The 230,835-nt window shown below is 47.5% G+C and overlaps 4 protein-coding genes and 1 long non-coding RNA gene across 22 annotated transcripts; 3 read left to right on the top strand and 2 right to left on the bottom strand.

Annotated features, from left to right (window-relative positions):
- Positions 1-235: 235 nt before the first annotated feature.
- Positions 236-47,043, top strand: LOC105495493 (anaphase promoting complex subunit 5). 4 transcript variants are annotated; one of them, XM_071070945.1, is made up of 17 exons: positions 236-537; positions 5,112-5,191; positions 5,989-6,098; positions 6,965-7,157; positions 11,824-11,890; positions 15,669-15,770; positions 17,332-17,522; positions 21,665-21,746; positions 22,428-22,517; positions 24,920-25,101; positions 26,198-26,333; positions 34,081-34,155; positions 35,040-35,161; positions 35,908-36,015; positions 36,092-36,239; positions 45,186-45,348; positions 46,712-47,043. In XM_071070945.1, exons 1-17 carry the CDS (start codon positions 331-333, stop codon positions 46,921-46,923), a joined length of 2,268 nt encoding a protein of 755 aa, XP_070927046.1. In that variant the 5' UTR covers positions 236-330; the 3' UTR covers positions 46,924-47,043. The 4 variants fall into 4 exon arrangements, with proteins under 4 accessions (XP_070927046.1, XP_070927047.1, XP_070927048.1 ...); XM_071070946.1 differs by having other exon boundaries at positions 24,959-25,101; XM_071070947.1 differs by lacking the exon at positions 236-537 and adding an exon at positions 691-711.
- An 11,023-nt stretch (positions 47,044-58,066) lies between these two features.
- Positions 58,067-118,810, top strand: LOC105495499 (calcium/calmodulin dependent protein kinase kinase 2). Of its 7 annotated transcripts, none has more exons than XM_071070949.1 (17): positions 58,068-58,195; positions 80,735-81,264; positions 84,997-85,044; positions 86,323-86,376; positions 87,143-87,194; positions 91,823-91,956; positions 95,382-95,418; positions 100,592-100,613; positions 100,759-100,847; positions 102,744-102,943; positions 103,486-103,539; positions 106,788-106,861; positions 106,948-107,035; positions 108,093-108,221; positions 111,600-111,700; positions 112,224-112,266; positions 115,630-118,810. In XM_071070949.1, exons 2-17 carry the CDS (start codon positions 80,794-80,796, stop codon positions 115,798-115,800), a joined length of 1,767 nt encoding a protein of 588 aa, XP_070927050.1. In that variant the 5' UTR covers positions 58,068-58,195; positions 80,735-80,793; the 3' UTR covers positions 115,801-118,810. The 7 variants fall into 7 exon arrangements, with proteins under 7 accessions (XP_070927051.1, XP_070927055.1, XP_070927054.1 ...); XM_071070952.1 differs by lacking the exon at positions 115,630-118,810 and adding an exon at positions 112,713-113,254 and having other exon boundaries at positions 58,069-58,195; XM_071070955.1 differs by lacking the exon at positions 58,068-58,195 and adding an exon at positions 79,983-80,053.
- Positions 118,811-122,410: 3,600 nt separating this feature from the next.
- Positions 122,411-147,122, bottom strand: LOC105494591 (purinergic receptor P2X 4). 4 transcript variants are annotated; one of them, XM_011763145.2, is made up of 12 exons: positions 146,943-147,122; positions 139,953-140,100; positions 135,109-135,177; positions 134,926-134,998; positions 134,090-134,186; positions 128,239-128,319; positions 127,981-128,122; positions 127,748-127,884; positions 123,995-124,088; positions 123,826-123,891; positions 123,421-123,516; positions 122,411-122,994 (listed from the first exon to the last, which is right to left on the bottom strand). In XM_011763145.2, the coding sequence occupies exons 1-12, from the start codon at positions 147,074-147,076 to the stop codon at positions 122,968-122,970; spliced, it is 1,164 nt and encodes a 387-aa protein (XP_011761447.2). In that variant the 5' UTR covers positions 147,077-147,122; the 3' UTR covers positions 122,411-122,967. The 4 variants fall into 4 exon arrangements, 3 of the variants coding, with proteins under 3 accessions (XP_011761447.2, XP_011761439.2, XP_070927058.1); XM_011763137.2 differs by having other exon boundaries at positions 135,109-135,180; XM_071070957.1 differs by lacking the exon at positions 128,239-128,319 and having other exon boundaries at positions 135,109-135,180.
- On the top strand, positions 147,115-209,349 carry LOC105494582 (uncharacterized). 4 transcript variants are annotated; one of them, XR_011608735.1, is made up of 4 exons: positions 147,115-147,680; positions 153,966-154,068; positions 204,735-204,855; positions 207,537-209,349. It is a non-coding gene; the product is annotated as an uncharacterized lncRNA (long non-coding RNA). The 4 variants fall into 4 exon arrangements; XR_011608736.1 differs by lacking the exons at positions 204,735-204,855; positions 207,537-209,349 and adding exons at positions 164,241-164,314; positions 164,654-166,165; XR_011608734.1 differs by lacking the exons at positions 204,735-204,855; positions 207,537-209,349 and adding an exon at positions 164,241-166,165.
- Positions 167,187-225,726, bottom strand: LOC105494577 (purinergic receptor P2X 7). Of its 3 annotated transcripts, none has more exons than XM_011763124.3 (13): positions 225,455-225,726; positions 203,908-204,076; positions 202,728-202,796; positions 197,846-197,918; positions 196,325-196,421; positions 193,491-193,571; positions 192,719-192,848; positions 191,282-191,418; positions 183,085-183,175; positions 181,344-181,409; positions 181,110-181,259; positions 177,947-178,048; positions 167,187-173,307 (listed from the first exon to the last, which is right to left on the bottom strand). In XM_011763124.3, the coding sequence occupies exons 1-13, from the start codon at positions 225,577-225,579 to the stop codon at positions 172,810-172,812; spliced, it is 1,788 nt and encodes a 595-aa protein (XP_011761426.1). In that variant the 5' UTR covers positions 225,580-225,726; the 3' UTR covers positions 167,187-172,809. The 3 variants fall into 3 exon arrangements, with proteins under 3 accessions (XP_011761426.1, XP_070927057.1, XP_024652647.1); XM_024796879.2 differs by having other exon boundaries at positions 173,117-173,307; positions 177,947-178,007; positions 225,455-225,675; XM_071070956.1 differs by lacking the exons at positions 181,110-181,259; positions 181,344-181,409 and having other exon boundaries at positions 225,455-225,675.
- Between the last annotated feature and the right edge of the window lie 5,109 nt (positions 225,727-230,835).

Here is a 230,835-nt window from a genome sequence, read left to right on the forward strand (position 1 = left end):
TTCGGCCCGGACCCCAAGCATCGACTTTGCCTTCCATCCGATCCCTGTCCACGTCGCCTGGGAACCTGCTCCCACTCGGCAAGAGTTTCTGTAGGGAATCAGTCTTTGGGTGCAACCTGCGCCGCACTCTTGTACATTCTGATTGGCTGAGGCCATCCCATGTGCACTGATCGACTGCTCTGATTGGTTAACAACATGCCGCGAGCACGCGGATGCCTGTTTCCTGGGATACTGTGGGGGCGGGCGGAGATGTAGACCCGGTAGTGTTGTGCCCTGTGGTGAAAACTGGCGGCAGCGCGCCGCGGGCCCGGGACTTAGTCTCGGGCCGCCATGGCCAGCGTCCACGAGAGCCTCTACTTCAATCCCATGATGACCAATGGGGTGGTGCACGCCAATGTGTTCGGCATCAAGGACTGGGTGACGCCGTACAAGATCGCTGTGCTGGTGCTGCTGAACGAGATGAGCCGCACAGGCGAGGGCGCCGTCAGCCTCATGGAGCGGCGGAGGCTCAACCAGCTGCTCCTGCCCCTGCTGCAGGTGAGAGGCGACCGCTGGCTCCTGTTCGTGCAGCAAACTTTCACTGAGCATCTGCTTTGTGCGGAACCCTGGGCTTGAAGACACGTGTGTCCATCAGATACTCACCCTGCCTGGGGGAACGTGAAGAAATAAAGATAGCTACTACCGCTAGCTAACGCGTACTGAGCGTTTACGGTGGGCCAGGCGCTTTGCATGCATTTATTTATTTTTGCAAGTTCATGTCTGGCTCCAGTATTTATTAGCTGAGAGTTAGAATCTCAGATCCTGTGTCTTCTGTAAAATGGAGCGTTGGAGACACAGGGATAAGTCATACAGGCTCCCTGTCCTAGAGGACCGTAATAAATAGTAAAAATGCCATAAAACCGGGCCGGGCGCGGTGGCTCACGCCTGTAATCCCAGCACTTTGGGAGGGCCAGGCGGGTGGATCACGAGGTTAGGAGTTCAGAGACCAGCCTGACCAACGTAGTGAAACCCCGTCTCTACTAAAAACACAAAAAATTAGCCGGATGTGGTGGCGGGCACCTGTAATCTCAGCTACTCGGGAGGCTGAGGCAGCAGAGATCGCTAGAACCTGGGGGGCGCAGGTTGCAGTGAGCCGAGATCGCGCCACTTGGCGAGATGTCGCCAGCTTGGGCGACAGTGCAAGACTCCATTTCAGAAAAAAACAAACAAAAAAAAAGGCGTAAAGCCAAGGACGAGCATTGATTGAATACTTAACTGTGTGCCAAGCACTTAGCTTAAAATTTGTTTTAAGTTATTTTTTGAGACAGGGTCTCGCTTTGTCGCCCAGGCTGGAGTGCAGTAGTGTGATCTCGGCTCACTGCAGCCTTGACCTCTCAGGCTCAAGTGATCCTCCCACCTTAGCCTCCCAAGGAGCTGGGAGTACAGGAGCGGGCCACCACGCCCAGCTAATTTTTTAAATATTTTTTTGTAGAGACGGGGTTTTGCCATATTACCCAGGCTGGTCTTGAACTCCTGGACTCAAGCGATCCTCCCGCCTGGTCTCCCAGAGTATTGGGATTACAAGTGTGAGCCACTGCGCCCAGTTGTCATGTGTTATTTCATTTTGCAGACACAGGTCTAGCTCAGATACTTAAGTTCCTTAATTCATTTGGATCTCAGTTTTCTGTCTGTAAAATGGGAACAGTAGTAGAAACTGTTACTATATGTAATAAATGCTCAGTGTTACTAGTATTTTCATTTTAGTGTGTTCACATAGGGCATATATCTTCCCGTATAGCAGTTGTGGCTTTTCGATTTATATTCATGGTTACGTGATTGACAGCCTTCTCCCCCATTAGACAGTAACCTCCACGAGCGCAGTACTTAGTTCTATTTTTGTTTAGCAGTACATTCCTGAAGCCTCCTGAAAAGTCTAAGTAGTTTTTTGTAAAATTAATGAAATGCGATAGAGGTAAATGAGTGCACTGAGGTGAATGGAGACGCTTTTTTTTTTTTTTTTTTTGAAACGGAGTCTCGCTCCGTCGCCCAGGCTGGAGTGCAGTGATGTGATCTCGGCTCACTGCAAGCTCCGCTTCCCGGGTTCACGCCATTCTCCTGCCTCAGCCTCCTGAGTAGCTGGGACTACAGGCTCCCGCCACCATGCCCAGCTAATTTTTTTGTATTTTTAGTAGAGACGGAGTTTCACCTGTGTTAGCCAGGGTGGTCCCGATCTCCGGACCTCGTGATCCGACCGCCTCGGCCTCCCAAAGTGCTGGAATTACAGGCATGAGCTACTACTGCGCCTGGCCCGAGGATTTCTTACAGAAAGTGTGAAGCTGTGTCTTGATGGATAAGCATTATCTGTTGAGTAATACTGATGGCAGAAACAGATCTGGGTTCCTGGGCCTCCATATTATGGGATCTTAAGAGATAAACTTAATAAAATTAGTATCTAGAGTTGCATTTATATTCCTTAGTATAGTTTATAAAGGATTTTAAAAAAATTATCACTTGTATTTGTGGGTGAGGGGAATGGGAGGAGGGGATAACTGAGGACACGACGGTTAAGAGACTTACCCAGTTAAATAAAAGGCGCGTCTTTATAACTTATAGCTCCCAGGGCTAGCCACGTTTGCTATTATTATAAATGCATTTCCCTCCATTGTTAAAGTTAGGATACTAAAATTTTGGTAAATAAAAGGCTGAGTGCGATGGCTTATACCTGTAATCCCAGCACTTTGGGAGGTTGAGGTGGGCGAATCACTTGAAGTCAGGAGTTCGAGACCAGCCTAGCCAACATGGTGAAACCCCATCTCTACTAAAAATACAAAAAAATTATCTGGGCATTGTGGTGTGCACCTGTAGTCCCAGCTACTCGGGAGGCTGAGGCAGAAGAATCATTTGAACCCAAGAGGCAGAGGTTGCAGTGAGCCGAGATCATATCACTGCACTCCAACCTGGGCATCCGTCTCAAAAAAAAAAAAAAAGAAAAAAACAGTGATTCTGGTCTCTTAACTCTCACCTTCCTGCTCATGCTGTTTTTTGCTGTTTAGAATTCTCCTTTCTGGTTTTTAAACTGGCTAACTACTATACAGTTATTTAATTTTTTATTTTTAAATTTATTTTTTTAATTAATTTTTTTTTTTTAAATTGAGACCGAGTCTCGCTCTGTCGCCCAGGCCGGAGTGCAGTGACACAATCTCGGCTCACTGCAACCTCCGCTTCCCGGGTTCATGCCATTCTCCTGCCTCAGCCTCCCGAGTAGCTGGGACTACAGGTGCCCGCCATGACGCCCTGCTAATTTTTTGTATTTTTTAGTAGAGACGGGGTTTCACCGTGTTAGCTAGGATGGTCTCGATCTCCTGACCTCGTGATCTGCCTGCCTTGGCCTCCCAAAGTGCTGGGATTACAGGCTTGAGCCACCGCGCCCGGCCTGTGTTTTTCAAATTTTTTTTAGAGTGGTGAGATCTCACTCCCTCAGTCATCTGGGCTGGAGTGCCGTGGCGTGATCATAGCTTACCATGGCCTCCACTTCCCGGGCTCAAGCTGTCCTCCTACCTCAGTCTCCTAAGTAGCTGGGACTGCAGGCACCTGCCACCATGCCTGGCTAATTTTTAAATTTTAGTAGAGATGAGGTCTCCCTATGTTGCTCAGGCTAGTCCTGAACTCCTGGGCTCAAGGGATCCACCTGCCTCAGCTTCCCAAAGTGCTGAGATTATAGGCATGAGCCACCACACCTGGCGCCCTGCTGTACAGTTTTAATCAAAATGTATGTAGAGTTCATGTAGTAGCATTCCAGCCAGACCTCAACTCCTTTACTAACTGTTTGACTTCTTAAATTAGTTAATTTTTGGCTGGGTGCCTAGACTTTGGGAGGCCGAGGTAGGAGGATCACTTGAGCCTAGTAGTTCAAGAGCAGCCTGGGCATGGAGTTTCACCGTGTTGGCCAGGCTGGTCTTGAACTCCTGACCTCTAGTAATCTGCCTGCTTCAGCCTCCCAAGGCGCTGGTATTATAGGCATGAGCCACTGTGCCAGGCCCTGAATGGTCTTTTTAATGGCTGCATTATATTTCACAGTAAGAAAAGCAACATAATTCAACTCTGTATTATAAATTAAGTCTCTGTTGGACTTACAGGCTCTTTTCAGTTTTTCTTCATTTCAACCAATGCATGCCAAAATAACTCCCCTAGAAGTGCAATTGCTGGGGTATCCGCATCTAAAGTTGGCATATATGCAGTCACCTTATTCTCTGAAAAAGATTCTGTATTTAGTTTTAAATCTCAACTAGACTGTAATCTTCTTGGTAGCTGAGGTTGCATACTCTTGTTCCTCATGGTACTCTTTTTTTTTTTTTTTTGGAGGCGGAGTCTTGCTCTGTTGCCCAGGTTGGAGTGCAGTGGCATGATCTTGGCTCACTGCAACTTCTTTCTCCCGGGTTCAAGCCATTCTCCTGCCTAAGCCTCCCGAGTAGTAGCTGGGACTACAGGTGTGTGCCACCATACCTGGCTAATTTTTGTGTTTTTAGTAGAGACGGGGTTTTGCCATGTTGTCCAGGCTGGTCTTGAACTCCTGACCTCAGGTGATCCACCCGCTTTGGCCTCCCAAAATGTTGAGATTATAGGCGTGAGTCACTGCACCTGGCCTCTCGTGGTACTCTTTATAGACTTCAGCGCATAGTATGTCTGCCTATGTTACAAGGTTTAGGAGAAGATCAAATGAGATTATGTTTGTGAAAAATAGTATTTGTTTAGTGTTTTCCAGTTTACAAAGCACTTCGTATTATCTTATTTAATCTTTGCCAAAAACAAGGGAGATATTATTATCTCCATTTTGTTGATGAAGGAAACTAGGACTCAGAGGTCACAATTTTGCCATGGTTACAAAATTAAGAAGGAAGGAACAGTGGATCCTCAGACTATAAATCCTGTGTTCTTTTTCTATTTTAAACCATTCCACTGACTAGACAAAAATGGTATGCAAATGTGAAATATTACTTTAGTGTTTTAGGTACATAGAAAAATCCTTATTTGCATATTTGGAGTGATTATTAAATGAATTTATGTTTGCAATTCTTTATCAGTCTCCAGCTCTTTAAAATGTATCCATACCTCCCTATCTCCCCTTTACACAGGGCCCAGATATTACACTGTCAAAACTTTACAAGTTAATTGAAGAATCTTGTCCACAACTGGCAAATTCAGTGCAGATCAGGTAAACTTCATTTTCTTCTTTATATATGAAAAGGTGTCAAGGTAGACGAAAATCACAAAAGGGTATGTGGTAGTTAATTCTTTTAAAAAGATACCTTTATTATTCTAGGTTGTTTTCCCAAGAACTTTTACTTAGGTTTTTTTTTTGTTGTTGAAAAATGGATAGCTTTTTTTTTTGGAGACAGGGTTTCACTCTGTTGCCCAGGCTGGAGTACAGTGGCACAATCAGGGCTCACCGCAGCCTGGACTTCCTGACCTCAGGTGATCTTCCCACCTCAGACTCCCGAGTAGCTGGGACTACAAGCATACACCACCAAACCTGGCTAATTTTTTGTAGTTTTAGTAGAGATGGGGTTTTGCTGTGTTGCCTAGGCTGGTCTTGAGCTCCTGGGCTTAAGCAATCCGTCCGCATCTACCTTGCAAAGTGCTGGGATTGCAAGTGTGAGCCACCGCACTTGGCTGAAAAATTGATAACATTAAACATACTGTTTTATAGTTTTTTCCCCAAATTTTATAATTCTTTACCCATCTTATTCTTTTCAGTCACTGCGGATAATTGCATTTTTACTGGTTGATGTGATAGTTTGACAAATTTTATGATCAAGAAAACAACAATGATACTTTTCCTAAATATGGGAGTAACATTTTGAATCATGAAGTTTGTTTTATGAGCCACCATTTTATACAAATCTCTGAATTGCCTGTAAACTACATTATTCGAGATAATTGAGGAATATGAAACGAGAGAAGTTGTTCAAAGGGCCTTTCTAAAATATGCACCTCGATTTTCTCATTCAGAATCAAACTGATGGCTGAAGGCGAGTTGAAGGATATGGAACAATTTTTTGATGACCTTTCAGATTCTTTCTCTGGAACTGAGCCAGAGGTTCACAAAACAAGTGTAGTAGGTATGAAACTCTTCTAAGAAGAGCAGAGAGTATTTTCATTGAAGTGAGCAGCTTTCTAAGTCATGTCTGTCATTGCTCTGCTATATCTGTGAACAGACTCAGTGGGGATGTTGGAGGTGTTGCAGTTTGTATTTATTGCCTTGCTGTTTTGATCTATATTTAAATCATTAACTATGGAAAAGCACCTTCTGTTTTGTCTACAATAGTAAGAGTCAGAGCCTGGTCCTGGGGTTTTTGGGGGTTCCCAGCTCTTTCTCTCACAGTCTTCTGGATCACTTGCCTGCATGGTCCATCTGTGAGTGAGGGTCACCAGCCCAGACTTACGAAGAGAGGTAAGTAAAAATACATTACTGATACAGTATGCAAAGTGAGGGCATACATGGTGTTTCTTTGATGCTTTTCTATTAGCTTTATCCCATGCTCTATCCCTCTGGCTTTTTTGCATGGTAATTTTTATGTTATTCAGCGTGAGCTGTTTCTCTATCTCTTCCTATGTGCCAGGCTCTGGACGTGTAAGATAGACATGGAATTTCCTCTTATGGAGATTACCTCTGGTTGGGGTAGCCAGTTGGTAAAAGTAAACACATAAATATCATTTCAGATAATGTAACAGCCATGAAGAAAGTAAAATGGAAGCCTTCAGGTGGAGGTGGGGTGGGTAGATTGAGCCCTGTATAAGAAGAAACCAGCTTTGTAAAGGACTGGGGAAGAACATTCCAGGAGGAGGGAATGGCAACTGCAAGTGTGTCTTTCTTCTTCTTCTGAAGGAAGAATTGCAGCAAACAGTTGTTGCCGTTGTGGAGTTGCCGTTGTGTAGCCTGGATGTCAGTTAATGCTTTCCCCTTGTCTCTGGTCTTATTTTGTAGGTTTGTTTCTGCGTCACATGATCTTGGCCTACAGTAAGCTTTCTTTCAGCCAAGTGTTTAAACTGTACACTGCCCTTCAGCAGTACTTCCAGAATGGTGAGAAAAAGACAGTGGAGGATGCTGATATGGAACTGACCAGTAGAGATGAGGGTGAAAGAAAAATGGAAAAAGAAGAACTTGATGTATCTGTAAGGTAATTTGGCTTTTTCTGACAGGGATCCTTTTTCTGCGAAATAGTATAATTTTTAAGTGCAGTAAGTCCTTGTTCATGTAGAGTTCATGTGCTGCCTTATGCTCTTTTTACCCCTCCAGATCTGGGAAGTTAACTGATAAAGGCTGCACCAGTGGGTCCCTTGCCCTCTGACTTGTGATTGGCCAATGGGAGTCACTGGCAGGAAATCCCAAGGGCCAGGGAGAATAAGGTGGAGTGTGGATTCCTTGGGGGTCCTGGGGAGCTGGCTGTAGGGTCACAGCTTCTGTCAGGTTGCCCTTTCTGCACTCCTTCAGTGGGTTCGGTCACTAGGAGCAAGTGTTTGTCGGCCCCAGGTGAAAGGTTCCCACTGTTACCAGTGCGGGGGACTATGTTGTCTCTTATGACTTCTCTGTCCTTTCCCCTACTTTTGTAAAGTGATCTTTTGTTAAACTCTTCTCAGACTACTCAATTCGAACGTGTTCTTTGCTTTCTGCTGGGTCCCTGACTGGTATTGTTCGTTAAATCAGAGTGAAGTAACAATTGATTAATTTAGTGAAAATTTACTGAATGCCTCCTAAGGTCTAGTCTCTAAGGAAGCTGTTGTAAGGAAGTTACTCACCTAGTTGGCCAAGCCCAAAATCCAGTAGTGTCCTTGATTCCTCCGTGCCCTTCACCCCAGTCCCTCAGCAGATCCGGTCAGTCCTTCCTCCTTGCTATGTTTGGAACTTGTTCACTTATTGCACGGCCACTGCTACCTGTGGAGTCTAAGCACCAAACCTCTACCAAATCTGCTCACCAAATCTGCACTAGCTTCAGTTTTCTTCTTGACTTAACTCCTGTCTCCCTACATCTGTTCTTCAGGCAGCATCCGGGGAAGCCCCTAAGAATATTAATCAAATCCCAGCACTTTTCTGCCCAAACCCTTTGGAACTTACAGAGGAGTCTCAGCTTACCATGGCTTCAGTGCCTGTATAACCCAGCCCGATGATCTTCCCTGACCTCTTTCTCTTTACTTTCCCCTTCCCTCTCAGCATAGTGACTGCTCTGGCTCTCCTTCAGTTTCCTGACTACTCCAATCAGTTTCTGCCTCAGGTTGCCTGGAATGCTCTTCCGTGGCTTTTCACCTCGTGTGCTCTCTTTCACCGTTCAGATCTCAGCTCAAGTTTCCTCAGACAGGCCTCCCTGAGCACGAGGTAGCCCCTATCCCAAATACTTTCTTTTTCTTTCTTTTTTTTTTTTGAGTTTGAGTCTCGCTGTCGCCCAGCCTGGAGTGCAGTGGTGCGCTATTGACTCACTGCAACCTCCACCTCCTGGATTCAAGCGATTCTCTTACCTCCGCCTCCCATGTAGCTGGGATTACAGGTACCTGCCACCATACCTGCTAATATTTTTGTATTTTTAGTAGAGACAGGGTTTCACCGTGTTGGCCAGGCTGGTCTCAAACTCCTGATCTCAGGCAGTCCACTCGCCTTGGCCTCCCAAAATGCTGGGATTACAGGCATGAGCCACTGCACTCAGCCCCAAATACTTTGTATTTCTTTATTCCTCCATACCTCTGATCACTAAGTAACCTTCTTTTTTTTTTTTTTTTTTTTTTTTTTTTTTTGAGACGGAGTCTCACGCTGTTGCCCAGGCTGGAGTGCAGTGGCGCGATCTCGGCTCACTGCAAGCTCCGCCTCCTGGGTTCACGCCATTCTCCTGCCTCAGCCTCCTGAGTAGCTAGGACTACAGGCGCCCGCCACCGCGCCCGGCTAATTTTTTGTATTTTTAGTAGAGACGGGGTTTCACTGTGGTCTCGATCTCCTGACCTTGTGATCCGCCCGCCTCGGCCTCCCAAAGTGCTGGGATTACAGGCTTGAGCCACCGCGCCCGGCCGAAGTAACCTTCTTAAGCTTGCTTGCTTATCTGTTTCCCCTGCCTCTTCATCCCTTGAGAACTGAGACCCTTCTCTGTCTCGTTTCATCACATTTCCCCAGTGCTTAATAGAGTGCCTGACTCGTAGAATGTGTTCTGTACCTGAATGTTGGATGAATCAATAAGTCTATCACCCATACTGGTAACTGGCCCGGTAACACACTTTGTATTAACTGTCCTTTCTTTTGCTGTTTTACTTCTCCTTCCCCAACTACTATTATCTGGGATTGCTTCCAAATAAACTACTTGTACTTGCAGGCAAAAAGATATGTATTTCATATTCCCTGGTGTCAAAGAGCCTGTGGTCTGGTGAGGAAGGCTGACAAGTAAACAGATACAGTGTCCAGAGCTCTGAGAGAAGTAAGCCCCTCCTGCCCTAAGGAGGTGGTCAGAGGACCTTATCATTTACTGGGAGCTTATCATTTACTGCATTGTAGGTTGTTAGGCTACCGTAATCCCCAAGGTGGCAGGGGGTGACGTTGTTTATAAATGGGGAATGCTTATCGCACTTTCTATGAGTAGTTTTTGTACTGTTACATGATTTGTTCAGCACATATTGGGAGCAAGAGGATAATAGTACCATTAACTGCTCCCCAAAACTCATTTCCTGACAAATGCTTCTTGTCTGGTGGAAAGACAACATAGTGTGTGGTTAAGAGTCTGGCTCTACAGTCAGACCCACAGGTTTGCCTGCTGCTCCTCTGCCTTTGGTCTGTGAGACCTTGGGCAAGTTACTCACCCTTTCTGTGCTTTGAGCTCTTTATCTGCAAAATGGGGCTCATACCACTTCCCCAGAGGGTTCCAGAATTAAATGATAAATTCATACAAAGTTTTCAGAACTATGCCTAGAAATGTTAACTGTTATTATTCTCTACTTTCTTTTAGTTATTTCTCCTCAGAAATGCTTATAGGCTACAGTGTAATCCTTTTTCTAGCTACTTTATATGCTTAAAGTAGCAAAGTGTCACTTCTGCAGAAATGTTAAAATTCAGACTTTTCTTATTTGGATTGGTTTTCTCTTAAATTAACTTGATTTATTTAGGTCTAACTCCATCTTTTTGTTTTTATCTTATTCCAAGAAGTCATTTATGTATAATCTAATATATTTACTGTAAAGGTACATGGTTTCAGAAAATTGTGCATATTTAGTAAACTGAATTTAATCATGAAAATTGAAGAAACGTTTTCTTTTTTTTTTTTTGAGACGGAGTCTCACTCTGTCGCCTAGGCTGGAGTGCAGTGGCGAGATCTCGGCTCACTGCAAGCTCCGCCTCCCGGGTTCACGCCATTCCCCTGCCTCAGCCTCCTGAGTAGCTGGGACTACAGGCGCCCGCCACCTGGCCCGGCTAGTTTTTTTTTTTTTTTTTCCTGAGACGGAGTCTCGTTCTGTGGCCCAGGCTGGAGTGCAGTGGCGCGATCTTGGCTCACTGCAAGCTCCGCCTCCCGGTTCATGCCATTCTCCTGCCTCAGCCTCCCCAGTAGCTGGGACTACAGGTGCCCGCCACCTCCCCGGCTAGTTTTTTGTATTTTTTAGTAGAGATGGGGTTTCACCATGTTAGCCAGGATGGTCTCGATCTCCTGACCTCGTGATCCACCCGTCTCGGCCTCCCAAAGTGCTGGGATTACAGGCTTGAGCCACCGCGCCCGGCCAGTTTTTTGTATTTTTAATAGAGACGGGCGTTTCACCATGTTAGCCAGGATGGTCTTGATCTCCTGACCTCTTGATCCGCCCATCTTGGCCTCCCAAAGTGCTGGGATTACAGGCGTGAGCCACCGCGCCCAGCCTGAAATGTATTCTTTAAATTTAAATCTAACTAATGATTATAATTCTTTGTCTAAAAAGAAATTACTTTGTTAGAGAACCTTTTTATTTTATAGGATGTTCTTACGTATATTTTTAAACTCTTTTTTAAAGGAAAATTTCAATTTTTTAAATTTTTGTGATCTTTTCTTTTTTTTTTTTTCTTCTTCTTTTTTTTTTTTTTTTTTTTTGAGATGGAGTCTTGCTCTGCCGCCAGGCTGGAGTGCAGTGGTGTGATCTTGGCTCACTGCAACCTCCGCCTCCCAGGTTCAAATGATTCTCCTGCCTCAGCCTTCTGAGTAGCTGGGACTACAAGCGCACACCACCATGCCTGGCTAATTTTTTGTATTTTAGTAGAGATGGGATTTCACCATGTTAGTCAGGATGGTCTTGATCTCTTGACCTTGTGATCCACCAGCCTCGGCCTCCCAAAGTGCTGGGATTACAGGCGTGAGCCACTGCACTTGGCCTACTCTATGTTTTCTTCTAAGAGTTTTTAGTTTTTTTAATTTAAAAATGTACTATTTATTTTTTATTACTAGCAGGTGGAAGGAAGATCTTCTAAGAGTTTTATAGTTTTTGGCCTCACATTGAGGTCTTTGAGTCTTTGCGAGTTAATTTTTGTTTATGGTATTAGATAAGGACTCACCGTCATTCCTTTGCATGTGGATGTGCAGTTTTCCCAGCATCACTGGTTGGAAAGGCTGTCCTTTCCCTATCAAATGGTCTTGTCACTGTTGCCAAAAACCATTTGACCGTGCATGCCAGGGCTTCTTTCTGGGCTCACTGCATTGATCTCAACATCACTTTTTAAGTTTTTCTTTCCTAGTTCTGAGGAGAGAATTAAATTTTTTGAACTCTTTTGATACAAGAATCCATTTGATTTTATAAATGTTATCATTTTCACTTATGTATAATTCTTTACTATTTTTGTTTTTTTATTTTTTCCAGAGAAGAGGAGGTATCTTGCAGTGGGCCTCTGTCCCAAAAACAAGCAGAATTTTTTCTTTCTCAACAGGTATGTGAATTCTGTAGTTTTTCATGAACTTCTGTTTTAGTCCTGTGATGTGTGTCATGGCATAGGCCCGTTATGTGCATAGGTTTGTTAGTGAATCTGTGTCAGCCTTTACTCTTGGTCCCCTCTGCTTCACTAACGAAGCACTTGTAACTCTGTGCCCCTTCCTATTTTGTGTGTGATTTTATTTTTCTATTAAAGTTATAATCAAGGTTCATTTAGTAATGGTATGTGACTAACAACCTAAAACCCTATGGTTTAAAAGACTTGCTTCCCTTCTCTCAACATTTTATTATAGACATTTGCAAACGTAAAGAGAGCCTGAAAAACAGTGTATGTAATTACCCATACCTATTACCTTGATTCTACAATTAATATTTCTGTTTTATTTATTTATTTAATTTTTTATTTATTTATGTTTTTGAGACGGAGTCTCACTCTGTCGCCCAGGCTGGAGTGCAGTGGTGTGATCTCCACTCACTGCAAGCTCTGCCTCCCGGGTTCACGCTATTCTCCTGCCTCAGCCTCCCGAGTAGCTGGGACTACAGGTGCTTGCCACCGCGCCCGGCTAATTTTTGTATTTTTAGTAGAGACGGGGTTTCACCGTGTTAGCCAGGATGGTCTCGATCTCCTGACCTCGTGATCCGCCTGTCTCGGCCTCCCTAAGTGCTGGGATTACAGGCGTGAGCCACAGCACCCAGCCTATTTATTTATTTTTTTGAGATGGAGTCTCGCTCTGTCGCCCAGGCTGGAGTGCAGTGGCGCGATCTCAACTCACTGCAAGCTCTGTCTCCCGGGTTCATGCCATTCTCCTGCCTCAGCCTCCTGAGTAGCTGGGACTACAGGTGCCCGCCACTGCGCCAGGCTAATTTTTTTTGTATTTTTAGTAGAGACGGGGTTTCACTGTGGTCTCGATCTCCTGATGGGGGTTTCACCATGTTGGTCAGGTTGGTCTCGAACTCCTGACCTCAAATGGTCCATCTGCCTTGGCCTCCCAAATTGCTGGGATTACAGACATGAGTCGCCACACCCATCCTGTTTGCCTGTTAATTATGCTAAAACAAGTCCTGGTATGGAGATGCTTTCAATTTTTATTCTGAAAGTCAAATTATCTTCTCCTACCTGTTTTCTTCCACAGCGTTTTTTTTTTCCCCCCCCCCAGATGGAGTGTCGTTCTTGTGGCCCAGGCTGGAGTGCAGTGGTGTGATCTCGGCTCTATTAAAACACAAAAATTAGCTGGTGTGGTGGCATGTGCCTGTCGTCCCAGCTACTTTGGAGGCTGAAGCAGAAGAATCACTTGCACCCATGAGGCGGAGGTTGCGGTGAGCCAAGATTTCGCCACTGCACTTCAGCCTGGGCGACAGAGCAAGACTCCTTCTGAAAAGGAAATTAAATTAAAATTAAAAAAATTAAAAGGCAAACAGCAAAGGTGTTCTTGGGCTCTAATACTTTGGAAAAAAGCATTTACAATAAATGTGACAGTGAAAGTTTAGGTTTTGGATTTGGTTTAGAAATCATATTTTCAGGCCAGGCGCGTTGGCTCACGCCTGTAATCTCAGCACTTTGGGAGGCAGAGGCAGGTGGATCACCTGAGGTCAGGAGTTTGAGACCAGCCTGGCCAACATGGAGAAGCACCATCTCTACTAAAAATAGAAAAAATCAGCCAGATGTGATGGTGGACGCTTGTAATCCCAGCTACTTGGGATGCTGAAGCCAGAGAATCGCTTGAACCTGAGAGGCGGAGGTTGCAGTGAGCCAAGATCGTGCCACGGCACTCCAGCCTTGGTGACAGAGCAAGACTCTGTCTCAGAAAAAAAAAAAAAGAAAAAAGAAAGAAATCATATTTGATGATGAGACAAAGTTTACAATATAAAATGAAAAGAACAGGAAATAAAGTTACAGATCATATTCTGATTTTGTTAAAAATATAATGTGTGTGTATACATTATATAAATTTAGAATACATCCTGTATTGTAAACATATTGTGAGTTTATTAAAAATATAATGTGTATACACAAAATATGTTTACAATACAGGGTGTATTGTAAATTTATATAATGTGTATACACACATTTTTTTTTTTTTTTTTGAGACGGAGTCTTGCTCTGTCGCCCAGGCTGGAGTGCAGTGGCTGGATCTCAGCTCACTGCAAGCTCCGCCTCCCGGGTTTACGCCATTCTCCTGCCTCAGCCTCCCGAGTAGCTGGGACTACAGGCGCCCACCACCTCGCCCGGCTAGTTTTTTGTATTTTTTAGTAGAGACGGGGTTTCGCCGTGTTAGCCAGGATGGTCTCGATCTCCTGACCTCGTGATCCGCCTGTCTCGGCCTCCCAAAGTGCTGGGATTACAGGCTTGAGCCACCGCGCCCGACCTACACACATATTTTTAACAAAATCAGAATATGATATGTAACATATATATACACACACACACACACACGGAACAAAGACTCGATAATATACACTAAAGTATTAGTAGTGTTATTTCTTGGTAGTGGGATTGCAGAAGATTTTTGTTTTCTTCTGTAGGTTTTCTATATTTTTGGAATAATTTTTCCCCCTACTACACCTACATAATAATTCTTTTTTTTTTTTGAGACTGAGTCTTGCCCTGTCACCCAGGCTGGAGTGCAGTGGCACGATCTCAGCTCACTGCAACCTCTGCCTCCCGGGTTCAAGTGATTCTCCTGCCTCGGCCTCCAGAGTAGCTGGGATTACAGGTGCGCGCCACCACACCCGGCTAATTTTTTGTATTTTTAGTAGAGACAGGGTTTCACTGTGTTGGCCAGGCTGGTCTCCAACTCCTGACCTCATGATCTGCCCGCCTTGGCCTCCCAAAGTGCTGGGATTACAAGTGTGAGCCACCACACCTGGCCAATAATTTTCTATAATGATATAAATTAACAATGGAATTAGAAATTATTTTTACTTAAAAAAATTTTTTTTTAAGAAATTATTTTTAAACAGAGATGAGGTCTCAGTATATTGCCCAGGTTGTTCTTGAACTCCTGGGCTCAAGCAATACTCCTGCCTCAGCCTCTACCTCCCAGAGTTTTGGGATTATAGGCATCAACCACCACACCCTGCCCTTAGAAATTACTTTACTTATAGAAAAACTCATCTAGGTAAAATTGGAGTAAAGTGTCTATAACCCAGTTAAATGTAAACATTTAATTTGTAGCTAACTTTCTACATATGTTATATAATTGTTGCTGATATCATCCATATGAAACAAATAAGTAGGGCTGGGGCAAGGCACCTGGCTCCTATAAGGCCTCATACAGGCACTGGAAAAGAAGCAAACACGTTACTTGCCTGGAAGGAGCTTACAGTCTGGGGTGGGGTTACATTGGCAATTTTACTGTAGTTTGATAGTGCTACAGGAAGGGTAAATGCAGAGGGCTTATGGGAGCATGGAGGGGCTTTTAGGATCTCACCTCATCTAGAAGGTGACAGAAGCAGGTGGCCTGGAGGATGAGCTAGGCGTGGGCGTGGGTTTGCTCAGCCTTGGGTAGTATATGGCTGGGGAGTGATGGGTGGGAGGCTTGGTGTTTCTGGAAGAGGGAAGTGTTTTCATATATGGTCAAGAGGAGAGCATGTGGCAGGGTCCACCTTCAGTGTGCCTAGAGTGAGGGGAGACCAGCCAAGGCTGGCTAGATGAGGGGCCAGAGCCTGAAGGGACCCCTGTAGGAAAGAAAATAATCAGGTGATGCTAGTTAGTATATCTTTTCATATGTTTATTGACCCTTTCTTTCTACTGAGTTATCATTTTTAAATTTCAGGCTTCTTTGCTAAAGAATGATGAGACTAAGGCCCTCACTCCAGCTTCCTTGCAGAAGGAGTTAAACAATTTGTTGAAATTTAATCCTGATTTTGCTGAAGCGGTGAGTCTTTCCCAGAATTTGTTGCTGTGTTAGAAAGGAATGACAAGGCTACTTTTTTGTTTGTTTGTTTTTGGAAATGGGTCTTACTCTTGCCAGGCTGAAGTGCAGTGGCATGATCTTGACTCACTGCAACCTCCGACTCTAGTTCAAGCGATTCTCCTGCCTCAGCCTCCTGAGTAGCTGGGATTACAGGCACGTGCCATCACGCCCAGCTAATTTTTGTATTTTTAGTAGAGACAGGGTTTCACCATGTTGGCCAGGATGGTCTTGATCTCCTGACCTCATGATCTGCCTGCCTCGGCCTCCCAAAGTGTTGGGATTACAGGTGTGAGCCACTGCGCTCAGCCAAGGCTACTTTTTATATTGAGTAGCTTTGCAAATGAGGATCAGCCCATTGGCCCAGGTTCTTGAAGGAAATCATGTTCTTGGCAGGCAAACAACTTGGTATAGGTTGCAAAGCTCCTCCCTCCCTCCCCGGGCCATAGGCGATTTCTTCAAACTCTTGATGTTCTCTTTCAGTCATCTCCCTGATGTAAAGTTTAGACTGGAGATAATATACTAGACTGATGCAAAAAACTTTATTTGTTTGTTTGTTTTGGAGACTGAGTTTCGCTCTTGTCACCTGTGCTGGAATGCAATGGTGCGATCTTGGCTCACTGCAACCTCTGCCTTCCAGATTCTAAGTGATTCTCCTGCCTTAGCCTCCCGAGTAGCTGGGATTACAGGCACCTGCCACCATGCTGGCTCATTTTTTGTATTTTTAGAAGAGATGGGGTTTCACCATGTTGGCCAGGCTGGTCTCGAACTCCTGACCTCAGGTGATCCACCCTCCTCAGCCTCCCAAAGTGCTGGGATTATAGGCGTGAGCCATCGCGCCCAGCCCAAATGACAGTTTTGAGGCTGAAAAGCTCTTTTCCTTTCTCTTCTTTTGTCAGTGTTTATTTTTAAAGTTCTAATAATTACATTCCTTAATGGATTTTTTACTCGGAAAATTTTCTTAAATAGTATTTGGATTTTCCATCTGACTTTGTGTGTAGAAATATATCTAGTTTGCTTCCTAGTAACTGAGATCTGCCTGTTAGGAAAGTTTCGGTGACTCAAAAAAAAAAAAAAGTAGAAAATAATTAACTTAGTAAGCTAGTAAGTCTCAGTGTGTTTTAACTTGTACATTAATAAAACTTAATTTTATAATTTGTATATGAATTCAGGTTTTAGGATCTTTAATTCTGAACTCTAAGTTTTCCTCAATATTTGAACTAGGTAAGGCCCAGTATTCTCATCTATCACTTGTGTGACCAGTGACATAATGGCGTATATTTGAGATAAAACTGACACAAATACTAATGGAACTCCCATTTTTAATTTGTGGACTCCCTCTAGGGGGAATGTGTCTTGAAGCTGTTTTATTCTGCCTCTAGGGAGAAGATTAAGCTAAACTATGACCATCTTATTAGAAGGGTATGGTATACACTAGTGTTTGTAGCCAGTGGAACTCTCTGCAGTTGTCTTACACAAGATGTATTTACAGCATTTAAAATACATTGATTATTTCTTGTTTTAGCATTATCTCAGCTACTTAAACAACCTCCGTGTCCAAGATGTTTTCAGTTCAACACACAGTCTCCTTCATTATTTTGATCGTCTGATTCTTACTGGAGCCGAAAGCAAAAGTAATGGGGAAGAGGGCTATGGCCGGAGCTTGAGATATGCTGCTTTGAATCTTGCTGCCCTGCACTGCCGTTTCGGTCACTAGTAAGTTTATAGACTTTCGTCCTTGCGCAAATTGAAGAAACTGATAACAATAAAAGATCTGCTATTTGGCCGGGCGCGGTGGCTCACATCTGTAATGCCAGCACTTTGGGAGGCCGAGGTGGGTGGATCACGTGAGGTCAGGAGTTCAAGACCAGCCTGGCCAACATGGTGAAACCCCATCTCTACTAAAAATACAAAAACTAGCCAGGCCTGATGGCAGGCGCCTGTAGTCCCAGCTACTCAGGAGGCTGAGGTAGGAGAATGGCTTGAACTCGGAAGGCGGAGGTTGCAGTGAGCTGAGAGCGAGAGCACGCCATTGTACTCTAGCCTGGGCAACAGTGAAACTCCGTCTCAAAAAAAAAAAAAAAAAGATTTGCTATTTTGTGGAGAAAAGAAAAGGGAAAAGAAGTGGAAGAAATGAATTCTGAAATGTTAATTGTGATGCGTTTTTTAAAAATGTATTTTTTAAAAAGAAGAAAAGAAAGAAACTCATTAACCTGGACTAGTCAGTAACTTCCATAGAGGGAACCTTTTTTGCACTGGAATAAAGTTAATGAAAACCTTCTGCCTAAATAGTCTGCCCTCTAGTGTCACTATTTAACATTGCCATCTTAGTGCCTGGCCTCTTTCATTACTTCTAAGAACAACAGGCCGTTCAGTGGAAAGGAAATTAGGTCATTAGGCCAGAGAGTCCCTAAAGGAGTTTTTGGAGGTAAAAATGGGGATGCAGAAGCTATTTTTCGTATTTCAAAAAGCCAGAAGGCAGTTGTGCCTTTGCTGGATGAAAGACTACATAGGATTACTAAAAGTCACGTTTGCTTTCAGATAGAATTCAGGCCGCTCAGTCAGGTGACACTGGTTTATACTGTTGCCTCGATATGCCTGTGTTTTTAATGAATAGAAATAGGAAAATTGGTCAATTATTTTTTAGTAAATAGAATTAAGTAGATAAAACAACTTTCAAAACATGGAGACTATCTTGGAAATAATAAAATCATGTAAATAATGGCAAAAGGTGGGAAATTACTAATTCAAAGATCCCTTTGCCCCCCCACCTGCCCTGTGGTTTTTTACCAGTTGAGAGAAGTGTAGTGTTTGCTATAGGCATCCTTGAATACAGACTATAGCGTGTATTAATGGGAGTATAGTGTCCACAGTTCAATAATGGAGACGTCTATCCCTTTCTCTGTGTGTCAGGCAGCACCTAGGGAATTCTTTTTATTTCTGGTTGTCAGGTTTTTTTTTTTTTTTTTTTTAAGAGACAAGGTCTCACTCAGTCACCCAGGCTGGAGTGCAGTGGTGTGATCATAGCTAACTGTAACCTGAAACTCCTGGGCTCAAGCAAGCAAGCCCTCTCAGCCTCCTAGCTATGACTACAGGCATGCACCACAATACCCAGCTAATTTTTTTTTTTTTTTTTTTGAGATGGAGTCTCGCTGTGTCACCCAGGCTGGAGTGCAGTGGCCGGATCTCAGCTCACTGCAAGCTCCGCCTCCTGGGTTTACGCCATTCTCCTGCCTCAGCCTCCCGAGTAGCTGGGACTACAGGTGCCCACCACCATGCCCAGCTAGTTTTTTGTATTTTTTAGTAGAGACAGGGTTTCACCGTGTTAGCCAGGATGGTCTCGATCTCCTGACCTCGTGATCCACCCGTCTTGGCCTCCCAAAGTGCTGGGATTACAGGCTTGAGCCACTGCACCCGGCCTTAATTTTTTTTTTTTAATTATTTTTCATAGAGATAGCATCTTGCTATGTTGCCCAGGCTGGTCTCAAACTCCTGGCTTCAAGCAATCGTCCCACCTTGGTCTTCCAAAGTGCTGGGATTACAAGCATGAACCACTGGGCCCACCCAGTTGTCAGGTTTTAAAAGGGACACAGACAAGCTGAAGCTTGTGTGGGGAACAGTCTCAGGGTGTTGAGACATTCAAAGCCATATCATATAAGTAATGTGGGAGGGATGTGAGTTGTTTAGCCTGGAGAAAAATGACTTATCCAAGCATGTGTTGGACATCTTTATGTAGTAAAAGGTCATGTGAAAAGAGCTTAGATTGATCGAGGGTATGGCTACGGGAGAAGATTGAGAGCTGGTAAGTAAGTGTAAGTTAAAGGACAAAATATTTCTGCTCATTATAAGGAAACAGTTTCCCCTTATTGAACCCTCTGAGGAAGGCATCAGTGGGGTGCAGCGGCCTAGACCAAAGATGTTATTAAGGGTATTCAAACATCAGATTGATGGTTGTACCCAAAAATGTTTAAGGCGCCAAAAAACTCCATGATTTTTGCGACATTCCATGATATCTTGTAATAACTAACTGCAGCCTCGCCACCTGGATTCAAGTAATTCTCCTGTCTCAGCCTCCCAAGTAGCTGAGACTACAGGTGCGTGCCACTACGCCTGGCTAATTTTTATATTTTTAGTAGAGATGGGGTTTCACCATATTGGTCAGGATGGTCTCAAACTCCTGACCTCAGGTGATCCACCTGCCTCGGCCTCTCAAAGTGCTGGGATTACAGGCGTGAGCCACTGTGCCTAGCCACAAATAATATTTTGATGAACAGAATTTCTTCTTTTTATTTGTAAAAATATAGAGATGAGGTTTCGCTATGTTGCCCAGGTTGTTCTTGAATGCCTGGTCTCAAGTGATCCTCCAACCTTGGCCTCCCAAAGTGCTGGGATTACAGGCATGAGCTACTGCACCCATCTCAGAATTTGTCTATGTTTACAGTATTATCAATGGGTAGACAGCTAATTGCACAGAATATAAACAAGGAAAGGTAGATTTTTATTAATGTGTACATTTTCCTTAATTCCTGATTTATTCAGGCCCAGCCTTCTTTGTTTCTGGTCCTGGATCTATGGGCCTGTGTAAATCTTTGTCACTTAGCTAAAAGGATTTCTTGAAAATCCTTGTAGTTATTTATTGAGCATTTACTGTGTACTAGGCACTATTATAGGTACTAGGGATACAGCAGTGAAAAAGAAAAAAAAAACCCTGTTATAGAGCTTATATCAGGGGAGGTAGGGAATAAACAATGCTAAGCATAGTTGTAATATCTCAGGTAGTGATAGGCCAAGATAAGAGGTTAGAAAGTGATGGCAAAGTGCTCTTGTTTGCTCTTGTTTTCCTGAGTAACACTCTTACTCCAGATACATGCATAGATCACTCACTCCTTCAATTTGTAAATCTCTGTTTAAATATAAAGGTAGCAGATCAGCCCTCCTTGATCTCTGCCAACTTAATATTTGAACAGACATTTAAAGGAAAAAAATATTACAGAAGTGGGAATCCCCAAAATACTTTCTAAAACTAGCTTTGGGCTGGGCACTATAGCTCATGCCTATAATCCCAGCACTTTGGGAGGCCAAAGAAGGAGGATCGCTTGAGGCCAGGAATTGGAGACCAGCCTGGGGAACACAGTGAGACTTTATCTCTTTAAAAAAATTAGCTGAACATGGTGGTGTGAGCCTGTAGTCCCAGTCACTTGGGAGGCTGAGGCAGGAGGATCGCCTGAGGCCAGGAGTTTACCAGCCTGGGGAGCATAGTGAGACTCTTTATCTATTTAAATAAAAATTAGCCTACCAGGCATGGTGGTGAGTGCCTGTAGTCCCAGCTACTCGGGAGGCTGAGGTCCATCGCCTGAGCCCAGGAATTCAAGGCTGTAGTGAGCTAGGATTGTGCTGCTGTACTCCAATGTGGGTGACAGAGGGAGACCCTGTCTCTAAAAAACAAACAAAAAAGTGATTTTGAAAAATGATAAAAGTAACAAATGCACATAGTAAGAAAAAAGTTCAAATAATGTAGGAGGGAATGCCATGAAAAGTAAAATATTATGTCCTCTCCTTGCCCCTCCCCTCAGCAGTGCACCTTTAAAATAAACGTCTTAGGAGCAGAGATAAAAGTCTTTGCTTTATGCCCTTTTCGTAGAAATTCCCCTTAGAAGAGACATGTCCTATATTTCCACTGTCAGTGTTTTCTGCTGCTGGGGTTGGGGCATGCCTCTGAGAGAATAAGCCCAGAAATAGTTACAGCTTCCAACCCAGAGACCTGCACTTGGATAACTGTGTACACATGACTTCCTGCTATGGTTGCTTATGCATGTTTGTGATTATTAATGGGATATTAATGTTTAGTCTGTCATTAGTCAACAGGCAGAGCTCGCCCTGCAGGAGGCAATTAGGATTGCCCAGGAGTCCAACGATCACGTGTGTCTCCAGCATTGTTTGGTGAGGCCGTCCTCTGGTCTTGGGAGTTTTGTTCACGGGTTGAGTTGGCCTTCACAAGGCCCCATTTGAATTGGGTTGTTTTGCAGTTGGAGCAGAGATCTTCAGCAGTAAAAGGAAACAAGTTAGGTGGTCATGGGAATTCAGAAAGGGCAACCTAGCTTTACTTATCTTTCTTAATTCATGACATCTGTGTTGCTTTTGGCATATATCTGGTCTACAAAGTTTAATGCAACTTGCCATGAAAGAAGAGAAAAAACCTTTATCACATTTAGGACTGGCATTAACAAAAGATATATGCTACACTTAGTAACTGGGTGAGATGTAGTCCTGTAATAGCAAAATCACCAAGCACAAGTGGAACACAGAAGCTACTTGACAAGCACCTGAGAATCTTATTTCTCAATTAAAGGCCATCTAGGAGCTTCATGATTTTTTTCTGAAACACCTGCCCCTCAGTGGCTGGCAGGTGAAGCAGAACAATGACTCGTTTATTTCAGCCTGGCTTTAATGGTGTTGATATGTTTGACAGGTCTCATTGAGATTCTTGATATTTCTTGAAAGAGTATCTGAGAGGATTCATTTTGTCCCTTTTAAATTCCTTCTTATGACCACATTGATATTTCACTAGAACATCAGCCCATTGCCATTGTTATGATATATTTTGATGATTTCTCTTGCCAGAGCTGGCTTTATGTGCTGGGGCAGAAGAGATCCGATAGCTATGTTCTGCTGGAGCATTCTGTGAAGAAAGCAGTACATTTTGGGTTACCGGTAAGGCTCATCTTTCTGTGCTGTGAGATTGTTTCCATAAATGGTCGAGCCTTTGTCTCTTTTTCTGCCCACCTCTGTCATTAACCAGCGATAGATTTAGAATGGGTTTCAAAGTGTGGTTTTATTCTTGGCAGTTTCATATGACTTTAATTATTAATCAGACCACTAAATTCTGTGTGGTAGGTTTTTCTCTGTTCCCTGTATCCTAATAACATCTGTGGAAATTCCCTTTACCAATTTGATAAGAGATTGTTGTTTAGTTTATTGAGCAACATTAATTTTAGCACATAGTCACGTAGAAAAATTTTAGCAAAGGCTTATTTTTAAACCAGGGATTGGTGAACTTTCCAGCCCTTAGGCCAAATCTGGCTTTCTGCCTACTTAGGGGCTTCAGGCTGAGTGGATTTTACAATTTTAAGTGATTGGGGAAAAAATGAACAACAGAGAAGAAATGTGTGACAGAAACCAAACGTGGCCTGAAAAATTGAAATTATTTACTCTCTGGCCCTTTATAGAACAAGTTTGCTGATCCTTGTTTTAAACAATAAACAAAGCCAGGAACCAATAAACCTGACAGGCAGATTTGTCCTTTCTCGTTTTGAGTGATAGGGAAGGCCGTGAATTATAGTCCTCAATGACATACACAGAGGGACATTGAAAAGACTTATCTGGCCAGGCGCAGTGGCTCACACCTGTAATCCCAGCACTTTGGGAGGCTGAGGTGGGTGGATCACCTGAGGTCAGGAGTTCGAGACCAGCCTGGCCAACATGGTGAAACCCGGTCTCTACTAAAAACACAAAATTAGCCGGGTGTGGTGAAACATGCCTGTGATCCCAGTTACTTAAGAGGCTGAGGCAGGAGAATCGCTTGAACCTGGGAGGCGGAGGTTGCAGTGAGCCGAGATTGCGCCATTGCACTCCAGCCTGGACAACAAGAATGAAATTCCATCTCAAAAAAAAAGGAAGCACAAGCTTGGAGAACCTTATTCTCACTCAGAAACACCTATTGAAAACTAGACCATAGGCAGTGGGACTGCTTAAGCATTCTGTCTTATGAAGTTTGTGACAGACTTTGGTAAAATAGAAAGTAATTATGTGTAGTAATTTAATGTATACACTTTAAAATCTGGGCCTGGCGCGGTGGCTCACGCCTGTAATCCCAGCACTTTGGGAGGCCAAGGCGGGTGGATCATGACGTCAGGAGTTTGAGACCAGCCTGACCAGTATGGTAAAAGCTCATCTCTACTAAAAATACAAAAATTAGCCGGGCGTGGTGGCGGGCACCTGTAGTCCCAGCTAGTTGGGAGGCTGAGGCAGAAGAATTGCTTGAACCAGGGAGGCGGAGGTTGCAGTGAGCCAAGATTGCGGCACCGCACTCCAGCCTGGGTGACAGAGCAAGACTCCGTCTCAAAAAACACCCAAAAACCAAAAAACAAATCTGTAGCTTGTCCTTTGATTCACACCTGGGAAAGAAACTTATACATACAGAATTGATTATAATGACAAAAGTGGCTCCTTGAACTAAGTGTAGGCTTAACTACAATTTTTGCCATGAATTTAAGCTGGCATTTTTTTTTTTTTTTTTTTTTTTTTTTGAGACGGAGTCTTGCTCTGTCCCCCAGGCTGGAGTGCAATGGCCACATCTCAGCTCACTGCAAGCTCCGCCTCCTGGGTTTACGCCATTCTCCTGCCTCAGCCTCCCGAGTAGCTGGGACTACAGGCACCCGCCACCTCGCCCGGCTAGTTTTTTGTATTTTTTAGTAGAGACGGGGTTTCACTGTGTTAGCCAGGATGGTCTCGATCTCCTGACCTCGTGATCCACCCGTCTTGGCCTCCCAAAGTGCTGGGATTACAGGCTTGAGCCACCGCGCCCGGCCTAAGCTGGCATTTTTTAGTTGAGCTTTCATCCTTGAAGATGACACCAAAAGTTAATGACAAGATAATTTTGTTGCTCATGATAGGCATCCTTTTTTGATCTCCTATTACATATGTGCACAGCACTGTTTGACATCTATTATTTCATTGTAATCCTTACGATAATTCTTTATGATAGGTTTGATGCCCATTTTACAGATGAGGAAGCTGAGGCTTAGCTAAGAAGCTAAGTGACTGGCCCTAAGTCACACAGTAAGTAGCAGAGGCAGTGTTTAAGTCCAGGTCCATCTAATGCTAAAGCCCTGCTGGCTCTTTCCCGTGTACCCTCTGCCTCTCTCCCAGACCCAGTTTTTCAGGAACACATCTCGTATGGATCAGGGTTAAGGCCAGGTTATAGGTACTTTCCTTTTAAATAGTGCTGTCACTGTGCATGTGCTGAAATGTGAAATCCACCACATTTCTGAAGAGCAAAACAAATTCTGTCATGTAATCTCTATCTTGGGTCGTGGGTATATCTGTCCCCTTAGTACCTCGCCTCCCTGGGAATACAGTCCCTTGTTCAACAGAGAGCTTTTGCTGGGAAGACGGCAAACAAGCTGATGGATGCCCTAAAGGACTCCGACCTCCTGCACTGGAAACACAGCCTGTCAGAGCTCATCGATATCAGCATCGCACAGAAAACGGCCATCTGGAGGCTGTATGGCCGCAGGTAGGTCTCCCAAGGCCCTGGGGGTGTAAATCCTTTAGAGAGAAGCAGGAGCTAGCAAACTGGTTCTGTGAAAGGCCGTACATACAAGATTTACCCGCCTTGGGCAGACGTTGTTCCTGCAGGGGATTAGACAAAATGTTTTATAGTCTAAAACATTTTGTATTTTGCACAGACTGAAAAGTTTTTTCCCATGCATGTTCCTTCTTACTCCTCCCAACCACTCTGTGAGGTAACGGGTGGGTGATCTCCATGCTGGGAGAGTAAACCAAGGTTCACACATCTGATCTACCCGAGATTGCAAACGCAGTTAACAAGTGACAGAGAAAGGACTCAAACCCATGTCATCTGACTCCAAGCACCGGGCTCCTCTGCTCTGTGACAGGAACCTTTCTTCCTGTTCATAGCAGGCATGATCCATGGTTGCTCTAGTTGAGTGTCACCTGAACCCCAAAGCTATTATGTAAAGAAACTTGCTTTTCTGTTAACTGAGGTGTTTTCTGTGGAATATTTTCAGCTTCTTGCGTACTTTCCCATTTAGCCACTTTTAGCCTGGAAGTAAACTTTGTTGCGGGATTTTAATCCTGGAGTTCTGTTGCTACCTCACCCCTCACTTAGACAGTCTGTTTCTAGGAATTCAGTAATGAAAGGAAGTGCCTTTTTTTACCAGTCTTGTTTTTGTATTTCAGATAATTTTTTGGCACGATGTGCTCTGAAACAGCTGCAGACACTGGCCACTGCTTACATTGCCAGAGCAGCCTGTGCCAGGATGGCATCGGGTCTGAATTCACCCGTGAAAACTAATTAACATACTATGACTGCAGGGACCATGGGGGTGGGGGCGGGGGGATCTGGGAGCACGCACTCCCAGCTGTGCCCTAACCACTACGTGTCTCCTCGCGCTGCACATCCAGGATGCTTTTCTGCTTTTCTTATCCTGAGGGCAGGGTTGCTGGCACTGGGAGGCAGCTGCTCCCAAGAAAGCCAGAGCCTGTGAGGTGTTTGACTTTACGCCTCCACTCAAGATAGCTGACGGGCATGGCCAAAGGGCAGCCAGGTCTGCTGCTGAAAGGAAATCCTGTTCCCTCTCCCCACCCAGCACCATGGCCCTGCAACAGGCCCAGATGTTGCTGAGCATGAACAGCCTGGAGGCGGTGAATGCGGGCGTGCAGCAGAACAACACGGAGTCCTTTGCTGTCGCACTCTGCCACCTCGCAGAGCTACACGCGGAGCAGGTAGGCAGGTGGCCGGGCCCACGTGCTTCTGGGGCAATGGAGGCTCTACCATTTCTCTCCTCTAGTGCTTGAGGAAAGCACTGGACACGTGTTGGACAGGTCTGCTCAACGATGTGGCTGAAAGAGTGAAACCCCACCAGTGGAAGGGGACCAAGTGTGGAGTCTGCAAAGTTGTTTGAATTTGGGGTGTTTTTTTGGCATCAGTGAAGGGAATTCTAAGAGGTCAGCCAGTTTCATGTAACTAAGGAAATAAATAGGATTCTTTGACATTTAAGGTAGTAGAGGTTTGTGTGTTTTAGGAGAGAGGAGAGTATAATAGAAGTATAGCTGAGATCATAATAACTAATGTTGGTTGTAAATTTCTTCTGTGCCAGTCCCTGTGCCTATTTTATGTGTACTGTCTTATAGAATCCACTTTATAGGCTCAGGTTTGTTGTTATCCTTGTTTCACAGAACTAAAGACTGAGGTCGTGGGAGCTAAATCCTGTATCCAACACCCATAAATGTCAGAGACAGGTTTCCAACCCAAACCTGGTTGACTCTAAAAAAGAGCAGTGGGAATGGGACATAATCTTGATGACTTCCAGCCCAAGTAATCTGACGAGATTCTCTTTATATGGGATCAATTAGTGTATCTCTTCTGCTACTATAGGCTTTATCTTCCCTTTGTTCAAAATGTCTTCTTTCATGGGAAAGAGTCAGGGAAAGCTATTTTATCTAAAGCCCTCCATCTCACTAAACACTGCCGTGGCAATCCAGACGTTTCCTTGATCATATTTTTCTCTTCTTCTTTGTGATACCTGTTACTGTTAGATTGCATCATAATACTCAATATTTCCCTAATTGCAGCCTAAAGATTTTTGAGTGATTTCCACTCCTTTCAGAGGTCTAGAAATACTTCCCTATAGCAAACATGTTAGCATTTTACAGTCTCTTACATGGCTGTGTAAACTGAGGGGTGGATGGGCCCTGACTGATGGGTTCCATGGTGCTTTGCCAGCTGGTTTCTTCCCGTGCCTGGGAAGCACCGCCTGTGTTTTCTGAGGTTGAAAGGGCTGGCTGGTTGCCTTCCCCCCGGGAATGTTGCAGGTCTGTCTCTCGCTTGTTTCTTCCCTCTTTGTGGCACTGGCACCTCTTTAACATCACTTCACTTTCTTTCCTGGTGCCATGGATAAGAGGAGCATCTGGTAATGAATGAGTTGGTGAACATATTGAAGTATTTAGGTGTTTTTTGTTTTGTTTTTTTGAGACAGAGTCTCTTTCTGTCACCCAGGCTGGAGTGCAGTGGCTCAATCTCGGCTCACTGCAAGCTCTGCCTCCCAGGTTCACACCATTCTCCTGCCTCAGCCTCCCAAGTAGCTGGGACTACAGGCACCCATCACCATGCCCATCACCATGCCACCAGCCTATTTTTTTGTATTTTTAGTAGAGACGGGGTTTCACCACGTTGGCCAGGATGGTCTCTATCTCTTGACCTCGTGATCCACCCACTTCGGCCTCCCAAAGTGCTGGGATTACAGGCATGAGCCACCATGCCTGGCCAATATTTAGTTTTTTTTTGAGACAGAGTCTTGCTCTGTCACCCAGGCTGGAGTGCAGTGGCATGATCTTGGCTCACTGCAACCTCCGCCTCTGGGGTTCAAGCAATTCTCGTTTCTCAGTCTCCCGAATAGCTGGGACTACAGGTGTACACCACTATACCCAGCTAATTTTTGTATTTTTAGTAGAGATGAGATTTCACCATGTTGGCCAGGATAGTCTCAAACTCCTAGCCTCATGTGATCTGCTTCCTCAGCCTCCCAAAGTGCTAGGATTATAGATGTGAGCCACTGTGCCTGGCAAAATTATTATTTTTTACTACTAGAATAGAAAACTACTTTTCAAAAACCTTAGTCTTGGTTCAATTCTTTTTTTTTATTTTTAATTTTAAATTTATTTTTAATTTAATTTTATTTTTTTGAGAGGGAGTCTCACCCTGTCACCTAGGCTGGAGTGCAATGGTGCGATCTCAGCTCATTGCAACCTCCACCTCCTGGGTTCAAGTGATTCTCCTACCTCAGCCTCCCAAGTAGCTAGGATTACAGGTGTGTGTCACTACACCCAGCTAATTTTTGTATTTTTTGTAGAGATGGGTTCTTACCATGTTGGTCAAGCTGGTCTCAAACTCCTGATCTCAAATGATCCATCCACCTCAGCTTCCCAAATTGTTGGGATTACAGGCGTTAGCCACCGTGCCCAGCCAATTTTTAATTTTTTTTGAGACAGGGTCTCGCTCTATCACCAGGGCTGGAGTGTAGTGGTGCAATCACAGCAAACTGCAGCCTCAACCTTTTGGGCTCAAGTGATCCTCCCACCTCAGCCTCCTCAGTAGCTGAGACTACAGGAGCATGCGACCACACAGTTAATTAAAATATCTTTTTGTAGAGATGGAATCTCACTATGTTGCCCAGGCTAGTCTCAAACTTCTGGGCTCAAGCAGTCCTCCCACTTCAGCTTCACAGTGTTGGGATTACCACACCCAGTGTATTTTTTATTTTTTATTTTTTATTTTTTTTTTTTTTTGAGACGGAGTCTCGCTCTGTCGCCCAGGCTGGAGTGCAGTGGCACGATCTCGGCTCACTGCAAGCTCCGCCTCCCGGGTTCACGCCATTCTCCTGCCTCAGCCTCCCGAGTAGCTGGGACTACAGGCGCCCACAACCGCGCCCGGCTAATTTTTTGTATTTTTAGTAGAGACGGGGTTTCACCGTGGTCTCGATCTCCTGACCTTGTGATCCGCCCGCCTCGGCCTCCCAAAGTGCTGGGATTACAGGCTTGAGCCACCGCGCCCGGCCTATTTTTTATTTTTTTTAAGAGATGGAGTCTCACTGTTGCCCAGGATGGAGTGCAGTGGCACAATTAGAGCTCACAGCAGCCTTGAACTCCACCTCAACCTGCCCAGTAGCTGGGACTATAGGTGCACACCACCTCACCCAGCTAATTATTTTAATTCTTGTTTCTTAGAGATGGAATCTTTCTGCGTTGTGTTGCCCAGGCTGGCCTTGAACTCCTGGCCTCAAGTGATCCTCCTGCCTTGGCCTCCCAAAGTGTTAGAATTACAGGTGTGAGTCACAGTGCCTTGTGGCTCAATTCTTTAGCTTTGTAACTTTGTCCAAGGCCATTTGTTAGAATTTTGTGTTTTTTTCCTGGGAGTAAGACCCTAAAAAGTAACCATGCTCTTTGGGTCTCTATTAGTAATGCCATCTGCATCCCCCTTTCACCTCTGGGCTTATGTGAAAAACCTGCTGATCCAATCATTGTTTGGCTTCAACAGCCAGGGTGTGTTAGGAAGCCTTTTAGTACACAACTAGAAGGTAGCTGCCTTTTTGTTTTAAGTCAGTCCTTTACCCTTTTCTTCATCTTGCCTTAGATCTTTCTAGTTTTAGAACATCAGCCATGTGGATATATATACTTACTGGGCTGATGACTGTCACATTTTTAATTAGACAAGTTAGACTCGCACCTGTGAAATTAAGTTTGGCCAGCTGCAGAGAAGGCAACTTTATCATGAGTCTCCAGTTACTCTTTTATTTCTTTTGTATCTGCTTCTGAAACTTTCCTCCAAGTCAATTTCATGGTGCACTTTGTTTTGTGGTATGGGAGTAATTGGGGTTTTGGTAAGCCTATAAATAAGTTATGGAGCTCAGAACTGCTTTCTGAGCTTCCTCTTGCAACCCAGAGGAAGTAGAGTGAATTCTTTCTCTAAGATAACCATTCTCCTTTTCTCTTTCTGTGTAATTCTAGCTCATCTTATATCATTCCTCTCTCAGTCTCAGGAATTGTAGGCCACAATGGGAATGTTTTTGGGGGATACTGCAGGATCTGTATCCCCATGCCCGACTCTGTGTGGCAGTCATGAAAATAATTGGTGAGACTGGCCAGTTAAAATCACAGGAATAATGATCTTTTGTTGTAATTCAATGTAATTTCTGCTTATTCACTTCAAATAAAAGTCCACTTGTGGCCTGAGCTTCTATGTAGACAAAAAGAGCATTACCTCATGAAAGGATTGAGACAAATTGAAAAGATTTCAGGATCAATAAGATAAACCTCCCAGCTGGGCGCTGTTTATCTTTATACTTGTAATCCCAGCACTTTGGGAGGCTGAAGCAGGCAAATCACTTGAGCTCAGGAGTTTGAGACCAGCCTATGCAACATGGCGAAACCCCGTATCTACAAAATATACAAAAATTAGCTGGATGTGGTGTGTGGTGGCGCACGGCTGTAGTTCCAGCTACTAGGGAGGCTGAGGTGGGAGGATTACTTGAGCCTAGGAGGCAGAGGTTGCAATGAGCTGAGATTGCATCACTACACTCCAGCCTGGGCAGTAGAGCAAAACTTTGTCTCAAAAAAAAAAAAAAAAAAAAAAAGATAAACATCCCAACAATATAAGAGTATTAAAAAAGTGATGAATGTATATTCACAGAAAAAGCATGGCCCAAAAACATGAAAACATTTCAATCTAGTCATTGAAATTAAATTTAAAGCAGTTAAGGTACTACTTTCACCAATTATATAAGCAAAGATACTTCAGTATTAGGGGAAGAAAAGCACATAGAGTTTTGGTATGAAAGTACTTGGTACATTTCTATAGGGTAATTTAGTAATATATCTCAAGGAACTTAAAAGTGCCTGTCATTTCTACTTCTAAGGTTTTTTGTTTGTTTGTTGTTGTTTTGTTTTTGAGATAGAGTTTCGCTCTGGGGCCAAGGCTAGAGTGCAGTGGCGTGATCTCGGCTCACTGCAACCTCTGCCTCCTGGGTTCAAGCAATTCTCCTGCCTTTGCATCCTGAGTAGCTGGGATTACAGGCGCATGCCACCACACCTGACTAGTTTTTTTGTACTTTTAGTAGAGACGAGGTTTCACCATGTTGGCCAGGCTGGTCTCAAACTCCTGGCCTCAAGTAATCTGCCCTCCTTGGCCTCCCAGAGTGCTGGGATTATAGGCGTGACCACTGCATCCAGCCTACTTCTAAGGTTTTATGCTAAGGAAATAATTGGACAAGTATGCAAAGCTGTGTGCACCAAGATATTCATTGTAGCATTTTTTAAATGGAAAATACTAGAAATAACCAAAATATCAAAAACTAGGAGATTATTTTCATGTACCATAATTGATTTACCCGATAAAATACTATGATGATACAGATCTGTATTTATTGACATTGAAAGATTTATTCATTCAACAAATATTCATTGGATGCCTACCATGTGGTAAACAGTGTTATAAGTAATTTATAAAAATATATGTAAGCCGGGCGTGGTGGCTCATGCCTGTAATCCCAGCATTTTGTGAGGCTGAGGTGGGGAGATCACCTGAGGTCAGGAGTTCGAGACCAGACTGGCCAACATGATGAAACCCTGTCTCTACTAAAAATATAAAAATTAGCTGGGTGTGGTGGTGTATGCCTGTAATCCCAGCTACTCGGGAGGCTGGAGCAGGAGAATTGCTTGAACTTGGGAGGTGGAGGTTGCAGTGAACTGAGACCGCACCACTGCACTCCAGCCTGGGTGAGACAGTGAGACTCTGTCTCAAAAAATATATATATAATTATTTTTGGAATAATTATATATTTTCAGTTTATGTGCATAAAAGAAGCATGGGAGATATGCCACAACATTAATTGTGATTATCTTTTCTGAGATTAAAAGTAATTTGTCACCAGGTGTGGTGGCTCAAGCCTGTAATCCCAGCACTTTGGGAGGCCGAGGTGGGCAGATTACGAGGTCGGGAGTTTGAGATCAGCCTGACCAACATGGTGAAATCCTGTCTCTACTAAAAATACAAAAATTAGCTGGGCATGGTGGCGCGTGCCTGTAGTCCCAGCTACTTGGGAGGCTGAGGCAGGAGAATCGCTTGAACCTGGGAGGCAGAGGTTGCAGTGAGCCGAGATCTCGCCATTGCACTCCAGCCTAGGCGACAGAGTGAGACTGTCTCAAAAAAAAAAAAACCAAAACAAACAATAAAAACAACAACAACAAAAAAAACCCAAAAGTAATTTGTCAGCTGGGCACATTGGCTCATGCCTGTAATCCCAGCACTTGAGGAGGCTGAGGTGGGTGGATTGCTTGAGGCCGGGAGTTTGAGACCAGCCTGGCCAAACATGGCAAAACCCTGCCTCTACTAAAAGTGCAAAAATTAGCTGAGTATGATGGCACATGCCTGTATTTGTAGCTATTTGGGAGGTGGGGGCTAAGGCATCAGAATTGCTAGAACCCAGGAGGAGGAGGTTGCAGTGAGTCAAGCTCACGCCACTGCACTCCAGCCTGGATGACAGAGCAAGATTCTGTCTCAAAAAAAAAAAAAAAAAAAGTATTTTGTGTAGCCAGGTGTGGTGGCATGCACCTGTATTCCCTGCTACTCGGGAGGCTGAGATGAGAGGATTGATTGAGCCTAGGAATTTGAGGCTGCAGTGAGCTGAGATCAAGCCATTGCACTCCGGACTGGGAAACAGCAAGACCTGTCTCAAAAAAAAAAAGAAAAGAAAAGAAAAGAAAAAAGTAATTTGTCTGTTCTTGTTTACATGTATTTTGTAAGTGTTTTCCTAGAATGGATATGTCTTATGTGTGTAATTTAAAAAAAATTTTTTTTTTTTTGGCCGGGCGCGGTGGCTCAAGCCTGTAATCCCAGCACTTTGGGAGGCCGAGACGGGCGGATCACGAGGTCAGGAGATCGAGACCATCCTGGCTAACACGGTGAAACCCCGTCTCTACTAAAAAATACAAAAAAACTAGCCGGGCGAGGTGGCGGGCGCCTGTAGTCCCAGCTACTTGGGAGGCTGAGGCAGGAGAATGGCGTAAACCCGGGAGGCGGAGCTTGCAGTGAGCCGAGATCCGGCCACTGCACTCCAGCTCGGGTGACAGAGCGAGACTCCGTCTCAAAAAAAAAAAAAAAAAAAAAAAAAAAAAAAAATTTTTTTTTTTTGAGATGGAGTTTCGCTCTTGTTGCCTAGGCTAGAGTGCAATGGCACGATCTTGGTGCACTGCAACCTCTGCCTCCCGGGTTCAAGCGATTCTCCTGCCTCAGCCTCCCAAGTAGCTGGGACTACAGGCATGAGCCACCATGCCCAGATAATTTTGTATTATCAGTAGAGACGGGATTTCTCCATGTTGGTCAGGCTGGTCTTGAACTCCCGACCTCAGGGGATCCACCCGTCTTGGCCTCCCAAAGTGCTGGGATTACAGGTGTGAGCCACCATGCCTGGCCTTGAAATTTTTTAAAAAATAAAATGTATTAGTCTTTTAAAAATGGCCCTTAGAAATTTGAGTCTCTGGCCGGACACAGTGGCTCACGCCTGTAATTCCAGCACTTTGAGAGGCCGAGGTGGGCGGATCACGAGGTCAGGAGATCGAGACCATCCTGGCTAGCACAGTGAAACCCCGTCTCTACTAAAAATACAAAAAAATTAACCGGGCATGGTGACGGGCGCCTGTGGTCCCAGCTACTGGGGAGGCTGAGACAAGAGAATGGCATGAACACGGGAGGCGGAGCTTGCAGTGAGCCAAGATGGTGCCACTGCACCCCAGCCTGGGCAGCAGAGCGAGACTCTCTCTCAAAAAAAAAAAAAAAAAGAAAGAAATTTGAGTCTCTGACCAGTATCTCTCAGGGTGCTGCATCAAGAACAGGTGAATCTGTCACCATCTGTGCATGGTACAGCAGGTGTGGCTTCAACACAGGTTATGCTGATCAAATTGTGTCTTTCTACTTTAGGGCTGTTTTGCTGCAGCTTCTGAAGTGTTAAAGCACTTGAAGGAACGATTTCCGCCTAATAGTCAGCACGCCCAGGTAATCTGCCTTTTGCATGGTATTAGATTTATTTCTGACAATAATAGCTTTTATTATAATATAAAGTGGGATATAATCTCCCCTCAGAAAAATAATATTGAGCTAAAAAGGAACTTGTCAAAGGATGTTTACAAGTATGATATTACTTATACAAAGTTTAAAAACACAGGCTTACACTCTATGTTGTTTAAAGACAAGTGTATATGTTGTAAAAGTATAAAAAACATTAGGCCGGGCGCGGTGGCTGACGCCTGTAATCCCAGCACTTTGGGAGGCAGAGGCGGGCGGATCACAAGGTCAGGAGACCGAGACCACAGTGAAACCCCGTTTCTACTAAAAATACAAAATATTAGCCGGGCGCGGTGGCGGGCGCCTATAGTCCCAGCTACTCAGGAGGCTGAGGCAGGAGAATGGCGCGAACCCGGGAGGCGGAGCTTGCAGTGAGCCGAGATTGCGCCACTGCACTCCAGCCTGGGCGACAGAGCGAGACTCCGTCTCAAAAAAAAAAAAAAAAAAAAAAAAAAAAGTATAAAAAACATGAATAAGAATGATAAATACCAAATTGAGTGCCTACTTTGAAAAAAGAGAAAGGGAAGTAGAATTTGCAAAGGACTTCATCGGTATCTAATAGTATATGAAGCAGATAAAGCAAAATGTGAGTTGACAAAGTTGATGGTTGGCACACATCTATCTACTGTTTTATTCTCTGTGCTTTTTCACATACTTGAGATATTTTTAAAAAATTTTAAATACCCCCAAAAAAGAATGTGAGTGAATTATTGTAAGGGTATTTGCTAAGCAATCCAAAATATTTTTATATACTCATTGAGTAAGATAAACATTTGCCATTTTGTACTTAATTGTGTTTTTTTTTTTCTTACTAGTTATGGATGCTATGTGATCAAAAAATACAGTTTGACAGAGCAATGAATGATGGCAAATATCATTTGGCTGATTCACTTGTTACAGGAATCACAGCTCTCAATAGCATAGAGGGTGTTTATAGGTAAGAAACCTTGAAAATCTAATCCCAGAATAAAATAATTGGTAAATGGTTTTGTTTTTGTTTTATATGTGCATTAACTTATTTTAGCTTAGAAAAAAACTTTTTTTCCTATTTATTACTGGGAATAAGAAAATACAGATAAGCAGCTGGGCATGGTGGCTCACACCTGTAATTCCAGAACTTTGGGAGGCTGAGGTGGGCGCATCACTTGAGGTCAGGAGTTTGCGACCAGCCTGGCCAACATGGTGAAACCCTGTCTCTACTAAAAATACAAAAAATTAGCGAAGTGTGGTAGGCACCTGTAATCCCAGCTACTTGGGAGGCTGAGGGAGGATAATTGCTTGAACCCACAAGGCGGAGGTTGCAGTGAATCAAGATCGCATCACTGCACTCCAGCCTGGGCAACAGAGTGAGACTCTGTCTCCATAAAAAAAAAAAAAGAAAAAAGAAAATACAGACAAGTAAAATTAAGAAAATAAGTATCTCCCAGAGATAATCATTAACATGCTGTTATCTATAATTCCAGAATTTTTCCTGCCTGCATATATGTATGTGTGTATACACAGCATGCTCACATACATGCTTACACACACATTCATACACGCATACACTTTATTCTTTCAACAAAAATTAAATCAGGCACAGTTTTTCCCCTTGGGAGGTTTATAGTCTAATTGAATAAATAGCGATTCTTACCCTCAAAGTGACTAGTTAAAATATTTGTGTTCATTTTGATTCTGTTTCAGGAAAGCGGTTGTATTACAAGCTCAGAACCAAATGTCAGAGGCACATAAGCTTTTACAAAAATTGTTGGTTCATTGTCAGAAACTGAAGAACACAGAAATGGTGATCAGGTAAGGGGTCTCTTGTGCATCTCACGGAGACATGGTGGTGGATCTTCTCATCCTGTGTTTTCCTCTTTACGGTCAGTGTCCTACTGTCCGTGGCAGAGCTGTACTGGCGATCTTCCTCCCCTACCATCGCGCTGCCCATGCTCCTGCAGGCCTTGGCCCTCTCCAAGGAGTACCGGTTACAATACTTGGCCTCTGAAACGGTGCTGAACTTGGCTTTTGCGCAGGTAAGCCGATCTCTGTTTTTATAGCACATATTTGTGCTCAGGAGCTGGTGAGTCTGTGACTACTTTTGAGTATTGAAAGGATAATAATGAGTTTTCATTTGTTCATATTGAAGTCTGGAAAGGTAGTCTTCATGTGCTAGCCCTCCAAAGAAGCCTGTGGAGGTGTGAATGTGGTGGCAAACTGACACCTTCCAGTGGCGCTGGCTTTCCTGAGCTGTGTATTCAGTAAGGGGGACTTGCCTCTTTAGTGAGAACACCTGCCTCATATTAATGATTAGCTGACACAGAGTGATGCTTGATTTAGCAACAAGGGGGAGTGAATAAAGAAATGAGGAACACGGATGTTCATTGAAAACTTTTGGAAATCAAATTGTATTTTATGTTTGTTTTCTTTCTCCCTTAGTAAAGGCCACGAAGGAATTGACTCTTCATTTTCATCTATATTCCCTGGTACCTTATAGGCCCTACACATAGAAGGCTTTCAATAAATTTTTTTTTTTTTTTTTTTTTTTTTTTTTTGAGACGGAGTCTGGCTCTGTCGCCCAGGCTGGAGTGCAGTGGCTGGATCTCAGCTCACTGCAAGCTCCGCCTCCCGGGTTTGCGCCATTCTCCTGCCTCAGCCTCCCGAGTAGCTGGGACTACAGGCGCCCGCCACCTCGCCCGGCTATTTTTTTGTATTTTTTAGTAGAGACGGGGTTTCACATTAGCCAGGATGGTCTCGATCTCCTGACCTCGTGTTCCGCCCGTCTCGGCCTCCCAAAGTGCTGGGATTACAGGCTTGAGCCACCGCGCCCGGCCGCTTTCAATAAATATTAATCAATGAATGAGTGAAGGTCAAACTCTTGCAAGAATTTATTAATTAAAGGGGAGGTCTCCAAACTGGCTGTACATTAGAATTATTGTGGAGATTTAAAAAATATCTTCATACCTGAGGACTTGCCTCAGACCTACGGAGTCAGAATCTCTAGGGGTGGAGCTAAGGAATCTGTTTCTTACCGCCTTCCTTAGTGATTCTTTTTTTGTTTTTTTCTTGAGATAAAATGTACATGGCCAGGCGTGGTGGCTCACGCCTGTAATCCCAGCACTGTGGGAGGCCGAGGCGGGCAGGTCACAAGGTCAGGAGTTCGAGACTGGCCTGGCCAGCATGGTGAAACCCCATCTCTACTAAAAATACAAAAATTAGCCAGGCATGGTGGCGCATGCCTGTAATCCCAGCCACTCAGGAGGCTGAGGCAGGAGAAGGCGGGAGAATCACTTGACCCTGGGAGGCGGAGGTTGCAATGAGCTGGGATCGTGCCACTGTACTCCAGCCTGGGCAACAGAATGAGACTCCGTCTCCAAAAAAAAAAAGTACATAATATGAGATTTACCATTTTAACCATTTTAAAGTGTACATTTCAGTGGTTTTGAGAATATTGACAACGTTGTGCAACCATAACTGCTGTCTAATTTCAGACTATTTTCATTACACAAAAAAGGAAACTGTACCCATGAAGCAGGCCTTCCCCAGTCCTCCCTTCCCCTGGCCTCTGGTGACCTCTAACTGCTTTCTGTCTCTGTGAGTTTGCCTCTGCTGAACAATTTGCATAATCAGGCTCATATAAATGTGGCTTTTTTTGATTGGCTTCTTTTACTTAGCTTGATGTTTTCAGGTTTTATCCGTGTAGTAATAGGTATCAGTGCTTCATTCTTTTTCATGGCTGAATAATATTTCACTGTATGGTTAGATCACATTTTGCTTATCCATTCATCAGCTGATGGACATTTGGGTCTTTTCCACCTTTTGGCTATTATAAATAGCGGCTCTTACCATTTCTGTACAAGTTTTTGTTTGAATACCTGTTTTCATTTGATGCCTATGAATGGAATTGCTGAGTCATGATGATTTTGTGTTTAACTTCTTTTTTTTTTTTTTTTTTTTTTTTTTGAGACGGAGTCTCGCTCTGTCGCCCAGGCTGGAGTGCAGTGGCGCGATCTTGGCTCACTGCAAGCTCCGCCTCCCGGGTTCACGCCATTCTCCTGCCTCAGCCTCCCGAGTAGCTGGGACTACAGGCGCCCACAACCGCGCCCGGCTAATTTTTTTTTGTATTTTTAGTAGAGACGGGGTTTCACCGTGGTCTCGATCTCCTGACCTTGTGATCCGCCCGCCTCGGCCTCCCAAAGTGCTGGGATTACAGGCGTGAGCCACCGCGCCCGGCCTGTGTTTAACTTCTTAAGGAAATGCCACAGTGGCTGTACCATTTTCTTTCAACCAGCAATGTGTAAGGGTTCCAATATCTCCACAATCTTGCCAACCCTTGTTATTTTCCATTTTTTATTATTATATCCTTCTTAGTGGGTATGAATTGGTGTCTCATTGTGGTTTTAATATGCATTTCTCTAATGACTAATGATGTTGAGTATCTTTTCATGTGCTTATTGACCATTTGCATATGTTCTTTGGAGAAACGTCTATTCAGATCCTTTGCCTGTTTTCTGAGTTGTCTTTTTGATGTTCACTTGTAAAAATTATTTATATATTGTGGATACTAGACCCTTATCAGATATATAATTTGCAAATATTTTCTCCTATTCTGTGTTTGGTCTTTTCACTTTCTTGATAGTGTCTTTTGATATACAAAAGTTTAAAGTTTTTATGAAGTCCAACTTATTTTTATTTTGTTGCTTATGCTTTTGGTATCATATCCAATATACTGACAAATCTAATGTCATGAAGATTTTCTTCTATGTTTTCTTCTAACAGTATTATAGTTTTAATGCTTATGTTTAAATCTGAATAATTTTGAGTTTATATATACTATGAGATAGGGCTCCACTCTTACTCTGCTGCATGCAGATATAGGTTATTCTGGCACCATTTGTTGAAGACTTTTCTTTCCCCATTTAATGGTTTTGGCACCCCGGTTAGAAACCAATTGATCAAATAAAAAAAAATTGATTGTAAATATATAGATTTATTTCTGGACTCTGAATTCTATTCCCTTGATCTATATGTTATCCTTATGCCAGTACCACATTGTTTTGATTACTATAGCTTTGTACTAAGTTTTGAAATTAGGAGGTGGGAGTCTTCTTTGTTCTTTTTCAGGATTGTTTTGGCTATTCAGCATCCCTTGCAATTATATGTTGATTTTAGAATTAGCTTGTTCATTTCTGCAAAAACAGTAGTTGTAATTTTGATAGGGATTGTATTTGAATCTGTAGGTCAGTTTGGAGAATATTGCCATCTTAATACTATTGTCTTCCAACCCATGAACACAGGGTGTCTTTCCATTTACTTGGATCTTTAATTTACTTCAACAATATTTTGTAGCTTTCTGTGTATAAGTCTTTCACTTCCTTGGTTAAATTTATTCCTAAGTATTTTATTCTTTCTGATGGTAATTTAAATGAAATGTTTTTAAAAATTTATTTTTGGATTGCTCATTGTTAGTGTATATTGATCTTATATCCTGTAACTTTGCCAAACTTATTACCAGTAACAGGTTTTGGAGATTTTTTATGGTTTTGTATGTATAAGATCATGTCATCTGCAAATAGAGATAGTTTTACCTCATCCATTCCCACTTAGATGCCTTTATTTCTTTTTCTTGCTTAAATGCTTTGAGTAAAACTTCCAATATATGTTGAATAAATGTGGCAAGAGTGTGTGTCTTGGCTGGACTCACTGTCTCACACCTATAATCCCAGCACTTTGAGAGGCCGAGGCAGATTACTTAAGGCCAGGAGTTCGAGACCAGCCTGGACAACATGGTGAAACCTCGTCTCTACTAAAAATAGAAAAATTAGCTGGGTGTGGTGGTGGTGCATGCCTGTAATCCCAGCTACTAGGTAGGCTGAGGACTGAGAATTGCTTGAACCCAGGAGGTGGAGGTTGCAGTGAACTGAGATCATGCCACTGCACTACAGATTGGGCAATAGCGAGACTCCGTCTCAAAAAAAAAAAAAAAAAAAGCATGTTCTTATTTTGTTACTGTAGGGGGAAAGCTTTCAGTCTTTCATCATCAAATGTCATGCTAGCTGTGGGTTTTTTGTAGAGGTTGAGGAAGTTCCCTCTACTCCTAGTTTATTTTTTTTTCATGAAAAGGTATTAGATTTTGTCAAGTGTTTTTTCTGCATTGATTGATTTGATCATATTTTTTTGTGTGTGTTTGTTTTTGAGACAGGGTGTCTCTCTGTTGCCCAGGCTGGAGTGCAGTGGCGCAATCTTAGTTCACTGCAACTTCTGTCTCCCAGGTTCAAACAATTTTTGTGCCTTAGCCTCCCAAGTAGCTGGGATCACAGGTGTGCACCACCACGCCCTGCTAATTTTTGTATTTTAGTAGAGACAGAGTTTTGGCACGTTGGCCAGGCTGGTCTCGAACTCCTGGCCTCGTGATCCACCCGCCTCTGCCTCCCAAGGTGCTGGGATTGCAGGTGTGAGCCACAGTGCCCAGCCCGATTTTTTCTTTCACTTTATTTATATGTTATATTTGTGGATTGAATTACCTTGCATTCCTGGAATAAATTTCACATGATCAAAGTGTATGATCTTTTTAACATGCTGTTGGATTTGGTTTGCAAGTATTTTGTTGATAATTTTTGCATCTGTATTCATAAGGGATGTTGATTGATCTGTAGTTTTCTTGTGATATCTTCCTTGGGCTTTAGTATTAGGGTAATAGTGGCCCCACAAAATGGGTAAGGAAGTATTCTCTCCTCTCCTTTTTTTGGGAAGAATTTGAGGATTGGTGTTAATTCTTTAAAAGTTTGGTAAAATTCACCAGTGAAGCAGTCTGGCCCTGGGCTTTTCTTTGTTGGAAGTTTTTTGGTTACTAATTCAGTCTCTTTAGTTGTTATAGGTCTATTCAGATTTCCTGTTTCTTCTTGAGTCCATTTTAGTAGTTTGGTCTTTCTAGAAATTTGTTCATTTTATGTAGTTTATCTAATTTCTTGCATAGAATTGTTCATGGTATTCTTGTATAATCCATTTGACTTTTGTAAGGTTGTTAGTAAAGTCCACACTGTTGTCCCTGACTTCAGTCATTTGAGTCTTCTCTCTTTTTTTTCTTGGTCAGTCTAACAGTTTGTCAATTTTGTTGATCTCTTCAAAGAACCAACTTTTAGTTTTATTGATTCTCTCTGTTGTTCTCTTAGTCTCCATTTTGTTTATCTTCACTTTAATCCTTATTTTTTCCTTGGTTCTGTTAGTTAGCTTTAAGTCTAGTTTGCTTTTCATTTTCCAGTTTCTTTCTTCCTTTCTTTTTTTTTTTTTTTGAGATGGAATTTAGCTCTTGTCACCCAGGCTGGAGTGCAATGGTACAATCTTGGCTCACTACAACCTCTGCCTCCCAGATTCAAGCAATTCTCCTACCTCAGCCTCCCGAGTAGCTGGGATCACAGGCGCATGACACTACGCCCGGGTCATTTTTATAATTTTAATAGAGACGGGGTTTCTCCATGTTGGCCAGGCTGGCCTTGAACTCCTAACCTTAGGTGATTCACCCGCCTTGGCTCCCAACATGCTGGGATTACAGGCGTGAACCACTGCGCCTGGCCTCTTTTTCTAGTTTCTTAAGGTGGAAGATTCACTTACTGATTTGAGATTTTCCTTCTTTTATAATATAGGCCTTTACAGTTACACATTTTCTTGAGAACTATATTTCATAAGTTTTTACTTTATCCCACAAATTTCATAAATTGGAGTCTGTGATTTTTTTTTTTTTTTTTTTGGACTCAGAGGCTTGCTCTGTCATCCAGGCTGGGATTACAGACACGTGCCACCATACTCAGGTAATTTTTTCTTTTTTTTGAGACGGAGTCTCTCTGTCGCCCAGGCTGGAGTGCAGTGGTGCCATGTCAGCTCACTGCATCCTCCGCCTCCTGGGTTCAAGTGATTCTTCTGCCTCAGCCTCCCTAGTAGCTGGAACTACAGGCATATGCTACCACACCTGGCTAGTTTTTTTTTTTTTTTTTTTTTTTTTGTATTTTTAGTAGAGATGGGGTGTCATCGTGTTAGCCAGGATGGTCTCAATTTCCTGACCTCGTGATCCGCCTGCCTTGGCCTCCCAAAGTGCTGGGATTACAGGTGTTGAGCCGCTGTGCCTGGCTACCTGGGTAATTTTTGTATTTTTAGTAGAGATGGGGTTTCATCATGTTGGCCAGGCTGATCTTGAACTTCTGCCCTCAGGTGATCCACCTGCCTCAGCTCCCAGGGTGCTGAGATTACAGGCGTGAGCCACTGTGCCCAACCAGAGTCTGGTACCTTTAAACATCTCATTGCACTTTCTAATTTCCCTTGTGATTTATTCTTTGACACATTGGTTATTTAAGGGTATATTAATTTCCACATATTTGTGAATTTTCTAATTTCCTTCTGTTACTGATTTTTGATTTCATGTGATCAGAGAAGATTATTTGTATGATTTCATTCTTCTTAAATTTATTGAGTGTTATTTTGTGGCCCAACACAGTCTACCCTGGAAAATGTTCCATATGCACTTGAGAATAACTTGTATTCTGATGTATCATTGGGTGGCATACTTTATATATCTGTGTTAGGGCCAGTTCATTTGTAGTGTCATTCAGGTCTTCTCTTTCCTTGCTGATCTTCTAATTTTTCTATCGGTGATTAAAAGATGGGATATTGAGCTCCCCAACTATTATTTTGGTTTTTGTTTTGTTTTATTTTGTTTGAGACAGAGTCTCACTCTGTTGCCCAGGCTAGAATGCCGTGGCACAATCATGGCTCACTGCACCCTCAACTGCCAGAGCTCCAGTGACCCTCCCGCCTCACTCTCCTGAGCATCTGGGATTACAGGTGTGCCCTACCATAGCCAGCTAATTTTCTGTATTTTTGTAGAGATGGGTTTTTGCCATATTACCCAGGCTGGTCTCAAACTCCTGGTATCAAGAGATCCACATGCCTCAGCTTCCCGAAGTGCAGGGATTACAGACGTGAGATACTGTGCCTGGCCTATCATTGTTGAATTGTCTATTTCTCCCTTCAATTCTGTCAGTTTTTGTTTCATATGTTTTGGAGCACTGTTGTTTGTTTATAATTGTTGTATCTTGATGAATCGACTGTTTCATGAGTATATAATGTCCTCCTTTTTCCTTGTCTCTAGTAACAATTTTTTTTGTTTGTTTTTTGAGACGGAGTCTCGCTGTGTCACCCAGGCTGGAGTGCTCGAGTGCAGTGGCGTGATCTCGGCTCACTGCAAGCTCCACCTCCCAGGTTCACGCCATTCTCCTGCCTCAGCCTCCCGAGTAGCTGGGACTACAGGCGCCCGCCACCATGCCCAGCTAATTTTTTGTATTTTTTAGTAGAGATGGGGTTTCACTGTGTTAGCCAGGATGGTCTCGATCTCCTGACCTCGTGATCCGCCTGCCTTGGCCTCCCAGAGTGCTGGGATTACAGGCAACAGTTTTTAACTTAAACTCTATTTTGTGTGATACTCATATAGGTAGTCCAGCTTTCTTTTGGTTATTGTTTGCATGGAATATTTTTCTATCCTTTTGCTTTCAGCTTATTTGTGTCTTTATTTTATTTTTTTAGAGACAGGGTCCCACTCAGTCGTCCAGGCTGGAGTGCAGTGCTGCAATCATAGCTCACTGTGACCTTGAGCTCCTGGACTGATGGGATCCTCCCACCTCAGTCTCCCAAGTAGCTAGGACCACAGGAAAGCACCATCATGCCTGACTAATTTTTAAAATACTATTTGTGTCTTTTAATCTAAAGTGAGTCTCTTGTAGACAGCATATAGTGTATACTTAAAAAAATTTTTTCTGACAATTTCAGCCATTTTTTCAGTTATACCAAAAAACGAGTGTAACTCATTTACATCTAATGTCATTACTTCTAATTTGATTTTTTTTTTTTTTTTGAGATGGAGTCTTACTCTGTCACCCAGGCTGGAGTACAGTGGTGCAATCTCTGCTCACCACATCCATTACCTCCTGGGTTCAAGTGATTCTCCTGTCTCAGCCACCCAAGTAGCTGGGATTACAGGTACGCGCCACTATGCCCGGCTAATTTTTGTAATTTTAATAAAGGCAGGGTTTCACCATGTTGGCCAGGTTGGTCTCGAACCCCTGACCTCAAGCGATCTACCCACCTGCACTGCCCAAAGTGCTGGGATTACAGACATGAGTCACTGCACCTGCCTTGTTTTCTATATGTCATATCTTTTTTGTCCCTCAGTTCCTCCATTACTGCCTTCTTGTGTGTTAAATAGATGTTTTCTAGTTTTATTTTATTTTGAGACAAGGTCTTGCTCTGTTGCCCAGGCTGGAGTGCGGTGGCACGATTGTGGCTCACTGCTACCTTGACCTCCTGGGCTCAAGTGATTCTCCTGCCTCAGCCTCCTGAGTAACTGAGACTACAGGCATGTGCAACCATGCCCAGCTAATGGTTTTAAATTTGTTTTTTGAGACAGAGTCTTGCTATGTTGCCCAGGCTGGTCTTGAACTCTTGGCCTCAAGTGACCTTCCTGCCTAATGCTCCCAAAGTGTTGGGATTATAGGCATGAGCCACTGTGCCCAGCTCTAGTGTACCATTTTAATTCTCTTTTTTTTTTTTTTTTAAACATACTAACACCAACGGGAATCTCTTGTTTCTTTTGCTCTATTCTTTTGAGCTATTTTCCGAATTGTTACTTTTCTCCCACCTAGTTCAACCCCTCAGAATCACCAAGCTAAAGGATATTAATGCTGGATCTTTTTGTAAAGACGGAAACCTTTCCATAGTGTGAATAACCACTCCCTGCTGTATTTGTCATAGTCTGAAATCAGATTGTCACATATTGTGTTTTCTAGGAGTGTGGTGCCTGTTTTAATGTAGTATACATGTCAGGTAAAAGATAAGCCAGAGATAGCCATTCAGGAGAGAACTGCCAGAAACGAAGCCTTTCCTGGTGAAGGGCAGTGGGTTTGGGTATGTACAGTGCCGTAATGTTTCTTTTTCAGCTCATTCTTGGAATCCCAGAACAGGCCTTAAGTCTTCTCCACATGGCCATTGAGCCCATCTTGGCTGACGGGGCTATCCTGGACAAAGGTCGTGCCATGTTCTTAGTGGCCAAGTGCCAGGTGGCTTCAGCAGCTTCCTACGATCAGCCGAAGAAAGCAGAAGGTAGGAAGCTGTACAAAGACTGTTGGGCAATGCTATTCCAGAAAGCATTGAAAGTTTAGGACCCAGAAGAAGAAAAGACATTAAATTTGGAACAGCATTTAAGTTCTGAGTGTTCACAAATATATATTAAAATTTCATGCAGCATTTAAAGTGCTTTCACATGCATGATTGGCAGGAAGACTGAGGACAAGTGAATGGTTATTTTAACCCTATAGAGCCAAGTACCGGGCTGGAAGTCAGGACTTAAAGACCATTTTTTGGTTTTTGGTTTTTGTTTTTTGAGACGGAGTCTTGCTCAGTCGCCCAGGCTGGAGTGCAGTGGTGCGATCTCAGCTCACTGCAAGCTCCACCTCCCGGGTTCACACCATTCTCCTGCCTCAGCCTCCTGAATAGCTGGGACTACAGGTGCCCGCCACCATGCCCGGCTAATTTTTTTTTGTATTTTTAGTAGAGACAAGGTTTCACCGTGTTAGCCAGGATGGTCTTAATCTCCTGACCTCGTGATCCACCTGCCTCGGCCTCCTAAAGTGTTGGGATTACAGGCGTGAGCCACCAGGCCTGGCCTTTTTTTTTTTTTTTTTTTTTTTTTTTTTTGAGACAAAGTCTCGCTCTGTCGCTCAGGCTGGAGTGCAGTGGCGCGATCTTGGCTCACTGCAACCTTCACCTTCCAGGTTCACGCGATTCTCCTGCCTCAGCCTCCTAAGTATATACAGGCGCACGCCACCATGCCCGGCTAATTTTTGTATTTTTAGTAGGGCTTTCACCATGTTGGTCAGTCTGATCTTGAACTCCTGACCTCGTGATCCGCCCACCTCAGCCTCCCAAAGTGCTGGAATTATAGGCATGAGCCACTGTTCCTGGCTTTTTTTGTTTTGATTTGTTTTGTTTTGTTTTGTTTTTTTGAGGTGGAGTCTCACTTTGTCACCCAGGGTGGAGTACAGTGGCGTGATCTCAGCTCACCGCAACCTCTGCCTCCTGGTTCAAGTGATTCTCCTGCCTTAGCCTTCCAAGTAGATGAGATTACAGGTGTCCGCCACCACACCTGGCTAATTTTTGTATTTTTAGTAGAGACAAGGTTTCACCATGTTGGCCACGCTGCTGTCGAACTCCTGACCTCAGGTGATCCACCCGCCTCGGCCTCCCAAAGTGCTGGGATTACAGGCATGACCACCGCACCCAGTGTTAAAGACCTTTTTGAAAACCTCACCCTACCTAGTGGTTTGTTTTTTCTCTCTCAAAGAAAGGAGAATATAAAAGAATCTTCTGGTACTTGTTGAACAAATAAAACTAAATACCAAGTTTTGAAAACCGTATGTGAAGTGTTGAGTTAAATGTGTGTGTTATTTTCCCCACTTTCCATCAGCTCTGGAGGCCGCCATTGAGAACCTCAATGAAGCCAAGAACTATTTTGCAAAGGTTGACTGCAAAGAGCGAATCAGGGACGTCGTTTACTTCCAGGCCAGACTCTACCACACCCTGGGGAAGACTCAGGAGAGGAACCGGTGTGCGATGCTCTTCCGGCAGCTGCATCAGGAGCTGCCCTCTCACGGCGTACCCTTGATAAACCATCTCTAGAGAGGACATCCCTGCTGGGCTGCTGTGCAGAGTATAAGATTTTGGACTCGTTCGTGTCCCCTCTCTCCTTATAAATGATGTATTTGTGACCTATCTTGTCAATAAACTGCATTCTGATTAGTTTGTCTTACTTGGTTTCTTACTAACTACGTATTTGTTTTCTTCCCTTTTGGTAGCAAAGGACACCAACTTCTTGTTAATAAATGGGTTAATAAATATAACAAGTTAGTGCAGGCATCTCAGATTATGTTCTCTCTGGGCAAAATTGCCAATATCTTGATTAGAAATTGTACGCACTCCATCATTATGTAAATTCATTTAGCACCTATTCTCAGACAAGAGCTCTTCTGGGAATTGGTAGATCTCTCCAGGGTGGTCAGTGCAGGTTTGTATGAGGCTTGGACTTTCTTCTGAGGCCTCTCTGCCTTGTTGGACTGAACCAGGGCTTGTGGTTCCTGTGGGTGCTTGTTGAGTACTTGTTGGCCCCTGACTGGAGATTAAGAAGGAAAAGATTTTTTCATAGTTTTTGGACCAATGACCAGAAGCATTTTTCAGTCCCTTTGTAGGTGCTGGCTTTCTTATATATTCTGCGTGGGCACTTTTTTTTTTTCCTATATTTAACTCTATAAATGAGGGATGATGATACATTAAGTCCAGGAATTCATCATGAGTAAGGTGATTATAAATTAAGGGGCCAGCTGCCGTGGCTCACACTTGTAATCCCGGCACTTTGGGAGGCCGAGGCGGGCAGATCACGAGGTCAGGAGATGGAGACCAGCATGGCCAACGTGGTGAAACCCCGTCTCTACTAAAAAAAAAAAAAAAAAAAAAAATCAAAATTTTATTAGCTGGAAGTAGCAGTGCATGCCTGTAATCCCAGCTACTCAGGAGGCTAGAGCAGGAGAACTGCTTGAACCCGGGAGGTGGAGGTTGCAGTGGGCCGAGATTGCGCCACTGCACTCCAGCCTAGTGACAGAGCAAGACTCTGTCTCAAAAAAATAATAATAGTAAAAATAAAAATAAAATAAGAAAGGGTCCAAAGCTCAAAGGTGTGAGATGCTATCACCAAATATACAGTGTATTATAGTTTACATTTCTTAACCCTGCAAGTAAGTAGGAGCCAGTTACTGCTTTTTCTGTTCATGAATTTCTTATCCTTGAGTGTTCACAGAAAAATGCTATTGTTTCAAGTCCAAAGCAGCAGCTATATCCAAATAGTCTGTTTCTTTTTTTTTTTAGACAGAGCCTTGCTCTGTTGCCCAGGCTGGAGTGCAGTGGCGTGATCTTTGCTCACTGCAACATCCATCTGGGTTCAAGTGATTCTCCTGCCTCAACCTCCCGAGTAGCTGGGACTACAGGCGTGCACCACCATACCTGGCTAATTTTTGTATTTTTAGTGGAGATAGGGTTTCACTATGTTGACCAGGTTGGTCTCAAACTCCTGACCTCAGCTGATTCACCTGCCTCGGCCTCCCAGAGTGTTGGAATTACAGGCGTGAGCCACCATGCCCGCCCCAAAGAGTCTTTATAAAGCAACAGGGAACCAACTAAATTTTGCAGCTCCTGTTATTGGCTCTTTCATTTCCCATCAGAAAGTTTTTCTGATGGGAAGTAATTTCTCTTCAGGGCTCTTTGAGGCACTGTAAAACAGTTGTATCCATTACAGTACATCTGCTGGCCAAAGACAGCTGCTCTGGAAACAAGAGACTTGGTGGAGAGAGAGAGACTAATTGGTATGTTGATTGAAAATCTTTCCTTAAATTCATTTGAAAGGTTATATATAGAGATGGTAAACATTGAGTAATGTTAAAGGCTATGTAGTAAAAAGTAATTCTCTCGAGGCCGAGACGGGTGAATCACCTGAGGTTAGGAGTTCAAGACCAGCCTATCCAACATGGTGAAACTCCATCTCTACTACAAACAAAAAATTAGCCGGGCGTGGTGGCGGGCTCCTGTAGTCCCAACTACTCAGGAGGCTGAGGCAGGAGAATCGCTTGAACCTAGGAGGCAGAGTTTGCAGTGAGCCAAGATCGTGCCATTGCACTCCAGCCTGGGTGACAAGAGCTAAACTCCATCTCAAGAAAAAAAAAAAAAGTACTACTTCCTCTTAGGAGTTAACAGTTATCAGTTCCTTTTTATCTTTCAAGTATATTTTTTCATCTGATGTCATTTTTGATTAATGTGTTTAAGAGCCTTTCAATTTAAGAAGTGGCCTTAGCTACTCTGCCTCAGCAGAAGGTTGAAGAAATGGGGTCAGGTTGTTCAGGTGACCCCACAGATACTAACATAAAAGCTTGACGTCATCACGCCTGACCAGGACCAGCGATGCAACTCATGGAATCCAGTGCAAACTAAAAATGTGAGGCCTCTATTAAAAAGTAAGAATTTCAAAGGCCGGGTGCAGTGCCTCACACCTGTAATCCCAGCACTTTGGGAGGCCAAGGAGGGCAGATCTCCTGAGGTCAGGGGCTCAAGACCAGCCTGTGCAACATGGTGAAACCCCATCTCTACTAAAAATACAAACATTAGCCAGGCATGGAGGCGGGCACCTGTAATCCCAGCTACTTGGGAGGCTGAGGCAGGAGAATCGCTTGAACCCGGGAGGCGGAGGTTGCAGTGAGCTCAAATCGTGCCACTGCACTCCAGCCTGGACGACAGAGTGAGACCCTGTCTCAAAAAACCAACCAAACAAACAAAAAAACAAAAAATAATTTCAAAATGGCAACGGCAGAGCCTTAAACCAATATAGGGCCCTTCTGAGCTCACAGCCCTGCACAGTTTGCACACCTGAAAAGCCAGCCTGCCCAGAGTTGCTCTCAGCTGATGAGCCAGCCTGCCCAGAATGACTCTCAGCTTCACTCTAGCAGGGAGATGGCCTAGATCCAAAGCTAGGGTCTGGGGTCTCCTGCTATCTGTGACTTAGATTTGTTGACTGAGGGGCTTGTTTCCTCCCTGATGGAAGAGTGGGTTGAATGAAAAGTAGAGACATTGGTGACCCCAAAACTCAGAACTGTCAGGGTGACAGCTAACTGGCTTTTCTCCTAATAGAGCATTTGGTGGCGGGAAAAAAAGTCAATAATTTCATAATGATATGATGATCAGTGGTTTAAGGGTATAAGAATTGATCATCTGGTTAAATGGGGAAAGGGTTAGATGAGGAGGGAACTGAAGCTTTTTCTTTCTTTTTTTTTTTTTTTCCTGAGATGGAGTCTCGCCCTGTTGCCCAGGCTAGAGTGCAGTGGCGCAATCTCAGCTTACTGCAGCCTCTGTCTCTCAGGTTTAAGCGATTCTCCTGCCTCAGCCTCCCGAGTAGCTGGGACTACAGGCACCCGCCACCATGCCCGGCTAATTTTTATATTTTTAGTAGAGATAGGGTTTCACCATATTGGCCGGGCTGGTCTCGAACTCCTGACCTCATGATCCACCCATCTCGGCCTCCCAAAGTGCTGGGATTACAGGCATGAGCCACCGCACCCGGCCGGAATTGAAGCTTTTTAAGCAGCAGGCATTTGGGTCTATACCCGAGATCTTCAGGATATATCCTCTAAGGGAGAGAAGGAAAAAGGTGTTCTGACCTGGTGGCACGGTGGGAACTCTAGCCAGCAGCCAAGTGCCCTGTTTTAAGTTCTTTGCTATATTAACACATTTAATCTTCACAGTAATTCCAAGAGTTAGCAATAGCATGAATTCCATTGAACAGGATAGGATGGGGGCATAAGGGGGTTAAGTCACTTGCTCAAGGCCACATAGCTGATAGGTTCCAGAGCTGGGCCTACCCCTAGAATTGTGAAAAGTGCTGTCCTGTTTTTGTGAACATTGTTTTTCAGTTTATTGAACACATAAATTATAATATTAGTTGTTATTTATGTACTACCCAATATGGGCCAGATGCTGCTACGTACTTTCACACATACCATCTCTAATGCTTGTGAGCTAAACATCATCCCTGTTTTACAGGCAGGAAAGTGGGCCCTGGAGGTTGGGCCTGACCCAGCCCCCACCTTGGTGAGGACCAGAATCAGGATTCAGCCCCAGGTGTGACGGGCTCCACAGCCTAGGCTCTTTCTCTCATCAGCAGGCTGCCTTTGTATTCACCTCCATACTCTGAATATTTCTACTTGTTCAAAGGGTTTTAAATTTTGTCCTAATATTTTTGGGTGGTTACATTGGCTTTTTTTTTTTTTTCTTTTTCTCTCTTTTTTTTTTTTTTTTGAGACCGAGTTTTGCTCTTGTTGCCCAGGCTGGAGTGCGACGGCATGATCTTGGTTCACTGTAACCTCTGCCTCCCGGGTTCAAGCGATTCTCCTGCCTCAGCCTGGGATTACAGGCATGTGCCAACACGCCCAGCTAATTTTGTATTTTTAGTAGAGACAGGGTTTCTCCATGTTGGTAGGGTTGGTCTAGAACTCCTGACCTCAGGTGATCTGCCCACCTTGGCCTCCCAAAGTGCTGGGATTACAGGTGTGAGCCACCACGCCCAGCCATTTTTTTTTTCTTTGAAGATGTATGCTGAGATAAAGAGCTTCCTCATCTGTGCCCCCATCACTTCTCCTTCTATGATGTTGTTTATGTTTGGGACTAGTAATCTCACTGCCTGTTGAAGGGAAACTTCTCAAGATCTTTTTGACAGCATTTTTCTTTTCTTTTTTAGAGATAGTTTTGCTATGTTGCCCAGGCTGGCCTTGAAATCTGAGGCTCAAGTGATCCTCTTGCCTCAGCCTCCCAAGTAGCTGGGACTGCATGCGAACGCCACTGAGCCTGACTTGACAGCATTTTTTTCTTTTTCTTTTTTTTTTTTTTTTTTTTTGAGATGGAGTCTTGCTCTGTTGCCCAGGCAGGAGTGCAGTGGCATGATCTTGGCTCACTGCAACCTCCTCCTCCCGGGTCCAAGCGATTCTCGTGCCTCAGCTTCCTGAGTAGCTGGGATAACAGGCAGGCGCCAACATACCTGCCTAATTTTTGAGTTTTTTTTTTTTTTTTTTTTTTAGCAGAGACAGGGTTTCACCATGTTGGCCAGGCTGGTCTCGGACTCCTGACCTCAAGTGATCCCCCTGCCTTGGCCTCCCAGAGTGCTGGGATTACAGGCGTGAGCCACTGTGCCCGACCCCACAGCATTTTTCTTTCTTCTTTTTTGAGACAGAGTCCGGCTCTGTCGCTCAGGCTGGAGTGCAGTGACGCGATCTCAGCTCACTGCAGCTGACGCCTCCTGGGTTCAAGTGATTCTCCTGACTCAGCCTCCTGAGTAGTTGGGATTACAGGTGCCCGCCACCACGCCTAGCTAGCAACAGCATTTTTCTACTGTCCTGGTGAATGGGAAAAAAAATTCAACAAGTGCTGTAAATCAAAGAAAATGACCGAGGCAAGTCTCAATCATTTTAGGAGGCTTACTTGCCAAAGTTTAGGAACTGCCCAGGAGACAGGTCTATGCCTTTTTCCAAAGATGATTTTGAGGGCTTCAGTGTTTAAAGAGGAAACGGTGGGATATTGAGAAATACACAGTTTTCATGTGAGAGTGGGGAGGGGAAAAATATTCATCCCTTTGCCTGGCTTGGTGAATCTGAATTTTTAAATAAGATAACAGAAGATAGGGCCGAGGAAGCAATCAGATACACATTTGTCTCAGGTGAGTAGAAGATGACTGCGTTCTGGCCTATGTCCGCCACACCTGTGAAGATAAGCTATCCACTGACATTGCCTTGGAGAACTTCAACAGAACTACTTTAGGGTAAGGATCTTGGGGGCCACCAGGAATTTCCTTGCGGGCAAAATGTGAGGGAGGCGTGTAGCTTTTCATCTTTGTAGTCACCTTATTTAGGAACCAAAATGGGAGGCAGGTTTGCATGACCCAATTCTCAGCTTGACTTTTCCCTTTGGCTTAGTGAGTTTGGGGTCCCCAGATTTCCTTTCCTTTCACAGTACATTGGTGTGATGAATCCTGCTGTCTGCTTCTGGATGTTCAAGGTTTGGGAGGTGGAACATTCCAGTGAGCAACATGAGCGGCACACGGTTCAGAAAGGAAGGATGAAGCCTCCGCAAGAGATTACAGTGCTGTCCTGGGGGGTGAGGTAATTTTACACTCTTGCTTCTAGCTCCTCCCTTGTACTGTTCAAGTTTTCTGTAAAAATAAGATTCAGATGCTTTGTTTACTTATTTTCTTGGCAATCTGTTGTCAGGACAACAAGATCTGTTTGCCTAGAATAGAATTTTCTGATGTTCTTGGAGGAGAAAAATCCAAAAAACAAAGAAAATTCTTGTTTTCATATTTCTAAGAAGAAAATGGTTTCCTTAAGTAGGAATTTTTTGAGACAGAGTTTCGCTCTTGTTGCCCAGGCTGGAGTGTAATGGCACGATCTTGGCTCACTTGAACCCCTGTCACCTAGGTTCAAGCGATTCTCCTGCCTCAGCCTCCCAAGTAGCATGCGCCACCACGCCCGGGTAGTTTTGTATTTTTAGGAGAGATGGGGTTTCTGCATGTTGGTCAGGCTGGTCTCAACCTCCTGACCTCAGGTGATGCACCCACCTCAGTCTCCCAAAGTGCTGGGATTACAGGAGTAAGCCACCGCGCCCGGCAGTGGGATGATTCTTTTTTTTTTTTTTTTTTTTTTGGAGACGGAGTCTCGCGCTGTCGCCCAGGCTGGAGTGCAGCGGCCGGATCTCAACTCACTGCAAGCTCCGCCTCCCGGGTTTGCGCCATTCTCCTGCCTCAGCCTCACGAGTAGCTGGGACTACAGGCGCCCGCCACTTCACCCGGCTAGTTTTTTGTATTTTTTAGTAGAGACGGGGTTTCACTGTGTTAGCCAGGATGGTCTCCTGACCTCGTGATCCGCCGGTCTTGGCCTCCCAAAGTGCTGGGATTACAGGCTTGAGCCACCGCGCCCCGCGGGATGATTCTTAGAAGAAATGCAACTGTGAGACCAGGCAACAAGAGCAAAACTCCGTCTCAAAAAAAAAAAAAAAAAAAAAAAAGAATTGCAATTGTGATGTTTCTGTCTTGCTCTAATTCATTTTAATAAGGAAGGCACATAAATTGATGGGGGTTTTAGCTCTGTGCTAATTTTAATTAGTTAGCATCATTGAAGACTTATGTACCAAGCACAGAGCTAGTATCTTTACATACATACATCATTAGATTTAAACCTCATGGGAAACCTGTGAGCTAGATACTATTATTATCTCCATTTGACAGCTGATGAAACCAAATTGGGAGAGATCAAGTCATTTGCCCGAGGCCATAGAGCTGGTAACTAGTGAAACCAGGATTTGAACAAAATCTATCTGACTTCAGGGTCATTGCTGTCACTCACAACGCGGACAGTATACAAATGTTTCACATGTGGTACCTGCCTAGACGCCACGAAGATATAGGCCTATTGGCAAGTCAAAACACAAGAGTGAAAAACGAAGGAATAAAGAAGGAAGGGAGGTGGCTGAGCATCAAATAAATGGTAGAGTCCTTGCTTTAAGACACCAGAGAGAGGAGAGGGCAGGGAGGGCCTGGCTCACAGCATTTCAGGAAATCTATCAGGAAAAAGCAACTCGAGCTAGGGTTTGGATTTGTAGGGGCACTTCCTAACCTTTCTTACTTAATTGGCTTTTAAGTTTACACAGCTGTGTGTATACCTAAGTTTCTGCCTGTGTGAGCTACAGTGTTCTAATAAAACATAGGCAATTTAGTAACATGATGTAAACATACAGAATTGTTTAACAAGTACCAGGAAAAGATATCCAGTAACAGGAAAGGACACCCAAATCTATTTTGGTTACCTTAGTAAAGCAGGGTTGCCAAACTATTTATTGCCCATAGGCTAAATCTGTCATGCCACCTGTTTTTTATGGCCTGCTAAGAATGGTTTTTATGTTTTTCTTTTTGTCAAGATGGGTCTTGCCATGTTGTCCAGGCTGGTCTCAAACTTCTAGGCTCAAGTGATGCTCCCACCTCGGCCTCACAAAGTGCTGAGATTGTAATCACGCGTGTAGGTGTGAGCCACCACACCCGGCCTTTTGCATTTTTCAATGGTTAAATAAAAACCAAAACAGTAATATTTTGTGACTTATGAAAATTATATGAAATTCAGTTTTCAGGGTCTGTAAATAAAGTTTTATTGGAACACTGCCACATGTATTCATTTACTATTTCCTGTGGCTGCTAGGATGGCAGGGTGGAGTAGCTGCATTACAGAGCCTATGGCTTGCAAAGCCTAAAATATTTACTACCTGGCCCTTTACAAAGTTTGCTGACCCCTGGAGTCATAAGTGCTCCAGATAATCTCCACCAACCCTGATACATATTTTGGGGGCGGGAGGGGGAAGAAAATATGAGAATATAGAAAAATATGGGACTATGCATCCCCCATTCAGAATGGACTGTTGCTAACAGTTTGCCATTTGCCTCACAGCCATTTATAAATACTAAAAGAAATAAAACTTTACAACTTTATTTATGCTCCCTGTCCCATTCTGTGCTTTTTTCCTTCTTTGTGGCAGACTGTCATGAATTTAATGTATATTCTTCCCTTTCACTTTAAAAATCTTGTATGTAAGCATGTGTCCATGAACAGTATCTACTGCGTGGGATTTTAAGATGCACACAAATTGTGCATCATGCTGTATTCTGCAACTTGCTTTTTTCCTCAACATTATGTTTTTGGGATTTCCTTATGTCAGTACAGATTCAGTGCACCCCTTTTAACTATTAGATGGTATTCTGTCAAACAACTATAACGAGTTTCATGTATCCATTCCTTTGATGAACATATAGGAAGTTGTTCTCAGGTGTTTTGTTTTGTTTTTTTTTTTTTTGAGATGGAGTCTCGCTCTGTCGGCCAGGCTGGAGTGCAGTGGCGTGATCTCGGCTCACTGCAACCTCTCCCTCCCGGGTTTCAAGCGATTCCCCTGCCTCAGCCTCCTGAGTACCTGGGATTACAGGCGCACGCCACCACACCTGGCTAATTTTTGCATTTTTTTTTAGTAGAGACGGGGTTTCACCATGTTGGTGAGGCTGGACTCCAACTCCTGACTTCGTGATCCGCCCACCTTGGCCTCCTAAAGTGCTGGGATTACAGGCGTGAGTCACTGTGCCCAGATTTTTTTTTTTTTTTTTTTTGAAACAGTCTTGGTCTGTCGCCCGGGCTGGAGTGTAGTGGTGCGATCTTTCTGCCTCCTGGTTCAAGCGATTCTTGTGCTTCAGCCTCTCGAGTAGCTGGAATTACAGGCACCCGCCACCATACCGTGCTAATTTTTGTATTTTTGATAGAGATGGGGTTTCACTGTGCTGGCCAGGCTAGTCTCGAACTTCTGGCCTCAAGTGATCTGTCTGCCCGGGCCTCCCAAAGTGCTGGGATTATAGGCGTGAGCCACCATGCCCGGCCTCAGGTTTTTGCCATTTCCAACAAATGCAAGCATGTTGAGTAACATCAGAAGAGGTGCATGGCTGAGCGTGTTGGCTCATGCCTATAATCCCAGCACTTTGGGAGGCAGAGGCAGGAGGATCACTTGGGCCCAGGAGTTTGAGACCAGCGAGGGGGAGAACTCTCTCTACAAAAAATAGAAAAAATTATTTTTTTTCCAGGTGTGGTGGTGTGTGCCTGTAGTCCCAGCTACTCAGGAGGCTGAGGCTGGAGGATCACCTGAGCCTGGGGAGGTCGAGGGCAGCGAGCTGTGATCGTGCTACTGCACTCCAGCCTGGGCAACACAGAGAGACCCTGTCTTAAAAAAAAAAAAAAAGGGGAGTGGGCCAGGCGCGGTGGCTCACACCTGTAACCCCAGCACTTTGGGAGGCCAAGGCGGCTGGATCACAAGGTCAGGAGTTCAAGACCAGCCTGGACAACATGATGAAACCCCGTCTCTAAGAAAAATACAAAAATTAGCCGGGTGTGGTGGCGGGCACCTGTAATCCCAGCTGCTTAGGAGGCTGAGGCAGAGAATTCCTTGAACCTGGGAGGCGGATGTTGCAGTGATCCGAGATCGAGTCACTGCACTCCAGCCTGGAGGACAGAGCAAGACTCTTGTCTCAGAAAAGGAAAAAAAAAAAAAAAAAAAAAAGGAGTCGGGGTGGAGCTCTCATTGGCTCATTGCATGTGAGTGTCCCTACGGCCTAGAAATACCAGATAAGCTCATCGGAACGGGCTGGAAATCCACCCAGCTGACCAGAGGGCTTTGAACCTTTTATTAATTTGGAGGTTGACTCTCCTCTCAACTCGGTTCCCTTTTGTCTGTTTGGCAGGGTCAGCGAGACATCCCCTGGGTCGCTCGACCCCGTAGGACGGTTCAGGGAGCCCTCCAGGTCTTCGTTTCCCCTCTTCCCCGCACAGTGTTGTTATCCAGCTGGGGGACCCAACGCACACTTAAGGTTCCAGCAAAGTAGGTGCCAAAAAGGGGAGAATGGGAAGAATATGCTGTATCTCACAAAAAGCATCTAAGTAGCCATCTGGAAAAGCCAGAATGAACTTCAAGGGTGCATCCAGGTAGGCTGGGGATGGGAGAGGAACGCCTTTCGCCAGCCTTTAGGGCCTGCCCTGAGCAAGTGGTCAGTCGGCAGGCGGCTGCGGAAGCGGGCTCCCCCGAGTCGGTGGTGGCCCGAAATCCAGGCCGCATCCACCGCCCGGCGCCTAGCGCAGGGGCAGCAGCCGGGTCGCTAGGAGGGGCCCCAGGTGTTCTCGCCGGCTTGGGGAACTTTCCCAGGGTCAGTCCGGAGGCTTCCTGCAACCTCGGCATTTGGCTAAACAAAGCGCCGTCGGCGCTGCGCCGCCCGAGGGCGCGCGGGAAGAACCTGGGCAGGTGCGCGCCGCGGGCGAGCGGGGACAAAGTTGCGGCGCCCCCTCCCGCGCTCCGCGCTCCGCGCCCCGCGCCCCGCCAGGCTCTCCCCCCCGCCGCCTCCGATCCTCCCGGCCGGGCCTCTCTTCCCCGGCTCTTCGCCTCCTCCCTTTCTTCTCCTTGCCCTCCGCCTCGCCGCTACTTTCGTCTTTGCAGGCTCCCGCCTCCCCACCCCTCCCCGGCGCGGGGCCGAGCCGGCGGGGGCGCGCAGGGGGCGGTGCGCGGCGGGCGCGGGCGGTTCCGCGTTCGGGTTTCCCGCGGCCGTGGCCAATCCCCGCGCTGCCCGGGGCGGTGTCGCGCCCAGGCCGAGCCGGGCGGCTCCTCCCGCCTCCGCCCCCCGCGCGCCCGCCGCCCGGGCAGAGGAGAGGAGCGCGCGGCCGTGCAGAACAAGCTGAGCTGAGCTGAGCCGAGCCGAGCTGGGGGCGCAGAGCGCGGGAGGCGGCGGCGGCGCGGAGCCCAGGTGAGCTGGCGGTAGCCGGGCCCGGGGCAAGGGACGCAGCCGCCGCGGCCCCGGGCGCCCGCTCCGTTTCCCTCTCGAGGTGGGGGACAGCGCCGGAATGGCACACAAAGCCCCGAGGCTGGCCTGGGGCTCCCAACACCGAGGGACCCCACGTGCGCCTCCCCACGCCCTGCCACGTGGAGGGACACGGTCCCCGACACCCCTTCCCCGGCGTTCTCGGGGCGCTGTGGGCCGCGGGATGGCCTCCTCAGCTGGGCCGCGCCCTGTCCGGGTGGCAGGGGCGGTCCTGGAGTTTGGAACCGCTGTCACTGGGGGCCGGGTCCGTCAGGGTTCGTGGAGGCGGCCTAGGCCCACCGCCTCGCGTTTGACAGGTGGGGAAATCTGGAGCGCTCCGGGGAAGAGACGACCAGCGGACTTTGAGCACCCCCACCCCGCAGCCTGCCTGTCTCGGGGCAAACCCAGGTCCTGGTGGCTTGGACACCAGGTGGCAGGACCCTAGGCCAGCAGTTGTGGGGACCTAGGGGACCTTTGGCTGTCTTCGGTCTGCCCTTTGACCACCCCCACCGCACCTCTTGTCTCAGCCGGAGCCTCACAGGCTTGGTCCTTCTGACCTAAATTCACCTCGGGGTTGCAGTATGCTGTGAATGCGGAGAGGCGTCCGCCTGACTCTCAGGGACGCTGGCCCCAGCCCCTCTCAGCATTGGGGCTCGGTGCCTGGGGTGCCACCCGACCCAGCCTTGAGCTTTTCCTGGCTTTTCCCCAGCCCCTGCACCGCCTAGCTGGGGAAGTGGGGTGCTTTCACAGCTCTGCCAGCCTGCCCCCCTGGCCGCTGTCACTTGGTGCTGGACAGGATGCAGCTCAGCCCCTCCAGCCTCCCCCAGAAGGTTGAGCTTTGGGGAGGGCGTCTCAGTGCTGTCAGCAAGAGAGGGATACCTGGCCTCCAGATGGGACCTGCAGCGTCCGTCTCCCTACAGGCAACTTTTACCTTCCCCAGCCTGGTGTTTAGAATCCCCACGCAGGAGATAGAAACTTCAGGGGCCCTAGAGCTGTGCTGCCTTTTACCACTCCCCCTCCCCTAGTTCTGTCCCCAGAGGAGAGACAAGAGGATGGCTTTATATCCCCATAAGTTCCTTTGTTCCTTGGAGGAGGCGGGGGCTGCAACAAGGGGAGGGCTTTGGGGGAGTTAGCCACCCTCTTCCCTAATCACCCCACAAAAACATGCAGTTTCAGAATAAATAGTGTGCATGCCATGCAAATGCAGCTTTAGGGCAAGCCCCAGATACCCCTTCCAGACTGATGCTCATACACCCTTCCTATAGAGGAAGCAGGCACTGATGATGAGGACGCAAAACGTATTTTTGTAATGAAGAGTAATAGCCATCATTTGATGAGCCCCTAACTTGGATAATAATAAGAATATTTATTTATTTATTTTTTGAGACTGAGTCTCACTCTGTTGCCCAGGGTGGAGTGCAGTGGCACGATCTTGGCTCACTGCAACCTCTGCCTCCCGGGTTCAAATGATTCTCATGCCTCAGCCTCCCCGGTAGCTGGGATTACAGGCACTGCTACCACGCCTGGCTGATTTTTCTATTTTTAGTAGAGAAGGGGTTTCACCATGTTGGTCAGGCTGGTCTTGAACTCCTGACCTCAAGCGATCCGCCTACCTCAGCCTCCCAAAGTGCTAGAACTACCACAGCCCTGGACAATATTAATAATAATAATAACAGTAATTAATAACTAACATCTATTGAGTTCTTGCTGCCTGCCAGATTCTGTGCTATGTGTTGCATGCATTATCTCATTTAATGCCTACCAAATCCTACAAGGTAGAGAATTTTAACCCCATAGTAGAGATTAGGAGATTGAGGTTTACAGAAATCCTGCAGTGTTGCTAGGATTTAGCCCCATTTTATAGAAGGGCTCAGAGAAGTTAAGTAACTTGCCCAGGGTCACACAGCCAGTGCAGGCATGTCAGGCCTTAGAACGTTCGTGCACCTGTTCTAGAGCAGAGGCCCTTGCAAGGCTGCCCTGAGCTTCTTGAGGAGCCCAGGTGTTTGTTTTGTTTTGTTTATTCACTACATCCGTGTTCACCGATGCAGCTCTATACAGGGTCCGTAGTACTGCCCATCCTTAGATGTGGCTAGTGGGCTGGTAGCCAAATACAGTCACTAATAACAACGCACTAGTTCTCATCTGGGGGTGGTCCCACCCTCCTGGCAAGGATTTGGAAAAGTGTGGGAGTTAGGCCGGGCGCGGTGGCTCAAGCCTGTAATCCCAGCACTTTGGGAGGCCGAGGCGGGCGGATCACGAGGTCAAGAGATCGAGACCATCCTGGCTAATACGGTGAAACCCCGTCTCTACTAAAAAATACAAAAAAAGTAGCCGGGCGAGGTGGTGGGCGCCTGTAGTCCCAGCTACTGGGGAGGCTGAGGCAGGAGAATGGCGTAAACCCGGGAGCCCGAGCTTGCAGTGAGCTGAGATCCGGCCACTGCACTCCAGCCTGGGCGACAGAGCGAGACTCTGTCTCAAAAAAAAAAAAAAAAAAAAAAAAAAAAAAGTGTGGGGGCGACTTTTGGTTGTCATGATGCTAAGCACTCCTGGCTTTTAGTGTGCAGGAGCCGGGGATGCCTACTAAAGTGTCCTGTAGGCAGGCCAGGGCCACAACGTAGACAATCATCCTACCCTGGCCAGGCGTGGTGGCTCACGCCCGTAATTCCAGCACTTTGGGAGGCTGAGGCAGGAGGATCACCTGAGGCCAGGAGTTCGAGACCAGCCTGGCCAACATGGTGAAACCCCGTCTCTACTAAAAATACAAAACAATTTGCCGGGAGTGGTGGCACACGCCTGTAATCCCAGCTACTCAGGAGGCTGAGACAGGAGAATTGCTTGAACTTTGAAGGCGGAGGTTGCAGTGAGCTGAAATCGTGCTGTTGCACTCCAGCCTGGGGCACAAGAATGAGACTTCCTCTCAAAAAACAAACAAAAAACAACAACAACAAAAAATCACCCTTCCCCAAATGCCAGCAGTGCCACTGTTGAGAAACACCACAAGGAATGAGTGCTGTTGCGATGGAAGGAGCACAGGTCACTGAGGGTTCTGGAGAAATCTCCTCAGACTGGTGTGAATCTGGGAGGCTCCCTGAAGGAGGTGTCATTTGTGCAGAGCCTTGAAGGATGGGCCAGAAATGGGAGATTGGATGGGAGTAGGAGGGGAAGGGGATAGGGTGGGGTGACCTAGCAGGGACCTCTGTGCAGTAGCCGGGGGTTTCCTCTTTGAGAACCTCATCCTAGATGGAAGATGAGTGGCCAGACACCACTCTCAGGGGAGAGGACCAGGCCAAGTGGGGTAGGCCAAGCCTGTTTTCAAGGCATTTTGGCTCAAATTTTAACACGGGCCACAGAATTACCATTATTCTATCAACTCATTTTATGGAAGGTCTCAGAAAGGCTAATTTGCTTAGGGTCACCTGTGATCTTCTTCCCTCCCCAGGATACTTTCTTCTGGTGGTTATGGGAAACATTTCATTTCCTGATCCTGGGGATTTGGGGCAAATGCTATTTCAGATTTTCCTTTAAATCAGAGGGTCTTATATTGCTTTGTTTCTTTTCTTTTCTTTTCCTTTTTTTTTTTTTTTGAGATGGAGTTTCACTCTTGTTGCCCGAGCCAGAGTGCAATGGCATGATCTTGGCTCACTGCAACCTCCACCTCCCAGGTTCAAGCGGTTCTCCTGCCTCAGCCTCCAGAGTAGCTGGGATTACAGGTGCCCGCCACCACACCTGGCTAATTTTTTGTATTTTTAGTAGAAACGGGGTTTCACAATGTTAGCCAGGCTGGTCTCAAACTCCTGACCTCAGATGATCCGCCCACTTTGGCCTCCCAAAGTGCTGGGATTACAGGCATGAGCCACCGTGCCAGCCTTTATTTCTTTCCTTTTCTTTTTTTTAAGAGATGGGATCCTGCTCTGTTGCTCAGGGTGGAAGGCAGTGGTGCAATCATAGCTCACTGTAGCCTCCAACTCCTGGGCTCAAGTGATCCTTCTACCTCAACCTCCAGAGCAGATGGGACTACAGGTGCATGCCACCATGCCTGGCTAAATTTTTAATTTCTTTACAAAAACAGGGTCTTACTATTTTGCCCAGGCTGCTCTCGAACTCCTGGATTCAAGTGATCCTCCTGCCTCAGCCTCCCAAAGTGCTGGGATTGGATTACAGCCACTGTGCCCGGCCTATTGCTATTTTTCTTCCATGTTTTGCTTTCCCATTCACTTCTTCCCTTTGGATGGGGTTAGAGAACCTGGATATGGGGTTCAGGCCGGCTGGCTGCATGGTGCTGCTACAGCCTTAGCCTTGTGTCTGTGTCTCTTTCCTGACAGTTGAGGAAATTGCATTTCCCTTTTGAAATTGACCTTCTTTCAGGCTGTGCTTGTTACCTTACTGACCTGTTAGTAGAGATTCGTAAGGGCTTCTTTTCTTTTTAAAAAAATTGAGGAGGGCTGGGCGTGGTGGCTCACGCCTGTAATCCCAGCATTTTGGGAGGCCAAGGCGGGTAGATCACTTGAGGTTAGGAGTTCAAGATCAGGCTGGCCAACATAGTGAAAGCCCGTCCCCACTAAAAATACAATAAAAATGAGTCGAGCATGGTGGCTTGTGCCTGTAATCCCAGCCACTTGGGAGGCTGAAACAGGAGAATCACTTGAACCCCAGAGGTGGACGTTGCAGTGAGCCAAGATCGTGCCACTGCACTCCAGCCTGGGCAACACAGCAAGACTCTGTCTCAAAAGAAAAAAAAAGTTGAGGTGAAATTCACATAATACAAGCTTAACCATTTTATTTTATTTTATTTTATTTATTTATTTTTTTGAGATGGAGTCTCGCCCTGTTGCCCAGGCTGGAGTGCAGTGGCGTGATCTCGGCTCACTGCAACCTCTGGCTCCTGGGTTCAACTGATTCTCCTGCCTCAGCCTCCCGAGGAGCTGGGATTACAGGCACGTGACACCATGCCCAGCTAATTTTTGTATTTTTAGTAGAGATGGGGTTTCACCATGTTGGCCGGGATGGTCTTGATCTCCTGACCTTGTGATCCGCCCGCCTCAGCCTCCCACAGTGCTGGGATTACAGGCGTGAGCCACTGCGCCTGGCCTAAACTTTACCATTTGAAAGTGAACAATTCAGTGGCATTTAGTACATTTATAATGTTGTATAACAACTACTTCTGTCTAGTTCCAGAGCATTTTCATTACCCCCAGAAGAAACCTCGTACCCATTAAACTATCACTCTCTCTTCCCAGTGCCCCGTGGCCCCTGGCAACCACCAGCCTACTTTCTGTCTCTCTGGATTTGCCTGTTTTGGACATTTCATATAAATAGAATCATGTAATATATGACTTTTGTGTCTGGCTTCTTTCATTCAGCATCATGCTTTCAAGACTGATCCATGCCGTAGCGGCTGTCAGTGCTTCGTTCCCTGCTCTGGCCCAGTACTATTCCATTGTGTGGATGGACCGCATTTTGTGTATACATTCATCCATTGATAGACATTTGGGTTGTTTCCCCCATAAGGGCATCTTAAGGCTACTTTGTCCATTCCTGTGTCTCTGTAGCCCTTCAGTTAATGAACTTCTGGGTGTAAGACTTTTTTTGTCACTCTGTTTGGAGGGAGAAGGTGATGGAAGAAAGGTTTCTTGAAATCACTCAGGAACCAGTTTCCTGACCCAAGGTTTTCAGGATTCCCTTCATTGAACCTTACCTACCCCACTACAAGAATTGTGGCTCCCCATTTAAACCCATTGCTGGCCAGGTGCAGTGGCTCATGCCTGTAATCCCAGCACTTTGGGAGGCCAAGGCGGGTGGATCACACTTAAGGTCAGGAGTTCAAGACCAGTCTGGCCAACATAGTGAAACCCCGTCTCTACTAAAAATATGAAAATTAACTGGGCGTGGTGACGCACGCCTGTAATCCCAGCTGCTCTGGAGGCTGAGGCAGGAGAATTGCTTGAACCTGGGAGGCGGAGGCTGCAGTGAGCCAAGATCAGTGTGACTGCTTTCTAGCCTAGGTGACAGGGTGAGACTTTGTGTCAAACACACACACACACAAACAAACAACAATAACAACAAAACAAACCCATTGCCTCTTGGATCAATTCATGGTCATTTCATTACAAGCATGATTTTTCAGGGACAGTCTTGATTTTATTCAGTTCCATTCCTTTCAGTTATGATGATTTTTTGTTTGTTTTTGAGATGGGGCCTCACTCGGTCGCCCAGGCTGGAGTGCAGGGGTGCCATCGTGGCTCACTGCAGCCTCAACCTCCCAGGCTCAAGAGATGCTCCTGCCTCAGCCTCCTGAATAGCTGGGACTACAGCCCTGCGCCACCATGCCTGGCTAATATTTTTAATTTTTTTGTAGAGACAGGGTCTTCCTTTGCTGTCCAGGCTGGTCTCGAACTCTTGGGCTCAAGTTATCCTTCCGCCTTGGCCTCCAAAAGTGCTGGGATTACAGTTGTCCACCATCGCAACCGGCCATGTTTTGTTAAATGTAGGTCCCCATGTGATTTTGTCAGTATATATTTTGTGAGACTTTTTTCCGGGTAAGTAAATCCACAAAGTAGAGAAAACCAGACAGATAGTGCCACGGCCCTGTGGCCATGAGTGGAGTCAGCCCAGTCTGTCCTGATAGCTTTGCCAGGAATACCGACCAAGAAAGCAGAAATGGAAAGTTGGCCTGAGAGGAAGCCGAGCAGAGATCAGCTCCTGAACCCTTCCATGTTGCAGATGAGGGAGGCGGAGTGCAGAAAGGAAGGGAGGAGGTGATCCTTGTGGAACAATTCCCTTGAGCCACACTGTGTACTAGGTATTTCCATAGAGAAGATCGACTCGATAGCCACTTTCTAGGTAGGTCTGGCCGGCACCATTTCACAGATGAGAAAATCAAGAGGCTCAAGGTCCTCTGGGATCTGTATCCTTTCCTGATGACCTTCTCTTCCTGAGGTCTCAGGCCTCTCTTGGCTCCCTACACCCCCCCTTTTTTTTAAAGGCAGGATCTTGCTCTGTCCCTCAGGCTGGAGTATGGTGGCATGATCTCAGCTCACTGCAACCTCTGCTCCCAGATCCAAGTGATTCTCATGCCTCAACCCTCCAAGTAGCTGGAATTACAGGCATGTCCCATCACGCCTGGCTAATTTTTGTATTTTTAGTAGAGATGAGATTTCACCATGTAGGCCAGGCTGGTCTTGAACTCCTGACCTCAGGTGATCCGCCTGCCTTGGTCTCCCAAAGTGCTGGAATTACAGGCGTGAACCACTGTGCCCAGCGTTGGCTCCTTATCCTGGCAAATTATGCTCGTTTTCTGATGGAGTGGAGTCCACCTTCCCCCGGGAGGTTCTGGGATGGAAAGCATTTCTGAATAGTTTTGGACTCTGAGAAATAAGATTTAGAGTTATTATTTGTTTTCTTCCCTGATTGGACCCTTTTCTCAACAAAACCAAAATAATAAATAGACATCATGATGTGAGTTCTGTTAGATTTTGTGGGGCAGACCCCTGGCTGCTGCTTTCCCGGTCAGGGATGTTACTGATGAAAATGGGAAAGGGATTATTTTAGCTGCCAGTGTTTTCGGTTTCAGTCATGTTTGTAGTATTGCCACTGAAGTTTTTTTTTTTTCAATTATGAAACATTTTAAGCATAGAGAAAAGCCAAAGTTTTGCTTTGTTTTTTTGGACTGGCTCGCTTTTTGGAAAGCTGGAAGGAGGCCCAGGAGGTGACGGAAATGGGGCAGAGTGGGGCGTCCTGGCTCTGCAGCCTCACCCTTCACCCAGCCTGCTCTTTTGGTTGGGGTGGGGTGGGGTGGTGGTGCTGGTGACAAACTATGCCCTGGGGAACTGAGAAATGCTGGGACTTGGTTCCTGTCCCCCGAGAAGCTCCCAGGTGAGTGGTCTCGGAGCCTTTTGGAAAAGATGAACAATTCTGACATCCTTTCCCTTTTGAAAGGAATGAAAGAAAATGAGAAGATTCTGGTGTGCCCCCACCCCCACCCCACCCCATCCTGAAAGCTGCTGAGCAACTATTTTTATGTTGCCTCTTTTTATCCTGGTGGCTTCTGTAAATAGTTGAGAGATGGCAGTTGCAGAGATAAAAATGCTAATCCCAACCTGGAAGAGAGAGAGGGACGGTGGTCCTTGGAGGAAAGCGGGGTGGGAGTCGGTGGGGAGGCCAAGGTGTTGCCCCTCTGCCCATGTGGCTTAGGCATGAGGCAGGAACCCAGTGGGTGGGGAAGGAGCATTGTGGGTGGTGCCTGAGAGAAGCTTCTGTTAGAGAAGTTTAAATGGGGAACTAGTGTTTTGCGGGGGCCACGGTGCAGGAGGGAGAACACACTCCCCTTTTTGTTTTTGAAATGTGCTTTGGGGTATTGCCTTCAAGGCTTCTGGCAGAGAAATAGTTTATTTAGGTTCATCCCGGACAGTTCTGCCCTCAGGGTCCAGGTGTGGGGACATTGGGCCCCGCACAGCTGCAGAGCTGGCCCCCTGCGTTCTCCTCGTCCCTCAGCTGAGGAGGCTTACAGCTAGATTTAGCATGACGTCCAAAAGGTGGGGAGGAGGAGGGAGAGGGGCCGTGGGTGGCCCAGGCACCGATGCCTGTGGGTTTCGAGCTGGCCCTGTCCATCTCTGATTTGCCAAGAGCATGTTGAAGTCTTTTTCTTGTTCATCGCAAACTGACATTCCAGTTGTTTTCCCACCTCTTGCTTTGGTTCAGTGAAAGATTGGGAGGGATGCAGTGGGGGAAGAGGAAGGAAGGAAGATGGTTTCCACACTTTATTTCCAAATACCTCCCTCCCTCAAACACATACCCAAACTCACCCACACATTCATAACTTCCTCACACTTCAAGGCTGGGGCTACCTGTGCACACCTGGCTTTATTTTTATTTTTTAAATTTAAAATTTTTCAAGACAGAGCATTTCTCTGTTGCTCAGGCTGGAATGCAATGGTGCAATCACAGCTCAATACAGCCCCAACCTCCTTGCCTCAAGGGATCCTCCCACCTCAGCCTCCCACGGAACTGGGACCACAGGTGTGCAGCACCACCCTTGGCTAATTTTTAAGTTTTTTTTTTTTTTTTTTGTGGTGATGGGGTCTTGCTATGTTGCCCAAGCTGGTCTCGAATCCTGGTCTCAAGCAATCTTCCTGCCTCGGCCTCCCAAAGCACTAGCATTACAGGCATGAGCCACCACCGTGCATGGCTCACACCTTGCTTTAGATGCCTGACTGCGTGACTGGGGCCATTCTTTCAATGATATTTCATTATTGACTGAGTAATAGCTGCCTAAGAACTCTTAAGACACTTGGCCCTGGCGAGCAGCAAGACAGGGGAGCTGCTTACTCTGTGAGCATCCAGGGCCGCAGGGGTCACTGGGCTGCAGGGCAGGCCACCTGGATCTCCTCCTGGTCCAACTGCGAGCCTGCCGGGCTGCCTGGATGAGGTCATCTCAACTTCTCTGAGTCTCAGTGACTCCATCTGCAGCCTCTGTTGCGTTGATTGCAAAAGCCATGTGAGAATGTGCTCTTACGACACATGGAAGCAAGGATGTGAAATGATATGCATACGCTATTTTTAATTTTGTAAAATGTGATGCATATGGACAAGGGCTAGAGGGGAAGATGAAGAGTTAGCATGGCGGGATTAGAGATTTAAGATATTTTGTTTTAAAATAAATTGAAACCGGCTAGGCACAGTGGCTCATGCCTATAATCCCAGCACTTTGGGAGACCAAGGCAGGTGGATCACTTGAGCCCAGGGGTTTGAGACCAGCCTGGGCAACATGGCAAAACCCCATCTCTACAGAAAATACAAAAAATTAGCCAAGTGTGGTGGTGTGTGCCTGTAGTCCCAGATACTGGGGAGGAAAAGGGGGAGGATCACCTGAGCCCAGGAGTTCGAGGCTGCAGTGAGCTATGATTGTACCACTGCACTCCAGTCTGGGCAATAGAGTGAGACCATGTCCCGTCCCCCGCCCCCTGCCCCCGCAAAAAATGGAAGCCAATTAAGGGCCTTGAATTCAATAACTGCCAAAGTTCTTTCTTGGCAACAGCGTTTATGTAGTGAGCATTCACGCTTGTGCTCTCCTGAAGCACTCAATAGCTGGATGATTGTGGGCAAGTCGGCTAGGCTCCCTGTGCCTCAGTTTCCTCACTGGTGGAACAGGGATAATAGCAGGACCTATTTAGCCAGGCATAGTGGTGCGCACCTGTAGTTGCAGCTACTTGGGGGCTGAGGTGGGAGGAATGCTTGAGCCTGGGAGATCAAAGCTGCAGTGAGCCAAGATTGTGCCACTGTACTCCAGCCTGGGTGACAGAGTGAGACCCTGTCTCAACCAAACTAAACCAAACAGTATCTATAACTCATAAGGTGGTTATGACAATTAAATGAGATGACACAGGCTTAGAAGAGTGCCAAGCACTCAAGAAGGCTAGCCATTCGTATCACTGCATCTGCAGCAATGCGATTCTTGCGTTGAAAATGCCAGTTTTAGGCCGGGCGCGGTGGCTCAAGCCTGTAATCCCAGCACTTTGGGAGGCCGAGACGGGCGGATCACGAGGTCAGGAGATCGAGACCATCCTGGCGAACACGGTGAAACCCCGTCTCTACTAAAAAATACAAAAAACTAGCCGGGCGAGGCGGCGCCTGTAGTCCCAGCTACTCGGTAGGTTGAGGCAGGAGAATGGCGTAAACCCGGGGGGCGGAGCTTGCAGTGAGCTGAGATCCGGCCACTGCACTCTAGCCCGGGCGACAGAGCCAGACTCCGTCTCAAAAAAAAAAAAAAAAAAAAAAAAAAAAAAAAATGCCAGTTTTGGCCGGGCGCGGTGGCTCATGCCTGTAATCCCAGCACTTTGGGAGGCCGAGACGGGTGGATCACGAGGTCAGGAGATGGAGACCATCCTGGCTAACACGGTGAAACCCCGTCTCTACTAAAAAAAAAAAAATGCAAAAAACTAGCTGGGCGAGGTGGCGGGCGCCTGTAGTCCCAGCTACTCCGGAGGCTGAGGCCGGAGAATGGCGTGAACCCGGGAGGCGGAGCTTGCAGTGAGCTGAGATCCGGCCACTGCACTCCAGCCTGGGCGACAGAGCGAGACTCCTTCTCAAAAAAAAAAAAAAAAAGCCAATTTTTTTCTCCTCTCCCTGTTCATCAGCCCTTCCCTGCCCCATCCTTGATGTTTTAAGATTAAAAGAAAGAAGCAAAGCAGTGTTGGAAGTGCTGGTTTCTGCCTGTCAAGGTGAAGGCTGTCCAGGTTGCCAGAGGCCTCGTAGCTGCCTGGCAGTTTGGCCTGGATGAGAGCCCTGGGGTGTAGGGAGACAGCAGCTTCCCTGTCAATAGCTTTGTCATTTGTAAGTCAGGGCCTTTGACTGTAAATGAGGGCAAACTAATCACGAAATAGCTTAAGCAAAAATGGAAATATGTTGGCTCATGTAGTTAAAAACTGAGGTACGTGAGCTTCAGGCATGGCTGAATCCAGGTGCCTAAACAGTGTCTTCAACCTCAGCTCTTTTCCATCCATTACCTCTCTTCTCTCTTCTTAGACTTCATTCTGAGGCAGGGTTCTCCCCAGCCCCTGGTAGCTTTAGGAATATATCCTCTGAGCTCTAGGTTCAACGGAAAGGACATTCTTTCTTTTCAACTTCCACAAAATCACAGAATAAGACCCAATAGACTGACTTGGGTCACACATTTACTCTTTTTTTTTTTTTTTTGAGATGGAGTCTCACTCTGTTGCCCAGGCTGGAGTGCAGTGGCGTGATCTCGGCTCACTGCAACCTCCACCTCCTGGGTTCACGCCATTCTCCTGCCTCAGCCTCCCAAGTGGCTGGGACTACAGGTGCCCGCCACCACGCCTGGCTAATTTTTTGGTATTTCTTGTAGAGATGGGGTTTCACCGTGTTAGCCAGGATGGTCTCGATCTCTTGATCTCATGATTCACCCACCTCGGCCTCCCAAAGTGCTGGGATTACAGGCATGAGCCACCGCGCCTGGCCATCTACTCTCTTTTTTTGAGACAGGGTCTCACTCTGTCACCCAGGCTAGAGTGCAGTGGCATGATCACAGCTCACCGCTGCCTCAACCTCCCCAGCTCAAGCGATCCTCCCACCTCAGCCTCCCTAGTAGCTGGGACTACAGGTGTACGCCACTGAGCCCAGCTAGTTTTTTTTTTTTTTGTATTTTCGTAGCAATTAGGTCTCGCCATGTTGCCCAGGCTGGTCTCAAACTCCTGGGCTCAAGGGATCTGCCCACCTCAGACTTCCAAAGTGCTAGGAGTACAGGTGTGAGCCACTGTGCCTGGCCCACACATCTACTCGGTTTCTTTTTTAGATAAGATCTTGCTCTGTTGCCCAGGCTGGAGTGCAGTGTTGTGATCTTAGCTCACTGCAACCTCCTCCTCCCGAGTTCAAGTGATTCTTGTGCCTCAGCCTCCTGAGTAGCTGGGATAACAGGCATGTGCCACCATACCCGGCTAATTTTTTTTTTTGAGACGGAGTCTCGCTCTGTCGCCCATGCTGGAGTGCAGTGGTGCGATCTCGACTCACTGCAAGCTCTGCCTCCCGGGTTCACGCCATTCTCCTGCCTCGGCCTCCCAAGTAGCTGGGACTACAGGTGCCCGCCACTGCGCTTGGCTAATTTTTTGTATTTTTAGTAGAGACAGGGTTTCACCGTGTTAGCCAGGATAGTCTCGATCTCCTGACCTCGTGATCCGCCTGTCTCAGCCTCCCAAAGTGCTGGGATTACAGGTGTGAGTCACCGCACCTGGCCTAATTTTTGTATTTTTAGTAGAGATGGAGTTTCACCATGTTGGCTAGGCTGGTCTCGAACTCCTGGCCTCAAGTGATCCATCTGCCTTGGCCTCCCAAGGTGCTGGGTTTACAGGCATGAACTACTGTGCCCGGCCTCACATCTACTCTTGAGTTACCCACTTGACAAGAGCAATTGGTACCCAGCTGGCCAGGCTTGAGTCACATGCGAATCTCTGAAGCTGGTGGTGGGGTCAACCCTGTAGGGCCACATCTCACATGCAGGGATGGCTTCCCAGACATAAATTGGGCTGCTGTTATCAGACTAAAGAAACGTCAACTCTGGGCCAGCTAAAGAAAGCTTCTGACCTTCTGGGTGGCCTTGGGACAGAAGAAATAAACAACTTCTAGCCAGTATTTACTGAGTGCGAGCAGTGTCCTAGAAAGTTCTAGGCCCGGGAATTCAGCTGTAAACAAGGAGGGCAAAGCCACAGCTCTCATGAGTTTGCCATGTCCATGTCTCTGTGCCCAAATCCTGTGCATTTCTCCTCCAAGCACTTTGAGATCCTGTACCTTCGCTCTCATCTCTCTCAAACACAGGTTGAGGTCCCAGGAAGGCAGAGGAATGGGCTGCGTGCTCCCCCTTGTTAGAGATTTTGACCCAGCCTGGACTTTATTCAGGACGCAATATGTGGACATGGCAAGGCTATGCCTGTAATTGTTGGCCCCTTCCTGAAAAACTCAGCCCGGCCGGGTGTGGTGACTCACGCCTGTAATCCCAGCACTCTGGGAGGCCAAGGCAGGTGGATCACTTGAAGTCAGAAATTTGAGACCAGCCTGGGCAACATGGTGAAACCCTGTCTCCACCAAAAAAATACAAAAATTAGCTGGGTATGAGATGTGGGCCCAGGGGAGGGTATGGCCCGTGGCAGGCAGCCTGTCCTCAGCTTCGGGGAGGCACTGGGGAGTGGTGAGGACTGTGGCGTGCCGGCCAGTGTGTCCGCTCCCCAGAGCTGCAGCGAGTGGTTGCCAGGATAGAACACAGGCCCAGTGCTATCAGTGTGTAGTTCTTCAAGAGAATCTGTAAATTTGCACTTTTATCTGAAACCGCCTGGCTCTGAAATATTGGCATCTCATTCAAATTGTTATTTATTTATTTAGTGACAGGATCTCATTCTGCCACCCAGGCTGGAGTGCAGTGGTGTAGTCATAGTTCACTGCAGCCTCCAACTCCTGGGCTCAAGCCATCCTCCCGCCTCAGCCTCCTGAGTAGCTGGGACTACAGGTGTAAGCTACCATGCCCAACTAATTAAATAATTTTTTTTTGTAGAGATGGGGTCTCACTATGTTGCCCAGGCTGATCTTGAACTCTTAGCATCAAGTTATCCTCCCACCTTGGTCTCCCAGAGTGCTGGGATTATGGCCATGAGCTACCTCTCCTTCAAAGAGCTTGAAACCTGGTGTAAGGCCAGTATATTGGTGGCCAGATGTCACCCAGAAGTCACCATTTGCAACGTTTTTGTTCTAGGGACTGTGATGGGGAGGGGGTCTCCGAAGCCTGAGATGTCTCTATTACCATCTGACAAGGGAGGGCCTTTGTTTTTGCGGACCCAGTCGTTTCAGTGGCCCCAAACCAAAGAGCACTGAAGGAGAACCGGTTGTAACAGTTGGTGTCACAATCTGATAACCCTGCTTAGCTGGACTAGGGCCCTGGGTCTGGAATGTTCCAGCACCTCCTCCGCGGATGCAGCTGAGCCTCTCAGGTCTCCCCCTCGAGCTTTGGGAAACGCCTCAGAGTCTGTGGCCTCCAAGGCAGCCAGCTCCTCCGAACCCCGCTGGTTGGGCGGGGTGGTGTATTGTCTTCCTAGAGAAGCCGTGACCAAGTCCCACACGCTGGGCAGCTTAAAGAACAGAGATATTAGGCAGGGTGCGTTGGCTTACACCTATAATCCCAGAACTTTGGGAGGCTGAGGCGGGTGGATCACCTGAGGTCAGTAGTTCGAGACCAGCCTGACCAACATGGTGAAACCCTGTCTCCACTAAAAATACCAAAATTAGCCGGACATGGCGGTGGATGCCTGTGATCCCAACTACTCAGGAGGCTGAGGCAGGAGAATCGCTTGAACTTGGGAGGTGGAGGTTGCAGGGAGCCGAAATTGCGCCATTGCACTCCAGCCTGGGGGACAGAGCAAGACTTCGTCATAAAAAAACAAACAAAACAAAAACAGAGATATATTTTGTCAATTCTGGAGGCCAGAAGTCTGGGATCAAGCCTCGGCAGCGTTGGTCCCTTCTGAGGGCTCTGAGGGGAATCTGTCCCAGGCCTCTCTCCTGGCTGCTGGTGGCTGTTGATCATCTTTGATGCTCCTCGGCCTCCAGAAGGAGCACCATCTCCGCCTCCGCCTCTGCCTCCGCGTGGCCTTCCCCCTCTGTGCTGCCAGGCTGTGTGTCTACCTTTCGCCTTTATTGGACTAGGCCTGTTGGACTGGGGCCCACCCTAATGACCTCATTTTAACTTCATAATCTCTGTAAAGACCTGTCTCCAAATAAGGCCACATTCTGAGGTCCTGAGGGTTAGAACTGCCACATAACTTTTTTGGGGGACACAGTTCAACTCACAGCAGGGTCTGAGCCCAGTCCCTGTAGCATTGCCCTGGGCCGCCCTCCGCTCTCGTCATCATCATCCACTTCCCACTTGGCTCTGGCCCCTTCCAGCCCCTCCTCCCCCACTTCGTTCCTGTTCCAGGGCTCCAGACCCAGGGAACTTGTTTCTGTTGCCTCCACTCTCCCGCCTCTTTTCCACAGGGGGCCTTCTCAGAAGCCGTTTCCCCTGCTGGGAACAAGTTCCTGCTCCCTTAGTACCTGCTCACCCTGTAGGTCTCAGCCTAATAGACGTTCACCAAGAGGGACCTTCTTTCACCCCCCGCCTCCCTTCAAATCTAAAGTAGTCCCCTCTGGTATTCTCTTTGCTCACATCCTGGTCTTCTGCCCCAGTCTGTGTTTATAGATTCACTTGGGCCCTACTTTTTCTTTTTCAAGATGGAGTCTCACTTTGTCACCCAGGCTGGAGTGCAGTGGTGCAATCTTGGCTCCCCAACCTCTGCCTGCTGGGCTCAAGGGATTCTCCTGACTCAGTCTCTCAAGTAGCTGGGATTGCAGGCGCCTGCCACCACACCTGGCTAATTTTTGTATTTTTAGTAGAGACAAGGTTTCACCATGTTGACCAGGCTGGTCTTGAACTCGTGACCTCAGGTGATCCACCTGCCTCAGCTTCCCAAAGTGCTGGGATTCCAGGCGTGAGCTACCGCGCCCAGCTTTGTGCACCTGCTTTTAAATGTTGGTCCCCCTCACTGGACTGTCAGTCCCCTTGAGGGCAAAACCCACATCTGTTTTGTTTATCCAGCACATGATCATTGCTTTATAATTACTAGATGAAAGAACGAATGAACGACTGCATTTCCTTGAGGACCTCTGTGGGCCTCAGTTTCCCCATGTGAGACAGGGTGTGGCTGGCTGAGCCCATTTTCCCAGGGAGGACATTGATGTCCCGGGCAGGACATCGTCCGTGGCCTTGGCAGGATCCTCGGAGCTGTTTTGGGCCTTTTTGTTGTGCTTGGGATGAGGCAACCTCAGGGGAGCCTGTACAGGTGTGTCTGGGCTTGGGAGCACCTCCTTGGCACCCACTGGCAGCTTGCCGCACGGGAGGCAGCGGACGCAGGTTGGAAACAGCCCCTAGGAAATGAGAAGGTGTTTCCTGGAGGCCTGCGCCACTCAGCTTCCTGGCAGAGGAAGGAGCGTTTCCCTCATCCTGGCCCAGGTCCCGGGGCCATCTGCTCCAGGAAGGCTCTGGTGGCTCGTGATGAGCTGCCCCATGAGAGGGAACAGGGTAGAGGCACGGCCTTGGGGGATGGCCTCTGCCTGGATTTCATGGGAAAGGATGCAGGGCCAGGGCTGACATTTTGTCAAATCCAAGCAACTTTACAAAAAAGTCCTCTCACTCTCCACCCCCTGGAATCGAATGCTTCACTGTCCTTCCCTGGCAGAGGGCCTGTCCTGTGAGGGTTACATGGCCAGGCGATTAGCTTGGTGCTGGATGCCTGATGAGAGCTCAGTTGAATGTTAGCCGTTGCTGTTTCTAGGCTAAACCATTGTCTTTTGCATGATTTCTTTCTTCTTTACAGAGTGTTGGTAGCTTTCATCAGGTCTTTGTAGGGTCTGTGACTCCCAAACCATTCAGGACACTGGCCTAGACTCTGTAGGTGTCTGTGAGGCGAGAAGCCCCTGGATGCATCTCTTCCTGTCAGAGCCTGCAGCACTGAGGCCTGTGTCCCCGGGCCTCCTGTCTGCTGAGCTCTGGGGTTTCACGCCTGCCCTGCCAGCGCCGAGGTCCCCGCCCTGGGTTTGAGCCATCTCTCCTCTCCATCCTCCTCCAGACCGCAAAGGCCGAGACTCCATCAGAGCTGTGAGGGAGGCCAGGGCCAGATGCCAGCTTGCCAAGGAGGCCGATTAAAAACAGCCTTGCCGGGGGCAGATGGCTGGGTGCCCTTGGCCTGGTGTAGGCTTCGATAAGCAATTGTTTTCCTGTTGGTGAGAAAAAAAAAAAAATCTCCTTTGACTTTCCCAGGCACTGCTGGGCCTCATTTTCTTCTCAGGAACTCTTGCAGCCCTGTCAGAGGCAGCTCTAGGATGGGGGAGAGACTGACCGCCTGCCCTGGGGGACGCAGGCCGGGCTGAGAGACACACTCAAGAGCAGACCAGCTTGCTTGGACATCAGTCCTCGTGGGAACATTCCAGAGCATAGGCTACCTACCAGAGCAGGCCGTGGGCATCTGTATTAGTCCGTTTTCACACTGCTGATAAAGACATATCTGAGACTGGACAATTTATAACATAAAGAGGTTTAACTGGACTTATAGTTCCACGTGGCTGGGGAAGCACCACGATCATGGCAGAAGGCAAGGAGGAGCAAGTCCCGTCTTACATGGACGGCAGCAGGCAGAGAGAATGAGGAAGACGCAAAAGCGGAACCCCCTGATAAAACCATCAGATCTCGTGAGACTTACTACCATGAGAACAGTATGGGGGAAACTGCCACCATGATTCAGTTATCTCCCACCGGGTCCCTCCCACAACACACGGGAATTATGGGAGTACAATTCAAGATGAGATTTGGGAGGGGACGCAGAGACAAACCATATCAGCATCCAACAGGTATTTGTTGAAGTAATAGTTTTTGAGCACTTAACCACGTGCCGGGCAGGATTCTGAGTGCTTGGTTCATCTAATCCTATGACTATGGGATGGGCACCAACTTTACAGGAGGTCAATGACCGTAGGCTATTGAGCTTGAGGGGATCCGAGTTTCCTCTTCTAAGAGATAAGGATCGTGAAAAGAAGTCAAGTAGCAGCAGCTAGGGCCACGGAGAAATATCGAACTTGAGTTGTATTCTCTCGTTGATGGGGAAGCTGAGACGGACAGAGTTGATTTCTTTCTTTCTCAGATCAGTAAGGGGGAATGAGGGACAGAGAAATAGGAGATAAGACCAACTGCTCCCCTCTCCTGACCTCCTGCCCCATCTGATCCCGTAGCATCCTAGGCCTTATCATCATAACTCCAATCATGGTTACAGGTATTTTCTTTTCTTTAAAGTTTTTTTTTTTTTTTTTTTTTTTTTTTTTTAGACAGTCTTACTCTGTTACCCAGGCTGGAGTGTGGTGGTGCAAACTCACCTCACTGCAACCTCTGCCTCCCGGGTTCAAGTGATTCTCCTGCCTCAGCCTCCTGAGTAGCTGGGACTACAGTACCTACCACCACGCCTGGCTAATTTTTTTATTTATTTTATTTTATTTTATTTTTATTTTTTTATTTTTGAGATGGAGTCTCGCTCTGCCGCCCAGGCTGGAGTGCAGTGGCCGGATCTCAGCTCACTGCAAGCTCCGCCTCCTGGGTTCACGCCATTCTCCTGCCTTAGCCTCCCGAGTAGCTGGGACTACAGGCGCCGCCACCTCGCCCGGCTAGTTTTTTGTATTTTTAAAGTAGAGACGGGGTTTCACCGTGTCAGCCAGGATGGTCTCGATCTCCTGACCTCGTGATCCACCCGTCTCGGCCTCCCAAAGTGCTGGGATTACAGGCTTGAGCCACCGCGCCCGGCCAATTTTTGTATTTTTAGTAGCGATGGGGTTTCACCACATTGGCCAGGCTGGTCTGGAACTCCTAACCTCAAATGATCTGCCCGCCTTGGCCTCCCAAGGTGTTGGGATTATAGGTGTGAACCATTGCACCTGGCCTGAATGTGACTATTCTAGATACTTTATGTAACTGCAATCTTACAACACTTGTCCTTTAGTATCTGGCTCGTTTCACTTAGCATATATCTTCACAGTTCGTCTGTGTTGTAGCATGAGTCAGAGTTTCCTTCTTTATTGTGGCTGTATAGTATTCTGTTGTATGGCTCTGCCACGTTTCGTTTATTCATTCTTCTATTGATGGACACTTGGCTATACCTTTTGGCTATTGTTAATGATGTTGCTATGAACATTAGTGTACAAGTATCTGTTTGAATCCCTGCTTTCACTTCTTTTGGGTCTGTACCTAGGAGAGGAGTTGCTGGTTATATGATAACTCTATGTTTAACTGTTTGGGGAGCCAGCAGGCTGCCTCATTGTAGTTTGGATTTGCAGTTCTCTTACTATGAGGTTGAACATCTTGCCACATGATTGGACTCTTTGGCATTCTCTTACCACACACTCTGTGTGCATGAGTCAGGCCCGTGACAGGGCTGGGATGTTGGGTTTTTCCCTTTTGTCTTTCCTGTTGGGCTTTCCCTGCCGCATGCTGGCATAGTAGCTATTCCATCAGTTCTTCTGAAAGGACCGTTCCGAGAGCACTGAGGGACAGTTTCTGCCTCTCAGCCAGATCCTCCAGGGAGCTCTGGCTTTCTGCTGTCTGTACCTTCCTCTCTGTTACCCCACTACCACCCAGTGTCATCAGAGATACCATTTTATTCATTCATAAAATCTCTACTGGGCCCCCACTGTTTTCCTGGGACATCTAGAGAGGCCTTTTTTTTTCCTTTCTTTTTCCTTTTTTTTTTCCTTTTTTTTTGAGACGGAGTCTCCCTCTGTTGCCAGGCTGGAGTGCAATGGCGCAACCTCAGCTCACTGCAACCTCTGCCTCCCGGGTTCAAGCGATTCTCCTGCCTCAGCCTCTTGAGTAGCTAGGATTATAGGCATGTGCCGCTACGCCTGGCTAATTTTTGTATTTTTAGTAGAGACGGGGTTTCACCATGTTGGCCAGGCTGGTCCAGAGAGACCCTTTGTGATGTGGGTGACTAGCACGAAGTGGCCATCATCCACAGGTGTCTGTCTACAAATGTACTTCCTGAATTCCAGCGGTACCTGTGACATTTGTCCAGCAGAATTTGTCAAACACGTTAACCAAAGGTTAATGTTCTGTCCCAGAGATGGTAAGAATTGACAGCCTAAGGGGATGTGTTAATCTTTTTTATTTTTATTTTTTGAGACGAGTCTCGTTCAGTCCCCCAGGCTGGAGTGCAGTGGCGCGATCTCGGCTCAGTTACTGCAGCCTCCACCTGCTGGGTTCAAGTGATTCTCCTGCCTCAGCCTCCTGAGTAGCTGGGATTACAGGTGCCCGCCACCACGCCCAGCTAATTTTGTATTTTTAGTAGAGATGGGGTTTCACCAGGTTGGCCAGGTTGGTCTTGAACTCCTGACCTCAGGTGATCCACCTGTCTTGGCCTCCCAACCTGCTGGGAGGATTACAGGTGTGAGCCACTGTGCCCGACATTTCTTTTTTTTTTTTTTTTTTTTTTTTTTTTTGAGACGGAGTTGCTCTGTGCCCCAGGCTGGAGTGCAGTGGCCTGATCTCGGCTCACTGCAAGCTCCGCCCCCCGGGTTCACGCCATTCTCCTGCCTCAGCCTCCTGAGTAGCTGGGACTACAGGTGCCCGCCACCACGCGCGGCTAGTTTTTTGTATCTTTTAGTAGAGACGGGGTTTCACTGTGTTAGCCAGGATGGTCTCGATCTCCTGACCTCGTGATCCGCCCGCCTTGGCCTCCCAAAGTGCTGGGATTACAGGCTTGAGCCACCGCGCCCGGCCAGTGTGCCCGACCTTTCTCTTTTTGTTTTTTGAGATGGAGTCCCACTCTGTCATCCAGGCTGAAGTGCAATGGCGCGATCTCAGCTCACTGCAACCTCCGCCTCCCGGGTTCAAGTGATTCTCCTGCCTCAGCCTCCTGAGTAGCTGGGATTACAGGTGTACATCACCACACCTGGCTAATTTTTGTATTTTTAGTAGAGATGGAGTTTCACCATGTTGGTCAGGCTGGCCTCGAAATTCTCACCTCGCGATCCACCTGCCTAGGCCTTCCAAAGTGCTGGGATTACAGGCGTGAGCCACCGTGCCCAGCCTTTTTTTAAAAAAATGAGATAAAAGTTCATATAATATAAAATTGACCATTTTGAAGTGTATAGTTCAGTGCCATTTAGTACATTCACAATGCTGTGCAACCATTACCTCTATCTACTTTCAAAACGTTTTAGTCACCCCAAAAGGAAACCCTGTACCCATTAAGCAGCCATTCCCCACACCCGCTAACGTCACCATTCCCATAGTCCTAGGCAACTGTTAGTCTACTTTCTGTCTCTATGGAGTTGTGTATTCCGAAAATTTCATATAAATAGAATCATATATATGTGACCTTTTGTGACTGGCTTCCTTCAGTTAGCATAATATTTTAGAGGTTCATCCATATTGTGGCATACTTGATTCCCCTGCAACCCTTTTTTTTTTTTTTTTTTTTTGAGACAGTCTTGGTCTATTGCTCAGGCTGGAGTGCAGTGGTATGATCTCAGCTCACTGTGACCTCTGCTTCCCGGGTTCCAGCGATTCTCCTGCCTTAGCCTCCTGAGTAGCTGGGATTACAGGCACATGCCACCGCACCCAGCTAATTTTTGTATTTTTAGTAGAGACGAAGTTTCACCATGTTGGCCAAGCTGGTCTGGAATTCCTGGACTCAAGAGATCTGCCTGCCTCAGCCTCCCAAAGTGCTGGGATTATAGGTATGAGCCACTGCATCCAGCCCTGACCTGCATTTTTCATGCCCAGCATTTAAAAATATTTGAAATAATTGCTAATGTGAAAAAGTCAGGCAACCTTATTAACCTCCTTAGGGCTTCTCTTGGGAAAAAACAAAAGGAAAACCAGCAATAGTAGGCCCAAATTCCTGCTGAGCAACAATTGGCTGGAAGCAGCTATCAGTTCTGTAGGGGACACGTGTGCTACATTTGGGGGTTTTCTTATACTTGTTCCTATAGGAATTGAGTTAGGAATTGTTGTCATGGTGTATGAGAAGTAGTTCCGGCTACCTGGGAGGCTGAGATGGGAGGATCACTTGAGCCTAGCAGTTCAAGGGTGCAGTGAGCTATGAGTATGCCACTGTAGTTCAGCCTGGAGAGAGAGAGAGAGAGAGAGAAGAGAGCGGGGGGGGGGGGGGAGAGAGAGAGAGAGAGAGACCTTGTCTCAAAAAAAAAAAAAAAAAGAAAAAGAAAAAAATATAAGAAGATGCAGACTGTGCTTTTCTGTATAGACTCAGAGATCAGATCACACCATGTTTTGCAAGATTTTTTTAGAATGTCAACTGGAGGCAGGAATTAGACAGCAGCCCGGGCCAGGAGGAGAGGGGCTCCTTTCCTGTCCCTGCCCCTAGGAGCTGGGCCGGCTGACCCTTTCTCTCTCTGCAGGTGGCTCCGCTGCCGGATGGGAGTGTCCCAGTGTGCTGGATGAAGCTGGCGCATGCACCATGTCATCATGTGTCTCTAGTCAGCCCAGCAGCAACCGGGCCGCCCCCCAGGATGAGCTGCGGGGCAGGGGCAGCAGCAGCAGCCAAAGCCAGAAACCCTGTGAGGCCCTGCGGGGCCTGTCATCCTTGAGCATTCACCTGGGCATGGAGTCCTTCATTGTGGTCACCGAGTGTGAGCCGGGCTGTGCTGTGGACCTTGGCTTGGCCCGGGACCGGCCCCTGGAGGCCGATGGCCAAGAGGTCCCCCTCGACACCTCCGGGTCCCAGGCCCGACCCCACCTCTCCGGTCGCAAGCTTTCTCTGCAAGAGCGGTCCCAGGGTGGACTGGCAGCCGGCGGCAGCCTGGACATGAACGGACGCTGCATCTGCCCATCCCTGCCCTACTCGCCCGTCGGCTCCCCTCAGTCCTCGCCTCGGCTGCCCCGGCGGCCGACAGTGGAGTCTCACCATGTCTCCATCACGGGTATGCAGGTGCGTGAGCCGGTGGTGAGCCAGGTCCTAGGGGTCCCCGGTGCCCTTCCCTGCCCCCAGCAGGGTCTCTGTGGAAGGTTGGGCTCCCCCAGAAGGATTTGAGTGCCACAGTTGACCTAGGACTTGACTCCAGGGAACCTGGGGGGTGGCTGGGGCCAAAAAGGGGCCCTAGGGGGGTCGTGAATCAGCATGGGGAAGGGAAGGCGGTCAGCAAAGGGTAGGTTATGGAGCCGGTTACCAGTGTGGAGTGTAGGCCCCTGGGGCTTGTTCCTTCCGGGGGGCCCTGGGAAACAGCACAGAACAGCAGCCTCAGAGTCATCCCACCAGGGGTGAGGGAGCTGGGGTGTTTATACTCATGGGTGAGGGCTGCTGGGGCGGGTGTGTGTGACCCGCTGGGGGTGTGGACAGAGCAGCTGCAGGGCCAGAGGGAGCCTCCAGCAGAGACCGAGGTGTGGGCGAAGGTGTGATGGAATGAGGTCGGTCACTGAGAGCCTGGCGACAACCCGCCTGGCCGAGCATGCGTTGGCACCAGGCACTGGGTTCAGCATTTCCTGTGCATTTCTCACAAGACCCTTACCGTAAACCCTGGCGGGGTAGATTAGAACTCAGATCCCCACCAGGGTTCACAGGGCCCTGTGTGGTCTGACCCTTTCCCACCCCTCCTTGCCATCTGCTGCCAGCTCCCTAAGCTCCCTCTGTTCCTGCCTTCGCATTCCTTGGAATCCAAGTTCTTGCCCGCCTGGGGTCTTTATTCTCGCTGTTCCTTCTGATTGGAACCACCTCCCCCACCACCCCATGCCAACTTTGTAAGGCCTATTCCATCTAATGTCCAAGTCTCAACTCCAGTATCACCTCCTCCAAAAGGCTCCCCGGGCTACCTTCCCTAAAGCATCCTCCAGCCTCTCTCTGCCCCATGGCCCTATTTGCTTTCCTTTATAACATTCATCAGCATCTGATTATCTGTGTGTTGGTTTAGTTGTTTATTGCCTGTCTCCAACCAGCCAGAACGTAAGCTCCATAGGATCATTTCATCCACCCCCACACCCCATCCCATCCCCAGAGCCTAGCAGAGTACCTGGCACATTGTAGGAGCCCAAAAATATTTGTTGAAGGAATGAATGAATTTAATCGGAAGAAGGCCCAACATCAGAATGCCTTTCTAAAGGGGCTTTTTAATTGTTGTTGTTGTTGAGATGGAGGGTTGCTCTGTCACCCAGGCTGGAGTGCAGTTGCACGATTTTGGCTCACTGCAACTTCCGCCTTCCGGGTTCAAGCTATTCTCCTGCCTCAGCCTCACGAGTAGCTGGGACTACAGGTGTGCACCACCACGCCTAGTTAATTTTTGTATTTTTTTTTTTTTAAGTAGAGATGGGGTTTTGCCATATTGGCCAGGCTGGTCTTGAACTCCTGACCTCAAGTGATCCACCTGCCTTGGCCTCCCAAAGTGCTGGGATTACAGAAATGAGCCACTGTGCCCGGCCAAAGGGGCTGATTTTGAAGGGGCTATAGGGACTACATTTTGAAGGCCAGGAAAAACTTTCATAATTGGAGATGGGGCCCTGGAGAGTTGAGAGGAGGGAGAATTCACAGCATGAACCAGAGACAGAACCGGGACCCATGAGCAACGGCTCCTTTTTAGCTTAGCTTCTTTCACGGCATCATGATTTTGAGATTTATCCATATTGTGGCGTATATCCGTAGTTCCTTTTTACTGCTGAATAATTTCAATTGTATGGACGTACCACAGTTTGCTTATTCATTTACCTGAAGGACATTTGGATTGCTTCCAATTTTTTATTATTACAACTAAAGCTGTTATTAATATTTATATGCAAGTCTTTGTAAACACATTCTCACTTCCATAGGGTAGAATGGCCTGTGGTATGGTAGATGTTTGTTAAGAAACTGCCAAGGCCTGGTGCAATGGCTTATGTCTGTAATCCCAGCTACTTGGGAGACTGAGGTGGGAGGATCACTTGAGACCAGGAGTTTGAGACCAGCCTGGGCAACATAGCAAGACCCATCTCTACAAAAAACAAAACAGGCTAGGCGCAATAGCTCATGCCTGTAATCCCAGCACTTTGGGAGGCCAAGGCAGGAGGATCACCTGAGGTCAGGAGTTAGAGACCAGCCTGGCCAACATGGAGAAACCCCGTCTCTACTAAAAATACAAAAAAATCAGCTGGGTGTGGTGGTGGGTGCCTGTAATCCCAGCTATTTGGGAAGCTGAGGCAGGAGAATTGCTTGAACCTGGGAGGCGGAGGTTGCGGTAAGCCGAGATGGCACCACTGCACTCTAGCCTGGGCAACAAGAGCAAAACTCCATCTCAAAAAAAAAAAAAAAAAAGAGCCAAAGTTTTAATTTTGGTGAAGTTCAATTTATCATTTGTTTCTTTTGTCTGTACCTTTTTCGTATTATCTAAGAAACCCTTGTCTACCCCAAGCTTGCACAGACTTGCTCTTCTTGTATCACTTTATGGTTTTTTTTTTTTTTGAGACGGAGTCTCGCTCTGTCGCCCAGGCTGGAGTGCAGTGGCCGGATCTCAGCTCACTGCAAGCTCTGCCTCCCGGGTTCGGGCCATTCTCCTGTCTCAGCCTCCTGAGTAGCTGGGACTACAGGCGCCCGCCACCTCGCCCGGCTAGTTTTTTGTATTTTTTAGTAGAGACGGGGTTTCACCGTGTTAGCCAGGATGGTCTCGATCTCCTGACCTAGTGATCCGCCCGTCTCGGCCTCCCAAAGTGCTGGGATTACAGGCTTGAGCCACCGCGCCCGGCCTGTTTTTTTTTTTTTTTTTTTTTTGAGACGGAGTCTCGCTCTGCCGCCCAGGCTGGAGTGCAGTGGCCGGATCTCAGCTCACTGCAAGCTCCGCCTCCCGGGTTCACGCCATTCTCCTGCCTCAGCCTCCCGAGTAGCTGGGACTACAGGCACGCGCCACCTCGCCCGGCTAGTTTTCTGTATTTTTTAGTAGAGACGGGGTTTCACCGTGTCGGCCAGGATGGTCTCGATCTCCTGACCTCGTGATCCGCCCGTCTCGGCCTCCCAAAGTGCTGGGATTACAGGCTTGAGCCACCGCGCCCGGCCCACTTTATGTTTTTACAGGACAATGTAGCCAAGGATTACTTGTTTGATTTAAGATTTACTTTTTAAAACTAGGAACAACCTTCTAAAAAAAATGGGTTTTACCAGAGTCCAGAGTGTGTGCTTACATTTCGACAAAGTACAACAAGCAAAGTCAGTGCTGTTAGAAGTCAGGAGAGTGGCCACCTGGGGAAGGGCAGTGGTGGGAGTGGCTTCTGGGAGCTGGGGATGTTCTTTTTCTTGATTTGGGTTCTGGTTACCTGTGTGTGTTTAATTTGGAGAAATGTATCTAGTTGCAAACTTTTTTTTTTTTTTTTTTTTTTTTGAGATACAGTTTTACTCTGTTGCCCAGGCTGGAGTGCAATGGTACAATCTCTGCTCACTGCAACCTCTGCCTCCCTGGCTCAAGCAATTCTCGTGCCTCAGCCTCCTGAGTAGCTGGGATTACAGGTGCCCACCACCATGCCTAGCTAATTTTTATATTATTTATAGAGACGGGATTTCACCATGTTGGCCAGGCTGGTCTGGAACTCCTGAACTCAAGTGATCCTCCCGCTTTGGCCCCCCAAAGGGCTTACAGGCGTGAGGCACCACGCCTGGCCTCTAGTTGCAAACTTAAAATTCATTTTCCACGTGTCTCTGCTTACTCTCTAGGACTGTGTGCAGCTGAATCAGTATACCCTGAAGGATGAAATTGGAAAGGTAAATATCCCCGGAGCCGGGCTGGCTTTCTGCATTCACTGGGGGCGTTCAGATACTGTAGAGGGAAGGGGGTAAAGCTGGGAGCAGGAGAGGAGTCTTTGAAGGCGAGGTTGGTGGAAAGGGTTTTGTCATTCATGATCTAGGTTTTTGGTTTAGTTTTGTTTTCTTGTATCTTAAAATTAAACATGTTTCTGCAGAAGCTCAGAAAGCTTCCAAAGAAATTCCATATCACCTTGGTGATAGTTACATCCCCATTACATTTGGGGTTTTGTTTCACCCCGAGGTACTCTGATATCTAGTTTTGCTTTTGTTTTAGCCAATTAGGGGGGAGGTATCATTACCATGGTCAAATATCTGAACGCCAATAGAAAACAAGTAAGTAATATAAAGGAGTGAGGCATGCCAGCTCTAAGGTAGTAGGGAGTGGTAAGGACTGTGGCAAACCATCAACATATGGAAATGAGGGCTACATATAGCTAGATCTTTCCATTTTTTCAAAAGAAACTAGGAATCTCGATTTTTTTTTTGATACAGGATCTTGCTCTGTCACCAAGCCTGGAGTGCAGTGGTGCAATCTCGGCTCACTGCAACCTCAGCCTCCCAAGTAGTTGGGACTACAGGTGCGCACCACCACACCTGGCTAATTTTTGTAATTTTTGTAGAAACGGGGTTTCACTATGTTGCCCAGGCTGTTCTCAAACCTGACCCCAAGTGATCTGCCCACCTCGGCCTCCCTAAGTGCTGGGATTACAGGTGTAAGCCACCATGCCTGGCAAGGAATATAGATTTTTATATCAGACTGTTTTACTGTTTTTTTTTTTGAGACTGAGTTTCACTATGTCGCCCAGGCTGGAGTGCTGTGCTGCAATCTCAGCTCACTGCAGCCTCTGCTTTCCAGGTTTAAGTGGTTCTCATGCCTCAGCCTCCCAAGTAGCTGGGATTACAGGTGCCTGCTACCATGCCCTGGCTAATTTTTGTATTTTTAGTAGAGATGGGGTTTTGCCATGTTGGCCAGGCTGGTCTCGAACTCCTGACCTCAAGTGATCCGCCTGCCTCGGCCTCCCAAAGTAGGTATGAGCCACCGTGCCCAGCCTAGATCTTTCCATTTTTAAATCTTGGCAACTAATCCAAACTTTGTAAAAACCTAGGCTCCAACAAAATACAGTTGCGGGACAGATTTGACCAATGGGCTGCCGGTTTGCAACGTCTGTATTAGGGTTCTCATTTTGCAGATCTTAACTTCTGGATAGTATGTCATGGGCATCTCCCTTTATCCAGGGCTCATATGGTGTCGTCAAGTTGGCCTACAATGAAAATGACAATACCTACTATGTGAGTATCCGCATTCTCCTCCCTGCCCCCCTCTTTATCCACAGAAGAGCCTCCTTTCCAGCACTCAGCTTCCTGGAAAGTTTTCATAGCTGTTGTCCCATTTTATTCTTAGGTCATGTTTATTTTGTGCCTCAGGAAGGAAGTGGTATGCCCATTTTACAGATGGGAAAACAGGGAGGTGAGGGGATTGGCCCAGAAAGAGTTACCCATTCAGCAAAAGCCTTTTATGCCCTTCCTCTGAGCTGTCATCTCTGCATCCTCCATAGTACTGAGAACAAGGCAGCAGTGAGACAGATACCTGCGTGGGTGGCTTTGGAGTCAGTCCAGCGTAGGTTCGAACCTGACTCTATCGTGTGCCAACCATGTGACCTTGGCAAGTGATATTTCCCCATGTGTAAAACAGCTGAGCCTCAGTTTCCCCATGTGTAAAACAACCAGTCCTGCCCCTCCTTTGCCCATCGCTCCAGCTCACTTGTGTTTTGATTCGATGGCAGCAAGTCCCGAGGCTCGTGGTTTCCCAGCTGAGAGAGGTGACCGTGAACCTCAGGAACAGCTCAGAGCTGGAGGCATGCACCCCAGGAGTCTAGCCTCCCTACAACCCGTGGCCGCTTGACCCCCTCTGGTAAAGAGGGACTCACTCCGTTGTCCTGAACCTGCCGGGGGCCAGGAGCTTGGGCCGGCCTTGGAGTAGACGAACCCCCACTTCGCCCTCCTTCCCCTTCTCCTCCCTGCTTTAACCCGGACCTGGGGTCTTTTTTTCCTGCAGGCAATGAAGGTGCTGTCCAAAAAGAAGCTGATCCGGCAGGCCGGCTTTCCACGTGAGTTTGGCGGGCCTTTGTTCTTAGGTACAGGGGCTGAGGCAAGACAGGGCGGAGCCTTCTGAATGGGAACCATTGCATTGGGCATGGTGGCGTGTGCCTGTAGTTCCAGCTACTTGGGGGGCTGAGGCACAAGAATTGCTTGAACCTGGGAGGAGGAGTTTGCAGTGAGCCAGGATCGCGCCACTGCACTCCAGCCTGGGCGACATAGCAAGACTCTGTCTCAAAAAATAATAAAATAAAAATATTTATTAAAGTGATATAGGTATCAAGTCAAAAAATCCAATAGAGGAGAACACTCTGGCAATTCCTCAGAAAGTTAAACATGGGATTACCATATGACTCAGTAACTTCACTCCCACTTATATATACCCAAGAGGATGGAACATCCATGTTCACACTGGAGCTTGTATGTGAATGTTCATAGCAGGTTTAGTCAAATAACTAAAAAGTGGAAATAGCACACACGGCCTCAGAGAAGGAAGAGAGTATATATGCATCCAATGGAATATTATTCAGCCCTTAAAAGTAATGAAGTACCAATTCATGCCCCAACACAGAGGGGTCTTAAAGACATTACACTAAGTGAAAGAAGCCTAATGCAAAAGGTCACAAATTATGTGATTCTATTTATGTGAAATACCCAGAATAGGCCAATCCATAGGAGCAAAAGTAGATTTGTGATTGCTAGGGGCTCTGGGAAACGGGGAATGAGGGGTGAATGCTGATAGATATCAGATATATATAGAGATATTTACAGAGGCATTGAAATATTCTGCAGTTGGCCAGGCACGGTGGCTCACGCCTGTAATCCTAGCACTCTGGGAGGCCGAGGCGGGTGGATCACTTGAGGTCAGGAATTCAAGACCAACCTGGCCCAACATGGTGAAGCCCTGTCTCTACTAAAAATACAAAAACTAGCCAAGTGTAGTGGTGTGTGCCTGTAATCCCAGCTACTCGGGAGGCTGAGGCAGGAGAATTGCATGAACCCAGGAGGAGGAGGTTGCAGCGAGCTGAGATCATGCCACTGCACTCCAGCCTGGGTGACAGAGCAAGACTCCGTCTCAAAAAAAAAAAAAAAAAAAAAAATTATGTAATAGATAATGGTGATAGTTGCACAACCTTGTCAGTGCACTAAAAACCACTAAAATACACATTTTAAAATGGTAAATTTAGCTGGGCGCGGTGGCTCACGGCTGTAATCCTAGCACTTTGGGAGGCTGAGGTGGGTGGATCACGAGGTCAGGGGTTCAAGATCATCCTGGCCAATATGGTGAAACCCTGTGTCTACTAAAAAATACAAAAATTAGCCGGGCGTGGTGGCACGCACTTGTAAATCCCTGGCTACTTGGGAGGCTGAGGCAGGAGAATCGCTGGAACCTGGGAGGTGGAGGTTGGAGTGAGCTGAGACTGCGCCACTGCACTCTCCAGCCTGGGGGACAGAGCGAGACTCCATCTCTCAAAAAAAAAAAAAAAAAAAAAAAGGATAAATTAAAAACATGTAAATACCAGATATTTGAATTATATCTACCCCCCCGCCCCCCCAAAAAAAAGGCCAGAGCACAGGAGGGCTCATCATGGAGAACAGTTTCTTGCTGACCTCTTTCCTTCTCCTATAGGCAACCTTGATTTTTAGCACTTTTAGTTGCCGGTAGCTCCTGTGTGTGGTCAGATGATAGGCCTGCAGGTGAGCGTATCGGAGGCTGCTTCAACATAAGCTCCCTGCCAGCATTGCTGGGCAAAATGTCAGCTTGGGCCAAAAAGAGAAATTAGGTAAGAACAAACAGCTGGGCGTGGTGGCTCACGCCTGTAATCCCAGCACTTTGGGAGGCCGAGGCGGGTGGATCACGAAGTCAGGAGTTCAAGACCAGCCTGGTCAAGATGGTGAAACTCCGTCTCTACTAAAAATACAAAAAAGTAGCCGGGCATGGTGGGCGCCTGTAATCCCAGCTACTCAGGAGGCTGAGGCAGAGAATTGCTTAAACCTGGGAAACAGAGGTTACACTGAGCCGAGATCACGCCACTGTACTCCAGCCTAGGCGACAGAGGGAGACTCCAATTCAAAAAAAAAAAAATAACAAACAAACCCCATCCTAACAGTAGGACCCTGGTTTATCCTCCTTGTCCAAACGCTGCGCCAGGCCATGATCCTTGCATCACTATGATCAATTTTTGACATCTGCTTCTGACTTCTTCTGGTAGAGGATTTCGCTCGCTTAAACACTCCTTCTTACCTCCTGTCTTCAAATAACAAATGGTGTCCTGTAACAATGTACCAGAGACTGGGTGGCTTCACCAACAGACATTTATTTCTCACACTTCCTTTTTTTTTTTTTTGAGACAGAGTCTTGCTCTGTCACCCAGGCTGGAGTGCAGTGGCCGGATCTCAGCTCACTGCAAGCTCCTCCTCTCAGATTCACACCATTCTCCTGCCTCAGCCTCCTGAGTAGCTGGGACTACGGGCGCCCGCCACCTTGCCCGGCTAGTTTTTTGTATTTTTTAGTAGAGACAGGGTTTCACCGTGTTAGCCAGGATGGTCTCGATCTCCTGACCTCGTGATCCGCCCGTCTCAGCCTCCCAAAGTGCTGGGATTACAGGCTTGAGCCACCGCGCCCGGCCTATTTCTCACACTTCTGGAGGCTGGTTCATAGCACCATCTCAGGCCGGGTGCAGTGGCTCACGCCAGCACTTTGGGAGGCCATGGTTGGCAAATCGCTTGAGCCCAGGAGTTTGAGACCAGTGTGGGCAATGTAGTGAGACCCCTGTCTCTACCAAAAATTTAAAAATTAGCTGGGCATGGTGGTGTGCACCTGTAGTCCTAGCTACTCGGGAGGCTGAGGCAGGAGGATCACTTGAGCCTGGGAGTTTGAGGCTGCAGTGATTCTTGATTGTGCCACTGCACTCCAGCCTGGTAGACAGACCCTGTCTCAAAACAAACAGACATAGGTAGTGCCTTACTGCATCCTTACATGGCAGAGGAGCTAGACAGCTCTTTGGGGTCTTTTGTTTTGTTTTGTTTTGAGATGGAGTCGTGGAGTCTCGCTCTGTCACCAGGCTGGAGTGCAGTGGCACAATCTCGGCTCACTGCAACCTCTGCCTCCTGGGTTCAAGTGGTTCTCCTGCCTCAGCCTCCCAAGTAGCTGGGACTACAGGCGGGCACCACCACGCCTGGATAATTTTTGTATTTTTAGTAGAGACGGGGTTTCACCACGTTGGCCAGGATGGTCTCGATCTCCTGACCTCATGATCCACCTGCCTCGGCCTCCCAGAGTGCTGGGATTCCAGGCCTGAGCCACTGCACCCAGCCTGGGGTCTCTTTTATAACAGCACTAATCTCATTCATGAGAGCTCTACCCTCGTGACCTGCTCTCCTCCCAGAGGTCCCGTCGCCTAATACCATCACAATGGGGATTAGGTTTTGACATAGGAATTTTGGAGGAGCACAAACATCCTGACCATAGCACCTCCCTTTCCCCAGCAGGCAGTGGAACGCTCTCCTGATGGTCCGCTCCTCTGTGGACACACACCCACCACTTCCCCCTCTTTCCAGCTGTATGGCGAGTGTCTGCCATCTCCCCACGCCCTCTCTTTTCCTTTGAACTCAGCTTTCCTCCTTTCACATCCTCCCTCTGACACCTGTACTTTTGCCTTTCCTTTTCCAAGGCCGATCACATCCCTGTTCTATTCTGTTAGTCACACTTAGAGCCTTACGTACATGGGATGTGTGCCATCGTGAGGGTTTTCACTGTGGGCCTGTACATCCTTGTGACTGCCTATTATTTACTGCAGGATCAAGCACTGGCCTGAGTGCCTCTCCCTTCTGTATAGCCTTTTGTTTTTCTCTCCTGATGCTTGCTTCTTTTCTTCTCCCTGGCTTCATTTTACGTCTGTGCTATTTCAGTTTTTTTTTTTTTTTTTTTTTTTTTTTTTTTTTTTTTTTTTAGATAGGGTCTCAGTCTGTCACCCAGGCTGAGTGCAGTGGCATGATCACAGCTCACTACAGGCTTGACCTTCCTGGGCTCAGGTGATCCTCCTACCCCAGCCTCTTGAGTAGCTGCAACCACAGGCACGTGCCACCATACCTGGCCAATTTTTTGTGATTTTTGTAGAGTTGGGGTTTCTCCTTGTTGCCCAGGCTGGTCTTGAACTCCTGGGCTCAAGCCATCCCCCCACCTCAGCCTTCCAAAGTGCTGGGATTTCAGGCGTGAGCCACAGCGCCCAGCCGGCCATCTGTGCTATGAGTTAAGGAGTAAGAGTTAATGTTTATGTCCATTTTGTGGACTATAAAAACTGAGCCCAGAGAGGGGAAGTGATTGATGCACCCTGGGTGTTGAGATTGCTGAGCTAGACTGCAGTTGCCTCAGCACTCCTGCCTTTCACTGTGGACTGGGGCATGGACTGGGGATGTGACAGGAAGGAGGGAATTCACAGGACGGCCGAGGGCTCCGCCCTCACTCACTTCCAGCGGCAGAGGAGACAGAGGAGGAGAGGGCTAGTTAAAGCCCCTGGTGGCAGCAGCCCCTCCAGCCCTGCGGAGACCCTCCCCCTTTTGGCATTCCACCTGCAGCTGCCCTCTGCGGAGGAAAGTCTCTTTGCCCTGACCCTGGGTCTGCTTTTGTTTCCTTCAGGCCGCCCCCCACCCCGAGGCACCCGGCCAGCTCCTGGAGGCTGCATCCAGCCCAGGGGCCCCATTGAGCAGGTGTACCAGGAAATCGCCATCCTCAAGAAGCTGGACCACCCCAATGTGGTGAAGCTGGTGGAGGTAAGGGTGGAGGCCCCGAGGAGGGCGGGAGGCCCTGGCTTTGCTAATACCCAGACACCCCGCTGCTGGTTTCCAGGGAGAGCCAAGTCACACCAGACCGCTCACTGCAGGCCTGAGTTGTATTTACTGCTCCCTAAGACGATTTATTACTCACATTAACTATTTTTTCCCTTCTGTCTTTTGCCTGCTTTGTTTTTGTGTCAGATATTTATTGCTCTCATTTTACGGACAAATTGAGGCTCAGAGGGATCCCTTCACCCATTTCTGTCTCTTTGAAGCTGGTTCTCTTTCTACTTACACATATGGGTAGTTGTAGCGCAAAAGCAGCCACACACATGATGGAAACACATGGCATGACTGTGTTCCAGTAAAACTTTATTTACAAAAACAAGTCCAGGCGCAGTGGCTCATGCTTGTAATCACAGCACTCTGGGAGGCCGAGGTGGGCAGATCACTTGAGATCAGGAGTTTGAGACCAGCCTGGCCAATATGGTGAAACCCCATCTCTGCTAAAAATACAAAACAAACAAACAAACAAACCAGGCAGAGGGCTGAATTCAGCCCACATGCCATAGTTTGCCAGTCCCTGCTCTAGATCAGCAGTTCTCATACTTTTTGGTCTCAGCAATTAAAAATACAAAAAAATTAGCTGGGTGTGGTGGCGGATGCCTGTAATCCCAGCCATTTTGGGAGGCTGAGGCAGGAGAATTGCTTGAACCTGGGAGGCAGAGGTTGCAGCGAGCTGAGATCGTGCCACTGCACCCCAGCCTGGACGACAAGAGTGAAACTCTGTCTCAAAAATAAAACAATTTTTTTGAAGACTCAAAAGTATATGAGTTATATTTAGTAATATCTACCACATTATAATTTAAAACTGAGAAAATTTAAACTATTAATTATTTAAAAACAACAGGCTGGGCACGATGGCTCATGCCTATAATTCCAGCACTTTGGGAGACTGAGGTGGGAGGATTGCCTGAGGCCAGCAGTTTGAGACCAGCCTGAGCAACATGGCGAAACCTCATCTCTACAAAAAGTTAAAAAAATTAGCCGGGTGTGGTGGTGCACGCCTTTGGTCCCAGCTATTCTGAAGGCCGAGGTGAGAGAATCACCAGCCCAGGAGTTCGAGGCTGCAGTGAGCCATGATTGCGCCACTGCACTCCAGCCTGGGAGACAGAGTGAGACCCTGTTTCTAAAAAAGAAAAGAAACAAAAAGAGAACAATACGCTTATTATGTGTTAACAGGAGTAATAAATTTTTTTTTGAGATGGAGCCTTGCTCTGTTGCCTAGGCTGGAGTGCAGTGGCACAATCTCAGCTCACTGCAACCTCTGCCTCCTGGGTTCAAGCTATTCTCCTGCATCAGCCTCCCAAGTAGCTGGGACTGCAGGTGCGTGCCACCACGCCTGGCTAATTTTTTTGTATTTTTAGTAGAGATGGGGTTTCACCATGTTAGCCAGGATGCTCTCTTTCTCTAGAACTCATGATCCGCGTGCCTCGGCCTCCCAAAGTGCTGGGATTATAGGCATGAGCCACCACACCTGGCCAAGTAATACATTTTTATGAAAAATAAAAAGTAGAAGAGTGGCTTCGTTTTTCATTTTTGCCTTTTTTTGGGTTACTGTTTGGCTTGATAGGAGACATTTGGATTCTCATATCTGCTTTTGCATTCAATGTGTTGTGACATCACATATCATCAGGTTTCTGGAAAACCCTGTAGACTAGTGGAGAATGAGAGTCAAAAAGGCAAATATTGTCTTCGTTTTAAAGTGAAAATAGTGAACCTTGTAAACTCCCTGAAAGCATCTTGGGGATCTGCAGAAGTCTCCAGATCATGTTTGGAGCACCTCTGGTCTAGATGGCAAGGATTTGTCACTGTGCTGGATGTTCAGAGTGCCATGGGAGTACAGAGCAGAGCAGCCAGCTCACTGGGAGAAGCTGGGACAGGCCTCTTAGAGGAAGTGATGTTTGAGATGGCCGTGGTGGTTCCCTGGATGAGAAGTCACGGAAAGGCATTGCAGGGCAGAGAGCTGCGTGTGGAAAGGGCTGGAAGCCTCCATTTGGGGCAGCACACAGTGCCTTCAGGAGATGTGAGGGCTAGCTACCACCTTGCCTGGGACTCATCGGGTGCAGAACTCCAGGTGGACAAGGTCCTGGGTGTGCCTTCCCCACAGGGCATGGCTCAGGGCTTCAGCCTGCATGCCCAGGCTCTGCCGAGGGTGCCTCCGTTTCCTGGGACCTGTTGTCTTATTGATCTTGGGTGGCTGGAGAAAGCGGATGTGATGGGGGAAGAGACTAATCTAGCCAGGGAAGCTGCATTTGTTTCTTCCCAAAGGAGACAGATGGCAGTTGCAGGCCATCACCACCGGTCACACTGAGTGTCACAATCTCGACTCACTGGTGCTGGAGTTGGCCGTTTTCGAGGAAGCCCAAGGGCATTTGGTTAGCGAAGGGCCCTGGTCCTGGCAGGGTGTCTTTTCTCTCCGCTGCCCTATGGCATTTGGCCTTTTCACCCAACAAGACTCTGCCAGCCCATCTGTTGGTTCATTCATCAGATGTTCCCTGGGCACTTTCTGTATGCCGTGCCCCGTACAGGACGCCACTGAGGAAACCAAGGTGAATGTAGCCTGCTGCCTGTCTTTTGGAGAGAGAGAAAGTGCTATGGCTGTTCTGAGCAGGGAGACATCATTTCCTGTGGGGGTAGGGGCAATGGGGAGGCTTCATGGAGTCACTTGAGCCCAGTTAGGATTTGAATTTTCACCCTGAACACTGCTGTCTCCTAGGAGATGGGTTGGATTCCTGTTTTTTTTTTTTTTTTTTTTTTTCTTTTGAGACAGAGTCTTGCTCTGTTGCCCAGGCTGGAGTGTAATGGCGCAATCTCGGCTCACTGTAACCTCCACCTCCCGGGTTCAAGCGATTCTCCTGCCTCAGCCTCCTGAGTAGCTGGATTGCAGGCATGTGCCACCACGCCCAGCTAATTTTGTATTTTTAGTAGAGATGAGGTTTCTCCATGTTGGTCAGGCTGGTATCGAACTCCTGACCTCAGGTGATCCGCCCGCCTCGGCCTTCCAAAGTGCTGGGATTTCAGGCATGAGTCACCGCGCCCGGCCAGAGACGGGTTGGACTCTTACTCAAGCATGAGATATTACCGGTGGGGTATTTTGGCCCCTCCCTTTTGCAACCTCCTTTCTGAGTGTTCATATCCTTGAGGATCAGACAGAGGCATTTATTTTCCGAATAGCCATTAGGATCTTACACTCTGGGGGTTTTCCCTATGCCCTCCATCTTAACTGGGAAACACACTGCCAGGTGCAGCCCTCCTGTTGGCAGACGCAGCCACGCGGATGCTCCTCCTCCCTGCTCATATCTGTTCTCTTTTTCTCCCCCGCTGTCGGTCTCCTGCCTGTTCCATGTGTCTGTGCCAAGGTCCTGGATGACCCCAACGAGGACCATCTGTACATGGGTAAGGAAGCCCTTTTCTTGTGCCACTCTCACTCAGGCACCACACCTGCCAATGCCCAGGGGTCCTCTCGAGGCAGCCTGTGCCCTGGCACCTTCCACCAAAGACAGCTTTCGCTTTCCTGGTCCAGCTGGCCCCACCGGAGGCCATACCCCTGGTTGGGATCAGGAGGTGGAAGGGAGTTCTTGCTGGAACTTTATCTGTATCTCCTATTCATTCATTTGCATGTATTTATTTTTTTGACTCAGGGTATCATTCTGTTGCCCAGGCTTACAGTTCAGTGGTGTGATCACAGCTCACTGCAGCCTTGATCTCCCAGGCTCAAGCGATCCTCCCACCTCAGCCTCCTGAGCAGCAGGATTACAGGCATGAGCCACCATACCCAGCTAATTTTAAAAACTTTTGTAGAGACAAAGTCTCCCTATGTTGTCCAGCCTGGCCTCAAATGCCTGGGCTCAAGAGATCCTCCTGCATTGGCCTCCCAAAGCATGTATGTATTGACCACCTCCTATATGGTGGGCACTGTTCTAGGTGGTACATAGAAAAAAGGTAGAAAAACAATTCTAGATTTAATTTAACATTGTATAGGAAAAACTGTCACCAGCACCCCAAACTCATGATTTCATGGATATTATCATCTAGGACAAGGCTAAAAAATTAAAAACTGAGTCAATTTAAAGAAAAACATTAAATAAATAATTTATGTGGCATATAGGTATGGCCAGATTATAAACATAGTAGGCAAATAAATGAAGTTTGGGGAGATACAACAGAAATCACAATATGTCAAAAGTCATTCTGGCCCAGAATGGCATTCTTAGCATAATTCTCTCACTTGGGACCCCAGATCCAGGTCAGAATGGCTTTGAGCTGTTTCTGAGGCGTGCCTTTGTTCATTCAACAAATGTTACAGTTTGTCAGACCCTGCTCTAGGTTCATCAGGGACAACATTCAAAACCCACTGTGCTTGGGGAGTGCACCTGAGTGTGATGCATGGGTTTCCAAAGTGACAACACCGTAAACGAGGGGCCTCGAGTTTTGGGTTGGGGGATGGAGAAATACAGTGGCTCCCCAAGGAATGTCTCACCAACGTGACATTTGGACAGAACAGTAGGGACCAGGTGGCAGAAGGTATTTTACAACATTGTAAAGAACTTGGATCGGGCGCAGTAGCTCACCCCTGTAATCCCAGCACTTTGGGAGTCCGAGGCGGGTGGATTACCTGAGCTCAGGAGTTTGAGACCAGCCTGGGCAGCATAGCGAAACCCCGTCTCTACTAAAAATACAAAAATTAGCTGGGCATGGGGGTGTTCACCTGTAATCACAGCTACTCAGGAGGCTGAGGCATGAGAATCACTTGAACCTGGGAGGCAGAGGTTGCAGTGAGCCAAGATGGTGCCACTGCATTCCAGCCTGGGCAACGAAGTGAGACTGTCTCAAAAAAATAAAAAAATAAAATAAAATAAAATTGGCTTTGACTCTGAGGGTGATGGAAGCCATTGGGGGGTTTGAGCTGAGGGGTGGAATGAGTATAAAGAGAGCATGGCCCAAGCCTCAAGGAACAGTTTCCTGATTTACTTGAGCTGGGCAGCTGCAGGGACAGTTTTTCACTCCTTGAGGTGGCAGTTGCAGAAAGGAGCCATGCTAATTTGGGGTATGTGATTCCAGTGGTTTCGAAAATCCTGACACGGTTATATTTTACTTTCCAGTCACAGCTGTGTGAGCCTGAGACAGACAGGGCAGTGCATGAGGCCAGGTAGTAGGTATCAGGAAGGGTCTGCAGCTACAGGCCTGACATGCCAAGGGCAGAAAACTCAGTCCAGGTGCGGTGGCTCATGCCTGTAACCCTAGCACTTGGGAGGCTGAGGTGGGAGGATTGCTTGAGCCCAGGAGTTTGAGGCTGCAGTGAGCTATGATTGTGCCACTGCACTCCAGCCTGGACAACAGAGCAAGACCCTGTCCCAATAAAAAAACAAAAAACAAAAAAGTTGGAGAGGGGTCTGGGTATGGTGGCTCATACCTGTAATCTCAGCACTTTGGGAGGCCGAGGTAGGTGGATCACCTTAGGTCAGGAGTTCGAGACCAACCTAACCAACATGGTGAAACCCTGTTTCTGCTAAAAATACAAAATTAGCCAGATGTGGTGGCACATGCCTGTAATCCCAGCTACTTGGGAGGGTGAAGCAGGAGAATCACTTCAACCTGGGAAGCGGAGGTTGCAATGAGCCGAGATCGTGCCATTGCACTCCAGACTGGGTGACAGAGCAAGACTTTGTCTCAAAAAAAAAAAAAAAAAAAAAAAAAAAGGTAGAAAACTCCATCTCTATTTCTAGAGGTTAAAAAATTCCCACCCACTGCTCAGCCCCAAAAGTGGTTGAACTGTCAGCGACTGAAAATAGACCTGTTTCAACAGGCCACCCTCCCTCATGCCACCGGATTTATGGTGCTTGGGTGGGTGGGAGGATGGTGCTGAAATTCATGAAGCGTGCAAGTTAAGACTTAAATAACCAAGGCAGGAAAGGCCAGAGCTGAGGGGGCCAGCGTTGGGTTGTCTGTAGAAGCTGCACCATAGCAGCATTGCCTTTGCTTTTAACTATAGCCTGAAGCAACAGCAAATCTGCCCTAACTCACGCTGGTTGATGAAACTGAAGACAGGGAAGGCCTGGGAGAGTTCAGTTCTTTTCCTGATCAGAACCTTTTTTTTTTTTTTTTTTGAGATGGAGTCTCGCTCTGTCGCCCAGGCTGGAGTGCAGTGGCGCGATCTGGGCTCACTGCAAGCTCCGCCTCCCAGGTTCACGCCATTCTCCTGCCTCAGCCTCCCGAGTAGCTGGGACTACAGGCGCCTGCCACCTCGCCCGGCTAGTTTTTTGTATTTTTTTTTTTTTTTTTAGTAGAGACGGGGGTTCGCCGTGTTAGCCAGGATGTTCTCGATCTCCTGACCTTGTGATCCTCCCGTCTTGGCCTCCCAAAGTGCTGGGATTACAGGTTTGAGCCACCACGCCTGGCCTGATCAGAACCTTTAAGCCTTCTTTTTGTCTGAGTAGCTTCCCTGTTCCCCTTGGTCACCTCAGCCCTTGGAGAGCTTTGAAACAACCCTTTGGTTTCATTAAAAAAAATGTTTTTGCCTGTAATCCCAGCACTTAGGGAGGCTGAGGTGGGCGGATCACCTGAGGTCAGAAGTTCGAGACCAGCCTGACCAATATGGTGAAACCCCATCTTCACTAAAAATACAAAAAATTAGCTGGGCATGGTGGCAAGTGCCTGTAGTCCCAGCTACTCGGGAGGCTGAGGCAGGAGAATTGCTTGAACCCGGGAGGCAGAGGTTGCAGTGAGCCAAGATGGTGCCACTGCACTCCAGCCTGGGCAACAGAGCAAGACTTCATTTCAAAAAAAAAAAAAAAGTTTTTTTAAATTTTTGTGGGTACATTGTAGGTGGATATAGTTATAGGTTACATGAGATGTTTTGATACCAGCATGCAATGCATAATAATCACATCATGGAAAATGGGGTATCCCCTCTGGTTTCTATTACATGCTCATCTCATCGTGGGTGTATGATTCCAGAACAACAAGCAGCCCCAAAGTCATTCTCCACTGGATTTTGAAATTGACTGTGCATGGCCGGGCGCGGTGGCTCAAGCCTGTAATCCCAGCACTTTGGGAGGCCGAGACGGGCGGATCACAAGGTCAGGAGATCGAGACCATCCTGGCTAACACGGTGAAACCCCGTCTCTACTAAAAATACAAAAAACTAGCCGGGCGAGGTGGCAGGTGCCTGTAGTCCCAGCTACTCGGGAGGCTGAGGCAGGAGAATGGCGGGAACCCGGGAGGCGGAGCTTGCAGTGAGCTGAGATCCGGCCACTGCACTCCAGCCCGGGCGACAGAGCGAGACTCTGTCTCAAAAAAAAAAAAAAAAAAAAAAAAAAAAGAAATTGACTGTGCTCTTTTTTTTTTACTTCCTAAAGTACAGCCTTGTATTCCCAGTTATGCTTGTCATAGCAGAATCAAATAATAACTATACCACGTGACCCAGCAATTCCACTCCTAAGTATATACCCAAAAGAACCGAAAACAGATATCCACACAAATACTTGTACACGAATGTTCACTGTGGCACTTCCCAATAGCCAAAAAATAGAAATAGTCCATGTGCCCCTCAACAGATGAATGGACAAAGAAAATGTGGTCTATCCATACAGTGGAATATCATTCAGCCATTAAAAGGAATGAAGCACTGATCCATGCACCAGTGTGGATGAACCTCAAAAATGTGCTCATGATGCTAAGTGAAAGAAGCCAGGCACAAAAGGCCACATAGTGTACAATTCTATTTATATGAAATGTCCAGAACAGGCAAATCTATAGAGACAGGAAACAGATTGGTGGTGGCCAGGGGCTTGAGGGAGGGAAGAATGGGGAGTAACTGCTAATGGGTATGAGGTTTTTCTTTTGAGGTGATGAGAATGTTCTGGAACTAGATAGTTGTGATGCTTGCCCAACATTGTGAATATACTAAATGCCACTCAATTACACACTTTAAAATGGGTAATTTTATGTTATGTAAATTTCATCTAAAAAAAACCTGTTTTTGAGACAGAGTCTTGCTCTGTTGCCCAGGCTGGAGTGCAGTGGTGCAATAGCGGCTTACTGCAACCTCCACTGCCCAGGTTCAAGTGACTCTTGTGCCTCAGCCTCCCAAGTAGCTGGGATTACAGGCACCAGCCACCACACCCAGCTAATTTTTGTATTTTTAGTAGAGATAGGGTTTTGCCATGTTGGCCAGGCTGGTCTCGAGCTCCTGACCTCAGGTGATCTGCCCACCTCGGCCTCCCAAAGTGCTGGGATTACACTGGCGTGAGCCACCGTGCCCAACCCCCTGCCTTGTTTTCTTTGATCGGTGGATCCTGGGCCAATTTGAGCACTAGAAGTCAAGCCAGACTGTGGGCCTGGGGACGTCAGAAGTTCCTGGTTCTTTGCCTTCTGATGGAAATTTAGCAAAGCAGGACCTTGGCCAGCTTGGTTCAGTGGACTGTTCTTCTCCCCAGCTCTAATATTAGTTTCTGTCTTTCTCGTTGTTTCTGGAGGTGGTTGGGAGGTGGGGAGGACAGAGAGAGAGAGAGAGAGGGGGATGTTCAGTTTCCCATGTAACAGTTTCACTCCCTTTTCTTCCCTACAGTGTTCGAACTGGTCAACCAAGGGTGAGTGTCCCAGCTCCCAGCAGGGGTGATGTGAGAAGCTTCTCGAGCTGTATAGCTGAGTGAGGTGCCACCGGGCTCTGCTCATGAGAGAGGGCAAGGGCCGGGCGGGTCTGGTTTGTGTTTCATGCGTGTGTCGACCTTTCAGGCCCGTGATGGAAGTGCCCACCCTCAAACCGCTCTCTGAAGACCAGGCCCGTTTCTACTTCCAGGATCTGATCAAAGGCATCGAGTACTGTAAGGAGGGCCTGCGGGAGGGCTCTCACCCAGTGGGTAGTTAGCATTCCGAGCGTGGGTACAAATTGGAAAGTGTCTCTTTTCTTCCTGGAGCACAAGGAGGTGGGCGGGTGGATTGGGGTTCTCTAGAGGGACAGAATTAATAGGATATATTTATATACAAACAGGGGAGTTTATTAAGTATTAACACGATCACAAGGACCTTGCAAGCTTGAGGAGCAAGGAGAGCCCATCTAACTCTCAAAACTGAAGAACTTCAGTCTGATGTTTGAGGGCAGGAAGCATCCAGCATGGGAAAGAGACATAGGCTGGGAGGCGAGGCCAGTCTCACCTTTCACGTTTTTCTGCCTGCTTTATATTCACTGGCAACTGATTAGATTGTGGGTCTGCTTTCCCCAGCCTTCCCCAGCCCGCTGATTCGAATGTTAATCTCCTTTGGCATCACCCTCATAGACATACCCAGGATTAATACTTTGTATCCTTCAAGCCAATCAAGTTGACACTCAGTATAAACCATCATAGTGGGAAACAGAATTGTGTGAGATGCAGAATCAGGGCCAGCTGCAGAGAGCCACTCTAGGGCCACGGCCCAGGTGAGCCAAAACCCTTCTTCTTGCCACTCGGCAAAATGAAGAGCAGTAACAGTAGTGACTATTTAGCACTTTCTATGTGCACCAGGCATGTTTGGGGCTCTATTTTTTATTTTTTCATTTTTTGTCTCTTATTCCTGCCAGCGACCCTGGGATCAGAGTCCTGTTCACCTCCTGGAACCTAAGCTTCCTTATCTGTAAATGGGGATAACGTATCTCTCGCCAGGGCTGAGACTGGCCAGTACACATCAGTGTTTGATTGGCAGGCGTCCTCTCTGCTTCTGCTTGTTAAACATCTTAGTCTTTTTTTTTTTTTTGAGATTCTTGCTCTCTCGCCCATGCTGGAGTGCAGTGGCATGATCTCAGCTCACTGCAACCTCCACCTCTTGGATTCAAGCGATTCTCGTGCCTCAGCCTCCCAAGAAGCTGGGATTACAGGCACATGCCACCATGCCCGGCTAATTTTTGTATTTTTCGTAGAGATAGGGTTTCACCATGTTGGCCAGGCTGGTCTTGAACTCCTGACCTCAGGTGATCCACCCACCTTGGCCTTCCAAAGTGCTGGGATGACAGGCGTGAGCCACCGTGCCTGGCCAACATGTTAGCTCTTATCCCTGCCTGTCACATAGGATGATTATGAGGTTGAATTAAATGTAAAACGTGAATGTGAAACACCTACCACAGGGCCGGGCCCCTCACTTGGTGCTCTGCAGAGGGAGCTGCTACTGCTTTTACTGAAATCATCTTTATCATCATCATCACCCCAGAAACGGCAGCTGGGTCTTCCAGGCCATAGAGCTGGCCTGTACCATGGGCTGGTATCCAGCCAGGAGGAGTTAGCCCAGCCCTCAGTTCTGTATGTGGTTCACATTTCCAATCGGCATGCTCAGGTCATTGTTGGTTTGGTAAATCATTTGAGTATTGGCTGTTGGTAAATTAAACTGTGTTTCGCTGTCATTCTCACTTCTGGCTGTGAGCCAAGCACAGCAGAAACTTTCCATGCACTGTCACTTGTGAGTTAATAACAGGCGATTACGAATTGCTGTTGGCAGTGTTCATGTGTCATTGTCGGGAAGGGGTGGGGTGATGGTGGGTTGGGACTTCCTTGAAGACACTTTCTCCCTCATCTTTTAGAGCCTGTCAGTGCGTGGCAGGTTTGGGGAGTGGAAGGTGGGAAAAGGCCTGGGTCTGTGGGAGACCAGGCACCAGAGGGCGCCATGCCTATGTCTCCGGGCCATGTGGCCGCATAGAGGTGCTCATGGGGTTTTCTTGCCCCGTCTCCCACCTGCCGTCTACGCCTCCCCAGTACACTACCAGAAGATCATCCACCGTGACATCAAACCTTCCAACCTCCTGGTCGGAGAAGATGGGCACATCAAGATTGCTGACTTCGGTGTGAGCAATGAGTTCAAGGGCAGTGATGCTCTCCTCTCCAACACCGTGGGCACACCCGCCTTCATGGCGCCCGAGTCGCTCTCCGAGACCCGCAAGATCTTCTCTGGGAAGGTAAGCCTGGGCCTGCCTCAGCCACAGAGTTCTGCCTGTGTCAGTGTCTTTTGGGCTGTAAGCAGCAGAAACCCAACGCACATAGGCTTAAACAGTGAAGCCACTGGATCATGATACGGAGGGGTAGGCTTCAGGCTTGGCTAGATCCAGGGACTCAAACAGAAACCATCTCTCTCCATCTTTCAGTTGTTTTTCTTATTTGGTTTCCTCCACAGGTGGGTCAGGCACCCAGGGACCAGGTTACTTTCTATCATTTGCCAACCTCAGTGGCAAGCGCATTCCTTGTTCTGAATAGCTCCTGTGAAAACCCTGGGGTTGGCTCTGATTGGCCCAACGTGGGTCATGTGGCCATGCTTGAGCCAATCACTATGGCTGGGGGTAGTTGTGCTCTCATTGGCCTGGCCTGGATCCTGTGCCTGCCCCAGAGCCTAGGAGACAGGATTGGTCAGGGCTGAGTCAAGAGGTGGTTCCCCAAAGGAAAGCTGGAGGATTGGAGGCTGGACCGCCCCTTGTGCCCTCACACTAAGCTCTTTTTCTTGTAGGCCTTGGATGTTTGGGCCATGGGCGTGACACTATACTGCTTTGTCTTTGGCCAGGTAAGAGGGTGGGGTGTCCTGTCCCCTCAGTGCTGCTGGGTAGCCCCTGGGTTAATAGTCACCCTTGCAGGAAGACAGTACTTACTTAAGAGTTATTTTAGTCTGGGCATGGTGGCTGACGCCTGTAATCCCAGCACTTTGGGAGGCTGAGGCAGGCGAATCACTTGAGGTTAGGAGTTGGAGACCAGCCTGGCCAACATGGTGAAACCCCGTCTTTACTAAAAATACAAAAAATTAGCCGGGCGTGGTGGCACGTGCCTATAGTCCCAGCTACTCAGGAGCCTGAGGCAGGAGAATCGCCTGAACCCGGGAGGCGGAGTTTGCAGTGAGCTGAGATTGCTCCATTGTATTCCAGCCTAGGCAACAAGAGCGAGACTCTGTCTCAAAAAATAAAATAAAATAAGAGTTATTTTATTTCTACACCTAGATCTCAATGTGAAAAAGGATGCCTTCTCAAATGTACATGTGTATGTATGTCATAATCATATCTATGAAAAAATGGTCTGTTAAAACAGAAGGATTGGCAGAGGCTCTAGAGTTTATAAATAGTTGATAAATTTAGGGCAAGGACAGCAGTTCTGCCACCTCTCGCATTTCTGAGCCCAAGACAGACATCACTAATCAATAACCGTACTCGTTCCTCCTGAGCCTGATACTGCTCTGATGTTCTTTCCATCAGGGTATTCCTAGAAGCTCTTGTCAGAGGGGTAACACAGGAATGGAAGTTAAAAGCTGTTTGCCGGGCGCGGTGGCTCAAGCCTGTAATCCCAGCACTTTGGGAGGCCGAGATGGGTGGATCACGAGATCAGGAGATCGAGACCATCCTGGCTAACACGGTGAAACCCCATCTCTACTAAGAAATACAAAAAACCAGCTGGGCGAGGTGGCGGGCGCCTGTAGTCCCAGCTACTCGGGAGGCTGAGGCCGGAGAATGGCGTGAACCCGGGAGGCGGAGCTTGCAGTGAGCTGAGATCCGGCCACTGCACTCCAGCCTGGGCTACAGAGCGAGACTCCGTCTCAAAAAAAAAAAAAAAAAAAGCTGTTTACCATTGTTGATTTAGGGAGTGCTGTTTGGGCTTTTCTGTTGTTGTTATTTTGTTATTATTGATATCTAGGGGCTTCTCTTTTTTTTTTTTTTTTTTTTTGAGATGGAGTCTTGCTCTGTCACCCAGGCTAGAGTGTAGTGGTGCGATCTCGGCTCACTGCAACCTCCGCCTCCTGGGTTCACGCCATTCTCCTGCCTCACCCTCCTGAGTAGCTGGGACTACAGATGCCAGCCACCACACCCGGCTAATTTTTGTATTTTTGTAGAGATGGTGTTTTGCCTTGTTGGCCAGATTGGTCTCAAACTCCTGACCTCAAATTATCTGCCCGCCTGGGCCTCCCAGAGTGCTGGGATTTGGGATTACAGGCCTGAGCCACCACGCCTGGCCTTCTTGTTTTAACTCTGAAGTTCAGTTTGATTATGTGAGCAAGAAAAACATAGGTTTTTCCCTTTCCTGAGCTTGTGTTCTTATCGAGGAAAGCCTGAGAAACTGGTCCCGTGAAGAAGTAAAGGAGTTTATAATGATTGCCTCTCAGTATTTGATTAGAAAAGTTTTCAATCATATAGCAAAGCTGGAAGAATTGTCCCGTGAACACCCACATACCCACCACCTGGATTCTACTATTAACTTTTTCCTGTGCTTGTCTGTTCATTCCTTACCCATCCCTCAGTCCATCTGGTTTCTTACTGTGTTTCAGAGTAAGTTACCACCATCTCTGCTCTTCCTTCCAAATGCCTTAGAAGGCAGTGACTAGCTAGAGCTCAAGCCACTGCTCTTAATGAAATCATTTTCCTTAGACAGGGTGGTTCAGGTCCCTCTGCCACCTTTTCCAGCGTTTTCAGTGCCCCATGTAAAGATTCCTTTTCCAGCACACATGGCCGTGCTCCCGTTGAGTCAGGCCCTCGGCTGGGTGAAAGCATCGATTTGTCACCCAGAAGGTGGTGCAACAATAGGCTTCGGAGTCAGCTGAATCTAGGCTGAAATCCCTCTTCATACTTCCTGGGGCACATTATTTCTCTGAACTTCTGTTTTTCTCTTCTGTAAAATGAGAATACTACTTGTTATTTCTGATGACTTCTGAGAGGATTGACAGAAATAATTAAGTATCCATTAATTCAGCAGATATTTATTGAGCCCTTACTTTGTGCCAGGAACGCACCTAGTCATGGGAGAGTCCGCAGTGAACAAGACAGACAGAAATCCCTGCTTTCTTGGCGCTAACATTCCCGTGGGAGGGGTTAAACAATAAACAAATCTGTACGATAACGTCAGGGATAAGTGCCACCATGAGGAATGATGTGGGCGGTGGTGGTATTGGGGGTTGTTTGTTTTAGACAGGGCTTCAGGAAGGCCTCCCTGAGAAGGTGAGCTTTAGTCAGACACCTGCATGGTGGGAGAGACCAAGCCACGTAGATGTTGGTGGGAAGAACATTCCAGGGATGGGGAACAGTGAATGAAAACCTCAGGGCAGGCCGGGTGTGGTGGCTCAAGCCTGTAATCCCAGCACTTTGGGAGGCCGAGGCGGGTGGATCACGAGGTCAGGAGATCGAGACCATCCTGGCTAACACGGTGAAACCCCGTCTCTACTAAAAATACAAAAAACTAGCCGGGTGTGGTGGCGGGTGCCTGTGGTCCCAGCTACTCAGGAGGCTGAGGCAGGAGAATGGCGTAAACCCGGGAGGCGGAGCTTGCAGTGAGCCGAGATCGCGCCACTGCACTCCAGCCTGGGCGACAGAGCCAGACTGTCTCAAAAAAAAAAAAAAAAAAAAAAAGAAAACCTCAGGGCAGGGCATGGCGCAGTCCAGGCTAAGCCCTTGAAAATCACTGCCGCTGCCCCAAAGTCTTTTGTGTTATTCATGTCGTTCCTATTGTTCACCTGGCAAGTGGGCGATAAGCATTGTTTGCTTTGGTGTAAGTAGGTAAACTGAGGCCCCGCTACAGAGGGAGGCTGCAGTGTGCTTGGGAAAGGCTCTAGCCCTTTGAGAGGGACATTCCTGGGCCATTCCTGGCTCCGCCTTGCGCCGGCCAGGCCCCACACCCGTGTCTGGGCCATTCTCGGGGAGAATGGGAGCTGCTTGCCCCCAGCCTGGGCCACGATTGATTTCTCTGCTGTATCCTATGTGGAGTGGCACAGCACAGGTGGCCCTCAAAGGGCAGATGTGGCCATCATTGACTGCCACTCTGACGCTGGCCTTTTTGCAGTGCCCATTCATGGATGAGCGGATCATGTGTTTACACAGTAAGATCAAGAGTCAGGCCCTGGAATTTCCAGACCAGTGAGTATCTCCAGCTGTCCCGTATCGCTCCTGTCTGAGTTATTGGCGGTCCCGTGTCTCCCACCCTGACGCGTCTCCCTCCCCAGGCCTGACATAGCTGAGGACTTGAAGGACCTGATCACTCGTATGCTGGACAAGAACCCTGAGTCGAGGATCGTGGTGCCGGAAATCAAGGTACCCTTTGCTTGGCCTGTGCCCCGTGCTTGGAATTGTTTGGCTCAGCCCTGCCTCAGCCAGACCCCACACCCATGTGTCCACAGCGCCACACCTTCCTTGGCACCGCTGTTCTCCCATGCCCCAGGGCCTCTGAGCTGCTGGCGGCTGTTGAGTGTTGGGGAGGAAGATTTGGACGTTGTGTGCACTGTGATTGTGGGAGTGGGATCTGTGACCGGCCAGCCTGCACTTGCTCCAGCTGGCATGGGCTGACGGTATCCACACTCTGCAGACCAGCCTGGGGCCTCTGTGCTCCACACCCTGCTCCCAGAGCTCAGGTCCTTTCCAAAGGCCAATCCCTTTGAGAAACTGCAGTGAAGATGGGAGGAAATTAATGAGCTATTCGACCTCCCCAGCCTGCTGAATCCCACCCTCTTGCAGAAAGCACTTTTTGGGAAGTGTACTCTCCCAAAACATCTCCACTAATACCACACACATATATCTGGCCCTTTAGGAAATCTAGAGATTTGCCCTGGGACCTCCTAGGCACCTAGCTCACTGGCATTTGAAGGTCTTAACAGAAGGCAGCCCAAAAAATCATGGATTGGGGCTTGGACCCCAGGGGGCAGACTCCTGTCTGGGTCCTCTCCTGCTCGTGTCCTGCCAGCTGGTCCCACCATGCCTCCAAGTCTCTCTCTCCTGCTGTGAGATGGGGAGAATGCTGCCTGCTGTGCGCCGAGCCTCCCAGGTGTCAGGGATTGTGGCTGAGGAGTGATGGATGCTCCTCGGGCAGCCAGGCAAGGCAGATGCCAAATTCCCGTCACTTCGGCCAAGACCTGGGGCCGGATGGAGAATCACCCCGCTCCCATTTCAGCCTCAAAGCTCCTCCCATTCTGTCTCTCCGTCTTCACATTTCTGCCCCTTCGCTCACCCCTGCCCTCTGCTCGCCAGCTGTCTTGCATGCCTGACCACAGGCCCTCGCCTCTCCCTCCTGCATGCCCTCGTGGCTCCGCTCGCTGGCAGGGCCCTCCGGGAGCCAGCCGCATCTGCCCCTCACCCCTCCTGTCGTTCGTTGAAGCTGCACCCCTGGGTCACGAGGCACGGGGCGGAGCCGTTGCCGTCGGAGGATGAGAACTGCACGCTGGTCGAAGTGACTGAAGAGGAGGTCGAGAACTCAGTCAAACACATTCCCAGCCTGGCGACCGTGGTAAGGCAGATGGACCCCTGACCCACAGCAGGGACCCAGGAGCCTGAGGTGGGGCCTGGCCAGGACAGGCTGGACACAGGCGGGTGCCCGGGAGTCAGGAGATGGCTGGGGGCCGCCCCTAACCCACAGCTGCTGACCTCTGGGCTTCGGTCACGCATCAGGCCAGGTGACCCCTGCATCTTCTGAGCCAGGTTCCGTGTTACCATAGGGAAGGGGAGTTTCTCCCTTTGGAATTCCTGCTTTCAGAGCTCATCAGGGGAGAGGAACTAGGGGAAGTACCAGGCAGGCAAGGGTTGGGAGCCGGAGCCGAGGTCTCTAAGCCAGGATTCCCACCTGGCTGGAATTTTAGGCTCCAGGGTGGATGGTGTAGCATATCTCACGTCTGCCATGTGGGTAGCCACCAGGGATAGAGGCGGGGACTTCCACGCACATGCTCAGAACGTTCTGCCCATCTCGTGAGGGTGGGATTTTGCTTAGGAGCCAGCAGGTCCCCTTTTATGGCCTTGAATTTGGATCCTGACCCAGGAAGAAGGAGCCAGAATGTAGAGTCCTCAGGCCTAAGCTTTGAGGCTCTGGGAATCGCCACTGACCAGTCCCTGTCCAGGAGGGCAGTTAGCTCCAGGAGGGAGACCAGGAGTCCCAGGGATCCAGGTTCCAGGCAGCAGGCTTGGGGACAGAGACCAGCAGGTTGTCCCACCACAGCCACCTCGAAAGGCCTGGTTGCAGTTGGCCAGCACTAGTCCCAGTGGGCTGGTGGGCCCCTGGGCTCTGGAAGGGACCCGTGAGACTGGCTGGAAAGGCACAGAAGGTCCAGCTGTGAAGGATTGCCCCTGTAGGAGCCCGGATGCTGCTCCTGCTCCTCCAGCTTTGCACCTCTCCTCTCTGCTTCCCCACACACTTCCTCTCTCCTCCCAAAGCTGAGCCCTGGCTGGGGCATCCAGCCGCATCTTCCTCCACTCTTTCCCCAGCCAGGGCTGTTTGTGACCTTCACTGTTGAAGACTCACCCACACCCACTCACCCTTCCTCAGCCACCATCCCACCCCCTGCACCCATAGACAAGTAGGCAGCTGGTGTCGGACTCTGCACCCCCCATGGGTTACTCCGTTCCAGGCTCAGGATGTTCTAGTCCTGAATCAGTTGCCCTCCCTTTCCTCCCCAGGTCTCAGCTGCAGGTTCTTGGGAGAAAGCATCTGGCCCTGGTGGTCTGGAGTAGGCATTCATTATTTGGGAATCACTTGTTGAATACCAAGTGGTTTCTCAGGCCTGTGCTGGGAGCAGGGGCTGAGTGGAGTGATGAACAAAACTCCCATGGCCTCTGCCATGCTTGAGAGGCAGATGCTGCTCAAACCAACAAATGTATGTACAGTGCAGTAGAGGGACCGCAGGACATGCCCCTAATGGAGGGACACTTGGCCCCACTGGGAAGAAGTGGATAGACACCGAGAGGATGGTAGGGTGTTAACTCCGCTGAGAGAGGGCGGAGGGGCTCACACACACCGGGCGGGGCCGCTGAAGCAGGGCAAGGAAGGTGGAGGGAGTGTGTGGTGAGGTTTCACATCTTTACTCCCAGAGCATGGGTTTGAATCAGGGTTTGAACCAGGGCAGCTGGAGCAGGGATGGGCAGGTAGATATTGGGAAGTGGTCTGACTTGGGACAAGATGGCAAGGTCCAGGCTCCCTGCATGTGTTCATCATTCAGCAAACACTCATGGAGCAGCCAGTGTGTGCCAGGCACAGGTGTCAAAGAGGAGCACAGCCCAGTGCCTGCTCTCGGGGGCAGGGGCTGGGGGAGGGCTGCTGGGGGAGGGGCTCCTGGCCTTAAAGATGGACCTGGGAAGAATCAGCCTCCTGTGTGATCAGAGGCCAGTGCAGAGAGGTGCAAGGGCTGGGGGCTTCACAGAGGAGGAGCTCCTGCCCTGGGGTGACAAGACCACAGGGGAGGTGGCAGGGTGGGCTCACCTGGGGGAGTGACACTTGCCCAGACTCAGAGGAAACAGGGGCTGGTGTGTCCCAGTGACTGACTGTAAGAACGTCAGTCGGGGAAGAGGCCTTCATTCTCTCTCTTTTTTTTTTTTTTGAGATAGAGTTTTGCTCTTGTTTCCCAGGCTGGAGTGTAGTGGCGTGGTCTTGGCTCACTGCAACCTCCGCCTCCTGGGTTCAAACAATTTTCCTGCCTCAGCCTTCCGAGTAGCTGGGATGACAGGTGCCCACCACCACACCCAGCTAATTTTTGTATTTTTAGTGGAGACGGGGTTTCTCCATGCTGGCCAGGCTGGTCTCAAACTCCTGACCTCAGGTGATCCACCCGCCTCAGCCTTCCAAAGTGCTGGTATTACAGGTGTGAGCCACTGCGCCCGGCCCCCCGCTCCTTCTTTTAAATTGAGGTAGAATTCACATAACATAAAATTAAAGTGAACAATTCAGTGGCATTTGTGACATTCACAGTGGCATGCAATTATCCCCTCAATAGTTCTGAACATTTTCATTACTTCACACCCCCGCCCATCAGCAGTGACTCTGCATTCCCCTCCCCGCAGCCCTGGCACCCACTCACCTGCCCTCTGTGTCTGTAGATTTGTGTATTCTGGTGGAATCCTACACTCTGAGGCCTTTTGGGCCTGGCTACTTTGACGTAGCAGGTTTTCACGGTCCGTTCGTGTTGTACAAGGATTAGTGCTTCACTCCTTCTTATGGCTGAATCATGTTCCATTGCACGGACAGACCGCTTTGAGTTTATCTGTTCTTCAGTTGATGGGCATTTGGGTGTTTGCACCTTTTGGTAAATTAGTGTTTCTTAAACACTTATTCTTCTTGTTAGCAGCAAATGCTTAAAAAGTCAGAAGCTCCATGAATTCCCGAAACAGCTTGAAGGGGCACCGCGCCCTGGTTGGGGTGGGGTGAGGGGCCCAGTGACTCTTAGGGGGTCTGCAGGCCATTCCCTTCATGGGAAATGGCAGCCAAGAGCATCACCAAGAGTGACTGGTTCACGTCCTTGCTCCAGAACTTTCCGGGGCTCTCTGGCTGACCACAGGCCAAGTTCCAGACCCCTCTGGGTGGGGATTCTGAGTCAGGTAGTGAGGGGACCAGATCTGGGTTTTGGAAGGGATGGGAGGGAGGTGGAAAGCAGGGAGGCCTGGGAGAGATGCTGAGCAGTGGCTGAAGGTGTGGTGCAGGACAGCACCTTTTTCCAGAGGATTCTTTTGGTGGGGGTTGGTTGCAGCGGCGGGGGGCTGTCCAGTTTCTCTCAAAGGCCTGCCATCAGCCACCAGCCCTGGGCGCTGGCAGGGGCTGGGGAGAAGGAAGAGGGAGGATGTTGCCCGGAATCGCCCCCACCTGGCCAAGCAGTCACCTGCCACCTCCTCTTTTCTCCCTCTTCAGATCCTGGTGAAGACCATGATACGTAAACGCTCCTTTGGGAACCCATTCGAGGGCAGCCGGCGGGAGGAGCGTTCCCTGTCAGCGCCTGGAAACCTGCTCACGTGAGTGGCCGCCTGCCTTCTTGGGTGGGGGAGTGGGGGCTGGAGGCTGAGCTTGGGGCAGCCCTGCCCAGAGCACTCTGCACAGGTCCTCCCTGAAGTGGCACCATCTGGAGAGACTCAGATGAGACCCACCTGGTGCACTGGGACAGTCAGCACCCCAGCCTGGGCTCAGCTCACCTCCTTTTGCTGACAGCTAATCCACCTGAAGTTTACGTTTCTCGGGGACTTGCACTGTAGCTGGGGGGCTCTTGGCAGTCAGAGGAAAAGCACTTTTGTGGCCCAGGAGTGTGAGTGCCTGATGGGGAGGTTTGAGGCTCTGTGCTGGGCGAGCAGTGTGGCCTCATTCAGGACTCTGTGTGTCCATGCAGAGGGGTGTCCACTCACCTGATGTCAATGCCACCCTGGCTCCAGCTCTATGAAGCTAGTGTTTGGGGTCTGAGTGTCTCTGGGTGGGGGAATGGGCATCTCGTGGATCCCAAGCGTCCCTTCTCACTTCCCTTTTCCCTCCCTCTGGTGATTCCAGCAAAAAACCAACCAGGGAATGTGAGTCCCTGTCTGAGCTCAAGGTAACACCTGCCTGCCTGTGCCGTAGCCTCTGCTGGGGCCTGAGGGGGGGTGGGTGGGCAGCTGCAGAGCACGGGGGCATCCCCACCCAGGCAGACGCTCCTTCCAGCCTGAGCTGCTGTGGCCGGGCTCACCACGGGCCTCCAGACCCAGTATTAGAACGAGGGGCCTCGGGGGCTTGGACCCGATGGTGGGTCATGCATGTGGGCTGGGGCTGCGGGTGCATGGCGCTCCAGCTGGAATGCCTGAGAATGCACCCAGGTCTGAAGATTCCATGTGGCACCCACGTCTTCTCAGTGCACGTCAATGGCGTTGAAGCTCTGTCACGGGGCCCGTGGGTGCCCCCCGCCGAGTCCGCATGGTCAGTGCATAGATAAGGCATGTTGCACTGTGTGGCTCTTTGCTAGGGGCTCTCCAGCCTCCACTTCTCTTTCTCTGATGTGTTTAGACTTAGAAAATAAGTCCCCTTCCCACCTGTTGCAAAGTAATGTAAGAGTTCCCTCCCCCGAGTGGATGCAGACCTTGCTGTGAGCCACCCTTCCTTCATACGCATACCCAGCCCAGGTGACCAGAACCTCCCAGGACAGATGAAGCCTTGTGTCCCTATGAGACCGGGAGAACCTGCTGGGCACCCCTGCTGCAGGTGCTGTGGTGGGTGGGGACCCCACTGCCCTTCCCAGTGACCCGTCGTGGCCACCTGACTTGGTGGGAGCTCCAGGCAGTCACTTCTGTTTCTTAAAAATAGCTTTATTGAGGTTCAATTCACATACCATGCAATTCACCCATGGGAAGTGTTTGATTCTGTGGTTTCTAATAGAGTTTTGCAGCCATCACCACCATCAACTGTACGACATTTTCATCAGCCCAAGAAGGCACCCTACACTCCTTAGCTGTCCCCATCCAACTCCCCCACCCCAGTAACCACTCGTCTTTTAGTTTTCTATGGATTTGCCGATTCTGGACATTTCGTATAAATGGCATCATACACTACGTGGCCTTCTGTGTCTGGCTTCTTTCACTCAGCATCATGTTTTCAAGGTTCATCCATGCTCTACGTGTATTAGTGCTTCATTCCTTTTTGTGGCCAAATAATATTCCATTGTATGGACACACCTCAGTTTGTTCATCCATTTCTCTGTGGATGAACTTGTCTCCACCTTTTGGCTATCGAATGAAGACTGATGCTATGAACATTCCTGTACAAGTGTTAGGAGCTGGCTTACAAGATGAAATGGATTGACCACCAGGCTGGGCAATCTGAGCACCTTGGGAGGCCAAGGCAGGTGGATCACGAGGTCAGGAGTTCGAGACCAGCCTGGCCAATATGGTGAAACCCTGTCTCTACTAAAAATACAAAAATTAGCCAGGCGTGGTGGCACACGCTTGTAGTCCCAGCTACTCAGGAAGTGAGGCAGGAGAATCACTTGAACCTGGGAGGTGGAGAGTGCGGTGAGCTGAGATTGCGCCATTGCACTCCAGCCTGGGCAACAAGAGCAAAAAATCTGTCTCAAAAAAAAAAAAAAAAGAAAAATGGATTGGCCACCCATCCTGTGGGAGTCAGGGCTTATATGGTAATCTAGGAGGAACACCTGTTTGGGAATTATTTATGCTTTTGAGAGAAACCTTGCCCTCCAGCATAGAGCACGGAAGACGGCAGTCCTTCAGAACCGGTCTTCAGCAGCCTCAGAAGGCAGACGCAGTCCCCAGCTTGTGCCCACACAGATGCCTGGGCAGCTCAGCCTTGGGTGTGAGCCTCACGGATGATGGAGTGGAAACCCAGCGGGTTGGCCTTTCCTCGGCCTTCCTCCTCTCAATCTCCATTTTAGGGTCTGCCAAACTGGGGCTGCCTCCTGTCTGTGAGCAAGTCTGCTCTTGGTTTCTTTTCTATTTTCTTTCTTTTTTTTTTTTTTGAGACAGGGTCTCGCTCTGTCGCCCAGGCTGGAGTGTTGGAGTATGGTGGTGTGGTCTCGGCTCACTGCAACGTCTGCCTCCTAGGCTCAAGCGATTCTCCTGCCTCAGCTTCCTGAGTAGCTGGGATTATAGATGTGTGCCACCATGCCCAGCTAATTTTTGTATTTTTTTAGTAGAGACAGGGTTTCACCATGTTGGCCAGGCTGGTCTAGAACTCCTGACCTCAGGTGATCTGCCTGCCTCGGCCTCCCAAAGTAGTGGGATTACAGGCGTGAGCCACTGTGCCCGGCCTTAATTTCAATGAGATCAAAATTGCAAGACACCAGCAGATGGAGAGTGGCCCAAAGGGCTGTACTGCCCCTTCCTTCCCTCACCTGTGATCCCCTGCCCTCAGCCCCCAGCATGTGGGATGCCTTGGTCGTGGGAGCTCACAGAGCTGATTCAGGCACTGGGGGTCTTGGACTGGAGGCCTGCCTGCCGTCTGCAGTGAGACCCAGCCCTTACCAACAGGCAACTGCGAGGGCAGAGACTGAAGGCCTGACCTCTCCCCGGGGACCTTACCCGCATTCTCCATCAGAAACATAGCAAGCCAGACATCACGCTTTCTCTTCCCTTGTGTAAGGACAGTCTCCCTCCTGGACAGGAGACACGGACTGTTGTTGGGGAGGGACAGACAGTAACCCATGGCATGCCCAGTGGCCTCCCTAAGAACGGGGGAGCTTGTGTGATGGTGGTGAGGGGATGGGCCCCTCCTTGGGGATTCCCATTGCATCTGTCACACCATCCATGCTGTCACATTGGTGGCTCCAGCCTGGGCTCTTCAGGGACACAAGGGCTCTTCTTCTCCCACTTCCAAGAAGGAAGGGGCCTCCTCTTCTGTCTGAGGTGCTCCTACCTCAGGGCTGGCTGCAGGAAGGCTGAGGCGGGAGGATCCCTGGAGCAGTTGTCAGCAGCCCTTTCTTGAGGGCCAGCTGTGTGCCAGGCCAGGCAGGGGAGGGTCTGATCACCCCCCACACAAGGAACTCAACATCTGGTGACTGAGGACAAGCGTCACAGTCCCTTCCCTGTAAGAGCTCATAGCCTAAGTGGGGGGTCGAAGTACCTAAAACCTGGTATGACAGGCGCCATAGGGTGGGGGGTGCCTTCTACGTGGGATTTGTGCAATGATTTTTGGTGTTACATAGTTTTGGAACAGTTGTACAGTTCCTTGCTATTTTTGGCAAATGATGCTGGTCTTTCATTTACAGAGGAGTTGGGTGCAAAGTCTCCTTTGAAAAATTTATGTGAGCAAGGAAAAGGGGAGAGGATCTCAAAGACTGAGTTACCTAGATCACGTTCCAGGGGGTGCGCGACGGCCCACTTGGGCAGGGGGCCCAGATGTGGGAGCAGCTGGCTCAGGGCCTCGCTGGCATTTCTCGGAGTCTCTTAATGTTGGTTTTCTGTTCGGTGAGCAGGAAGCAAGGCAGCGAAGACAACCTCCAGGGCACCGACCCGCCCCCCGTGGGGGAGGAGGAAGTGCTCTTGTGAGAGGCAGTCCCTGCGTGGAAAGATGCCGGGCCCCCGCCCCCGGCTCCCCCGCACGCATGCATCCACCGCGGCAGGAGGAGGCGATGGAGCCCGAGTAGCTGCCTGGATCGCTCGACCTCGCATGCGCGCCGCATCGCCTCTTGGGGGCTGCTGCACCGCGTTTCCATAGCAGCATGTCCTACGGAAACCCAGCACGTGTGTAGAGCCTCGATCGTCATCTCTGGTTATCTGTTTTTTCCTTTGTTGTTTTAAAGGGGCCAAAAAAAAAAAAAAAAAAAAAAAGGACTTGACTCCATGACGTCGACCTTGGCCGCTGGCTGGCTGAACAGGCGGGTGTGAGGAGTTGCAGACCCAAACCCATGTGCATTTTGGGACAATTGCTTTTTAAAACGTTTTTATGCCAAAAATCCTTCATTGTGATTTTCAGAACCGTGTCAGATATACCAAGTGACTGTGTGTGGGGTTTGACAACTGTGGAAAGGTGAGCAGGAAACTCCGGTGGTCTCAGGCCATGGAGGTGTTTGCTGCATTTGATAGGGAGTAGGGGGCTAGATGTGGCTCCTTGTACAAACCCCAAACCATGGCACCTTCCAGAGCCATGGTCTCAAGGAGTCAGAGCAGGGCTGGCCCTCAGTAGCTGCAGGGAGCTTTGATGCAACTTATTTGTAAGAAGGATTTTAAAATTTTTTAATGGGTAGAATTGTCAGGAAGGCGGAAAGGGCTTGAAATTTAATAAGTGCTTCTGGAAGGGGATTTTCCAAGCCTGGAAGGGTATTCAGCAGCTGTGGTGGGAAAAAGTTTCTCCTGAAAGACTGAACGTGTTTCTTCATGACAGCTGCTCAAAGTAGGTTTCTGAGATAGTTGACCGAGCTCTGGTAAATCTCTTTGTCCAATTACAAAAACTTCAGGGTGAAATCCTATGCTTCCATGTACATTACATGGCTTAAGATTAAACAAAAAAACATTTTCAAGTCTCTAACTAGACTGAACTCTAAAGCACAGTAGTTCAGAAATTATTTAGAGCTTCCAGGATATATTTCACGGCTTCAGACATGTGATCAGTTAGAGCCGATGAAACCTATGCCCGCCTGTATATATTAGCAGCTTAGCTAGTTCATAACCTGTGTATTCTAAAGACTGCTAAGGTTTTGTTTTCATTTTAAATCCTAGCTGATTGTTGTGGTCAATGAAATATCCAGTTTCTGGAGGGCCAGTTGGGAAATGCTTTCACTGGACCGAAAGACAAATGGTTCATCCTGAGGATCTGAGCTTCCCTAGACTCCACACAATAACCTTGGGACAGGACACCCTTTTAGAGAAGATTGTTGAAACCCACAGCACCGCTCGGGCTATGAGGAAACCAGGGCTTGGCACAGGAAGTTCCCCTTTGTAGCTAACAGTCCAGCAAGAAAGGGTTCATCTTTTTGACTTCCAATTAATATTGGGAAGTTTGGTTGAGGTTCAAGTGTGACTCCTTTCAGAGTCACAGGTAGGGGAGTGTGAAGTTGACGGGGAGGAAAGCTGGAAGGACTCTGGGAGATTTCCAGCTCTGCTTTCCAGGGCTTGGCAGAATCTGGACTGGGGAAAGACGGCACCGGGAAACTCTGCTTCCCCGTCGTTTACATCTGATCAGCTCTGGTGTGAGGATTTCTCAGACAAGGACAAGACCGTGTGCCCCTGCCCAGCCCATGGAGCCCTGGGCCTTCTTGGCTTCCATAGATCCTAAGCTCTTGACTATAGTTTAGCCAGACTTGTTTTGCTATCTTATAAGCAGTTCAGAATTAGGGAATGCTGGTTTTGAAAAGCAAAGGACAGGTAGTCTAGAGAGGGCCATCTGGCCTGCTTGCTGCAAGGGTCTTTGTAACCCAGCACTTCCTCTTGCCCTCCTGACTTTACGTTTATGGGGAGAGGACTCAATAGCTCCACCCCTTCTGGCACCAGAAGGGGCTTGGTTAGTTTGCAATAAGCACCTTGCAGAGGTTAAAGCCAGCTGGTCCCTAGGCTTAGGCCCAGCCTGCTTGTGTGGGCTCTGGCCTGGCCCGGTGGCTGGCCCAGGGGGCGGCAGTGCTCAGAGCTTCTGCAGGGCTTCTCTTGTTTACACAGCTGCATCAGACAATGCCATTTCTCCCCACCATGGAACCTTCCATCTAAGATTTCTTCCAGGGAATGCCAGCAATCAGGCAGCACCCAGCTGTGGGGCAGTGGGGTGGGGGAGGCCCACGTTGATGACTTTTTTTTTTTAACGAAGAAACACCAAAGCAAGCTGTGGAAAGGACCCACCCCACATGAAAAGGATAAGCCAAGATAGCTGTAAACACAAAGCATTTGAGCTGCCACTCTCTTGGAGCATATTGATTTTTCAAAAGCCAGCTCTGTCAGGAAAGGAGGTGCTGTTATGAGCAGCTCTTCCAGGGGGGCAAAGAGGATGCCCATAATTTCTTCCATTGCTGGCTCATCTGTGGGACCAATCTGGTGTAAGCAACCTGTGGCCTGCACCTGTGGCCTCGAAGGAAGCACAAACCCTCCATCCACTTCCCATTTCCTCTACCCTTTTCCACCTCCCCTTTCCATCCCACCAGCTGCCAGTGGCTCCCAGAAAGCCTTATTGAGCCCCTTGTTGACACTTAGGGCTGCAGAGGCCTCTCCCCACTGGCTTGGCCTTTCCTGAGAGGCAGGGCTCCCATCCTCAGAGCCTTTCTGGAACAAGGAGAATGCCTGTGCAGGTGGACACAGGCCTGGCCTGTCGCTGTCACTTGTCTTCCAGCAGGGAGCTTCACGTTGCCGAGTGGAAGAACCATGACCTCCACTTGCTTCCAAGGTGCTAGGGAAGTTTCAGGGTACGCTGGTTCCCCTCTCCAGCTGGAGGCCGAGTTTCTGGGGACTGCAGACTTTTTTACTCTGTGATCAATTCAACGCCCGATGCTTCTGTTTCATTCCTGACCCTTTCTACTATGCATTTTCCTTTTATCAGGTGTATAAAGTTAAATACTGTGTATTTATCACTAAAAAGTACATGAACTTAAGAGAAAAATAAGCCTTTCGTGTTTTTCCACAGATGTTTAAGCTTCTCTGTAAAGTTGAAATAAACAGACAGCAAAATGGTGCAAAGCCTGGGCCTCTTTGGGAGGTTTGGATTGGTGGTTGTTTATTTAGGCCATCTGCCCTGATGTCTGTATTCCTTCCTCAGGCTGACAGTGAGGTCAGATGCCCAAGTCAAGGCTAATGTATTCAGCAGATCTCTAATTTAGAGCATGTCCTAGGACCTCGCTACTCAGTGTGGTTCCCAGACCAGCAGCGCCAGTGTCACCTGCGAGTGGGCTAGAAACGCAGGTGCCAGCTGGGCACGGTGGTTCACGCCTGCAATCCCAGCACTTTGGGAGGCCAAGGCGGAAGGATTGCTTGAGTCCAGGAGTTCGAGACCAGCCTGGACAACATGGCAAGACCCCATCTCTCTAAAAAAAAAAAAAAAAAAAAAATTACAAAATTAATCGAGTGTGGTGGTGCATGCCTGTGGTCCCACAGCTACTCGGGAGGCTGAGGTGAGGGCATTGTGTGAGCCCTAGAGATCAAGGCTTCAGTGAGCTGTGATCATGCCACTGCACACCAGACTGGGCAACAGGGCGAGACCCTGTCTCAAAAATTAAAAGAAAAAAAGAAACGTAGATGCCCAGGCTTGGCTTAAACCTGCTCCCCAGGTGACTCATCTGCATGCTGAAGTTTTAGCAGCACTGCTCTCGCAGGCAGGTAATCGCAAGATTCTGGTGGAGGCCAGACAGGTGTGCAGCCCCGGAGCAGTCTCAGTCACACTGAACTATGGCCTGGTATGCCACGTGATACTTTACCCCCTGAGGTAGGGATTAACCCTGTTTTATGGATCATCATCTGTGAGGTGAGGCTCCAAAAGTTCAGTCAGTTGTCCAAGGGTTAGAATTTGCCAGCAAAACCCTTCTGGTTTTCTTTTTTTCTTTTTTGAGACAGGGTCTCGTTCTGTCACCCAGGTTGGAGTGCAGTGGCAGTCTCGGCTCACTGTAACCTCCACCTCTCAGGCTTAAGTGATCCATCCACCTCAGGTTCCAAAGTAGCCGGGACCACAGGGGCCCACCACCACACCCGCCCCCGCACCCAGGTAATTCTTAAATTTTTTATAGAGACAGAATCTCACTATATTGCCCAGGCCTGGTCTCAAACTCCTGGACTCAAGCCATCCTCCCACCTCAGCCTCCCAAGTAGCTGGGACTACAGGTGTGCACCACCATGCCTGGCTAATTTTTAAATTATTTGTAGGGATGAGGTCTCGCTATATGTTGCCCAGGCTGGTCGGTCTCAAACTCTTGGCCCAAGTAATCCTCCTGCCTCAGCCTCCCGAAGTGCTGGGATGACGGGTGCACATCACCACACCCAGCCCCCTGCTGGTGTTCATGGCATCTGGAAACACCCCCATCCCGCACCCCAACGCTGGCTTTCACTCTTCTATTTTAGAAAAGAGGAGGCTAAGCAACATCTCCCCCACTTCGGAAGACAGCCAGTGACCATCACTCCTTAACGAGCAAGGTCATAGATGCACCCATTGCCTTCAGTCTGTTTTGTGCTGCTGTTACAGAGGACCTAAGACTGGGTAATTTATAAAGAATAAAAATTGATTTCTCATACTTCTGGAGGCCAGGAAGCTCAAGATCAAGGTGCTGGCAGGTTTGGTATCTGGTGAGGGCTGCTGTCTGCTTCCAAGAGGGTGCCCTGGTGCTGCATCCTTTGGAGGGAGGAAGAGTGGTCCTTGCATGGCAGACACTGGCAGGGCAGACGGCATGATCTCCCTCTCTAGCCCTTGTACAGGGCACCGACCCCATTCATGAAGGCAGCACAGTCCTGATCAGTCACCTCCCCAAGGCTTCACCTCCCAATAAGGTTGCATTGGGGATTAAGTTTCCAACATGTGAATTTCAGTAGACACATTCAGCCCATATCAGCAGTCCTAAGCATTCCAGCTTCATTTGACCCATGTGCCCAGGCAAGCACTGTTTATTTTTTCAGACAGGGTCTCACTCTGGTGCCCAGGCTGGAGTACAGTGGCACCATCATAGCTCACTGCAGCCTCAACCTCTGGGCTCAAGTGATCCTCCGGCCTCAGCCACCCAAGTAGCTGGAACTACAGATATACACCACCACACCCGGCTAATTTAACTTTTTGTAGAGACAGGGTCTCACCACGTTGACCGGGCTGGTCTTGAATGCCTATACTTAAGTGGATACCTTGGCCTCCCAAAGTCCTGGGATTACAGGCAACAAGCATTTTTTTTTTTTTTTTTTTAAGGCAGCATGAACCAGAGCTTCAATAAAGGGAGTTGGTAAACTTTTTTTTTTTTTTTTTTCCCCCAAAAGCAAGAAAAGCCCAGGTTAGCCATTTATCCAGCAGACGCAAAGTATTTCTAAAATAATGGTTTCCCTCAGTACTTGGAAGTGAATGGCAGAGGCGAAGGGCAAACTGCTTCCTCTAGGGAGATTCTGAATACCTGAAGCAGAATTCAGCTGGTGTGTGGCTGGGCTCGGTGGCTCACGCCTGTAATCCCAGCACTTTCAGAGGCTGAGGCAGTGGATCATGAGGTCAGGAGTTCGAGACCAGCCTGGCCAATGTGGTGAACCTCTTGTCTCTACTAAAAATACAAAAATTAGCCGTGTGTGGTGGCAGATGCTTGTCATCCCAGCTACTTGGGAGGCTGAGGCAGGAAAATTGCTTGAACCCAGGAGGCGAAGGTTGCAGTGAGCCGAGATTGTGCCACTGCACTCCAGCCTGGGCAATAGGGCAAGACTCTGTCTCAAAAACAAAAAAGCACAAAAAAACAATTTAGTTGGTATGTAGTCACAGCTGGAAATAGCTTCATGAACATCTCGAACCTGAGCGGAGCTAGGTATGCGTGCTGCTGCTTTTGGCTGGAGACTTTCGGGAAGCAAACGGGGAGGGGAGAGGAAGCCACTTCCATGTTACCAGAAATTGTTGCCCACAGCATAGAATTGTAATATTATGTCAAAAGGAAGCACAGGTAAGATGTCACTATAGAAAAAGTGTCCTGTGAACTGTATAGGAAGACAAGCTAATGACGGAAATTATTAGGCTTTAAAAAGTAGGCAGCTGGGTACGGTGGCTCATGCCTGTAATCCCAGCACTGTGGGAGGCTGAGGTAGGAGGATCACTTAAGCCCAACAGATGGAGGCTGCAGTGAGCAGTGATCACGCCACTGCACTCCAGCCTGGGTAATAAAAATAAATAGGCCAGGCGTGGTGGCGCACACCTGTAATCCAAGCACTTTGAGAGGCTAAGGGAGGCGGATCGTTTGAGGTCAGGAGTTCGAGACCAGCCTTGTGGCCAACATGATGAAACCCTGTCTCTACTAAAAATACAAAAATTAGCTGGTCATGGTGGCATGTGCCTGTAATCACAGCTACTCAGGAGGCTGAGGCAGGAGAATCGCTTGAACCCGGGAGGTGGAGGTTGTAGTGTGCAGAGATTGTGCCACTGCACTCCAGCCTGGGTGGCAGAGTGAGACTCTGCCTCAAAAATAAATAAAGAAGTAAGGGAAAATGTGCATCAGCGCCAGAAATAGACTATCCCATGGACCTTTTCTGAGCACAGTGAGCCGGACAAGTGGATTTACTGGTTGTTGTAAAGGGTAGGAAGGAAAGTTCTAGCACATGCTACGAGACAACAGACAGGGATTAAGAAAATCACGTTTTAATGTCTGGTCCTCAATCACTTCAGCACAGCGCTTCTCTGAAGAGAAATGCCAGCTCTGCCTCATGGCTGCAGGGAATGGCTGGGGGAAGCCTGCAGCCCAGGCCTGCTACAAGTCTAGTGACTGCAACCAGGCGGCCTCCCCTGCCACATAAAGTGCTCCAACAGAGCCGCCGTGCCTCAGAGGACTGGGCCTGTCCAGGAGAGAGCTGGAGACAGGAGGCTTCTGAGCAAAGCCAGCTCCAGCCCTGAAAGTCACAGCAGTGCCACTTCCTCGGGCCAGCGCTCCCCCTCACAACCCCAGGTTGCGGGAATAACAGAGTTGACCCAGCCAAGAACAGATTGGTGACCTCCTGGGCCGAGTGGTCAAACAGATCCTACACACAACACACAGGAGCTGCTGGGGAACCCTGAGTACTTGTGGAGTGGAGACTCAATCAGGTTCCAGAACTTTCTCTGGGGTGATGTGGTGGCCATTTCTCCCTCCTCCTCCTCTCTGTTCTTCGATGGGGCCGTGGAGAGCCCAGGTGTGGGGTAGGCCTCATGGGTCCAGCTCACTAGCAAGACCCTGCAAAGAAGGACACAAGCAGATCAAGGTGCCCCTGGGACCCCTTGTGGCAGGCGGGAGGGCGGTGTGCTCCAGGGACTTCACTGTCAGGGGTTCTCAAGTTGGTCCCAGGCCTGGAACCCAACCTTTCCTGTTCCACAAGGTGAACTGAAGTAGTGTGTGCACACAGGCGTTCTCAGAGCATGCATTATCATAACCAACTTGAGATATCGCTCATTGAAACGAGGCTGGGTTTAAAGAGTCAATCAAGTACGGGCCTAGTGATGGAGCAGCTGCTGAGTGGCGGGACAGCCGAGTTAACAGGGGGACACTGCGCCACACTGGCGCCAGCCTCTGCAGAATGGCCTCCCAGACGGGCCCACGCCCAGGGCTCCCGCACCTGGGAGATAAGAGGCCTGCACCTGCTGGGGGCCAGGAGGGGCGTACCTGCTCATAATCTTCCACATATTTGTATTTCTTCTCCCGATAGTAGAGTCTTTTCTTCATGCAGTAGAGGACTATGATGTCACACAGCACGGTCGCCTGAATTTAGCACAGGGTAAGAGTGAGCCAGGATTGCAGCCCCTCTTATTCTTTGCGTGCCCCTTCCTGAGAAGCCTGGAATCTTTACCGGAATGGAAAGGCACCCCCATCTCTTGGGAGAAGGCTGGGACCCAAGGGGTGTGGTCTTGGCGAAGGGAAGGTGGGAGGAGGGCTGGGGGCCAAGGGAAAGAAGGCCAGAGGGTCAAGTCTAGAAACACATCTGAGGTCTCAGGCCCAGGGCCAGGACCAGGAGCCCAGCCCAAGGTCTCACCTCACCGTGAGGGTGAAGGCAGGGCCTAGCCCACTCACCATGCCCAGCAGTGCCAGGCCAGAGCCGATGTTGATCATGGTGGGGATGATGTCAAATTTCCCTGCCTGCCAAGACAGAGAAAAAGAAAAAAAGTGTTTCTGCAGGGGCAGGGAGAGGCCCTTTGTCCCTGCAGGGAGTGACGGAGGGGAGCCAGTGGTGGCGAGCTACCTTCCCAAACACGATGATGTCGAAGCGGATGCCGTAGGCCTTGATGAGCGTGCGCTGCTCCTTGCCAGCCGGGTCTCTGTAGTACTTGGCAAACCTGAGGAGAAGGAGGATGGATCGGGGGAGATGGCTGGGGCAGGACCTTGGGCCCTGGGAGAGGATGTTAGAGTGGAGCTGGCATGGGCGAATGGTCCACTCTGCTGGCTGAACAGATGCTGGAGCGGCTTGGGGCCTCTCCTGGCTGAGGCGGGCTGTGCAAGCAGGAAGACGCGGGACCCATGAGGTGGAGGGACACAGGGAGACCTCTTTCTCCAGCACCACCATCCCCTCCTGAACGTGAACAGTTTGCTCTCAACATCCCACTTGGTACATCCCACCTGCCTCCCTCAAGGGACCCTGGCCTCCAACATCTAACAGTAAGAATGTGACCAGCCAGCATTGCAGGAGGGGACTAAGCCAGCCCCAAACACAGCATCAGTGCAGGGCCTTTTTTTTTTTTTTTTGAGATAGACTCTCCCTCTGTTGCCAGGCTGGAGTGTAGGGGCACCAATCTTAGCTCACTGCAACCTCCACCTCCCAGGTTCAAGCAATTCTCTTGCCTCAGCCTCCCAAGTGCTGGGACTACAGGTGCCCGCCACCACGCCCAGCTAATTTTTGGATTGTTTAATAGAGACGGGGTTTCACCAGATTGGCCTGGATGATCTCAATCTCTTGACCCAGGGCTTTCTTTTTTATTTTTTTCAAAGAAACATTGATTCTGTGCACACAGTCTTCAAGAACAACAACAACAACAAGAACCACTGATTTGTCACACAGATAAAGAGATGAACAAAACGTTGTCTGTCAACACAACAGAATATTTGGCCATAAAAAGAGACGAGGTACTGACACAGGCTACAACATGTATGAAGCTTGAAAACATCAGGCTGCCGGGCGCGGTGGCTCACGCCTGTAATCCCAGCACTTTGGGAGGCCGAGGCGGGCGGATCACAAGGTCAGGAGATCGAGACCACGGTGAAACCCCGTCTCTACTAAAAATACAAAAAATTAGCCGGGCGCGGTGGCGGGCGCCTGTAGTCCCAGCTACTCAGGAGGCTGAGGCAGGAGAATGGCGTAAACCCAGGAGGCGGGGCTTGCAGTGAGCCGAGATCGCGCCACTGCACTCCAGCCTGGGCGACAGAGCGAGACTCCGTCTCAAAAAACAAACAAACAAACAAAAAAAAAAAAAAAAAAAAAAAAAAAGAAAACATCAGGCTAAGGGGAAGGAGCCAGACACGAAAGGCCACATATTGATTCTATTTATATGAAATGCCCAGAAGAGGCACATCTGCAGAGACAGAAAGTAGACCACTGTTGCCAGGGGCAGGGGAATGACAGAAGGGTGCAGGGTTTCTTTTTGAGATGATGGAAATGTTCTAAAATGGACTGTGGTGAAGGTTGCACTTATCTGTGAATATAGTGAAAACGATGAATTCTGCACTTCAAATGGGTGAATGTTATGGCATGTGAATTGCATCTCAATAAGACCATTTAAAAATATATGGCCAGGCGTGGTGGCTCACACCTGTAATTCTGGCACTTTGGGAGGCTGAGGTGGGTGGATCACTTGAGGTGAGGAACTCGAGACCAGCCTGGTCAACATGGAGAAACCCCGTCTCTAATAAAAATACAAAAAATTAGCTGGGTGTGGTGGCGGGTACCTGTAATCCTAGGTACTCAGAAGGCTGAGGCAGGAGAATCGCTTGAACCCGGGAGGTAAAGGTTGCAGTGAGCTGAGATCACGCCACTGCACTCCAACCTGGGGGACAGAGCAAGTCACTCCCTTAAAAAAAAAGAGAGAGAGCGAGTGAGAGAGTGAGAGTGCGCACACGCGTGAGCAGGGGATGGATGGTTGGTGAAGAACCATCAAGACATACCATCTGCTACCCCATGTTCTCCAGGGATCCACCAGGAGCCTCGGCCCACATCCTCGGTCCATGCTTTATCTGGCCCACAACTTCCATGCCATGGGCCAGGCCTGGGAGACAGGCAGGGCCTGGTGCTGGCCGAGGTCAGGGGATAGGCATCCTGAGGTCTTTCTGTTTTAGGGCTCTGACCTAAGCTTGAGGTTTCCACAAGAAGTATGTGACATCCAGAGATGGAATAACACAAATCTAACTGTTAGAAAAGAAAAATTCAAATACCTGCTTTACTCAGTGAGCCAGAAGTTTCAAAAGGACAGCAGATCCCACAATTACAGAGGTCTTAGGATCCCGTATGGATCGGATTCCACATGTCACCACTAGAGGGAGGCAAGTGCAGCCCAAAGCGCCACTGAACGCGCCCAGAAAGGTCCTTGCAGGGCCTCTTTTTTTTTTTTTCCCCTGAGACTGAGACTTGCTTTGTCGCAGGGGCTGGAGTGCAGTGGTGCGATCTTGGCTCACTGCAACCTCTGCCTCCCTGGCTCAAGTGATTCTCCTGCCTCAGCCTCCCAAGTAGCTGGAATTACAGGCATGTGCCATCATGCCCAGCTAATTTTTGTATTTTTTTTTTTTTTTAGTAGAGATGGGGTTTTGCCATGCTGGCTACGTTCAATATTCTAGCCCCACACAAGTGTTATCAGGGTGTTATTTAATCCATGCTTGTAAGAGGGAGGTGGCTCTGTCCAGGCTGGTCTTGAACTCCCGACCTCAGGTGATCTGCCTGCCTTGGCCTCCCAAAGTGCTAGGATTATAGGCATGAGTCACTGCGCCCAGCCTGGAGGGCCTCTTTTTTAAGGAGTGTGAAAAATGCAACAAAGGGTACGTGGAAATGTACCTGGCTACAGATTCTGCTGCCTCAAGGAAGTGGCAATAAGACCCTGTCATGAGATCATCAGCTGTAGTGGGTTGAACAGTGTGTCCCCCAAAATTCACATCTACCTGAAGCCTAGGAGTGTGACCTTATTTGGAAATAAGATCTTGGCAGACGTAATTTGTTAGATGAGGTCATACTGGAGTAGGCTGGGCCCTAAATTCAGTGACTGCTGTCCTTACAAGAAGAAAAGACACACACAGGGCAGAAGGCCTCATGATGGCAGAGGCAGAGTACTGGAGTGATGCGTCCACAAGCCAAGGAACGCCGTGGGCTACCAAAAGCTGGGAGAGACAAGTAAGGACTCTCTCCAGAGCCTTCAGAGCGAGCATGGCCCCGCTGACGCCTGGATTTTAGGTTGTGGCCTCCAGAACTGCGAGAGAATCAAGTCCTGTTGTTGCAAGCCACTGTTTGTGGGACTTGCTTACAACTACCCCAGGATACCGAGATGCCAACATTTGCAGCAGGGAACCAAGCAAGGCTGTGTCCCCTGCACTCTGGAGATTCTGGCACAGGTTCAACCTTTGAGAAACCAATTCCTGGGCCAGGCCCCAGAGGCCTTTGGACTGGAGGATCATGGATCATCTCCTCCTCGAGACAGTGAATGGAAGTCATGGCTGACGCTGGCACTGGAAAGCTCAAGCCCCCAGCCTCTCCTGGCTGCTCTAAGAACTATCTTAACACGTTTCTTGTGGCAGGAAAGGGCAAGGAGGGTTCTCGGGGGCTGGGATGGCCCCGGAGCAGGACACCACTAAGCGCATTTTCCCAGCATGGCCTTCCTGCTGCCTTGGATGGGGGACCAGCAGCCTGTCCTTGGGGTACTGCCTGAGTGCTAGTCTTCAGCGGGCGTGGGTGCCCCCACTGGCGTGTACCCAGCCCCAGCACCCCCCACAACATGAGCGAGGGGTCCAAGCTCACGCCCACCTGAAATTGTAGCCAGGAGACACATTGTGCTCGACATCCCGTGTATCGAGGCGGCGGAAGGAGTACCTGGGCAAGCAGAGGGAGGCGGCTCTGTCCAGGTTGCAGTCCCAGTTGACCTGGATGCCCATGATGCCTCCCTGGGGTTGAGCAGCAGAGACATGGTGAGGCTTTCCTCAGCGCCTGGCACGAGATGCCTCCAGGGCTGGGTCAGGAGAGCCAGGACCCGCACCCACCTCCACGGCCATGTCCTGGAAGCTGTGTCCTGCATTCTCCACTATTTTGCCAAGACGGAATATGGGGCAGAAGGGATCTGTTTTAGCGTCATAAATGCACGACTTGAGGTAGGTAGTGGTGATGTTGGGAAGGATATTCCTCCTAAAGTCGAGAGGAAGCAGAAAATCAGAGCAAGGAAAACCTCAGAGAAGAGAGAAGAGCCAGAAGTTTCTCCAAGAGCCTGGTGAACTCACGCAACACACGCGGCCACCACTTACTTGCTGAAATTAAATTTGGGATACCAGATGTTGTTCTTAACCAAAAGAGTGAAGTTTTCTGCAGCCTTTAAAAAAGCAGGTCTGAAAAACAATGATTACATTACTGTTAATGAAATACAAATATGTACAAATACTCACACACCCATGTTATATATATATATATTATATATATGTATTGTGTGTGTATATATACACACACACATATATATATATTTATTATTATTATTTTTTTGAGATGGAGTCATTCTGTCACCCAGACTTGAGTGCAATGGTGTGATCTCAGCTCACTGCAACCTCAGCCTCCTGGGTTCAGGCGATTCTCCTGCCTCAGCCTCCTGAGTAGCTGGGATTACAGGTGTGCGCCACTATGCCTGGTTGACTTTTTTTGTATTTTTAGTAGAGACAGGGTTCCACCATGTTGGTCAGGCTGGTCTCCAACTCCTGGCCTCAAGTGATCCACCTGCTTCAGCCTCCCAAAGTGTTGGGATTACAGACGTGAGCCACCGCGCCCAGTCTATAAATATTTTTGAGACAGGGCCTTGCTCTGTTGCCCAGGCTGGAGTACAGTTGCATGAACACAGCTTCTTGTAGCCTCAACTTCCCAGGCTCAAGGGAGGTCTCCCACCTCAGCCTCTCAAGTAGCTGGAACCATAGGCATGCATCACCATGCCTGGCTAATTAAAATTTCTTTTTTTTTTTTTGTACAGATGAAGTCTTCCTACATTGCCCAGGCTGGTCTGGAACTCCTGACCTCAAGCGATACTCCCACCTCTGCCTCCCTGTACTGGACTACAGGAGTGAGCCACCATGTTCAGCCCCTATGTACTATTTTTAAAAACATATACACACATCTTACAATGTCATTTTGTCAAGAAGATGAAACACCTCTAACATTTTCTACTCCCTTCTGCGCACACACTCTTCTCTTCAAGAGAAGAGACTGAGCCGAGCCTTCCAGGTTCTTCCTCTCAAGCAAGGGCAGGCCCTCTCCCCCAAGGCAGTGAAAACCAAATTGATAACCAGGGAGGCGATTCGTGGCCTCACTGGAAATCAGTAGGCCGGGCTTCCTGGCCTTAGGGGCTCTGGGGCCTTAGGCGTTCTCCAGGGAAAGAATGAAGGCTGGGCAGGTCCGGTTTTACAAGCCAAAGCAAAAGTAAATTTGCCTACAGGCTGGATCCTGACCTGTCTGAAAAGTGCACAAAGCACCTGCCAGCAGGTGTACCCGCCTCTTCTCAGAAGTGCCACGTCAGCTCCTGGCTGACAATACAAGTTGAATCTGTCCCCAAGGGGACTCCACTTCTTTGGTGAATTTCTCCTGAAGAATCTGGCATTGTACGGCTGACCCTTCTGTGGGGAATGTTCCCTGATCCAGGTGGGATCTTTGGAATGACAACATCAACAGTCTTCCCAGCCCTGAGACAGGAGCAAGGCCAGTGACAGGGCTGTACTCTGAGGACAGCTGAGCCTGTCACCGCTGCTGTCAGAGAAAGGCTGGGACCAAGGGGCTTCTCTCAGGTTTTTTTTTTGAGATGGAGTCTCGCTCCTGTTGCTCAGGCTGGAGAGTAATGCTGCAATCTTGGCTCACTGCAACCTCTGGGTTCAAGTGCTTCTCCTGCCTCAGTCTCCCGAGTAGCTGGGGTTACAGGCGTGCGCCACCACGCCTGGCTAATATTTTCATATTTTTAGTAGAGATGGGGTTTCACCATGTTGGCCAGGCTGGTCTCGAACTCCCAATCTCAGGTGATCCACCCACCTCGGCCTCCCAAAGTGCTGGGATTACAGGCACGCGCCACCATACCTGGCCTTCTCTCAGGTTTTCAAAGTCCCCACTCCCTCAAGAGGGATGGCTTACAACAGGGGTGTTCAAGTTTTTGTTATTTCCTGTACCATAACACCCCCCCACACCTGTGTACCTCATATGTAATACTTTTAAGATCAACTCACCTTTTTAGAGAAATTGAGATGAAATTTACTAAAACGTAAAATTAGCCATTTTAAAATGGACAATTCTGTGACATTTAGTACATTCATAATGTTGTGCAATCATCACCTCTATCTAGTTCCAAAACGTTTTAGTTTTTGTTTTGTTTTTGAGACAGAGTCTTATTCTGTTGCCCAGGCTGGAGTGCGGTGACATGATCTCGGCTCACTGCAACCTCCGTCTCCCAGGTTCAAGCAATTCTCGTGTCTCAGCCTCCTGAGTGGCTGGGATTACAGGCGTGCACCACGTCGCCTGGCTAATTTTTCTATTTTTAGTAGAGGGGGGTTTCACCATGTTGGACAGGCTGGTTTTGAACTCCTGGCCTCAAGTGATCCACCTGTCTCTGCCTCCCAAAGTGCTGGGATTATAGGCGTGAGCCACTGTGCCTGGCCAATGTTATTTCTTTTATCAGTGTGCACTTAAAAATCATTCTACACTGGATTAGATCTATAACAGTGAGGTCCAATGAAAGTATATTGTGAGGTCAGGTGTGGTGGCTCACCCTGTAATCCCAGCACTTCGGGAGGCTAAGGCAGGTAGGTTGCTTGAGCCCAGGAGTTCAGGACCAGCCTGGGCAACATGGCGAAACCCTGTCTCTACAAAAAATAAGTTAGCTGGGCATGGTGGTGCGTCCCTGTGGTCCCAGCTACACAGGAGGATGAGGCGGGAAGATCACTTGAGTCCAGGAGTTCGAGGCTGCAGTGAGCCATGGTTGTTATCACTGCACTGGGTGACAGAGCAAGATCCTGTCTCAAAACAAAAGTATCTTATGAGACACAACTACAAGCCACACTCCAATTTAAAGTTTCCTAATAGCCACGTTACAAAGTAAAAGAAACAAGTACAATTTTATACAATAACCCAAAATAGCACTTCAACATGTAACCAACATAAAAAATCAATGAGATATTATACATTCTTTTTTTCATAACAAATATTCAGGACCGGGCGCGGTGACTCACGCCTGTAATCCCAGCACTTTGGGAGGTCAAGGCCGGCGGATCATGAGGTCAGGAGATCAAGACCATCCTGGCTAACATGGTGAAACCTGGTCTCTACTAAAAATACAAAAAAGTTAGCTGGGGGCCGGGCGCAGTGGCTCAAGCCTGTAATCCCAGCACTTTGGGAGGCCGAGATGGGTGGATCATGAGGTCAGGAGATCGAGACCATCCTGGCTAACACAGTGAAACCCCGTCTCTACTAAAAAATACAAAAAAATAGCCGGGTGAGGTGGCGGGCGCCTGTAGTCCCAGCTACTCGGGAGGCTGAGGAAGGAGAATGGTGCAAACCCAGAAGGCGGAGCTTGCAGTGAGCTGAGATCCGGCCACTGCACTCCAGCCTGGGCGACAGCGCGAGACTCCGTCTCAAAACAAAACAAAACAAAACAAAAGTTAGCTGGGCATGATGGCGGGCGCCTGTAGTCCCAGCTACTTGGGAGGCTGAGGCAGGAGAATGGTGTGAACCCAGAAGGCAGAGCTTGCAGTGAGCAGAGATGGCACCACTGCACTCCAGCCTGGGCGACAGAGTGAGACTCCATCTCAAAAAACAAAATAAAATAAATAAATAAATGTTCAGAATCAGGCTGGGCGCGGTGGCTCACACCTGTAATCCCAGCACTTTGGGAGGTTGAGGCAGGTGGATCACCTGAGGTCAGGAGTTTGAGACCAGCCTGGCCAACATGGTAAAACCCGCTCTCTACTAAAAACACAAAAATGAGCAAGGTGTGGTGGTGGGTGCCTATAATCCCAGCTACTCAGGAGGCGGAGGCAGGAGAATCACTTGAATCTGGGAGCAGAGGTTGCAGTGAGCCGAGATCACGCCACTGTACTCCAGCCTGGACGACAGAGCGAGACTTCGACTCAAAAAAAAGAAAAACAAAAATCCGATTTGATGATGAGTGCACTTCCTATGGGCAGCCCATCTCCTTTTGGACCCAGTCATATTTCAATTTTCAATAGCCACGCGTGGCCAGAGTCTCCCGTGTTGGAGAGCACAGCTCTGTGAGATCCTCTCTGGCTCTAAGATGCCGGGATTCCTTTTCTTTTTCTATGTCCTTCCCTTGCCTTAGCAATCTCTAAATCTGCAGTTCTCAGCCTTTCCTTCCGTCTCAACATACCCAGGATGAGGTTTAGTGGCTTCCTGCTCCCCGGGGCTCATGGAGGCCTCGGTCTGAGCTCTTGGTGAGAAAGGCCCTGGGCTGCACACACTTCTCAAAGCGCTGCCTGGACTCCACCCCACGAAGTACAGCCAATTACAACGAGGAAGAATGTTATTCTAGAGCAACCCTTGAACCTGGCTAGTTTAGTTGATTTTTAAATTTTTATTTATTTATTTATTTAATTTTTATTTTTTGAGACAGAGTCTCTCTCTGTCGCCCAGGCTAGAGTGCAGAAGCGCGATCTCAGCTCACTGAGATCACTGGGATCTCCACTTCCTGGGTTCAAGCGATTCTTCTACCTCAGTCTCCCAAGTAGCTGGGATTACAGACGACCGCCACTATGCCTGGCTAATTTTTGTATTTTTTAGTAGAGACGGGGTTTCTCCATGTTGGGCTGGTCTCAAACTCCTGGCCTCAGATGATCCGCCTGCCTCAGCCTCCCAAAGTGCTAGGATTATAGCATGAGCCACTGCGCCAGGACGAACCTGTCTAGTTTAGTTGTATATATTGTAGCAAATATCTGTTGTTTTCTTCTCAGCATCTGCGCCCAGCTTTTCTGGTAACAGAACCCCAAATGTCCTTTAGAAGCCATATCTCCCCGATGCTTGCCTGTGTCACTTGGGTGGGTCTGACTCTAACCCCAGCTGCAGAGGTGGGCATGTGCCCCAGGCCCAAGCTGATAAGCGAAACCCATGCCCCAGTCACGGAGATGGGTTGAGAGATATGGCCGTTGATGTGATGATGGACAGGTCTAGAATCTCCAGGGACAGCTGGGAAGGGACACTCAGCCTTGGGGGGCTGTAAGTGCAGTGCTGCCTCCTAGGCTATGCTGTGGGTCGGAGGGACGCAGAGCCAGGAGGGGAGACTAGGGTGTTGTCCTTTATCCCTCACTCTGTCGCCCAGGCAGGAGTGCAGTGGCCTCTGTCGCCCAGGAGGGAGTGCAGTGGCACCGTCTCAGCTCAGCAACCACTGCCTCCCCAGTTCAAGAGATTCTTCCGCCTCAACCTGGCACGAGATTCTCATGGCCATGCTGGATCTTTTTGGTTAGCGGAACAATACACGGCCCCCCGGTATGCACGCATGTGTATGTGTGTGTGTGTTTGTGCACGTGTGCTTACGGCACTGAGAACTGTTTCCTGTCAGTTATTTGCAACTGACAGAGTCCTAACATACAAGGAAGTCAGCTGCACCCTTCTCGTGAGTGACAGACACTTGTGGCCCACCTTGCCACTGATGGTCACTGCCTTGTGGTTGAGAGCAGCCATCTTAGGGCAGTCTGACTCCACATAGACACCAGAAACACACAAAAAGCCACAACACACAGGTGTAACTCCTTGACCACCTCTGCTCAAGGCTGACACCCAGAGTTGAAGGTGCTTCCGGCTGGGTATGGTGGCTCCCGCCTGTAATCCTAGCACTTTGGGAGGCCAAGGCAGGTGGATCACTTGAGGTCAGGAGTTCAAGACCAGCCTGGCTGACATGGCAAGACCCTGTCTCTACTAAAAATACAAAAAGTTAGCTGGCGTGGTGGTGGACGCCTATAATCTCATCTACTCGAGAGGCTGAGGCACGGAAAATTGTTTGAACCCGGGAGGCGGAGGTTGTGGTGAGCCAAGATCGCACCACTACACTCCAGCCTGGGGTACAGAGTGACACTGTGTCTCAAAAATAAATAAATAAATAGGCACTTCCTTCCCTAGTGCTGGACTCACTGTGGCACGTGTGTGTCATCCTCCACTGGGCACCAGGCTGCCACCTCACACGTCTTGACGGACCGGTTGAAAGGTACGCATCTGCCTGTTGAGACTCCTACAAGCACAAGGGGGGATCCCACGTCCACAGGGGTCTCTCATTTTCTACCTTTTTGGAGTAGAGAGGGAGAGCCCCATCCAGCCTCCCATGCAGCCAATCTTGAGCTGTGCAAATCTGGGATTTAGACAGTGTCAGCATCCAGGAGTTAGAATTGGAGGAAGACAGTCACCTGTGTGCCAGCCACATCTCAGCCAGGGTGATGCCAAGCTAAAGAATGGGACAAGAGGCTGGGCGCAGTAGCTCATGCCTGTAATCCTAGCACTTTGGGGGGCTGAGGTGGGTGGATCACCTGAGGTCAGGAGTTCAAGACCAGCCTGGCTAACATGGTAAAACCCCATCTCTACAAAAAATACAAAAATTAGCTGGGCGTGGTGGCGGGTGCCTGTAATCCCAGCTATTCGGGAGGCTGAGGCAGGAGAATTGCTTGAACGCGGGAGGTGGAGGTTGCAGTGAGCCTAGATCATGCCACTGCACTCCAGCTTGGGCGACAGAGCAAGACTCTGGCTCAAAAAAAGAAGAAGAAGAAGAGAAAAAACAGAATGGGGCAAGAGCTGGGATGGCTTCTAGGGCTCCATTGACAGCAGTGAATGTAGACAAGGTTCCAGGACCCCAACCTTGACACCTGGCTCATCCATGGTCATGTGAAGGAACTGGGGGGATTTCTCTATCAGAAAGGCTCCACGGTGGGGGCAATCTGCTCAGGGGCTGCCCTCCCCAGGAGGCTGCAAGCTCGTACCATTACTGTGGGTGCCGGCAGAGCCAGCGGTACAGTTGGCATCTGATTTACACACAGTGGTCACATCTGGAATCTGGAAAAAGAAGGAGTGAAAACAAGGTCCATGTGGCCCAGCCCCACACACAGGCGGACAGGCGTGGAGAGGCACGTGGGGCCTGGGGCTCTTCCCGGGGGGCTTCCTACCTCGGGACACAGGTCCTGGGTCTGGTTCATGGTGAGGATCATGTTGGTCATGACGAAGAGGGAGTTTTCCTGCTGCAGAGGGGAGCACGGGCAAGTCACGCTCAGAGGACTCACAGAGAGCCGAGAAAGGCAGACGTTGACTGAAGAGGACAACTCAAAAACTGACCGCATGGTCTCCCGCTCTCTCCCATCAAAGTTTATAACTGAATGGAAAACAGCGACTCAAACAAGTCCTTGTACATACATATTCAGCGTAACACTTTTCATAAGAGCCAAAAGGTGGAAACAAGTTGGGCACGGTGGCTCAAGCCTGTAAGCCCAGCACTTTGGGAGGCTGAAGCAGGCGGATCATGAGGTCAGGAGTTCAAGACCAGCCTGGTCAACATAGTGAAACCCTGTCTTTACTAAAAATACAAAAATTAGCCGGGTGTGGTGGTGGGTGCCTGTAGTCCCAACTACTTGGGAGGCTGAGGCAGGAGAATTGCTTGAACCCAGGAGTCGGAGGTTGAAATGAGCTGAGATTGTGACACTGCACTCCAGCCTGGATGACACAACGAGATTGGCCCCCCCCCCAAAAAAAAGGTGGAAACAGCCCAAATGTCTGTCTTAGTCTAGTCACACAATGGAATGTGATTCAGCCATGAATAAAAAGGAATGAAGGGGCCGGGCACGGTGGCTCACACCTGTAATCCCAGTACTTTGGGAGGCTGAGGCAGGCGGATCACCTGAGATCAAGAATTCCAGATCAGCCTGGCCTACATGGTGAAACTTCGTCTCTACTAAACACATACACACACACACACACACACACACGGAGCCAGGTGTGGTGATGGGCACCTGTAATCCCAGCTACTCAGGAGGCTGAGCCAGGAGAACCACTGGAACCTGGGAGGTGGAGTTTGCAGTGAGCCGAAACCACGCCAGTGCACTCCAGCCTGGGTGACAGAGTGAGACTTTGTCTCAAAAAATAAAATAATAAAATAAAATAAAGGAATAAAGCACTGACACAGGCTACAACATGGATGAACCCCAAAAACATGATGCTGAGTGAAAGAAGCCAGACACAAAAGCCACATAAGATACGATCACATTGATGTGAAATTTCCAGAACAGTCAAGTCCATAGAGACAAAGCACTTAGGGGTTACCAGGGAGTGAGGGAAGTGGGGAATGGGGAGTGGCCGTGTAATATACGAGGCTTCTCTTTGGGGTGATGGAAATGTTTTGAACTAGATAGAGGTGATGCTTGCACAACACTGTGAATGCACTAAATGTGCTGAAGTTTTTATTTTTTTTATTTTTATTTTTTATTTTTTTATTTTTATTTTTATTTTTTTGAGACGGAGTCTGGCTCTGTCACCCAGGCTGCAGGGCAGTGGCATGATCTTGGCTCACTGCAATCTCTGCCTCCCGGGTTCAAGCAATTCTCCAGCCTCACCCTCCTGAGTAGCTGGGACTACAGGTGCGTACCACCACACCTGGCTAATTTTTGTATTTTTAGTAGAGATAGGGTTTCACCATGTTGGTCAGGCTGGTCTCAAACTCCTGGCCTCAAGTGATCTACCTGCCTCAGCCTCCCAAAGTGCTAGGATTACGAGCATAAGCCACTGTGCCCGACTTAAAATGGTTAATTTCTGTAAGTGAATTTGACTGCAGTTAAAAAAAAAGGGGGGGGGGTCTGCAAGGTGAAGCAATGGTTTCTCAATCGAGCTTGACTTATTGAGGGAAAGAGCCAATGAGTGCTAAAAACATTCCCTGCCAACCAGATTATCTCAGAGGAATAAAAACATGAGGTCTCACGGGGCTCAAATCTGGCTGGTTTTCTTTCCTAACTGAAATTATAAACAAAACATTCTAGAGAAGACTCGGTCAGGGTCAGCAAGTGACATTTCTCTTTGAGAAGGTTCTGTTTCCTCCTCATACATATAAAGGTGCCAAATAATTGATTTAGAGTTTCTGGAAAGCAATTTGCTAGGATGAGACTGAAGAATTGCTGACAATGACCTCCTCATCTAAGGAATAAAAGGCAAAGACCCCAAAAGATTCTAGTTGGATCCTCCTCTCATTGGGTGTTGGTATCCATCTATCTAATCTATCTATTATCTATCTATCTCTTTATCTATCCTATCTATCTAATCTATCCTATCAAATCTATTCTATATCTATTTTCTATTTATCATCTATCACCTATCTAATCTATCCTATCATCTATCTGTCATCTATCTAATCTATCCTTTCCTTCCGTCTTTCTTTCTCTTTTCTTTCTTTCCTTTTTCTTTCTTTCCTTTCTCTTCTTTCCTTTCCTTCTGTTTCCTTCCTTCCTTCCTTCCTTCCTTCCTTCCTTCCTTCCTTCCTTCCTTCCTTCCTTCCTTCCTTCCTTCCTTCCTTCCTTCCTTCCTTCCTTCCTTCCTTCCTTCCTTCCTTCCTTCCTTCCTTCCTTCCTTCCTTCCTTCTTTCCTCTATCCTATCATTTATCTATTCTATCTCTCTCTCTCTTGATCTATCCATCCATCCATCCATCCACCACCCATGCAATCAAGATGGGGTCTCACTATATTGCTCCGGCTGGTATTGAACTCCTGGGCTCCGATGATCCTCCTGCCTTGGCCTCCAAAAGTGCTGGGACTACAGGCATGAGCCACTGCACCTGGCTGGGCCCAGGCATTTTAAAAGGAGATGCCCAAAGTTTTCAGCATTTCACACTCCTGAGAAGAACAGTCAGTAGTGGGAGCCATCTTGGGGATCAGGGCAACTTAGAAACCAATCAGTCTGTAGATATCCCCAACCCCACGTCTGACAAGTGGTAGAAGCTCTAGGAATAGCTGGCATCTTCCAAAGGCCCAGGGCAAACTATGTTGGGAGACAAGGAGAAGGCCACAGGAAGAGGCATGAGGATGTGGCATGAGCTGCAGCTTCTCTCCCGCCACCCTGTCATGTTCCCAGGTGTTCAATGTACAAATATACTCCTCGTTTGGTGTTAGAGAAGGCCACTCCTGAAACTCTCCTGAGTTATACTTGGAACAAATTCGGTATGGTCTACTTTTTGTTTCCTATCTCTCCTTTTTTTCTCCCTCTTTTAGAGTTGGGGTCTTGCTCTATTGCCCTAGCTGGAGTGCAGTGGCGTGATCACAGTTCACTTCAGCCTCAAACTCCTGGGCTCAAGTGATCCTTCTGCCTCAGCTTCCAAAAGCATTGAGATTACAGGCTTGAACCACCGCATGTGGCCTGTTTCCTATATCTTATCTACTTCAAATTAAGGGGATTTTCAGTCTGGAGATGAGCCAAGGGGCTGCCAATAGATGATTGTGCTCCATCTACGAAGAACACAGACATCGTGAAAGCTCATGAGGAAAGCCCTGGGGAACTCGCACGGCCCCTGCCCAGATCCACCACGGAAGGCTGAGTTGTGGGGTCCTCCTTTCCACCAAGGGACAAAAGCAGGGCTTGTGCCCTTCCTCATCCGCCCAGTAAACACACCGAGCATGACATTCCCAGAGCTCGCCGGGACGAGGCTATGCCTGCACAGACGGCAGCTGTCTCTCTGCTGAGACAGGTGCATGCTAACAGCACTGCCCCCTCCAGCCAACTACAAGTCCCCTGTTCCACTTGATCTTTTTTTTTTTTTTTTTGAGATAGAGTCTTCCTCTGTCACCAGACTGGAGTGCAGTGGCGTGCTGTCGGCTCACTACAACCTCCACCTCCCAGGTTCAAGTGATTCTCCCGCCTCAGCCTCCCTAGTAGCTGGACTACAGGCACCCGCCACCACACCCAGCTAATTTTTGTATTTTTAGTAGAGACAGGGTTTCACCATGTTGGCCAGGATGGTCTCAATCTCTTGACCTCATGATACACCTGCCTCAGTCTCCCAAAGTGCTGGGATTACAGGCATGAGCCAACGTGCCCAGCCCTTCACTTGACCTTTATGGCTCATTAGCTCAGTCTCCTCTCTGGGCACCCCATAAGACCCTTCTCTTAAGAAGGCAGGGGGAAGAACACACCTGAAGAAAGAGTTTCTGAAGTTCTTGTTTTCCCTGGCAAGAGCTCTGAGCCAAGAGTTGGCAGCTAATCTATACTGGTTACCCTCGGTCCCTTAGCACATAAGCCATCTGGAGGGCTATGTCAGGGTTTGACTGTGTGGTGCAGAGGCTGTTACCAGGACTAAAGAGTCAATGTTTAACTTAGAGCTTTGCAGATTAACAGCCTGAAGACTAGTGTGCAGCAGTAAACAACATCTTCCCTTCCCTTTGTTCTCCATGGAGTCCTGTGCTGCTGTCTCTGTTTCCTTCTTGTTTGGATTCTGGTCTTTTAATTCTTTTCTTTTCTTTTTTTTTTTTTTTTTGGTAGAGACAGGGTTTCACCACATTGCCCAGGCTGGTCTCGAACTCCTGGGCTCAAGGGATCTGCCTGCCTTGGCCTCCCAAAGCTCTGGGATTACAGGTGTGAGCTACTGCGCCCGGCCTAAAGTTTTTACACTGTCTGCAAAGATTTACCTTGTGGATTTGGGACAATAATGCAAACCCAAAATGTGGAAAGGTGATATTTCCACTTGAATTTTTATCAGGATTTATGACATTTGTTTTCTCATCTTTCCGGGCCTGAGATAGGCCGAGATGTCCACCTGGAAAGCTTCCTGTCTTTCAGCCTGCCATGCTGAAATACACTCTGTTGGATACACTCTGTTAGATCCTAAGCTGAAAAGATTTTGGCTGCACCACTTTCTTGGACTAAAACAATTATTCTGGGCATCGGTGATGTCAGGACTCAGTCCACGTCAATCATTAATCAAGTGTGCAAAGTCAGTAAAGAGCAAGGTGTCAGTGTTAGAAGACACAGTGGGAGACACACCTGAGCTGGTATCACATAATCCGCCACATCCCAGATCCGGAATCCAAGTTTAGAAGTGTTGGTCACAGCCACGCCCTTGACCTTGGTCGTAACGGAGCTGACCACGGAGTCAGTTTCCTGGTAGCCCTTTTCCCACACAAACACCCACCTATAAAATAAAACAGGTCTCTTAAATTGCCATTAGGATTCAATGGATTTGAACTGATGGGGAACCCTCTGCTGGGCAGTGGCTGGAAGCACGGTGTTGGCTAATTACGTGACTTTCTACAAAGCTACACACCTTCTGGGGGCTCCATCTCCACTTCTGCCAAATGGGGATAGTAGCACCTAAACCACAGTAGCGTCTGTGGGAAACCAATGAGGTGGTGCAGGTAAAGCACTCAGCACACTGACGGCACAGAGAAAACGCTCCATGAATATTGTCTTTATTACATTTGAGCACTCTTTCTTTCTTTCTTTTTTTTTTTTTTGAGACAAAGTTTTACTCTTGTTGCACAAGCTGGAGTGCAATGGCGCGATCTCGGCTCACTGCAACCTCTGCCTCCAGGGTTCAGGCAATTCTCCTGCCTCAGCCTCCCAAGTAGCTGGGATTACAGGCATGCGCCACCATGCCCGGCTAATTTTCTATTTTTAGTAGAGATGGGGTTTCACCATGTTGGCCAGGCTTGTCTCGAACTCCTGACCTCAGGTGATCCGCCCACCTCAACCTTCCCAAGTGCTGGGATTACAGGCGTGAGTCACCGCGCCCAGCCATTTGAGCACTTTCAATGCCTGTGACCTATGGGAATCACCAAGAGATAACACAAATTATAATAGTTACCACTGGAGTGTTTATAGGCACCAGGCACTGATCTAAGCTCTTTATATGTATTAACTCATTTAATCCTGACCACTTTATGAGGCAGGTATCATTATTATTATTTCCATTTTACAGAGGAGGAAATGGAGACCCAGAAAGGTTAAGTCACTTGCCCAAGGTCACACAGCCAGTGAGTGGCAGAGTCAGGATTTGAATTCAGGCTAGAAGCATCTGAAGCCTTTTCTCTCACCCACTATGCTCTACTCTAAGCTCCTCCGACCCACAGCACACAGGCCGCATGCAGCCCAGGACAGCTTTGAATGAAGCCCCAAACAAATTCGTAACCTTTCTTAAAACATCATGAGATTTTTTTTGTGATTAAAAAATTTTTGTTTTTTAGTTCCTCAGCTATTGTTAGTGTTAGTGTATTTTATGTATGCATAGCCCAAGATAATTCTTCTTCTTCCAATGTGGCCCAGGGAAGCCCAAAGATTGGACACCCCTAGGCTACTCTTTCTAAAAAAGAGAATTCTACCCTTTAAGGAACTTTTAAGAGTAGTTTGTAGTTTCTTACTTTTCCCCAAGAATTCTGGTCACATATATGGTTCTCTCCTCTAAAGTGGGAATATGACTACCAGTTTGAACAATTAAAAATCCAAAGGGGCTGGGTACAGTGGCTCATGCCTGTAATCGCAGCACTTTGGGAGGTCAAGAGGGGAAGATCCCTTGTGCCTAAGAGCTTGAGACAAGCCTGGGCAACACAGGGATCTCTATAAAAATAAAAAATTAGCCAGGCATGGTGGCACATGCTTGCAATCCCAGCTACTTGGGAGGCTGAGGTGGGAGGATCACTTAAGCCTAGGAGACGGAGGCTGCAGTGAGCTGTGATGCCACCGCACTCCAGCCTGGGTGACAGAGCAAGACCCTGTCTCAAAAAAACAAAAACAAAAACAAAACCAAAACATCTACAGGCATTAGCTTATAGGGGTTAGGACACACTGGAGGCAGCAGGTCTTGGTTCATGGCTCAGCTCCACCATTCACGAGACATAACTTTGGCCAAGGTGCTTAACCTCATTGTGCCTCAGTTTTCCCCTCTATAATCTGGGAGTGACAGTAGAACTTCACAGGATTGTTGTGAGGGTAAATGAACTAATGTATGTCAAATGTTCACAACAACGTTTGTGAGTCATGGTTGGTCATGGAGCAAGTATTGACACCGTGGAAATTGGCCAGTACTACAAATCAGAACCCCTCCCCTCCGAACTGCTGTTAAACATCTACTAGAGACTATTAGTGTTGTTATTTATAGAATCAGGAAATGCTAGGTTTCTCCTTAAGTCCTAGATGCTGAGACTTCAGAAATTCACTGGTTTTTTTGAGGTCAAGAGTCTGAGACCAGCCTGGCCAACATTGTAAAATCCCGTCTCTACTAAAAATACAAAAAATTAGCTGGGTGTGGTGGTGGGTGCCTGTGGTCCCAGATACTCGGGAGGCTGAGGCAGGAGAATCACTTGAACCTGGGAGGTGGAGATTGCAGTGAGCTGAGATCATGCCACTGCACTCCAGCCTGGGCAACAGAGTGAGACTGTCTTAAAAAAAAAAAAAAAAAAAAAAAAGAAAGAAAGAAAGAAAAGAAAAGAAATGAACGGTTTTGGTTACTTATGAGTGTGTCTGATCAAGCAGTCTCCAAGTTCATTGCCCAGCCTAGAGATGGGCTTTCCCCCGATGGGCTTTTCCCCTGACAATTCCAGGGCTTCTAGGAATTCAGCTGCAGTGTAAGCTTCCATTTAATTCCAGTCTGACACACAAAAGCTTGGGGCAGGAAGACTGATGTACTCATCAAGCACAGTGAGTTGCTTAATTTAGAGACACAGGGTTTCATGCCACTCATTATCATGTGATTATTTCCTCATCTCATGATTGTTAACAGAGTTAGATAGATGAGAATTGCATGTTTGGTCTCTTTTTGAGGAAGGGTTGCTGTAAGAAGAGACCACAATTTCACCAAGATGAGTTGGATGAAAAAGTTAAGAGACGAGGTTAAAAAAAAAAAAAGCCTTAATTCAGGTCCTGAGTCAGTTTTGATTATAGCAAGATGGACAAAAGCAAAGCATTTACTGCTTTAAAGATTCTCATGACTGAGATAGTGAATACGTCATAAACAATCCTACAGAGCTGTGCTGTCCAATAAAAACATAATGCGAGCCACATATTTTTTTTTTTTTTTGAGACAGGCTCTCGCTCTGTTGCCCAGGCTGAAGTGCAGTGGCACAATCTCGGTTCATTGCAACCTCCGCTTCCCAGGCTACAGTGATCCTCCCACCTCAGCCTCCCAAGTAGCTGAGTCTACAGGTATGCGCCACTATGCCGAGGTAATTTTTTGTATTTTTGGTAGAGATGGGGTTTTACTATGTTGCCCAGGCTGGTCTGAAATTTCCTAAGCTCAAGGGATCCACCTGCCTCAGCCTCCCAAAGTATTGGGATTACAGGCGTGTGCTACCACAGAGCAAGACCCTGTAATTTAAAAGTTTCTCATAGTTATGTCAAAAAGTAAAAAGAAATAGGAAGAGCCAGGCACGGTGGCTCATGCCTGTAATCCCAGCACTCTGGAAGGCCGAGGCAGACAGATTGCTAGAGCTCAGGAGTTCAAGACCAGCTTGGGCAACATGGAAACCTCATGATTGTAGAAATGAGAAATCTCATCTCTACAAAACAAAACAAAACAATAATTAGCCAGTTGTGGTGGTGTGCACCTGTAGTCCCATAATTCCAGAGGCTGAGATGGTAGAATCACTTGAGCCTGGGAGGTGGAGGTTGCAGTGCACTGCACTCCAGTCTGGGTGACAAAACGAGACCCCGTTTAAAAAGAAAAAAAGAAAAAAGAAAAGAGACAGGAAAAATGAATTGTAATGATATATTCTGTGTAACCCAATATAGCCAAAATATTTTAACATGTCATCAATAAAAAATGTATTGATGTGACAGTGGTACTCTGTTTTTTTTTGAGACAGCATCTCGCTCTGTTGCCCAGGCTGGAGTGTGGTGGTATGATCACAGCTTTCCGTGGCCTCAACCTCCCAGGCTCAAGCAGTCCTTCTGCCTCAACCTCCCAAATAGGTAGGACTATAGGTGTGTGTACCATGCCAGGCTAATTTTTGTATTTTTTTGTAGAGGCAAGTTCTCGCTATGTTGCCCAGGTTTGTCTCAAACTCTTGAGCTCAAGCGATCTTCCCACCTCAGCCTCCCAAAGTACTGTGATCTCAGGCATGAGCCACTGTGCCCAGCCTCTTTTTGTGAACTTATGTCTTTGAAATCCAGTGTGTATTTTACAGTTATAGCACATCTCAATTTAGAGTAGGGACGGTTAAAGTGTTCAATAGGTACAAGTTACTAGTGGCTACCATACAGTGAAACACCACTATGGATATTTTCCACAGTCGTAATTTTACAGGTACCCTAAGGTAGATGAGCACTGATACTCCCACTGGCAGCAAATGCCAAAAGCAAAAAGCTGCAGGGGAGCTCCTGCCCCCAAATGCTTCAAGTCCAACCAGGGATGTGAGTTCAATTCACTGGCTAGCAGTGGGTCTCAAATATATATATGTGTGTGTGTGTATATATACACATATGTGTGTGTGTATATATATAATACGTATACATATATATATTTGAGATGGAGTTTTGCTCTTGTGGCTCAGGCTGGAGTGCAGCGGCGCAATCTCGGCTCACTGCAACCTCCACCTCCTGGATTCAAGCGATTCTCCTGCCTCAGCCTCCCAAGTAGCTGGGATTACAGGCCTCAGCTAATTTTTTGATTAGGCCCAGCTAATTTTTTGTACTTTTAGTAGAGACGGGGTTTCACCATGTTGGTCAGGCTGGTCTCAAACTCCTGACCTCACCTGCCTCGGCCTCCTAAAATGCTGGGATTATAGGCATGAGCCACTGCGCTCGGCCAAAAAAAAAAAAAAATTTTTTTTTTTGTTTTACACAACTCCATCAGTAAAATTTACCATTTTAACCTTTATTTTTCTTTTGGAGATGGAGTGTTGTCCAGGCTGGTCTTGAGCTCCTGGCCTCAAGCAATCCTCCCATCGTGGCCTTCCAAAGCACTGGGACTACAGGTGGGAGCCAATGAGTCCAAATCTGGGTGTGGGCCAGGTGGTTCTGATGTTGAGTCTGCACCTGGAAAGCCAATCCTCTTGAATACTGTCTGTACCTACTGCTGCTGCTGACAGATATTGGAAGCCAAACCTGCTCCGTCATGGGAATTCCCTTGGGCAGTGTTAAGATTCCAAACCTCACCCCAAAGAGGGGGATTTGTTGCTTTTAAACAATTCTGCACATGAGTCTTCCACGATCAGGTAAACTTGGGAAACACAGTTCATTGGTTCCCAAACGTTGCTGAACATCAGAATCACCTGGGCACCTGATCATACTCTACAGCAATTAAATCAGAAGGTCTGGGTACGCGTCGGGGCGCGGTGGCTCATGCCTGTAATCCCAGCACTCTGGGAGGCGGAGGCGGGTGGATCACCTGAGGTCAGGAGTTCGAGAACAGCCTGGACAACATGGCAAAACCCCATCCCTACTAAAAATACAAAAATTAGCCGGGCATGGTGGTGGGCGCCTGTAAATCCTAGCTACTCGGGAGGCTGAAGCAGGAGAATCGCTTGAACCGGGGAGGTGGAGGTTGCAGTGAGTCTAGATTGCACCACTGCACTCCAGCGTGGGCGACAGAGGGAGACTCCATCTTTAAAAAAAAAAAAAAAAAGGGTCTGGGGACGGGAGCCAAGGATTCTCAGATGGTTCCAATGTGCAGTTTGGGGACCACTGCACTAGGCAATACGTGTCAGCCCAGCAGCTGTAGACACAAGAACACCCCAGGTAAGCCTTTAAAGTGGCCCCAGGTGGCAAGGAATTCTCATCTTCTCTCTTGGATTGTATTCAATAGTAACAGGTGCCAGCTGGGCGCGGGGGCTCACACCTCTAATCCCAACACTTTGGGAGGCTGAGGTGGGCGGATCACCTGAGGTCAGTTCAGGACCAGCCTGGCTAACATGGTGAAACCCCGTCTCTACTAAAAAATACAAAAATTGGCCGGGCGTGGTGGCGGGCACCAGTAATCCCTGCCACTCGGGAGACTGAGACAGAATTGCTTGAACCCGGGAGGCGGAGGTTGCAGTGAGCCGAGATCGTGTCATTGCACTTCAGCCCGGGCGACGAGAGAAACTCCGTCTCAAAAAACAAAACAAAACAAAAAAAAACCAAAAAAAACAAACAGGTGCCTTCAAGTACAATGGCACATTCAGCCAGGCCTGAGGGCGGCAGGGCATCTCTAGCCTAAGGGCGCAGCATGGGGAATGACTGACTAGGCCAGGGCAGGTACCATAAAAGCCCCACAATCCCACAAAACAAAGGAAGCAAACTTTAACTACTCTTGAAGTCTGACCTCGCTACTACCACACAGTGATACTGCCTAGTGATCAAAAGAAATGACCAGAAGCCACCGACCCAGAAGGAACCAAGCGGAAATTCCAAGCTTTGGTTTTGTCGGCAAATCAGCAGGATGGGAAGTGGAGAGCGAAGATTGAGACGTTCAGGGCGAAGCCCCTACAGCCAAGGGGCACTCTGGGGGGTCAGACAGGAGAGGGTAACGGCCTAGCCAGGCTTTGCCTTTATTTATTTTGTAAAGAGCAGGGTCTCGGACTGTCTCCCAGGCTCGAGTTAAGTGGTGTGATCATAGCTCACTGCAGCCTCAGCCTCTTGGGCTCAAGCGATCCTCCCACCTCAGTCTCCTGAGTAGCTGGGACCCCAGGCGCGCGCCACCAGGCCCGGCGGATTTTTAATTTTTTGCAGAGACGGGGTCCCACGATGCTGCCCAAACTGGTTTCGAACTCCTGGGCTCAGGCGATAGTCCCGTCTCGGGCTCCCAAAGTGCTGGGATTACAGGCGTGCGCCACCGCGCCCGGCCCTGGCTATGGCTTTGAAACAGCAGCAAGCAGCCTCCCGCCCCCGGGGCCCGGCGCGGCGGCTGGGGCCCAGGGAAGGTGTCACCGCCTTGGCTCGCCGCCCCCGCACTCGCCCAGGTGACCGAAGCCGGGATGAGCCGCCGCACGGGGCGGACCCGAGGGTAGCCCCCGCCGCGTCCCCCGCGGCGCCCCCCGCCCGGCCCCGCGCGGCCGCGCTCACCCGATGACGTAGGCCAGGATGAGCAGCTGCACGGCGCGGTTCATGAGCCCCACTTTGCGGCTGCGGATGAGCACGATGCGCGGCGTGTCGTACTCGAACAGGAAGGCCGCCAGCGCGGCGCAGCAGCCCGCCATGGCCACACCGCCTGCTCCCCGTCCCCGAGCCCGTCTGGGTCCCAGTCCCCGCTCGGAGCCCCGCCCAGTCCGCCCGGCCTGCCCGCAGCGCCGTCATCATGGGGAGGGCCCGGAAGGAGGCGGCACCGGGCGGTCGGGGCCCGGGGCCTAGGGGAGGGCGCCACCTCCCCGTCTGGAACTGTGACCCTCTAGGGGGCATGGAACTCGCGGGGAGGGGGTGGCCTTGCCCTTGGCCTTGAGGACGAAAGGCTCCTTCAAAAGGCTGGCGAGGGGCCGGGCGCGGTGGCTCACACCTGTCATCCCAGCAGTTTCGGAGGCCGAGGTGAGAGGATCCTTTGAGTTAGAGACCAGCCTGGACAACATAGCGAGACCTCGTCTCTATCAAACAAACAAACAACAAAACAAACAAAACACAAAAGCAAAGAAGCCGGGCGTAGTGGCGCTCGCCTGTGGTCCCAGGTACTCGGGAGGCTGAGGTGAGAGGATCGCTTGATCCCGGGAGGTCGAGGCTGCCGTGAGCTGTGATGGCGCCACTGCACCCCAGTCTGTGAGATGAAGCGAGACCCTGCCTCAAAAAACCAGGAACCAAAAAACATCAAAAAAGGCGAGTTGGGGAGTAATGACCTTCGCAGGAGGGCCAGGGAGAACAAGAGACCCTTTCGGGGAAGATGGGGGCCGCTTCTCATTTGGGACCGAGTTCGAGTGAAGGGTAACAAGCGACCTCCCTTAGGGGTCCAGATAGGTGCCGGGGACTTCCGTAGAAGACCTGGGGGCTGTGCGGAGCAGCCATCGTTAACCAGTGCAGGCTCCTACACTGGGGGAGCTGGGGCCGCACTGTGCTCAGCCTCTTGGGGAACGGCCTAAGTATCAGGTGTCCTGTGAGCCCTGGGTGAGAGCCACACGCCCTGTAAAATGCCCCTCCTGGATTTGAAGCCTGGCCGCATTCTCACTCCAATTCAGATACTTCCTTAGTTGCAGCCCAGGGGAGATTATTCTGTGGTCATCCTTTCCACTGAGAAAACGCTATCACAACTTTAGGGGAGAATTGAGAAATAGCAAAAGTGGGGAAAACAGCCAGCGTTCTACCCCATGAATACAGTTTTCCGTATGTATATTTGTTCATTCCCTTCAGATATGCTTTCCTTTTCTTTTTTTTCTTTTTTTTTTGGAGACCGAGTTTTACTCTTGTCCAGGCTGGAGTGCAGTAGCACCATCTCGGCTCACTGCAACCTCCACCTCCCAGGTTCAAGCAATTCTCTTGCCTCAGCCTCTTGAGTAGCTGGGATTACAAGCGCCCGCCACCACACCCAGCTAATTTTTGTATTTTCAGTAGAGACAGGTTTTCACCATGTTGGCCAGGCTGGTCTCCAGCTCCTGACCTCCCATGATCTGCCCGCCTCGGGCTTCCAAAGTGTTGGGATTACAGGCATGAGCCACTGCGCCTGGCCCAGATATGTTTTCATAGATGAATGTTATATTTAGTTTCCCTAATGCATTCAGAAAATATTAATAAGCACATCCCATATGCCAGGTACTGTCCAGTGAACAGGACAAGCAAAATATCCTGCCTTCATGCAGCATAAATTCCAGCAGGTAATTGGTATAAAGTTTTGGTTTGTAATCACAGTCAATGGCTGTGCTTTTCATTTTCTGATTCCCACTACTTGGTTTCTATATTACTGCAGACTCATCATAATAATTTTTAATCCATGGGCCATTTCTTCTGGAAAATATACCATGATGCCTGTAACTGCACTCATCTGCTTGCTTCTTAGTTTGTAGATCCTATGCATAATCTTTGATACAACATTTTTAGTTCATTTCCTGGATGTGAGATTCTTAAGTAAACCACACCAACTTGTTTTTCCCAATATAGAGAGGTGGATAATAAAATGTGCAGAAAACAGGCAGCATCTGCCTCTAAGAGATGGAATTGTTAAGTTAGAGGGAGGAACAGAGATGCCTATGCCAGCCTTGGTCCAAAATGGTCCCAGGAAAAGGTGGTGGTATTTTATTCATTCATTTGACAGAAATTTACTGAGTGCCTGTGTTGTGCTTGGCAGTTTTCTTGATGCTAGGGATATGGAGTGAACAGACAAGTAAGGTCTCTGCCCAAATGGAGCTTGGTGCAGTTGGGAAGCCTCAGATTATCTGTTGAAGAAGAAAACTCCATTGCTAAATCCTCATTGGAAAGAGACTTAAAAATCATTTCCTTAAGAATCAAAAGATGGCTGGGCACAGTGGCTCACACCTATAATTCCAGCACTTTGGGAGGCCGAGGTGGGCAGATGATCATGTGAGGTCAGGAGCTGGAGACCAGCCTGGCCACCAACGTGGTGAAACCCCATCTCTACTAAAAATACAAAAAACTTAGCTGGGCATTGTGGCAGGTGTCTGTAATCCCAGCTACTCGGGAGGCTGAGGCAGGAAGAATTGCTTGAACCTGGGAGGCGGAGGTTGCAGTGAACTGAAATGGTGCCACTGCACTCCAGTCTGGGTGACAGAGACTCCATCTCAAAACAAACAAACGCCCCCAAAAACGCCAGGCGCGGTGGCTCACGCCTGTAATCCCAGCACTTTGGGAGGCTGAGGTGGGCGGATCACCTGAGACTGGGAGTTCGAGACCAGCCTGACCAACATGGAGAAACCCTGTCTCTACTAAAAATACAAAAAATTAGCTGGGCGTGGTGGCACATGCCTGTAATTACAGCTACTCAGGAGGCTGAGGCAGGAGAATTGCTTGAACCGAGGAGGCAGAGGTTGCTGTGAGCTGAGATCATGCCATTGCACTCCAGCCTGGGTGGCAAGAGTGAAACTCCATCTCAGAAAAAAATAAATAAAAAATAATGGCAGCAATCAAAACACATTTCCAGCCTTCATTCATGCTTTACCCTATATTAATGAATTAGTCCCAACCTTACAAATCTTGAATTTAGATGGTTTGCTTGTGTTTTGGAATGGGGTCAGTTAAGAAAAATGTAGAAATGCAAGTTTTTATAAATTACTAGTTGGTAACATCATTAGGCCCGACCAAAGAAGCTGATTCTAAAAAATGATTTGGAAAAGAAAGTTATTTTGTTTACACTGTTGGCCTTGGTTTATCTCTTTTTAAAAAATAACTTTATTGGCTAGACACGGTGGCCCATTCCTATAATCCCAGCACTTTGAGAGACTAAGTTGGGAGGATTGCTTGAGCCCAGGAGTTTAAGACCAGTCTGGACAACATAGGGAGACCCCCATCTCTATAAATACTTTAAAAATTAGCCAGGCATGCTGGTGCATGCTGGTGGTCCCAGCTACTTGGGAGGCTGAGGCAGGAGGATCACTTGAGTTTAGGAGGTCAAGGCTGCAGTGAGCTGCAATTGTGCCACTACACTGCAGCCTGGGTGACAGAGTGAGACCCTGTCTCAAAAATAAAAAAGGCCAGGCATGGTGGCTCACGCCTGTAATTCCAGCACTTTGGGAGGCCGAGATGGGTGGATCACTTGAGCTCAGGAGTTCCAGACCAGCCTGGGCAACATGGTGAAACCCCGTCTCTACAAAAAGTACAAAAATTAGCTGGGCATGGTAACACATACCTGTAGTCCTAGCTACATAAATTAAAAAAAAAAAAAGTTGGCCAGGCGTGGCTCACACCTGTAATCCCAGCACTTCAAGAGGTTGAGGCAGGTGGATCACTTGAGGTTGGGAGTTTGAGACCAGCCTGACCAACATGGTGAAACCCCGTCTCTACTAAAAATACAAAAATTAGCTGGGTGTGGTGGCGCATGCCTGTAATCCCAGCTACTTGGGAGGGTGAGGTAGGAGAATTGCTTGAACCCAGCAGGCAGAGGCTGCAGTGAACTGAGATCATGCCACTGTACTCCAGCCTGAGTGACACATGAGACTCTGTCTTAATAATAAAAATAAGAAAGAAAGAAAAAAACGGATCAAAGGCATAAATATAAGAGCTAAAATTATAAATATCTCTGATGAAAACATAGGGGCAAATCTTTGTGACCTCGGATTAGACAGTGGTGTTTTAGATTTAGATTTTGTTGCCTAAAGCAAGGCAACAAAAGAAAAAAATAGATAAATTGGACTACTCAGTCAAAACCGAAAAGTTTGCGGTTCAAAGTTGCCATCAAGAAAGGGAAAAAATCCACAGAATGAGAAAAATATTCACATATCCTATATCTGTTAAGGATCTAATATTTCAGATATCGTAAGAACTCTTACAACTCACCAATAAAATGACAACCCTATTTAAAAATGGGCAAACATATCTGAATAGACATTTCTCCAAAGAAGATATACACATGAGATCAATAAACACAAGAAGATTCTCAATATCATTATCATTAGGGAAATGCGAATCAAAGCCACAGTGAGATACCATTTCCTCCTCACTAGCATGGTTATAATTAAAAAGATGGACAATCAAAAAGCTGGCAAGGGCCGGGCGCGGTGGCTCAAGCCTGTAATCCCGGCACTTTGGGAGGCCGAGACGGGCGGATCACAAGGTCAGGAGATCGAGACCATCCTGGCTAGCACGGTGAAACCCCGTCTCTACTAAAAAATACAAAAACCTAGCCGGGCGAGGTGGCGGGCGTCTGTGGTCCCAGCTGCTCGGGAGGCTGAGGCAGGAGAATGGCGTGAACCCGGGAGGCGGAGCTTGCAGTGAGCTGAGATCCGGCCACTGCACTCCAGTCTGGGCGACAAAGCGAGACTCTGTCTCAACAACAACAACAACAACAACAACAACAAAAAAAAAAAGCTGGCAAGGATGTGGAGAAACTGGAACCCTCACACATTACTCGTGGGAATGTAAAATGGTCCAGCTCCTTTGGAAAACAGCAGTTCCTCAAAATGTTAAACATAGAATTACTGTAGGACCAAGATAGTCCTCTTCCAGGATTTCCCCAGAGAATTAAAAAGATATTTTCTGGGCGGGGCTCAGTGGTTCACGCCTGTCATCCTAGCACTTTGGGAGGCTGAGGCAGGTGGATCACTTGAGGCCAGGAGTTCAAAACCAGGCTGGGCAGCCTGGAGAAACCCCATCTCTACTAGAAATACAAACATTAGCCAGGCATGGTGGTGCATGCCTGTAATCCCTGTAATCAGCTACTCAGGAGGCTGAGGCAAGAGAATCACTTGAACCTGGGAGGTGGAGTTTACAGTGAGCCGAGATCACACCATTGCACTCCAGCCTGGGTGACAGAGCAAGACTCCGTCTCAAAGTTAAAAAAAAAAAAAAAGAAAAAAAGAAAGAAAAGAAAAGATATATTTGGCATTTGACCTTGTCTCTTTAACCTTCCCATGCCCACTTGGGTCTCTTCCAAGTGCAGCTTCCTTTCCTGTTCTAAGGCATTTCAAATAAACTTCCACTCCTGCTCTGGAAAAAAAAAAAGATGTTCATGCAAAAACTTGTACGTGAGTATTCGCAGCAACATTCATAATGGCCCAAAAGTAGAAACAACCTAAACGTCCATCAACTAATGAACACGTAAACACAATGTGGTCCATCCCTACAATGGACTGTGATTCAGCCACAGAAAGGAATGAAGCACTGACACGCGCTGCATCACAGATGACCCTTGAAAACACCACGCTGAGTGAGAGAAGCCAGATGCGACAAGGCACTTATTGTGTGATTCTATGTATAGGAAATGTCTGGAGTAGGCAAATCCATAGAAACCGAAAGTAGAGGCCAGTTGCGGTAGCTCATACCTATAATCCCAGCACTTTGGGAGGCTGAGGTGGGCAGATCACCTGAGGTCAGGAGTTCGAGACTAGCCTGACCAACATAGAGACACCCTATCTCTACTAAAAATACAACATTAGCTGGGCATGGTGGTGCACGCCTGTAATCCCAGCTACTTGGGAGGCTGAGGCAGGAAAATTGCTTGAACCTGGGAGGCGGAGGTTGCGGTGATCTGAGATCGCACCATTGCAGTCCAACCTGGGCAACAAGGGCAAAACTCCGTCTCAAAACAAAACAAAAGAAAACTGAAAGTAGATTAGTGGTTGCCAGGGACTGGGGGAAAGAAAGGTTGGAAAGTAACTGCTAATGAGTACAAGGTTTCCATTTAGGGTGATGAAAATGTGCTGGAAAAGAAAGTGGTGATAGTTGCAGAACCTGTGAATATACTAAAAGCTGCTGAACTGTACATTTAAAAAGAGTAAATTGTATGATATGTGAGTTATGTCTCAGTGATAATCCAATAAACAGGGAGTAAACAACCAATGTCTCAGGAAAAGCAAAGTATATACCATGAATCTATGGGGCCAGACCTCATATTCTTTCTTCATAGGGGAGCATCTCAGGCCCTCACACCAAGCTTATCGTTCTTTTTTTTTTCTTTCTTTCTTTTTTTCTCTCTTTTTGAGACAGGGTCTCACTGTGTCACCTGGGCTGGAATGCAGCAGCATGATCTCGGCTCACTGCAACCTCCGCCTCCTGGGTTTGAGCAATCCTCCAACCTCAGCCTCCCAAATAGCTAGGACTACAGGCATGTGCCACCATGCCCAGCTAATTTTTTGTATTTTTGGTAGAGATGGAGTTTCATCAGATTGCCCAGGCTGGTCTTGAACTCCTGAGTTCAAGCGATCTATCTGCCTTAGCCTCCCAAAATGTGGGATTACAGTCGTGAGCCACCGCGCCTGGCCTCTTTTTAGTTCAGATGCGACTGGAGCAGTTTCGATTTTCTGGTTCCTTTGTTGCTGGTGAAGCCAGTTGGTCAGTACCCGCTTCCTCTAGGCAGAGGTGGTGCAGCAGCCGTTTTTATACTATGTGACCTTATCCTCCTGGCCATAGCTGACTGGACCACAGGTGGGAAACTGACCCAACCGGGCCAGTCTCTCCTTTGGCTTTGGCATTGGGATAGAGACAAGCCTTTCTTCTCTGCAGGTGACTGGAACTGATTTGACATAACTATCGCATGCATGGAGAAGCTGAGAACAGTAATCTGCAGAAGCAAAATAATGACACAGCTGGACAAAGACGCACAGAGGTGAGAGAGACAAAGAGAACAGCCTCTGGTTTCTGCTGAGCTTCCACTTCCTGGTTTTGTCCCCTCCCCCCATTCACCTTTACCTTTGAGATACCGCCATAATCTTATAATAAATGTTCATTTTTTACTTAAGCTACTAGCCTTCTGAAACTTGGAATTGAAAAGACTCTGGCTATAGCCCTAGGATCTAACAGATGAAAAATGTATTATGTCACCAGTAAAGTAGGTGGTAAAACAAACATTTGTATGAATGCAGTAAATTAGAAAGAGGTGGGACGTATTGCCCGAGGCCACCAGTACTAAGAGCAGCAATACACAAATAGCCCATAAAAAAGAAATGTTTCTATAAAAAGCAGAGCCAAGAACTCCAAAAAACTCATCAGTCTGGGGCCATTTAGTTTAGAGACCTCAATGTGCCTTAGGGTGTCATTTGGTTACAGTTATGTAAGACTGACATTTGTCACAATGGCCTTGAGCTGCAAAAGGCCAGTCAGAAGAGACAGTGTCATTTGTTCAGGAGAATCTACAATGAAAAAATGTTTAAATTAAATGTTTAGGCATTTAAAGATGTAAGACTCGCTTATCTGGCACATAGACATTGTGAAATACGTCATTGTATAACAGAATGACAGATACGTGTGGCACACAGTATAATTATATATACTTCCAGAAACAGAACGTCTAAATAAAGAACAAGTTGATAGCAGAAGCGAGGAATAAATTATTTTATAATTTTGCTGTTGCTTTCCCCGGGTAGTCTTTAAGACTGAATCTATTGTGGAACAACAACAACAACAACAAAAGCAAAAAAACAGAACAGAAAAACCCTGACTCTTATCTAATAGGCTATATGTTGATCACAGATAATCCTCTCAACCCCATCAGACCCAACGTCCTTTTTGTTTTTTTGACACAGGGTCTCTCTCTGTTGCCAGGCTGGAGTGCAGTGGCGGGATCTCAGCTCACTGCAACCTCTGCCTCCCAGGTTCAAGCAATTCTTCTGCCTCAGCCTCCCAAGTAGCTGGGATTACAGGCACCCAGCATCATGCCCTGCTAATTTTTGTATTTTTAGTAGAGATGAAGTTTCACCGTGTTGATCAGGCTGGTCTCAAACTCCTGACCTCAGATGATCCGCCCACCTCAGCCTCCCAAATTGCTGGGATTACAGGCATAAGCCACCATGCCAGCCATTTGTATTATGGTTTTAAGGTGTAAGACTTCTTTATGTATTCTAGAAACAAATTCCATATCAGATATATGATCTATAGATGTTTCCTCCCATTCAGTGAGTGGGAGGAATTACAGGTGGTTGAAATGGAGGAGACGGGGAAAGATGATATTCCTGCAGATGAGCTAGACCTATTCTAATACCTGGATCTTGACATCTTAGCACATTTGACATTCGGTCTCTAGGCTGTAAAAGATCTCAGAGATCACACCCTTTGATAGGCAGCATAGAATAAAAGGTGGATGGAGAATAACCCGTGACTGCAAGAGGCAGTGTGGGGGAACTGTCTGATACTGCTGAAAACAAGAGGCAGCCCCAAATTCATCAATCCTGTGTGTGATTTTCACAACAAATTTTTGTTTCTTTTTTTATTTCACAATGAAATTTCATGTCACTGTGCCCCAAAGAAAAAATAGTAATATATAGAATGGAAATAATGTAAAATGTATATATTTTATGTTTGTTTTAGTTGTTGAAAATGTATAACATTTATGATTTTTAAAAAAACTTTGTTTAAATTTTTTTTTTTTTTTGAGATGGAATTTCGCTCTTGTTGCCCGGGCTGGAGTGCAATGGTGTGATCTCGGCTTACCTCAACCTCCGCCTCCCGGGTTCAGGCGATCCTCCTGCCTCAGCCTCCCGAGTAGCTGGGATTACAGGTATGCGCCACCATGCTCAGCTAATTTTGTATTTTTAGTAGAGACAGGGTTTCTCCATGTTGGTCAGGCTGGTCTTGAACTCCCAACCTCAGGTGATCTGCCCACCTGGTCCTCCCAAAGTGCTGGGCTTACAGGCATGACCCACTGTGCCCAGCCCGTTTTTTAAAATTCTTAAAAAAAAAAAAAATTAGAAATGGGGTCTCATTATGTTGCCCAGGCTGATGTCAAACTCCTGGCCTCAAGCAATTCTCCCACCTCTGCTTCCCAAAGTGCTGGGATTACAGACGTGAGCCAGTGAGTCCAGCAAGGCAAAACTATTGAAAAGCTTTTTTATTATTTATTTATTTATTTTTCTAGAGACAGAGTCTTGCTGTGTCCCCCAGGCTAGAGTGCAATGGCACGATCTTGGCTCACTGCAACCTCCATCTCCTGGGTTCAAGCAATTCTCCTGCCTCAGCCTCCCAAGTAGCTGGGATTATAGGCGCCTGCCACCATGCTTGGCTAATTTTTTGTATTTTTAGTAGAGATGGGGTTTCCCCATGTTGGCCAGGCTGGTCTCAAACTCCTGACCTCAGATGATCCACCTGCCTTGGTCTCCCAAAGTGCTGGGATTGTAGGTGTGAGCCACTGCACCTGGCTGAATGAGGCTCTATCTCAAGATAATATAAAATAAAATAAAATAAAATAGTATACTATGGAAAGATATTCAAGATAATTAAATGGAAAAAGATTACAGGGCAATATGTGTATGGGTCTTCAAATTTTTGTGTTTATAGAAAAAAGTGTGGCAGATTATAAATTAAAATCTTAACTGGTTTTTCTGGGAAGGGTAAAACCATAGATGATTTTTACTCTGCATACTTATCTGCATTTTTACAAATGTCTACTCTGAAGTTGATTACTTTTCTTAAGAGAAGGCCAGGCACGGTGGCTCACACCTGTAATCCCAGCACTTTGGGAGGCCAAGGTGGGCGGATCACAAGGTCAAGAGATTGAGACCAGCCTGGCCAACATGGTGAAAAGCTGTCTCTACTAAAAATACAAAAAACAAAAATTAGCTGGGTGTGGTGGCGGGCACCTGTAGTCCCAGCTACTTGGGAGGCTGAGGCAGGAGAATAGCTTGAACCCGGGAGGCAGAGGTTTCAGTGAGCCGAGATTGTGCCATTGCACTCCACCTGCGTGGTGGAGCGAAACTCTGTCTCAAAAACAAAAACAAAAAAGAAAAGAAAAATAATGTTAAAGCTACTCTTAAAAATGTTTATGAAGTATATTTAATTATATGGAGGAAATGCTTATGCTGTAATGTTAAGTGAGGAAAAAGGCAAGGCAAGATACAAAACAGCCTAAGTGTTAGAATCTAAATTACACACATCAGAAGAAGAGAAGCATCTTGTTTCATCCAGGGAGAATGATTCTTTTTTTTTTTTTTTTTTTTTTTTTTTTTTTTAGTAGAGATGGAGTCTCACTGTGTTACCCAGGCTGGTCTTGATTCCTGGGCCCAAGCAAACCTCCTGCCTTGGCCTCCCAAAGTGTTGGGATTACAGGTGTGTGCCACCACACCTGACTGGAATGATTCTTTGAATCAATCTCTTTTCTTCCCTAGTATTTGTCCTTAAAATGCTAGATTAGGCCGGGCACAGTGGCTCACACCTGTAATCCCAACACTTTGGGAGGCCGAGGTGGGCAGATCACGAGGTCAGGAGTTCGAGACCAGCCTGGCCAACATAGTGAAACCCTATCTCTACTAAAAATAGAAAAATTAGCCAGGCATGGTGGCATGCACCTGTAGTGCCAGCTACTCAGGAGGTTGAGGCAGGAGAATCTCTTGAACCCAGGAGACAGAGGTTGCAGTGAGCTGAGATCGCACCACTACACCAACAGAGGGAGACTTTGGCTCCAAAAAAAAAAAAGCCTGTAATCCCAGCACTTTGGGGGGCTGAGGCGGGTGGATTACGAGGTCAGGAGATTGAGACCATCCTGGCTAACATAGTGAAACCCCAGCTCTACTAAAAATACAAAAATTAGCGGAGCATGGTGGCACATACCTGTAGTCCCAGCTACTTGGGAGGCTGAGGCAGGAGAATTGCTTGAACGCGGGAGACAGAGGTTGCAGTGAGCCAAGATCGCGCTACTGCACTTGCTGTGGGCGACAAAGTAAGACTGTCTCAAAAACAAAACAAAAACCATGGGGAATTTTTTTTAAGCTGTGAAAAAAAAATACAAAACTACATTTCTTGTGATCTTGTATCAGACATCTTCAGGCTTACCTGAAAGTTTGAATCAAAACAAAATAACAAAGTGTGCCTTTTATATAACTTGTCTCATTGTAAAGACCCATCTTTTTTCTCTGCTGAAGACAGGTTTTCTGAAACACACAGTGCCGAGTCTTTCCCATCCCTCAACAATTACTGGATTATTAGCTAAATAAGCATTCTCCAGCAGATCTAAATCTGACACAACAAGAATGCACGTTTCTTTGGCTCTGAACAGCGTTTTATCTTTTGAAAACCACCTTCTCGTGAGTGATACTCAGAATTCCATTTTATAGTTGAGTAAAAGCTCAAACTCATTTGTATCTGGTAAAGGATTCTGGAGGTCTCCTTGCAAATTTTTCTGGTTCATTATGCCTCCCTTTATCCTCCATAAGATAATAGTTGATAGCCTGTAGTCCCAGCTACTCAGGAGGTTTGAGCCTAGGAGTTCAAAGTCAGTCTGGGCAACATGGTGAGACATGGTGTCCTAAAAAATAATTTAAAAAAAGATAGCCGGGCGTGGTGGCTCATGCCTGTAATCCCAGCACTTTGGAAGGCTGAGGTGGGTGGATCACGAGGTTAGGAGTTCGAGACCAGCCTGACCAACATGGTGAAACCCTGTCTCTACTAAAAATACAAAAATTAGCTGGGCGTGGTGGTGGGTGCCTGTAATCGTAGCTACTCAGGAGGCTGAGGCAGGAGAATTGCTTAAACCCGGGAGGCGGAGGTTGCAGTGAGCCGAGATCGTGCCGCTGCACCGCAGCCTGGGTGACAGAGCGAGACTCCATCTCAAAAAAAAAAAAAAAAGAAGAAGAAGAAAAAAAGATAATAGTTGGTCACTAAGAGGGAAGGAAAGCAGGACTCCTCAGACTCCAAAACTATCAACGTGTTATAACATTTTGCATTTTCAGTTGTTTACAAGTTGATAGGAATAACCTTTAAGTTCACATAAGCAATCACAAAACGTTCTGTTGAGATTTTCCCAATTCTTTTTTTTGAGACAGAGTTTCGCTCTTGTTGTCTAAGGCATTAGGTGTGTGAGCTACACCCCAAGTCATGAGATACATGGCGTGCAGTGTGATGTCAGCACAACCAACAGGAAGTGTTTGTGGAGAGTAGCGCCCTGTCCCTTTCTTCACTTGCTTCCCTTTTTCTGGTTTTTCCATCTCATGAGTTCTATTCTCTGGGCAGTAGGAAATTGAGAGGGAAGCAGGGGGACTCAGTACAGTCAGTTTCTTTTGGCTTTCTTTGAAGCCACCCTGCTTCTTGCAATAGCCCCTTCTTTTCTAACAGATCTGGTTCAAGTTTAACTAGCACAGATTTAGCTACTGTCTCCAGAGTGAAGCTTGGGATGGACAAAGGGCGGGGGAATGGGCATCAAAGTAGGAAATTGAGTGGGAAGTGGGGGACAAAGTATAGTCAATTTATTTGGGTCAGTGGAGGATAAAAGTTACCTCCTTCTGGCCATGAGAAATATCCAGAATGCTCATCTCTTGCCTTTAGTCATTTTACCCTAATCCTATTAGGGTTAGCATTAGGGCTAAGGTTAGGGTTAGCCTTAGGGTCAGCCTTAGCATTCCATTTGGACAAAATCTGCCATTTGGCCGGGTGCGGTGGCTCATGCCTGTAGTCCCAGCACTTTGGGAGGCTGAGGAGGGCAGATTTCTTGAGGCCAGGAGTTCGAGAACAGACTGGCCAACATGGCGAAACCCCATCTCTACGAAAATACAAAAATTATCTGGGTGTGGTGGTGCACACCTGTAATCCCAGTTACTTGGGAGGCTGAGGCAGGAGAACACTTGAACCTGGGAGGTGGAGGTTGCAGTGAGCCAAGATCATGCCACTGTACTCCAGTCTGGGTGACGGAGTGAGATGACAGCTCAAATAATAATAACAATAATAATAAAAATAAAGTAATATAATAATATAATATATAATGTTATTATAATATTGTTGTAATATTATAATATATAAGCATGAACCTGGGAGGCGGACCTTGCAGTGAGCCAAGATTGTGCCACTGCATCCAGCCTGGGCCTCAGAGCAAGACTGTCTCTCAAAAAGTAATAATAACAATAACAATAAAAATAATAATAATATAAAAATAAAAAATAAAGTTCTGCTTTAGCTGTGTGCCACCGATTTTGACATATATTACCTTCATTATCCAGTTCTAAATATTTTTGGGTCATTTAGCAATATTTCTTACAATATTTCATTCAGTTTCCAAATATTTTAAAAATCTACCTTTTAAAAATTAATTTCTGGCTGACATGGTGGCTCACGCTTGTAATCCAAACATTTTGGGAGGCTGAGGCAGGCAGATCACCTAAGGTCAAGAGTTTGAGTCCAGCCTGGCCAACATGGTGAAACCCTGTCTCTACTAAAAATACAAAAATTAGCCGGGTCTGGTGGCAGGCGTCTGTAATCCCAGCTACTCGGGAGGCTGAGACAGGGAGAATTGCTTGAACCCGGGAGGTGGAGGTTTCAGCGAGCCGATGTTGTACCACTGCACTCCAGCCCAGGCGACAGAGCAAGACTGTGTCTCAAAAAAAAAAAAAAAAACAAAGAAAATGAATTTCTAATTTCATTGAAATGTGGTTAGAGAACCTGGTCTGTATCATATTGCTGTTGGGAATGTATTCAGGAAAATACATGATCTAATGCATAACTGTTGTTTTAACTCTTCCTTGTGCATCCTAAAAAAGAATGTACTGGCCAGCTGCGGTGGCTCATGCCTGTAATCCCAGTCCTTTGGGAGGCCGAGGCAGGCAGATCACCTGAGGTCAGAAGTTCAAGACCAGCCTGGCCAACATGGTGAAACCCCATCTCTACTAAAAATACAAAAATTAGCTGGACACGGTGGTGGGCACCTGTAATCCCAGCTACTTGGGAGCCTGAGGCAGGAGAATTGCTTAAACCTGGGAGGCAGAGGTTGCAGTGAGCCGAGATCGTGCCACTGCACTCCGGGCTGGATGACAGAGTGAGACTCCATCTCAAATGTACCTTCTTGACTGAGTGTTGAATTCTCTCTGTGTCTGATAGCTTGAGTGAGGCCCTCTCTGAGGAAGTCCACCTGAGCTGAGATCTGGATGTCAGGAAGGAGCCAGCTCTCTAAATACTTTTCCTGGGGGGAGGTATTCTAAGCAAGGGGAATAGCAAATGCAAAGTCCCTGAGGCAGGAATTAGCTTGATGTGTTCCAGGAACAGAAGGAAAATCAATGTGAATGGAGCAAAGTGGGCAAGGAGGAGAGTGATGTGAGCTAAGCTCCTGAGAGACAGTCAGAGGCCAGATCGAGTAGGGCCTTGAAGGCCTGAGTATGGACTTCAGTCTTAGCTAATGCAGTACATTCACTGACACCTACCAGGTGGTTTGCCAAGCACTTCATAGAAGCATAATGTCAGGTACAAATTGGTCTCATCTTGTACAATGGGGAGAGCATTTTGAGATTATTATCATTATTACTTTTTTTTTGAGACAGTCTCACTCTGTCACCCAGGCTGGTGTGATCTTGGCTCACTGCAACCTCGGCCAACCGGGTTCAGACAATTCTCCTTGCCTCAGCCTCTGGAGTAGCTGGGATTACAGGCGCCCGCCACCATGCCCAGCTCATTTTTGTATTTTTAGTAGAGATGGGGTTTCACCATGTTGGTCAGGCTGGTCTTGAACTCCTGACCTTGTGATCCGCCAAGCTTGGCCTCCCAAGGTGCTGGGATTACAAGCGTGAGCCACTGTGCCCGTCCTATCCTCACATTTTGAGATTAAAAGTACCTTACAGGCTGGGTGCGGTGGCTCACACCTGTAATCCCAGCACTTTGGGAGGCCAAGTCAGGAGGATTATTTGAGCCTGGGAGTTTGAGACCAGCCTGTGCAACATGATGAGACCTCGTCTCTACAAAACATAAAAAAATTAGCCAGGCATGGTGGCATGTGCCTGTAGTCCCAGCTACTTGGGAGGCTGAGGCAGGAGGATCAGTCCAGCCCAGAAGATTGAGGCTACAGTGAACTGTGTTCATGCCACTGCACTCCAGCCTGGGTGACAGAGTGAGACCCTGTCTCCAAAAAAATTAAATAAATAAAATAAATAAAAATTGTAAAAGTACCTTAGAGGCTGGGCACGGTGGCTCATGCCTGTAATCCCAGCACTTTGGGAGGCCGAGACGGGTGGATCACGAGGTCAGGAGATCGAGACCATCCTGGCTAACATGGTGAAACCCTGTCTCTACTAAAAATACAAAAAGTTAGCCGGACGTGGTGGCGGGCACCTGTAGTCCCAGCTACTCGGCAGGCTGAGGCAGGAGAATGGCGTGAACCCAGGAGGCAGAGCTTGCAGTGAGCCGAGATTGCGCCACTGCGCTCTAGCCTGGGCGACAGAACCAGACTCTGCCTTAAAAAAAAAGTGCCTTAGAGATCATGCTTAGCCTAATCCTTTTCTTTTGCAAGTAAGGAAATCAAGAAGAGTTCTAAAGCGTTCTCACTGCCAGGGTCTGTGCATCCCTCTGTCTCCTCAATAGACAAGCTCCTGAAAAGGAGGACCCAGTTCTTACAGTTTCATTCAGATGTTCTTGAAGGAATCTTGTCGTCTTATGAACCCCTTTGTAAAGTAAAAATTACTCTCGCCCCTCCCATTTACATTTTTTGTAAATGTAGATTTTTATCAATCGTATTTTCTTTCTTTTTTTGAGACGGAGTCTTGCTCTGTTACCCAGGCTGGTGTGCAGTGAGTGGCATGATCTCGGCTCACTGCAACCTCCACCTCCCGGCTTCAAGCGATTCTCCTGCCTCAGCCTCCTTAGCAGCTGGAACTAGAGGTGCCTGCCACCACACCCAGCTGATTTGTGTATTTTTAGTAGAGACAGGGTTTCACCATATCGGCCAGGCTGGTTTTGAACTCATGACCTTGTGGTCCACCTACCTTAGCCTCCCAAAGTGCTGGGATTACAGGCGTGAGCCCCCACACCCAGTCCGTTAACTATCTTTCCATGGCATCATTTAAAATAGCTGCATATCCTTCTGTTATATGAATGTGCCATAATTTACGTAACCAGTCTCCTCCTGTTGGACTTAAAGGAATTTTTAAAAATTCATTTAACCAGGCTGGGCTTGGTGACTCACACCTATAATCCCAGAGCTTTGAGAGGCCCACGTGGGAGGATTGCTTGAGGGCAGGAGTTTGGGGCCAGCCTGGGCAACATAGGGAAACCCTATCTCTACAAAACAAAAAGAAAAGAAAACAAAAACATCTATCTATCTATCTATCTTCCTTTTCTTTCTATCACCACCACCAATTCAGTAGGACAGGTGGCTTATTGAGTCACTCCTATATAATCCCAGCTGACTTCTAAATGATGTCACTTCCCCAGGCTTCCCCTCCCATCCCACGTCCTCATGTCTGTCTGAGGGATTTTTTTTTTTTTTAATTTTGAGAAGGAGTCTCGCTCTGTCGCCCAGGCTGGAGTGCAGTGGCGCGATCTCGGCTCACTGCAACCTCCACCTCCTGTGTTCAAGTGATTCTCCTGCCTCAGCCAGGGGTTGTGAGCCACCGCGCCCAGCTGGGATGTTCTTAAATCATTGCTTTTCTCGTGTCCTCCGTCAGCCACAAGAATGGCTCCATCTTAACTTTGCAACTGGTTTAAACATCTCAGCCTTTTTTTCTTTTTGAAGATTTCCCCAAATCAGTCCCATTTAATCTCCCCCCACTATCATAGTCACTTGTTTCTGGGCCTGGCTTGTGCAGCTGGTCCTGTTGGGAATGCTTCCTCTCATCCCACTGTTTCCAGCCCCCTCCTCCAGTGAGGGCCCGCTTACATCTCACGAGCTTCATAACCCTCCCAAGGCTGTGCTTGCCTGTATGAATTTCACCTTTCTTTGAGCGTCTGTTTCAGTGAGATGGAGCCACCCAGTTTAGGAGGCAGTAAGAAAACAAGCAAGCCTGTGTGTCGCATAGCATAGTTGCACTGGCCATCTGACAGTTCCTGGAACACACTCATTTCTTTTCTTTCTTTCTTTCTTTTTTTTTCTTTTTGAGATAGATTATTACTGTGTTACCCAGGCTGGCCTCAAACTCCTGGGCTTAAGGGATGATCTCTTGTCGCTGGGACTACAGGTATGTGCCCCTGCACCAGGCTCTGGAACACTCTTATTTCTGTCTCACCCCTCAGCTTTGTGTTTTCCTTCCCTCTTCCTGGAATGCCCTTCTTTCAACTCATTACAGCTGGCTCCTTCTCGATATTCAGATCTAGCGTAAATGTCACTTCCTTGGAGACACCATCCCTGCCCCCTGTCGGAAGTAACTCCCTTGCTCCTATCACAGCATCCTGCTTGTTTCTTTCAAACTCTGTATCCCAAGCTGTCCTCACCCCATTTATTTTCACTGTGATTGCCTGTCTTCCTCACTGCGCCTAACCTCCCAAACAGCCTGTCTTATTCACCTGTTCATCCCTAGCTCCTTTACAGTGCCGGGGTGCTCAGTAAGTGTTCGCTGAATAAACAGATGAGATTGGACAGAATGGGGAAGGAGAAGGGAGACATCAAGGTGTCTGTTGCAGGAAGTCAGGGACCCCGAATGCAGGGACCGGCTGAAGCTGTGGCAGAAGAACATAAATTGTGAAGATTTCATGGACATTTATCAGTTCCCCAAATTAATACTTTTATAATTTCTTACACCTGTCTTTACTGCAGTCTCTGAATATAAATTGTGAAGACTTCCTGGACATTTGTCACTTCCCCAATCAATACTCTTATAATTTCCTATGCCTGTCTTTACTTTAATCTCTTAATCCCGTCATCTTTGTAAACTGAGGATGTATGTCGCCTCAGGACCCTGTGATGATTGCATTAACTGTACAAATTGTTTGTAAAATGTGTGTTTGAATGATATGAAATCAGGGCACCCTGAAAAAGAACAGAACAACAGCAATCTTCAGGGAACAAGGGAAGATAACCTTAAGGTCTCACTGCCTGTGGGGTTGGGCAGAATAGAGTCATATTTTCCTTCTTGCAGAAAGCAAATAGGAGAAATATTGCTGAATTCTTTTCCCAGCAAGGAATAACCCTGGGGAAGGAATGCATTCCCAGGGGTAGGCCTATCGACGACTGCTCTGGGAGTGCCTGTCTTATGCGGTTGAAGATAAGGGATGAAATACGCCCTGGTCTCCTGCAGTGCCCTCAGGCTTACCAGGATTGGGAAATTCCAGCCTGGTGAATTCTAGTCAGACCAGGTTATCTGCTCTCAAACCCTGTTTCCTGTTAAGATGTTTATCAAGACAATGCATGCCCAGTGGGACATGGAACCTCATCAGTAATTCTAATTTCGCTCTCTGCCTCTGCCTTGTGATCTTTTATTGCCCTCTGAAGCATGTGATCCCTGTGACCTACTCCCTATTCGTATACCCCTCCCCTTTTGAAATCCCTAATAAAAACTTGCTGGTTTTGTGGCTCAGGTAGGCATCCCAGAACCTGCCAATATGTGATGTCACCCCCGGAGGCCCAGCTGTAAAATTTCTCTCTTTGTACTCTTTCTCTATTTCTCAGACTGGCTGACACTTAGGGAAATAGAAAAGGACGTACATTGAAATATTGGGGGCTCATTCCCCCAATAGGTATCCTTTGAATTTCTGGTTTGGGAAGTTGAACTGATGGCAGGTAGTGCTACTGGCTGATCTTGGGAGCTCTGGGACTCATATGTGGGTGGGGTGAACTGAGATCATGATTTGTCTTTTGTACCTGTTTGAGTTCCCTCTAAATCATTTAAGTATATAATTTCTGGAGGTGATTTAATATATGGGCCTGGAGCTCAAGAGTGATGCTTGGATACCATCCAAATAATAAGAATAGCTACCATGGCTAGACATGAGAAGCTGCCCAAAGCCATGTATTAGTCTGTTCTCACGCTGCTAATAAAGACACACCCAAGACCAGGTAATTTATAAAGGAAAAGTTTAATTGACTCACAGTTCCACAGGGCTGGGGAAGCCTCACAATCATGGCAAAGGCAAGGAGGAGCAAAGCCACGTCTTACACGGTGGCAGGCAAAACGAGAATGAGAGCCAAGCAAAAGGGGGAACCCCTTATAAAACCCTCAGATCTCATGAGATGTATTCACTACCATGAGAACAGTATGGGGGAAACTGCCCCCATAATTCAATTATCGCCCACTGGGTCCCTCCCACAACACATGGGAATTATGGGAGCTACAAGATGAGATTTGGGTGGGGACACAGCCAAACCATATTGGGCCACTTGGCCAATAAGTGACCAAGCCAGGATTTGAACCCAGGTGGTCTGTTTCCAGTGCCCACCATACCACTGGGCTGAGATAGGTGTGTAAGGGACAAAAACCAAGATGAGTTCCTTGCCTCTGAGGGTCTTATTGTTTTTGGGGGGAGATAAAACATAAATACTCATAACCTACCAGACTCGAAGGGCTTGCATAAGAGCCCTGTTACTTTCAGTTAACCCTTATCCAAGCTTAAGTGCGGTGATTATTTGGTTAAAATGGTAAGTCAGTGTCAGCCACTTCCTCTGATTCCTGAAGCCTTAGGATCATGTGACCATGATAATTCATTAAAGTTAGCTAAGGATGTTGGAAATGCAAAATCCTCTCCATAGATCATCATTTATTTTGGAAATATGATTCATAGCCCTCAGGAATGGAAAACAGGAAGCTGAAAAGTCACAATAAAAGTGAAAGAAGATAGGAATTTCTAATCTATTCAAAAAGGAAAAGTTGAGTCAGGGGATCCCTGAATGATGACTGCATGGGATTAGAACATGGGTTGAGAAACATACAAGCAGCAGAGGGCAAAACCCCACTCGGTGCATTCCAGTGGGTAATCCGAATAAATGGGAGTGGTGGTCATGGTTCTTTATTGCCTCTAGTAGGCAGGGCTTTGTGTAGACCATGACTTTGGGCAGAAGCCAAACCAAGATTAATTTTTTAGGGCTGCTGGTTGGCCTGGAATTAGGGATTTTTTTTTTTTTTTTTTTTGAGACGGAGTTTCGCTCTTGTTGTCCAGGCTGGAGAGCAGTGGTGCAATTGTGGGTCACCGCAACCTCAGCCTCTCGGGTTCAAGCAATTCTCCTGCCTCAGCCTCCCAAGCAGCTGAGATTACAGGTGCCTGCCACCATACCTGACTAATTTTTTGTGTTTTTAATAGAAACAGGGTTTCCCCATGTTGGCCAGGCTGGTCTCTAACTCCTGACCTCAGGTGATCCACCCGCCTCAGCCTCCCAAAGTGCTGGGATTATAGGCGTGAGCCACCGCACCCGGCTGAATTAGGGATGTTTTAATAATCTCCTCTTTACCTCAGTGGTGAGGGAGGGATTCCCAGTTCCCACCCCAGGGTAATGGGGGTGGCTGAACACATGACACCCAACACGGGGCAGATGAGATTGGCAGCAATTTTTGGTCACACAGCTCAGGGAGGAAGACCCCACATGCCGTGCAGGGCCACACAGAAACAGAGTGAACAGCCAGGGCCAGTGGGGGGCAGGCGTTGTAGCACCAAGAGGGTGAGGAGGCCCTGGTTGCCTGGAGGATGTGACTGGCTCATTTGGACAATTCCAGGGGTTGGACAGAGACTCACACCTGCCGCTTAGGGATTAGCAGGAACTGCATCTGATCTGTTTGATAAGGAAGGCTGTTTCACTGGGCACCCTTTGCCAAGGGAGGACTGGGAGAGAAACTTGGGGTGAGGCTATTCCATGCACTCCTGATTTCACCTGATGTCAAGGCAGCACCTCATATTAGAGCTTGATTTTAGGCCTTACACCGCAGGGTGGGTACCCAGTGGGTCCTGCTGACTGCCCTTCGTCTCCTGATTTGGTGCACTCCTTCCTGTGATCTGAAGCTCAACATGCAGACTCATCCCTGCCAGCCTGGGACAGGAGCCATTCCAAAATTCAAGGCACACCACAGCTTTTCCTCCTTTTCTCTTGCTGCTGATTTTTTTTTCCTTTCTTTTTTTTTTTGGTGACTTCCCAAGAGGAAGAGGAGGGGAGAAAAGAAAAACATTCAATGTGGCTGCATATGTGGGGCAAATGTTTCATGGAGTAGCGAAAGACTGAAACAAAAACTATATCCACCACCACTCCCAGCTCATTTTCCACACAGCGATCACAGTGATCTTTTAAACATTAATATGGTGGCTGGGCGCGGTGGCTCACGCCTGTAATCCCAGCACTTTGGGAGGCCGAGGCCAGTGGATCACTTAAGGTCAGGCATTCAGGACCAGCCTGGCCAACATGGAGAAACTCCGTCTCTACTAAAAATATAAAAATTAGCCGGGCATGATGGCAGGTGCCTATAATCCTGGCTACTCAGGAGGCTGAGGCAGGAGAATTGATTGAACCCAGGAAGTAGAGGTTGCAGTGAGCTGAGATAGTGCCATTGCACTCCAGCCTGGGAAACAAGAGTGAAACTCCATCTCAAAATAGAATAGAATACAACAGAATAGAATAGAATAAAAAATAAGGCTGGGTATGGTGGCTCATGCTTGTAATCCCAGCACTGTGGGAGGCTGAGGCCAGCAGATCACTCGAGGTCAGGCATTCGAGACCAGCCTGGCCAACATGGTGAAACCCCATCTCTATTAAAAATACAAAAATTAGCTGGGCGTGGTGGCAGGCGCCTGTAATCCCAGACACTCAAGAGGCTGAGGCAGGAGAATCACTTGAACCCAGGAGGCAGAGGTTGCAGTGAGCTAAGGTTGAGCCACTGCACTCCAGCCTGGGCAACAGAGCAAGACTCCATCTCAAAAAAAAAAAAAATAAAATAAAATAAAATAAAAATAAATAAAAATAAAAATTAAATGTGATCTTAACAGGCTCCTGATTAGAACCCTTACCTGGCTTAAGTCTTAGGATAAAGACAAACTCTACCATGGCCCACAGGCTGCTAGCCCCTGCCTGCTTGTCCAACTGTGACTCATGCTTTACTTCCCTGTACTGTTTATGGCACAGTCATATAGGTCTCCTTTAAGTTCCTGCCTCAGGACCATTGCACATACTGTTCTCTCTGCTAGAATGCTCTTTCCTCCCCCACTCACTAGTTAAGTAGTACTCATCCTTCAGATTTTAGCTAAAACATTCCTTCCTCAGGTAGACTGATCTTCCCAAATAGGCCAAATTCCCCTACTATAAGCTCTCATGCCATCATTTGCCTCTTCACCATGATACTCAGCACAAGTTGCAAGATTCCATTTGCTTGAATTATTTGATTAATTTCCATCTCCTCATATCTCCATGAGACTGGCAACCTTATTTATCCTTAGTCTCTAGAGAGTGCCTCATTGAATAGTTGTTGAATGAATGCGTCCATGAATGAGTTAACTATGATTTGGGGACCTTCTGAAAAGAAAGGAAAGATTTAAATAAACAAATTATACTTTTTTTTTTTTTAATTATCAAAACAGTCACATTAAGGACACTTACATTGCCAGGCTAAAATCAGGAAGGGTTTAAAAAGTTATTCCCCTTTAGAAAGAGAAATGCAAGTCTATTACCAATACTATGTGAAATCAGCCAAGAGAAAGCAGATCCCTTCTCTTCTGACGCAGAGAGGAAGCCATGAATACTGGCAATTACCATAACAGAAGACTGTCTTTAAGTATAAGAAAACAGATCCTACAAAAACTCTCATCACCTTTGGTGATGCCATTATTTTCTACAGTAAACTAAAAATAAGAATACAAATATGACGCCTGTTATTATAGGACGTGTCTGACATATTACACACAGTTGAAGTGACACATCACTGTCTTACCCAGAGCATCAGTGGGGAAGGTGATGGAAAACAGTAGATGGATCCAGTGATTATTTGTAATTTCACATTCTGACTCCGTCTGCGGCCTCATTAAGGTGATAGAAACATACTAGGAATAAGGCACCAAAGACAAAGGTACAAAGGCCCAGAGGCCATCAGAACGGAAAGATGTAACAGTAACATAGAATTCGTAGAGTAAAGAAATGTCAGCTCCAAAGAAATATTATGCATATTATATACGTATAATTATCCACTTTTTAAAATGTCTTTGAAAAGGTAGTAAAAATCAAAGTTCAATCTGGCATAATTAACTTGGTTCCTGAGTTTAAAGCCAGATAAAACCCTGTATCAAAAAACATTTTTATTCATGCTGTCTTGCATGAATATAGTAGAAAGCTGCTGGTTTTTAAAAGGTATCAAAATGGTAACTCTTAGAATATGTGTAAAAAAATTCACAGATCTTTCATCAGTCACAATATTTAATAGTGGTCTCTAAACTATTCGATAAAATGGCAGTTGTTTAGAAACAGATAAATAGCCAACTCTAGTGACCAAACCAGGAAAAGGAAATTCTGAAGCAGGATCCTAAAACCTGTCACGCATTTTCATATTCTCGGCAGTTGATGTGTGGAAATGGTAAAGGTGTGGTTTGAAGTAGCTAGCACCCAGACTGCGTCAGTTCTGATTGGCTGCAAAGTGCAGGGTGTTAATGGCACAAAGGCAGCTTTTTAGTCACTTTCAGTCATGGAATTGTTTTGTTTTGTTTTGTTTTTTGTTTTCGAGACAGAGTCTTGCTCTGTCGTCCAGGCTGGAGTGCAGTGGCACTATCTTGGTTCATTGCAACCTCCACTTTCCAGGTTCAAGAGATTCTCCTGACTCAGCCTCCCAAGTAGCTGGGATTACAGGCGCCCACCACCACGCCCATCTAATTTTTGTATTCTTAGTAGAGACAGGGTTTCACCATGTTGGCCAGGCTGGTCTCGAACTCCTGACTTCAGGTGATCCACCCGCCTCGGCCTCCCAAAGTGCTGGGATTACAGGCTTGAGCCACTGCATCCAGCCTTCAGTCATAGAATTGTGATGAGGATTGGAATGCATTGTGTAGCTCAGCAGTTAGATTTGATAGATTCCAAGGCTGGTCTGGTGAGTTACCTGATTTGGTCCATAGCCCTTCTAGAACTGTCCAGTGGAAACCTAAGTTCCTGAGAGTTCCAGGGTTAGTCTGGGCTCCCTAAGAACATTAGAACCAGGGAAGGTATGGGCTGAGTCTGTGTGCCCATTCGTCAGGCTTGCTCTCTGTTCCAGTTATCTGTTGCTGTGGAACAGACAAGCCCAAAACTTAGTGACTTAAGATAACAATTTGGTTTTCTGGATTTATGGGGCAGTTCTCATTTGGGATGTATCATGTGGTATCAGTCATATGTTAGTAGAATCACCTGAAGGCTTCTTCTCTCTCATGTTTGGTGACTGGGCTTGGATGGCTTGAAAGCTGGGGCTGGTCAGGCACTGTCCACATGGCTGCTTGGGCTTCCTCACAGCAGGGTGGTCTCAGGATAGGCAGACTTTTTTTTTTTTGAGATGGAGTCTCACTCTGTCACCCAACCTGGAGTGCAGTGGCACGATCTCAGCTCAATACAACTCCACCTCCCAGGTTCAAGTGTTTCTCCTGTCTCAGCCTCCTTATAGCTAGGACTACAGGTGCCCGCCACCATGCCCAGATAATTTTTGTATTTTTATTAGAGATATGGTTTCACCATGTTGGCGAGTCTGGTCTCAGACTCCTGACTTTAAGTGATCTGCCTGCCTTGGTCTCCCAAAGTGCTGGGATTACAGATGTGAGCCACCACGTCTGGCCAGGATAGGCAGACTTTTAAATGGAGTCTGGCTTCCCGGATAGCAAGAGTTCCAAGGGACAGGAAGTAGAAGCTGTCAGCTTCTTAAGACCAGGATCTGAAACTGACACAATGTCACTTCCACTTTTGGATAAAACAATCAGAGCCACCCATACTCAAGGGGAGGAGATAAACCCTTAAGTCTTGGGGGACTTGAGTGTCAAAGAATCTGTGGCCACCTTTAATCCTCTACATTCTCCAACCAGGACGAAAAGGGTTTGTTTTTAGTTGGACATTATCCTAGTCTGATCTCATAATGAAATGTTTTGCATTCACGTAGATCTTTACACATTAACAAGACAGTTAATGTGCAATGTCTGTCTCAGTCTGTCCTCACAATATCTCTGAGATAGTAGTTGGGCAACGAGGAGACAGAGGCACAGAGGTGAGAGGCCTAGGGTCACACAACTTCCTAGGGACAGAATTGAAACTGACATCTCAATCTGTTTGCTCTCAGTCCATGCAGAGGGATTCTGGTTTGTTTAACCAGGTCACTTTGCTGTCAGACACAGAGAGCTATAGAAGATGAAAGCACATTTCCCTTTGGCTAAAACTGTGGCCACAGAGCTTTGCAGGTGAAGTTCAAGTTGCTAGTAAAGGTCATGTTAATATGGCTACTGCAGCCCCTGCTAACGGTAAGGACTCTTTTTTTTTTTTTTTTTTTTTGAGACAGTTTGCTGTGCCTCCCAGGCTGGAGTGCAGTGGCACAATCTCGGCTCACTACAACCTCCGCCTCCCAAGTTCAAGTGATTCTCGTGCCTCAGCCTCCCGAGTAGCTGGGATTACAGGTGCACACCACCATGTCTGGCTGATTTTTGTATTTTTAGTACAAACGGGATTTCGCCTTGTTAGCCAGGCTGGTCTCCAACTCCCAACCTTGGGTGATCTGCCTGCCTTGGCCTCCCAAAGGGCTGGGATTACAGACGTGAGCCATGGTGCCTGGCTTCAGTAAGGACTCTTGAAGCCACTGTACTGCCCTTCACTCTTGGGAAACTCTTTTCGGATCCTCCAGCGGCAGCAGCTGGGCAGGATGGCAAAGTCAGCCATGTCCTGGGAGCCGAAGCGCCAGGTGGCGTAGCACCTGTAGGCACAGTGCCGCAGCCGGCTGTTGGTGGAATCCACATCCAGCGCCAGCAAGGGCTCCTGGTAGAGCAGGAGGAACTGCAGGATGTGTCTGGACAGGACCAGCTTCCTGAACAGCTCTGAGGTGGTGATGCAGGCCCCTGGCTTTTTCCGGCAGCACAGCTCCTCCAGGCACCTGTGGCTCTTGGGGAGTTGGGACGGAAGGCAGCTTCCACACTGGCACCAGACGGGGCTGTCCCTGGATCTAGGAGTCGCCTCCTCTCTAAGCGGCTGCATCTCCCCTGGTTGTCCAGGAATCGGGGGTGGGTCATGGAGGGCCAGGGGCAGCTTGGACAAATCTGTGAAGTCCATTGCAGGTCTCTGAAAAAGCAAGTTTCCAAACCTATTAGCAATGACAAGCCCTCAGGTTCTAGGTTCTTTAATTTTGTTAAGTTACAAAGTTACACTTAATATTACATGAGTTATAGTAGCCGTCATTTATTAGGTGTAGATATCAGGACCATGCATGTGTTCTGTAAGCATTGCCGCATTCAAGCCTTTGAAGATGCTTGTGAGGTAATGTATCCTTGTCTCTATTTTACAGATTTTTTTTTTTTTTTTTTGAAAGAGGGTCTCACTCGCTTAGGCTGGAGCACAGTCGTGTGACCTGTCAGCTCACTCTAACCTCCACCTCCCAGGTTCAGGCAATTTTCATGCCTTAGCCTCTTAAGTAGCTTGGATTACAGGTGTACGCCACCATGTCCAGCTAATTCTTTTGTATTTCTATTAGAAATGGTATTTCGACATATTGGCCAGGCTGGTTTGGAACTCCTGACCTCAGGTGATTTGCCCGCCTCAGCCTCCCAAAGTGCTGGGATTACAGGCATGAGCCACTGCACCCGGCCTATTTTACAGATTTTGGAAATAGGCCTATTTTACAGATTTTGGAAATCTCTGTTGAGATGTCACCTCCTGTCCTGACTACCCTATCTAGCAGCTTTTCTCCCACGTGATTCCCTTATCACACTGTGGTGTTCCACATTCTTCCCAGGACTTAGCACTATCGGAAATTTTTTTTTTTTTTTTTTTTTTTTTTTTTTTTTTTTTTTTTTTTTTTTTTGAGACAGAGTCTTGCTCTGTTTCCCAGGCTGGAGTGCAGTGGCATGATCTTGGCTCAGTGCAACCTCCACCTCCCGGGTTCAAGTGATTCTTCTGCCTCAGCCTCCTGAGTAGCTGGGACTACAGGCGTGCACCACCACACCCAGCTAATTTTTATATTTTTAGTAGAGACAGTTTCACCATATTGGCCAGGCTGGTGTTGAGCTCCTGACCTCGAGTGATCCACCCACCTCAGCCTCCCAAAGTGCTGGGATTACAAGCATGAGCCACCACACCCAGCCGTGACTTGGTTTTTAACAAAAATGTTTAAAAAGTAAAAATAAAAATAAAAAATGTTAAAAATAGAAAACAGTATATAGAATAAAGATATAGAGAAAGAATTATTATTATTATTATTATTATTATTTTGAGATGGAGTCTTGCTCTGTCACCCAGGCTGGAGTGCAGTGGCACGATCTTGGCTCACTGCAAGCTCTGCCTCCCGGGTTCATGCCATTTTCCTAACCTCAGCCTCCCAAGTGGCTAGGACAACAGGTGCCTACCACCACGCCTGGCTATTTTTTTGTATTTTTAGTAGAGACAGGGTTTCACCATGTTGGCCAGGATGGTCTCGATCTCCTGACCTTGTGACCCACCCACCTCGACCTCCCAAAGTGCTGGGATTGTAAGCGTGAGCTACCACACCCACTGAGAAAGAAAATATTTTTATACCACTGTACAAAGTTTAAAAAATTTAAAAATTTATAAAGTAAAAAAGTCACAGTAAGCTAAGATTGATTTATTGAAGAAAGATAAATATTTTGAAATAAATTTAGTGTAGCCTAAGCATACAGTGTTTATGAAGTCTACTGTGGTGCACAGTAACAACCTAGGCTTTCACATTCACTCACCACTCACTCACTGACCGACTCACCCAGAGCAACTTTCAGTCCTGCAAGCTCCATTCATGGTAAGTGCCCTATGCAGATGTACCATTTTTTAGCTTTATATATCATATTTTCACTGTACCTTTTCTATATTTAGATATACAAATCTTACCATTCTGTTACAGTTGCTTACAGTATTCAGTATAGTAACATGCTGTACAGGTTTGCAGCCTGGGAGCAGTAGACTACACCATGTTACCTAAGTGTATATTAGGCTATTCCATTTAGGTTTGTGTAAATAGAGTCTATGATATTCAGACAACCACAGAATCAGCTACTGATGCATTTTTCAGAACATATCCCCATCATTAAGTGACACATGACTGTAGTTCACTTCATACACAAATCCAATAAGAACATTAGAATGGAAACACTTTGGTCAGTCTTTCTCAAGAAGAGATGTAAAAATCCTAAATATTAGTGAATGGAATTCAGCAATAAATACAAAGAATAGTACAACACATTCAAATTGAGTTTACTTCAGGAATGCAAGGTTGGCTTAATATTTGAAAATCAATCAGTACAATTCACCACCTAACAGAAAAAAAGAAGAAAACTCATTGGTATTTCAAAAGGAGCAGAAAAACTTTTTTTTTTTTTTTGAGATGGAGTCTTGTTCTGTTGCCCAGGCTAGAGTGCAGTGGCATGATCTCAGCTAACTGCAGCCTCCACCTCCCAGGTTCAATCAATTCTCCCACCTCAGTCCTGAGTAGCTGGGATTACAGGTGTGCACCACCATGCCCGGCTAATTTTTGTACTTTTAAAAGAGACAAGGTTTCGCCATGTTGGCCAGGCTGTTCTCGAGCTTATGACCTCAGGTGATCCGCCCACCTTGGCCTCTCAAAGTGTTGGGATTGCAGGTATGAGCTACTGTACCCGGCCAGAAAACAAATAAGACATTATTTCAGAAATCAATATCCATTAATGGTAAAAGTGCTTAGCAAACTAGAAACAGAAGGGAATTTTCTGACCTAATAGCACATTCTTAAAAACATACTGCAGGCTGGATGCAGTGGCTCACTCCTGTAATCCCAGCACTTTGGGAGGCTGAGGTGGGCGGATCACCTGTGGTCAGGAGTTGGAGACCAGCCTGGCCAACATGGCAAAACTCTGTCTCTACTAAAAACACAAAAATTAGCCAGGCATGGTAGTGCACACCTGTAATGTCAGCTACTTGGGAGGCAGAGGCAGCAGGATTGCTTGAACCCAGGAGGCAGAGGTCGCGGTGAGCCAAGATCACACTACTGCACTCTAGCCTGGGCGTCAGAGTGAGACTGCATCTCAAAACAAACAAACGAACAAACAAAAACTTACTGCAAATAGTATAATGAATAGTGAAGTATAAAAGCCTTTCTCCCTAAGATAGGGAATGAAGCAGAGATGGCTGCTATTACCATTTCTGTTCAGTATTGTACTGGAGGTCCTGGTCAATGTCATAAAACATTAGATGGCAGGAAGAGGCAAGGAAAGATTCCTCCCTAGAGCCTTCAGATAGAGAGGGGCCCTACCAACACCTTAATTTCAGACTTCTAGGCTCTAGAACTGTGACAGAATATGTTTCTGTTGTTGTTGTTGTTGTTTTTGAGATGGAGTTTTGCTCTTGTTGCCTAGGCTGGAGTGCAATGGTGCGATCTCAGCTCACCACAACATCTGCCTCCCAGGTTCAAGCAATTTTCCTGCCTCAGCCTCCCGAGCAGCTGGGATTACAGGCATGTGCTACCATGCCTGGCTAATTTTGGTATTTTTAGTAGAGATGGGGTTTCTCCATGTTGGTCAGGCTGGTCTCAAACTCCCGACCTCAGGTGATCTGCCCACCTCGGCCTCCCAAAGTGCTGGGATTACAGGCGTGAGCCACCAGCCATTTCTGTTCTTTAAGCCGCTTAGTGTATGGTAATTCAGCCCTAGGAAATTGAAGATGCCCAGCAGCCAGAACTGTTGGGGAGAGTGCGAATAAGAACAACCATTTTGTAGCACTGTTTGTTAGTATCTCCTAAAACTGAATATATGTCTGCCTTATGACTCAGCAATTCCACTCTTAGGTAACTGCCCAGTAGAGTACCGTATGTTGAGCATGGCAGCATTATTGGCATTAGCCCCAAACTGGACACTACCCAAATGTCCATCAACAGTAGGATGGCTGAGTAAGTTGGATGCTTATAAAACGGAATTATACAATGGGAATGAACTATATACAGCGTCATGAATGACTCTCGCAAAAATAATGTTAAGTAAAGGAAGCCAGACACTCAACCGAGTATGTACCACTTACACACTACATGATTCAACTTTTAGAAAATTCTAGCAGAAAGTAAAATTAATCTTTGGATACAGGATAATGACTACTTTTAAGAGAGGGCAGTTGGGTGGACTTGGTAGAGCCGAGGCGGGAGGATTGCTTGAGACCATCCTGGGCAACGTAGTGACACCTCATTTGTAATTTAAAAATATACATTTTTTTCTCTTTTTTTTTTGAGATGGAGTCTTGCTCTGTCACCCAGGCTGGAGTGCAGTGGCACAATCTCGGCTCACTGCAACCTCCACCTCCTGGGTTCAAGCGATTCTCCTGCCTCAGCCTCCTGAGTAGCTGAGATTACATGTATGCCACCACACCACCTGGCTGATTTTTGTATTTTTAGTAGAGACAGGGTTTCACCATGTTGGCCAGGTTGGTCTTGAACTCCTGACCTCAAGTGATCCACCTGCCTTGGCCTCCCAAAGTGCTGGGATTGCAGGTGTGAGCCACCATGCCCAGCCAAATTTTAAAAATTAAAAAAAAAACAGAAAGGGTAGTGATTGGAGCAGGGCATAAAAGGGACTCCTGCTAGTAATTTTCAGTTGTTTAATCTGAGTGCTGGTTACATGAGTATGTTTACTTTGTTCAAATCCATCAGTTTTGATTTGTACAAGTTTCTAGATGGGTTTATATTTAATAGTAAATTTTCTTTAAAAAATAAAGACAAAATGGTTTAACTTACTGGGACTTCTTGGCCCTTGACATCTTGCAGACTTCTCCCTAGTAGCTTCTGGTTCACCATCCTAATGTGGGATTCATCCACAAAGGACACATACTTTAATGTCTAGGAAAAGACGGTTTAAAAGTTTACCCATTTTTGTACAGAATTATCAAGAATTGCCTATCTAAAGGCAATTGTAATTCCTATGTGCCAAATGATAGACTGTTGAACAAACTGGCTCAAAACTCTCATTGACCAAGAATAAATGATTTCTGAGTCTAAAGGTAAATCAGAAATGGAACCCCATGCTTTTTTTTTTCTTTTTTTGAGACGGAGTTTGCTCTTGTTGCCCAGGCTGGAGTGCAGTGACGCGATCTTGGCTCACTGCAACCTCCGCCTCCCAGGTTCAAGTGATTATGCTGCCTCAGCCTCCTGAGTAGCTGGGATTACAGGCATGCACCTCCACGCCCAGTTAATTTTGTATTTTTAGTAGAGATGGGGTTTCTCCATGTTGGGCAGGCTGGTCTTGAACTCCCGACTTCAGGTGATCCCCCCCACTTTGGCCTCCCAAAGTGCTGGAATTACAGGCATGAGCCACCGTGCTGGGCAGAACCCCATGCATCTTAATTTGTAAATTCAACATAGCCACAGCTTACTGCTTAATGTTTTTACATTGGATCCCCCAATTGCTGCGTACAATTTCTTTGTGGTATTATCTCAATTTCAGTAACTCTAGATTCAGTATCTCCAGAAAGTTGTACTATTGCAACTTAAATTATTTATATGTTTGTTAAATTTCATCTCATCTTGGGCCATTAAGTAGTGATTAGTTTTAGCTATAAAGATGAACTTTTATTTCAAATTGTGAATGCATATACAATGGACAGTGAATTGTGCATTCAGCTGCTGGAACAAGACAATCATGTTGCTGGCTCTTGTTGCCCAGGCTGGAGTGCAATGGCGCGATCCTGACTCACTGCAACCTCCACCTCCTGGGTTCAAGTGATTCTCCTGCCTCAGCCTCTGGAGAAGCTGGGATTACAGGCATGTGCCACCACACCCCACTACTTTTTTGTATTTTTAGTAGAGACGGGGTTTCTCCATGTTGGCCAGGCTGGTTTTGAACTCCTGACCTCAGGTGATCCGCCCACCTTGGCCTCCCAAAGTGCTGGGATTACAGGCCACCGCGTCCAGCGAATCACTTTTGTTTTTAGGTACCAGAGATTTCTTTTTGGGGAAAATCATGGAGTTGAATGCAGAGGACCTGCTTAATAAAGTCCAATGGATTAATCAAATCAAAACAATACAGATGACGCTGAAATCTCTTTGACTACTCCCCCACCTAAGCTCCTTTCCAGAAGCAGCCACTGGTACAATTTTGTGTACATATATACAACCACACATATGTATATGTGTGTGTGTGTACACTTCTGTATATATAGAATATACATGCAGAAAATACATAGATTAGCTTCTGTGTCTAGTGGTTTTTTAATCCTATATATCATATAATATATATTGCTCTACAGTTTGCTTTTTTTTTCTTTTTTTTTTAATTTATTTTTTATTATTATTATACTTTAAGTTCTAGGGTACATGTGCATAATGTGCAGGTTTGTTACATATGTATACTTGTGCCATGTTGCTGTGCTGCACCCATCAACTCGTCAGCACCCATCAACTCGTCATTTACATCAGGTGTAACTCCCAATGCAATCCCTCCCCCCTCTCCCCTCCCCCCTCCCCCCTCCCCCCTCCCCATGATAGGCCCCGGGGTGTGATGTTCCCCTTCCCGAGTCCAAGTGATTTTTTTTTTCTTTTAACAAATGTCTTGGAGATCTGCTCTTGTCAAGCCCTATAATTTTTTTTTTTTTTTTTTTTTTTTTTTTTTTTTGAGACAGAGTTTCCCTCTGTCACCCAGGCTGGAGTGCAATGGTATAATCTTGGCTCACTGCAACCTCTGCCAACTAGGTTCAAGCAATTCTCCTGCCTCAGCCTCCCAAGCAGCTGAGACTTCAGGCGTGCACCACCATGCCTGGCTAATTTTTGTATTTTTAGTAGAGATGGGGTTTCACCATGTTGGCGAGGCTGGTCTCGAACTCTTGACCTCAAGTGATCTGCCTGCCTCAGCCTCCCAAAATGTTGGGATTACAAGCATGAGCCACTGTGCCCAGCCTTGGGCCAATTATTTAACCTTCCTGTAGCTCGATTTCCTCATCCACAGAAAGAGATAATAGTAGCATCTGTCTACATCAGGTTGTTGTGAAGATTCAGTGAGTTAATGTATAAAGCATTTAGAAGTGCTGTGTAAGTGTTTGCCATTATTATTATCTATCTCATTTTTTTTAACTGGTGCCTGGTATTCCTTTCTATGAATTTACCATAGTTTCTTTCACCATTCACCTGTTGGATATTTGGTTAGATGCTATTTCTTCACTGTTAATAATCATATATGATTGATAATTTAATAAACAATCCTGCTTTGTACATCTTGCACTCGTGTATTGCTTGGGTACTCATGTGAGTATTTTTCTAGGGCAGGTATGGAGAACTGAAAATGCCAGGCTGTAAAGTATGTCCCATTTAAACATTAGTCACTGCCAAATTGTTCTCTAAAGTCGTTATTCTTTTCTCTTTTTTTTTGGCTATACCAATTTAATAAATGACAAAACAGACTGGGCTCAGTGGCTTACACTTGTAATCTCAGCACTGTGGCTGGCAGAGTGGGTGGATCATTTGAAGTCAGGAGTTTGAGACCAGCCTGGCCAACATAGCTAAACACTGTCTCTACTAAAAATATAAAAAGTAGCTGGGTGTGGTGGTGTGTACTTGTGGTCCCAGCTACTTGGGAGGTTGAGGCAGGAGAATCACTTAAACCTGGGAGGCACTCCAGCCTGGGTGATAGAGCAAGACTCCATCTGAAAATAAATAAATAAATAAATGACAAAATTGGCAAGTCCTGGATGTAAAAAATTGCCTTCCCTCTATCTTGCCCCTCCGTTTTTTGTTTCTATTCTTCTCTAAGACCCAAGAATTTATCTGAGAGTTGGTTGATTGGGGTGGAGCCCAGAGACGTATCCACTACAGGATGAAGCCTGTGATTTGGGCCTAACTTTCGTTCATTGCTCAGTGATTTCACGGAATCTCTCTGTGTCTTGGTGTCCTGTGAACACAGCGGCCTCACCGGCTTTGGCTCCACAATGGACTCGCACTTCTTCCTGTAGTAGTATTCGTTGACCACACAGGGCTGACAGCACTTGCACCAGGGATAAATATGGGAGCGACAGTAGTTACTGGAGTAAGTGTTGATGAGGAAGTCAATGAACACAGTGGCCTGTGGAAAACGCAGACAAGCGCCACGTTAGTAACTTCCTTCTCCAAACCATTTTCCTAATGCGCGGAAAAGAGAATCTCTTACCAGACCGAAGTAGGAGAGGGTTGAGCCGATGTACACAACCAGCTGGATAATGTCAAATTTTCCTCCCTAAAAACAGAGTGGGAGAGTTTACTCAGGTGAAATTCAGAGCAGCGCTCTTTTGCTTCAGCGTGCAATGCTTGGTTCTATCAGGGAGCGGAGCCTCCTACTGTGACTTGGATAGATGCATTCAAGTGCTGGCCGAGGCAGAGACTACGCAGACTGAAGCTGACTCTCAGGCATCCTGCTTCAGCCATGCAGGGTATGCTTAGACCCATAAAGGTTTACATGAACAAGCACTGGGGCCCACACATTAAGGAGAGACCCACCGAAGGGCTGTCATTTCTTCATACAAGGTGAGGATTTCAGACAAGCTTCTTCTCCAAAAGGTTTGACATTACTTCAGAAGCAGAGGGAAGGAATGTCTGGGTGGCCTCGTGGTTTTTTTTTTTTTTTTTTTTTTTTGAGACAGAGTCTTGCACTATTGCCCTGGCTGGAGTGCAGTGGCATGATCTCAGCTCACTGCAAGCTCCACCTCCTGGGTTCAAGTGATTCTCCTGCCTCAGCCTCCCAAGTAGCTGGGATGACAGGCACCCACTACCACACCCACCTAATTTTTTGCATTTTTAGTAGAGACAGGGTTTCACCATGTTGGCCAGGCTGGTCTTGAACTCCTGACCTCGTGATCCACCTGCCTCAGCCTTCCAAAGAGCTTGGATTACAGGCGTGAGCCACTGTGCCCGGCCCAGCCTCGTGGTTTTTATTCCCGGTGGTCTTTGCATTCTTTCAGCTATATCTCATTGCTTCTCGTCCTGCTCATCACCATCTTACATAGATAACATGCTCTTGGATATCACGTCGTGGGATATGTTGATTTTTGCATACCTGGCATCTTCTCCTTCTGTCTTCAGAGGGCAACACTCCAATTTTCTTTTCAGTCCATGTAGTGTGTGTGTGTGTGTGTGTGTGTGTGTGTGTGTAAGGGGCTGGGGTGTTGGCCTCTCTGCTGGCCCCTGGGCTGAGTTAGGGTTGGTTCGAGACCAACCATTGGGAGTACGGCCTGACCCTGGTCACAGTGATTAGTTCGGCGGTGGGCATGTCGTCCACAGTGGGCCAATCAGAGCCGATGACATTTGTCTGAGACCTTTGCTGAACCTTCTGGCAAAGAGGCATTTTCTTTTCACTGAGGTTGCTAAACCGGTCAGATCGAAGGTGCTGCTTGATACCTTCATAGAGAGATGGCTGGTCTGGGGATGATGCCAAGACCAAGGAGGACGTATATAAGACACAGAGGGTGGCAAGTTCTTGATGATGATGATGTTGTTTTAACACCTGGATCCAACCATGCTTGTAGCTTAAAAATAACCCCTGGAATTTTTTCAGTTATGTGAACCCAAAAAAGCCCATTGAAAACATTTTTTTTTTCCCCTTAAGCCAATTTGAATTGGATTCTGTTACTTACAAATTATTTTACAGGAGATTTCTTTCTCCCTCTTGTTAAGTATCAGAGTATTTTTAAAGCCGAATGTTAGAACTGCTTTCCAGGCCCACTCCTGTACTCGTCAGATGACTCATTCAGGGACAGCACCCCGAGGACATCTTCTTCCTCTTTTATGCCATGTGCGAAATGCCCAGTGCTAGCTAATGGCTGTGACCAAAACCCTTTCCTCCATGGAGGCCCCACAGCAGTAATTAGGACACAGTCATAGGATGCCGGTGCCCGGAGCTGGGAAAGGAGACTTACGGTGCCAAAAACCAGGATGTCAAAACGGATCCCAAAGACTTTTATCAGAGTCCGTTTCTCAACATTGTTTTCCTTGTAGTACTTGGCATATCTGTAGGAAGAAAAGGATCTGTATTTATAAGATCTCTTTGAAGGTGTTGGGCTTTTGGGGTTTTTTTTGAGACAGGGTCTCACTCTGTTGCCCAGGCTGGAGTGCAGCACCGGGATTACTGCTCACTGCAGCCTTGACTTCCTAGGAGGCTCAGGAGATTCTCCCACCTCAGTCTCCCAGGCAGGTGGGACTACAGGCATGCACCACCATGCTCGGCTAATTTTTGTATTTTTTGTAGAGATGGGCTTTTGCCGTGTTGCCCAGGCTGGTCTCGAACTCCTGAGCTCAAGTGATTTGCCTGCCTCAGGTTCCCAAAGTGCTGGGGTTACAGGCATAAGCCACTGCATCTGGCAAAAAATGCTGGTATTTTATGGAAGGAAAAGCCAAAACAGTGGCCCATCTAGTCCTCCTGGTCTGTCCCCTGGCTCTGTGACAGGTGGCAGGGGAAGGAACACAATCCAAAGCGCTGGGTGACTCTCTCCAACCACCTGGAACCAAAAAGCATCCCCCTCCCCGTGTCACCGCCTGTACTTGCATCATCTCAGAGTGACAGAAAATCAGCTTGTCGCTTAAGATTAAAATGCACATCTTAAAACAATACAGGATTAACAACAAGCAGATAAATTAAAAAAAAAAAAAAACTTCAAGCAATATGACTATTCCTTAAGGGGGAAGAAGAGGTTTGGCATCTAGAACAAAGTGGGAGTGGATGGTGGTAAATCTTAGATACTAATTACTGGACTGGGGACAGGCACACCTCAGCAAACTGTGTTTTCTTAGATTCTGTATATGTCTATTTGGCAATCATTAATCACAGGGCCAAACTAAAGGCTGAAGTTGTGTTTTTTGTTTTGTTTGTGTGTTTTGAGGTGGGGTCTTGTTCTGTCACCCAGGTTGGAGAGCACTGGCATGATCAGATGATCAGAGCTCACTGCAGCCTCCACCTCCTGGGCCCAAGTGATACTCCCACTTCAGCCTCCCAAGTGGCTGGGTGGGACTACAAGCGTGCACCACCACACGTGGCTAATTTTTATTTTTAAAATTTTCAACCGGGCAAGGTGGCTTACATCTATAATCCCAGCACTTTGGGAGGCCAAGGCGGGTGGATCACTTGAGGTCAGGAGTTCGAGACCAGCCTGGACATCATGGTGAAACTTCCGTCTCTACTAAAAATACAAAAAACTAGCCGGGCGAGGTGGCGGGCGCCTGTAGTCCCAGCTACTCCGGAGGCTGAGGCAGGAGAATGGCGTGAACCCGGGAGGCGGAGCTTGCAGTGAGCTGAGACCCGGCCACTGCACTCCAGCCTGGGCGACAGAGCAAGACTCTGTCTCAAAAAAAAAAAAAACAAAAACAAAAATTAGCCAGGCATGGTGGCACATGCCTGTAATCCCAGCTACTCAGGATGCTGAGGCACAAGAATCACTTGAACCCAGGAGACGGAGGTTGCAGTGAGCCAGGATCGTACCACTGCACTTCAGCCTGCGTGACAGAACAAGACTGTTTCAAAAAAAAGAAAGAAAAAAGAAAAAAATATTTTTTCAAAAATATTTTGTAGAGTCAGAATCTTATTCTTTCAACCAGGCTGGAGTGCAGTGTTGTACTCATAGCTTGTTGCAGCCTTGAACTCCTGGCTTCAAGCCATCCTTTCATCTTGGCCTCCCAAGGCTGAAGTTGTTTACATCTCCCCTGCAATCCAGCTTTTGTGAGGGTGTGAAAATCATATTACAAACCCTTCAACCAATCCCTCAACCACTTCCTTTTCTAACTCTCCAGTATTTCTCCTTAGGGACAGGTAGGGTGAGGGCCAGACATTTAGAGTCCATTCCTGTAACTCAGAACCCACTGGCATTATTCAAAGTAGTTTACCCTAAGCTGTTTCCCCAGTCCTGCCTTGTCCTTCCATTGGGAAACACAATAAAGCTCTGGACCATTCTTTCCCCTTTATTCTGCCTCTTGACTGAATCTGGTACTTCCTCCTGTGGCCCTGTCTAGTGTGGCATGGCCTGGTGTGGCCTGGCATAGTGTGGTGTGGCCCTATCTCTTGGGAATAGTATGAATAAATTCTTCTTGGCCAGGTGCAATGGCTCACATCTGTAATCCCAGCATTTTGGGAGGCCAAGGTAGGCAGATCACCTCAGGTCAGGACTTTGAGACCAGCCTGGCCAACATGGTGAAACCCTGTCTCTACTAAAAATACAAAAATTAGCTGGGTGTGGTGGCAGATGTCTGTAATCCCAGCTACTCGGGAAGCTGAGGCAGGAGTATCACTTGAACCCAGGAGGCAGAGGTTGCAGTGAGCCAAGATCCCGCCACTGCACTCCGGCCTGGGTGACAGAGTGAGACCCCATCTCAAAAAAAAAAAAAAAAAAAATTATTCTTTCGGTGGCATTGACCTTTCTCTGTCATCACCCAGTGCTAACTTTAAAAATTAAGCCCCAGGCACAACTCATCAGTCACCCGTAATACGCAACCCTCCCCAGTGCTGCAGTCAGGAAAAGTGGCGTGTTTTGTTTTTCAAGAATAATTAAGGAGGCTTAAAATGAATGCTTCATAAAACTTTTAAATCTGCCCCTTCTTCTCACCACATTTTGATGATTGCTTTTAGATAAGGTTACATATAGATATATGTTTTTTCTGAGTTATTAATTCACCATCTAGTTACAAGATGAGGGGAGAGAAGAAAGCAGATGGCAGATGTTCTGCCAAAAAATAGTAAGAAACATCTGAAACTGTTTTTAAAAAACCTCTCAAAACCTGACATTGAAATCGATCAGATGTTCTCAGGCACTTTAGTGCCTCTTTCTGACTAGAGGGAATTAATTTCTTTGCATGTGACTATTTCAAGAGAGCTTTTTCTCCTGATGCTATATTGAGTGATTTATCTTTGTTGTTGTTCTTGTTGTTGTTTGTTTTTGTTTATTGAGACAGGATCTGGCTCTGTCACCCAGGCTGGAGTGCAGTGGCTCGAACACAGCTCACTGCAGCCTCCACCTCTGGGGTTCAAGTCATCCTCCCACCTCAGCCTCCGGGCAGCTGGGACTACAGGTGCAAACCATTACACCCAACTAATTTTAAAAAATTGTTATAGAGATGAGGGTCTCACTGTGTTGCCCAGGCTGGCTTGAACTCCTGAGCTCAAGTGATGCACCCACCTCAGCCTCCCAAAGTGTTAGGATTATAGGTCTGCGCCAATGTGCCCAGCCAGTGATTTTTTAATACACAAGCAAGCATGCGTCGCCACTGCCTGCCCTGGGCTTGGCATTATCTCCCTATGTGAGTTGGTTTGCCTGGGAAGGTTAACATTGTGTAGTAAGCGTGTGAATTTCTGCTTCCAGTGTCTTGTTATGGTGGCTGTTAAACTGAAGGCAAGAATCACTTAAGGTGACGGCCGTGCGCGGTGGCTCACGCCTGTAATCCCGGCACTTTGGGAGGCCGAGGCAGGTGATCACAAGGTCAGCAGATCGAGACCATCCTGGCTAACATGGTGAAACCCCGTCTCTACTAAAAATACAAAAAATTAGCCAGGCGTGGTGGTAGGCACCTGTAGTCCCAGCTACTGGGGAGCCTGAGGCAGGAGAATGACGTGAACCCGGGAGGCGGAGCTTGCAGTGAGCCAAGATCGCGCCACTACACTCCAGTCTGGGTGACAGAGCAAGACTCTGTCTCAAAAAAAAAAAAAAAAAAAAAGGATCACTTGGGGTGAGTGTGTTCAAAGGCAGACTCCTAAGCCCCTCCCCCAAAGAGAGGTTGCAGAAGCTCTGAGATGTTTCTAGGAGTCTGTATTTCCAGTCAAGGTACCAAGTAATTATTCCGATGCAGGTAGTCAGTGGGCAATGCCCTGAGAAACATGGGGCCTTGAAGAAGAATGTTTTTTGCACACTGGAATGGGTTGAGCCCCCTAAATAAGATATGTTCAAGTATCTAATCCCTAGTGGCTGTGATATGACCTTATATAGAAATACAGTGTTTGCAGATAGATATAATTAAGTTAAACATCTCAAGATGAGATTATCCTGGATTTAGGGTAAGCCCGAAATCCAATGACTAGTATCTTTATAAGATAAAGGAGAGATCAAATTGCTTGAGCCCAAGAGGCAGAGGTTGCAGTGAGCCGAAATTATGCCATTGCACTTCAGTCTAGGAGACTGGAGTGAAACCCTGTCTCAAAAAACAAAAAACAAAAAAAAGAGAGAGAGATTAAAGACATAGAGACACAGGGGAGAAGGCCCTGTGAGGATGGAGGCAGAGATTTGAGTGACGCCGCCATAAAGTTATGAAAGGCCTGGAGCCACCATACGCTGGAAGAGGCAAGAAAGGACCCTCCCGTAGAGCATCAGAGCAAGTGTGGCCCTGCTGACATCTTGATTCCAAACTTCTGGCTTCCAGAACTAGAAGAGGATTAATTTCTGTTGTTTGAAGCGGCCACATTTGTGGCAATTGGTCATAGCAGCCACAGGAAATTAACACAGACACGTACTCCTGCTGGGCCTGAGAAGCGCGTCATGCGTTCTATGTGGCCTGATCCACTTCACACAGGTCGTGCATGAGCGGAATCACCTCTTCACTGAGTAAGGACATTTCGCCATGGATCGTTTTGTAAGGGACAAAATTCTGTAATGTGATCAACTTCTTCAGCTTCCTATGTTTTAGAAAGTTATATTTTCTGAAATACCTCCTATAACCTATAATTTCCTTCTCTTGTGTGTCTGCTGGAAAATAACTTGTCCACTTACTCAACAGACCTCAACAATTAATTTGTTAATTTATTTATTTAAGTTTTTTTTTTTTTGAGACAGAGTCTCGCTCTGTCGCCCAGGCTGGAGTGAAGTGGCATGACCCCGGCTCACTGCAACCTCCACCTTCCAGGTTCAAGCAGTTCTCCCTGCCTCAGCCTCCCAAGTAGCTGTATTATAGGCACCTGTCACCACGTCCAGCTAATTTTTGTATTTTTAGGAGAGACAGGGTTTCGCCATGTTGGCCAGGCTGGTCTCAAACTCCTGACCTCAGGTAATCCTCCAGCTTCGGCCTCCCAACGTGTTGGGATTACAGGCATAAGCCACCGCTCCCGGCCCTCAACAATTTATTTTTGGCCAAAGGTTTCTTCTGGTGCTCATTCCAGACAAGAAATGCTCTACCACTTTGTTCTAAAAGAATATTAACATCGTAACTGGCTCAGGCCTTCAGAGGGCTCAGATCTCTCCAGGAGCAGATGTTCTTGGGCTCAACTCAGCCACTGGAAGGACATTTGCTGACACCTGATTGTTCACTGCCCCGCGTGCTTCTGCTGACAGCTAAAAAAATACCCTGGAACGGCAGTCAGGGGACCACTCATCCTGTCCTCTCTTCTTAATAATGGCCATGGGCCTATTCAGCAGAGCAGCAGGGGATGCTCAAAAAGTTATCTCAACTGGGAGCTGGTTTCAGTGCCCTGGATGAAATTCCATTGACCCAAAGGAAGCAAAAAGCATCAGCCCACCTTTATGTCAAGGGTTTCAAACTCAAATGCCTACAGGGGCCAGGCAGATGACAGAAATGAGGATGCGGGCCAGGTATAAGCACTAAGGAGTGGCAGTGACAGTGATGAACCAGAAAGCCAGACTCTTTCTAAGTAGGACCACTGATACTCAGCTCCAGCCCGCAGCCACCATGTAAGATATGGACCTTGGGGTGTCAAATACTTTAATTTTTTTTATCAAATAGTTTAATTTTTCAAGAAAAGCAGGAAGTCCAAGGTTTTACATAGAATGTCTCAAGTTTTATTTTTTATTGATTTTTGAGACAGGGTCTCACTGTGTCACCCAGGCCGGAGTGCAGTGCAGTAGCACAGCCACGGCTCACTGCAGCCTCAACCTCCCAGGTACAAACAATCCTCCTGCCTCAGCCTCCTGAGCAGCTGGGACCAGAGGTGCATGTGCCCACACCTGGCTGATGTTTTAAAAATTATTATTTGTAGAGATGGGGTCTCCCTATGTTGCCCAGGCTAGCCTCAAACTCCTGGGTTTAAGTGATCCTCCCACCTTGGCCTCCCAAAGTGCTGGGATTACAGGCATGAGCCACTGCACCTGGCCTGTCTCAAGTTTTAAAATATCATGCAGGCTAAAAAACAAAACAAAATAGAAACAGAAACAGAAACACATTTAAGGGGCTGCCTGCCAGTTTATGAGGCTGCTTTGAGTAATATATAAGGAATACCTCCATAACACACCGCACATGCAGAACTTTGCATAAGATCTTTTCTACTGAAGACAGTATTTCAAAGCCCATGAGGAGAACTCCCACCCAAGTTACTTTGGATAATAGATCGGTATGAAAGGAATGATACAATAGAATGGACAGAAGTAGTAGGATCCTTAAGGTAAGAATGGGACTCACTGGAACAATAATAGATGACTTTGAAAAAGAACCAAATAAAAATCCTAGAAATGAAAAGTATAGACCAGGTGCAGTGGCTCACACCTGCAATCCTAACACTTTAGGAGGCCGAGGCAGGTGGATTGTTTGAGACCAGCCTGGGCAATATAATGAGACTCCGTCTCTACAAAAAAATTTTAAAAATTAGCTGGGCATGGTGGCGTGCACCTGTAGTCCTAGCTACTCAGGAGGCTGAGGTGGGAGGATCGCTTGAGCCTGGGAGGCAGAGGTTGCAGTGAGCTATAATCGCACCAAGTCCACTCCAACCTGGGTGACAGAGTGAGACTCTGTCTCAGAAACAAAACAAAACAAAACATTATAACCATAGATATTTTTAAAAATCTGAAAGCATATGATAAAATGTTTACAACGTTTGATTTAATAAGTCTAGAAATTTATCCTAAGGAAGTAACCTGGAATTCAAACAAAAGTTTATGTGCAAAGATGCACACTGTGGTTATCTGTAATAGAAAAACTGGAAGCAACTCAAATAGTCAATCATGGAGGCATGGGTGAGAAAATCATGAGATGGGAAGGAAGGGATGGAGTGTGAGTGTGGGGTCAGAGTGACGAGGGTTAGAATTATGCAGCATGTATTATCAGCTGTGGGTGTTGGGCAAATCTTCTTCCAGAAACAATAATATCTTTCTTCCAGGGTTGTTGGGAGATTTTAGGGATGGTGACAGGGAGTGCTTGGTATATGGAAAACCCTCCTTGGGCCAGGCGCAGTGGCTCATGCCTGTAATCCTAGCACTTTGGGAAGCCGAGGTGGGCAGATGACTTGAGGTCAAGAGTTCGAGACCAGACTGGCCAACATAGTGAAACCCCGCCTCTACTGAATATACAAAAATTAGCTGGGTGTGGTGGCACATGCCTGTGGTCCCAGATACTTGGGAGGCGGGAGGATCGCTTGAACCCAGGAGGCAGAGGTTGCAGTAAGCTGAGATCGTGCTACTGCACTCCAGCCTGGGCAAACAGTGTGACTCCATCTAAAAAAACAAACAACAAAAACAAAAAACAAAAAAAGAAAAGAAAACACTCCCTGAATTGTAGCAGTTGTTATTTTGTTATTTCTTCACCTACAAAATGGAATGTTATGATCATTAATGTGATGGTTACAAAGAATTTTGAGTGACTGGGGTATGAAAAACCCCACAGAATACCACTATACATACATACATATATATATATATGTATGCATGCTATGATTTCATAGGAGCTGTATGAAATAATTGGTGCAGATGAGGAAAATTCCCCTGAGGGTTATCATTGATTATTTCAGGGTAGGGGAATTATGGGTGATTTTGATCCCCCTCTATGCTTTTCTGTTTCCCAGTAGTTTGTTTTATAAAGAGTGTGCATCCGCCTGTAATCTCAGCTACTTGGAAGGCTGATGCAGGAGAGTCGCTTGAACCTGGGAGGTGGAAGTTTGCAGTGACCGAGATGGCGCCATTGCACTCCAGCCTGGGTGACAGAGCAAGACTCCATTTCAAAAAAATAACTAAATAAAAAATAAACAGTGTGCATCTCTTTGAGAATTTTAAAAAATTATGGAAAAAATTCAGTTATCACCTAGTTCTTAAAGAAAGTCTTTTTTCATTCATCTTGTTGCCTTGGAAACCAAAATTAGTCTCACCAATTGCTGGGAATGAGATTTAGCCACTGGGTGAGTTTGACCTGGGGCCTTGGAGTTACCTGAAGTTGTAGCCAGGGTACAAGGACACGTTGGTGGTCTTGTCATCAAGGCGACGGAAACTGTATTTGGGACGGCAGTGATGGAACCAACGGTCTAGGTTGCAGTCCCAGTAGATCTCAATGCCCATTATTCCACCCTGAAGGATCAACAAGAGACAGTCTCTGTGGCTTCTGGGTGTGAGTTATGCAACCGCCAGACATCTCCCTGCATAGCCATGATTGCTTGAGATTTTTAGAGGAAAAATGCTGATTGAAGAACCATGTGTACAACCCCATCTAACTCGCACAAGTGTTATTGTGGCAGCCACAAACGCATCTCCTCACTCTCCCTACCCCCGTCTGGGACACACCACTGTTAAACTCAGTGTCCTAAAATACAAATTTCAACAGACCACTCCTGTACTCAGACACCTTTAATGCCCCCCCCACCCCCATTAAAGATCAAGTCCAAACTTATTAGACTGGAATTCAGGGCACTCTATCAAATTTATTTTCTGCTTTACCTCCTAGTACTCCCCTAGGGAAAGCTCTTTGCAGATGTGATTACATGAAGGATTTTTTTTTTTTTTTTTTTAGATGGAGTCTCGCTTTAGTCACCCAAGCTGGAGGGCAAGGGCATGATCTCAGCTCACTGCAACCTCCGCCTCCCAGGTTCAAGCAATTCTACTGTCTCAACCTCCCGAGTAGCTGGGATTACAGGCACCCATCACCATGCCTGGCTATTTTTTTTTGTATCTTTAGTACAGATGGGGTTTCACCATGTTGGCCAGGCTGGTGTTGAACTCCTGACCTCAGGTGATCTGCCCACCTCAGCCTCCCAAAGTGCTGGGATTACAGGCATGAGCCACCGCGGCCATCCTAAATGAAGGATTTTGAGATGGGAGATTATCCTGGATTATCCAGCTGGTCCTTAAATGCCCCCTCTTGTAAATGCCCCCTCTCTTTATAAGACAGAGGCAGAGAGTGATTGGACACAGAGAGAGATTGGACACAGAATCTTGGCCACTGAGGCAAGATTCCATGCCGCTGGCTTTGAAGAAATGCAAGGAATGCAGCTCCAGAAGGTGGAAAAGCCGAGGAACTGGATTCTCCCCTAAAGCCCCGGAGGGAGCACGGCCCTGGCTCAGGGAAAATCGTCTCCAACTTCTGATCTCTGGCAACATAAGCAAATATGTGTTGTTTTAAGCCGGTAAGCTTTGCTAACTTGTTACGGCAGCCATAGGAAAGGAATACACCAAGTAGCTCTCACTCATAAGATTGTTTTGGGATTTGATGAGGTAGTGTAGGTAAAGCCCTTAGCACAGAGGGTGAATTTACTAAATGCTCAGTAAATGTGAGCCACATTATGAAGACCCAGTGGCCCGGCCTCTTGGCCGTTTGACATCCTCCATCCCCAGACACATAGCCCTACATCCCAGTGTACAAAGCACCACCAACCTGAATTGCCACATCTGAAAAATTATCGCCTGTTTCTCGGAAGATGTCTCCTAGTCGGAAAATGGGACACTGTGGATTCTGAGTCTTGTGGAAGGTACAAGTGATGTTTAAACCAGGCAAGATGTTTCTCCTGTGCATAATTAAAAGCAAACAAACAAACATCTCGAGTGAAAACAGATCTGTCTCTTTCCCAGGAGTGAGCCAGTGTGGTGGAGAGGTTCCATGAAAGCCCCAAACGATTCCTGCCTCTTGGGACCCCTGGGCAGTGGCCTCTCACATTGGACCAGGGTTGATCTGTGTCACCAATGGCATATGGCAGAAGTGTCGCTCCCAAAGACTGTGGCTTCCATCTTGGTTATACTCCTGGTTCCTTCTTGGTTAGACTCTTGGTTACATCTCGGTTATACTCTCGGTTGCTTGCTCTATCTCTCTTGGGTCACTTGCTCTGGGAGAAGCCAGCCACCGTATACCAAGGATACTCAAGTGGTCCTAGGGCGAGGAACTGAGCCCTCCCACCAGCAACTGTGTGAGAGCTTGGAAAAGGGTTCTCCAGCTCCAGTCAAGCCTAGAAATGACTGTAGCCCTGGTTGACAGCTTGGCTACAACCTGACAGACCTTGAGCGAGAACCACACAGCAAAGTCATTCCCAGATTCCTAACCCACAGAAACCATGGGAGACAATAGGCATTTCTTGTTTCAGGCTTCTGAGGTTTGGGATAATTTATTACGCAGCAGTAGATAACTAAGACAGCGAGGCAGCCTGGGCACTTACGTGGTGTAGTTGTGGCCGGGGAAGTCGATATTGTTTTTGATGAGCACGGTGAAGTTTTCCGCACTGTTCAAGAGAGCAGGCCTGGGAGAGAGACATGCAAAATGGCCATTAGTGACGGTGGGGACCGAGGGAGCCTATGGGCCAGTGGGACCAGAGGTTTCTGGTTTCTTGGTTGGTCTTTGGGATGCGTGAAAAGAAATGGATACAGCGAACCTAGTGGGCAAAGCATTCTGAAACTCTCCACAAAGCCCCTCCAGCTCCTCCAAGAAGAAGTTCTCCCTTCTTGAGATCTGATATGGTTTTTCTCTGTGTCCCCACCCAAATCTTATCTCGAATTGAAATCCCCATGTGCCGGAGGAGGGGCCTGGTGGGAGGTGACTGAATCATGGGGCCGGACTTCCCCCTTGCTGTTCTCCTGATAGTGAGTGGGCTCTCCCGAGATCTGATCTGAAGTGCGCGGCACATCCCCCGCAGCCCCCCTCCTGCTCCATCATGGTAGGATGTGTTTGCTTCCCTTTCGCCTTCTGCCATGATTGTGTCTCCTGAGGCTTCCTGTTAAGCCTGTGGAACTGTGAGTCAATTAAACCTCTTTTTTTCATAAAGTATTCGGTCTCTTACCGAAAAAAAAAGGTAGGTCTTTTTTTTTTTTTTTTTTTTTTTTGAGATGGAGTCTCACTCTGTCACCCAGGCTGGAGTGCAGTGGCACATCTTGGGTCACTGCAACCTCCACCTCCTGGGTTCAAGTGATTCTCCTGCCTCAGCCTCCCGAGTAGCCGGGATTACAGGTGTGTGCCACCACACCTGGCTAATTTCTGTATTTTTTAGTAGAGACAGGGTTTCACCATGTTGGCCAGGCTAGTATCGAACTCCTGACCTCAAGTGATCCGCCTGCCTTAACCTCCCAAAGTGCTGGGATTACAGGTGTGAGCCACCGCACCTGGCTAGGTAGTTCTTTGTGTGAGAATGGACTAATACAAGACCCAATGGCATTTACTGTGGCACCTGTCACACTGACATAATTACACATTCAGGTATGTACAGTGGTTGGGACTTGCTCCATATCTGGGACTTGTATTTTACCTAAACCTTAGCAAAGTCTCTTATGCATAGTCACGTATGAGATAAATATCTAACATCTGCTACATGGTGATGGATGTGTTGAATGAATGATTAAATGAACCATCTTAGCTAATTCATATAATATATGAGAAACTGAAGTTCAGGGAGTTGCTTGCCCAGGTCACATCAAAATCCAGCCCAGCGGCAGGCACACTGGAGATGCAGTTTATTTAATGAGTGAGTTGATGGCGGAGCTGGAACTGAAACCACAGTCAGTCAAGGGCCACTTGTCTTGAACCAAGGACTACCTGAGTGGAGGCTGCTGTATCTCCCAGAACTGGGTGATTCCTTCTGTGACAAAGAAATGCCCCTGACCTAGAAATGAACCTGAGTGGAGCTACTGGCGATTGAGAACCATAAGGGGTGATGCTGCTGAGCGCACCCCCTGTCCCGGCATTGGGAAACCTTCGCCTGAGCCTTCTATGAGCCAGCTTGGGGCAGTTTTCTCTTTGCTCCGCGATGCTGCGGGAATGATCCTGAATCATGTTGGTCTAGAACTGCGCTGTCCAATATGGTAGCCACTAGACATGTGTGGCAATTAAAATTTAAATTAAATGAAAAACTCAGGCTGGGAGCAATGGCTCACACCTGTAATCCCAAAACTTTGGGAGGCCAAGGCAGGAGGAGGATCGCTTGAGCCCAGGAGTTCAAAACCAGCCTGGGCAACATAGCAAGACTCTATCTATCTATTATCTATCTATCTATCATCTATCATCTATCTATCTTTCAAAAATTCAGTAGTCACACTTCATGTACTCAATAGCCACATGTACCTAGCAGCTGCCCTATTGGACAGCACAGATATAGAACATTTCCATCACTGCATAAAGTTCTATTGGACAGTGCTATTCTAGAACCACCACACTTTCAGGGGCAGATTGTGTGTGTGTGTGTGTGTGTGTGTGTGTGTATGTGTAAGCCAGGTTTGGGGCTTACCTTACAATAGCTGTACAAGTATCATCTCATTTAGTCCTTACAACAGCCCTATGAGGTTGGTGAAATTATTATTTTGCTTTTACAGGTGAGGACACTGAAACTCAGAGAGGTTAAGCCACTTGCCCAAGGACACACAGCAAAAAGTGTTAGAGCTAGGAATTGAATCCAGGTCTTTCTTTCTGTGCTGAAATACATCAGCCCTTGTGGCTTCTGAGATTTAACATCATGATTTTGTGTATTGAAGCGAAGCATCAATACAAGGGACCACCAAATCTGTATGTCATTGTGAGCATTTAATTTGAGAAAACTTCCTTTACCTCCCCTCTTTTACCCTCCCTCTTCTCCTTTTTCCTCTCCTTCCTCTTCTCTTTCCTTGCTTCATCCTTCCCTTCCATCTCACTCCTTCCTTCCTATCCTTAATCACTCAGTATGGACACTGACAAGTCAGAAGGGACCCTGCTGTGGCACTAGAGGAGGGGGTCTGGGGGTACCCTGGAAGATCTGGGGGAGGGAAGGGGGCCAGGGACACCCAAGGATGCTCAGGGTAGTAGCTATTTACCAGTTGGTACAGAATTGTTACAATAGTTTACCAACCACCAGGGCCCTCCCAGAGACACTAGTTTGTGCCAAGCAGTGCATCCAGAGCGCAGGGGTCCCCAAGCCAGGAGGACCCAGGACTTTGCAGGGCTGTGCTGAGAGGGGAAGGCCCAAGCAGCCTCGGCAAGGCCTCATCTGGTCGCTGCTGAGGGCCACTGTGTCTGTCTCCCCATGCGACTCACCGGGGGGCCTCTCCCACTGCCTCGATGGGGCACCAGGCAGAGACTTCACAGGTCTTCCGGTTCCCTTCATACACTACACACCTTCCGGTCTGAATTCCTATAGGGGCCAAAGCATCATAGAACCACAGATGTGAAAGAACTGTGGAGAGAAAGTTCTCCAGGAGGGACATCATTAACTCAACCCAGGCAAAAGACTAGGCTTTGACCAGGCTTTCCAACCCACGCAGCTTCAGCTTCCATCAAGCCCATCCTAACCACAATGAACACAAGGCAAGGCAAACGAGCGAAACATAATAGAGATCAGACAGAACACAGGAAGACTGTGGATTCTGCTGGCTCTTTTGTTTCTTTACAAGAAAAGGTGCCCATGAGGGGAGCGGAACAGGTGTATGCTCTCACTTAGTATAAATGGACTAGAACATGGCCTCTCCAAAGGGCACAAGTCCCTCAAGGGGTACACAGTCTGTCCAGGATGCGCCAAGCCATGAAATAAGCATGGCGCATCTTCCTGGAGTGTCAGGATGATTAACCAGCTTCCAAGGGAGAATTAATTAAATAGTGAGCAATGTTAAAATAATCTTTATACCAACTCAAATACACATATAGTATGGAGTAGAATGCAGTAATGGCCATGTGCCTTTTTGTGTGCATTTGCATCATAACCACAGAATTTTTTTTTTTTTTTGCAGTATTTTAAAAATTGCCCTGTGCTTTTTTTTTTTTTTTACGGAGTCTAGCTTTGTCACCCATGCTGGAGTGCAGTGGCATGATCTTGGCTCAGTGCAACCTCCGCCTTCCAGGTTCAAGTGATTCTCATGTCTCAGCCTCCCAAGTAGCTGGGATTATAAGCACGTGCCACCATGCCTGGCTAATTTTTGTATTTTTAGTAGAGATGGGGTTTCACCATGTTTTCCAGGCTAGTCTCGAATCCCTGACCTCAAGCATCCATCTGCCTCACCCTCCCAAAGTGCTGGGATTACAGGCACGAGCCTCTGCACCCGGTGCCCTGTGCCTTTCTAAGTTAAAACATGAGATAAAGAAATTCTGCAGGTATCACAATAGCACTGTTCTTAGATATAAGTAAAATCAAAAGTAAAATAAAACAGTACAAAAAATTTTTGAAAAGTAAAAATTAAAATAAAATAAAAAATTTGCAGGTTAATATGGGTATTACTGCCAGGTTCCCTGGGGGTATAAGTTCATGGTCCTTAACCTTTGATTCAGGGGGAAGTTTAGAATATTCAGATGATACTATAGGCCATGTGATTTTTCTACTGATTAGAACCTGAACCTGCTAGATTTTTAGGAGCTTCTCTCACTGGAAAACTGGAGTCATGTTTACAGTCAGCAGCTGGTCTGCTGGGGACAGAGCCGAAGCATGGGCAGACTCGCCTATGGCTTGGTGATGGTGGAAGAGGACAGCTGAGAGCAGAGGCTGAAGACCTGAACTGGGCATCACAAATGTCACCAAGATGCCTGACCATCCAACCCTAGGGTCTCGGGAAAAGAAACAGAAGGTACCTTTGCTCTGTGGGTCCATCCATCCCTTTTTACAACCCCGGTCAGAGGAACAGAGCGTCCTGCGGGTGGGATACTGCAGATAGAAGGATGAGAGAGTGGGGAGTAAGTGACGTGTGTTACTAAGACGCAGAGAAGAGATTCGATATCCACCAGGATGTGCACACGAATGCTTAGAGCAGCACTGCTCAGAATTGCCAAAAAGTGGAAACCACGCAAGTGTCCACTGACAGATGAATGGACAAATAAAATGTGGTACATTCATACACAGAATCTTATTTAGCCATAAGAAGGATGAAGCGTTGACGCAGTGTACAACATGGATGGACCTTGAGAACATGATGCTGAGTGAAAGAAGCCAGACACAAAAGGCCACACCATGTACGATTCTATTTATAGGAAATGTCCAGAATAGGCATCTATAGAGACAGAAAGCAGATTGGTGGTGGCCAGGGACCAGGGGAAGGGGAGAATGGGGAGTGACTGCTAATGGGTTTGGGGTTCCTTTGTGGGTGATGAAAATGTTCTGGAGGCTGGGCGCCATGGCTCATCACGCCTGTAATGCCAGCACTTAGGAGGTCAATCACCTGAGGTCAGGAGTCTGAGACCAGCCTGCCCAATGTGGTGAAACCCCATCTCTACTAAAAATACAAAAATTATCAGGCATGGTGGTGTGTGCCTGTAATCCCAGCTACTAGGGAGGCTGAGGCAGGAGAATCGCTTGAACCCAGGAGGCGGAGGTTGCAGTGAGCTGAGATGGTGTCACCGCACTCCAGCCTGGGTGACAAGAGCAAAACTCCATAAGGAAGGAAGGAAAGAAGGAAGGAAGGAAGGAAGGAAGGAAGGAAGGAGGGAGGGAGGGAGGGAGGAGGGAAGGGAGGAAGGAAGGAAGGAAGGAAAAAAAAGAAAAGAAAAGAAAAGAAAAGAAAGGAAAATGTTCTGGAATTAGATGGTGGTGATGGTTGCACAACTCTGTGAATATACTAAAAACCACTGAATTGTACGCTTTAAAATAGTGGGGTTTATGGTATGTGAATTATATCCCAATAAAAATGAATAAAAATGGGTAAAGCAGAGGTCTGGGCAGCTAGGAATCACTTTCAGGGGTGCTGGCTGGGGTGGAGGACAGGTGGTTTGGTCCAAGTGGCCCTGTGGCTGAAAGGACTAAGCAGGGCAAACAGGTGCAGAGACTCAGCAGGACACATGGAACTGAGAGACATTGGCCAGGACACTCGCCTGGCCTAAGAAAATGAGACCAGCTGGGTCTCAGGGCTGAAGGACAGAACGTGGAAGAGAGAAATGAGCTGCCCTGGTTTATGCATATTTCTCTTCCTGTTTTCTAGGGAGCAGGCTTCATGGCCAGTCTTGAGGAAGCCAGAATATGACATAGGTGTGAAAATAGCCTCTGCTCCTTGTCATCTGTGCAATTTGTGGCTTCTACAGTGATTCAGGCCAAGGACCTAGGTCTTGGACCCAGGTATACCTGGTTCAGCAGTAGCTGCACAATTTTCTAGCTGAGAGACCTCAGCCAACTCACTCACTTCTCTGAGCCTCAGTTTCCTCATCTGTAAAAGCAGGGTGAACAGATTTGCCTTTTTTTTTTTTTTTGAGACAGTCTTGCTCTGTTGACCAGGTTAGAGTGCAGTGGTGTGATCTTGGCTCACTGTAACCTCCACCTCCTGGGTTCAAGCAATTCTCCTGCCTCAGCCTCCCAAGTAGCTGGGATTACAGGCACACACCACCATGTCTGGCTAATTTTTGTATTTTTAGTAGAGATGATGTTTTACCATCTTGGCCAGGCTGGTCTTGAACTCCTGACCTCGTGATCCGCCTGCCTCGGCCTCCCAAAGTGCTGGGATTACAGGCATGAGCCACCGTGCCCAGCCAACAGATTTGTCTTGCATGGTTGTTGTGAAGATTAAATGAGTTATGAAAAGAAAGAGTTTAGCACATAGTACATGCTCAACGTATGTTTCTTGTAGTTTTCAAATTCTCTCATGATCTCTTTATTTCCCAGGCTGCCTTAGTCACATGGCATGCCGTTGGTCTCCTCTCCTTGTGACTCCCCAGATTAGACTATGAACCCTTTGAATACAGAGCAAAGGTCATATCTTTGTAGCCCAAGTGCCTGGCAAATAGTAGGTCTTGATAGTCATGGAAGGAATGAATGTGTGATCATTCACTGTGGCTCATGGAAAGTTACATTTTCATTATCAACTGGAGATGAATCTCAGGAAAGAAGAGAAATCAATTTTATTTTGCTCTCCAAAAGGAATTCTAAAATTAAAAAAAAAAAACAACAGCATTAGTTTTGTTGTAATCTTCTCTTTTGTGATTGTTGCATGGATTAAATATGGCCACAAATTCTTGGTCACTTTCCCCATTGAGAGGTGGAGTGTTTCCTCTACTTTCTGAAGCTGAACCTGTGCTGTGACTGCAAAACCAATAGAAGCAGCAGAAGGAATGCTGTTGCCAGTTCCAGGCCTAAGCCTTAAGAAGGCCAGGAAGCTTCTATTTTTTTGTTTTGTTTTGTTTTGTTTTGTTTTGAGGAACCTGAGCCACTATTGGAAAGTTTGACTACCCTGCTGGAGAGACAATGCAGAGAGACCTTGAAGAGAGGGAAACTCTTAGGGGTTCCCAGAGAGGAAGAGATGTCTAGCTATCCCTGGGTGCCAATTGAAGCTCCAAGGGATGCCAACCCCAGCTGCCATCCGACTGCAGCTCCTTGAGAGATCCCTAGTGACACCAGTAGAAGAACCACCCAGCTGAACTCAGTCAACCACTGAACTGTGAAAGTTAATAAAATGCTTGTGTTAAGCCCACCATGATCAGGGTAGTTTGTTTTGAAGCCACAGGTAACTGGAGCAAATATCTATTCAGGTTGGTGTGTAACTGGAACTTGGTCATATTTACCGAGACAACCAGAGATAGAAGGGTGTTGATGGGCAGAGAGGAGGTGAATGTCCAATTAGACCAGCCCAAACCAGCCTGGAGTGCAAGTTAAAATCCCAAAGAGTCACATGTGCTCTCTGGGCTGGCAGTGCCTCCACGGAGCCTGTTGGGTTCCAGCCACTCTGAGTGACATTCCATCTGAGGAGTAACATGTCATTTGAATCATAACAGCTGACATTCACTAAGTGCTTATAAGGTACCATGCCTTGATTTAAGCATGTCACAGGTATTCACTCATTTGTTTCAATGATCTGAACAGCTAGGTTTTGTTCTCAGCCCCATTTTATAGATGCACACAACTTGGCACAGAGAGGTGAAGAGTCACCTGCCTGAGGTCACAGAGCTAAGAATTTTAAGTTTTGAACCTTTAGCAGTCTAGCTTCTGAGCCCAGGCTGTTAATCTCTGGGCTATCCTAACTCTCTTTCTTCCAAGTCTCAATAACTCCAAAAGTGTCTTTATGTATACACGGGGGTGGAGTATGGTGTAGAGATGACCAAAGGATGGGACAAAAGAGAACCAGGGCCCCCAAACTGGATTGGAGACAGAACACTGCTGGGAAGGGAGACAGAAGGGAGGGCTTGGCTGGCCTGGCTGTCAGAGATTTCACCTGAATGGCAGGGAGAGTTAAGGGGCGATGAGGACAAAACAAACAAAGAAAGCTCTCCTTTTAGGGGGAGTGTTATCAAGATAGACACCAAGGGAATGTTATGCTGGTTCTGAGTTTGGGTACAAATGATGGCAAAGACTGTACTCTAAGAGAGCACTTTTGCCCAGAGTTCCTGGACACTCAGGAAGCTAGACCTTGTTGCCAGAGTGGGCCCGTGAGCAAAACCCCACCGGCAGGGCTGGGCCTACTCACCAGTGGAGGATCTGGCTGGGTACCACCAGCGTTGCTGCAATTGTCAGTGCTGGGAATGGTCCTTGGTACAGCACAGTTACGTTACCTGAGAGGGGAGGCTGGGAGGTTGGGAGTTACCGGTAATGCCTAGCAGTAACACGCTGGTATAGATAAACTTAGCTGGTTTTCATCTTGAAGAGCAGAGAGCAGGATGGTGAGGTACAGAATAGGACAAATACAGTTTTTGTTTTGTTTTGTTTTTAGAGACAAGGTCTCACTATGTTGCCCAGGCTGGTCTTGAACTCCTGGGCTCCAGTGATCCTCCTGCCTTGGGCTCCCAAAGTGCTGGGATTATAGGTGTGAGCCACCGTGCCTGGCCCAGAATAAAACAAATATGATTTGATAGGGAAGAAGCTCTTCCAGAAAGAGGCAGCATTGTGGAGAGGGCAGAGCCAAGTTGGGAAAGATTGTCTGGGTTGGTGGCAGGGAACTATGGGGGCCCATGCACCTGATGGAGAGGCTGAGACTCTAAGAAGTGGGTGAATGAGCAAGAGAGCTGTGTGCCAGGGTTTTCCAAAACTGGCCCTGCAGACAGTTCACTGTGAACCATAGTAAGAGAAGCTGTGAGTGAGGACACTCAGGTCCTAACCCTGGCTGTGCCTGCAGCAAGCTGTGTGACCCTGGGGAAGTCACAACCTCTCTGAATCTGTGTTCTGGTTTGTAAAATGCCATTTTCTCCTAAAGTCATTGTGAGCCTCAAATCAAATGTGAAATGTTGTGCAAATGCCAAGAATCACAATTGTCATAAGCTGCGAAGAGAGCCAGAGATAGAAAGAGCAGGGTTGACGTCTGCACGGGTCCCTAGTGCTAGAACCGGAGACTGAGGCAGACAGACAAAGATCCGGTGGCCATGGAGAGACACTGCCATGTGTTCTCTCCCTTCCTCCACTCAGCCCAGCCCTACCCCAGAAAAGAGGCAGGTAAATATTTGTGGGCTGAAATACACCCCAGGGTCCTAATTTCTGCTTCTTCTGACGTGCATCTCCCCCAGGAACTCTTACGACCTGACCCACCACTCCAGGTCCCCTCCTTACCTCGGGACATAACCGCTGCTCTTGGCCTTCTGTTTTGAGAAAGTTTGTCATCACGAAGAAAGAGTTCCCCTGTGGAGAAAGAGAGGCTAAAGAAATGCAAAGCCTTTGAAAAGAGAACTACTTAATTATAATAATCCAGCTTGCTGGGCGAACCTCTCCACTTTTCTAAGCTTCTAGAAATCAGGGTCTGTGGGCAACTTGGAATATGCCGAGTGCTTAATATCAAAGCTGGACGGGCAGCCCTGCTGAGCTGAGGGAGGGTGAAGGAGTATTTGCATGAGTTGAGGAGTCATTTACCACTGCAGTCTCAAAAGCAGCCTTTTCGTGTTTTTTTTTTTAACACAGTAAAATCTCATTAAATTGAAACTCAAGAGACCTGAGGAGGCGAGGGTAGGGGAGCAGGCTTCACTGGAACACTGTTCAGATTTTCCCGGACTTTAATGAAAGGCACTAGGGCATCCCACCACCCGAGCAATCACAGGATTTTAATGACCGGCTGTTAGAAACAAATAGAGAGCAACGTGGGCTTTATAGGGTTTTGCAAAGCATTTTAGCTCCCCAGGCCACAAACTTGCCCCTTCGTCCCTCCTGCCCCCTTCTCTGTTTTTTGGCCTCCTCAACCCTACTTTAATTTCTCCTTTTTGGCAATTCTGCTTTCATTTTCCCTGCTTGCAAATTTAGAAGTCACACGCCTTCTCTCAGTGACCGATGCCTTTCTTCTTTTTGTCATTTACATCCTTTCTTGGTGGAAAAATGTACCCAAGAATGGTCTCCTGGAGTCGTTTTTGTTGATAAAATGCCACACAATCTAGAAGGGCTGGTACTCTTCGGTAGAAAGTTCTCTGTCCTTCTAAATCTAGGCAGACCTTGCTGGCTTGGTGGCTGTGCCTCTAAAAAGCTGCATATAAATCAAGTGTGAGTGAATCAAATCCTGTTTTCAATGTACCAGGACATGCGGCTATTTTGAGAAACCCTGTAGGACTTGATAAAGCAAAGGATCATCTCCTGGATCTCACCCAGGTTTGCAATTTTTAGGTTTTCTCAGTTGAGATGTTCACAGAGCTTTTAAAATAGGGCCAACGTTTTTTCTGGAGTGAGGCTCTAGATCCTAGGGGGAGGGAGCAAGGCCCTGGCGATGGTGACCAGCGACGAGCCTGGGAGAATGCTACAAGGTGCTTACCTGCAAAGGGAAGGTGTAGTCTGCAGTGTCAAAGACACTGTGCACCAACTTCTTCACTCCATTCTCCACGATCTCCTCTTTCACCTCTGCTATCCCCTTCACCTTAGTGTGCACAGAACTGATGACAGGCTCTTTCCGCTGGTACAACTTGTCACTCACCAGAGCAAAGCTAAATGGCAGACATGGGAAAGCATCAATGGGAGGCATAGCACAGCGGGTTGGGATGCAGGTGCTGGAGGATGCAGGCACTTCCGTTCCAATCCTGGCTCTGCTGCATGACTTGCTTCCATGTGACTTGTTTTCCCTCTCTGGACAATGGACAATACCTGCCTCATGGATTGCGAGGATGAAATGAGAGATGTCTGCAAACTCCTTTGCCCAGTATCTGGCACCTAGTGAGGACTTGCCACAGGAAAGCTACTGCCCCCAATCCTACTCTTTAATGTTCTCTAACATGGACCCTCACAGATAGGACAGCTTCTCAAGTCAGAAAGTCCCGCCCCGGTAGGTTCGCCAGCTTTGTCTGGAGGTTCAGTAACACATCAGCACCTTCCAGTCTAAGACAGTGTCTGGTGCATTTTCAGAAACACCTACCTGCTTTATCAATAACATTAAAAATGGCAACTACTCTCTCTCTCTCTTTTTTTTTTTTTTTTGAGACAGAGTTTTGCTCTTGTTGCCCAGACTGGAGTGTGATGGTAGGATCTCGGCTCACTGCAACTTCCACCTCCCAGGTTCAAGTAATTCTCCTGCCTCAGCCTCCCAAATAGCTGGGATTACAGGCGTGAGACACTGCGCCCAGCCTCTCTTTTTTTTTTTTATTCCAGAGAAAGGGCCTTGCTCTGTCACCCAGGCTGGCGTGCAGTGGCGTGGAGCTCACTGCAGCCTCCAACTCCCGAGCTCAAGTTGATCCTCCCACCTCAGCCTCCTGAGTAGCTGGAACTACAGGTATGTACCACCACATTCAGCTAGTTTTTATTATTTTTTATAGAGAGGGGCGGTGGTGGGGGTGGTCTCTTTATGTTGCCCAGGCTGGTCTCGAACTCTTGGCCTCAAGTAATTCTCCTGCCTCAGCCTCCCAACACGTTGTGGTTACAGGTGTGGGCCACTGCACCAGGCTGCAGGAGCTGCTCTTTCTTGAGCACTTCATAAGTGCCAAGCGCTCTACATGCACCATCTCCTTTAACCCTCACAACAGTAGGAGATAGTTACCGGGATTACCGGCATTCGCCACCGCACCCAGCCTAAAGGGTTTGTGTTATTGTTTTTTTGAGATGGAGTCTTGCTCTGTAGCCCAGGCTGGAGTGCAGTGGCACCATCTCAGCTCACTGCAACCTCTGCCTCCCAGGCTGAAGTGATTCTCCTGCCTTAGCCTCCTGAGTAGCTGGGATTACAGGCGCACACCACCACACTTGGCTAATTTTTGTATTTTTAGTAGAGACAAGGTTTTGCCATGTTGGTCAGGCTGGTCTTGAATGCCCAACCTCAAGTAATCCACCCACCACAGCCTCCCAAAGTGCTGGGATTACAGGTGTGAACCACCACGTCTGGCTAATTTTTCTATTTTTAGTAGAGACAAGGTTTCACCATGTTGGTCAGGCTGGTCTTGAATGTCTAACCTCAAGTGATACACCCACCTTGGCCTCCCAAAGTGCTGGGATTACAGGCATGAGCCACCGCACCCAGCCCTAAAGGGTTCGTTTTAAATGTTTTGTTTACTCATTCAGACTTTACTTATTTAGTCCCTTCTCTCTGCCCAGCTGCTGAGTGATATTAGCAAGTCTAAGATAAGCTGACCTTGGGAAGCTGAGACAGAGTAGGCCAAGACTCAGTCCCAGCTGTTCTCCACCTTGGCTGTGTAACCACCCAGGGAGCTTTCAAAATTGCAGGTCCCCAGTCCCATCCCTGGAGACTATGATTCCATGGGTTAGGGGAGTTATCCAGATACCCACATATTTTTTAAAAGTTCCCAAGTGATTCTAATGCATAGCCAGGGCTGAGAACCACTAGTAGGCTCCTGAAAAGACAGCTCAGGTTTGACAATAGCAAGTACATTTGAAGAAGAGCATTCCCCATGACCCAGCAATACAACTCTTATGTATGTGCCCTAGGGAAACTCTTGTACAGTGCCGGAGGAGCTAGGGGCCAGAATGTTTCTGCAGCATTGCTTGTAAGAGGGAAAGCAGGAAATAACCTAAATGTACTCAAACAACGAATGGATAAATAAATTGTTGGATTTATACAATGAGATGCTTTGGGCCAGGCACAGTGGCTCACGCCTGTAATCCCAGAACTTTGGGAGGCCGAGGTGGGTGGATCACCTGAGGTCAGGAGTTCGAGGCCATCCTGGCCAATATGGTGAAAACTCGTCTCTACTAAAAATAAAAATTAGCTGGGTACGGTGGCGTGAGCCTGTAATCCCACCTACTCGGGAGGCTGAGGCAGGAGAATCGCTTGAACCTGGGAGATGGAGGTTCCAGTGAGCTGAGATCGTGCCACTGCACTCCAGCCTGGGCGACAAGAGCGAAGCTCCGTCTCAAAAAACAAAACAAAACAAAACAAAAAACAAAGAACAAAAATTTGCTGGGTGTGGTGGCACAAATGTCAAATTCAGGATTTCTTTTAGGCCGGGCATGGTGGCTGATGCCTGTAATCCCAGCACTTTGGGAGGCTGAGGCAGGTGGATCATCTGAGACCCTGGGTTCGAAACCAACCTGGCCAACATGGCAAAACCCCATCTCTACTAAAAATACAAAAATTAGTCAGTTGTGGTGGCATGTGCCTGTAGTCCCAGCTACTCCGGAGGCTGAGGCAGGAACCCGGGAGATGGAGGTTGCAGTGAGCCGAGATGGCACCACTGCACTCCAGCCTGGGTGATAGAGTGAGACTCCATCTCAAAAAGAAAAAAAAAAAAAAGGATTTTGTTTAGAGATGGAGTCTTGCTATGTTACCTATGCTGGAACACAGTGGCCATTTCACAGGTGCAGTTAGCACACTACAGCCGCAAACTCCTGGGCTCAAGTGATCCTCCCAGTAGGATGTTTATAAAACAAAAGGAAAGAGAATGGGATGAAGGATGAGTTTGCAGGGAGCAAAACTGGATTAGTAATGCTTTATTTCTTAACTTGGATGGTGGTACGTGGGTGTTATATTATTCACAGTATATTTTGGTATTTCTATAACGTTTATTTATTACTTATTTGAGATGGAGTCTCACTCTGTTGCCCAGGCTGGAGTGCAATGGTGCAATCTCGGCTCACTGCAACCTCTGCTTCCCAGGTTCAAGCGATTCTCCTGCCTCAGCTTCCCAAGTAGCTGGGATCACAGGCACCCACCATCATGCCCAGTAATTTTTGTATTTTTAGTAGAGACAGGGTTTCCCCATGTTGGTCAGGGTGCTCTTGAACTCCTGACCTCAGGTGATCCACCCACCTTGGCCTCCCAAAGTGTTGGGATTACAGGTATGAGCCACTGCACACGGCCAACACTTGTTTAAAAAGAAGGATTTTCAAGAAAGATGTTGGGGTAAGAGATCCAGATTTGAGACCCAATCAGCACATATGAGATAGAGCTATTAAATAGAATTCCATAGACAAATATGATAACACTTGCTCAATAATACATTTCAGCCCAGCATCCCAACACACACATGGTGTGTGCAGCGCTCTCATACTGGATGTTGCAGTGTTCTCCTGGAACAACACTCGGTCATGTGACCCACCATTTGGGAAGCTCAATTCTGATCTCTCATGTTCATTCCAGAACAGGCAACATATGATCGATCATCCTTAATGGAATCAGGCCCTCTCCTAAACAGAAAACCTGTCTCTGTGTCATAATGAACATGTAAATTTTAAAAATTAAAATACTTCAGAGCTGCATCAAAGACAAAAAGGGAATGAAAGTGAATTTGCACACTTTACCTGTCGGGGGGATACCGTGATCATGAAAGTGAGTTTGTGGTGTCCTCCTTTTGGAAAGAAAGTGCTAATGACAATCCCAGAAATACTCTCCCAACCTTGCTTGGTGACTAAGGCAAGCCATGTCACCCCTCCCGGTGGTTGGTTTAATCTCTGAATGAAGAGAGAACTCCCAGCCTCCCCAATCCCCATGACCTTTTTGCTCTAAGAGGCTATAATGTTATTCATTCTGTAGCAGGCAAAGCCGCTGGTGCCTGGAGCTAACAGGAGTGTGAAGAACCTAGGGATTTCACTGGGCTGGGGAGGATGGGTAAGTTGTGGGGTGGGGGGTGGTGGTGTGCGCACATAGTCGCAGCTACTTGTTAGACCAAGGTAGGAGGATCCCTTGAGCCCGGGAGTTCAAGACAAACCTAGGCAACACAGTGAGACTTCAGTCTCTAAAAAAGAAGACGAAGAACAAAGCTGGAAAGATCCTGGGAAGTAGAAGAGAGCTAATGGGAGGGAAGCCAGGGCCATTGGCTGGCTCTGGTTTGGCTGTGTCCCCACCCAAATCTCATCTTGAATTGTAGCTCCCATAATTTCCATGTGTTGTGGGAGGGGCCTGGTGGGAGATCACTGAATCATGGGGCGGTTTCCCCCATACTGTTCTCATGGTAGTTAATAAATCTCATGGGATCCGATAGTTTTATAAGAGGTTTCTTCTTTTGCTTGGCTCTCATTCGCTTTTTGCCTGCCACCATGTAAGACATGCCTTTTGCCCTCTGCCATGATTGTGAGGCCCCCCCGGCCATGTGGAACTGTGGGCCCATTAAACCTCTTTTCTTTATAAATTACCCGGTCTTGGGTATGTCTTTATTGGCAGCATGAGAACAAACTAATACAGCCATCAAGGAGCATTCACAGGCATGTCTTGCTGAGGAGGAGCCATGGAGTGGCAGGGAAATAAGGATGGAGGGTGAGGTTGGGCCCATGGGACCCTCAGGCTGCTTGCTCTGGACCCACCAAATGGAGATGAAGGTGCCCATCATAAAGTCGTTCTTCAGAGCCTCAGTCCACATGCTCTGAACATGAGTGACTGTCACAGACTTACACTGGCATCGTAGGTGGGATGGGCCCCATGCCAGCACAGTTAGATTGTTCTTCAAGCTCTGCAGGGATGACCTGCCTTTCAGCAAAGTTCCTCTCCGCCTGACAGCCCCTGGGCTTCCAGAGCAAAGGTAACATCAGAGGGCTGAACCCCTAAAGTGTATCCCTTGTATCTCTTAGTTCACGCCTAACCCAGGCAAACAAACATCTTCATGGACCCCTAAAGAACGGTAGCACCAGGCACTGTGCCTGCAGTGCGGCACAGAGAAGCTTGGTGTGCAGCCTCTGCATCTCTTATCTAAAATCCCAAGAGGAGAATCTGATCAGGTCCATCGCTGGTCCACCTGACCATGGTGGGGGCTCAGCAAGGGGCGAGGACCCAAGAGATGCTCTGAGAAGAAAGTTGGGGGGAGCCAGCACCCCCAAGGCAAGTTAAATCCTGATTGTATTAGTTTCTGGTTGTTGCTCTAACAAATTACCACAAACTTAGTGGCTTTCAACAACACTAATTTATTCTTTTGCAGTTTTGGGGGTCAGATTCCTAAAGTCAGTCTAACAGGGTAAAAATCAAGGGTTAAAAAGAAAAAATGTAAGTTAAGATCACAGCTAGGTGCAGTGACTCACGCCTGTAACTCCAGCACTTTGGGAGGCTGAGGCAGGTGGATCATTTGAGATCAAGAGTTTGAGACCAGCCTGGGCAACATGGCGAAACCACTAAAAATGCAAAAATTAGCCAGGTGCGGTGGTGAGCGCCTATAATCCCAGCTACTTGGGAGGCTGAGGTGGGAGAATCGTTTGAACCTGGGAGGCGGAGGTTGCAGTGAGCCAAGATTATGCCATTGCACTCCAGCCTGGATGACAGAGCAAGACTCTGTCTCTAAATAAATAAATAAATAGAAAGATCCCAGTACAAGTCATTCCCATAGGCAATGGGAGTGTCTTCTAGATATCTCTTGATGTCCACACCTAGACACATGAGTAGATATACTGATGTTACAAACATGGCTGCAGGCTGTTTTGTAACTTGTTCTTTTTACTCAACAATACGTTATTAATTCTTTCTATGACAGTAAAGATCTATCTGTGATAAAGATAGATCTGTGATACACAGTCATTCTCAGTAGCTAAAGAGTATCCTAGTGTTGAGATTGAACATATGAAACGGCCCATTTTGACTGGGTGCGGTGGCTGACGCCTGTAATCCCAGAACTCTGGGAGGCCGAGAAAGGCAGATCACTTGAGGCCAGGAGTTCAAGACCAGCCTGGCCAACATGGTGGAAACCCCATCTCTACTAAAAATACAAAAATTAGCTGGGCATGGGGGTGCACACCTGTAATCCCAGCTACTTGGGAGGCTGAGGCAGGAGAATTGCTTGAACCCGGGAGGCAGAAGTTGCAGTGAGCCAAGATTGTGCCACTGCACTTCAGCCTGGTGACAGAGTGAGACTGTCTCAAAAACAAACAAACAAAACTGCCCATTTTGCGTTTTGTAGGCCATAGCTATAGAATATAGGCAGTTCCATACGGTTCAAGCTAAAAGGTACATTGTGATAATTTGCCAACCAGCCTTCAGGGATGGATAATTACTGGAACCTTTGTTCAATTTTCCCAATTATAAACATTTTTGGTAACCCTAATATAGTCCTTACCATATGCCAACCACTCTTCTAAGTCCATTTTGCTAACATATATTAACTCTTGCAATCCTTACTCTTCCCCCACCAAAAACGAAAGCAAAACCAAAAACAAACAAACAAAAAAACCCCAACTCTCTAAGGAAGGTACTAGTATTACCCCCACCTGATAGCTAAATAAACTGTGGAATGAATGAAGTGAGAAGCTTGTCCAAGGCCACGTAGTAAATAGCAGCACCAGCTCCAAACACAGCCACGTGGCTTCGCAGCCTCAGCTTTCTTAAATGCTACAGTAAATGGAATTCTTTTTCCAACATCCTTTTCAAATGTTCATTGCTGGTGTAAAAAAAACACCACACAATTAATTTTTGTGTGTTGATCTTGTTCCTTGCAACTTGACTGCAGTGGTTTCTTTGCTCTAACAGTTTTCTTGTGAATTCTTTGGAATTCTCCCTATATGGGATGGTGCCACCTGTAACTAAAGATAGTTTTACTTCATCCTTTCCCATTTGGATGCCTATTATTGCTTTTTCTTGCCTAATTGCTCTGGCTAGAACTTCCAGTACAATGTTTAACAGCAGTGGTAAACGTGGGCATCCTTGTCCTGTGCCTGATCTCAGGGACAGGCACTCATGCTGTGCTCCTAACCACGGTGTTTACTGTCTGTTCACCCCGCATTCATGTTGCCAGGAGTCCCTGCACAAGCTTCTTCTCACACCTGAGGCATTAAGTCCATAGGACAACTTCTGGGTCAAAGGGTGTGCACATTTTATATTTGAGTTCATTTTCCCAAATCACAAAAGCTTGAACCATTTCATGCTTCTATCAGCAAAGCAAGAGTGTGCACACTGCCTCTTCAGAGGGGCTTGGCCCAGCTCAGTGGCTCACGCCTGTAATTCCAGCACTTTGGGAAGCTGAGGCAGGCGGATCACTGGAGGTCAGGAGTTCAAGACCAGCCTGGCCAACATGGTGAAACCCCGTCTCTACTAAAAATACAAAAAATAACCAGGCATGGCGATGTGTGCCTGTAATCCCAGCATTCGGGAGGCTGAGGCAGGAGAATCGCTTGAAACCAGGAGGCAGAGGTTGCAGTGAGCCGAGATCGCGCCATGCCCTCCAGCCTGGGCGACAGAGTGAGACTCCATCTCAAAAAGAAAAAAAAAAAAAAAGAGGGGCTTGACAAATAAGAGGACTGTCATGTGAACTTGGCTGGGACAGTAGAGGGTCTGGTAGCCAGGCTGGGAGCACATGGCCCATAGGATGGGGGCTGTGAGTTTGAAGAAGAGGAGAGACACAGTAGCAGTGTGCAGCCATTTGAAGAGTAGAAGAGGGACGCAAGGCAGAACTCTAACCAAAGGCGAAAGTTACAGGGAGCTAGACTGTGGTTCAGTATAAGGAAGAAATGTCTAACAGGGCAGTCCCAGAGCAGAACAAACTTTCCTTGTGGTTGCTGCTGGTGATGGTGAGGAAGATGATGAAGATAATTTTCATTTACCCCATCAACTTCCCTTTCTCTCCTGTCCCATTTCCATCTGCATTTAAACATCATTTCTCCTCTTAAAAATGCCTCCCCTCCCCAGCTTAATCCCTCCTACCACCACTCCATGCCTCCTTTCTTTATAGCCAAGTCCCTTGAAAGAGTGAGTCACCAGGCCGGGTGCGTTGACTCACACCTGTAATCCCAGCACTTTGGGAGGCTGAGGCAGGTGGATCACGAGGTCAGGAGTTTGAGACCAGCCTGGCCAACATGGTGAAACCCCGTCTCTACTAAAAATACAAAAAATTAGCTGGTGTGGTGGCACATGTAATCCCAGTTACTTGGAGGGCTGAGGCAGGAGAATCGCTTGAACCCGGGAGGCGGAGGTTGCGGTGAGTGGAGGTCACACCATTGCACTCCAGCCTGGGCAACAGAGAAAGACTGCGTCTCAAATAACTTTAAAAAAAAAGAAAAGAAAAAGAAAGGGTGAGTCATCACATCCACTTCCGCATCTCAATTCACTCACTCCTCTACCCATTCCAGTCTGGCTCCCACCCCCATCCCTTCTCTAAAGCCTCTCTTGCCAAGTAAACAACAACGTCATTGTCACTAAATCCAATAGATACACGACGGACCTGATCGTGCTGGAATTCTCAGCAGCAGTTGACACTGACTGTGACCATGCCCCACTTCCCTCACCTCCTTCCCTTAGCTTGCAGGAATCCACTTGTGCCTGACTTTCATTGGATCTCTGTGGCTACCCTTCTTAGAATCTTTTGGGGATTTCTGTGCTCCCACCCCTTAAAGGTTAGCACTCCTCGGGGGCGTGTTCTAGGCCCTTTTGCTTTCTCATCTACGTCTCTTGCTGGTCGGTTGCAGCTTCTTCCAGGGTTCTGGTTGCCATCTATATGCTGGTGATATAGAAACCTACATCTCAGCTCCAGATTTATATATCCAACCACCCATTCAACATCTCCATTGTACATTCCATAGACACCTCAAACTCAATGCCTTCAGTTCTGACCTCATCTTCCACACCAAATTGGCTGTTTCTCCTGCATTTCCTACCCCAGCAAGCTATTCCAGCACCCATCAGTTGCCCAAGCCAGAAGCATGGCACATTCCTTGACTCCTCCTCTCCCTCTTGTCCACCCACCCGTTCAGTTGCCAAATCCTACTGTTTCACTTCCTAATATTGCTCAAATTCACCTACTTCTCTCTTCTGCCTCTATCACCTCCTCAGTCCAGGTCACCATCAGCTCTCAGATCTGGACATCCCAATAGTCACCTAAATGGCCTCCGTTCCTCCAGTCTCACCCTGTCCCCTCCACTCTCCACACTGCAATACTTTAGTGAGAGCATGACTCTGGAGTGAGGTTCAATTTCAGCTCTACCGTTTACTGGCTACACGACCTTGGGCAAGTGACTTAACCTTTCTGAGTCATTGTTTCTTCTTCTGTAATAAGAGGATATTAGGGCTGGGTGCAGTGGCTCACGCCTGTAATCCCAGAACTTTGGGAGGCCAAGGCGGGTGGCTCGTTGGAGGTCAGGAGTTCAAAACCAGCTTGGCCAACATGGTGAGATCCCATCTCTACTGAAAATACAAAAATTAGCCAGGTGTGTTGGTGCACATCTGTAATCCCAGCTACTCAGGAAGCTGAGGTAGGAGAATCGCTTGAATCCGGGAGGTGGAGGTTGAAGTGAGGTGTGATCATACCACTGCACTCCAGCCTGGGCGACAGAGCGAGACTCCGTCTCCCCCGCAAAACAAGAGGATATTAGTATTCTATTGGGCAGGGTTTCTAGTTCTAAACAACAGAATTCACTCTGCTGAGTTTAAGAAGAAAGATTGTCCAGAAAAGACAAATCTCCAGAGGCAGAGAGTAGATTCATGGTTACCTGGGTTGAGCAACCACGGTGGGGAGTGACTGTTAATGGATGTGAAGACTCTTACTGGGCTGATGAAACGTTCTGAAACTGGATTGTGATGATGGTTGCACAACTTGGTAAATTTACTAAAAGTCATTGAAATGCATATTTAAAACAGACGATTTTATGATATGTAACTTATACCTCAAAAAAGTTGTAAAAAGAGACTTTTTTTTTTTTTTTGAGATGGAGCCTCGCTCTGCCACCAGGCTGGAGTGCAATGGCGTGACCTCGGCTCACTGCAACCTCCGCCTCCTGAGTTCAAGCAATTCTCCTGCCTCAGCCTCCCGAGTAGCTGGGATTACAGGTGCCCCGACCATACCCAGCTAATTTTTGTATTTTTAGTAGAGACGGGGTTTCACCATGTTGGTCAGGCTGGTCTCGAACTCCTGACCTCAGGTGATCCACCCACCTCGGTCTCCCAGAGTTCTGGGATTACAGATGTGAGCCATCGTGCCTGACTGATACTATTTTTTTTTGAGATAGGGTCTCGCTCTGTCACCCAGGCTGGACTACAGTGGCACAAACACAGCTCACTTCAGCCTCACCCTCCCAGGATCAAGCAATCCCTCCACCTCAGCCTTCCCAGTAGCTGGGACTACAGGCATGCAGCACCATGCCTGGCTAATTTTTTTTTTTGAGACAGAGTTTCACCTGTCGCCCAGGCTGGAGTGCAGCAGAGTGATTTCAGCTCACTGCACCCTCCGCCTCCTAGGTTTAAGTGATTCTCCTGCCTCGGCCTGCCAAGTAGCTGGGATTACAGGCACCTGCCACCACGTCTGGGTAATTTTTTTTTTTTTTTTTAGTAGAGATAGACCTTCACCATGTTGGCCAGGCTGGTCTCGAATGAACTCCTGACCCCAAGTGATCTGCCCACCTGGGTGGGCCTCCCAAAGTGCTGGGATTACAGGTGTGAGCCACCATGCCCAGCCATCTTTTTTTTTCTTTTTGAGATGAAGTCTCGCTCTGTCCCCCAGGCTGGAGTGCAGTGGCATAATCTTGGCTCACTGCACTCTCTGCCTCCCAGGTTCTAGCGATTCTTTTGCCTCAGCCTCCTGAGTAGCTGGGACTACAGGCACATGCCCAGCTAACTTTTATATTTTTAGTAGAGATAGGGTTTCACCATGCTGGCCAGGCTGGTCTCAAACTTCCGACCTCAAGTGATCTGCCTGCCTCAGCCTCCCAAAGTGCTGAGATTACAGGCATGAGCCACTGCACCCGGCCAAAGTTAACGATTTTGAGATGGTGAGAGGACCTCGTGTCATCCAGGTACGCCCTAAATGCCATTACACACGTCCTTATAAGAGACAGGCAGAAGGAGATTTGACACATACAAAGAGGAGAAGGCCATATGAAAACAGGGCAGAGAGGTCTGAAGATGCTGGCCTTGGCTGGGCACAGCAGCTCCCGCCTGTAATCCCAGCACTTTGGGAGGCTGAGGCAGGAGGATCACGTGAGCCCTGGTGTTCAAGACCAGCCTGGGCAAGATGGCGAGCCTCCATGGTATGGTAGAGTTGACCTGACCCAATCACATGAGCCCCTTAAAACCAGAGAGTATTCTACTTGTCCCAGGAGAGAAGTCAGAGCTTTGAAGCATGAGAACAATGCATTGTGTCATAGTAGGCTTGCAGACAGAGGGGACCACGTGGCGGGAAATATGGGAGGACTTCAGAATCTGAGAGTGGCCCCAGGCTGACAGCCAGCGAGGAGCAGAGCCCAGTCCTGCAGCCTCAAGGCATTGAATTTTGCCAACAACAAAAATGGGGTTGGAAGTGAATTTTCCCCAGAGTCTCCAGACGGGAACTCAGCCCGCTGGCACCTTGGTTTAGGCTTGTGGGACTATGTTAGTTTCCACTGCTGTGTAACAAATAGAAACTAATCCAGCCTCAGACACCCCTTATTCCATAGGGCAGCTCACAGTGTGCAGTGGGAGTGGGGCCCTCTAAGGCAGGGTCCAAGGAAGGGGATCCCCTATTGTATGGGTCAAAGAGCAGTACTTCTCTCCATTCCTGAATTTGAAATCTGCACACGCCCAGCATCCTGTGTTATTATGTTTGGAAAGCTCAGGTCTCCTGTTGTGTCCCGGCTGCAAGGGAAGCTGGGACATTCAGCTGTAACATGGATTGGGGGGGTGGAACTCATAACACAGAGCATTCCCTAAACATGGTCAGGCTGTTCAGGTCATGATCACCCACTCCCACAACCAGTCTTCCAGGATTATGCAGGAGGATCAAATAGGCCAATACATTTCACATGCTAAGAACAGACCCAGCACATGCTAAGTCCTCAGCAGTACTCAGTAGGTGCTATATTTCAAGCAGAATGATCTTTCTAAAATGAAAATATGAGCATAGAACCCTTCCTGTTTTCTGTATGTTTGAATATTTTCTAATAAGATGCTGGGGACTAAGGGGACAGCTCTCCATGCTTTCTAGTGCCTGCGGGATGCAGCTTAAGGCGCTCCATGATCCGGCCCCTGCTGGCTTCCCCAGCCCGGCTTTCTCTGCCACTGCACCGGCCAGCTGTGGGCCTGTGAAAAAGCCAGACAAACTATTCCTTCCTCTTCCCAACACTGTGCTACCCACGCAGAGGGGCTGGGAGGCTCCAGTCCAGGGTAGGAGGCTGGGCTGGGGTGGCATCCCCAGAGGCCTGTGGGTGCAGGAGAGAAGCCTCCATCATTACCCCTCGAAACAAGAAAATCAGACACGGCGGCAGCTTTTTGTAAGGCTACAACCATTCATTTGAAAGAACCATGCTTATCTTTTGAGATGATGTGCTTCCAGCTATTTTGGTGTTTTGGTGTTAGACATGAAAAAAAGGATGCGGATAGATGGTAGTAGGCAGGTGTTTTAATTGCTTGTCTGATATCCTTTATTTATTTATTTATTTATTTGTTTATGTATTTATTTTTGAGATAGGGTCTTGCTCTGTTGCCCAGGTGGCAGTGCAGTGGTGCGATTTAGGCTCACTGCAACCTCTGCCTGCCGGGTTCAAGTAATTCTCCTGCCTCAGCCTCCCAAGTAGCTGGGATTACAGGCGTGTGCCACCATGCCTGGCTAATTTTTTTTTTTTGAGACGGAGTCTCACTCTGTCGCCCAGGCTGGAGTGCTGTGGCGTGATCTCGGCTCACTGCAAGCTCCGCCTCCCGGGTTCACGCCATTCTCCTTCCTCAGCCTCCCGAATATAGCTGGGACTATAGGCCCCTGCCACCACGACCGGCTAATTTTTTTGTATTTTTAGTAGAGATGGGGTTTCACCATGTTAGCCAGGATGGTCTCGATCTCCCGACCTCGTGATCCGCCCACCTCAGCCTCCCAAAGTGCCAGGATTACAAGTGTGAGCCACCGCGCCCGGCCATGCCTGGCTAATTTTTGTATTTTTAGTAGAGGCAGGATTTCGCCATGTTGGCCAGGCTGGTCTGGAACTTCTAACCTCAGATGATCCGCCTGCCTCAGCCTCTCAAAGTGTTGGGATTACAGGCTTGAGCCACCGCGCCTGGTCCTTTATTTATTATTAGTTTTTATTACATAAATATTTTAAGACAGGGTCTGTCTGTCACCGAGCCACAGCTCACGGCAGTCTCCACCTTTGCCTGGCCTCCTTCACAGCGCCATGTTAGTCCTCAAGCCTCTCCTTGGTCTTCTTCAAGTTGGTAAAAGGCATCATCGTACCTCAGGAACCCAGAGTCATCTTTCACCTCCTAGCAAATCTGTCGGTTCTGCCTCCGAAATACATCCCGGCTTTGTCCACCTGTCTCCAGCTCTGCCATCCCATTTTAGCCCAAGCCTCTGTCTCCTCACATCTGGTGACTCCAGGAATCTTCTCACTGGTCCCTCACCATCATTCTTGTCCCACCACACTCTATGCTCTGCATAGTGACCCATAAGGCTTCTGGAAACATGAGTCAGATGCTTTCACTTCTCTGCATAACACTTTTCAGTGGCTTCCCATGGCACTGAAAATCAAATTGCAACTCTTCAGCCAACCTGCCCTCAGCTCTGGCTGCTCCCTCCTCTCTCCCCAGGTTCAGGGACATGCCGTCCTTGCTGTTCCTCTTGTGTTTCCAGATCTTTGCATTTACTGTTCTCTTCATACTGTGTGTCACGTGGTTGGATTCTTCTCCTCCTACGGGGTCACTTCCCGAACTGGGTTATCTCTGACCCTCCCCCTCAAGCTCTAGCACATCACCCAGGTGTCAGGGTTTGGATGAGAATGTGGCAGACCTCCTGCTTCTACTTCTCTGAAGACGGTCAAGGGCAGGCCGGGCAAGGGTGGCTCACACCTGTAATCTCAGCATTTTGGGAAGTCAAGGCGGGAGGCTCACTTGAGGCCAGGAGTTCAAGACCAGCCTAGCCAACATGGCAGAACCCCATCTCACTAAAAATACAAAAATTATCTGGGTGTGGTGGTGCGTGCTTGTAGTCCCTATTAGGGAGGCTGAGGCAGGAGAATCGCTTGAACTCAGGAGGTGGGAGTTGCAATGAGCCAAGATTGTGCCACTGCACTCCAGTCTGGGTGACACAGGGAGACTCTTGTCTCAAAAAAAAAAAAAAAAAGATGGTCAGAGGAGCCATGCTTGGGATGGATTTGGATTTGCTGCTCCTGGCGCCTGGTGCCTCCCTGGCCTCTGTGCTGGGCTCGCTTCGACTCAGCTGGAGGAGGCCCAGACTCACAGCTTTGTGGCCACTCGCTGGGAAACAGGTGTTCGGCCAGGATCTCCATTTTAACAGCCACAAACTAGCCTAGCAGCACCATCTCCATGGCGACAGCCAGCCTGGGACCAAGAATGACAGCACAGGCTCACTGTTGGCGCCAGTGGAGGCTGACTGGGCAGTGGAGAAGCAGCAGCTCCAAGTGGAATTGTTTTCTGTGCCTCTCTCAATCTTCCTTAGTCTTCTGTGGCCATTGGAAAAGCTTCTGAGAGGACTGGTCTCCAGGGAAGAGGGAAATCCTCCAAAGAGAATGCAACCATCGTTTATTCCTTTGCTTGAAGTCTTCCCATGGCTTCTCAACCCACTCAGAATAAAATCGAAAGAATTCTCCAGCCGGGTGCGGTAGCTCATGCCTGTAATTTCAGCACTTTGAGAGGCCGAGGTGGGCAGATCACCTGAGGTCAGGAGTTCGAGATCAGCCTGGCCCACATGTTGAAACCCCATCTCTACTAAAAATACAAAATTAGCTGGGTGTAGTGGCATGCACCCATAGTCCCAGCTACTGGGGAGACTGAGGTGGGAAAATCATCTGAGCCCGGGAGGTCGAGGCTGCAGTGAGCCAAGATCATACCACTGCATTCCAGTCTCGGTAAACAGAGTGATAACCTGTCTCAAAAAATAAAAAATAAAAATAAAAAAGAATTCTCCAAGGTGGTGCCATCATAGGCGGCTTGGTTTAAGCAACAGCTTGGTGGTCAAAGAAACCAAATAGTAGTAAAGTACCAAGGTGAGCTGGCAGCCTCCGTAGGCCAAGCAGCACGTCCAAGATGAGGAGCAGGGCTCCTGGTGGGACGGAGGAAGGGGCCAACGTAAGAATAGGAGCTCAGCAATTGCCCAGATAGAGTCTCCACAGCCCAGCTGCAGGGCTGAGACAAGCCAGGACTACAGAAGTAGATTTCAGAAATCCCTAATTTCTGGTTTTTGGAAAGACCTTGTAATGGATCACTGATTTTTGTCTGCCTACCCTCCCCACTTCCTTTTCCCATTTTGTCTGGTAACAGAATCTTCCTTCCTAAGGAAAATCCACTGGATGTGGTTCAGGTAGGGCTCACACGGCTCCCTTGTCTTCTACCTACTTCCTGCCACGGGAGCCAGCATGTGACCCAGGCCGGCCAATCGGATGACACCTTGGCCATGGCCACAGTGATTGATTCAGGGATGGATCTGTAACTCACATCTGATCAATCAGAGTCTTTCCTGGGACTTCCCTAGCACAGCTATCAAGAAAGACTTGTTTACTCCTCTAAGGTTGTTAAAAGAAGAGAATGTGAGGATATCTTGCTACATAGAGAGCTGTTCAAGAAGGAAGCCAAATAGAAGCAAATGGAGCCAGGATGTAGGGAGAGGGAGCCGTCCTGATGACATAGTTTGAACTCTTATCTTCATTCATGTTCGAGGATTGCACCATCTCTTCAACTGCCCAGTTACATGATCCAATAAATTCCCCTTTGAGGCTTTGTGGTTAACATAAGTTGGGTTTCTGTCTCTTACTGCCCAAACGATCCTGGCCGACACAGACCTGCTTAGCATGCTATCTACACAGACCTCCAACACAAACTCCTCTTGTAGCTGCATCCCTGCCTTTGACTCCAGATCTGAACTTGGTTGTGAGAATAAGAGAAGCTGAACAGCCTCTCGGTTAATTTCCCCCATAACCAGTCCCTGCTTTGTATCCTATTTTCAGTAACTGAGGCCCTGTCTCCTTATCCTGGCTCTTAGTCCTTCCAGCCCCAGTAGGAACACCTGGTCAGAACATGTCACTTGCTGCTGTGTCCTGAACATTGCTCGAGCCTGTCTGGATTTCCACCTATGGTCCACACCGGTCCTACTTGATGCAAACTACATTCCCCAATTCCTATGCCCCATGGGTCTACCCATTTCACAGATGGCTAAGTCATGGTTACATGAAGTTAAGGCTTCACAGTGCAACTTAAGGCAGCATTTCCCAAACTGTACTGTGAGACTCCATTTGGCCATTTAGTGAGATGTTAATAGATAGTCCATTAACCAAGAGGGAAAAAGCAAAGCTGGTGATAGTTTTTTCTTCCATTTTATATTTTAAAATATAAACAGTAGTTTATGTGAAGGTTATCTTCTTCTTTTTTTTTTTTTTTTTTTTTTTTTTTTGAGATGGAGTCTCACTCAGTCGCCCAGGCTGGAGTGCAGTGGCGCGATCTCGGCTCACTGCAAGCTCTGCCTCCCAGGTTTATGCCATTCTCCTGCCTCAGCCTCCTGAGTAGCTGGGACTACAGGTGCCCACCACCATGCCCGGCTAATTTTTTGTATTTTTAGTAGAGACGGGGTTTCACCGTGTTAGCCAGGATGGTCTCGATCTCCTGACCTCGTGATCTGCCCGCCTCGGCCTCCTAAAGTGCTGGGATTACAGGCGTGAGCCACCGCACCTGGCCGGTGAAGGTTATCTTCTAAAGTTGGCACTTAAGATGAAAATCATGGCTCATCAAAATGGCCTTTTAAACCCTTAAATTGTCCACAAAGCATAGCAAATGCCTCCCACTTCCCAGTGGGTCCGCTGGAGCCAATTTTGCCTCCAGCTCTAGAACAAGTTGCTGTTTTGACAGTTTTGCTCCAGGTGAAGATGAAGGAGTTGACTTATTTTAGGGGTCACATGGCTGAAAAATATGTACCCAGATTAATAAGTAGAGCAGCAAGATGCTCGCTAAAAAGCATGTGGGAACAGAGATTGATGGAGGGAACCCCAGATGCCAATATCCCGTCTCACACCTACTCCAGGGAACCCGGTTGCTGAATCATTGCATTATTTATATTGTTCTCTCTCTCCATGTCCCCATGGAACATGTATCACTGAATCTGAGGGAGTTAAATACATGTAAGTTATGATTTCACCATGTGAAAGAAAAATATTTATCATTACAAGGTGTTCTCATAGTAATCTCTTTTTAGAAAATTTCTTATTATACAATAATCTACTTTTAAGAAATTGAAGGCTGGGCATGGTGGCTCACACCTGTAATCCCAGCACTTTAGGAGGCCAAGGCGGGTGGATTGCTTGAGCTCAGAAGTTCAAGACCAGCCTGGACAACTATGGTGAAACTCTCTCTACCAAAAATACAAAAAATTAGCTGGGCGTGGTGGTGTACACCTGTAGTCCCAGCTACTTGAGAGGCTGAGGTGGGAGGATTGCTTGGGCCTGGGAGGCGTAGGTTGCAGTGAGCTGAGATCGTACCACTGCACTACAGCCTAGGTGACAGAGTGAGCCCTCATCTCAAAAAAAAAAGGAAAAAGGAATTGCTGGCCCGACACAGTGGCTCATGCCTATAATCCCAGCACTTTGGGAGGCCAAAGCAGGAGGATCACTTGAGGCCAGGAGTTTGAGACCAGCCTGAGCAACATACGGAGACACCCATCTCTACAAAACAGATAAAAAATTAGACATCATGGCGTGTGCCTATGGTTCCCGCTACTTGGGAGGATGAGGCGGAAGGTCACTTGAGCCTGAGAAGTTGAGGCTGTGGTGAGCTGTGATCATGCCACTGCACTCCAGCCTAGGGCGACACAATGAGACCCTGTCTCTAAAAGAGAAAGAAATAAAGACTGTATGCTGAACCCAAGAATGTCAGGAAGTCCCATCACCTGCTACATGAAAGTGTGACATGCAATCTATGTATTAATGCAGAAGGGGGCATTTACTAATTATGCTCTTTACCATTGGTCATATGATAGCTGGTTTAAGTAATATGTCTTATTTTAGATTTCAGCACATATATATATATACACAAATATATAAAAATATAAATAAATATATAACTATATATAAATATATAAAAATATATAAATATATATTAAATATATATATAATTACTAGAAATGGCAAAACCCTGTTTCCACTAAAAATACTATTTTTATATATATTACATATATATGTTTTGAGACAGAGTCTTGCTCTGTGGCTCAGGTTGGAGTGCAGTGGTGCAATCTCAGCTCATTGCAACCTCCGCTTCCTGGGTTCAAGCGATTATCCTGCCTCAGTCTCCCAAGTAGCTGGGATTACAGGCGCCCACCACCATGCCTGGCTAATTTTTGTATTTTTAATACAGATGGGGTTTCCACCACGTTGGCCAGGCTGGTCTCAAACTCCTGACCTCAAGTGACCTGTCCGTCTTGGCCTCCCCAAGTGCTGGAATTACAGGCATGGGCCACCATGCCCGACCCAGCATATATGTTTACCATTCAATATTTGTTGAATGGTAAACATATGAATCAAATAATAATAATCCTAATAATAGCATTATTAATAGTAAGAACTAACACTTAATCAGGGATTGCTATATGCCATATATTTCTCAAACAGCTTTGCATTTATTAGTTCATTTAATATTCCTATCAACAATGCTCCCTGTTTTACAGATGATGAAACCAAGGCTCAAAGAAGTGAAGGATTTTTGAATCCACATTTCCAGATCTCAAATGCTGAACTTGGACGTGATTACTTTGAGGGTCAGAGCAGAGGATGTATATAAAAATACATACGTGTATTTTATATACATATATATTATATAATCAAAAAGATTATTATTATTATTACTTTGAGATGGAGTCTTGCTCTGTCACCCACACTGGAGTGCAGTGGCTCGACCTCGGCTCACTTCAACCTCCGCCTCCGGGTTCAAGCGATTCTCCTGCCTCAGCTTCCTGAGTAACTGGGATTACAGGCGCCCGCTACCATGCCCCGCTAATTTTTGTATTTTTAGTAGAGACGGGGTTTCACCATATTGGCCAGGCTGGTCTCAAACTCCTGACTTCATGATCCACCCGCCTCAGCCTCCCAAAGTGTTGGGATTACAGGTGTGAGCCACCGCTCCCGGACTCAGAAAGATTATTTTTAAAAATAGATACCAGCTGTTATCCTATGTCAGTCATCATGATAAGGGCTACTCATGCCTTTTTTTTTTTTTTTTGGTTGTCACAACCCTACGACCAGATGCAGAAACTGAGGCTCTGAGAAATTAATGACTTGGCCCAGAAGACATAGCCAGTATTATGAAAAAAGTTACCCTAACTCTTAGTAAACTACACTGCCACTGTCTATAGATAAAAGTTGCCTCCATCATCATTATCAATCAGCACAGGAAATAAGAGGCACTCACCATCAGGGAAATTCAAATCACAACCACAGTGAACTACCACTTCACACCCACTAGCATGGCTATAATAAAAAAGACAGACAACTGGCCAGGCGTGGTGGCTCACGCCTGTAATCCTAGCACTTTGGGAGGCCAAGGTGGGCGGATCACTTGAGGTCAGGAGTTCAAGACCAGCCTGGCCAACATGGCGAAACCACGTCTCTACTAAAAATACCAAAATTAGCCAGGAGTGGTGACGCACACCTGTAATCCCAGCTACTTGGGAGGGTGAGGCAGGATAATCGCTTGAACCGGGGAGGTGAAGGTTGCAGTGAGCTGAGACTACGCCACTGCACTCCAGCCTGGGCAACAGAGCAAGACTTCATCTCAAAAACAAAAACAAAACAACAGCAACAAAACCCAAAAAGACAGATGATAACAAGCATTGGTGAGGATGTGGAGAAACTGGACCTCTCATACTCTGCTGATGGGGATGTAAAAAACTGCAGCTGCTGTGAAATTCAGCTCCACATTTCCCCCAAAGGTGAAGCATAGTTAACGTATGACCCAGCAATTTTATTCTTAGGTACATAATCAAGAGAAAGGAGAATATATGTGTAAAACCTTGTACACAAATGTTCGCGTGGCATTATTCATAATAGCCAAAAAAGGACACAACCCCAATGTCCATCAGTGGATGAATGGATAGATAAAAGTGGTCTATCCATGCAATGGAATATTACTCAGCCATAAAAAGGAATGAAGTATCAGCCAGGTGCAATGGCTCACGCCTGTAATCCTGACACTTTGGGAGGCCGAGGCAGGCAGATCACTTGAGTCCAGGAGTTTGAGGCCAGCCTAGACCACATAGTGAGACCCCGTCTCTTAAAAAAAAATTGAATGAAGTATCAACACAGGCTACAACATAGATGAGCATTGAAAACATGCGAAGTGCAAACAGCCAGGCACAAAGGCTGTGTGATTCCCTTTATATGAAATGTCCAGAATCGGCAAATCCATACAGGCAGAAAGTAAACTGATGGGTGGGAAGGAGGAGGAACAGTGTTGGAAATTATGGCCAAGGAGTGTGGGATTCCTTTTGAGTCGATGAAAATTGATTGTGGGGATGGCTGCACAACTCTGTGAATAATCTGAAAATCATCAAATGGTACGCTTTAAATGGGTAAATTGTATGGTGTATAAACTATATCTCAGTAAGTTTCTTTTAGAAAAAACAAAAACCAAAAATCAGGGCCTTCCTGATATTGGTGAAGACCTAAAGTTATAATACATTTTCAAGCCTGGTGCTATTCCTCCCAAGCACGGTGACTCAGATGCCAGCATGATCACCAGGTGTGCCCTGAGATCCTCGCCTCCTCCTGGGGATCCAGGGTGTTGCCCTGCGCTTTCCCACCTTCCCCAGGCGTGCCCTGCCCTGCTCGCCCTGGCGGGCCTGGAGTAGAGCAGACAGGAATCCTGCCCGTTCCGTGGCTTCCTTCTGCTGCAGCCTGGCACCGTTTCCTCTTGCCTGCTGCTGCTGCTTCCTCCCTCCCGCCCAGCTTGCTGAGAGCACGTCTCAGATTCGAAAACCATATGAGATTCAGACTGTGCACCTGAAGCTGCCCCCTGGGGCTTTCTGTGCTGTCGGCCACTGCAGAGATCTGGATCCTCCTCACATCCCACTTACCTAACATAGGAAAAGACGATCACGTGGAAGAACCACTTAATGGTGCCATAATTCATGCTCTGGATCCGAGTGACTTTGGTCGTCTCATACTGGAAAACATCACTGCAGCTGCAGCAGGCTGGCATGGTGACAGGCTCCGTCCCTGCGCGGAGCTGGACCAGAGCTCTACTCTTCCTGATGGGGCCACAGCAAGCCCCCTCCCAGTAACTGCAAAATGAAACGTACTGATTTTTAGCAGGAGCCTTTAACTTCAAGCTCCTCCAATGACTGCAGAGTTGGGGCGGGCCCTGGCAGTTGCCCCAGATGCGGCTGCGATAAACAAGAAGAGCCAAGTCCTACGGGCCTGGCTGGCAGATGACCTCGCCCCAGCTGGCCTCCCCCAGATGCCTACACAAAGATGGTGTTCAGAGGATGGGCATTTTTAGAATTCTCTCTTTCCCCCCTTTCCTTTCACTTTTTTGGTTTTCATTTCTGTTGGAAGAAAGGGGTAGCCGTGCAAATGTCACAAGACCCGGAGCTTCCATTGTGCCTCAGAAAAGGGCTGAGATCTTTCCATTGCCTGAAGCCCCACTCAGAGATTGATTCATTCATTTCTACAACCCTTTATTCAGCCCCTGATGTATAGGAGCTCTGAGTAAATGAAGATCTCCCTCTCTTCTTCCGCCGCCCCTTATAATACTCTGGTCTGCAGTTGGTGGGGGACATCAGATTTGCAGGGGTAGGCGTGGTGGGGGTGGAGGGGCTTTATTTTTCTGCCAGATCTTTTGTGCTTGACCCTCTGAGTTACTCTCCACCCTGCTCTGCACCCCGGAAGGTCAACCCATGACCTAGACCTGAATCAGCTGAAGATCACCAGGGACACAGTGGCAGTCCAACAAAGTTAGGTTTATTGACCTATTCAGTGAGGGACACCACCCACCAGAAGAGCTACAGCACATCACCAAACAAAGGGAGACAGCGATTTATTATAGGATTCCGAGGAAAGTGGAGTTTAGATAAAATCTAAATGAAGCCATGTTTTGATAGACTACGAGCACAACAGGTTTGTACAAAGCAGTCAACGTCAAGTCTGGATTGCAAAGAGGACCCAGGGCCCTGCTTCCTAGGAAGCAACATAGCTAAGATAAATGTCAAATGTGTCCAGAAACTCTTTATCTGAAGCTCTGCTCCTGAGTTGTAAATTGAGGCTGCTTCCCTGTGTCAAGATGACTTAAATCCTCCAGGCAAAATTGGAATATTTCAGTCTTGGTCATGTAATTTCAAACAGCAAAGTTTCTGAAGATGTCTGATTTTAAAGGACAATGTTTCAGCAGTCACTCAAAGATGCTGGGTTGTATTATCACTTGACAGCTACAGAGAAATACTGTTCCCTGTTGTCTTTACAGCTGGCTTGATCTATTTCTGTTATTCCAGCCTGCTAAGTGGCCGGGTAGATTTTTAGTTTTTCAGTCTAAACTTATCGTACTTTCCCACCCATACAAACTGCATCAGGGTTCCCCTCACCCTCTGGCTTCCAGTTCAGGAGACTGGAGAGCAGTGAGGATGGACGTGACTCCCTGGCCCTGCCCTTCTCAGTTGCATATAGGCGGGGCTTCTGGGCACCACTCCCTCCTTTAGTCCTGAGAGTGGTAAGGGCTCCCCACTCTTGCCAGCCCCAGGCAGCTCACTATCCCCTATTGCTTTTTCTTAACTCTGTCCACACCTTTGTAGATGGTTCCATCATTAGTTACCCCACCTGAGTATGCCATTGCTTTCCCGCCGGGAATCTGAGTGATACGGCCATCTTCATCTGTAAAAAGAGGGGATTCGTAGGTAAAGCCTGATGCTTAGAACATAGGCTCTAGGGGACTAATGGCCTGGCTTCCAATCCTGGCTTCACATTTTACCAGCTCTGTGACCTTGGACAGCTCTGTTTATGCTATTCATTCACTCATTCATTCACTTATTCCCAAGAGCACCGGGAATAGTAGATATAGCAGTGAACAGGCAGACAAGTCAAATGTCCATCCACTGATGGATGGATACACAAAAGGACAAAAGTCCATATAAGCGAATATTATTCAGTCATGAAAAGGAATGAAACACTGACCCATGCTCCAATATGGATGAACCTTGAAAACATTACGCTAAGTGAAAGAAGCCAGACACAAAAGGATACATCTTTTATGACTCCATTTATAGGAAATGTCCAGAATAGGCAAATCACTTCAGCGTTGCTCTTGCTACCACTCAAAGACATCTATTTTCTTGTCTTTCTTCTTTTTTCTTTTTCTTTTCTTTTCTCCTTTTTTTTTTTTTTTTCTTTGAGATGGAGTCTCCCTCTGTTGCTCAGGTTGTAGTGCAGTGGCAAGATTTTGGGTCACTGCAACCCCTGCCTCCTGGGTTCAAGCGATTCTTGTGCCTCACCCTCCTGAGTATCTGCAATTACAGCCATGCACCGCCACACTCGGCTAATTTTTGTGTTTTTAGTAGAGATGGGGTTTCACCATGTTGGCTAGGTTGGTCTCGAACTTCTGGTCACAAGCGATCTGCCTGCCTTAGCCTACCAAAGTGTTGGGATTACAGGCGTGAGCCACTACACCCGGCCTGTTTTCTTGTCTTTCTGCTGCACTCTTGCACTGGTCCCTCATGCTCTCCCCTCTCCACTCCTTCAGCCCTTGTCCGCTATTTCACCACTGCCACCTCCACCACTCCACGGATTCTGTTCTCAACGAGGTTACCAAAGACTTCTCAGTTGCCAGACTCGGTGGATATATTTTATTCCTTATTTTACTTGATCTCTTGGATGCATTCAACATCACTGGCCACTTTCTGCATCTTGGACTAGTTTTTTCCCCTTGGTTTCCATGACTTTCCTGGGTCCCATGTCCAGCAAATTGTTTCTCAGCACTTTTTATGATTCTATTACGATAGGACAGGTTATGCTGCAATAACAAAGCACTCTCAGTATCTCATGGCTTATAGCAGTGATGAATTAATTCTCACTCACACTCTATGTCCATCATGGGTCTCCCAGAAGGCTCTGCTCTCTGTAATCACTCAGAGATCGAGGCTAACGGAACGGCCACTGTCTTGAACTCTTTAATGAGAACTCTGGAGAGTCTCACAGCAGCAATGAAATGTTCTGACCTCGTGATGGAAACAATGTAAAGTTACCACAAAAAAAAAAAAAAAATTGGGGATTGAATGGTGGATTTCTTAGTTGTGTGAGTGTGTGGGTGTGTTTACAATTTACAGAAAATCAAGTGACATTCTTCAGCAGGAAAGGGAGGCCTTTTTTTTTTTTTTTTTTTTTTTTTTTTAGGAAACACTTATCTGACAGACTGCCAGTGCAGGAAATGTGCCCAACCTTATGAGAACCTATTAATAGAATCAGAAACTAAACCGTCCTGTGCCGAGATTGCTCTTTCAGTTTGTCTGAAGCCCGCCTCTCTTTGTCTCTCTGTGTGCCCACTGCGAGTCTCTAAACACGGACTTCCTCTGTTTCTCCCAGGGCACGTGGTTCCGCAATGCTCTCCAAGTTAAGTTCCGCAGTTCAAATGCAAGCCCAGACCCCCTGCCCAGCCAGTTCCAGAACTCAAGGACTCAAGAGAAATGACTCTGATTGGCCTAATTGTTTATCCCTGGTCCAATCAGCTATAGCTGTGGGTGGGGCTATAATCAAATATGGCGTCAAGGGCCAGCGTCCGTGAGGGGAGAAGGGAGGGAGGAAAAAAAGGAAGGTGATTGGGAGAGAGAGAGAGAGAGGGAGGAGAGAGAGAGAGAGAATGTGACTCTCAGAGAATAGAGGCTCCAAGGCTGAGGGACTGCTGGTTAAATACCCCAATTCCTCCCCAAGGTGGGACAACTCTGATACACGTCTAGGCCGTCTCCAGAGGGCCTGAGGGGGACTGAGCCCAGACGCCCACAGCCATGACCGGCTCTTTAAATAATTTATTAATTTTATTTATTTTTTTGAGATAGAGGCTTGCTCTGTGGCCCAGGCTGGAGTGCAGTGGTGCAATCATGGCTCACTGCAACCTCTGCCTCCTGGGTTCAAGTGCTTCTCTTGCCTCAGCCTCCCGAGTAGCAGGGACTACAGGCACGTGCCACCACTCCCGGCTAATTTTTGTATTTTTAGTAGAGTTGGGGTTTCACTATGTTGCCCAGGCTGGTCTAGAACTGCCGACCTCAGGTGACCCACTCGCCTCAGCCTCCCAAAGTGCCGGGATTACAGGTGTGAGCCACTACGTCCAGCCTGGTGACCTGCTCTTTAATGTTTCCTGTGTTGGCTGCCTTCCCTTCCGGGTCTCACTTCCCCACTCCTCTTCCTGGCTCACCTCCGAAACAAACTACTTGCACCTGAATCTCGCCCAGCCATAGGTGCTGGTGTTAAGGAGTCTGTCTGGAATTTACTCTGAGAACAATAGATGGGTTTATAAACGGGTGTGGCATGATCTCATTTGCAGCTCAGTCAGAGCACTCTGGCTGCACCATGGAAAATGGGCGAAAGGGGCAAGAGTGGAGCCAGGGATCTGCCCAGGGAGAGGGCACAGTGATATGGAGGAGGACCGAAGACAGATCCCTGAAGGACACCAACACCAAGGAGACCAAGCGGAGGCAGAGTAAGGAGGAGAGGAAAGCCGGGAGACAGTGAGTCCCCAGAGGCCACAGGATGAACACTTCACAAGTAAGCCGGTGGCCAAGGAGATATTAAGAGTGATGGTAAAGCTGTGTAATTAAAGCAGCTCTAGTAAGGGTACTGACAGATACATTATTGGAACAGAGTGGAGTCAAGTATTAAACACAAAGATAGGTGCAGGCCGGGTGCGGTGGCTTACACCTATAGTCTCAGCACTTTGGGAGGCCAAGGCAGGAGGATTGCTTGAGCCCAGAAGTTCGGGGCCAGCCTGGGCAACATGGCAAAACCCTGTCTCTACAAAAAAAATAAAAAAAAATTAGCCAGTTGTGGGAGCGTACAACTGTAGTTCCGGCTTGTCGAAAGGCTGAAGTGGGAGGATCACTTCACCCCGGAAGGTCAAGGCTACATTGAGCCAAGATTATGTTACTGTACTCCAGCCTGGGCCACAGAGTGAGACTCTGTATGCAATAATGGAAAAAAAGAAAAAAAAAAAAAAAAAAGAGTAGGAACTTAGTGTGTAATAAAAGCATTTAAATCAGGGGAGAAAGAAATTTCTCCAAATAGGATCTTTAAACAATTGGCTGCTCTTTTAGGGGAGGTCAGAGAAGACAGGAAAATGTACTCAAACTTTACAGATTTACAAAGGTGTGTAACTATTTAAAATGTGATAGAACTGTCATGGGTAAACTGACTCCTTTCCCTACTTTGTATCAGTTGCAAAGAAAGAACACACAAATTGGGGGGTGGGCGGGGGGAAGCC

Source organism: Macaca nemestrina, chromosome 10 (genome assembly GCF_043159975.1).
Source record: "Macaca nemestrina isolate mMacNem1 chromosome 10, mMacNem.hap1, whole genome shotgun sequence".
Classification (NCBI taxonomy): domain Eukaryota; kingdom Metazoa; phylum Chordata; class Mammalia; order Primates; family Cercopithecidae; genus Macaca; species Macaca nemestrina.

Bases quoted from the DNA above. Each gene is read 5' to 3' on its own strand.
- LOC105494577 (XM_011763124.3), bottom strand. From the start codon at position 225,579: ATGCCAGCCTGCTGCAGCTGCAGTGATGTTTTCCAGTATGAGACGACC. The intron at 196,422-197,845 runs GTACCTTCTGTT...TGGCCCCTATAG, and splicing joins GATGGACCCACAGAGCAAAG to GAATTCAGACCGGAAGGTGT. The intron at 183,176-191,281 runs GTAACTCCAAGG...TTCTTCCTACAG, and splicing joins TACCCTGGCTACAACTTCAG to ATATGCCAAGTACTACAAGG.
- LOC105495493 (XM_071070945.1), top strand. From the start codon at position 331: ATGGCCAGCGTCCACGAGAGCCTCTACTTCAATCCCATGATGACCAAT. The intron at 7,158-11,823 runs GTAATTTGGCTT...TATTTTTTCCAG, and splicing joins GAACTTGATGTATCTGTAAG to AGAAGAGGAGGTATCTTGCA. The intron at 21,747-22,427 runs GTGAGGCCGTCC...TTCTCTTGCCAG, and splicing joins TGTGTCTCCAGCATTGTTTG to AGCTGGCTTTATGTGCTGGG.
- LOC105494591 (XM_011763137.2), bottom strand. From the start codon at position 147,076: ATGGCGGGCTGCTGCGCCGCGCTGGCGGCCTTCCTGTTCGAGTACGAC. The intron at 135,181-139,952 runs GTGTGTCTCCCA...TCCCCTCTGCAG, and splicing joins ATTATGTGATACCAGCTCAG to CAGGAAAACTCCCTCTTCGT. The intron at 123,892-123,994 runs GTAGCTCGCCAC...CTGTCTTGGCAG, and splicing joins ACATCATCGTGTTTGGGAAG to GCAGGGAAATTTGACATCAT.
- LOC105495499 (XM_071070949.1), top strand. From the start codon at position 80,794: ATGTCATCATGTGTCTCTAGTCAGCCCAGCAGCAACCGGGCCGCCCCC. The intron at 100,614-100,758 runs GTGAGTGTCCCA...TCGACCTTTCAG, and splicing joins TTCGAACTGGTCAACCAAGG to GCCCGTGATGGAAGTGCCCA. The intron at 108,222-111,599 runs GTAAGGCAGATG...CTCCCTCTTCAG, and splicing joins TTCCCAGCCTGGCGACCGTG to ATCCTGGTGAAGACCATGAT.